At 37.8% G+C, this 279087-nt stretch overlaps 11 protein-coding genes across 13 annotated transcripts; 4 read left to right on the plus strand and 7 right to left on the minus strand.

Annotated features, from left to right (window-relative positions):
• Positions 1-11939: 11939 nt before the first annotated feature.
• On the plus strand, positions 11940-16996 carry LOC131980667 (uncharacterized protein CXorf38 homolog). Of its 2 annotated transcripts, XM_059344949.1 has the most exons (6): positions 11941-12235; positions 12435-12569; positions 14394-14516; positions 15243-15392; positions 16435-16629; positions 16722-16996. In XM_059344949.1, exons 1-6 carry the CDS (start codon positions 12029-12031, stop codon positions 16830-16832), a joined length of 921 nt encoding a protein of 306 aa, XP_059200932.1. In that variant the 5' UTR covers positions 11941-12028; the 3' UTR covers positions 16833-16996. The 2 variants fall into 2 exon arrangements, with proteins under 2 accessions (XP_059200933.1, XP_059200932.1); XM_059344950.1 differs by lacking the exon at positions 12435-12569 and having other exon boundaries at positions 11940-12235.
• A 15078-nt stretch (positions 16997-32074) lies between these two features.
• sgip1b (SH3GL interacting endocytic adaptor 1b) lies at positions 32075-68071 on the plus strand. The gene is made up of 22 exons (XM_059344495.1): positions 32075-32633; positions 41809-41872; positions 42866-42911; positions 43797-43853; positions 46251-46308; positions 47574-47749; positions 48792-48803; positions 50129-50153; positions 53014-53077; positions 54721-54791; positions 54882-54956; positions 55053-55121; positions 56442-57203; positions 58388-58509; positions 59271-59421; positions 61287-61398; positions 62213-62368; positions 63040-63172; positions 63269-63471; positions 65981-66045; positions 66814-66978; positions 67063-68071. Exons 1-22 carry the CDS (start codon positions 32624-32626, stop codon positions 67083-67085), a joined length of 2619 nt encoding a protein of 872 aa, XP_059200478.1. The 5' UTR covers positions 32075-32623; the 3' UTR covers positions 67086-68071.
• A 1288-nt stretch (positions 68072-69359) lies between these two features.
• Positions 69360-75228, plus strand: dynlt5 (dynein light chain Tctex-type family member 5). The gene is made up of 5 exons (XM_059344629.1): positions 69360-71366; positions 72818-72956; positions 73885-73979; positions 74654-74778; positions 74876-75228. Exons 2-5 carry the CDS (start codon positions 72844-72846, stop codon positions 75077-75079), a joined length of 537 nt encoding a protein of 178 aa, XP_059200612.1. The 5' UTR covers positions 69360-71366; positions 72818-72843; the 3' UTR covers positions 75080-75228.
• Positions 75229-75605: 377 nt separating this feature from the next.
• LOC131981138 (relaxin-3-like) lies at positions 75606-76587 on the minus strand. The gene is made up of 2 exons (XM_059345442.1): positions 76413-76587; positions 75606-75801 (listed from the first exon to the last, which is right to left on the minus strand). The coding sequence occupies exons 1-2, from the start codon at positions 76585-76587 to the stop codon at positions 75668-75670; spliced, it is 309 nt and encodes a 102-aa protein (XP_059201425.1). The 3' UTR covers positions 75606-75667.
• Positions 76588-78588: 2001 nt separating this feature from the next.
• Positions 78589-93552, plus strand: mier1b (mesoderm induction early response 1b, transcriptional regulator). Of its 2 annotated transcripts, XM_059344512.1 has the most exons (13): positions 78589-78607; positions 79660-79684; positions 81182-81330; positions 83797-84021; positions 84151-84280; positions 84392-84459; positions 85787-85859; positions 85991-86142; positions 88728-88809; positions 88929-89023; positions 89353-89480; positions 90610-90737; positions 91636-93552. In XM_059344512.1, the coding sequence occupies exons 1-13, from the start codon at positions 78599-78601 to the stop codon at positions 91950-91952; spliced, it is 1581 nt and encodes a 526-aa protein (XP_059200495.1). In that variant the 5' UTR covers positions 78589-78598; the 3' UTR covers positions 91953-93552. The 2 variants fall into 2 exon arrangements, with proteins under 2 accessions (XP_059200495.1, XP_059200496.1); XM_059344513.1 differs by lacking the exon at positions 78589-78607 and having other exon boundaries at positions 89434-89480.
• Positions 93543-105131, minus strand: LOC131980303 (UDP-N-acetylglucosamine/UDP-glucose/GDP-mannose transporter-like). Its single transcript, XM_059344514.1, has 13 exons — positions 104910-105131; positions 102063-102096; positions 101885-101971; positions 101704-101771; positions 101515-101586; positions 101360-101428; positions 101178-101280; positions 100493-100585; positions 100317-100384; positions 94951-95029; positions 94781-94863; positions 94636-94688; positions 93543-94539 (listed from the first exon to the last, which is right to left on the minus strand). Exons 1-13 carry the CDS (start codon positions 105098-105100, stop codon positions 94529-94531), a joined length of 1011 nt encoding a protein of 336 aa, XP_059200497.1. The 5' UTR covers positions 105101-105131; the 3' UTR covers positions 93543-94528.
• A 1615-nt stretch (positions 105132-106746) lies between these two features.
• LOC131980441 (SERPINE1 mRNA-binding protein 1-like) lies at positions 106747-124095 on the minus strand. The gene is made up of 9 exons (XM_059344683.1): positions 123661-124095; positions 119396-119576; positions 117628-117768; positions 116699-116770; positions 114513-114587; positions 114000-114177; positions 113072-113137; positions 112096-112305; positions 106747-108566 (listed from the first exon to the last, which is right to left on the minus strand). The coding sequence occupies exons 1-9, from the start codon at positions 123914-123916 to the stop codon at positions 108507-108509; spliced, it is 1239 nt and encodes a 412-aa protein (XP_059200666.1). The 5' UTR covers positions 123917-124095; the 3' UTR covers positions 106747-108506.
• A 5304-nt stretch (positions 124096-129399) lies between these two features.
• On the minus strand, positions 129400-136948 carry LOC131979785 (3-keto-steroid reductase/17-beta-hydroxysteroid dehydrogenase 7-like). Its single transcript, XM_059343806.1, has 9 exons — positions 136788-136948; positions 134520-134723; positions 133981-134073; positions 132757-132871; positions 132426-132620; positions 131453-131557; positions 131299-131355; positions 129917-130015; positions 129400-129709 (listed from the first exon to the last, which is right to left on the minus strand). Exons 1-9 carry the CDS (start codon positions 136820-136822, stop codon positions 129593-129595), a joined length of 1020 nt encoding a protein of 339 aa, XP_059199789.1. The 5' UTR covers positions 136823-136948; the 3' UTR covers positions 129400-129592.
• A 1185-nt stretch (positions 136949-138133) lies between these two features.
• On the minus strand, positions 138134-169923 carry LOC131980229 (discoidin domain-containing receptor 2-like). Its single transcript, XM_059344441.1, has 17 exons — positions 169658-169923; positions 162870-162917; positions 161249-161357; positions 159429-159666; positions 157235-157382; positions 155140-155242; positions 154771-154954; positions 152147-152387; positions 151066-151131; positions 148960-149096; positions 147337-147571; positions 146304-146506; positions 145932-146059; positions 143312-143530; positions 141738-141972; positions 140024-140173; positions 138134-138895 (listed from the first exon to the last, which is right to left on the minus strand). Exons 1-17 carry the CDS (start codon positions 169689-169691, stop codon positions 138761-138763), a joined length of 2613 nt encoding a protein of 870 aa, XP_059200424.1. The 5' UTR covers positions 169692-169923; the 3' UTR covers positions 138134-138760.
• An 864-nt stretch (positions 169924-170787) lies between these two features.
• On the minus strand, positions 170788-201487 carry LOC131980932 (carboxyl-terminal PDZ ligand of neuronal nitric oxide synthase protein-like). Its single transcript, XM_059345232.1, has 10 exons — positions 200904-201487; positions 198757-198828; positions 194552-194644; positions 194401-194459; positions 194190-194298; positions 186128-186257; positions 185017-185144; positions 175454-175615; positions 172545-172713; positions 170788-172067 (listed from the first exon to the last, which is right to left on the minus strand). The coding sequence occupies exons 1-10, from the start codon at positions 201006-201008 to the stop codon at positions 171568-171570; spliced, it is 1527 nt and encodes a 508-aa protein (XP_059201215.1). The 5' UTR covers positions 201009-201487; the 3' UTR covers positions 170788-171567.
• Positions 201488-225681: 24194 nt separating this feature from the next.
• On the minus strand, positions 225682-227593 carry rgs5b (regulator of G protein signaling 5b). Its single transcript, XM_059344946.1, has 5 exons — positions 227476-227593; positions 227275-227364; positions 227109-227170; positions 226837-227000; positions 225682-226300 (listed from the first exon to the last, which is right to left on the minus strand). The coding sequence occupies exons 1-5, from the start codon at positions 227517-227519 to the stop codon at positions 226124-226126; spliced, it is 537 nt and encodes a 178-aa protein (XP_059200929.1). The 5' UTR covers positions 227520-227593; the 3' UTR covers positions 225682-226123.
• Between the last annotated feature and the right edge of the window lie 51494 nt (positions 227594-279087).

The following is a 279087-nucleotide window of genomic DNA, read 5'->3' on the forward strand; positions in this document are numbered from 1 at the left end:
AAGGACTGGATGGACGTGATTGCTAAAAATTAGGGATGCACGATATTATCGACACGTTATCGGTATCGGCCGATATTGACTTGAAAATGAACTATCGGACATCGGTCAACATGCCGATATCCGCAGATATAATGAACAGATTAAATAATGGGGTGCACATCACCTCTCTGTTGCACCTTGTTTGTAGCTCATAGAATTGTGCAGTGTAGTCTGAGCCCACCTATTAATTTATGTTCTGATTAGGGACTGAAGCTGCTTATATTTTTTGTGCTTTTTGTGATTTTGTTTGCACAGTGCAGATTGAGTGGTCACATATTGGGCTCCTGCTTTAAGTTAAATTTGAATTTAAGCAGCAAGGTACATGTAGTTTTATTCAATTTGGGTTTAATTGCTGTACAGTTGCACGTTTCACATGTTCCCAGTGAACACAGGTTATGTTTACTTATTAAGTCAATTGGGAAATTGGCCAGATTTGCCAAAAATACTGTTATCAGTAAGGCTGCTGCCTTAGTATCCACACTACTAGTTGAGCTATCAAGGTGTCGCCCAAACATAGCTACTTTAACCCAAACCATAATCTTTTCCTCAAGCTAACCAAGTAGTTGTGTTGCCTTCTACCCCTTTTTGACCAAAGCAGTTTCAGGGCTGGTTCGGAGCTGGTGCTCAATCTGGTTCGCAGTCGGTTCAACTTGCGAACCAGCTCTGAACCTGTTTACTTTTCCACAGGCTCTAGAGCCACATCATTACGTCACTGTTAACATCTGTATCTGTCCAATAACAACGGCAGACTACATGTCATTACAACACATCCGTGCTGCTCATTTTAATCACTATGGAGGCAGAATACTTGCTTATTAACACTGAACGTAAGGTATTAATGTTGGACTTTATTGTAAGCTAACGCTAGCCTGCTAAAGTTAGCATGCTAGCTCGCCCGTATCAATCACATTACAGTTAAACAAATCATTTGAATGATACAAGTTTTTGTTGGTCTTGTTGGTCAGATAGCCCTGCCACCAGCCCCTGACATAAGTGATTCGTGGTTCAAGACCAGCAAAGAGTTGGTGCCGCTGTGGAACCAGTTTTCCCGGTCGGAAGCCATTTTTTGGCCGTGGAAAACCAAAGAACTGTTCGCAATTGGGCATCCGACGGGAACCAGCTGTGGTCGAAAAACCCCTGTTACAGGATCAACACTTCATGGGTTTATCCAGATGCACCGATCGCTCTTGTTGCTGGACATTTCTAGGATAACGCATAAAAAATGATGCCTAACTTTTTGTAAGATATCATCCCAACTGTGTATGAGGATCGGTTGCCCTGTTGGGGAGCCAATAGGCCGTCCAGACACCCTTTACCAGACTCGACTGACAGCCAATCACAAAATGAGTTGCTGGTCAGCAAAGCTGTGACCTGAGACTGACATGTCAACCTTTCCCTCTCTGTCCTCATCCCAGGCTTAATCCCCACTGCGTTAATCTGGTTAACTAGAGCTGTTTCTGAAATTAACAAAAGCCTAATCTAATTCCCATTTAGCACTAATTAAGAGATTATTGACCTCACATCCTATTATCATAATTATCAGGCTTTGGCAAACGGTCAGTGAAATGACAGCAGCAGTCAAGAATCAGACGCCGGTGTACTGTTAGAGATTCTGTGTGTGACAACAGCGCTCACTCAGATAAGATGTAGAGATACACTGAAGGAAGAATTGTGAGGTTCCTCTATGTGCCTTAGAGACACACAGACACAGACACACACACACACACACACACACACACACACACTCACTCACACACACTCCCACGTTCCACCTTAAGCCTTTTACTGTCCAGAATGTCAGCAGCCATCTCCAGCACCGTGGCCTGTCACACAGAGTGAGAGAGGAGAAAGTGTGAGTGTGTGTGAAGCGTGTGTGTGTGTGTGTGTGGTGTGTGTGTGTGTGTGTGTGTGTGCGTGTGTGTGTGTGTTAAAGAGAGAGAGAGAGAGACAGAGACAGAAGCTGAGGGACGGAGACATGCAGGAGGGAGGGGTGTCCTTGAGAGAGGACAGAGGTGTTCAGCTGGATCTAATGTGACGGAGGAAACAACTGGAGCACACACACACACACACACACACACACACACAAAAACACACACACCATTGTTGCATCAATAACATTCCTCTCCAGAAAGAAAAAAATAACATTTGTTGGAATAAATTCACATGAATCCACAATCCGTCCGCCTAAATCCGTTTGTCCCGTCCAACCCTCCACAGGCCAGTCTTTTATATCGCCCGTATAGGAATGGGAGCGAGAGCAGGGCCGAGCCCCAGCCTGGGTCTCTGCTATGGGCCTCAGCATCATTATCATCAGCAGCGGGCCCTCTCAGATGCGCCAGCACAAGATCAAAGGAAAGCCTCTCAATCTTCTCCCCTCACTGAGGCAGCACAGAGCTGCTCTATAACTGGCATCTTGGTCCTGCGATAATCCTCCCATTGATCTACTTCACAGAGTTCAGTCTGCGCCGAGGCTTCTGGGTTGAGGGTTAAAGATGCCGAGGAATGTCTGTCAGAGTTTGCAGCACTGGGTGCCAGATCTTATTAAGCAGTACGCTGGCCGAGCTGAGCTTTACAGTGTCCAAATTGTTTTCAAGGTGCCTTGCTTATATGAGCTAATGTTAATGTTTTATGAGGTCTTCCAGCATTTGCATAGATTCTACCTAGATCATCATTTAGGTTTTTGTAAAGGATACAAAAATAGGTTATGTATTTAGCACAAGCAATTAAAAAGCATATCCGCTGCAACATGTAGGCATTGGAGAGGGGGGCAAATTAATTCACCTTATTTTCTTGTTCCTTCCTTTCCTTTGAAGTCCAGGAGGGGGGAGTTAGACTGGAAGGCAGACGGAGAGGGTGGAGGGTGAGGATGGAGACAGGGAACAATAGACCAGTGAGCCATTACCTCAGCTCTGCCACTGGGCCTTCCTCTTCTCAACGTCTCCATCTGCTGGTGGCTCCACAAACTGCCGGCTGCACCTGGGCGATTCTGCTGACTGGCACTGCTGAGTTGACAACATGGAAGTCTGTTGATATAATTTCTTTTTCGTAACTCAATAAACAGCTGAATTTAAAAACTGATCAGGTAATTGCATTTTATATCACTTTGTACCAACAGTTGGAAACAGAGATTTAGGCTGTGTAAACACATTTCTAGCGACGATTGGAGCAGTTGCTGATGAAAGGCAAAGTTGTTGTTTGGTCAGGGTGATGAGTTAATACATTTTCAAACATCTAGGGAGGAACATTAGTCCAGAATCTGCATGTTATCCCAGCCGGTCTGACTCCCAGTTCTTCTCATACCGTACAAGGCTTTCTCGTATGAGACACACCAAGCATTCTGTTGTGAATCCACCCAAGATTAAAAGCTGTGAGAACCAGAGGTAATGTAAAGATTATAAAGGTCTATTTAAGATGAGCAGTAGTGGTGGTGGATGGGTCAAACAAACCCCATCGTCAAGTGGTCTAAAATAGTTTTTTTCTGTGAACATGGAAGTTTAATTTGAAAAGTAACTATTGGAATAACTAGCGGAAGTCCCTGACAAGTCCAAAACAGACGGAAAAGGCAGAGGGCCGTGACAAAAGGCGTACTTTCCAAGTACTTTTTGGAAAGCGGCTGAGTGTTTTGGTTCCACCCACTAGTTAGTTTCCCTCGGCCTCTGTTCCCACACAGGTACTTTTGTAGCGGCTAATCAATGGAGTTCGAATGTGACAACAGACCGACGTGGCAAGCAGTGTTGCCAACTTAGCGACTTTGGTCTTCTTAACGAGTAGCAGGCTCCGTCCCAAAGCACTCACAAGCGGTCAAGTCCTCCTGCAGCAGTCTCTCCCAGCTGCAGTCAGAGCAGGAGCTGTTAACCGCTCAGCGTCCAGTTTGCACCAGTCTGCAAAGAAATAATGCATGAAATTTCTGCCTCAACAATCAGCTTCGACTAGTTAGTAGCAGATCAGTAGTGGCTCAGAAAAAAACCTACTCGAGGCAGGTACTTTCCGAGCCGCTACCTGAGCCGCTAATAGGTGAAGTTGGGTGGATCTTGGACGGATCCTCTCTGTTAAGCCACACCCATGGTGGCTCATTAGAGGGAAAAGTACCTAATGGAAACACGCCTAAAACGTCACTATCTGTTGTCATCCTATGATGTCATTAAAAACAGAGGAGAAAAAACTTGCACTGCAGCAAAATACAGCTGTTAACTATTTAGCCCATTTTGACCTCATTAATATGTGGTAATGTTAAATGTATATGTTCTATAACGGCAAATATATCGAGATCTGATCGTTGTACTCACTATCGGCATCGGCCCAAAAATCCAGTACAATATTTCCCACTGAGATACAGCAGAGTAAAATGGAAATACTCAAATATGTCAAAAGTTTAATTATGTACAGTTCTTGAAACCGTCATGTTTCCTTTGTCAAGCTTGTCCGACCTCGCAACAGTAACCAAGGAGGGCAGGACTTTGGATCAGTACATTCTACGGATGTGTTATAGAACGGTGCCACTCTTTAGCCTATTGCAACTAAAAAAATCTCCCTGTGGCCCAAAAGGCAATTTCACCATAGATTACCATTATAACAGGGACAGAACACTTTCAACAGTGGAAAAAAAGGTTTATTATGACCTTGATCCATGGATCCATATTTGTAAAACTGTCCCTGATCTGTGACATCATCACAATGTGAAGTCTATTGTGGGCGAGGCACTTCAGCATTGGCTTCAAGACAAAACCCTGGAAAAAACTCTACTCTACCAAGACTAAAATCTAGATACTTTTTTGGTGCTTCTTTGTGTCCGGCATCAAGCTCTTATAATACATCCACGGTCTATACCCAAAAAATGTCAAACTTTTCCTTTAATCTTTTACTTTCTATGTATAATATTAAATTTAGAAGGCTTGGGTCAAAGTGAGGCCAGCACTGACGCTATACAATCCAGTGTGTGTGATGAATAAATAGATGCAAATACGGAGCGAGAATTTGGTTCAGGTTGTCGAGGCATGTGGTTTGGTCAGCGTGAATTAATGTGGTGTTTTTTATTCACAGCCAACTGTGAATGTGTATGTGTTGGCTGAGACTTATCGCATGTGTTTTTTGCCTCATAAACACTATAAACACTCATAGGCCAACTCACACACACACACGTACCTACACACACGCCTCCGTCTTAACCACACGATTTTTCCAAGCCTGGCAAAATGCATTGATAAGCAAGTACGTGCATACACACACACACATACACACACATATACTGCAGTGTGAAATTGGGTCAGCAGTGGAGAGTGGGCTTTAATGCTGAGCACATACGCTCTCTAAAACTGATCTGCATATTCATGTGGGTGGCTATCAAAATGACACACACACAAGTAGACACGCACAGATACAAGCGCACACATAAATAAGTACATGCATGTACACATTGGCCTAAACTTATCCATCCCACACACGTGCCCACATGCACACATACATGCAAATGCACACACGCACACAGACAACAAAGCACAAAGAAAACCCTGAATCTCATGGATATTGCAACTGTCAAGAAGCCACAGGGGGCATTTATGTTCTACTCATTCTAATTCTGTGGCTAAAAATGAGCTTCTTCCTCTCCCAGCTGTACCATGTCAATCATTTTTCTCTCCTTTTTTATCCTTTCACTTCCACTCTCCCGCCGGCAAAAGCAGTGACCATCTTTCAGAGCAAAGTGAAGTCCAACTGCCCAGCAGAACGGCTCTCATTACTTCACAACTTGTGAGTGAGCTGTAACATTGTGAAAAGTCTTGGAAGTGCTCACACCTCCCCAAAAAAAGATATTCAAGCGGCAAAAACAGAAGAGGAAAAAAAATCACTGGGAATGATTCTGCTGCAGAGAGATGGAGGAAGAGAGGCAGACTGAAAGAAAGGTGTGAAAGATGGAGGGGGGGATGGAGTAAGGGGGAGAGAATGAGAGGTCTCTCCCTAAGGATATACTTGTCAAAACCCCCTACTTTGCGTTTCTGACTTTTTCAGCGATGAACAACAGTTTTCTCTGACAAAGCATTTTCCTGCTTATTTGCAGACGGAGGGAGGAGACGGGGCTCAAGTTGGAACGTGAGAAACTGAAAGGATGTAACAAAGGATTCAGAGCCAGTAAGCAGATAGCTCTGAAGGCCGCTAGGGGCCGGGGAGAGGAGAGGAGGGAAGGGAGGGGTGGTGGTGGTGGAGGTGGTGCGGGCTGGTGGTGTCTTTTGAAGAGAGCGATGGTAGGGGAAAGAGAAAGGAGGAGACGGAGAGAATGAGACACAGAGAGAGTGTGTGTCTCCTGTGTATGTGTTTGGGGACCCACACAGTGAGGCCCGGGCATGTGATTTATTTCAGAATACTAATGTCTCTTTGATCTCCTCTGCTTAAAAAAACACCCTGCTGGGATCGCGGGGCACACACATACACACACGCCGACACGTGCACACAAATGCATATATGTATTTTACATACACGCCAGCACACGCCCGTACATACCTGCGAGCACACACACCCACATTAATATTGTTGTGTCCCCTCGTGTGACTGCTGAGCAGGGCTCATTTATGCACACACACTCACTTGTGCTGTCACACACACACACACACACACACACATACTCCAGGGCGTCTAATCTACTTTAACTATCGTCAAATCCATAGAGATCCAATTACAAAGATAGAGGGATATTTGTTTTTCTCTATGCATCCTAAAAGACTAATTAAATTTTCATGTAAAGATGAAATTATTTGATACAACACAAATGTCTTTTCATATTCATAATTGTAACGTAATGTGTTTTAATTGGGGATTCTGTGAATGTTTCTGCCTACCTCAGCTGCATTTGTAGGCTTATTATCCTGTACAATGATTAAACCAGTCACACACACACACACACACACACTCACATACAAACAGAATGATGCCGTATTCTACTTACCTTTCTTTCTTGTAGCATTTCATCATTATTCCAAGTTGGGGTCATGGGGGCTAGAGCATATCCCAGAATGCACTGGGCAGAAGGCAGTCAATCAAAGAGCTAACAAAGAACAGAAGCAAACAAATACTCATATGGAGATTTTTCAAACCTCCTGAGCTGTCTCGTACGTGTCTTCTTACCCTGAAAAATGAAAAAGAAGAAGGAGATATAAATATCAGACAGAGTGCATGCTTCAGGTAGTGTTACAATGAGGATAGAGTAAGTAGGCAAAATAATGAAAACAATGAAAACTTAAAGACAATGACAGCTGGTTGGGGCAAGATCATTATCCTTCACTATATTCAAACATAAAAAAACTACAAAGCTCTCCTGCAGGTCTCTTGACCACATACTCAGTCTACAGTCACGCTAGCAGCAAAATGTTGTTCTTCAACACAGCGATGCATCAAGCAAAATGCTAGCGTCAGCACGCTAACCTGCTCACAACGACAATGCTAACATGCTGATGTTTTACAGGGATATTGTTTAGCATGTGCATCCAAGCATGCTAATACATGTTAATTTACAGAGGTGTGAACTTGAGTTAGACTCAAGTCACAAACTTGATTACTTTCAGTGGTGGAAGAAGTCCTTTAATTAAGTAAAAGTACTAATATCACACTGTGAAATGACTCTACTACAAGTTAAAGTCCTGCATTCAAAACTTACTGAAGTAAAAGTACAAAAGTATCAGCATCAAATTGGGCTTAAAGTGTCAAAAGTAAAAGAACTTTTTATGCGGAATGAACCTACTCAGATTGTTTTATATACATTCCAAATATTTTATTTGATTATTTTTATTGATTCGTTTATGTAAGCAGCATTTTAATTTTGTAAAGATAGGGCTCATTTTTACTTTGTAATATAGGTCTACTGAGGTTTTAAAATATCTAATATCCTCCCATGTTTCTAATAACAAAGCTAAAACATGCTCTACGGTGGATTTTGAAGTTGCAGTGCCCTTAAATGGAGAAAACATTTTCTACATGCTGGTGTCTCACTGTGTGCAGCTGGTGCCCATTTTTATTTTTTTAGCCCTTGCTCCTCAGATAGCCTGCGTCAGCCACTGGTTTCTTCAAAATAAATCTTGTATAATTAATTCAATATAAATTGGCAGCTCCAGAGAGAAGCTGTTTTTCTGTCTTTTGTTGTGTGTCAGGAGCACCGCTGGATAAGGTTTTATTTTTATTGTGAGTCCCTCCTGCGCTTACACTGATCACCTGCTCTCGCTTTCTGCTTTTGATTGGAGTAATTAGAAGATAAGTCAGCTTCTCATATCAAAGAGCGTCAAGTTTTCCAGTCAAGAATTCCAAAGCGATCAAGGCTGAGGCTCCACGATGTCCTCCTCTGTGGTAAAATTAAGATTGGACTGAGGGATACTGAGTTTGTTGTTGAGGAGCTGGCAGTACCCTTTTTTTTGGCAAGTATTTTAATGTAGCAATGGTGTTTTTAAGTTCTGTCATTTTAACATAGCTTTTTTTCCGGGTTCCTGCCATTTAGTGTGTGTTTTCTTTTTTTACATTTACATTCACATTTACATTTACGTATACAATGCGTGTCCATACTGCTCAGGCTTGAAACAGGAGGTTAGTCTTCTCCTGCAAGCCCCTAGTGTCTGTTGATACATGGAATCTGTCAGAAACTCCAGCTCCTCCCTGATGAACACCTCCAGCAGCAGCCTCAGGGACATCAGTGCATGCAGCTGCTGGCCCGACTCTTCTGGGTTTTCCACCCCCCCTCTTCACAGCAGAGGGAGCAGCTTGGTGATGCCACCTCTCATAAGGGGCTGCCTAAGGGTGCCACAATGCACCAGGGTTATGGAATCAGATATAGTTAGTCTTACACTAGACAACGTTATAGATCATCCAACCTGCTTAGATTGCAGCAGTGAAGGACCTCTAAGATTTCCTCATTTAAAAAATATATCTTTTATAATCTTTAAAGCAGCTAAAAACACTGTTTATAGCTGCTAAAAACACTGTTTATAGCTGCTAAAAACACTGTTTATAGCTGCTAAAAACACTGTTTATAGCTGCGACAATGTAGTCTCCCTCAGCTCTACTGACCATTTTAGCATCTGTTAGCTCAATGTTTTGGTTTTCCTGCTTGCAAATTTACAGTTTTGATTCAGTCTCACAAGCCAAAAAAACAACTGTACACTTGCTGCTCTGCACCAGAAAGCAGACGGACAAAGTAAGTGAACATAATGGAGCATTTAGTACCTAAAGAGATTCTGTCAGGAGGTGGTGGAGACCAAAACAGAGCTATGAAGTGACTAATTATTGAAATAACATTCATCAAGTGAACACAAGTACAATTCCATTCATTCATTAATTATCCTTAACCGCTTATCCAGAGTCAAGTATCGGGCACCATCTACGTGGCTAGTTACGAATAGAATCAGTGAGAAAATAGAGCTTTTTACTTTTATTTGGGCAGACTGACATGCAATGTCAAAACAGCCTTCAATGTTTGCGGCTACTGTACAATACACAACACATGTATAATAGTTTATTTAAAAAAAATAAGGACCATGTGCTCTGGGGGGTACTACTTAATACTACTTTGCGTTCACCCCCAAAAAATATTTCTGCCCCTGTATGCAAGCAAAAGGTTCCCTAACACTAGGCCTGTCATGATAATTACAATATCCACTTATCGCGTGACAAAAGAACCAGCACCATGTAAACACATGCTGGTTTGTTTTTACTTACTGTTACATTACCAAATATAACATTATCTAGAGAGAGAGAGGCTCAGTAGAAATGAGTCGACTCGTTCGCGTCTCATAATAGATAGTCGGGTTTGTGTCTTTTGTTCATTTGTCACATGACAGGCAGCTCAGACACAGACAGGGCTGTGGGTGCCTCACTAGTTAAAATGAACGAAAAAAGTTAAGTTCAACTTACCGTCTGAGAGTCAGTGACCCAAGTCGGTAAAAAGACTTGAACTTCAATAAAAGCAGTGATGGAATGTAACTAAGTACATTTACTCAAGTACTATACTTAAGTTCAATTTTGAGGTACTTGCAATTTTCTTGAGTATTTCCATTTTATATAACCTTATACTTTTACTCCACTACATTTAGCTGACAGCTTTAGATACTTCTCAGGTCCAGATTTAACATGAAAAATATGATAAATTTAAAGTGATTAGACATTTGTTTTTAAATGATACCTCATAACAGTATATTAGGTAGTTAAAATGAGCCCTGTCTTTACAAAATTAAAATACTGCTTACATAACTGCATCAATATAAATAATGTTAAAATATATTTAGAATATATAAAGCAATCTGAATGAATCCATTCTGCATAACGAGTCATTTTACTTTTGATACTTTAAGCACATTTTGATGCTAAAACTTTTGTACTTTTACTTCAGAAAGTTTTGAATGCAGGACTTTTTTCTTGTTGTGAAGTAATTTCACAGTGTGGTATTAGTACTTGTACTTTAGTAAGGGATCTAAATACTTTTTCCACCACTGAATAAGAGATGGTCATTCTATAAAAGTTGGTACCTTACAGCAGAGGCATTAGCTGCTGGTGTCAAACAAGCCCTGACACCAGCCCTGGACAACAGGAGCAGTGAACAACCACATACATCGTCACACTGTTAAAATAAGTCATTTTTCGTCAGATTGTTTTTTTTTGCCTAAATCATCTCCTCATGACGCCGGCCACCTGTGGTAAAATCACCTACATCCTCAGTTGATCAGATCATGTGATTTTGCCTTTAAGATCATCATTTCTTTGACAATTTGCCACATTCATAGGCATCAGAAAAGAACCCAGCAAAGAAGAGCTAGAGGGAGATTGTATCAGTTTAGTTTATCAGTGTTTTATTGTTGACACTAATATTGGTAACGCTTTACTCTAAGGTGTCTACATAAGAGAGACATGAGCATGTCATAAACATGACATGGGATGTGTTATGAACATTAATGACACTTTGAAGTAACATTAATGCTCATGATACTTGTCATGTCATGTTTCTGACAGGCTTGTGTGACTCTTATGTAGACACCTTCAAAATAAAGTGTTACCATATCTTGCTTAAGTCACAAAGGCATGTTCAAAAAATTGCCTAAGTCATTTATTTCTCTTAAGTTACATAATTTACACACAGGGTTATTACTATGCCAATAGCCATCCTTTGTTACATCCTTTTTGAGTGAAATGGTCAATAAATGTCATATGTTACACTTTTGGTGAAGTTTTTTGTGTTTCCTGCAAAACTTAAAAAAATGAGTTAGGCAATTTTTTTTATTTTAACACTGTGACGATATATTAATCATATTGACCTATTGACATATTGACATCTTGACACAAGACTGTAAGATGTGGTTTAAAGCTACTAAATGAAACCAAGTTGAAGTTTATTAAACTTCAGAAAGTCATTTTTACTGTAGAAGCTGTTCCGGAGCTTTTGATTACTCCACATGATATTCATAAGCATGCAGCTTTGTAGATGTTCACATTTTCTTTTTTTCCTTTCCAATGACAAGTTGTAGATAGTAAGCACCTGTGATTCTTGAATCTCGAGTCAAGACAAACTCATGTAGTACCCTGAAAATGACCAAAGGGAAGAAACTAGTGAATATGTTAAACATTTTAACTACTAGATAGACTAGACTTTTTTTTTTCTAAATGTGTATTCCAGATGTTTTATTCTCACTAGTCTGAAAGAACACACACTATGAACGCAATATAGCCCAAAATCTCAAAATTGACCAGTGCATGAAAAAACATTTTTTTATTGCCTGTAATTTCTCACCTAGATGTACCTTGTGCATAGACTGTATATAAATAAGACCTTGTGGTGTTTTTTTCTCAACTAGCGATTATTTTAAGAGGGTGACGACATGCAGATAAATCTTTGTGTTTCTAAAGTAGACAGCGCCATCTTGTGTCCACTCTGTTAACTGCACTGAGAGGGAGGAGCTAAACATGACGACTCTGTCTGAACTTGCCCTGCTCCTTTGTTATGCTTTATGTCGGGAAGTAAAAGGCCGACATGGTTCATGAGGAGCTGGCGGCCCGTCTCAACGACAGGGAGTACACCAACTGGCTGAAAGCAGGACGGTGTCTGCTCATACTGAAGGACGGGCTGCATCCCTTTATAACACACCACATGAAGGTTTTCCACAGCGACCTGCTCAATCAAAACCCCCTGCTACAGAAACCGTGTGAGACTTCTTACTGCAGACCGAGAGGGAATAAGGTAAGAAGAGTCTCTAAAAGTAGTTTTAATTGTCGTGAATATCCTGTGGAATACCAAATTATTATGCACTTACTGCGACATTAATACACATACAGCCCTTCTAGTCCAACTTATTCTCACATTAACTTGTTATATAAGTTGTTAGAGTAACTAGTGTGTGTGTGTGTGTGTGTGTGTGTGTGTGTGTGTGTGTGTGTAGCTTTTGTCAGCATGCAGGGTGTGTTCAGAGTGGCAGAGGGTGATCCTCAAGCACCGCAGACAGCCTGATACCACAGTGAACTGGGACAACTGTGTCCCTCCTAACTGGAGAACAGACCACTGGGAACTGGCCAAGGTAGTCCACACACACACACACACACACACACACACACACTAAACAGCAAACTACAGGTACATCTAAAAAATTAGAAGATCATGAAAAAAGTTCAATATTTTTTGTCAATCATTTCAGAAAGTGAAACTCATACATTATTCATTACGCGTAGAGTGAAATATTTCAAACCTGTTTTTCTTGTAATTTTGATGATTCTGGCTTAGATATAATGAAAACACAAAACTCAGTGTCTCAGAGAATTAGAATATTGTGAAGAAGTTCAATATGATGGTCCTGGGTCAGTGGTGGTTTGGGGCCATGTCCTCTGCTGCTGTTGGTCCACTGTGTTTCCTGAAGTCCACAGTCAACATAGCAGCCATCTAGCAGAACATTTTAGAGTCTTCATGCTTCCACAAGCTCTTTGGAGATGCTGCTTTCATTTTCCAGCAGGACTTGGCACCTGGCCACACTGGCAAAGGTACCAAAAGCTGGTTCAATGACCATGGTGTTACTGGGCTGGACTGGCCAGAAAACTGGGCTGACCTCAACCCCATAGGAGTCTATGGGCTGTTGTCAAGAGGAAGGTGAGAGACACCAGATGAGCTGAAGGCTGCTATGAAAGCAACATGGTGCTGTAGGCTGATCTCCTCCATGCCACCAAGTATTAATGCAGTAATTCATGCAAAAGGAGCCCAACCAAGTATTGATGGATAGAAATGAAGATACTTTTCAGAACCCTGACATTTGTGTTTAAAATATCCTTTTTCTTTATTGATCTTGTGTAATATTCTAATTTTCCGAGACACTGAGTTTTGCGTTTTCATTATCTGTAAGCCAGAATTATCAAAATTACAAGAAATACAGGTTTGAAATATTTCACTTTGTGTAATGAATCAGACAAAAAATATTGAACTTTTTCATGATATTCAAAAAGTTTTAGATGTATCTGTAAGCGATGCTGCTCTAGCTCAGGGCTCAGCAACTGAGTGCCGTTTTTACATTTTCTAGTTAATCAACATGTTAATGTGTTAACGTGTTAACATTGAGTTTAATTATGACACTTCTTCAAAGTGTACTGGTTTAAAACTGGTTCCTGTCGTGGCAAATCAAGCAGTCAAAGCCTGGGCCAGATGATGGCTACGGACCACTTGACTTCCTAAACATATACAATGAGAGAATCGGTTAATTGGTGCATATCAGGTTACAGCTCTTTCTTGTAACACACAGGTTTTGCTCAACATAGGGCAACAATGATCATGATTGCTTTCATCAACACACACAAATAGCTTAAATGCATACATTATTTCATACTTTCCTTCTACATTCCTAACCTGGGGGACCCTACGGGGGGCCGAAGTTTCACAGGGGGTCAAGAGGGCTTTCTTAATTTTAAGCTGACAGCTGACTTTAGTTACTTTTTGGGTTGAGATTTAACAAGAAAAGTGAACATGATAAGTTTAAAGTGATTAGACATTTTGTTTTTAAATGATACCTCATAACAGTATATTAGGTAGTTAAATTAAGCCCTGTCTTTAGAAAATTAAAACGCTGCTAACATAAATGCATCAATATAAATAATGCAATAATATATTTGGAATATATAAAACAATCTGAGTGGGTCCATTCTGCATAACAAGGACTTTTACTTTTGATACTTTAAGTACATTTTGATGCTGATACTTTTCTACTTTTACTTCAGTAAGTTTTGAATGCAGGACTTTTACTTGTAGTGGAGTAATTTCACAGTGTGGTATTAGTACTTTTACTGAAGTAAGGGATCTGAATACTTCTTCCACCACATATGACAACCTGAATGTGTGAGTCTGTCTTTGTGTCTTTCTGCAGGCCTACATGCCGCGGGGTCAGGCGAAAGTCAAGGGGGCAGATAAATGTGACGCCTCTGCTCTGCTCAACCTCATAAACTACTGTGATTGCTTCCGGTCTGTGGATCCAAAAATTGTCAGAGAGGTAAACAGTCACTTTTTAAAAAAATGTGTGACTGAAAATACATCTTTATTATGTGGATCGTGCACCAGTATGATTATGCAAAGAAACACAGAAGGCTGGATTCTCAAATTATTACCTATTACATAATATTTTATATTATTATACAATATTATAGATGTCTCATACAATGTGTTACATTGTCAGGCTGTCAGCCAATTCAAGAAATGGTAAGTGAGAAAATAAAAAATTGAAATAAAATAAATAGTTAAATAAATAAACATCAGTAGTGTTTGTTTAGTTTGTCATTTGCTGAAGATTGAAATAAAAAAAATAACCATTTGTAAAAGCCGGGGAAGCAGTGTTGCCAACTAAGCTACTTTGTTGCTATATTTAGCGACTTTTCAGACCCCCTTAGCAACTATTTTAAGAATGAGTTGAAGTGACCCAGTCCTCCTGCAGCAGTCTCTCCCAGCTGCAGAGCCGGAGGGGATGTTAACCCCTTAGCGTCCAGTCTATGTATGCGCTGCTGCTGCAGGAGGTGTTCACTTAGCGATCTCTGTTTGTTTACAATAAAAATACAGATGTTTTCCCTAACACAATGAATAATCGTGATTAATAATCTGGATTACAATATTGATCAAAATTATAGTGTTATTATCATTTTGGCCATAATCGTGCAGCCCTAGTTCATATGTTTGTTTGTGCTGTTTGCCTCATCAAATGAATGTGTAATGTGCGTGTTTGCAGGTGATCCATCTCAGGAACGAGTTGATGCATTCTAGTGAACTCCGTGTGAACGATCAATGGATGAGGCACTACAACACCACCATGAAAAAGTTTGTGCGGCAGTTCAGCCATCTACCAGACATGGCATCAGTTGGCCAACAGATAGATAAGGTGTGTGTGTGTGTGTGTGTGTGTGTGTGTGTGTGTGTGAGCCGCTGCTGTGTGGCCAGTAGGCCTGTCACGATAATCAATATATCGACTTATGATTTGATAAACAAAAATGGACACGTTTTTCCGGACTCGATAAATTGTCTTTTACATGCGTGTTTGTTTACAGAAGTCATCAACATTCAGTCACGCTGCTTCTTTCCCCCTCCTGTCAGTCAACTTGCGGGGAGGCGGGGCTTACACACACATACACACAGACAGATGGACGGTGTGGACAGCGTTGAAGCAGGTGAAGCAGAGAGAAAGAAAGAATTAGCGTACTCGAAGCTAAGTTTTCTGGCGCCTGCAGTTTTACAAATACAGAGAGTTGAGTGGCATAAATGGAATTAGTATCAAAGCTTAATGCCACAGTGGCGGTGTGGGAACATTTTGGATTCAAGCCGGATAAATGAGGAGAAATTTGTCAAATTTGTATGAAGATATTCGCAACAAAAAGTGGCAACACAACAAACCTCAAAGTCCGTTTAAAAACAAAACTTCCCATCCAATTTCTTCAGCTGGGAACAGAAATATATATATAAAATAAAAACGTGACAGCACAAAATGTTGCATGCTCACAGATATCGTCACTCGCTTTATAGCGACAGAGATGCATCCATTCAACACTGAGGAGAAACCAGCGTTTATAGAAATAGAAAAATGCTGCAGACTTTTGACGAATAGGACAAATTGCTTAACAAAAAACTTACATTTCCCAAACAATCGTTCCAGCATTTCACTGCCAATGTTCAATATTCTTGAGAATTAAAAGTTAATTATCCTTTAAAAGGATGCAATTGAATTATTATGCTCTAATATCATTATACCAGCGGCATTAAAAAAACCCAACAACATCAACAATACTATCATTTATTGTCATAGTTTTCTGGGAAAATATATCGTCCTAAAAAATGTGTTATCGTGACAGGCCCAGTGTTTTAAAGTCCAGCTTCATCCGTGTTGTTTTGCATCACAGTTTGAGTTCATGTGAGTCTTGTTTGTCCAGATGCTGACCATTGATTTGTCAATATGTGTCTCTGGTTTGGACCGAATGGATTCTGCTGACCCGGATGGAATAGAGAGTGATTCTGTTAGCCAATGGGAGCCCAGCGCAGACTTAATCAGCCAATGGGAGGCTGAGCTGTTAAAAGAGAGTCTTCAGGAGTTACTGGCTGCTGAAGATGATGATACAAAGACTCAGGTGCAAAGAAAAAACATGTTGATGTGCACTCACACTCGTATTACAAATAAAGAAATATGTCACGTAACTTTGACCGACTGTCTCTTCCTTAGGACCCTGAGCAGCTGAAGAGGCTGGGTGGTTTCCTGCTGGCCAGCAGAGATCTGGGGGAGAGGTTCGCTGCAGAGCTCCAAGTCATCAGCAGCCTGGAGGCCAAACAATAAGAAGGATGTAGATGTGAAGAAAAGGATGAAGAGCACCTTGTGCACTGTCTTTATATTTACTATTAAAAATGGGTCAAGATCAGGACTGAAGCTGATCGAGGGATTTGGCACAGATGTGTGTGCATGTAAATAAGAAAATGTAAATTAAAATATCTGACAAAATACACAGATTTTCAACTGATTGACTGGATGATAGATCTTGATTTAGATTTTTATTTAGTTTTTAATAATCATAATAATCTATCTAGGTGCTCATTCATTCAAATTCTGAAAGGGCCATGGGGGCTACTGCCGGTGTGTGTACACTATGATGAGATTCTTCAGAGATTTCAAACTATGCTCTTTAACCTCAAAATGTGTGTGTGTGTGTGAGTGAGAAACGTGTATCTGGAGGAGTGTGTGCGCTTACGCGCGCATTTGTGTGTGTGTGTGTGTAGCAAAAATCGCATGAAGCTACCTGTGTGTGTGTGTGTGTGTGTGTGTAATTAAAATCACATAAAGTTACCTGTGTGTGTGTGTTTGAAGCATGTGTATGCATGTGTGAGGAGTGTGTGCGCTTACGAGCATGTTTGATCTGATTACGAGGCAATCTGATCAAAGCAATCAACAGAATTAACTGGCAACTGTTCTGGCTCAGTGACAGCAGAGGTAGACAGACTGGAATTTCTGGCCTCGAACAGAAAGCATTTTTGGCAAAACCATAATACCTATCATTGATCCGACTTCACTTTGAGCGTCCTGAGTTCTTCCTGAATGTCTACATATGTTTTTTTGGAATGTTCGTGTCACTGTGTGTGACATCATCGCCAGAGTGTAGAGGGAGAGAAAAAATTGTCAAAAAATAAATTTGAAAACTGCGCTCCAGGCATAGTTATACCACATACTGTCATTTTGACCGACAGGTTCATACAAATTCTGTCATAATATATTATTATCCATAATGTTCTTATTCTTTTTTACATTATAAGACATTTTAATACCATTTCATTTTTTTAATATAAAGAAAAATCTTACAGATCTGCCTCATGCGACAGTGACCACAGGATCACTTTAAATCACTTTATCACACTGAATATAAGAAACAAAAAAGAGGTGAAACAAGTTTGCCCTTCATCATCCACCACACCAATTCCTCTTTTTTCAGCTCGTTTATCGATGCAATCACAATTACTGTGCTTGTGAAAGAAACTTCAGATGCTCAGCTGCCATGACATTTTGCCATTGCATGCTTCTAGTTTCATCTGTTTTCATCTTCTAGATTCAGCTGTTTATCACATTCAGTGGGCTTCAATGGTCATTACCCATAAGAAACGATAATTTCACCTTTAAAAAAAAAAAAATCATAACCTGTTTAATGCACACCCAAAGGTAATAATGTCTAAGATGTAGTGCAAAGATAGTTTATTAAGAGTTCATAACAACCAAGCTAGTAATATGGTGGTGTCTTCTGCCCCCTAGTGTCCCAAACCCAAGATTCACAAAATGAAAAGACAGCAAGGTGATTGTCTACTCTGATTACTCTTACCCAAATCATTACCAAAAATTGGCTTGCTGAAAAGATTAACATTTATTCCGTGTAATGGAAAATTCAGAATTAGGGATGCATGATTTTGAAAAAAATATATATATTATGATATATTATATTATTGATATATTATATTATTATTTTGACTGATTGTAATATGACTCACAATACTGGAGGGAATTTATATATTTTTTAATTTCCATATATTCCAATTTGTCCCCATGATTTTCCAGAGCAATTACCATTAAAAAATGATTTTTATTTAAATATATAGCAACTCTGATTTCATGTTATTGATTGCAGAAGCCTGCTTTTGATTGTGATGTGTGCCCTAACTGGAGAAAGGAAATACAGAACAAACGTAAGAGTGGAAAGCTGATGTGGAAGAACAGTGAAGCCCACGAGTGGTCCAGATATAAATGGGCAGTGGCTAAGGTATGTTTGAAGGTTCCATCGTGTAATAATAAATAAATAATGTTTCATCTAGGCTAGTTTGATGTCAAACGAAATTATATTGTCTTCTGTTTTCAGGTGTACATGTCAGATGGTCATAAGAAGCATAATTGAATTGATGACTTTGACATTAATTCCTTTCTGACTCTCATCAATCAGTGCAAGGACTTTGAAAGATTTTAGCTCGGAGAATTGTGCAACAAGGTAAATGCTGATTTGTATACACACATATAGAGTATATTAAATACACCTTCACATCAAAATAAACACGTTGTCCTTCTCTGCAGTCACTCATTTTACAGTTTTTCTCAGTCGCTTTGCTGCATTTCTCACATCACTATTTACATTTGCACAACAGTTAATGCATTTCTCAAATTCTCAATTAGTACAAACTGCAAAACCTAGTTGATAACCTGCAAAAGCATGTCACTTGCTCAGAAAGGATAGCTCATTCCTCAAAAGCAAGTATTCATGTCTATGAAAGTGTCAGTGTCATCAAGATGAAAAGTCCTGACACCATGTTTATGAACAAGATAGTCAAACGTCTCTGTCATGTTTTCATTATGACAGTTTACTCTGGAAATGTTTTCCAATGCAAACAAGTCAGATCTTGGTGGCATTACCTGAAAATGTTCAATACAGCACTGTATACTATTTGCACAGCCATTTGAAAACTACAGTAAAGTTACAAATTACTGTATTTAGTGAGGTAACTCAGTACACCACGCTGAATGTGTATGTTTCACATTTTTATTGCACATGCTCTTTGCAAATCTAATTTCTTCACAGCATTGTGCAAAAGAAAAAAGAACTTATATACAACAAACATAAACTCCCTTTGGGTAGAGCTGTGCACAACTGTAAACAATATTGCAGTATATATTGGAACTGAACGTACAACATACATCGTACTGTAAATCATTCATGCACATCCAGACGTTTCTCTCCATCTGGCCACATAGTTTCATCTACATCACAGTGAATATCATCTCTGGCAATGCAGCAAGGAAAGTATCTCCTCGAGGAAACAAGGCCTTGTTGTTGGTTGGTTCATATCTCCTTGTTAGACCAAATTAGATTACCACCATGACTTTGAGTTAGTGAATTTTCTAATTAGTGTTTAACACAAAGTACAGCTGAGGCTGGAGGAAATGCCATTTGTTGCTCAGGTATTTGGTCAAACAACCTGCAACAAAAGTACTGGATACATAAAGAATCGATTGACGATGGTGATACATAAAAATGTTAAGTTTTCACTAAATTTCATAGCCATCCATCATCAATCTAATATTTGTTGAGATTCACTCAAATGCAACGGTCAACCACATGGTGGCGTGAGAGGTGAAGTCAGGGAGTCAGTAAAGTCCTACATCCTCTGGTGTAAGATTGAGTGTCTGTCATCAGTCAGTCAAATCCCGACCCCCACCTCTCCGTCCTCCTCGGAGACATGCATGCGCATTCACACACTTACACAACTGAATATACCTGCTGCCCTCCCCACTGCGCTTCAAAACAATTCAAGCATGATGGAGAAATGTGCCGACCTGTCTGTATCAGTCCCGCCCCCACATCATCTCTCCGTGTGCGTCTGTGTGTGTGTGTGTGTGTGTGTGTGTGTGTGTGTGTGTGTGTGTGTGTGTGTGTGTGTGTGTGTGTGTGTGTGTGTGTGTGTGTGTGTGTGTGTGTGTGTGTGTGTGTGTGTGTGTGTGTACGCGAGCCGAATTAAATACAACCTGTCCGGGGCCGGTCAGAGTTCCAAACACGCTGTTGCATTGTGCTGTTCGTTAGCCGCGAGCTAAAATTATTAGAAAAAGACACAAAATTACAGAAAAAGGACACAAAATTACCATAAAAAGACACAAAATGACATTACATAACATTTACAAAAAAAAGACACAAAATGACCAAAAAAATACACAAAATGACAGAAAAAACACCAAATTACTTAAAAAAAAGACACAAAATGACCAAAAAAGTGAAAATGAAAGTTGTTTTAATCACTAAAAGCTACTTTCACTCCCTGTCGCTAAACACATGCAGCTTTTAAAATAAGAGCACAGTGTACATACAAGAACCTTTATTCTCCTTTACAAAATGTCATTAAAATATGCCCCCCGGAACCCCTAAATGATTATTTTTATTATTTGCTCATACTCAAGAGTCGAGTAAATATTTTTGTATTTGGCAACTGTTGAGATTTGAGCTTCACACTACATTTTTGATTTTTATTTATTTATACAGACTTAAAAAAATCATATTTTCTATATCTTTTTAAGTATTTCCTAATATCATCAAGAATATCGTTATTGCAAAAATACCCTGAAATATCATGATATTCTTTTAGGGCCATATTGCCCAGCCCTACTTTACACATGAACACCACTTTTATGATGTCTGAAGCGTTAATGCAGCCAAAGAAAGTAAAACTCTGTACATTATATAAAACAGTCTGAGTGGGTTCATCCACAGACATAGACAGAAGGCCATAGGTGATGATTGAGAAGGATTATTTTTGCAAGTGTTTTTTTTAAATAATCTTCCTCACTGTGCCTTTAAGTATTTTCAGGAAATTCTCTGTCCCTCTAAATAGTTATCTATAGTATGTTGAATGATGGAATTGAAAGAGGGCTTCTTCCTACTCCCAAAAACTGTAAAGTGAAAGTGTTTCTCTTTGAGAACTGATTTCTGCTTGCATTCACTTTTTTTAACATGGCCTTGCTACCATCACATTGTATTCACGAAGCAGCTTTCAATATCACTGGATCCTTGCTGTTCAACTACAACATATCCAACTTCCTCCAGCTGATCCTCCTGCTGGGAGGCACACGGAGAGTTCAGGGAAGCTTTAGCTGTCTTTGCAGTAAAAGAAAATACTTTATGGCTTTTAAATCTGGCTTTTAGCTCACTCGCCAAAAGGTGGCAAAGCAGCCGCAAAATATGTTTTTTCTAGAGCGTTGTGTTATTTCTTATGGTTACATAAAACACTGTCAAAATGTAATCCTAAATCTTAAATCTTGAAATCACCTTAAATATTTTTTTTTCCTGATGATAATGTAGAAAGTAAAAGTGAAGTGTCTTGCTAATCAGTGCAAAAAGAAGAAGAAGATATATATTTACCTGATTCTGTTTATAAAGAGTAGTTTCTTCTGGCATGTGTTGGTCGAGTTTCTGTTGAAATATTCAATCTGAAGTTTACAGTTCTTCTTCTTCCCTCTCGAGTCCTCCTATGGACCATATAAAAGAGGTGGACACAGCCTGAAGTGAGTGCAGAAGTGACTTAAACCTGCATTCTTTCTAATGACCAGCAGAGGGCGACTCCACCAGCTGCAAAATAAGTCACATTCTGTAGAAATCTATGAGAAAATGACCCCACTTCTCACTTGGCTTATTACGAGTTTCAAGTCTTCCTTAATACACCGTAATGTTCCATTCTCTCAATTGTGGTTTAATTTAGAGTAAAATGGATGATAAAACATGGTGTAAGAGCCATTTTGTTTTGATTGTTTGTTAGTTTTTTGTTTGCTCCTCCCACCACCGGGTGGAGAAGAGCGCTCATTATGGGTTCTGATGTGATGATTTAATAAATGCGACAGTGTATGGCTGACTGTTGTGTGATGCCTGGGAGAGAAGTATATGTTTGTTTGGAGAAGCTATAATTAACTGAATTAATTGATATACTGAGACTGTGGACATTTCATTTGTGTGTAAAACACTTTGATCAGGATCTTATCAAAGCAGTGGCATCGTTTTTTTCTAACTTTTTATTTTAGCATTTTAATCATTTTTCAGACATAAACATCTTTAAACATTTAAACATTTCTCGACATCGGACTTGTAATAAGGGACATCATAATGAACATGGACACATAAAACATGAGGGGAGAATAGATAAATAAATAAATCAAAAGCATAAGGGAAAATAAATAAAAATAATTATATATATATATATATATATATATATATATATGTACACACATATACATACATACATACATACATACATACATACACATAAATAAATAAATAATAATAATAATAATAAAAATAAATAAATAAATAAAAAAGAGTGAAAATAAGTAGATAAAATAGGATAAAAAATGAGTATACAAAATGAATACATAAAAAGGTTTAAAAAAAAGTATATTAAATTAAGGAATAGGTAATTAGAGTGTGGCTATTTTGTGATTGAAAAGTGCATGTTTGTAGTTTGATTTATTGAAGCTAACTTTTTTAGCAGCAACTTTGCAAGACGTAGCTGGGAGCCGGTGCAGTCAGGTTGCGGGTGCAGGTGCAGATCCACTCTCTTGTCCAAATACGGTCACCTCTGGCTGCAAAAATGCAAAACTAGTAGGTCTTTCTGGCGGTACACAGTGTTCCAGTCACAATTCGGTGAATTTAAGGCACCAAAACTACTTGGTTAGGTTTAGGAAAAGGTTATTGTTTGCGTTAAAATAAATCAGTTAATCTGGGAAGTTTTCTCCAGAAAATAAAAGATATCCCAGATGAGAGTCTGAACTATAGATATGCTCTGAATGTCCTTTACAGCACCTTTAAGGAGGCAAAAGCCAGATGGTAAGTTTTTCCAGAAAGACTTTAAGTCTCTAAAGTCTTATGTGTCTCCAGAAGGAGCTGCACAGCCTGATAAATTGATTAAATTTACGATGTAATGTTATTTGAGCGAAGGTAAAATGGGGCTGAAATCTGAAAAAGAAAAAAATCTGAGTTAATATGACCTTCTGGAGTTCATTTATTAAAAAATACTTTTCATTCTGCCTTACTTGATCAACATTTTGAACCATAAAATAGGATTTTGACTAGAAAAAACTTGAAATACTTTTTAAAAAATTCTTTAAAAACACAATCATGCTCTAAGAATAATTTTAAATGTTGTAAATATGAACACAGGTTGTAACTATAGCATATAAGGGTCTCTAGTTCTATGTTTTTATACTAAATATATTTGACCTTATCTCCAGTAGTACTTGGCCGATCATCATCAAACAAAAACTGGTGTGGAGTTTAAAGCCAGGACTTTAGAGGGAAGTTAACGGCAGGGAAACATCCTGCTTCATTTTAACGTCGTGATTTCATGAAAAGTCGTCCTCCGGCGCTTTTGTGGACTCCAGAGGGTTAAAGTCATACTTTACTTGTCCTTTAAATGCTCTAAAACTAGCCACTTTATACTTAGCCATGTTGCTCTGAACCACTTTTTTAAAAAACATATCTACATTTTTCTACTATGGAAACGAAGAAACAGAAATAATCACAAATACATCTAGCCTTTATTTCATACAATTAGATTTACAGTTTGCAAGTAATTAACTATCATGTGTGGAGGATGACCCAGCCTCCTGACTTCTGGTGGAAAAAGCTCCAGGCAGGAGACAAAGCAGCAGCAAGGTTACATCAGCTCACCATGTCCGACAGCAGCGACGTGACCTATAGTGGTGCTGTCACTCTGTCAGCCCCTCAGGAGTCATGTTGCTTTGACACACACAGGATGGACAACAATAGTCTCACATGAGGACACAAACAGTCTCTGCTGCAAAGATACTAAAGAGGCAGACATTCTGTGTTAAATGCAGCATGGTGGGTGTGCACTTACTAACTTGTGTTAAAGGTATGCATACATCTTTGTATGTTCGCAGGCAGTCTCATTGGTTATTTTTTATCTATAAATGTATTCTTGGGCTGCTTCCCTCTTACCTGTGTGCACACATGTGTCCAAATCAAACTAAACATGGTCTACGCTCACAAAATATTGTACAGATGCTGGTACCAAGAGTGAGAACTGAGTTAGGTAAGAAAGCTTTTAGTTACGCCCCTTTATCATGGAACAATCTGCAAAAAGAATTTAAATTAAATTTCGAGTTAAATCGATTCTAATGGATAAAGAAATAATTTCTCTTGGTCGGTGTGACTGCTCCATATAAGTCTCTACTGAGGCTCCTTCCGTGTTGTTGTGATGGCTGTATTTGTATTTACTTGTATTTAATTGTTTATGTTAACTGTGTTTAAATGTTGTAACTTGTCACTTTTTATGCTGCTTTCTTGGCCAGGTCTCTCTTGGAAAAGAGATTTTTAAAATCTCAACAAGACTTTTACCTGGTTAAATAAAGGATATATATTTCATCTGATTTAACAGAATCAGATCCAGTGACAGGCATCAAGAATGACTATATAGAAATAATGTTTTTTTTTAAACTTATGTAGCTCATATAGAGACATCAGTATTAAACTGAGACTAAAAAGTTAAAAACTCTTTATAGCTGCCCTACCTACTCCATTTTATCATGTGATCCCTGCAAAGTTTGACTATTCTCTACGTCTCCCCTCCACCAACCGTCAAAAACTACAATTTGTCCAAAACTCAGCTGCCAGGTTACTCACCCACTCCCACTCCAGAGAACACATCACAGCCATCCTTCAGCACCTTCACTGGCTCCCTATCCAGCACCGAATCTACTTCAAGATCCTGCTCATCACCTACATGTGATGACACACAACTCAATAACCTTGCTCCCCTATACTGCCCTGCAGTCTAACTGCAGTAACTACGCAAAGGGTAAAACTGAGAAAAACTGCTTTAAAGTTTTTTTAAGTTTTTTAACTCGCCAGCCTAATGAGTCATATGTAGGTAAGTGATATAACACTTATTTCTACGTGTATTGATGATGTCATTTTTATGCTCAAAAATCATGTTGATTTATTTGACCTTTGTCCCCAAAAATGTAGTTAGTGCACTCTGGTTTTGCATCGCTGTAAAAGGTTCTAATGCACAAACAGAGTGCAGTAGCTACAATGTTGTTGTCTTCTTTCAGCTTTTGTAAAATTTTGTTTTCAGTGAATAAATATTCTCAAATTGATTTGGTCATAAATGTATTTAAAAGTGTTCAACTCTATTGAAAGATTTGCTTATTTTAGACTTAATATTATAAAATAATTTTATATTTTAGTCTTAATATAATTCTATCTCACTTTTTTACTTAATCACTATCTAGATAAGGATATTCCCTGTCAAATACACTTATCATTTCACTATTCAAAACAATGAAGAAATACAAGGCTACACTGTATCACAGTCAAAGTTTAACTTTAGTTTTGAGTTGGATTTTGTAGTTACTGCAATTTCTATATCATCATTTCTCTGAAATAAAGCAAAAATGTAATTACTGCAGTTAGGCTTTGTAGGGCAGATCTTCCGATGCCATCTTCTGACCCCATCACCAGGACCAAGCACCGCACCGTTGGAGAAGAGCCTTTTCCACTGCTGCTCCAACTCTCTGGAACTCCCTCCCTCCCTACACACCTCCCAATGCAATTCAGACTCACTCTCCCACTTCAAAAATAAACTCAAAACCACCTTTTCAAGACAGCTTACAAGACTTGACTCCCACTCCAAATTTGGAGTGACATTTACTTTTAAAACAAGCTATGCAAGTTTTTCCACACACAAAGTGTTTGTAATCTTTACTCAGGCTGTTTCTAAGTAATATGTATTTAATAGAACCACTTTTTTTAAATTATGAAAATACACAAGTAAATTGCAGATTCACTGATGTCCCTCAATTACATTTTACGTGGAAATATCAACTAATTAAGCCAATGAACTGGTTTAGTAAATATTACTTGGAACGAATTATTCAATTTACATACAAAACTGAGGACACATAATAACAAACAATCACTAAGTAATGCACTACGTGAAAAACTGCTATTTTAAAGTAAAAGCATTGAATTCGTATTTCTTTGTAGAATTTATATAGATGATTGAAATAGTAATTATAGGCCCAAAAAATATTTTTTTCAGTGCTCTGTCAAACCTGAACTCATAAACTCTCATCTCTGTTTTGTTTTCTGTATTTTGTACTTGTTTCAATGTGTTATGTAAAGCGACTTTGAGTACCTTTAAAAGCGTTATATAAATCAAATGTATTATTATTATTGAGTTTGTTTCCACACTAATTATAGAACCATTTTAGTACCTGACATGGTGATGACAATGACGACAACTGACTGCAAGAAAACTGCAGCTTTCAGTCACTTCATCCAGTAGGTGGCGGTATTGATCCACAAAGACTTAAAGGATTTACAGTGCAGAGTAATCCTGTCAGTGTTTCCTGCAGGTGAAGGCCTTCCTATCATGCATAGTTTTTATTATAGTGTTCTGATTGTAGTACAGCTTGTTTATAATGTAGAAGAGCATAATATAGCCTAGCCCACCCAGAAGTTGTTTGCAGACAGAATTCTTTTTGCTTCCTTTAGAAATGTTTGCGTTGGACTCCCAGTTTTCACATGTATCTGCTGTGCAGTAAGGCAAGGCAAGTTTATTTGTATAGCACAATCCAACACAAGGTAATTCAAAGTGCTTTACATACACATTAAAACAGCAAGACACAATTGAAAACAGTAAAAACAGTCAATTAAAACAGGGAAATAGAAATAAAAATACAAATAAGATAAAATAAGATGCAGCAGGATAAGAAAATAGATAAAATAATAAAAAGCACAAGTCAAACATTGCGTAGTTTAAAAGTAAGGGCAGTAGAGTAGAGCAGATAAGTGTTAAAGTTAAGAGTACGCTGCAGTAAACAATAGTGTTTTTAGTCCTGATTTAAAGGAGGAAAAAAGGCCTCCTCAGATCTACAGTAGTAGCAGTAATTTGTCAGTATCCCTCAGCTCACAGCTCTCCGTCCATGTGTTTTTCTCTGTCCAGCTCTCCTCTGCTAATCCCGGTTGTCGTGACCTCTGACCCCTTGATGGCATCTTATGTAAAGCGCACGGGAGCAGGCTGCGTGGTGTGTTGCGCCAGGTTAGGTAAGCTCATTAACAGTTACTCCAGGTTGCCCGACGACAGCCACAAATAAACTAAAGTAGTGGCAAAAGTAAACCAAAGACGTGATGACACTACGTGAAGGTGTTGGGTTCTGTTTCTGGGCTCCTAATTAGTCTGTGTTTCCGGGTTGTTTGGAACAGATTGACTTGATTGTCTCAAGGGCAATGAAACTAACACTTGGCGTAAATTAAACAAACAGTATAAAGTAGCCAACAGGGTTTGTGTGTCCGACATGCAATAGTCTGTTAACATGGCGGAGAGGGAAAACACACCATGTGTATGGTCAAATTTATATCAGAGCTTTTTTTTTTTTTCTCCATGTTCGTATTTTAAAATTACATGACCTCCACAGCAGAAACCTCTCTCTACCCCCAACACACACACACACACACACACACACACACACACACGACAACACTATCCTCTAACTGCCTTCCCCCATCTGTCCTTTCTCTATCAGTGAGGGTGAGTCACTCTGCTCCAATAGTCCAATACGCAGCCATTAAAGCCGCTGAATAAACCACACCACTGCTTCCAGTAAAGCATCTCACTTTTTCTACCAAAGTCTAACACAAGAGCATAACAGTATTAGGAATAGTTTGTCCTCTGCCACTCTCTCCCTCTTTCTTCCAGGCTAAAATGTGAGCTCCCTCCTCCCGGTGAGGATGTGTCATGATTACAGCTGACAGTGTGTACTCTGCGGTGGTAGACACACTGTCATCCTCCAGTGTGTGTGACACATTTATAACAATAGAAACAATCTTGCAAGTTGCAGCTGTGTGCAGTCTATATATTCCTCTTTTGTTTCCAGAGTGCTGCAGAAAGAGGTTTCCTCCAACTCTAATCTTTTCTCATTTTAACACACTTTAATAAAATCCATCCCCCCAAAATTGGACAAATGATCTTCTCTTGATGTCCTCTTGTTCTTACGTCTCCCTGTAGCCTTTGACCGTGCAGTCCACATTATTTTGATCCATCAGCTAAAGAACAAGTGTCTCTCTCTTTAGACCGGTTTTCCTCTAATGTAATGTCGCAGTTCCTCTGGGAGCTCTTGCTCATCCTCAGCTTCCATATCCTGCAGGCACCCCTTAGGCTCCACAGTCGCTCCAATCCTCCTCTGTTTATTTGCCCCATTTGGCCAAATCATTCAAAACTACGTCTCTTTCCATTAGTATGTTGTTGACATTTAATTTAATCCCTGTCTAAAACCCCTGAAAGTTTGGTTTCAAATCTTAAGAATTTCACTCTAACATCAAATATTCATTCCCAACAGTAAAAAAAACACAAAAAACCCCCACCCCTAGTTGTTATTTATTTAAAGTTTATTAACACTCAAAATCCCAGGTCAAAATTGATTGACAGTTGGCCTGGCAACATTATCAACAACTGTCATTGCATGTGGATTTTATTTTAAGTAATTTGTAATTAGTTCATGAATGCACAGTAATGAAAAAAACAAACGAATATTAGACCACCATTGTTTTCTTCAATTTCTTGTTCATTTAATGCCTGGCACAACTAAAGGTACATTTGTTTGGACAAATATAATGATAACAACAAAAATAGCTCATAAGAGTTTAATTTAAGAGTTTATATCTAGACATTTCCCATGGTTTTCTGGATAATGATTTTGGTTATTATCAAGAAGACCATGGAAAAGTTATTATTATTATGTTATTTGAAGAAAATTAAGAAAACAAAGGTGGTCTAATAATTTTTTCCATTACTGTATATGACATCACCTTTTTAATCCTAGCCCCTCCTGCTTAACCCCCCTGAGAAAAGTCAGTTTTAATGTCTATATGTGAAGAACATATCCAGGCAATAAGATAAATATTAAAAACTCAACACTTCCTGTTTCCATTTTTCTTTAAAGCCCTGTGGTATTTCTGTGGACAGAAGCCCTTAATTTGTTAATACAAGGCTTTTATTCTGAAATATTTGCAGGACTGTGAAGTAGAAAATGCCGTGAACTGTGCAGCTCCAGAGTTTAGTTGGGTATCGGCTTTTAATTCTGGATATATAACAGTAGATTCTTTTTAAAATTATTTTTTAAATACAATTTCCAGGTCCATACAATAATTTATAGAACATATCATTCTTCTCATTCAAATCTGTGAATTTACATTTGTAGCCCATATCAAGGTATCACAGGCTCAACAAATAATACAGAAGCGGACATGGACGGACTGGACATTAATACATACATAATGTGATGTAAAACTAACTGTATCTTAAATTACAGAATGATATATGACAGTAGAAATTAAATGAATAATAATAATAATAATAATGATAATAATAATAAAAATAATAATACATTTTATTTATGGGCACCTTTCACGTCACTCAAGGTCACCTTACAAACAGAGCAAAAAACACTAGATAAAAACAAAACACAATCAGCGACATAAAAACAAACAACTACATAAAAACAACAAACAGAGCAAAAATGAGGATGGCAAGGTCAAACAGAAAAGGCTAATCGAAACGTAAAAGTGAGTCTTGAGCTGTGATTTGAAGGTGGAGAGAGAGGTAATGTCGCGGATAATACCTTTTATTATGCATATTTATAGTCATTAACGCAGGAAAACTCAATGTAGATGTTAGCAGCAGCACAGCAGAAACTCTGTCTGCGTGGACAGTGCTTCGGTGCGAGCCGCAGCAGCACAGCGAGGCAGCCGTAACATCTGCTCACACAGGCAAAGAGTCCAACTCCTTATGCAAATTAACCAACACTAGTTACGTTTAGTTAATTTATGTCATACACAAGTTAAAATAACTAAAATATTCACTTTTGGTTTCACGCAGCAAACAAAAAACCTGGGTCAAAGTTCTGTGTTTATCTGATCCGGACTTTGTCGCTCTTTATACTGCATCACCGGACTTTCTCCTTGCCAAGGCACATCCTAAAAATAAATGTAAATATGAATCATAATATGTGGTCGTGATTTAGGGGAGTACAGTCAAGTCAATTACTTTATACATTTGTAGCACTCAGACTCTTAGACAGTACAGAACATTACAGCAAGACCTCTTAACAAGATCATAAAAGAAACAATATTACCTCTATTATTTCCTCCTTTCATTGGTCCCCTTTTAGAATATTTGTATAAAGAGCACTGTGTGGTCTCCCAGCATACAGTATATATTCCTTTCCCAAAGAAACCTAAGGCTCTTTTATCAGAGCTCTTAACTGTCGCTGACTCAAGGACAAAATCATGTGCTTCAGTAACGGTATAAAAAAAGACAGAATAATCTTTCCTCTTCTCTAAGATGTTTTTTTAGTCTATTCATGACTTCAACAAAGGACTTAAGGCTTTTTAACAGTGCCTGACCTCTTATTTTTATCCTGTGTTTGTTGGTATGTCAGTGGGTGTGTCCCACTTTTTGGATTTGCGTATTTAACTTTGCTCCTCGCTGTCCTGTAAAAAGCTCTAATGCTTAAAAAAAAGAGAAAAGATGAATAGAAATTTAGATAACCTTTTAGTGATTGTACAAAAATGCAAACGGACATTAGGTAGTGACACATCAAAATGAACATTTAGATCATTCTTTTTTTTTTTTTTTAATAATATTTTTTATTGGAAATTAGCATTCATAAGCATTAGTACAAGACATAAGTTATTCCACAGCTGTTTTCCACATTTTTGTTTTTTAAAGGGTACATTAAAACAAAGAACCAGAAAAAAGACAACCCCCAAAACAAAAATAAAAATAAATACAATACAATAAAAAACATAGTATTATAACAATATAAAGGGAGGCAAAAGAGCAGAGAAACAGAAACGTTAACAATCACACTAACGGTAGCAATACATAAACACAGGATGCCGAGTGTGCTCATTAAAAATAAAAAATATATATTAAAAAAATACCATAATAAAATAAATGAAAATTGGATGCATCAAATCGACTCAGTTGGGGTCTAGAGAGGTGAGGGTACTCACATATGTGATGCAAGGTTGCCATCTTTTATTAGGGCCCGAGCAGGCAACGACCTGCGAGGTCCCTATTGTATTTTGAATGATTATTTATTATTATTATTATTTATTTATTTATTATTATTATTATTCCCAAATGATCGCATATTTCACTGCCTGAACATACCCCAAAACTCATGAAACTTTAAATATAAGTCACACATGGTGAAAAATGTTATAATCTATTGTCATCCTGAATTTCCACCACTAGTTTTTCTTTAAATTGGCTGCTGAGCCTCTCAAGGAATATTTAATTTTTTCCAAAGACAGAAAAGACATTAAATCACTCATTTGGATCATTCATTACAAATAACACTGATTTAAATTGAGGAAATGTTTTTTTCAAAAAGTGCATGATATGATGTGAGACCTTGTGTAATAAGTATGCAGATGGCTGTAGAGTGTCTGCTGGAGGCAAGCCGAGAGGTGCCATCAGGGGACAGCAGCCATGTGACCATGGCTGCACCATGGGTTGCAGGGATTGGTCTAGTGCAGATGTGACATCAGCGAGCCTCCCACTCCCTCCCTCCCTCCCTCCTCCCCTCTCTCTCCCAGTCTTTCTCTGCCTCTCTCTACCTCTCTCTCTCTGTACCGCTCTGCTTTTTTCCTCCTTTGCCTTTCCTCAGCATCCCCCCTCTCAGAGATGGCGTGTGTCGGTGCTGCTCGGGCGGCCGGGGCCTAACGTGCACACGGAGAGGAGGACCCCCCCATCCCCCCCGATCTGCTGCTTTTTCCTCGTGTGTCTCTTCTCACTGTGTCCTCCACCCGCTCCTGCTGCTGCTGCTGCCTCTCAGCTCTCCCCCCAACCCCACCTCCCTGTGCGGGTGTCTGGGAGTTGGGCCCATTGGGGGTGGAGGGACTCAACATCGTGCTTCACTGGGGAGCTGTGCAGAATTAGCTATGCCCTGCCCAGGCATCCTTTGACCGGCTGGATTTCTCCATTTCTGTCCCGCCTGCACACCGGAGTGGCAACATAGGATGAAAATCTGCAGTCATGATGCAAGGTAAATGATCTGTGCACTCCTTCTCCTCCTTTATTCCCCATGTTTCCCATCCTGCGTCCTCCTCCTGCCCTCCTGTGTCCTGCTGGGCCGTTAAAGCAAGTGGATCCGGTGATGTGATCCGTCGTAACGCGAGGACCTTTGAGCTGAAACGAGCTACATGCATGACAGTGTGTGTGACAATGTCGTTGTGAGTGTGTGCGTGACGTTGTCCGTGACACGTTGAGAAAAAATGTATGTGACACGAAGGTGTGTGAGGATTTGTAAAGGAGGAGCAGTATGGTCCTGCACTTGCTAATTCCCTGTTGTTTGTGTGTGTTTACACATGTGTCTACATGTCTCTGTTTGCGTGTGCACATTATTCTTCTGCCTTTAGTTGCACACTCAATCTCTGTCGTATAAATACGTTTCACAGGCGTCCAGGAAGCTGCACTCATTCATTGCTCTGCTGCTGTTGCTATCAGTAGCCTACATATCGCCACACTGTTAAAATAATCGCCTAAGTGATTTTTTGTCAAATTTGTTTTTTTGCCTAAATCATCTCCTCATGACGCCGGCCACCTATGGTAAAATCACCTACATCCTCAGTTGATCAGATCATGTGATTTTACCCCTTTAAGATAATGGCCTATGTCAAGTGTGTGACTTAAGCTGATTTATTATGCTTAAGTCAAAATAAAATGTGACTTAGGTAATTTTTTGAACATGCCTTTGTGACTTAAGCAAGGTATGGTAACACTTTATTTTGAAGGTGTCTACATAAGAGTGATATGAGTGTGTCATAAACATGACATGGGATGTATCATGAACATTAAAGACACTTTGAAGTAACATTAATGCTCATGATACTTGTCATGTCATGTTTCTGACAGGCTTGTGTGACTCTTATGTAGACACCTTCAAAATAAAGTGTTGCCATATCTTGCTTAAGTCACAAAGGCATGTTCAAAAAAATTGCCTAAGTCATTTATTTCTCTTAAGTTACATAATTTACACACCTTTTTGAGTGAAATGATCAATAAATATAATATGTTACACTTTTGGTTACGTTTTTTTGTGTTTCCTTTAAAACTTGAAAAAATGAGTTAGGCGATTATTTTAACAGGGTGATGATATATAATATAATATCATGCCTATAAGACAAGTGATGCACTATTTGAATACAGAATGCTGTACCAAAGTTAACAGTGCTGGAATGACTTAAAGTACATCGTAAACTATGATGGAGGAGCTGAATCATAGATCTAACCCTCCATGACAGATGCTGGGCCTTTACCATCCATTAATGCCAACGTGGTAATGGAAGTTGGCTATTATTAGCAAAAGGCCTGCGGTCAGCCTACCATGATATTGTACTCAGTTCACGAGCTACACAACAACACAGATGTCACATGCTCATCAACGCTCCAGTTAGCTACATTGCTAATTACACAGTATAGGCTGCCATGACTCGTTATAGACATTTAGTGCATGTTATTTGGACTCAAACATGACTGCTGTACATGTGCTGCAATGACAACCTTCTTGTTGAGATAACTATATGCAATATGTCCAGAACACGGCTTAAAATGTTCCACTACTTGGTGTGAAATGAGCCTTTTCGAACTGTAACTTTATACGACTGTGGTTTTGAATGTTTCAGCCCCATAACTACAAGTTATACATTCTACACACTCATGCTGACCATTCACCAGAGCATGGCTTGTTTCCAGGCAGCCTCTTGATTGCACTTAACCCTCCTGTCATCCTCCCGGGTCAAATTGACCCAATCTGTTTTGACTATTCCTTCTTTCCTCCCTCCTCCTGCCTTCCTCTCTTCTTTCCTCCTTCCTTCGTTCTTCCCTTCCTCCTCTATCCTCCTTTCTTTCTTTCCTTCCTTTCCTCCCTCCTTCCCTTCTTTTCTTTCCTCCTTCCGCTATCTCCTTTACTTTCTCTCTTCTTTCCTTCCTCCTGATTTCCTCTCCTTTCCTCCTTCCTTCCTTCTTTCATCCTTCCCGCCTCCATTCCTTCCTCTATCCTCCTTTCTTCTTCCCTCCCCCCCTTTCCTTCCCTTCTTTCTTTCTTTCTTTCTTTCTTTCCTTCCTCCTTCCTTTCTGCCCTCTTTCCTTCCTGCCTCCCTCCTTTTCTTGCTCCTTCCTTCTTTATTTTTTCCTTCCTTTCTTCTCCTCCTCCCCTTTCTTTCCTCCATCCTCCTTCCTTTCTCTCTCCTTTCCATTCTTTCTCCTTTTCCTCCTCTCTTCTTTCCTTCCTCCATCCTTCTTTCTTTCCTTCCTTCTTTCCTCCATCCTTTTTTACTTCCCTTTGCGTCCTTCCCTCTTCTTCCTTCCTTGACCCGAGGACAACAGGAGGGTTAATGCCAGAAATGTATGAAAATCAACTTGACAAAACCTTCTTGAGATTGTCGATCAATTGCAGGAACCACTTAAAGGGTTCCTACTCTGCTCATTTTAAGGCTCATACATACTTTTAGGTTTCTACCAGAACTTGTTAACATGCTTTCAGGTAAAAAAAAAAACACATTCTTTTTCTCATACTGTCTGTCTTAATATACCTGTATTCACTTTATGTCTGAAACGCTCCGTTTTAGTGTCTGCCTCTTTAAGCCCCACTCCCAAAAAGCCCAGTCTGCTCTGATTGGTCAATGCTTCCAGGTCTTTAGGTATCTGTGATCTCTACATCTCTGCACCATCATTGCATCAGGGAAATGACTGTAATTGCAATGTAGCTGCACTTTTTACTGATATGTAATATAATTGTGACATCACAATGTTACAGAAGTTCTGGTAGCTTATTTAAAGGCACGGTGTCTGAATACAGGCAGTGAGCAGTTCTCTGTGGTTTGAGCGTTTTCATACTTTCACAGTATTTTTTATAGCACCCTGACCTGCTTTATAACACAAGGCATCATCTGACCACATTGTAAAGTCATTTAGAAGGGAAGGTGAGAAGCTAGACATTATATAATTCATACTCTACCAAATTGAACCAATTTTCTAAGTATATATTGGTATAACAGATCAGTCGGTGGTGGTAGGGTTTGTGCCAATGATGTTCAGTTGATACAGTAGTTCCTTATGGGGAGCTTACAGTTACAGTTACAGTTTCAAACGATAACATTCACTAGAATAAAGGTTAAGTCGAAACTACAGTAAAAACCTTTAAACATGGAGTTGGAGTGCATGCAACATGTATCATCACTGAGCAAATCTGTCCTGGACATGGTTCAGAACTAGTTGGTTGTATTTCTTTTGTTTTTATTCTTTGATTCCTCTGTATCACTGTGGCAACAGAGGCATAGTGTTGTTAGGCAGGCAGTGTTGCTGTGGCAGAGGTAGATGTGTAAAAAAAATCTTCACACCTATTCACAATCAGCATTTATAACTGACAGCTTGTCTGTTATAGGAATTTACAAAAACCGTGGGACTGTTTTAAGGCGTCTTCTCACTGGTTAGTTCAGATATTTGTTTGAAACTGAGTCAACAACAGACAGAAAGTTGAACCTTTAGGTCCATTCTTGACCTTGGAAATAATAGTGTTACATTAAAAAAAACCTTAAGGACCATTTTCAACATTTCTTCTGCTTGAGCTTGAGTTGTATCCGGTACCCTTCATGTGCACATGCAGCTTGCTCAGTTGTAAACTCCTCCAGCTGCAGCTGAAAGGTCTGGAAGAGATCTAACACCCGTTACTGGATTTCTCCTGGAGCTTTCTGTTGGATGAAGGTGGTTTTTTTCAGAGTAAGAATGTTAGATATCATGAAAGGGATTACAGCTCTGTAGTGCAGTGATACATGCAGTATGCAGCTGTAACTTTGTTTTTCAAAGTTATTTGGATTCAGAAAGTTGCTGTGTCATGAAATTCGCGTTTTCCTGAGATGATGGGCTGCAAGTGGCAAGAAACTGCAGATAATTAGTCTTTTTAACCAACAGTTACTTAATACTTGGGTGGCCGGAGGCATTATGATTTAAGGTTTTTTGTCGTCAGTCTGTTCAAATTCGGACCGATTAGATTTTAGTGCTCAAAAGTTAAAAGTCAATGCCACTGTGGCCTCAGGAAACACGTATTTGGGCTATAACTCAATAATTAATAGGCTAAGCATGACAAAATGTTACAAAAATGACTAATATGATAAAGTGATGACATTTTATATCCAGAAGGTCAAAGGTCAACTTCACTATGACATCATAATGTTCTGCAAATACACTTTTATAGCCGATATTCAACGCCATAACTCAGGAACAGAAGGAGAGACTGTGACCATTTTTTACATTTGGCCCCCTTGAAACTGTGGGGATTATATACATCAGGAGTGTCAAACCGATCCCTGAAAGGGTCGGTGTGGCTGCAGATTTTTGTTCCGACCAAACAGGAGCAAACCCGATACAGTAAATCAACCGAGTGAAGACAGTTCAGGTGATTGAATGAGTTGAGTCAGGTGTGCTCCTGCTTGGTTGGAACAAAAACCTTCCCCAGACTGACATGTCCAGGTACAGATCTTCTGTGCTGCCAAGTTAAAGATGTAAAGCATTCAAGTTTATGTTTTGAGCTTCTTTGCAGCATTTGAAGAAATGTTGACTGTCTGGCCACATGAATCTGGACAGACATGGATGTAAACTAGAGCTTGGTTGGTTGTTAGGGGCATCACGGTGTAATGGTAGTGCTATAATGGTGCATGACATTATGCTCTATTGACAAATGGTCAGCAGTAATTAGAGGTGGGGGGAAAAATCAATAAAGCATAGTATCGCGATATTTTGCTTGGCAATATTATATCGATTCATGGTCGCCAAGTATCGATATTTAGCGTTCCAACGGTTCAGGTTTTTTTTTTTTTTTTTCCAGAGGCCGTAGCGGGCTCATTTTTAGGAATTTACTGAGATACTGGTATCATATGAAACTAGAAGATCTAAGGAATCTATAGGCATCGGGATATCGTGTCAGGAAGTTGTCAAAATAATGCTGCAAAGTTAGCCTTTTTACATGTGTTACATTAAATGTTACATTAAAAAAAAATTCAGAGCAGTGAAGCTTAAAGTTGAGGAAAGTATGCGAAATTGCTGCAGTTGTTGTCGTCCATACATGTTTGATATCAGTTCAGTTCAGTTTGACTGAATACTTTGTTGGTCAGTCTGTGGGTTTGACTCTCATTGTGGAGAAATAAAAAGACTGAAGTGAGATGAATAGTCTGAGAATTTTCTGTTATTTGACAAAACAATTCTTGATTGAATTTAATTTTGTGGACACAAAATGCAGTTAAACAGTTAAATCGCAATATATTGTATCACAATACTCACTATATTGCAAAATGCTTAAAATCACAATAATATCGTATGGTGACCCAAGTATCAGGATAATATCGTATCGTGGGGCCTCTGCTGATTCACACCTCTAAAGTAAATGCCTTTTGTAGTTAACAGGGTCACTATGGTCCTAGCAAAGGATTTAGCAGCAACATCTCTTCGGCCAAACTTTATAAATGGGTTACAAAAGCTGCAGTCTGACTGCTCTACCTGTGCTCCCTCAGAATATATCACATTGTTCAGCAAGTTTGTCACATATTAATGTCAGGATTGATTCTCTATTTTTAGTCATTATCACGCAAGACACGTGCAGGTTATGACTGGACAGAAGGCTCACTGTTCAGAGCCGTCTCCACTGATAAAGGGCCATGATGCGGGAATAATCTGTGCTACTGAGCAGCCCAGCTAGCTACTAATACATCACAGGCCCTGACATGTCCTCCAGTACCCAGCAGAGCTTCATCCCAAGTGAATACCCCAGTCCAGTGCAGGGCTTTCACATTTATAGCGTTCATTAGTCTTATCGGGATTTCAATGGCAGTGTGACGATTCACTAAATCATCCCACTGACTCAATATTTATTTTTGATTTACTTTTTACTTCTTCCTCTTGACAGTCAGTGCAGGACTGTTTTTAAACACAGCCCACAAATGACAAAAAGGGATGATGTACAAAGAACACAAGCTAAGCTGCCTCTGAATAGCACAAAATGTTCATCCACCCAACTGTCCATCACATGTCCCTGTTGCTCTTTTATAGATGTGAGTCTGCATAACTCTGTTATGCAAACCTGTCACTTATCTCTTTTGGGAAAATCATGTTCCACATCACAGCTGATGCATAAAAAAAGAGAAAATTCTACTTTAACTGTTGGTCATTTTCTTGCAGCATCATGTTTTTTATGAATCTGATAAACTGTTACACTTCTTTTTCCAGAGGTATCACACAGTTATATGTTGAATACAATCTAATTGCCTTTACATCTTTAACCCATGAAGCAGGAGGATTGTCAGTATCAGTGAAGTAATTTAATCTGTATTAAGTCTCCAGAAAGTTCACTAACAACAGCTCAGTTTGTGCCATAGACTATATGAAAGAAGTGGACATAATCACCATGATGTCACCCGTTGATTTGTGGATTACAGTTTTGAAGCCTTAAATTTGCCATTTTGGCCATTACCATCTTTTTGTTTTAACCAGAAGTGACCATACTTAGACGAGAGGGTACAGTTCAGTTATCGGATAATGCTCTGGCTTGCCTGCTAGTTTGTTTAGCAAGGTGCATCTGTATGTCATGTATACTGTGATATTGGACAACTTTGGCTTGTAAAAAAATGGACTGAAAACAAAATGAACAGCCCACTTCTGTGTCTTCAAGTACAACCGAATGCTGTAAACAACATTCTGAGGCGACCCAAATGTTACCACTACCTTTTATGAACTGAAAACTGAAGACAGAAACAAAGGCAACACCCAAAAACAAGATCACTGCTATTTAAATGTAAGGATGGATGGATACACATTGCTACACCTCTGTCCTGAATGACAGTTCGGTGTGGTAGCGATCAATCACTAGGTGGCCCCGCCCTAATGCATAACCTGCTTTATCGTCTATTCTACTATAAATGGGGCCATCATTTACAAAATGAAAATCATGCTGTATTAAAGAAGACTTGAAACTAGGGATTGAGACCATAAACTAATTAAGAAAATGGTTTAATTATTACTAAGGTAATAAATCAAGTGCAAAGCAGGGTCGTTTTCTCATAGCCTTCTATACAATTGGACTTGATACAAAATGAAAATCATCCTGTATTAAAGAAGACTTGAAACTAGCGATTGAGACCAGAAAATAATTTAAAAAAAATGCTTACTGAGGTCATAAATCAAGTATAAAGCAGGGTCGTTTTCTCATAGACTTCTATACAATTGGACTTGATGCATTTTCTATTGTTAATTAGGCCAGTGACATAACTCTCATAGTTAGGTTAGTTGGACTGTTGCTCCACTCAACACTTTGGTCCAGACTGAAAAATCAAAAAAATCATATCAAAGGTTATTTTTTATAAGATTGCCATGATATTTTTACTTATGATCTCCAGAGGATGAATCCCTCTGACACCGCAGAAGTTTTTATTTAGTCAAACTAGGACGATTAGCCTGCAAAGGTTTAGGGCTTAGAAAATGTCTCCCAGTCTGATCTATCTCCATTGTTAGTTGTGTTTTTATTCATTGTGCATTATATATCTTTTTAACGCTTGTTGATTCTTCTTGCATACTGCAAGTCAGTGACACTACAAACCAAAATTAAAAACACAGCGGAAGCACACAAACACCACACACAATTCCATGTAGCAATTAGGGTTGTCACGATACTAAAATTTTCAACTCGATACCGATACTCACCAGGATAAAAACAAAGACCCCAAAATTTAACAGAAATATTTTTATTAACGAGAAAAATGCAACATGTTAAAATGAACAGAACCACGGGTTAAATATTTATAATGAAAAAAACAGTTGTGCAAAAAGAAACTGCAACTATGATAACAAGCTTCAGCCAGGTCTGAGGTAGTGCAAAAAATATGAATAAATACAATAAACAATAACAATTAGAACAATATTTTGAGGTTTTATGCTGTGCACAATATTAGGAAAGCTTAAAAAAGAGGTAGAGTCGGCTGTTTGGTTGTAGGTCGACTTTTCTCTGCTTCATTCTGGGACTTCAAGAGAGAAAATAACACTTTTCTGTCACCAACATTTGCGTAAACGTATTAACTCTATGCTTATGTATACTGACACTGTGTCAATTAACGTAATATGGGCATACTACGTGCCTGATTTATTTATTTATTTACGTTGCTTATAATCATTGACGTGACGTCAGCCTTTAATTGCTAGCTGCGGCTAATGGCTAATAATAACACGGGGGGGGGTATCGATACTTTTGAAAATGAGTATCGTATCCGGATACAACGTTTAGTATTGATACTTTTTTGAGTATCGATACTACCTACCTACCCTAGTATAGGGTTGTCAAAAGTATCGATACTCAAAAAAGTATCGATACTAAAACGTTGTATCCATATACGATACTCATTTTCAAAAGTATCGAGTATCTGAAGCTTGTTATCATAGTTGCAGTTTCTTCTTGCACGACTGTTTTTATTATAAATATTTAACCTGTGGTTCTGTTAATTTTTACATGTTGCATTTTTCTTGTTAATAAAAATATTTCTGTTAAATTTTGGGGTCTTTGTTTTTATCCTTGTGGTATCGAAAATGGTATCGAGTATCGAATATTTTCCTGAGTATCGGTATCGAGTTGAAAATTTTAGTATCGTGACAACCCTACCCTAGTAGCAATACTTATTCATGGAGAAACCTTCAAACTTTGCATGCATTGAATTATGTCCTTTTTGTTTGTTGCTCCAGTCGTCCTAATTCGAGCGCTGTGTGGTGCCAACCGCCAGTGCTGGAGGGGTCTTGGCACCCAGTTTGGCTGACGGTTGCTGCCATAGTAGATCTCTCCCTTGAATCCCACTAATGAAGTGGGAACATTGATCAACGTTTACTTGTCTTTTCCCCCCTCCCATGTTTTTATATTGCGTCTGCGCTGCTTCGTTTTCCTGTGGAGGCTGGCAGGATGTTTGTGTCCCAAATCGATACATTATTTTATATCAACTTATTGGGTTTCCTGTGTATCCACCAGGATATGTTCTTCTTCAAGCCACTGTACATCAGCCTGTTACTCTTTGGTGTTATTTGCTTTTAAGTGCATTTTAATGACAGGATAGTTAACTTTATTCCAGGCTGTAAAGCTTTAAATTAATTCTTTATGATGTTGTTCGGCCTCTCTCCCTCTCTCTGCACTATAGGACTGAAAAACCGAACCAGGAAAGCCCTCGGCTTGCGAAAGAGAGACAAGGATACAGATGCAACGTGAGTTTTCTCAGACTTCTAACACAGATAACATGTTTTTACATGAAAACTTACTCTGAAAACTACATAAAACTATACTGACTGAATTGTTTTTCTACCATCAAATCTAAAAAAAAACCTGCCAAATATTATATACAGGGGCACATGAATTAGAATATCATAGGAAAGTTTATTTATGTCAGTAATTCAATTCAAAAAGTGGAAATAACACATTATATAGATCCATTACACACAGAATGAAACATTTCATGTCTTAATTTATTTAATTTATTCTAATTATAATGATTATGGCTTACATTTAACGAAGACCTAAAATTCAGTGTCTCAAAACGATTTATATTACAAAAGATCAATTTTAAAAAGTATGTTTAATATGGAAATGTTGCCCTCTGAAAAGTATGTCATCTATATGACTCAATGCTTGTTTGGGGCTATTTGACTTGAACTACTGGAAATGGACTATGCTTTCCATTATATTCTTATTTATTGAGATGCACCTGTAGTTTGGTCAGATTTGGAATCTTTTTTAGATAGATAGATAGATAGATAGATAGATAGATAGATAGATAGATAGATAGATAGATAGATAGATAGATAGATAGATAGATAGATAGATAGATAGATAGATAGATAGATAGATAGATAGATAGATAGATAGATAGATAGATAGATAGATAGATAGATAGATAGATAGATAGATAGATAGATAGATAGATAGATAGACTTTATTTATCCCAAGCTGTTTTCTTTGACTGTCTCTGATTTCATTCATAATTTTGCTAATTTTAGACTATTTAATTTAGGCAGGGTTCTTGTAATGCTTTTTGGCTTTTGACAGTATTCACATTTGAGCATTTTAACTTCTTTTGTTATATGAAACAAAGGAGTGTTGTAGAAAAACACGTTTATATTTGTCACTGTCAGATTGAATCAGTACCAAAGTGCACTAGTTTCATGATATCACATTTTTTTTATTTTTGTTACTTCAAACAGGAGTTCACCTGACAAAGAAGGAACTGGAAGCGGAAAGAAAGGAAGTGTATGTGACTTTTACATTTTCAGTCAAATATTTGTGATGTTTCTCTGTGTCACTCTCTCTCTCTTTTCTCTTTTTTGTTTTTTTTTCTCTTCTTCTCAGAATTAGTAAAGATATAAAAACAAGGAAAATCATCCAAATACAGAAGTGAAAAAGTGCTGATTGATAATTTGGACAATGTGACGTACTATCTCCATTAATTCACAGTGCGTTACAACACAACTTTTACTGCCTAAAAAGGATAAACCCTCCTTATTACAACCTGTTTTTTTTTGTCGTTTTGGCCATCAGTTTTACTAAAAAAGACTAATGACCATAAATACAACATACAAACTCAGACTGAAATAAAGCAGACTCTCCTTTAACTCTCCTGTTATGTTGCGGGTCAAATTGACCCATTTCAAAGATTAAAAATCCCCACAAAAATAGTTAAAAGTATTTTTTAATGAAACGAAAAAAAATGTAAAAACATAAAATAAAAATTTAAAAAAAGCAAAGTCATGTAAAGACATTGTATTTTTATGTAGGTCTTCCCAATGTACATAAAACAAAGTTTTAACATGCTTTTTATTTTTTTTTTTATGAAAAATGAGTGAAATATCCTCATTGAACCATAATCTGTGAGAGGTAAAGAACACCATTACACTAAATATGGATTGAGATGGTTAGTAATGGTGTTATTAAAAAAAATATAAACAATGTTTATTTTGATTTTTTAGTTTCTGCTGTTCCTGTGAAGCAAACATAACAGGAGGGTTTAGAAAATTCTGATATTTGTTTCTCATTTATTTATTCAATAATAACAAAAATTTGCACTGATATATTTTAATACTGACTTTATTTGTTTTTTTCTGTCATTATTCTGTCTTTTCTCTATTTTGTTGCTAGAAAAAGGCTAATGGAGCACCGAATGGCTTCTATGGGGAGATTGACTGGGATAGATATGTAAGTATACGCAGTCTACACGGATGGATTACTGAACGAGTTTACTGCACAGCGGCCAAATGTCACCTGCACAATGTCAATAAAAATAAACACCAACCAGGAGGAGACTCAAAAATGACCACAAAGAAACTGCAAATTACTGCAAAGAGATGCAAAACAACTACAAAGAGACACAGAATACAGAAGAGGATTGTAGCCAGGTAGGAGGGAAGAAAATTAATTACACAGTTGACATGACAAGCATAAAGTTGAGATACATTGTTGAGAAAAAGTGGAAATGTCGAGAATAAAGTCAACTTTTTGAGTCCGGTAAAGTAGACTGCAAGCTACAACCTGATTATCCTCAATATGTCTAATATACGTCTAAAAAAAATTAGCATAAATAACATTAATGGCAGATTATATTAAAAAAAACTTAGTTGTGGTAGCCTACTATCAGTGTTGGAAGAAGTATTCAGATCCTCTACTTAAGTAAAAGTACTAATGTGTGAAATTACTCCACTACGAGTTAAAGTCCTGCATTCAAAACTTACTGAAGAAAAAGTACAAAAGTATCAGCATCAAAATGTACTTAAAGTATCAAAAGTAAAAGTACTCGTTATGCAGAATGAACCCACTCAAATTGTTAAATATATTTCAATTTATTATTGGATTATTGTTTTTGATGTTTTTACGTAAGCAGTGTTTACTTTTCTCAAGGTAGGGCTCATTTTAACGACTTAATATACTGTTATGAGCTTTAAATAAATAAATAAAAATGTCTAATCACTTTAAATGTATCATGTTTTTTATGATAAAGCTCGACCTAAAAAGTAACTTAAGCTGTCAGCTAAATGTAGCTGAGTAAAAAAATACAAAATTTGGCTCAAAATGTAGTGAAGTAGAAGTATATAAAGTTAATGATAAAATGGAAATACTCAAGTAAAGTACAAGTACCTTAAAAATATACTAAATATAGTACATATCAGTATCAGTCTAATAAAGATAAAGTCAAAAAGATAAAATTTCGTATTTGCCCAATGTTATATATTATTAAATATATTTAAGCAAACTTTATTTTAAATTTTACCCAACAAACATGGTAACTTATGATAATTAAAAAATGTTTGAAGTTGCTGTTATATTTCTTTAAACCAGCTGTATTTTCCCGCAGTGACTCTAAATTCTTGCCTACTGTGTTGAATGACACTATAGATTTGACATTGGTGACAACTGCCTCAGTAATACTCAAGTAAAGTACAAGTACCTCAAAATTGTACCTAAGTCCAGTACTTGAGTAAACATACTTATCTCATTTTATGACATTTATGAAAATCAGGTTGCAGCTTGCAGTCTACCTGACTGTTCAGATAGTCGGGAACAACCAATCTATGAATATCTTTCCAACTTTACAGAACACAAAGAGTTGATTAAATTCTCGAAATTTCAACTTTAAAAAAAAAAAAAAAGGGTAACGCTTTATATTAAGGTCCTTGTAATAACCATTAATTAACAAGTAATAAGGCCCTTGTAAGTCCTTACAAGATGCTTATTAACATTATTGTGTGTTTATAAGCTTATATAAGTGTTAATATTGGCATTACAAACACCCATGACCCACCCATTATGTCTTTGCCATGCCTTTATTAATCTTATTTTGTTTGCTTATTGATATTAAAATATACTTTATTGCTCATCTATTATAAGTTAACTATAAGTTAATTATGCTTTTTGCAACTACCGGATCTAAAGCGAGAACAATGCCTTATTACTTGTTTATTAATGGTTATTAAGGACCTTATTATAAAGCCTTACCCAAAATTGTATTTCAACTTTATTCTCAACATTTCAACCTTATTCTCATAATATCGATTTGTTTCTAAAACTGCATAATGAAATAAATAAAAAAATCCTCCTCATTTCTGTCTCCTACCTGGCCCCAAAAGATAAAAAACAACAACAAAAATGGGCTTAACCACCAAATAGTCCACGTCTCCTGCTCTGCTGTAGCAGAGGTGGTGGGACCATTTGCATGTCTGTACCCAGTGGCCCTTTGTCTCATAATCCACCCATGGGAGCCATTTTTAACTTGCTACTCTTCTTTTTGATGTTTCTCACCGAGCAGCGAATTTCGCAGCTTTGCCGTGAAATACTGTGCTGTGGCGAATCGTGTCACGTAACGCTTGGTTTAAAATTACCGAGTAAACGGTGCGAATAGTGAGTGAAAGCTGCATATTCTGTGAGTCAGCAGCAGCAGCAGCAGCTTCAGCCAGGAAGCTGACCATCTCAGGATAGATAGACATCTGTGAAATCTGATCCGCATTTATATGCAGAGCTGTTCACGGAGAAAGAGTGTAACGATGCCTCCGATTCAGTGTGTGGCGGGCTTGAACTGACTGTCACCTCTCTCTTTTCCAGGCCACTCCTGACGTGGACGAGGAGGGCTTCAGCCTGCGGCCCGGTGACGAAGGCGATGATATCCTTTCAGTGGAGAGAGAGAGAGAGAGAGGAAGCAATCTTGTAACTGCAAAACTATTGACCTGTTTGGCTGAGTGACTCATTGGATGAGTGCTTCTCCGCATTAAATAGGCCAAATCAATAGTCCCTCCCTCTCTTCTGCCACATCACATGTGCACGTCCCTGCAGCTGCAAAACACAAAGAAGCAGGAGGGCAGCCGGACAGACACATTACATCCAGGCCCCGTTTACATGAGGACGCTTGCGGGTAAAAACGACAAAATATTTTATCGGAAGTGCCTTTCGTTTAGACGGTGACGGCATTTTTGGGGCTTAAAAGCGCAATAATCTGAAACCACCTTCCAAAGTGGGAAAGTTAAATCCGCTCCGCCGTAGCGTGTCCGTCTACACTGACAAGACGCAAAACTCTGATCTGATCTGCTCACGTCACGTATGTGTTTACGTCACATACATGCTCCAGTACAGGGAAATAAACAAACGTGGGATTATTTCCATGCGTCGGACCTTCAAGATGCTCTGGCAGCTCTAATAAACTTACAGGAGTCTTTCCACCAAATGTACAGGATATGTAGAGATAGTATTAGTGAACAGTGAAGGATCTGGAATTACCTCTAACACATTTTGGATGCACCGATTGGTCGGAGGCGAGCCAGACGGCTTTGGACCTGGGAGATCTAGTGGATAGTGGAGAACTTTGTGGAAGGAGTAGCTGATGAAAATGCATGGCATGAAAACTTCCACATGCCCAAAGATGCTCTTATGGCTTTAAGTGATGCCGCCTGGCATGCATACAATCCAATTCCACACACTTTTGCGTCACCGAATGCAGCAGATTTCCTCCTGAAAATGCTCGTCTAAATGCGAAATAAAAAGTGAAGACGCAACGCCACTTTTGCGTCTTCTGTTCAGACCATCATCATGTAAACGTAGCCTCAGATTGGTTTTACAGTCGTCACGGAGACGCAGCTCTCATTAACACCCGACCCCTGGTTCACTGGTATTTTAAGTTCGTGCTCCCGCAGGTGTCAGCGGCTATAAGTTTAAAATGGATTCACAGAGAGCTTGGAGACTTCCCCCTCCGAGCGGGATGATTTAGCTGAGATGGAGCAGGAGTGTCACTTACAGCAGGAGTAATAAAGTGAACTAGGACACAGCTGACAGGGACACAAAGTGGACATCTCAGTCCTCTCGTTTTAAAAGAATATGTTATCTTTACATCCTCCTTTTTCACATTATTCCGTTTCGTCCTTGACGCACATTCACCAGCTTCCAAAGGAAAGCACTTTTTCTCGTCCAGCGACTCGGAGGACGACGAGGACAGCAAGAAGAAGTTCAAAATTAAGATCAAGCCGCTCGTGGCGGACAGTGCCAAGTGTGTCTCTCCATCCATGGACGTGCTGAAAGCCTCAGTCGGGGGCCTGGCACTCTCTCCGTCACTGGTGAGCCGCCGCTGATCTGCACACTTGTTTTCCTGCACAGTAGTAAAGGGAACACGCTGCAGTTTTTATAGATAGATGTACTTTATTGATTCGTAATGGGTAAATTCTTATATTACAGCAGCAGCTTATCCAGGAATTGCATGTAACAGTAAATGCACAAATCACCAAGGGAAAGGTATTCAGATCATTTACTTAAGTAAAAGTACTAATAGCACACTGTGAAATTAATCCACTACATTTAGAAGTCCTGCATTCAAAACGTACTGGAGTAAAAGTACAAAAGTATCAGCATCAGAATGTACTTCATGGTACTTCATAAAATATTTAGAATATATAAAACAATCTGAGTGGGTCTATTCTGCATGATGAGTACTGTTACTTTTGATACTTTAAGAACATTTGGTAACGCTTTATAATAAGGTCCTTAATAACCATTAATTAACAAGTAATAAGGCATTGTTCTCGCTTTAGATCCGGTAGTTGCAAAAAGCATAGTTAACTTATAGTTAACTTATAATAGATGAGCAAAAAAGTATATTTTAATATCAATAAGCAAACAAAATAAGATTAATAAAGGCATGGCAAAGACATAATGGGTGGGTCATGGGTGTTTGTAATGCCATTATTAACACTTATATAAGCTTATAAACACACAATAATGTTAATAAGCATCTTGTAAGGACTTACAAGGGCCTTATTACTTGTTAATTAATGGTTATTACAAGGACCATAAAGCATTACCGGACATTTTGATGCTGATACTTTTGTACTTTTACTTCTGTAAGTTTTGAATGGATTTTTACTTGTAGTGGAGTAATTTCACAGTGTGGTATTAATACTTTTACTTTAGTAAGGGATCTGAATACTTTTTCCATCACTCATTTTGGGCTAATATCAGCACATTTATTTATCAGTCTGGCTCTATTCTGTAATATTATACTGTATACTGATGTTGATTATGTGTTGTAACAGCTGCTATATTGTGTCTAACACCGTCTCTGCATTCGTCTTTTCTTCTCACTGATCTGCTGTCGTCTTGTAGAAGAGAAGTCCGGTAAGTCTGTCATTCATTTCCACATCTCTGTCACCACCATCAGGGCTCGCATGGCATGAATTCACTTCAGAATGCTTGAGAAAGTCGTGATAGTTCACTTACAAACCTCCTTTACTGTCTGCATGCGGTTTCTGTCTCACCCTCAGCATCAGTGTCCTTTGTTGACTTTTTTCTGTTCGGCTCCAGCTTTACTTGAACCCGTCTGGCAAAGTGTCTCTGTTACATAATGCACAGTAAACATAACACACACACAAAGCTCCAGACCTATTGATTTGGTCTCGGTGGAGCTTATACTGTACATACCGAGCGACCTGCTGCATTAAACGCCGTGCGTGTCGGTCAGAGGTGATGCTGGGATTGTGCTCGTAATCTCTAGCGTGTTATGGCCGGTGTTGCATTATTAAGGCTTTGCGGTGCAAGTAAAGAGGAGCGATGTGTGCCGTTTTAGTTTGTGTCCATTTGACTGATTTGTCACTCACTCTCTGACCCAGGTCTGTTCTCTCTTCCTTTTTGCTGGTCTCAGAGACGCAGCCCGGTGAGTTTCTTACACCATCTGCTGGCTGAGCCGAGCCAACAGCCTGAAACACAGCTTTTATAATCTCTGCTGTTCATCTAGGCCAGGGATGGGCAACTGGAGGCCCGGGGGCCGCATACGGCCCGCAACCTCACTTGAAGTGGCCCTCAGTACAACTGCATGCATTTGAGCATGAAATCTTAAAAGTGCATTGTAAAAATGCAATTAATGTTGGTCTGCTGTTCTTGCACTGAAAAAAAGAGAAATCACTTTAAGTGGTTATTTTTTATTTGCTTCAAACCTTTTGTATTCCTATTTATACTGTTATACATGCATTTGAGCATGAAATATGTTAAGTTACTTCACTGTAAACATATTTAAAATTGCACTTTCATCATATCTGGTTAAGTACACGGCCCTATATGTGGCCCTGTGGTAGTGTCGATGAAAAATTGTGGCCCCCTCCAGCATTTAAGTTGCCCATCCCTGATTTAGGCCAATTATGATTTAGCTTTTAGTCACAGAATTATAAACTTCAAGTGAGAATTATGATACTGTGGTGACAAAAATGTTTTATGGATAATTTTCCTAATTTAAGTGATTTTACTTTATTAGAAACAATATATTTGTGTTATTTTTTAAATAATTAAAGAAATGAAAATCTACAGTTATTTTGTTTATCGCATTATGTCTAAGAACAAACATCTTAAATATGAATGATTTAAGATTGACATTTGTTTGTGATATTCACTTTCACAATATATCGTCTGTATCCTCATGTTATCTTCTGTTTGGATTCTATCTTTTACAGGGGCAGATAAAAAGGAATTTGTCCTGTAAGTACACCTATTGCTAACAAAATAGTAGGGATGCACGATATTGGATTTTTTGCCGATATCCTATATGCCGATTTTTTACAACTCATTTAGCCGATTACCGATACCGATATTTTTTTCCCGCACAACTAATACCCACAATCAGGGCAAATTTGGCCAAATTCCAAATTGACATAATAAGTAAACATGAAGAAGAAGATGAAGATTACTTTATTAATCCCACAATGGGGAAATTCAACCTCTGCATTTAACCCATCCTTTTTTACACACAAGTGAAAACACCATGGAAGGAGCAGTGGGCAGCACATTACTGCGCCCGGGGAGCTGTGCAGGGGGGTTATGTGCCTTGCTCAAGGGCACCTCAGTCCTAGACCTGTCAGTACCGGGATTCGAACCGGTAACTCTCCAGTTACAACCCGGATTGATAACTTCTAGGCCACGGACTGCCCAAACATGACCTGTGTTCAGTGGGAACATGTGAAAAGTGCAACTGTACAGCAATTAAACTCAAATTGAATAAAACTACATGTACCTTACAGACTGCTGCTTAAATTCAAATTTAACTTAAAACAGGAGCCCAATATGTGACGACTCAATGTACACCGTACAAACAAAATCATAAAAAGTCAAAAAAATATAAGCAGCTTCAGTCCCTAATCAGAACATAAATAAATAGGTGGGCTCAGACTACACTGCACAATTCTATGAGCTACAAACAAGGTGCAACAGAGAGGTGATGTGCACCCCATTATTTAATCTGTTTATTATATATACTTATTAAATGTCCGATAGTTCATTTTCAAACCAATATCGGCAGATACCAATAATGTGCCGATAATATCGTGCATCCCTACAAAATAGTGCTAACATGCTTAAAATGACATGATGGTTGGCAAATAAAATGTGCTCATTATGTTCCGCATGCTAACATTTGGTAATTAGCACTAATGCTGCGTTCCAGTCAATGTCGGAGGTCGCTTCGAGTCTTTCACCTTTAAAGTCCACAAGAAAGGAAAAAAGAGAAAATATCTCTGAATGGAACAATTTGATGTTTCTTTGGCATGTGTGCACACAGTTTAACTCTTTACAGTGCAGCATCTTGACAAACAATGTAAACAACATATTTACATGCAGACTCAGGTTTTACTATATGATAGTTTGTATTATTTCAATTAAATACAACATACATTTTTTTTCATAACTTACTTAAGTGAAAGTACAAAAGTATTAGCATCATAATGTACTTAAAGTATCAAAAGTAAAAGTACTCACTATGCAGAAAGGACCCACCCAGATTGTTTTATATATTCTAAATATATTATTCCCGCGACCTGATTGCGGATAAGCGGTTAATGGTAATGAATGAATGAATAAATATATTATTGGATTATTTGTAATGATGCATTTATGAAAGCAGCAGTTTTAATTTTGTACAGGTAAGGGTAATTGAATATACAATATTGTCTTGTGGTTTAATTAAACAACATTTCTTCTTATCACTTAAATTAATCATGTTTTTAATGTTAAATCTTAACCTGAAAAGTAACTAAAGCAGCTAAATGTAGTGGAGTTAATGTATGAAGTTACATAAAATAGAAATACTCAAGTAAAGTACACATACCTCAAAATTGTACTTAAGTACAGTACCTGAGTAAATGTACTTAGTTACATTCTACCACTGTTCCAAACATATCACAATGAAAATAAAACCACATTTCATTGAGCATTGTGTCTGAAATAAATACAGAAATGCACTTCCCAGGGTTCTGCCATTATTTCGTGACTTCAGGCAACTGCTTCCTCATGGAGTAGTAGATTTGCTCCGATGGATTTTATTACTGGCATTCCATTGTACTTTTACTAGTCGGCCGGAAATTTTTGAACTCTGTGTTGTCTGGAATGCAGCATAAACACAAAGTACAGCTGATGATGCAGATGATGGGAATGCCTTTTCTGCCTGAGTTGTCAATAAACCAAAGTATTGCAATATCTGTAAAAATGCAAAGTACCTTCAGGAAACATACAAACAAAAAATAAATATTAATAATAAATGCCAAATAGCAAAAATGTATGTATATAATTTATATAATGTGTATAGGATATATGTATATTCGGTAACACTTTACAATAACCAACTAAGTGATGTTTATAGATGGTTTATAAACCAATTATTAACCATTTACAAAGTGCTATACATATTTAATCTTTAAATGTTTTCAAGCAATTTCTTAAGGTATATGAATCATTTCAAAATCATTAACAAACTTAATATGGTGTTAAAAATTTTATAGTCAGTGCAACTAAAACTTTTAATTATAATTTAATTGTTTGTTAAATGTAAAGTAACTATAAGCTTACATTAATATACCATCTATTTGCCATTTATAAATTATTTAGGTAGTTAAAAATTAATAAATTATGTATTTACCATTCTAAATGGCCTATATATGGTTTATAAATGATGATTAAACATGAATAAACTATCTGTTTGCCATTTATAAATGATTGTTATTGTAAGTATATTCTTATTTTTTATATTCTTATTCTGTCTTCTATATCTACGTGTCTGTATCTTGAGCTGCTGTGACAACTAGATTTCCCCACTGCGGGATAAATAAAGTCATATCTTATCTTATCTTATTGGACAAACTGATATTTTGACCTGAAAGTTATAGGATCACCAAAGAGATTGAAATTCTTCCTGACAGGACCAGGAACGTATTAAAGTGTGTGGCGATACATCCAATAGTTGCTTCAGTCTGACCAACTCACAGCCTGACATCTCTAGAGATAAACTATAAATCAACTTTTTGTCAAGTGCAATAAATCAACATTTTAGTTTTTGTTATGTTTCTTTTAGGTGAAGAGATTGCCAGACCCAGACGCTCCACGCCCACACCAAGCCCCGCCCCTGAGACACCAAGGTCTGTCACTCTTTTAGCATTATTGACCACTGACAGAGCTGAATAGCCCTCTTCGTTTTCACTCTGTATGCTGCTTGTACTGAGACAGATGCGCCTTGAATAATGTATGAGTTTGTTTCAAATATTTTTATGGTGAAGCCTCATTTTCAGAAAACAGAACATGGTATTTTAATGCTTATTTTCCTTATAAACACACATGATGTAAAAAAAAAAAAAAAAGAAAGAAAGAAAGAAAAAAAAGATGAAATAAATACATTTAAAAGAATGAAAGAAATTTGAAAAATAGATAAATAAATAATGGAAAACTAACAATTATAATCCATGAAGTAATAAATAATTTTTTTTTTTTTACAATAAATAAATAAATAATGGAAAACTAATAATTATAATACATGAAGTAATAAATAAATTTAAAAATGTGATAAAGTGACAAATAAATAATGGAAAACTAACAATTATAATCCATGAAGTAATACATAAATAAACAATGGAAAACTAACAATTATAATACATGAAGTAATTAATAAATGAAAAAATTTGAAAAAAATAGATAAATAAATAATGGAAAACTAACAATTATAATCCATGAAGTAATAAATATATATATATATTTTTTACAATAAATAAATAAATAATGGAAAACTAACAATTATAATACATGAAGTAATAAATAAATTAAAAAATGTGAAAAAGTGACAAATAAATAATGGAAAACTAACAATTATAATCCATGAAGTAATACATAAATAAACAATGGAAAACTAACAATTATAATACATGAAGTAATAAATAAATGAAAAAATGTGAAAAAATAGATAAATAAATAATGGAAAACTAACAATTATAATCCATCAAGTAATAAATAAATTAAAAATGTGAAACATTGATAAATAAATAATGGAAAACTAGCAATTATAATACATGAAGTAATACATACATTTAAAAATGTGAAAAATAGATAAATAAATAATGGAAAACTAACAATTATAATACATAAACAATAAATAAATTAAAAAATGTGAAAAATAGATAAATAAATAATGGAGAATTAAGAATTGTAATACGTTAAGTAATAAATAAATTAAAAAATGTGAACAATAGATAAATAAATAATGGAGAATTACCAATTATAATACGCGAAGTAATAAATAAATTAAAAAATGTGAAAAATAGATAAATAAATAATGGAAAACTAACAATTATAATACATAAAGTAATTGATAATAAAATTAATAAACACTGCTAATAACAACATTGATACTTGAATAACACATGTTTTTTATTATTGTATTCATGCATATTTTATTTTGTGCGGGCAGTAAATTTTACATTTTATTTTATTTATTTTTAACCTATTTTTAATTTATTTTATCTTATTGCATCTTACTGTTCTATTGTTTACTACATCTCTTTGTATTGTGTTATGTATTTATTGTTTGTGCAGCACTTTGGAAACCTTGTGTTTGCTAAAATTGTGCTATATAAATAAAGGGGATTGGATTGGATTGGGAACATCACCTGTAAAGTGTAAAATAACACTCGCTCCCACCCTGATTGCAGTGAGGATCTGGTTCCTTCTGCAAGATCAAAAGTCCCCAAATTTTTTAAAGAAATTGATTTTGATTGTTTGTTTCCTCTTGCAGTGACAAGCTGTCGCAGAACGTTCCTGCCTTCTTCGGGCTGCCTTCAGAGACCAAATATGCCAGATATGATGGTCTGTCCCCTGTTCATATCACATCACATTAATTGATACTTTATGTAGCAGGTGAAGTTTATAGAAGTGACGTTTGTTATCCAATCACAGTGGTCCCTACTGATGTATGGGGAGACTCGAGACCGCGTTCAGAATCACCGCTGAGCAGAAGCTTCCCAACAGGAGGTGAGCAGGCATGAATGAACCTCAGTCACATCATTAATATTTAAAACATTGTACTCTGTGGTGCTAAACTGGCCTGAACTGTCGCCCTCGTTGCAGCTCCTCCTCCGCTTCCTCCAAAAAACATTCCATCAAGAAGTCATTACGGCTACTCTTCAGACTCTGCTGGTAAATTTAGCTTTAACCCATAAGAACCCAGACCCAGTTATCCTTAAAGGGAAATTATGGAGACACATAGAACACATTTATGATGTTTTAAAAAAATTCTACCCCTAAATGTCAAAGATCTGCAATGTTTCGTATCTGTTTATTTCGGTTAATACATGTCATCAAAACAAACCAGAAAAAAAAACAAAAAAACATTGATCAAAGTAAACAACATGTAAACAGAGAGAGAAAATTGATAATAGACATTTGGACCGAAAAGGCGTAGGCTGAAGCATAGCTTATTACGCCTACCCTGTTACAACTCAAGTAAATTTAAAATTTAGAAATGTACAATCTGTTATTTATCAACAAAAGAAATAAGCAGTCACAAAAGAGAGAAAAGAAAGAAGCTTATTACTCATTACTCTAACAATGTGACATATACGATACATTGTGTTCATGGTATTTATGTTTATGATATTTGTTATTTTAAAATAAAAAACTATTACTATACTAAGACACATTTTCTGCTTACAGAGACATAAATTTGCCTTTTTCTTTGCATCTCATTTATCAATCATTTATCAATCAATCAAACAAAATTGTGACATTAATAGTGCTGTTTAACAACAAATTATTTTTCAGATTTGTTTTTAAGTAACAAAACAAGTAACAAATAACCATGTGCCTTTTTGTTTGCATCTCCATAACATATATCAAAATTGTGACTTTAATTTGTTCAGGAAATTTGGTGAGAACAAGTTAAATGCAATAAAGGACACCCTAGTAATGGATTAGAGTTGTTAAATGGGTTTAAATTTAGCACCGTAACAAAAAATAAGCTTTTTGAAATTAGCTACTTTTTCACATTTCTGTTTCTAGTCACAGCCACATTGTGGAGAAGTCACTTCCTGTTAAAGTCACATGACTGTCACACCAGGGTGTTGAGTATGTGTCTCTTAGGGATTTAATGAGTTAAGGTGAAGCATAAAGCTGAAATCAAATCAAAAATCAAATCAAAATGACTTTATTCATCCCCAAGGGGAAATTCAGTTAGTTTGGTAGAATCTCTGTTAGAATGAGACAGCCTGGCTGTAGGAGAGAAGGATCTTTTGAATCTCTCCGTCCTGCAACAGAGAGAGAGGAGCCGTCCACTGCTGTACATTATTATGTATTATATTCATGCATTTTGCTTCTGAATGAGATTCTAGAAGGTTTAAAGTGTTTGTTACACGGGTCACCGTGGGTTCTTATGGGTTAAAAACAGAATTCAGTATCAATCAATCTTACAGTAAAATCCCATGATGCATTTGTTATAATGGCACCTTAAATCCTTTACAGCTGATCTCCCTAATGGAAGAGCAGCTCGCAGGTCTGCTCCCATCTACCTGAACGTCCTGTCCCCGGCGTCCTACCGGGACTCCCCGGGCCCCGACCTGGACGACGTGTTTGGCCCCATGGACGGCTCCCGCCCCGCTGAGGAAACGGCGTCTCCCAGATGGGTCACTTTCACCAGCGAGAGACCCCCGCCGCCTGACGAGCCCGCGCCCCCTCCTCCCCCAGACTCTCCTCCTCCAGACACGCCTTCGTCCACCCCCTCCACCCCCTGCCTCTCCCCGGGACCGCCGCCAGACGAGCCCCCGCCTTCACCTCCCCCGTTTTCTCCCGGGTCTCCTCCTCCTTTCACCACACCAGAATCGCCCCCCTCCATCGTGCTCGGACCCCCTCCTCCGGATGAACCGGCCCCTCCCCTCCCTCCAGAGTTCTCTCCATCCAACACGCCTCCTATATGCTTCGACGACGACGCTATTGACGAGGAGGTGCTGCAGTTTGCGGAGTACTGCTCGTCCCCCGCCCCCATCAGCCCGGTGCCCCCTCTGCCAGCAGAGCGGAGGTCTCCTCGGGTAGGAGTCACGTCCCCCCTGGTCTTAGGAGGTGTGGGGGGGAAGAGGACTCCAGAGGGAGCGTACCTGAGAGATGATATCCCAGACTTTGTGGGTTCACCCAGAGAGCTGACGCCCAGCTTCAGGGGCACGCCGCCGCCGCTCCCCCCAACCACCTACAGGTCTATTATGTCTTCCCCAGGGCCCTACTCAGGCAGCAGTGAGTACTCTGGTGTCTCTGTTAATGTTGTAATACAGTGCTTACTTACAGCTGCATCTCAATAAATTAGAATATCATATTAAAGTTTATTTATGTCAGTAATTAAATTCCAAAAGTGGAAATAACACATTTTATAGATCCATTACACACAAAATGAATCATTTCATTTCTTAATTTATTGAATTTCTTCTAATTATAATGATTATGGCTTACATTTAATGGAGACCTAAAATTCAGTGTCTCGAAAAAAATTTGAATATTACAAGAACAATTTTAAAAAGTATGTTTAATATGGAAATGTTGAAAAACGTATGTCCATCTATATGACTCAATACTTGGTTGGGGCCATTTGATTTGAACTACTGGAAATTTACTTTTCTATGATATTCTAATGTATTGAGATGCACCTGTTTGTTGTCTGCACACATTTAATTCCTTTTTTTTTTAGAGTTCCGGTTTGTATGCTAAGAATGTCGACTGTCCCATTGTAATTCATATAAAATAAAAAAATATTTAAAAAATGAAGATCTGCACGTACAAATCATACAAATTGCATATAAGTGATACAAATTAACACGAAGAACATAAAATGGGAATATCAAAAGATAATTACACTAAAAAACAGGACTTTAAACAAATGTAAACATATTCAGTCAGAGGTTTAAGAATTTAAGAGGTGATATCTAGACTTTTCATGGTTTTCTTGATAATGATTTTGGTTAGTATCAAGAAAACCATGGAAAATAGATATCACCTCTTAAATTAAACTCTTTATTTTAAAAATATTTTTGTTGTTATCATTATATTTGTCCAAACAAATGTACCTTTAGTTCTACCAGGCATTAAAATGAACAAGAAATTGAAGAAAACAAGGGTGGTCTAATCATTTTTTCCATGACTGTATGTGTCTAAAGGAGTAAGGAAATTATCATATTCTGCTTTATTCACGTTGTACACTGCATTCCGACTTTTTTAGAATCAGGGTTGTAATAGTAGAAGGGAAATATGGGAAAATATCACAAACAGTTTGTAAAAAATGTTTTTGAATTCTTGCGGTGAGGGCGTACAGGTAGGCGCTCAGTCAGAGTGAAATCTGTGGAAATATTGGAGCTGGTATTGAATGATAATCTCTCTCGGTGTAATCTAAAGGCAGTGCTAACCACAGTCACTGGTATGTGCTACAGGCCCCTCATCCCCAGCGCGTCCCGCCACGCCCCAGTCTCGAGGCAGCCCGGTCCCTCCTCCTCCACCTCCTCGACCGTCCTCCAGACCAAAGCTGCCCCCGGGGAAACCAATCACAGACCTGGTACATGTCAAGTTTCTCTCTCTGTTTGCCTTCTTCACGTTAGATCACTGTTTATCTTATTTATTTATTTATTTGCACCATAAGAAAAGACAATTACAAAAAACAGAAATGAAACAAGAACAGTAAGTGCGGGAGAGGTTAAAAAACCCTATATGGGCTTATAAGAAGCACCTCCCCAAGAAATGTACAAAAATTCAAAAGTAAATCAACAACAACAATGAGAGAAAGCAACAAAAAATAACAACAAAAAAGAAAGCAATACAAGTGCCATTTAATAGCACACACACAAAAAAGTCAGAAATAAAAACATTGGAGTGTATAAAGGTAACTTAACTGTATTTGAGTGTATAAGAGATAATGATCCAATGACAACTATATTGGAAAATAAACTATACGAGTCTTGATTTAACAGGTAAGCTTTCAGTCTTAACTTAAAATTATTGAGTGATGAAGATAGTTTGACTACATGAATATGAGAATTCCAAAGTATGGAGCCACACACATTTTTCTGATGATACCAATAGATTTCAATACTTTGTTAAGTTTAATATGCTCTGACCATGACAGCCTCTCATCAATTAATAGCCCTAAAAATTTGGTAGAGGAAACCTAAGTAATATCGTTATCCCCAATAGTGATCTTAGCACTGGATTTACTTCTTTTTTTTTCCCTGTAAATATAATAAAAAAAATTTTTTTTTCATTTAATGTCAACTGTTGATTCTCTTCATTGATTTGGTTGTTGTTGTGTGGTTTTTCCAGACTCGGCCCTTTAGTCCTCCAGTTTCAGGCAGCCCCCCACCTTTGGCCCCTTTGGCCCGGGCAGAGAGCTCTTCCTCCATCTCCTCCATCACCTTACACAGTGCAGCATCCACTCCGACCTTAGGAAGGGACCTTAACATGTCCGCAGCAGGTACACCACCAGCAAGTCATCTTGTTCTTTCTGTCTTTCTTTAGCCTCACATCTCAGTCCGTGTCACAGACTGTGTAAAAGAAGTGGACTTAGCCGCTCTGATGTCACCCATTGGTTTGTAGACTACCGTTTTGAAGCCTCAAATTTGGCATTTTGGCCGTGGCCATCTTGGTTTTTTGGAGCCAGAAGAGACAATACATCAACAAGATAGCGAGGGGTGAACCGAATAGCACTGTATATGACCTATATTAGTGTACAGATGCATCTCAATAAATTAGAACATCATGGAAAAGTAAATTTCCAGTAGTTTAAGTCAAATAGCCCCAACCAAGTATTGAGTGCATATAAATTTAGATGGACATACTTTTCAGAGGCCAACATTTCCATATTAAACATACTTTTTGAAATTGGTCTTCTGTAAGAATAAAAAAAATGTACACATTGAATTTCAGGTCTTCATTAAATGTAAGCCATAATCATTATAATTAGAAGAAATTCAATAAATTAACACATGAAATGTTTCATTGTGTGTGTAATGGATCTATATAATGTGTTATTTCCACTTTTTGAATTGAATTACTGACATAAATAAACTTTCCATGATATTCTAATTCATTGAGATGCACCTGTATGTCCGACCGCTTAGGAACTGAGTTGGAAATTATGTAAATACATGGCCAAAATGAACATATCTATTTGATCAAATAATCATCTAGTGATATTCTCAATAGCTTTGATGGATTCTTTGACCCAGAAAATGTATATTTTGACACCAAGATTGACCTTCTAAGCGGCTTGGAAGATATATTGGTTCTCATAGATTTCATATGGCTGCCATCTCTGATCCGCAATCTTGATGAAGTGGCTCCCATCAAAAATTAAAACTTATGATGATAGAGAGCATGTGGAAAAAAAAATTGGTGCTTTTGTCTGGCGTGTCCCCTTTATTTAGCTAAGCCGCGTGACTATAACTGAGAAACTGAGGACACTGTGCATATGAACAGTAGATGCTGGCAAACACTAGGTTACCAGCTTATGCCAGCACTAACTACTGCTATCTAGCTTGTTTGGGATACTAAGTTTTTCTAGCTTAAAACAGGCTTAAAATAACATATAATTACCAGACAAAAAATATCAGCTGTCTTCTTAGTAAACAACATTTTTGGGCGACCGAAATGTTATAATTAACTTTCACGAACTGAAAACACACTGTGAAAGTGTCAAGGCTCTAGCAAGAAAAAATGTTCACGGCTATTTAAGTCTACACTGAGGTAATAAATCAATTGAGGAGTGGGGTCAATCTCTCATAGACTTCTATACAGTCGCCCCCTGCTGGCCGTTAGAAAGAATGCAGGTTTAAGGCACTTTGGCTTTACTCTACTTCTTTTAAACAGTCTTTTGTCCGTGTCCATGTTGTCTGTTGCTCATCATCGTGTCCTTGCCTCACAGTCTTGTCCTTCTCCATGATTCTCTCCTCCTCATGTCTCTGCTCACTCAGAGGCCTCACAGCCTCTGGTATGGTTTGACCACGGCAGGTTTTATTTAGCTTTTGAAGGTGAGTCAAGCCAGACGGTAGTCCCACCAGTGCATGGGCTGAAAGCACCTGCCCTCCTTTTACCTGCAGTCCTCTTCACGTTTATGTTCACTGAGCCGCAGTATTGCTGCCTCTCCCATCCCATGTCCTGCTCACTCACCTACAATCTGCTGTCTAGATGGATTGTTGTGATATTTTTGCTTTTTTACATTTATACTCCCTTATCCTTTGCGTATAACCCATAGCTGAATATTTGAGCATATAGGGAAGGTGTAAAGCAAACAGTCTATGTGTATTTTAAGTTTAAATGTTGTGTGTGTGTTTTCATCAGGATGCTCCAGAGGACCCAGTCCGCTCACCATGGGACCCCAGGACACTCTGCCAGTTGCAGCTGCCTTCACAGAAACCATCAATGCCTACTTCAAAGGCGCAGACCCCAGCAAGTAGGAGCACATTTTCCTGTTTTGGACAGTATGTAAATGACACCTATGGATATAATGACCAGTATGCATCAGTGGTGGAAAAAGTATTCAGATCCTTTACTTAAGTAAAAGTACTAATACCACACTGTGAAATTACTCCACTACAAGTAAAAGTCCTGCATTCAAAACTTACTGAAGTAAAAGTACAAAGGTATCAATATCAAAATGTGCTTAAAGTATCAAAAGTAAAAGTACTTGTTATGCAGAATGGACCAACTTACATTGTATGATATATTTCAAATATATTATTAGATTATTATTATTATTATTGATGCATTTATGTTAGCACATTTTAACTTTCTCAAGATAGGGCTTATTTGAACTAGTCAATATGCTGTTACGAGGTTTAATTAAAAAGAAAAAGTCCAATCGCCTAAAAACAGTTAAATCTTGACCTGAAAAGTAACTAAAGCTGTCAGCTAAATGTAGTGGAGTAAAAAGTACAATATTTCCTCTAAATGTAGTAAAGTAGAAGTATAAAATACATAAAAAGCAAATACTTAAGTAAAGTACAAGTACCTCAAAACTGTACTTAAGTACAGTACTTGAGTAAATGTACTTAGTTACATTCCACCACTGGTATGCATTGATAAAATCCAGAAAAAGATGCAACACAGAGACCGTTTTTTAATTTCCTTATGAGTAGCTGGATGCAGAGTGTCCAGATAGAGATGCATTCTTTGCATTTCAGTTTTGACACTAAAGGGATTCTGGGAGTGTCTCTTTTTGTTCAGAATGATCTCTGAGATGTGCATCTTCACCCCCTCTGTCCCAGATGTGTTGTGAAGATCACAGGGGAGATGGTGCTGTCCTTCCCCGCGGGCATAACCAGGCATTTCGCCAGCCACCCCAGTCAACCCATCCTCACCTTCTGCATCAGCAACTACAGCCGACTGGAGCAGGTCCTCCCCAATCCACAGCTGCTGTGCTGGTAGGAATCACATTACAGCCAAACACAATATAGGAAGTACAGGTGCATCTCAATACATCAGAATATGATGGAAAAGTCCATTTCCAGTAGTTCAAGTCAAATAGCCCCAACCAAGTATTGTGTTTCAGAGGCCAAATTTCCATATTAAACATAATTTTTTAAAACTTTTGTAATATTAAATTTTTTTGAGACACTGAATTTTAGGTCTTCATTAAATGTAAGCCATAATCATTATAATTACAAGAAATTAAATAAATTAAGACGTGAAATGTTTCATTCTGTGTGTAATGGATCTATATAATGTGTTATTTCTACTTTTTGAATTGAATTACTGACATAAATAAACTTTTCTATGATATTCTAATTTATTGAGATGCACCTTTTCATGGTCGCCCATGAGGTTGGAATAAAATATTTTTTTACCTCTTTCCATGAAATGATTGTGACAATGCGATTTATTATTGACAGATAAAGTATATATCTTCTCAACACTTTATTAATCAATCTCTTCCAAACATATCACAATGAAAATGAAACCACAATTAACAGAGGATTGTGTCCGAAAACTAAATTATTCCAACTTTTTGGGCGTATGTACATTAATGTTATAAGTATGATGAAATAATTTGATGTTGATTGTCTGAATCAACTACCTTCCTCTAATCCTTCAGTGATTCCACAACAGCGGGTGTAGACACCAAGGAGTTCTGGGTAAATATGCCAAACTTGATGAGCCATCTGAAAAAAGTGGCTGAACAGAAGCCTCAGGCAACATACTACAACGTTGACATGATCAAATATCAGGTATTAAATATCCATTTATCCATGTATAGACTTGATCTAACTATAGTATCTATCCGTCCAGATTGTCTCACCGTTTTGTGTGTCTGTGTGTCTCAGGTGTCTGCAGACGGTATCCAGTCCACACCTCTGAACCTGGCGGTGAGCTGGCGAGGTGACACCAACAACACCGACCTTAGAATAGATTACAAATACAACACAGAGGCCATGGCTGCTCCCGTGCCACTCCACGACATCCAGTTCCTGGTTCCTGTGGACGGAGGCATGGCCAAACTCCAGGCCATGATCCCCCCCGCCACCTGGTAAGGACTCCTCGCATTCAGGACTAGGCCCTGTTTAGATTTTATTTTATTTTTATTTTATTTTATTTGATAGGGACAATGCAGTTAGCATAGATACAGGACATGCATCCAATGTGCTGCATATAGAGATATAGCTTCAGCTAATTTTCAACTCCTGTCCCTAGTTGGGCTTTTACAACTACATACAAAATCACAATACTATAAAAATCCAATATACAATTACCCCATCTACAAAATAGAATAAAATTACAAACAATTACAATATACATTTACCCTGAGAAAAAAAAATAGACCCTGTATAAATGTATGAAATATTATAAGAAAAAAAAAGATGGAGACGATCTGGACAGAAAACCCAAAAGTGGCGTTGCGTTCTAAGTTTTTATTCCACATTTAGACAAGCGTCTTAAGAGGGAAATCTGCATGCATACGGTGTCCAGGGATGAGGCAGTTTTTTTTTGTCATTTACTTTTTATTGGTTTTTGATTTTACATGTAAATGAACCAACAAACAATCAACATGAAGACCTATAGACAAATACAGAAAATATCAAGGGAAAAGTAAAAGCGTACAAAAGGGGATTGGAAAACACCCCCAAAAAAAAGAAAAAAGGGAAAGGTTCAAAGAAATTAAGTATTCTGATAGTCCAATCTGAGGTTACCTGAAATCCGGTTTTATGGTAGAGACATATGTACATATCTGTACACAATATCAATCCATTCATCTGCACTAGGTGCCTCCCTCTTCAGCCATTTCTTCGTTATTGATTTCTTACAGGCCACCAGTAATATTCTCAGTAAATATTTATCTTTATTCCTCCTCTCCAGTTCCTCTAGATCCACCAAATATAACTAATTTAAACAAAAAGTTATTTTTGTTGAAAACACAGTCTCTAGAATTTGATGTACGCTCAACCAAAATGGGGTCACAACAGGGCAACACCAGAATATATGATATTGATTCGCCTCTTTGCTTCCACAACATCTCCAACATTCTGTCTGATTGGAATATGACCTCTTTTGATATGGAGTGCAGAAATAGCGATTGAGATTTTTCCATGAATATTCTCTCCAAAGTGGAGAATTTGTTGTTTTCCATTGTTGTTTGAACATTTCCTTCCAGTTCTCCTGTGAGATTATGACGTTGCCTTCAGTTTCCCATCTTGATTTTACATTAGTACATTTCTTTGTTAAGAGATTGAAGACTTGTGTATAATTTTGAAATTGTCTTCTTAAAAGGTTCATCTTCATAAGCTTTTACAAATACCTGTAGAATATTGTGGATGAGGAAGTTTTGATGTCCGGTTGAAGAGAGTCCCAGAGTCTGGAGGCTGTAGCACTGAACGCTCTGTATCCAAAAGTTTCAGTCTGGTGGAGGGATGAAGAGCAACCCTGTGTCTGAGGACCGCAGCCTCCAGGATGGGGTGTAGTGGTGGAAGAGATCAGCTAGGGACTGGGGGGCAAGGGAATGGAGGGATTTGTATGTGAGCAGGAGTATTTTGTAGTCAATGCAGGATTTGATGGGAGCTAGTGGAGGTGGATGAGGGTGGGGGTGATGTGCTGCCAGGTCTTTGTGCCAGTGAGGACCCTGGCAGCTGAGTTATGGACGTACTGGAGTCTGTCCAGGGCATTTTTGGAAACCCCAGACAAGACTCCATTGCAGTCGTCCAAATGTGTTGTTACAAAGACATGGATCAGTGTCTCTGCAACGGAGTCAGGGAGTGATGGCCGTAGTCAAGGGGGGAGCATGTATATGGTGAAGAGGAAGGGTCCAAGCACAGATCCTTGTGGGACGCCTTGGTTGACCAGGGCAGAGGTGAAGGAGTAGTCAAAGCTGTCTGTTTCGCCTCCGCCGAATTGGTGCATTGAAAAATTGCCCTAGGTAATTAATGCGCCTTCTCTGTTCTGTTATATTATCTGTGATAATTCTGCTTAACTGCTGAAATGACTCCTGGATAGTTATCAGAGCTGCAGGTCAACTTGAATGTCTGACTGATGGAAATAGTCCGACATGTTTGTTTTCGTTTGCCCGGACTGCACTGCACATGGATGTTACGAAAACACGTACAGAAAAAAAAACAAGAGCCAGCTTGAGCTGATCAGAGACACTTTTGTGTTTTCAACCCTTTAGATGGTGGAGCATTCTTAAGATTTCCAATCTGGAGGGTTGTTTCTTTTTCTTTGTGCCCCCAAATCGCTGTCACCGTCTAAACAAAAGGCACATCTGATCAAATATTTTGACGTTTTCACCTGAGAGCGTTGTTGTGTAAATAGGCCCTTGCTGTTGACTAAAGCCAACCTAGCACCATTTTCTACTCTTGTTGCCGAAATTATGTAATGTTAAGATGCCATGTTCTTAGTTTGAAATTTAGGTTTTTGTAATCAAAAAAAGCGACTGTGGACAGAAAACGCACGTCTCAACACTAGCTTCACGTTTTTTTTCTGTATTAACATGGACTTTCAGGGCTAAATGTCATGTCCTCTGTAATGTGGATTTTTTTTCTGAAAAGGAATCAAGAGCAGCAGACAATACAGTGGAACATCCCCAGTCTCTCTCATAGATCTGAAAATGGAGGTGAGCATTAATTACTGTGTTCATTCATGTTCTTATATAATCTTCCCTTAAGTCACTGGACAGAACTGAAATCCAGCGGTGGAAAGTATCTAAGTACATTTACTCAAGTACTGTACTTAAGTATTATTTTAAGGTACTCGTAATTTACTTGAGTATTTCCATTTTATGTTACTTTATACTTCTACTCCACTACATTTTGAGGCAAATATTGTACTATTTACTCCACTACATTTAGCAGCTGTAACAGCTGTAGTTACTTTACAGGTCGAGATTTAACATGAAAAACGTGATACATTTAAAGTGATGAGATATTTTTTTAAATAAACCTCATAACAGTATATTAAGTTGTTAAAATGAGCCCTATCTTGATTCAAACCCTGCTTACATAAATGCATCAATAATAATACAATAATATATTTGGAATACTAGTACTTTTACTTTTGATATTTTAAGTACATTTTGATGTGGATACTTTTCTACTTCTACTTCAGTAAGTTTTGAATGCAGGACTTTTACTTGTAGTGGAGTAATTTCATAGTGTGGTATTAGTACTTTTACTTAAGTGAGGGATCTGAATACTTCTTCCACCACTGGTCCCAGGTCGCCAATTAGCCTTTAGGCTTTGCACAAGCCACCCTTTGTGTATGTAACTTAATTTACGTGACAAACTTTATTTTTAACCCAAATCCTGATCTTTCACCACTGCCTGGGACACACACACACATAAAACAATGAACTCAGAATCAGAACTGTATCCGTGTTGTGCAGGAGTAGGGGCTCTCCTGGGCCGGTTCCAGATGACAGAAGGTCCCTGTAAACCCACGCAGCTGTCAGTCCAGTTCAGCAGTGAGGGATGCACTCTCTCAGGCTGCGACATCCAGCTGGTTGGGACCGGCTACCGGCTATCGCTGATCAAGAAGAGATTTGCTGCAGGTCAGTTTGCATATATCATAAATGTGTGTGACGCTCCGGGCCGAACCTCTCCACTTCTCTGACCTGTTTCATTTTGCTTCACAGGGAAATATTTGGCGGATAACTAGGGGACCTGTTTGTGAACGGAACCAAAAGAATCAATGGCTTTTGACTGTGAAGACTATGGATCCATCCCATGTTTAGTGCATTTGAAACTTTATCTTAGTAACCATTAGAAATAATGGTTAAGATTAAACAGAATAACAGAACACACACAGATGATATTTGACTTCATAACATCATATTCAGTAGACTGACTGCTGCTGAGTTTATGCAAGTAAATACAAACCATTAGTTTTGTGCACTTGAAACACTTATGGGCTTACATGGAGTAAAACATAGGAAAACCCTGATTCTTTGTTCTTGTTAACATAATTGTGGATTCATCGGTGATCCAGCCTTATTCATTGTTTTCGTTTTTTTTCCCCAAACTGGTCGTCTTTGCAAATGCACTGTAAAAGATAATGTGAATAGATTATATAATATTAAAACAATCTTAAACAAGGTGGAAAAGACTGAAAAATGTAACAAAAAGTGTAGTATATAGTTGCTTTGCAGTTGTATTTCAATAAGTTATAGGTTCCATGGTTACATCTGATTTACACTGCCACCTCGACTCAGATTTTTTTCTTTCCCACCATGTGTGACCGATCTTTATCGCTGTCTAAGCAGAACTTATGTTTCTGCGTAGATAGCCTTTGAAAAGTCACAGCCTATTCTATCAGTCTTGTGATTGAAGGTGACTGGTCGGTTCGAAATGACCCGCAGCGCTGGACTAACATCAGCACTCTTAATCTGAAGGTGCTTTTTATATGGAATTATATTTGCGCCTCAATCCGATCACATGATGGAGAATTTTGAGCACATTGAAACTTTTTTTGCAAGCACATTATTTATATTTTGTAGAGAAAAGGGATTCAACTTGTCTCAAATTCAAGTTTTTTAAGTGGAAAAAGGCCATTATGAATATCACATAATTATTTTTACTGGATGTGAAAGGGTTAGTGACCAACTTTTTGAAAATTATTGGTGGTTTTCTTGATCTTGTAGCAGCTATAAAGCCAGATTATTCTCTCAGGAGTTCTTAGAGACTAAAATAGTTTAAACAGAGTAAATGTAGAATAGAATATAGAATAAAGAGTAAATATTGGATTTGCATTCATCGGGTGTTCAGAAAAAAGACTTCTTATGTTACTGACAAGTGCAGCAGTCCATGTTAATAGGCTACTATTTGTTAAATTCACCTTATCAACTGAAAAAACACAGACTGTATAATAGAAGTGGAAGCTGCTATGATGACTTCACCCATCGGTTCATAGACGACTGTTCTGAAGGAAAAACTGAATTTTGCCCGTCGCCATCTTGGTGTTTTTGAGCCAGAAGTGACCATTGTTGGATGATGGATGGATTTGGATGACAGGGTGGAGCTGGAGGAACAAATGTATCAACTATATATATTAATTTGGATGCTAATTTTGGCTAGCTAAAAACAGGTTAAAACCAGAATGTTCTTAACAGAAAAAATAATCATCCCGACTTTTGGTCCAACTGAACACCGATCGAGACATTTCTAGATACATATTTTATTGATCCCCATCAAGAAATTCAGGTGTCCAGCAGCAGCTTAATATACAGTGCAGACAAGCAACACAATTAACTGGTAATTATTGAAATGGACAAACAATACAAAGTCAATGCTAAATAATAAAAGTCAGTAGAAGCGTCATTAAAAATTTATAAATAAAAGACACCATTGGCCATCAAGACACTGTCCAGAGAGAGAGAAAGAAGCAAATGGGAGTAGGGGGCCAAAATGTTACGATTAACTTTCATGAACTGAAAAAACAAAGGGAAGCTTCATTAACAGTCAATCTGAGCACTGGTGTGGACTTCTTTTTTACAACCAGTGGAGTCTCCCCCTGCTGGCCAGTAGAAAGAATGCAAGTTTAAGACACTTCTGCATCAGCTTCACTTTTCAGATTTGGAGTCAACTACATGACTGCACACAAGTGGCCCAAAAATAAACAAAATGCAGGCTTATTAAGGCTCATTTTTATAGGTATAACATTATGATAAATAGTTTTATCAAGCTAGCCAAGTAGCTTAATTAGCTACTGCACATCTGGCAGATGTTACCTTCCAAAAGAGCTAGACAAGCTAATCAAATATAGACTAAATGTCAAACAGAATTTCAAAAAGGTTTCATAAAAAGTAACTCAAGCCTGCATTTTGATTATTTTTGGGCCACTTGTGTACAGTTGTGTAGTTAGTGTAGAGTCCAAATCTGAAAGGTGAAGCCAATGTAGAAGTGTCTTAAACTTGCATTATTTCTAATGGCCAGCAGGAGGCGACTCTACTGGTTGTAAAAAGAAGTCCACACCAGGTTTTAAACCAAATTGTATATTTAATGTATGGCTGCGGTGAGTTTATGTTTATTATTATTATACATTTATGTGATTAGCCTAATAGCAGAATAGATGTTTTTTCTTTGCAAAGAAGAAAGAAAGAGAAGAAGCAAAACAAAGAAGAAGATTTTTTGTTTGTTTTGTTTAAGTGATAATAATTTCTCTACAAAATACTTTATGTGCTTGCAAAAAATCATATTCTTTCCCATCCCGTGATCAGGACTGAAGCACATGTATGTAATGCTAAACCTCCATCACATGTGCAGCCTTTACCACTACTTTGATGGCATTTTGCCACTAACGGGTCACGTGAACAGAGAGTTGAAACTGTCAGTAAATCAATTAGACCTGCTGAAGAACAAAAAGCATTACATTACCACTGTGGGCACGTGCAATGCCGAGGTACATCAACTTTCCCCACATCACAAGACTGCAGTGGTGTTTGAGGTGGTGATTGAAATTTTTGTAACAAAAAGGTGTGTGAATGACAGAAGCTGCTACTTTCACTGGAGGAGTTTGGTTCATTTATTCTGTTAAATGTTACAGAAATTATGTTTGAAAGGGCCTTAAGATGCATACAGAGCCAGACGTGAGTGCCATACGGGGGTGAGAGGAGTACAGAGGGGACCTGGGCTGAAGATTGTAGGAGTTGCCTTTGATGCTGCTTAAAAACGAGGCCAATTCCTTTAACCATGATCTTTGATAGAGGTCTTGACGAGGATTATCGGGGACATCGCAGAGTAATGAAAAGAAATGTCTATCAAGAAGACAGCACTATTCATGTCCCTGTTTTATTTTCTTCCTTTTCCACCATGTTGAATAAATGTTTTATCATTTTCTAATAGCAATATTTAAGTGTAAAAAGTGTACATAAAAAAAGCTATGTTTCAAATATTTCTCTGGGCATATGGATGTGTCTGTGATTGTCTCTTGGTTTATTGATGTCAGCACTCATGATGAATTAGGTTCTTCGTAACCACACCACCACTCTTCATCTATTGTTTTTACATGTGGGTTTCTTGTACCAAAAAAAAAGTGTTACTGTGGATGAATAACTCCAAACGGTGCCGCATGAAATCTGCATTTGTCCATTCCAGTCTTATCAATGCAATACCAATTTATCCATTTCAATAAGGTCATGATACGTGTGTTATTATTGTATAATCGTGCTATGAGAGGAGACTTTTTGCCTTCACTTAAACCTCCACTCTCTGTTTTGCTGTTGTTGCACCTTCAGAAACTCATTGTCAATAAATTTGGCATGTATTCATTGATATTCCCATCCCATGCATCTGACAGGTGTTTGACATTCTCCTGTGTTTGACTTGCACACAAAACACACCTTAAATTCCATTAATAAAACAAATCCATGGCTTCATGTCACATGCTGATATGTGTTCGAACATCACATTTTATAGAATGTTTTAATGTGTTGACTCACAGTTTGGGCCTAGATGTAATATTTCATTTAGTCTTTTTAAAAAAAATCTGGTTCTTCGGTTAATTAAGAAGAAAAATCCTCAGTGTTTCTGTTAATTATGCTTATGTTTTTCTTTGCCTTATTTTTGAGCATACACTAAGTCCTCCAGTATGGGAGGGTTTTTTGTCAGTTTATTTTTTCTACAACTTTTTGGCTGTATTCCTTTCACTGCATTGGACACAGAATATGCAAACATGTCATGTAAATTTCCCATCCAAAGATTTTGAAAGTAAATATATGAAAAAATCAATATAATGTAATACCTGTTTTACTTGGTAATAAAGAAGAGGAAATATGAGACGTTTATCTCTATCTCATTTATTCAAAGATAGAAAAGAATACTTAACAGGGTGACGATCTGTAGCAGCAGGAAGCTCCGCCCACTGAATGACTCCTACTGTTGCTATGACAACACCAAGCTCTGGCAAGCTTTGTTGTGCCCCGTTCAAGAGGATCTGAAACTGGTAAAAACGTGTTCAACTTTACTCATTTCTCATTTCTGTGTAACATCTATGACACGATCTAATATGTAAAACTGTGTTTAACATTACCTAGCTAATGTTAGCCAGAAAAAGTTAGCATCGCAAAGTTTTAATAGTTTTAACGATACCTCCTCTGTATTCATGTTTTTTTTTTTTTTATTATTTTTATTGAAAACGCTTTCGCCACTTCATTAGGTACATCAGTACAATGTAATTCAATCTGATCCAACACCTCTGCTATTAATTAAACTTTCATAAGGATTGTAATTATTCAAGTTTTGTTGACATCGTCAGAAATGTAATAATTCTACTTTATGTTTATTATTGAAGTCACAGTGGGTGGTGGTGTACTGGAGTGCAATATATAATATAGACAGGTGTCAAATATTCAGGCACTCCCTTTAATGTTAATTGGGCAACCAGAATAATAGAAACACCTCTTAACCCATAAGAACCCAGACCCAGTTATCCTTAAAGGAACATTTTGTACACAATATACCACAGACCAAGTGGACCACATAGAACACATTTATGATGTTTAAAAAATTAAAAAAAACTACCCCTAAATGTCAAAGATCTGTAATGCGATGTATACATTACATTGGGCATTTATGGTATTTATGTTTATGATATTTCTTATTTTAAAATAAATAAACTAAACACATTTTCTGCTTACAGAAACACAAATTTGCCTTTGTCTTTGCATCTCTACAACATATATCAAAATTGTGACTTTAATAGTGCTGTTAGACAACAAATTCCATTGCACATTTGTTTTTAAGTAACAAAATAATAATAAATCAATGATATATGAATATAAATAAGACTCATTGTACAGCTTCTCAACAAGCTACTGTAGCTGTAGAACACTGAACAACAGACTTATGTACTTGAGAAATCATACATGGTGCTAAAAAACAAAACATGCTGAAGGGAAACAAAACGAGAAGTCCCTTCTTGTCAGTCACATGACTGTCACCTGACCACCACACCAGGGTGTTGAGTATGTGTGGCTTAGGGACTCAATGAGTTAATGTCAAGCATGAAGCTGAATATGGGAGAGTCTAGAAGATTTAAAATGTTTGTTACACCCATGTCACTGTGGGTTCTTATGGGTTAATATAATGCAGTCCAATTCAAAACAAAACTACAACTAACAACTGCAAACTGTAACCCCTATAATGAAGATATGTTTAAATGAATAACTCTATGACAGTGCCAATCAAAACTGAACACTATTATTGTTGTAAAGGCAGGATTTATGGATTGAGGTGTTGTATTGGATCACGTTAGATTATACAAGTAGATCTAATGAAGTGGACTGTTGGTTTATTATTAGATATGCAACATTCTCACATGGCTATTATATACAAATGTATATGATTAACTAGGTATTAATTGAGCTAACTCCAGTGTATTTATATCATGAGAAGAGAAACTAAAGGAAAGGGAAGCTGTCATGTCTGACCTGCTTAAAGACAAATCCCAAAGAAGAGACAAGAAGGCAGGCAAGTTGCCCTTAGAGGGAAGCCATGGAGTCAGAGGCAAAGAAACAACCGGCAGGACTAAAGAGTGAGTAATACGGGCCGATATGCACCTTTTATTGTAATTTTAATTACTGTTAGTCATCTTTATTTATCATACCTAGCAGGTAGAGGTTGTGACTTATGTTCAGTATGCCAAAGAGCAGAGGTGGGTAGTAACGCGCTACATTTACTCCGTTACAAATACTTGAGTAACTTTTTGGATAAATTGTAATTTTATGGGTTGTTGTTTTTTTGGACCATACTTTTACTTTTACTTGAGTATATATTTGAAGAAGGAACGGTACTTTTACGCCGTTCTATTTGGCTACGTGATGGTAGTTACTTTTTTTTTTTTTTAAAGCTTTTTTTTTATTACATGCAAGATCTATTTCTACGTCTTCAGCTTTCAACCAATAAAAAACATTAGAAAATGATCTTGCCAATCAAATGCAGCTACTTGGGTCAGATGACAAGTGTTGTCATGTTGGTCATAGCCATAGCAACAGTGAATGCGCACTTTTTAACGGCCCGTCACCTGCCTTGACTCACGTATGAACTAAAGTGACATCCCATTCTTAATCCATAGGGTTTAATACGATGTCGGTCCACCCTTTGCAACTTATGGCAATATACTGTATCTTTAGTTTGAAGATTGCTGTTTTATATGTTGTTTGCTACTATTTTATACCGTTTGTGTTGCTTTCAAAAATAAATCCGGAGAAAACGCAGTACTTGTACTCTTGAGTACTTGAGTAGTCTTTTCACTGCATACTTTTTTACTCTTACTTGAGTAATTATTTTTATGAGTACTTTTACTTTTACTTGAGTAATTATAATCTTAAGTAACAGTACTTTTACTTGAGTACATTTTTTGGCTACTCTGCCCACCTCTGCCAAAGAGTATGTTTGGTTGAGAATTTCCATGTTACCATGGCCCTTTTCCTGACACTTTCTTCAATCTGAATGCCTTTCAGCTCAATAAGTACTGTGTCGAACCTAGATGATGTAGCACACCATGATGATGACAACGCTCGGATGGCCGTAACAATGGAGAACACCTACCAGATGGGTGAGCCATTATTCACCTGTATGGCAGACATGCTGCACCACAACAGCATCACTAACTACAGATGTACTCTAACAATTTAGTATGGCAGTGATTAGTTCAATACAAATATTTGGGCAAGAATTCAATTTTATTTATTTGATTGTTAGGTGAAAGTTAGCTTTCAGGAGGGACAAGCCGAAACAGTTGAAGTGGCAGACATTTATCCATTCAAAATGAACCTTCAAAATACTCAGAAATATAGGTATATGGGTTACATGTAATCATAAGGATCTTTATAAAGCTAACTATGAACCTTTGACTTAAACACAACATAATACGCTATGACCTCCTGCCCCTCTCCCTACGAGGTATAATCAATATTATTACAGTGAATGTGCTCCCTGAATCCCATCTTCTAAACAAAATCTTTTTTCTCCTATTTAAATAGTCAGAAATCAAGCTTTATCTATTTGCCTCCTTGTTTTATGTTCAAGCTATGTCTGTTTCTTTCTGTGTTACTATATTCTAATAAATAAACCCCTTGATCAAAAAGTCACAAACATTTCAATGTAATCCATTGCGATTTTGAATGATTTGTGTTTGTCTGTTTTTGAATTGCACAAAGCAACTGCACAAGAAGTGAAACATATTTACCATTGTATTGCTAACCTTGTTTTTTTTTTTTTTTACCACAGGACCATACAAACGCTTCCCAGTTCCTGCTGTCACAGACATACTGAAGGATGTACTTACCAATTACCTCCAAAAGGAGAAGTATGAATTAAAGTGGTCTCAAGACATGACAAAAAGCCTATGTGAGGTAAATAAAACTTAAAATAAGTCACTGGTGCGACACTTTTTTGAATGCCTTGAATTTCTGTTCTTATCAGTTTCATTCTTTGTGTTGCCTCTACTAGGAGATAAAAGCCCGGGTGAAGAACCTCATGATTCCCCGATATAAGATTGTTGTTCTGGTCCACATCGGCCAGCTCACCGGACAGAGCATGCAGATCAGCAGCCGCTGCCTGTGGGACGCAGCCAATGACACCTTCGCCTCCTACTCCTTCAAGAACAGCTCTCTGTATAGCGTGGCAACAGTCTACGCTGTTTACTTTGAGTGACCCATGCAGACATTGAATAGACTCTGATAAGACTTACTGAAGCCTCACAGATATAAAAAGATTGCTGCTGTGGAGGAGTTCTATATCTACAGTCATGGAAAAAAAAATATTAGACCAACCTTGTTTTCTTCGATGTCTTGTTCTTTTTAATGCCTCTTCTAAAGCTACATTTGTCTGGACAAATATAATGATAATAACAAAAATGGCTCATAAGAGTTTCATATAAGAGCTGATATCTAGACATTTTCCATGGTTTTCTTGTTATTATTTTGGTTGGTATCAAGAAAACCATTAAAAATGGCTAGATATCAGCTTTTTAATTAAACTCTTATGAGCTATTTTTGTTGTTATCATTATATTTGTCCAAACAAATGCACCTTTAGTTGTACCAGGCATTAAAATGAACAACAATCCATGACTCTATGTTGTATATGTTGGCGTGTTTAAAATGATAAAAGAAGAATTTGTAAGCAAAATTCATGGTACTTTTTTATTATTATGTAGCAAGGAAAATGAAATCACATTATCTAAACAACATTCTGATTTTATTTTGAATGAATGAATGAGAGATTGATGACGGGATGTTCTCTAGCAGAGCATGGAGAGGTCACTCCTTCGACAGCCTAGTTGACAGCACGCTGATACTAGTGCCTGGTTTTGGTCCCGCCAATGACGAACCATCGCTGGCACTTCTGTCGTCTTCAGTTTTGGCTCTCTGCTGCCTGCCGAGAGATATCAGCCTGTCAGTAGTTTATTTCACAGTTGTGAAATCCACCCCCAAAGCTACAAAACGAAATTCAACCCTTTAACAGGCAAAGAACCATATTTGGTAACTTGAGCATCTATAACAGGTCTCCTCGCTCTCCGTGAGCTCATAGAACCACATGGATTTCTACTTTACAGATAGTGACACCGTGGCATCTGACCAATCAGTAAATCACACAAGATTCAAGCTTTCCTTTATTGTCATTGTATTTAAAAAAGTATACAACTAAATTTACCTGTGCTTCCCATAGAAAAGGTGCTTAAAAAAAGACATTCAGACATTACGCATGTGTAATAAGTCGTCTAAAAAGATAATAAATAGTTTAAAGGTAAAAGATAAAGTGGTGATGGACGCAAATGATGTGTTATTGTCTATTTAGGGTTGCTGTGGGAAAGAGACCATAATAAATATATTAATAATAATGACTCATTGACCTCGATTTGCAATATAAAAATGAAACATTTTGCAAAAAGTCTTGTAATATCCTCCGATAACACTTCAGGGTTGACGTTTTCCATTTCCAGGAGTGCCCTATAAAGGGTTAAAGTAGCCTAAATGTGTACTCACTGTCTTGCAAAGTCTCCTCTTCTACCATCAGTCTTCTCCACCTGGATCCTCCGCAGGTGTACACCACTGCCCGCACAAAAGCCCGGCCACACAGCCTCAGGGTGGGATCCTGTGCCTGAACCTGCACTACACACAACACACACAGCAGCATCCCAAACAGAAGCAGAGATCTCATGTTGTTGTTATTCTCCGTAAAGAAAAGAATAAAACCAGATCCTGATCAGTCCTTTTATTCAGAGTCTCCTGTGATGTCACACACTTACTCGAGTCTTCCTCAGGTGTGTAAATAGTGTGTATTATCTTTGGTAACCATAATGTGCTTTTAACAACGGATGTCCACCCAGTCATTCGGGATATGTGTGGGAATCCAGGCCACTGTGATGATTGCTGATTGACTACATTTTCGTAAATGTTAAAGAGAGGGAATGGCTCTTTTATGTCCGAACTGCAGGGTTTTTATTGCCATGGATTTAGCAAAGTGTTTCCTAATGGGTCGCTTGAGATATCCATCCTACGACAAACTGAGGTGATGGCTCTCTACATAGCAACATAGTAGAGTGTCTGTCCACTATCTTGAACATAAATCAGTGATTCGGAGAAGAGACAGTTGCATTAACCGGTACACTTGTTGTCAAATTGATCTGTGTCATGGAATAGAGCTGACCTTGAAAAAGTCATTACAAGCCCATTTTTAGGTATAAGTGATGGGGCTAAGCATCATCAAAATCAAAAATAAGGCGTCTTTGTCTTTTTTATCATATGATGATCATATTCCAGTGATTTATGCACATAATCATCATACTTTCTGGATTAAATGTCCCACTCAAGAAGACTTCAGAGTTATATTACACCTGTGGGTTTTCTGTGATGATGATTAAAATGACCTTAAAACAAAATAACAAGTCAAAAACGCTTTTGGATTGAGAAGTAATGGATAATATGTAATAAGAACTACATAATACGATTACAAATAAATAAGTAGCTATAATCAACCCAGGTTAAATTTGATTTTGTGTTTTGTAGTTACGTTCTTAAAAATATGACAATTTCAAAATTGTGGAATGTGAAAACCAATGCTATGAACTAATATCTGTTCTTTTTTTAAATTTATGATGATTTATGGAAAATGTTTTTTATTTGCATTGAAAATGGAAGATGAAAATTTTGGGCAAGTGCTCCTCTTGTGTTACAACAGCTGAGTCCTCCATGTGGCCATTGATTAAAAACAGCAGTATAAACAATAAAAACCTACACAAAAGAATCAGCAGCCCACATGTTGTAGTTTGCGTCTTTGTAATAATTTAATTCAGTCAACTCTAAATGCTGAATATGCTAAATTGAATTTATTTGCAGTGAAAATGTTTTGAGATAAGATAGGATAAGATAAGACTTTAGAGTTTAGAAAATGTTCACATAAAAATAAGAAACAAGACACGAGACATGTGGAATTATGATTTTTTTTTTTTTTAATTTATGGCCCCTTCCACTTTTTAGCATAAGCTGCAATATTTTCAATGTTTCATTTTAATTAAATCCAAAAGTATTGAGATTTAACTGCATTTTGTAATTAAACATATTCTTTTGCTAATGTGTCAGTTTTTTTAATCTGTGACTTGTAAAATAGGATTTGTGCACCTGTAATTAAGAATTTGTGAATGTGTAAGTTTTGTGTTGTATTTGTAGAGAAAAAAAATCTACAAGTACACAACTCAGAGTATATGACTTCAAATTTACTGATATGCATACGCAATCACTGTACACAACTACAAATTCCACTGTTAGAGGTGCTCAAATCTTTTGCACCAATAATACCTTCATAGCTTTGCTACACTACCATTTTGTCTTCTTTGTTGCTGTTGCTATTATTTCCCAGTTGATGCTTGCCATACCTGCTTGTTTGTTTGTTTTAAACTAAATGGAAAAATCAATAAAAAAACTGACAAAAATGTAGCGTTTTTTAACGATGGTAAAAAAAAAACCCGGTTCACACCGATATCTATCTGTTTTGTTTGCTAATTGTTTCAATGAATATACTATTACATAATAACGCACACAATAACACATGATGTCACTGCATCGTCCACGCTTCTCTTTGGAGGCATCATGTTCTTGATACTGCAGGTGGGCGGGGCTCTACATCCGGGCACCGCAGCTAACCCCTGACGTGACCCTGCAGGATTGCAAACATGGCGGAGGTAAGAAAGTGAAATAAATATTCGCAAAAAAAATAAATATATGCAGCAAGATAGATAGTCCAGTCGAGCGTGTACATTCTTTGCGTGTTGTAGCTTTAACACACGAAATTAAGAATCGGCTGTTTGCGTTGCTAGAGAGTCGCCATTTCTTGACACCAGCATGTTTAGTAAACTTCGGATGTTGCTAACGTTAGCCGCGCTAGCAGGTAGCTGCGCTGCTAGCCATGCTACTTCAAGGTTTTGTTTAAGAATACTCAACTATGCGTTTTAACGTCTTTAATTAGATACGGAGCTTCAGTTTCAATGTTTGAGCTGTTTATTTGTTGTTTTTCGGTCGTTATTCGCGGGCAGTTGGTACCATCCGTAACTTGGACGCGTTAGCTAAATATAAAGAGGATTTAGCTTTCAATGTGTCTGTAAGTTAGCAACTTGAGTGAAATAACCTGGTCATTGCCCGCCTGCTAGAGCTAAACTGTGTTGTGTTGAACGGTTACAGCACCGCACGGCTCTCACTCCAACTGAGATGCTACGTGCATTTTCCCGCAGGAAGTGGTGACAGTCTTCTTTGTGTCTTTTCTTATTGAACTGCAGTCAGCTTTTAGGACACAGGGTCGAGCGCGCTTTTTCTCCGCTCATCTATGCGCCCTGCCAGCGTCACTCACGTCAACTTCTACACTGCGGCGAACTCTTCATAGTTGTGACGTTTTCCCTCTAGATAGATAGATAGATAGATAGATAGATATACTTTATTTATCCCAAGCTGGGAAATTACAGTGTAGCAGCAGCATTACACACAGAGACAATAACAACACAATTAAGTAAAAAGAACAACTTAGGCATACTTCAAGCAATAAAATATAAAAAAATACAATAAAAATACAATTAAATATAAAGTGTCTAAAGAAGGAGGAGAATAGAATTCCAGTGCAGAATAAATATGAATATACAGTATAAAAATGTTGGTGCTATGAAACAAATAAGGTGCGATGAACAGTGTGCATAAAAAAGAAAAAAGATGTTCTCTAACTTTATTAACGTTTTCCGTTTTCCAGCCCTCCCTCGGGAATTCGAGCCCAGGTACGTAAAGTTGGAGCATTTTGTTGTTGTTTAGGTGTATGGTATATATTTCAAATGTATAATAGAGCTCACATCTATTCAATTTGACTCTAAAATGATCGATATATCGTCTTAAAAAAGCAGCACCTAAACATGCATTACAAAACCTTACATCCAAATCGATTAAATCATTTTAATTGTGTGTTTTCTGATTTGTTTACACAAGTAAAATGTGTAAATAACAGTAAAAAAGTGTTTAACCATTTAACATATTCAATGGTTTGCTGAAAATACAGTCATGGAAAAAATATTAGACCACCCTTGTTTTCTTCAATTTCTTGTTCATTTTAATGCCTGTTACAATTAAAGGTACATTTGTTTGGACAAAAATAATGATAACAACAAAAATAGCCCATAAGAGTCCAATATAAGAGCTGATATCTAGCCATTTCCATGGTTTTCTTGATAATGATTTTTGTTATTATTTCTTATTTAGCTATTTTTTTTTTGTCATCATTATATTTTTCCAAACAAATGTACCTTTAGTTGTACCAGCCAGGCATTAAAGTGAACAAGAAATTGAAGAAAATAGAGCTAATAGAGAGCTATAGAGCTTGATAGAGCTCAAATCTATTCAATTTGATGCTTAAATGATCTGTATTTAGTCTTAAAGAAAGCAGCATCTAAACACTTTTGGAACCTGCTATTACATATAAATTGATTGATAGTCTTGAATTAATTACCTGTTTAATATCAAATCACAATAACGTATAATAAAAGTAAAAAATTTTATTGTGTGTTTTCTGATTTGTTTACACCAGTAAAGTGTATACCACCTGTTCAAAACTGCTTTTAATGTATGACCAATGTTGTTGATTTTAATTGTTTGTTTTTATTTTCAACTGCATTTTCACTGTTTTAACTGTAAAGCGTCTTTAAGTACCTTTTTAAAGCGCTCTATCAATAAAATATTTTATTATTATTATTATTATTATAAACAAGTTTAATCACGTTTTTTACAAAAACAAAGAAGGCTTATCTTGCCGCTATAAGTCAAACTTATGTGAATATATATCCAAAATGTATTTATTCAGGCGAGGGTTGGGTGATAAGATTATATCTGCCAGAGAATTTGCTGTAGATTTTAGATACATTTTTTAAAATATGTTTTTATCTTTATCCATTTATTTTTTGTTAATTTTTCTTAGAAAAATGGTATAACTGTAATGATTTGTTATCAGATGTCCTTGGATATATCAGATATTCCCATTTGGCTTTTTCCATCTGTGGAAGATGAATTTAATTTTGATAAAAAATACATCATTGTATACACTGATTTTGTGGATATAAAATTACATATCCTGATATATATCAATATCACTAACCCCTATACCTGAAGATAGCCAAAAAAAAATACTGGTTGGACCTTTATTTGATTTCCATAAGTAAATGTTTTATGCAGTCATATTTTCAGTAAAATTTTGCAATCTTGCTTTAATTTTTGAGTTTCTTTTGTAGGAGGTTCAGCAGGTTCCGATGACCATGATTTCGACCCATCAGCAGACATGCTCGTCCATGACTTTGATGACGAACGCACCCTGGAGGAAGAAGAGATGATGGAGGCATCAGATGAGACCAACGCTAACGAGATTGAAGATCTTGCACGGGTGAGTCTCACGCTTTGAGATTATATTTGCTTTTTGTGTCGTTTTTTCAGCCCTGTCTGTTTAAAAAGACTCATCGATTCATTTGGGTGGGTCCTAATCCTGAGTTGTTTGTTTTTCCTTCTGTCGATTGTTACGTTGATTCTTTTTTTTTTTTGTAATTTTTTTTAATTATTTTTATTTGAGGTTAAAACAAAACAGGAAGGGTAATAGTACAAAGGTGATGGTAACAAAAACCATATAATAGTCTAGATCAGGGGAAGGCAACCTGCGGCTCTTCAGGCGACCAAAGAATTATACGAAATAATAACAGTTATTTCTTTACATTTTAATTTTAATTTATCATTGGTGTAGGCCCAAATCAATTTGTATTCTCCAATTGTAAAAATGTGTGGTTTTTAAACTTATGAAAATCTACGGCCCGACGCCTTAACCTCTAAATTTTGCCAACTTCAAGTCTCGTTTTAATTTTCCGTTGCCAGGTTAGCTTTCCTGCGATATTTCTGAGGGGTCTAGCCTTTTATTTGCACTTGGGTCCTCACTGCATTCTGACAAAACAATGTTAATAACTGCTCATTGCGACCTATTGGTAATGTTGGTAGGCTAATTTAAACTTCAATTAAGGCTGTTTTATCTTCATTGTAAGGCTCAAAAAAATGTGTGGCTCCATTCTGAGAGTTTTATTTCTGTTGTTAGTAAAGGTTGCCGTCCTCTAGACACTAGAAAGAGAAAATGAAGAAACAAAACACCCAGAGAAAAAACAACAAATAGCACATGAGTGATTTCAAATTACAGCAGGTTACATTACACACTTTGTGTAATCCATTTCCTCCAGACTTTCATATATTGGTCAGCCTTAATGAGAAGGTCAATCTCTCCGTACAGTTTATTTCATTAACTATTGCACTCCAGTTGTCCTTTGGTGGCGGGTTTACCTGCAGCCATTTCCGTGTAATGGATTTCTTACTTGCTGCCAAAAGGACTTTGTATAGTTACCTATCTTGGGCCACGAGATTGTCCGGAAATTTGCCCAGGTATAATAAAACAAAATCACAGTCAACTGTTACCCCAAATATGGTACTCATTTCTCCTGCAATCTTTTTCCAATACGGCTGGATTAAAGGACAAACCCAAAATACATGAAAGTGGTCTGCCATTGCTTTACCACACTGCCTCCAACATCCGCTCTGACCATGAGTTAGAGGTGGGGGAAAAAATCGATACAGCATAATATCGTGATGTTTTGCATGGCAATATTATATTGAATTATGGCTGGCAAGTATAGATATGTAGCGCTAAGGCTGTCAGTATTTTCACCGTATTTTCCAGAGGCCATAGCAGGCTCACTTTTAGGTATATACTGGAGATACTGGTATCATATGAAACTAGAAGATCTAAGGAATCTATGGGCACCAGTGCATGAGGATATTGTGTCGGGAAGTTGTCGAAATGCAGAGTTGCTGCAAAGTTTGGCTTTTTTTAATGTTTCATTCAGAAAAAGTGAAGCTTAAAGTTGAGTAAAGTTTGATAAAATGCCGCAGTTGTTGTCGTCCATACATGGCCCACACAGTTCAGTTCAGTTTGACTGAATACTTTGTTGGTCAGTCTGTGGGTTTGACTCTCATTGTGGAGAAATAAAAAGCCTGAAGTGAGATGAATAGACTGAGAATTTGAATTTAATGGACACAAAATGCAGTTAAACAATTAAATCTCAATATATTGTATCGCAATACTCACCATATCGCAAAATGCTCAAAGTCTCAATATCGTATCGGCATAAAATTGTATAGTGGGGCCTAATAATATTCCAGTCCTCTTCAGATATCTCCCGGCCCAATTTCCTCTCCCAATTCTGTCTGATTTGAGTAGTGGAGTGATGTTTAGAACTTTGTAATTCTTTGTATATCTGTGATACTAGACGCCAATCCTGAATTTATGTTTAGTCTACAATTATTCCTTTTAGGTATAGGTTTAGTTCACTATATAGTTAGAAAAAAACCCTAACTAACCACACTTGTCACTGTTGAGCTGCTGAGGGCCGACACTATGTAGTAGTACTTTGTGGTTTCTGCGCTAATCTCCCGCAGCGCAAACTGTGCCTCACTCTGAGCAAACCAAGCTGAAGCAGACGATTCCCAGAACTCCGGGAGCTTGAGAGAAAAATTGCTCGCTCCATCGTCGTTCCTTATGTCCTTGGTGAAAAACATCAGGGTCACCAGTGTGGAAAGTGCGATAAATGAAGTTTCAGAGCCGATTCCTCACTTCGTCAGCGCAGCGGCATGTCCTTAATTCGTTCATTTCCAACCACCCAAAACAAGTGTGAACACCTGGAATATAAACAATTAAGTTGCACTTACTTAAAGAGACAGCGTCCCAATAACATGGCATAAGAGACTAAGCACATATAGCTGAGTGTATTATACTGTATGGTGAATTATGTCCACTACAGTGTCACCTTTCTTTCAACAGGAGGGAGAGATGCCCATTCATGAGCTGCTGAGCCTGTACGGTTATGGCGGCGGTTCACCAGCAGATGAAGAAGAAGAAGAAGAAGAGGAGGAGGAGGAAGAGGAGGAGGAGGAGGAGGAAGAAGAAGAACCCGAGCCGGAAGAGGATGATGAGGAAGAGGATGAGGAAGAAGACCTGGACAATGATGAGAGCAGTAGAAGCACTGGAGAGTTAAAAAGAAATGAGGTATGTTGGCGTTGCAGTGAAATGGTTTCTATAAACCCTAATATATATTTTGTTGTGTCCTCTGTTCAGGGAAATCTCAACATTGTTTTGCAACTTTTTGTGTGTGTTTGTGTGTTGTTGTTTTTTCAGGGTGAGGGTGTTAAGATCACGTCAGGACAGGAAGACGAGGCTCAGGCAGCCTCTGAAGTCCGCACGCGCTCAGTCAGGTCCCTCGGCACGGCAGAACTCATCCGCTCCCAGAAACTCAAGTACTTTGAAAGTATGTGCCACAGTACCTCATCTTCTTTCTGTGTTTTTCTTCTGCTTATTCAAACTAAATGCAGATTTTCTAAGCTTTCGCTGGTTAAATGGATATTGCATTGTGTCTCAGGTAATAATGATGCGGAGGAAGAGTCAGATGAAGATGAGGACTATGTTCCATCTGAAGACTGGAAAAAGGTGTGTAAAAACTTTATTTTAATATTTTTTAGGATGATATATTTTTCCAGAGAATATCCCGATAACGATAGTATTGTTGTATCGATGTCGTTTTAGTTTTACAACGATATTAGAGCATAATAACTACGGTACATCCTTTTCCATGGCAATGAATTTTTTAAATCTCGAGACTATTAATCATTGGAATTGAAATGTGGAAAAGAAATATTAAAACATCCTAGATAAATAAAACATAAATAAAAAACTACAACCAAAACAAATAAAATAGACTTTCAAGCTCTGTTAACAAAAAATTGCACTGAGATAAACATTATGTATTATATCATTTTATTATTAAAATAACATATAAACAGCTGGAATGGCTGCTTGGGAAATATAGGTTTTTTTTCGGCAATTCATACTGCCTGTCAAACATTTGCAGCTTTACTTTAAACACAAAAAAAAAAAAGCACAAAAAGTCACGCATGTAAACGACAATATATTGAGTCCAGATAAAAAACTATTCAACAGTGTATACTGTCAAGAACAGAAACAGGACTGTTCTTCCAATCACCTTGATCAGTGACACTTCTCATTTTTGTAATCCTTTTGAATTTTAGAAACACAACATTGATTCAGAAAATTGTGATGCTGTAAAAAAAAAAACGTAATAAAAACAGAATGCAATGATTTGTACATCATTTATGACTTACATTCAGTTATATACAGTACAAGGACAAGATATCTAATGCTCAAAATAGGAAAGTTCTTCTTTTTTTGGTAAAATATACACTCATACCTTCTGTTTTACACCACCTCCCACATATGATTGATTTATGGGTTAAAAAAAACACACTTGAGACCACTGTTATATAGTATACTTAACTTCTCAAACAGGGTGTAGTGGACCTTTCTTAGAAAGTTTTAAACTGTCACTTAAGTGGAAGGAGCTCATTGTTTCACAATATGAAATGAATCACAGCTTTACTCACGGATTTGTTGATTTTGGAGATCAAAGAAATCCACAACATCCATATCCAAATAACTGGTTATACAAACAATGAATCAATTCATCTAACAAAATAAATACTTGCTAGTTGTATGAGTTTACACAAATTATAATTTTCTAAGTACCTAAATAAAAGGTAACTAATATTTACCAAAACGTTTCGTACCAATTAAAAAGACCATGATTAAATGGCTTCTACACAGGGTTTAACTTCTCGAGGGAAAATATTCACAAAAAAAGTACTTGTTTTAAAGGTGGAAAGAAAATAATCACAGTCAAAATTGCAAACAGATTTCATAGTAGTAATACTAACAGTAATGGTGTGTTTATTCCCAACAGGAGATCATGGTGGGCTCTATGTATCAGGCAGAAACTCCTGTCGGCTTGTGTAAATATAAAGAAAATGAAAAAGGTAAGTTTGTTGTGTCACTGTCAACATCTGCAGCTTTAAGCTAAAACACTGCATCTCTTTTCTGGGACCAAATAACTAAATATGGTGAGGATGACATTGCATTGCCTGTTTTCTATTAATTTCCCCCGTAGTTTATGAAAACGATGACCAGTTGTTGTGGAACCCCGAGTGTCTTCCTGAAGGCAAAGTGGTGGAGTTCCTGACGGAGGCGTCGAGGCGGACTGGAGAGGAGAAGGGAGTGGAAGCAATCCCAGAGGGATCTCATATCAAAGACAATGAACAGGTGACAACAGCAACACAGCCGTAGATTATACTGAAGGATGAGGCTGGCCAGCAAATGTTTTCTAATGTCAACAAAACCCATGAAAAGACCAAAAACTTAACAGTAAATTGGTTCTTCTGTTGTCTGTGTAGCCAGAGCCTGGCGTGAGGGATCAACAGATTTGTTTTATCAGGTTATTGGTCATCAAGGAGGTTATCAACTAGAGGTTTGAATCAGCAGAGGCCCCATGATACAATTTTATCCCGATACTTGAGTCACGATACAATATTATTTCGATTTTAAGCTTTTTGAGATATGGTGAGCATTGCGATACAATATATTGCAATTTAACTGTTTAACTGAATTTTGCGTCCACAAAATTAAATTCAATCAAGAATTGTTTTGTCAAATAAGAGAAAATTCTCAGTCTATTTATCTCACTTCAGTCTTTTTATTTCTCCACAATGAGAGTCAAACCCATAGACTGACCAACAAAGTATTCAGTCAAACTGAACTCAACTGAGATCAAACATGTATGGACGACAACAGCTGCAGCATTTTATCAAACTTTTCTAAACTTTAAGCTTCACCGCTCTGATTTTTTTTGAATGAAACATAAAAAAAAGCCGAACTTTGCAGCGTTATTTAGTCAACTTCCTGACACGATATAATATTGCCATGCAAAATACTATGCTGTAGCGATTTTTTCCCCCCACCTTCACTACCAACCGATAAATTAGAATGTAAGTGTCCTAGTTTAACACAAACTCCAACACAAAACTTAGTTTAAATGCCCTTAAGCATATTTTTAATTAAACTCTGTGTAAGAAAACTTTTATTTCACGTTTATAACTTGTTTTTGTCAGTATTGACAGAGTTATAGATGTCAAACAAACAATTTTTTTTAACCCGAAGTTGTCTTATCTTGCCATTCTGTGTATAAACTACACCTCAGATTTGATTCTTATTGACAAACAGTGTGATGGGTGGCTCATATGAACAGATCCAGCCTTTATTGTATACTGTACATCTGGGCTTTGACACGTCTGTATCCTCACTGCACTGAATTTTTAAGAAATATGATGATCTGAGTGAAAACACTGGGTGTTTTTGCAACTTCAGCAGCATCCTGCTCACCATCACAGCTTTTCCTGTCTGTGGCACTGTGGCTCTCCACTGTGTTATTAGGCTATTATCCCTAATGCATAACCAATCAGAAAGTGTTGTTGGCTGGACACTGAGTGAGACCACAGAGCAGTGAAAACAGACGGTAGCTTCTTTTACAGAGATTCAGCATTATTGGTGATATGTTAAATTTGACTTTTCTACACTAAACCGTACAGTTATGGCATTATAAAACACCGTGTGTGATTTTTAGATTTTCCAGTGGGCATCACTTGTTTAGTGTGTGTGAGCCAATCCAAACTGCCCAAATCTCAAAAAGCCGCATTAATATAACCTCCCGAACCCGACCCAATTTGCACTCTTCAAGGTGTTTGCGTATTATGTGTGCGTGCATGTGAGATGAAGAGATGCCTAGATTAAAAACAGAGCTGATATTTATTTTTTATTTGTAACATATGTAAATCTGGGAAATATTTTACTTTATTTTGAGCTAGTTTTGAATGTGGACTGTTGCAGGCAATGTTAGTTAATAATAACTTAATCTGAATGCCGCTTTGTCACTTTTTGAGTCACAACTACATGTGATACCGTCAAAACACCAGCATATGCCGACTTATGTAAACCCTGATATGTGCTTCTCTCTTTAGCTTGTTTTGTTTTTTTGTTTTTAATATTGATATTGTCCTTAAAGCAATATCGTCAGTGGGGGAATTTTAATATCTCCCATCCCTAGCTCTGTTATTTCCTCCGCTGCCAGCTCAGAGGCAACCAAATCTTTTCCTAATTCCACCTCTGTGACTTTCATACAGACAGGGAGGCAGAATACAGGTGCACTATTCCCCCCTTGAACAGGTTGTATAAAAGTGCACATTTTTTATTAATTTGTATTATTGGCAATTGGATTTTAACAGTGATTTAATTCCATAATTATAAAAATGCATCAGAGCCAATAATTGGCTGATGATGGGACAATCTTTACCAGATATGTCTATTTTTTGTGCCATGGACCTTTATTGTTGTAAAAAAAACACATGCTAGTGAGCCACACTGTTACACACATGTTCCTTCATTACCATTAACATTGCTACGATTGTTGTTGTTTTTTTGAGTCACTAAATGTGTGGCAATCTGTGGCTGAAATATATACATATTTTTTGCAGTTTGTGGGTTGTTGGCTAAATATTACAGTAATCAGCTGTTAAGTACTCAATGCCTTCTTAATTAATATATATTTGCTAAACTCTTGTAAAGATTTGCATCTTAAGTCAGAAGGAATGGGCTTGGGGCTGAGTGGGGAAATCAGAAAGTCTTTAGAGACGGACTGACATGTTGTTGGTCTTTTCATGGGTTCAGGAATTAGAAAAGTGTTGAGTAACGGCAGCATTGCGGTTTAAATCAGGTTAGCTGTGATCATGTTGTATCATGTTTATAGCTTTCTCAGGGCTAACAAAGTTTTGTTTGATCATTTCTTTCCCTTTTAGGCATTGTATGAACTAGTGAAATGTGACTTTGACACAGAGGAAGCTTTAAGAAGACTAAGGTTTAATGTAAAAGCAGCGAGAGGTAAGTAGACAATCACACTGACCTTCACTTTTCTCTGATGCAACTTGAATAATACAGTGTTGTGTATGTGGATCATCTTAAGGAGCAATGCATGTTAACACTTCTTCTCTCTGTAACAGAGGAGTTATCAGTCTGGACTGAAGAGGAATGTAGAAATTTTGAACAAGGACTAAAAGCTTATGGGAAAGACTTTCATTTAATACAGGCCAACAAGGTAAGAAGCGTCTAAAAGCCACATTAATAAACAATTTCTGATTGATTCATACCTCATGACCACATGTTTTTAAATGTTAATCATTTTGATAACATTAATTTATGTTGATGTGTTTGCTGTGTGATGCTCAGGGTTGGAATCAACCTTGTAGCATTTTGAGACAAATCAAATTTGTTAAATTTTAACTAAAGTGTCTGTAGATCACATGACCTTTGTCAGAGCCCCAAGCAATAATTTGATTTGTCTCTTAACTGACATTGTACTGAATCAATCTCTTTAAGACGATGGTAATAATGGTTATTTCATGTCTGCTGAATTAAATCTTTCAGGTGAGAACTAGGTCTGTAGGAGAATGTGTGGCCTTTTATTACATGTGGAAGAAGTCTGAGCGTTATGATTTCTTTGCACAGCAAACCAGACTTGGGAAAAGGAAATACAACCTTCACCCTGGTGTCACGTAAGTTTTTAATATATATATGTGTGTGTAAATTATTATTGGAATTCCTGTTTCAGAATTATGTGTTTTGGTTATGTTGGTTGTTTTGAATATTCCATCAGAGGTTTTCTGAGCCAAAACTACATCATCAAACTTCCTAATGTAAACAGATTCTCAGTTTGTTTTTGAGTGACAATAAGTCAACTGGTGGGTGCTTTTTGCAGACACAAATTATAAGCCCCTTTCATAGTGCAGTCCTGTAAATGTCCCGCTATATTGCCGGAAAGATCTGTGCCAGCTTTTCACCTTAGGGCGTTCATAGTGATCCCGCAAAGTCGTGATATTCGTGCCCGTTTATAGTGCAGTCTGGCGTCACTTAACGAGGTGGGAGGAGACATATAGTGACATGCAACAGAGCAGCTGCAGTGCTGCACAGTAGCACAATGCTAATAGGCTACACAGTTAGCTCTGTAGCAGTACAGTGTATGTGATGCAGCAGGATGTGTTCACTTAGCGTCCTTCATTTGTTTACAATAAGCACCGGACACTCACACAGTTAGCGATGCCGGTTTTCTAACGATCTGCGGCGGACACTCAATGCACAGTTAGCATGCCGGTTTGTTTACAATAATCGTCAGATGCTGCGTACAGTAAGGGCATAGCTGTTGTGCATGCTGCGTGGTTCGTTGACTGTCGGACCAAGTGGGAGGTGTGTGTCAGACATCACGCGCTTCCAACAATCCCACTAATTTTCTGACTCTGTGACTACCTCTGGAGGTGGAAAACTGGTGGGATCACTTGATCCCTGCATCCCGCTTTGGGTGCATTCATAGAGGAGGCGAGAAGTCACAGAGCGGTAAATGTTGCGGCATGAAACGGCACTATGAAGGGGCCTATACATTATATGCAGTTTTTTTAAGGAGCAGCAAGTCATTTTGTGTTGAATTTGGCGCCACCTGTGGACAAAAGCGATAGTGTTCCATGAGCAGCTTACAGCATCAGCGATGATATAATGTTTTTATTTATGGCTATGTGATGTAGCATTAATATGTAATCACATGAAAAACTGTAACGATGGTGACTATCTGTTGACCATAGCAAGTTTGGAGGTTGTGTGTGTAATGGCTTGTGTGCTACTGTGTGTCTTCAGAGACTACATGGACAGATTACTGGACGAGACGGAAAGCGCGACGTCCAGCAGGGCGACATCGCCGCCTCCCACCACGTCCAGCAGCAGCGCCAGCCACTCGGAGAGGGAAGACAGCAGCAGCCAGAACGGTGAGCGCTGAGGGCAAACTTATCTCCTTGTCTCAAACTTATCTCCCCTGATCTGTTTATTCAGATCAGTTGACTTGTATTTTTCATTTTGATATAATGAATGTTCTGTCTGACATGGCGCCTGCATCATCCAAAAAGTTTCTACCTCCACCCCCATTACAAATGAGTGAAATTGTGATGCTCCTAACAATGACGTTTATAGAATATATGGTTGTGTTGAAAAGTTTCACAATGGGGACATCCAGATTCTGTTTTAGCCCAGCACAGTTACAGATGAAGATTAGGCTACGCATCATACACATATCAGTATTATAACTTCCAGTAGTGGCTGCATATGATTGTTTCAGTCTTCTGGATCTAAACATTTCCAATAACTCTGGAGCCCCGTGAAGGCTAGTACTCAAAATTTATGGGAGGAAAAATGGATTTCATCATTTAAAAATTCACAAAATGTTTTTTATTTAATGAAATATTCTGCTTCAGTCCATATTTGCTGGTGTTTAGCCTTTCAAAAAATGTTTGTCGGTCAAGCTGTTTGTTGTCTTGCTTGCCCGATCAAAGGGAGGCACGCAACTGTGTTAACAGCAAACTGAAGTGTCTTTTAAGAAAGTAGATTTGATTGAAAAAAAAGACTAATTTAGTTCAAGTAAAGTATGATGACAGACATTCAAAGCTTCATTCAGGAACTTAAAAAGACGCTTGGAATTTGGAAAAATTGCTTTCCGTACAGCCCTAAAGATTTCAGCAGGAATAATTATTTTTGGTGTGTTTGGAAAGTAATTCCACTGAACACTGAGCGCCACAAATGAAATCACAGAAATCTGAGACATCTGAGAAATCTGTTTTTTTAAAGCATTTTAACTGTGTCAAACAGCTAACTTTTAATTTTCCTTGTCAGGTATCGGAACACACAACTCCAGCCACCCAGTGGATGGCCCTCAGCTGCCGCCAGTGAATCAAGTCAAACCTGAGTCCGTTCAGTCCAACGGTCCATCCCATCCGCCAGCAGAAGCTCCGCCTCCTCCCATTTCAGACAACAACTCCAACGGCTGCAGCCAACCCATCGCGCCCAGCCACGACCAAAACGGTTCTCTGGAGCCTCCGCTGGACCACAGAGACACGACAGCACACGAGAGGCCGGCCAAGAGGTGCCGGGCGGAGGCGGAGCCGCTGGGCCAAAGTGAGGTGGAACCATCCAGAACACAAGAGAACTGAAGGAGTAAATAATGTAGACTCATAGATGCTGAATTTGGGGCGGGGGGGGATTGTCCCGACTTCCCCAGGGGAAAGGTTGAAGAGGATTAGGAAAGATGAGCCCCTCTTGACCTGTGAGCGCAGCAAAGACTCACTCTTTGATAAGGTCAAAGGTCACTGAAAATCACACCTTGAAGAACACAGCCAACCAAACTGCAGCTGGTCCTCCAGGGGGGACCGGGGCCGTCCCGTCACCCCGTCCCTCCGACCCATCCATGTACTGACTGCCTGCAGAGCTCATCCCAAAGTACCACAGCTACATCATGTCCGACAAAACCATCTTCTACCCATCGTCTTTATTCCCTTGTTTTGGAGACAGACTGACAAAATTTTGCCAAGAATTTCCTGTTTCTATTTGTACTCAAAGGAAAAGAAATCACCTGTGATATTTTTTTACACAAGAGATATTTATATTTTTTAACAAAAGAAAACTATGATAGGTAACTGCTGTTCAAGCTATTTGAACATTTGATGAAAAACAGGGGACACGTTTGAAACGATTTTGTGCTTAAGTTGTCAAAAGGAGGCAAAGTAGGCAAACGCGAGACGAGCGAGGTCGGCGCCGTCGCTGCCTCTCTCTTTAGTTGCACTTTGATTGTATGTTCCTCATCTTTATCGATAAGGAGTGGCGTCGAAACCCAGCAGAATTTACATTTTCACTCCTTCTCTTCTGAACCCGCTCCGGCCGCCACCACGGCTGTTTGATTCTGATGAATGAACCAATGGGTTACGCCCCCCCGCAGGTTTGTTTGTGTAAAGCAGCTGACATCAGTGATGTCCTGTATTATATCTCATCATGTTAGAAGATCGCTGTATTTTTGGATTTTCATAGTCAGTGCTTTGCTCAACGCTTCGTTTTTACTAGACAGAATGTCCGTGATTTTTAATGTAAAGTTTGTATAGATTTCTTACCTTGAGCAGTTGGTACATTTTTTTATAACTGTCTGTTCATCTCTGTATGTTCTGGTCTTCCTCGTAGGCTGTGCTTTTCGTTGAGAAATCTTTCGCCTGTGTTGCGCCGAGGTGGATGTAATAATAAAGTAGCCATTCCTCTTTCCCCTCTCTGTTTGGCAGCACTTCCCATTCCTGTGTGCACAATCTGACGCGTTTGTTGCAGAAAGCCTCATCTTTGGTGCATAGAAAAAGCCCCACGTTGTGGTCGAGTGTGCTGCTTGACTTTGGGTTAAAGCCTGTGCTTTGTTTCAGCCCGTCTTTCCTCAGTAAGTGGCTTCAGAGCAGTGGATTTCCAACACCAAAACAGACCAGGTCGACATGGAGGTGTGACCTGGAAGATTTGTTCATTTGTTTTGGTGCAGTAGCTGTTCAGCTTGATGCTTACGTGTTTTACTTTGTACTCCAGCTTTGAACTTACATTCACAAATTAAGATAAGTTTGTCTCAAATAATGTTGATCCATGTAGTCTTTTCCTATGTTGACAATGATGTCTTTGTTTTTTTTTTCTCTGTAAATGACGACATGAATAAAAATGAAGTGTATTCCAAGACTGGCTATGAATGGAATAACATTGGCTATATTTAATAAATGTATTATTGAGTCTTGAGTTGTTGTATTGTGAGTTTAAAAGCTTTGGACACTTCAGTAGAACAAAAACACCTCATTTGATTCAAGGAAAGTGCCTTTATAGTGCTGTTGTAGTCATTCCCATGCTGCAATGATGGTGCAGAGACCACTGACCAATCAGAGCGGACTGGGATTTCTTTAGAGGGAGTCTTAAAGACACAGGTGTTTCAGATGGGTGAACACAGGTATATTCAGACAGACAGAATGAGAAAATAGTTTGTTTTTTAACATTTAAGCATGTAAATATGTTCTAGAAGAATAATAAGTCTCCTTTTAAATGTTATTTTTTACTCAAAGAAATGAGGGACAATATCCACAAATCCAGTCTTTTCTCTGCAACAATGCAGAGGTTCAACTAAATATGACGCTTAAGCAATTGTATGATTTTTTTGTCCCTGCGACGAGACTGTAATTTTAAAAGATGATCACTTTCAGCTGCGCCTTATTTGAGCTGGACTTTGGAATCTATAATAGTGTTTTAAAATTAAAAGCCAATGCGGAGAAAAAGAGTGACCAATAACTCATTATAGCATGGGAGTATTGTATTAAAACAGAATTACAAAAATACAAATCAATCCTTTAATTGTCAAAATAAAAAAACACTCATGACTTAATCAATAAAAAAACATTTATGAAAAAATGAAGGCACTTGATCTTAAAGGTGCTGCGCGTGACATTTAGAGCATTAATATAAAAGTGAATGAATATTTTCTATGTAAAGATATAGTGGAGAAATTTCATCCTGACCAGAGAATGAAGTCCTGTTTACTTAGACACGGAACCATTAATACATGTTCTAAATATCCTATACAGCACCTTTGATTAAAGATATAAACTTTGATTATATTCTCAGAAATTAGCTTTCCATGATTTCCTGACAATACAGAAAATACATACATTTTGACAGCATGATTTGTAGTCATACACAGTTCTTCCGTGTCAGGTCAGGACTGCTCTTACGCCTTTTCTGTTGAATTTAAATACAGTTCAGAAACCTACAGCATGTTCAATTTGCAGCTTTTTAATTCTAGAAATCTTGTTCTTGACGTGATTTTTAACTTACTCGTGTGTTCCTGTGTGAAGGTGATGTAGGAGTACACCAGGCTGCCAGCAATGCTGTGGGAAACAAACATGACAAAATCTGTCTCCAGACAACAAAAAGAAACACCAGCTCCACAACAGCACTGTTTAAATCGTGTGTGTCTTACCTGATGTTTAGACCCAGAAAGTTAGTCCAGGTGAATATGTAGTCTCCTCCGAACACCATTCCAAGGTATGTCACGAGTATATTCTGCAATAATCACACGGTCACCACACACATCTGCTACCATGAATGTGATCAGCCCACAGAGGGCAGGAGCGGTGTGAGATGACGTACCTTAATGCAGCCCACGATGGAGGTGGTGAGTGCTGAGTTGTACTGTGTGCACAGCATGATGGAGTACATTAAAATGAAGCTGCACAACACAACAAAGAGAGATTAGACAAGAGCAGCAATGTGGGATATTGTCTAGTAATGGGATAGTTTAGATTTTTAGAAGTTTGGTTGTATGAGGTACCTATCCATAGTTGGTGTTAAAGTATCCCGCAGAAAAATAACCCTGAATCAGCATCTGTTACTGATTATTTATTAAAAAAAAAGTCAGAAAAAGTGCCAGGATGAAAGATGCTTTTTTTCTCTGGGCGGTTGCACACGCTTTCTCTTTGTTGGGGAAAAAAAAAAAAAAAGGCCTCTAACTGCTCTACCACTGCCTGAGTCAGTTAGTTTGTTGGTGTTACTGTGTGACTTTGGTGTTCTAATGCAGAGATCATCAACTGCAGAGTTATAGCCTAATTAACTAGAAAATTCCTAAAGAAATTTTGACTGTGTGCTTGCCTCTGGACCGTGACTCTCGTGGCTTATCAAAAGGGGCAGGGATTAAACAGGGACTTTCTGCTGAGTGCACTGACACCTCATACAAGTCTCTAGGACAAACGGTTCACTAGTTAGTAAAATGGGCGTGGCTTATCAAAAGGGGCGGGGTTATCAATCACCAGTTAAACGGACTCTATGCTGAGTAATCTGACATCTTATACAAGTTTCTAGGACAAACGGTTCATTAGTTAGTAAAAGGGGGCGTGGCTAATAAAAAGGGCGGGAATTTATGAATTATTGTTATGTAGAACTGAAAAGTGATGAACCATCATCATGCCTGACAAGTTTGAGGCAGATTGGACAATGTATGGTCAAGTTATAAGGTCTCATGTTTTATGAAGTCTGTTTACTTAGAGTAAACTGACAGTTATCAGTTAGAATGTCTGTGTTGGAGGAGGGAGGGGGGAGGGGGGGGGGGCTTTGGTAGCTAAGCAACCACGTGGCCAGGTGGAGTCGACCAATCAGAGCAGAGCAATCAACTGAAATTAACTGACGATGGAGACAGTTCCATCAAAGTGAGCAGACAGAGGTCGACAAACTTGAAATTCTGGCCTCGAACAGAAAGCATTTTCAGCAAAACCATAATACCTATCATTGATCCGACTTCACTTTGAGCGTCCTGAGTTCTTCCTGAACATCTCCATATGTTTTTTTTTAAGAAAAATGAAAAAATAGCTTTGTTAGAGCGATTTTAAAAAACTGTTTAATTTTTTTTTTGAGAAATCTTCCTTCATTTTTAATATGGGAGCCGATGCGGCAGTTGGTGCATTTTGTTTGAGCATCTGTGCGTCCTGCGCCCAAACTATAACTCTGACAGCTTTACCAGAGGATTGTGAGTGAGAGGACAAATTTTCCTACATTTCTATGTATAAATTATTTCTGTAGAGTGAAATTTGCGGCCTGGAGCGCAGTTTTCAAATTTATTTTTTGACAATTCTTTCTCTCCCTCTACACTCTGTTTGATGACTTCTCCACTCTAGACTCTCCATAGGGTTACATTGGGGGGATTTTTTGACGTGTTTTTGCCCAATAATTTGAAAACCGTTTGTCGAAACCCTTAGAAAAGTCATAGCACACTTGTCATGGGCGAGCCGGTCGGTTTGATACCTTTTTTGTGTATGTGCGACCAAAACTCTGGGAGGAGTAGTCGACCGAAAAATGACACGGAAGAAACGGAAGAAAAATAAGAACTAGAAAATTCCTAAAGAAATTTTGATTGTGTGCTTGCCTCTGGACCATCATTCTCGTGGCTCAAATCAACAGTCAAACAGTGACTCTGTCCTGAGTTCACAGATACCTCATACAAGTCTGTAGGACAAACGGTTCACAAGTTAGTAAAAGGGGGCGTGGTCACTCAAAGGGGGCGTGGCTTGAATCAGCAGTTAAACAGGGACTCTGTCCTGAGTTCACAGACACCTCCTACAAGTCTCTAGGACAAACGGTTCATTAGTTATGAAAGGGGGCGTGGCTAATCAAAAGGGGCGGGGTTATCAATCACCAGTTAAACAGGGACTTCATGCCGAGTAATCTGACACCTTATACAAGTTTCTAGGACAAACGGTTCATTAGTTATGAAAGGGGGCGTGGCTAATCAAAAAGGGCGGGAATTTATGAAACATTATTATGTATAAGTGGTCAGTGATGAACCATCATCATGCTTGGCAAGTTTGAGGAAGATTGGACAATGTATGGTCAAGTTATTAGGTCTGTTCACTTAGAGTAAACTGACAGCTATCAGTTAGAATGTCTGTGTTGGAGGAGGGAGGGGGGAGGGGGGAGGCTTTGGTAGCTAAGCAACCACGTGGCCAGGTGGAGTCGACCAATAAGAGCAGAGCAATCAAACTGAAATTAACTGACAGTTCCATCACAGTGAGCAGACAGAGGTCGACAAACTGAAAATTCTGGCCTCGAACAGAAAGCATTTTTGACAAAACCATAATACCTATCATTGATCCGACTTCACTTTGAGCGTCCTGAGTTCTTCCTGAACGTCTACATATATTTTTTTTAAAGAAAGATGAAAAAATAGCTTTGTTAGAGCGATTTTAAAAAACTGTTAAATTTTTTTTTTGAGAAATCTTCCTTCATTTTTAATATGGGAGCCGATGCGGCAGTTGGTGCATTTTGTTTGAGCATCTGTGCGTCCTGCGCCCAAACTATAACTCTGACAGCTTTACCAGAGGATTGTGAGTGAGAGGACAAATTTTCCTACGTTTCTATGTATAAATTATTTCTGTAGAGTGAAATTTGCGGCCTGGAGCGCAGTTTTCAAATTTATTTTTTGACAATTCTTTCTCTCCCTCTACACTCTGTTTGATGACTTCCCCACTCTAGACTCTCCATAGGGTTACATTGGGGGGATTTTTTGACGTGTTTTTGCCCAATAATTTGAAAACCGTTTGTCGAAACCCTTAGAAAAGTCATAGCACACTTGTCATGGGCGAGCCGGTTGATTTGATACCTTTTTTGTGTATGTGCGACCAAAACTCTGGGAGGAGTAGTCGACCGAAAAATGACACGGAAGAAACGTAAGAATAAAAACTAGAAAATTCCTAAAGAAATTTTGATTGTGTGCTTGCCTCTGGACTGTGACTCTCGTGGCTTATCAAAAGGGGCACGGATTAAACAGGGACTTTCTGCTGAGTACACTCACACCTCATACAAGTCTCTAGGACAAACGGTTCACTAGTTAGTAAAATGGGCGTGGCTTATCAAAAGGGGCGGGGTTATCAATCACCAGTTAAACAGGGACTCTATGCTGAGTAATCTGACATCTTATACAAGTTTCTAGGACAAACGGTTCATTAGTTAGTAAAAGGGGGCGTAGCTAATAAAAAGGGCGGGAATTTATGAATTATTGTTATGTAGAACTGAAAAGTGATGAACCATCATCATGCATGACAAGTTTGAGGCAGATTGGACAATGTATGGTCAAGTTATAAGGTCTGGTGTTTTATGAAGAAAGCCATGTCTGTTTACTTAGAGTAAACTGACAGTTATCAGTTAGAATGTCTGTGTTGGAGGAGGGGGGGGGGGGGGGCTTTGGTAGCTAAGCAACCACGTGGCCAGGTGGAGTCGACCAATCAGAGCAGAGCAATCAACTGAAATTAACTGACGATGGAGACAGTTCCGTCAAAGTGAGCAGACAGAGGTCGACAAACTTGAAATTCTGGCCTCGAACAGAAAGCATTTTCGGCAAAACCATAATACCTATCATTGATCCGACTTCACTTTGAGCGTCCTGAGTTCTTCCTGAACATCTACATATGTTTTTTTTTTAAGAAAAATGAAAAAATAGCTTTGTTAGAGCGATTTTAAAAAACTGTTAAATTTTTTTTTTGAGAAATCTTCCTTCATTTTTAATATGGGAGCCGATGCGGCAGTTGGTGCATTTTGTTTGAGCATCTGTGCGTCCTGCGCCCAAACTATAACTCTGACAGCTTTACCAGAGGATTGTGAGTGAGAGGACAAATTTTCCTACGTTTCTATGTATAAATTATTTCTGTAGAGTGAAATTTGCGGCCTGGAGCGCAGTTTTCAAATTTATTTTTTGACAATTCTTTCTCTCCCTCTACACTCTGTTTGATTACATCACCACTCTAGAGTCTCCATAGGGTTACATTGGGGGGATTTTTTGACGTGTTTTTGCCCAATAATTTGAAAACCGTTTGTCGAAACCCTTAGAAAAGTCATAGCACACTTGTCATGGGCGAGCCGGTTGATTTGATACCTTTTTTGTGTATGTGCGACCAAAACTCTGGGAGGAGTAGTCGACCGAAAAATGACACGGAAGAAACGGAAGAATAAAAATAAAAAGAAATAGTCCCGGTGAATAGTAGTTAGTGTGCTTTTGCAAGCAAGCACACAAAATAAGAAATAGTCCCGGTGAATAGTAGTTAGTGTGCTTTTGCAAGCAAGCACACAAAATAAGCCCGGTGAATAGTAGTTAGTGTGCTTTTGCAAGCAAGCACACAAAATTAATTAGTTATTCTTCACCGCTTAGCCACACTCAGGTCCCGGGGGGCTGAAGTCGATCACAGCTGACATTGGGCGAGAGGCGGGGTACACCCTGGTCAGGTCGTCAGACTAATACAGGGCTGACACATAGAGATAAGAAACCATTCACACACTCATTCACACCTATGGGCAATTTAGAGACACCAATTAAACCTAAGTACATGTTTTTGGACTGTGATTTGGACCGATTTTAAGCATATTGCGATTTGGTGAGGATTGTGATACAATATATTGGGATTTAACTGTTAAACTGCATTTTAACTTCAATCAAGAAATGTTTTGTCAAATAAGAGAAAATTTATCTCACTTCAGTCTTTTTATTTCTCCACAATGAGTCAAACCCACAGACTGACCAACAAAGTATTCAGTCAAACTGAACTGAACTGATATCAAACATGTATGGACGACAACAACTGCAGCATTTTATCAAACTTTCCTCAACTTTAAGCTTCACCGCTCTGAATTTTTTTGAATGAAACATAAAAAAAGCCGAACTTTGCAGCCTTATTTCAACAACTTCCCGACACCATATCCTAACAAACACGGTGCCTATAGATTCATTAGATCTTCTAGTTTCATATGATGTACGGCCTCCGGAGAAAAAAAAAGGCAAAAATACTGCCGGCCCGCCGGCTGACAGAACCTTAAATATCGATACTTGGCAGCCACGAATCAATATAATACTGCCACGCAAAATATCTCGATACTATGCTATCGATTTTCCCCCCCCACCTCTAATAAGTATCTCATACAACCCAACTTCCAAAAATGTGAACTGTCACTTTAACAAATGCTGGATCTAGAGTTTTTACCCCATGACACAGGAGAGCACAAACTGCACCACAAACAGCTGATCAGACCATCCGTTATACTGCAAGCCCTGTTCTCAAACACACACAGAGAAGAGAGTCACCTCTAGTTGACTACTAAATTAGAAACACATAAATGTAAAACATGATTACATTTATGTAAAAAAAGGATTCCTTACCTCTTGCAAGTCTCCTGAGTAGTAAGCATATGCCACAGTGGGGAAAATCATGATTAAAGCGTTGTAGTAGAGGAGCCCATATTTGCCCAGCTCCTGTGATGACATCAGTGTACAGAACAATTAAAGGGCGCATTTTTAAGCGCTAAGCATTACAAGTGTGCAGATTTGACATCGTACAAAAAAAAATAATGCAACAAAATCAGTGTTGCTGCTAATCACTGACAAGTTCCAGGCTGTAATAATTCAAAACATTTTTTTTTACTTTGCATGTAGTATGTTGAAAATAATTCATATTTTCTGTTTTTTCATCAAAAAACATGGTGGTATTATGAAAGAAAACCTGGCATTAAAGGGTTAAAATATTTTAAAATTATTCATATTTTCTGTTTTTTCATCAAAAAAACATGGTGGTATTATAAAAGAAAACCTGGCATTAAAGGGTTAAAATATTTAAAAATGAATAAGTATTTGATATCAATAATTAGGTCAGATGTAGGTGACAAAAATCAGTTCAATGAAAGTAGAATATAATAATGTATGACATTTTTTTTTATAGATTGATTTTAAAGATCGCAAGATTTTATGCGCTAAGCAGTACAAGTGTGCACAATATCTGAACCAGCCCTGAGGGTTAATAAACGGTGCATCACACACAGTGAGGTAGTCTGATTACTTCTCCGCTTACCTTGGAATCAAGTTTCTGCTTGACGTACGCCCCGCTGGCCGCTGTCAGGATATTGTTCAGCATTATGAATATGTATCCTTCCATGTCGTAGGCTAAATCAGCGCTAAAAAACATCAAAGATTGAGACACTTGCTCACACATGAGCTGGATTCTGTCAGTATACGTGTGTTCTCGTGTCTGACCTGGCAGCAATAAAAGCACCAAAGATCATCGTGAACACTGTGATCTTAATGGACGTGGAGAAAGTCTTTCTGTGAGGAGAGGAAACAGCTGATGGTGACTAAAATCGTTCATCAGAGTGAGAAGATTCTTATTAAATAATGCTGAGGCAACTTACTTCAGCAAAAGTCCTTCAAACACCATGGTGAGAAAAATACTGAACCTCCTCAGAACTGTGAACATGGGTAAACTAGAGGGAAAAAAATATGGTAAACTTTGCTGTTTCATATTTTAGAATGAATATTTCAAATCATATAATGTATAACATAACACGACATATAACATGCCAATGAACAGAAGCTCTTACTTGAGTCGCTGTGTCCCAAACAGTCCTGATATTTGGTTCCCGACGTACAGTAAAGGGAGCGGAAACATCTGGAATGACACACAAACACATTAAATATCAAAGCAGTATTTTTTTTTTTAACTTAAATTTGAGGTTCTTGTTATTATCGGGTATTTTAGTCCCAAGTGAGAGAACTACTCACCTTGCGTGGGATACTCATATCCACATCTGGAAACGAGATAACACCCAGCGCCTTCCCAGTCCTCAGAACTACAATGGTAGCCAACATCTGCAGAGTTATTGAAGCAAGGAGAAAGAGTGTGTCAGGCTCTGTTTGGGTGAAGAGGAAGTATCTTTAGCTCAACTTAAGGCAGACTTACTTGGCCGATTCCAACACATGTTGACGATGGAAATCTGTAAAACATGTAGACAACAGTCTAAATGAGCAAAATGACTCAAGAATGTGTTAGAGATTAATAAAATCAGCAATGGTCTGCATTATGACCTTTAGTAAAACGCTGCTTGGATGTGTGTCTGGCGGGGCATGGAACACACAGAAATAAGGAGTATCAAAAGAAAGGACATACTGATAACGCTTTGCACATCGCCACATTATTTGAGGGCAAGCAGATAAAAAACTGAAGCACTCTTTGTACTCCAATTCAAGGCCACGGGCCCAGGTGGAGATAGACACTAACGAACACTAGACCAGCCATTCTCAACCTTGGGGTCCCGAGATGATTGATGGGGGTCGCCAAATCATTTTGGAAGTCAGCGCTGTCTACACTGTGTTAAAGTGTTCATGTGTTAATGTGTTTTAGTCTTTTTTGTCATTTTGTGTCTTTTTTTTGGTCATTTTGTGTATTTTTTAGATCATTTTTTGGTCAATTTGTGTCTTTTTTGGTCATTTTGTTTCCTTTTTTGGTCATTTTTTTCTTTTTTGGTTCATTTTGTGTCTTTTTTGGTCAATTTGTGTCTTTTTATGGTCATTTTTGGTCATTTTCTGGTCAATTTGGTTATTTTTTTGGGTAATTTTGTGTCTTTTCTGACGAATCCCAAAGTAGAAAGTTATTACTTTACAAGGAGTCTCTGGCTTGAAGCTGACTGTTCACACTCAGGAGGTCATGCATGTTAAATTGGGGGTCACGACTCAAAAAGGTTGAGAACCACTGCACTAGACAAGATACAAAAGTGTGCTGTTAGCTATTTCCTTCCACAGGGCAGTGACCGGAAGCTGAAGCACCAAGAGGCTAGGACTGGCCTGTGTGCCAACGAAATGGGCGGGCCGAGTCTAAACCATGGTGCTGCCCCAACAGTTTTGACCAATCAGATAGTCGCACATTCATATTATTAAACTCTGTGTAAAAGTAAGTTAGGTATCCTTTTCTGGGAGGTGGTTACAGCTAACTGCTTAGCAGCCTGTGATTTCTGAACAGATTGTCCATGTACATGCTCACTCTTTCATTATTGTTTTAATAGTCAAATAGTCAAAAGGATTTTACTCTCCTCTCATCTGTTCTGCAAAAAAAACGAACTCTAACAAATGCGATTGTTTTGCACCAGAACATAAAATAGAAAAAGTGGTGCAAAGTACATTTATAATTGTCTTAAAGTACAATTCTGACAGAGGGAGGTGAGTTCTGTCATCAATGTTATTTTAACTACATTTATCTGACTGTTAAAGCCAAAAGTTACTTTAAAGATCACACTCAGATGAGGAAAAATAGAAATTAATGCACTGTTATACAGTTAATTAAACCACCTACAACATTAAAAAGCTGCATACACATTGTTGCTCAGTGACACTGTAGTAAAAGTACTAATACTACACTGCGAAACTACTTCACTACAGTAAAAGTCCTAAATTTTAAAACTTACTTAAGTAAAAGTACAAAAGTATCAGCATCAAAATGTACTTAAAGTCTCAAAAGTAAAAGTACTCGTTATGCAGAATGGACCAACTCAGATTGTTTTATATATAGGGTATTAATATTGATGTATTTATGTAAGCATAATTTTACTGACTTACTGATTAATTTTAACAACTTAATATACTGTTATGAGGTATATATTTTAATATTTGCCTCAAAATGTATCGGATGAGAAGTATAAAGTTACATAAAGTTACACTACCTCAAAATTGTACTTAAGTACAGTACTTGAGTAAATGTACTTAGTTACATTCCACCACTGATGAAAGCACAGAAGGTTTTCTCTGGGTTTGGTTTGTTTGTTCTGGGCTACTGCAGAAACATGGGTGTGCAGCATGGCTGAGATAGAGGAGATAAAGGGGGCTTAAAAGAGAGTTCACTGGGTCAAATGGTGTAATATCATTAAAATAGAAATAAAAACCACATAAACATAAAAAACCACATCAGCTGCATACTTTAAAGTAAGAATACAGTTATAATAGTTATAAATCAGTAGTATAATTATATATATATTGATCTGAAATGTGCCATTCTGCATAATGAGTGTTATTACTTAAGAGACTTATACTTTAGTACTTATGAAACTGTAACTTTATACTTTTACTCTACTAGATTTTGAGGCAAATATTGTACTTTTTACTCCATTAAATTTAGCTGATAGCTTTAGTTATATTTATGGTATACTTGAAAAGTTGAATGCTACTTACATAAATGCATCAAAAATAATAACAGCAATATATTTGGAATATATAAAACAATTTGAGTGGGTCCACCCTGCATAACACGTACTTTTAATTTTGATACTTTAAGTACATTTGATGCTGATACTTTTGTACTTTTACTTCAGTAAGTTTTGAATGCAGGACTTTTAATTGTAGTGGAGTAATTTCACAGTGTGGTATTAGTACTTTTACTTAAGTAACGGATCTGAATACTTCTTCCACCAATGCAGGACTTTTACTTGTAACTGAGTATTTCTACTGCACTACTTCAGTAAAAAATCCAATTAAAAGTTCTTCCATCATCGGTTGGGGCACATGTTGCTATGGGAACCTATCTTCTCATTCCTAGCTAGCTCTGCTCCCAGAGTGATCAAACTGTCAGCCCAAAACACATTTAGAAGGACATTTTCCTCCCTAAGGATGGACGGAAATTATTTAAAACTTGTCTTCTTCGTACTTAGTATCCCATCACTAAAACTGTCACCTCTAAATGTAATTGTACTCTTAAACTGGTGGTCAAGTGTCCATAACAACGGCGCTTCCTGTAACGGCTTGTTGAACTTTGTACCTTTACCTGTAGCTGGTCAGGACGCTTTTGTTGACAACAACGATGAGGAATGAACTGACTCCGTAAAAGGCCGCAGCCAACAGCTTCAGATACACCGCGGAGCTGTCACCGGATGCGGCTCTGGTCGCGGAGGATGCGCCCGCAGGTGAGGGCTTTCTGTCGCCGGGCTCAGGTCTCCGTCTGTGGGTGTCTGCCATCGCGAACTGTCGCTGAAGTGTCAACGGAAGCCGACGAGTTCTCCTGCGCATGCGTACAACTACCCAATGTAAGCGATACGAAAATAAGTTAGGTCTTTATTCATCTCCATTTTTTTGGACATTCAGGGGTATTATCATAGACGAAATTTTGATTTCACAGGTGGGGGGACACAAGTATCTTTAATAAAACTCAAACTCTTTCAGTTCACTGTGTAGTAGTTATTCTCGTTTTCTATTGTTACTTTTAAGTTTACTGTTTATTCTTTCAACCTCACCTATGAGCCTCCAGCCTCTCCTGCTCTACCTCCTTCAGCCTCTCCTCCTACACCTCCTCCAGCAGCCTCTCCTCCTCCATCTTTCTCCTCTACGTCCTCCAGCTTGTCCTCCTCTACCTCCTCCAGCCTCTCTTCCGCCTCCTCCAGCCTCTTCTCCTCCATCTCCTCCTCCTCTAGCCTCTTCTCCATCTCCTCCTCCTCTAGCCTCTACCTCCTCCAGCCTCTTCTCCATCTCCTCTACCTCCTCTAGCCTCTTCTCCTCCAGCTTCTCCTCCTCTACCTCTCCTCCAGCCTCTCCTCCTGTATCTCCTTCTGCATCTCTACTATCCGTCACCTGACAAAAATATATTGATTCCTGACATGAACAGTGTGACAATTTGCGGTGTAACAACAATCATCAATTTTGATGATAAAAATCACATTTGTAATCCGAGGCTTTATTGTATTTTTCCCTAAATCTTTTATTGTAGGTGTTTTTTTTTTAAAACAGTTGTTGCCTTTCAACACACATGAAAATAATGAATAAAATAATCAAAAGTGTATCTCTTTGGCGTTAAATATAAGCTTTTTTAAAATCTCTGCATTGTTGAGGTTCTACAGTAACAATAATACATTTTGGTTGGTCCTAGTGCCTGACGCTTCTCTTTTGGACGGAAAAAACTGCAGGGGACATATCCCGTGTCAAATAGCATCCTTGAGTAATTAAGATTTAACTTTTTTTTTTTTAAGTTGCCACTTTATTAGGTAAAGCTAGCTAAAGCCATGTAGTAGCATAAATACCATATTCATTAGGATGATTAAATTCAGTTTTTTTGTTGAAGTTGTTACATTTGTTGTCGCAACATTATGATCAATTTTGGAGTGGCTACTTTTTTGGTGGCTTAAGAAAAGTAATATCAACCCAATTCATATGAATGAACCATAATGTTATAAACATCTCCCAGGACAATTTAAATAGGCATCTCAAGCTGCAGCCTCAACCATGAAAGCTAAGATGTTTAAAAAAATGTTTAGATACCGAACAATTGAAATGGTTCCAGTACACACACTAGTTATTCCCTGCTACTAGCCGAGAAAAGTTATTGCTATAAGAAGCCTTGTTATATTAATCTTTTAATAAAAATCTTAAATTTCATATCAATATGTGAATTTTTCTGACCTATCAAAAATGTTATAAAATACCAGAACTTTAAGGAATTGCATCAGTTAAAAGTTAAAAATTCCAGTACTGTGACAATGCTATTAGACTTAATTAATCTTAACCTAATAAACTAGCAACAAACTTATTTGTTTACATTAACGTCCCTCTCAAGTTGATCTGGGATCATCATGGAATTTCAGTTATTCGCGCAATGAAGAGTCAACAGCATATTTGTTTACACTTTTAAAATCACAGTATTGATTTTAAACAACCCAACAGCCATTGGCAGAATACATGTAACACCTCTAAAGCAATTTATTAGAACAGGGATGTTTGCAGAGAAAGTTTAACCGTCATGTGGCTCAAACAGTCCTACAAGAAAAACTGCTCCAGCCGTCTGTATCAGTGCATCACCAGCAAGTCTTTGCAGAGCACAGCATGTAAAGCTTTAAAATTCACCATGTTCGTAACCCCGTCCCGCCCCACCCCCGCCCCGATCCAATGGAAAATATACCCGCTTCGTTAAAAGAAAAATGCTCACTGGAAATGTTGACACAGGTGGCTAAAAGCACCATTACTGTAGCTTACGTTACATTCTGTAGCTCATGATTGTTCCAAAAATGACAACCGACATTTTCTTTCAAACAAGTTATGCATTGGTGCTGCTGCACTGATGAATCTAAAATAAAATAAAAAACAGCAAATATGATTTCACAGAGAGGAGGGGGGGGGGGGAGGGGGGGCGGGATCATCATAGGACTGGTGCTGATAAAACCAAGTGCTTTGAGATCTGAGAGACATTAGAGATACTCTAAGAGCAAGATATGTCCACGGACTAGCATCATCATTCTCACCACGACTTCAACAATCACTTCTCAAAAAGACAGTAAGAACTACTTCAGGTGAGAGCTTGCAGTCTACTGTTTTGAGAGTTCAGAGCAGAGGAATACTTATATTCTAAGTAACTAGCTGTCAAATTCACACATTCAGTCTCACACTTTGCTGCACACACACACTCTCACACACACACACACACACACACACATATCCTTAACAAAAAAACAAAAAAAAAATACAATATTTGCTTAGTGGTCCTGAAGTAAAAGTAGCACAGTCTGTATGACCTACGAGGACCAGCCTAAAGATATACACATTGGGCCCTGGGACACCCTGAAAACACAGGTAGCACATCTGGATCGGGGGGTACAAAGCATCACTAACCACTGGTCCACCAAAAAAGGCAAGCTATCAAAACAAAAAAAAAAACAAAAAAAAAATGGAAAAGAGGCATTTACTTTCACTGCACGACAAGCAGAAAAATACCAAGCTTTAGTAGGAAGTCCCGTTGCCTGGTTACCCATCCGGAATTTGTGCCTCGCAAAGGGGATGGGTAGTCAGGATCAGAGTAATTACACTTTAAATGCATGTTAAGCCGTACTTCAGATATCTAGTACAAGTATCCTATGTAGTGTAGTGCTACCACATCAGTGTGTATTACTGGGAGGAAAAACTCCAGTACAAAGTCTTTTCTAAGATGACCCCATAATACTGAGCTGAAGTCATGAGGAATAAAAAGCACAAAAGCTTCAGGGGGGGAGAGAGATAACACACACTTCAACCTAATCGCAGAAATGCATAAATTCAAGCAGCACAAAAAAATATCAATGAAGTATGCATAATCTCTGAAAAAAAAAGAAAAAAAATATGAAAACATCCCTGCTTTCATGTTCCTAAATACAAAACTTCAGTGTAACAAGAGGTCCTTTTCTCGCCTTTTTTTTTTTTTTGTCTTTTGTTCTCCTTTAAAACAGATAAAATTTTAGTCCTCTGGTGGTGTGAGCGGTATGGGATGACAGTCTTTTTCGTCATTTTAAAATCTTTTTTTTTTCTCTGTTTTCTTATATACTTGAAGATGTGGTAAGCATGCAAGCCTCGTAGAGGAGGGGCCCCGGAAGGGCTGATGGGTGGGCTGGTGGTGGAAAAGGAGCCTTTAGGCCAGAGCTGGGAAGGCCTCGGGGTCGTCTACGTTGGGGACTGACACTCCACTCGCCTGAGGGAACAAACACAAGAACCACAGCAAGGTTAACAGGGATATCGGGGCTTCACAAACTGGTTGAGAAATTGGCATTAGGGTTGTCAAAAGTATCAATACTCAAAAAAGTATCGATACTAAGGCCCCGTTTACACGAGGACGCTCGCGGGTAAAAACGACAAAATATTTTATCGGAAGTGCCTTTCGTTTAGACGGTGACGCCGTTTTGGGGGCTTAAAGACGCAAAAATCTGAAACCACCTTCCAAAGTGGAAAAGTTAAATCCGCTCCGCCGTAGCATGTCTGTCTACACTGACAAGACGCAAAACTCTGATCTGATCTGCTCACGTCACGTACGTGTTTACGTCACATACATGCTCCAGTACAGGAAATAAAAAAACGTGGGATTATTTCCATGGGTCGGACCTTCAAGCTGCTCTGGCAGCTCTAATAAACTTACAGGAGTCTTTCCACCAAATGTACAGGATATGTAGAGATAGTATTAGTGAACAGAGAAGGATCTGGAATTACCTCTATCACATTTTGGATGCAGCAACTCGTCGGAGGCGAGCCAGACGGCTGTGAACGAGACCTGGGAGATCTAGTGATGGTGGAGAACTTTGTGGAAGGAGTAGCTGATGAAAATGTGTGGCGTGAAAACTTCTGCATGCCCAAAGATGCTCTTATCGCTTTAAGTGATGCCGCCTGGCTGCATACAATCGAATTTCACACACTTTTGCGTCACGGTATGCACGCAGATTTCCTCCCGAAAATGCTCGTCTAAACGAGGAATAAAAAGTGAAGACGCGACGCCACTTTTGCGTCTTCTGTTCAGACTGTCCTCGTGTAAACGTAGCCTAAAACGTTGTATCCGGATACGATACTCATTTTCAAAAGTATCGATTACCCCCCCCCCACCACCACCACCACCACACACACACATTTATTGACACACTGTCAGTATACATAAGCATAGAGTAAATAAGTTTACATAAATGTTGGTGACTGAAAAGTGTTATTTTTTCTCTTGAAGTCCCAGAATGAAGCAGAGAAAAGTCGACTTATCAAGCTTGCCTAATATTGTGCACAGCATACAATCTCAAAATATTGTTCTAATTGTTATTGTTTGTTGTATTTATTTAATTTTTGCACTACCTCAGACCTGGCTGAAGCTTGTTATCATAGTTGCAGTTTCTTTTTGCACAACTGTTTTTATTATAAATATTTAACCTTTGGTTCTGTTAATTTTTACATGTTGCATTTTTCTTGTTAATAAAAATATTTGTTAAATTTTGGGGTCTTAGTTTTTATCCTGGTGGTATTGAAAATGGTATTGAGTATCTAATATTTTCCTGAGTATCGGTATCGAGTTGAAAAGTTAATTGGCATACAATTTGTAGTTTTTAGTTTGTAAAACGTAAGGAGAGACAATACAGATGAATTGGGTTTTTTCCCCCGTGGTACTGCATGCTGCAAAAATGCTGACTTTTAGTGAATTTAGGAGAAATCTACAGCCGCAAATTAATCAAATACAGTGAAATATACACCTAAATGTTTGATTTGGATGCTTTCTTTACACTATTAATAAAGAAGACATGTTAATGGAGAAAATAACCCAGAGGTGGAATGTTACCAAGTACATTTAATCAAGTACTGTACTGAAGTACATTTCAGGTACTTAACTAGAGTATTTCCATTTTATGTAACTTTATACTTCTACTTCACTACATTTTAAAGGGCAAATATTGTACTTTTGACTCCACTACATTTAGCTGCCAGCTTTAGTTACTTTTCTGGTCAAGATTTAACATTGAAAACATGGGATCAATACAAAATGATTATGCATTTTATTAATTAACAGAAAATGAAGTAGTTAAAATGAACCCCACCTGGACAACTGTAAAATGCTGCTTACTAAAATGCATCAGTATAAATAATGTAATAGTATATTTTAAATATATATACCAGGCTAAGTGGGTCCATTCTGCATAACTATTTTACTTTTAATACCTTAAGTACATTTTGATGCTGATACTTTTGTACTTCAGCAAGTTTTGAATGCAGGACTTTTACTTGTAGTGGAGTAATTTCACAGTGTGGTATTAGCACTTTTACTTAAGAGATCTGAATACTTTTTCCACCTCCGAATATAATCCACAGAACTTGTTGTGAGCGGTTTAATTGAGGAAGTATTTTATTTCTACCAAACTACATCCACCAACCACTTTCAGAGCCTCAAAATGGACCAATTTATGAAAAACTGTTTGTGCCTGTAGTGTCTTGCCATAAGAAATATAGTGACGGCAAAAACAAATCCATGCACCCCAAAATAAATGATTTTTTTAGACATCAGCAAACTGTTCTGTTTAACTTGGTATTTGTCTAGTTCAGCAAACATCATTCAAATTGTGTTTATCTCAGCTGTTTTATTACTTGGAAATAAAAAACGTGAATAAAAATGCCAACCATATTTTTAGTTTGGGCCTTTTAGCAAACAACTTCAATGTTTTGTACAATGGCTTTTTATAGACCACACAATGAAGCAATTAATTAATAAATTATATATTTTTTTCTTCCTTTTTCTTATTTTTCAACACTCAATATTGTTGATATGTTTGGTTGGTAGTATTTCCATTGTTATTTATCTATTTATTTTTTGTTTGTTATGCTACACTACCACTTTATCTTCTTTGTTGCTGTTGCTATTATTGCCCAATTGATGCTTGCCTTGTTTGTTTGCTTTAAACTAAATGGAAAAAACAATAAAAAATTGATCACAACAAAATAAATTACATAATTATAATTGTTAGTTTCAGCTCCAGATTACTGCAGGTATGAAACTGATGCCAGATTCTGATAAATGACAGTTAAATATCAAGTACTACTGATTATAAACTACATTTCAAAGCTATTGCTGTGGTCCAAGGGTTACTTTGAATTTAATTAACGTTTCATATGATTCTCTTTTTATCCTGGAATCTGTGTATATTACCAGTCTCTCCATATTTCTGTTTGGGCTAAATTTATGTTGTTTATGGGTTTTTTTTTTGGTTTTTTTTGGTCATCTGTCTGTTTTTGCCATGTGGCTTTGTACTGGTGTATCGTTGTTTTCATTTTTTGTTGTTGTGGTTATCCTTTATATTATTCTTTGTATGTTATTTGTGTGTACATTGTCTAATTTGTAAATATGTTCCTGAGTCTTTGTTGTCTAGAACTGTGTTTTAGTGTTTTGTTTTCATATTGTGGCTCCTAATAAGAAATCCACTGTTCTCTTCTTTGTTTCTTCGTTAATAAAAATAATTAATAAATTAAATAAATTAAAAAAAAAAACTACATTTCATATGACTAAGCAGCAACTCAGAGCCACCTGGCCGCTCCATGAGGTCAGTGTGTGTGTGTGTGTGTGTGTGTTGTGTTGTTTCAGGGCCTCAGTGGTTCCACAGTAGTTCCATGTCAGTGCTTTCACAGCGTGTTCAGTCACTGAGCTAAGCCCTTTGTGAGGGACACTAAACCTCGTTGTTGGCAGCAACAACAGCTGTTATTGTTACCTTTTCGGACCGTCCTCCCCCACGTGCCGTCCTGCTGCCTCCCCCGCCGCCGCCGCCACCGCCGCCGCGGCCTCCCCTGCCGCCGCGAGCTCCCCCGCGCCCGCGGCCGGGGCGGCCCAGGTCTCCGAAGTTGATCTCCAGCTGAGATGTGATGTCGTTGGCTGGTTTGCGGAAGTGGTGGTCGCTGGAGTCGTCGGGGGCGCCCTGCGGCTGAAAACGGACGGTGAAAGTTGTTTTAAGACTTTAACAGACACCGTTCTGACGGGTTTGTTTGTTGTTGTTTTTAAACTTTTTTTCTTTCGTTCACACACAAAAATAAGGAAGGTACATGTTCATTTATGCTTGAAATCAACACTAAAGAACAGAATGGTAGTAAAAAAATAAAAGCAATTTAAAAAAACTAATGAAAAATAAAAAAACCCAGGTGGAGTCAAATCAAATAACAAAACAATAATAAGATTTCCAAATAAAAGAAAGATATTTAAATAGTAATAATACAACTTGGAGGATGTCAAGTGTTCTAAAATGTACAGTTCATTTTTCATGGGATTATATTTCGTATAATTGTCCATAAATGGCTGCCATATTGTGTAAAAGGTATTTATCTTACCTCTCAGGGTGAATTTTATTTTTTCTAACTGCAAATGTTTCATTATATCATTCATTAAAGCTTGATGGACTGGAGGATTTTTTTTTTGTTTCCAGTCCAGCAGAATTATTCTTCTAGCTAACAGTGTAGGGGTTTGTTTTTAAAACAGCTGGGAAATGAGTGGACGTGTGTTTTTATTAGCGTTGCTTGGCTGCACGGCACCAACACTGTGGTTAAAGTCTTCATTTCCTCCGGAGGAAATGAAATCACTTTCAATGTTAGATGTGTTAAACCACTCGCCGTTCTCGATCAGGTGGTTTTATAAAGACGTGAAGAGTGTTTTGGTGGAGTGTGTGGATGAAAGAGCAGTGTGAGAGCTGCGGGCACCTTGGTGTACACAGGAGCTGGCTCTGCTTCCGTCTCTGCGGCGTCGATCAAAGCACCAACAGGCCTCTGAAAAGAAAAAAACAAGGTTTTCATCAATATCATGTCAGATTTTCAAATAAAATAATACATTTTCATTTATTTTATTAAGGTATTTTTTAAAACCTTTTTTTATTTTTTTTAATGAGCATACTTGGCATCCTGTGTTTATTTATGCATTGGTATTATTAGCATAATTGTTAATGTTTCTGTTTCTCTGCATTTTTGCCTCCCTATATATTATATATTATTATAATACTATGTTTTTTGTTTTGTTTTGTATTTATTTTTCTTTTGTGGTTCTTTGTTCTAATGTACCCTTTAAAAAACAATAAGTTATGTCTTGTACTGATGCTTATGAATGCTAATTTCCAATAAAAAAATATATTAAAAATAAAAAAATATCATGTCAGATAAAACAAAGTTTGTGCATACTAAGCAGCGGTCGCCAAGAATGTTCTATCTAAATGCATAAATTGTCCAGTTTTCAGCCACGTTTAGGATTTTCTTGCAACTAAACATTTTCACTGGAGGCTGTCAGAAAAACCACAAAACCAGTGAAACTGCTGTATTCTGTGTTTATCAGTTTAAATCAAAGCTTATTTGTTTTGGAGAGGAAACGACCTCTGTGGATTATTTGGCTGCAAGCAAAAACCTCCTGAATGACGCACACTGAAGGAATCCTGACCAGGAGAAGCTGACTGCAATAACTGATGGCATTGTTCCGTCTTTTCTTATTGTTTTGATTGAGACCCCTAGTGGCAGGAAATTGCCTATTGTACTTGTTTTTTTTATGTTGCAAGTATGTGATGATCTGAACCCTGAGCCTGTGTGGAGCTGGTGTAAACAGCTGACGGGGAGAAAAGCTTCCATCATATATCACCATCCTTACATCTTCACTCTTGGACTTGTGCAGCACGTATCCTTTCTTCCACTGGCTGTCGGCTCCCTCGTTGGGCTTACGGATGTTGAACTCCACCTTGGTGCGCTCCTTGTCCTGCATGGCCTTCCACTCGTCCAGGGTCATCTCTTTGGGGCCTTCGTTTTTAACTTCTTCAACCTCGTTCTCCCTGGAAAGCCAGCACACACAACAATGTGGGACCTTAGAACGTCAAACTATCAATCCTCTTAGCTCTATACATGCTCTCTAATCCTGAGGGCCGAAAGGTCAGAGACAATGTTGATCCCATTTGCGGCTGCAGCTTTGTGATGAAAATGCACATGCGGAGATACTGTTTGTGACGCACAACAACTTCCAGAATCCCAAAGAAAAACATCACGGTGTGATGACATAATGCTGTCGCTTCAAAATAATTTCCTGGCGTTTTAAAACGGATGAGCTGCGTGAAATGAACATCCAAATATCGCCTGAAGCCTGAACATCTGACAGGAAATGGATACTCACTTGTTCTCAGAGCCGGCAGGTGCATTTTCTTCTCCCTCTGGGGTCGTCTCTGGAGCCGCGGTCTGTTCAGTCTCACTGGAAACAAACACACGCAGCCACCTGGTCAATACCAACACATTCCCTGCAGCTCAACCATTATCTCCTAGTAGTACCTTTCTAAGTTAGCTCACAGATCCACATATACACTCTGTACTAGGGGTGGCCGAAATGGGGAAAAAAATTATCACAATATAATTTTTTTATATCGTCCGATCTTGATTATCATTTTTAATATTGTTTTTAAACTGCCAGTTTTCAAAGCATCTGCACTGAAAACTAAAGAAACTAGAGATTAGTTCCGCTAGTAGTGGCTGAACTGCTAATGCTTCGTGTGCTGGCAGCAGTGGCAGGCTGTGCGGACTCTGCTCGCGTTTAACATAATCACTAGGGTGGTACTTCTTCAAACGATTAAACAGATTTGTTGTTGTTAGAAACCCCACACTGTTAATGTTTTGTTAACTTGTTTATTGAATTAAGATCCATTCAGTAATAACTTGTTTCTCTGAAAGTTTTCATATGTCCCAAGCTGGTGAACGCACCATAGCTGTTCCGACGCTATCGAATGCACCATACCTGTGTGTGAATTGCCCTGCTGTGAATGTTAGTTTTCTCTCGATACAACGGCAAATACATTGTTATTTCCTTTGCTCTTTCCAACATTCACCTGTTCCTCCCTAGTTTGTTGCACCAAGTCATGTCTGACTTGTATTTCGCTGCCCTTAGCTCCACGTTAAGCTCCATGTTTGGTCTTTGTTTACTTCTCAGGCAATTTACAAACAGAAGTGGAGCAGGAAAAGGTCGACTCTGATTGGCTGGTGTCACCGACATGTTTGATTGAGTAAATATGCTCACAGCTGATCACCGTAATCAACCTGAAATTCACTGAGATCAATAATTGCAATCATGTAATTGCCCAGGCCTACTCTATTCTGTGTGTTGCATCCAGTTTACCTTATGTTATTCCTTTACACTTACTAATTGGCAGTACAGAGTAGTTCAACACCTCAATCATATTGTTGGCAGTCAAAATCAATATTTGAATGCTCTGCAGTTTTGCATGTCTATTAATCCGGTTTAAAGGTGGTATTTTTGCACAGTTGTAGATAAAGGTTAGGCTAAGCCAATTGTATTAGTATTATACTATTTTTAGAATTAGATTCCAGTGGTGGCTCTGTAGGAGATCTGCCTTACTCCCTGCAGCTCGGAAACTTTTTTTGTTAGGAAAGTGGACAGCAGCTGCAGAGACGGACCTTCAGTTAGCTGCTGCAGCAACTTTAATCAGCCAGTGCAAACCCCAGAGACCGGGGTCTGACTTTCTTTTGCTGGTGAGACCCACACGCCCTCTGTGATCCTGTTTGCACTGGCTGAATGCAAGTTGCTACAGCTAATAACTAAACTGATGTCCGTCTCCAGGCTGACATTTTGCGTTAAAGTCGAATCGAATTTTGAAGAAGAATCTTGAAATGCCGCATTAAAGAAAATGTGAGGTAGTTTAGAGCAAATAAACAAAGCTGCATAAACATATCGTACTTTAGTCAGAAGATGGCAGTGTAATGTGTTGCTGTAGGATAATATGCCAGTAAACAGGAGAAGAAGAGATTGTGCAAGAGAGAAAAAATCTACAACTTTGGCCACCAACAAAATAAAATGGAGAGTCTTCAGAAATTGGATTCAACTGGGCAAATTATAATTGTTCTTTCATGTCAGAGCGGAAACAGCTGATTAGTCCTGTGAGGGAAATATTCACTACCTCAGAACTTATAAGCCGTTTCCATCTCCAACTGTTCTTCAAAATAAACAAAAAACGAGATTTAACATTTTTTTATCTGCATTTTTTGAAAGTTTTATAGAATTTTGGTGTTTCCATCAAGCTTTCCTTAAGTAAATCTTAAAAATTAGATGGTGGAAACACGACTACTGATTGTAAACACTTGATGTATGAACACATTTGCAATTCTCTCTTGGTGAATGGTACACAGTATGTACCAGAAGAGCCATTAGAACTGGTGCACTTGTCTAACAGAAAAATAGAGCCACTTCTGCCAAACGCATGCAGGAAGTTTGTACATATATCAGATGTGCATCATTATCCTGCAGACAGCAGCGCTCAGATAAACAGGCCATGTGTCCTGTTCTTGAACACTCACCTCACTTCATCCTTCACGGTGCCCCAGTTGTGTGAGCCGCTGCCGCTGCGCTTCTCCTCACTTTTCTGATTGCTGGAGCGAACACAAAGGAAACGGACACAAAAAAATATTTAAACAATAATTCTACAACCAAACAACAAGCCTCGACCTCAAACCTGTAGTTAAAGATTAAAGGAGATGTCATAAGGAAACACAGGTCAGGTTATTCAGTCTATAGTATAACAGTGTATAACCCTTTACACTAGGGGTCTCAAACTCAAATTACCTGGGGGCCGCTGGAGGCAGTATCAAAATGACCAAAAAAAGACAAAAATGTACAAAAAAAAGACACAAAATGACAGAAAAAAAAAAAACTAAAATTACTTTAAAAAGACACAAAAGGACTAAAAAAAAAAAGATACAATATGACCAAAAGACACAAAATTACTAAAAATGGACACAACAGTACCAAAAAAAGACAAAATTATTTAAAAAAAGACACAAAATTACATTACATAACATTTCCACTTCTTCCGGTAACAACAACAAGGCAGATAATACGGTCCGGTAGCAGCTACCTTTCTTTTTGTTAACGTCGTCATAGAAACAAGTGAAACAAAGCTCCAGCTTGTGCAATAAAGGGACCTTCCACACACAACACGGTAAAGTGCCATTCATATAAAACTCACATTAAAACTTTCATATCAAGGTGAGGGCCACAAAATATCGTCACGAGGGCCGCAATTGGCCCGCGGGCCGCGAGTTTGAGACCCATGCTTTACAGGCTTTTTAAGGGGAGTTAGGCTTTAGCTTCAAATCAACACAACAGTGCCACGAGGCCCTTGTGACCTCTTGATAATGCAGAAAGAAGAATGGCATGCTTTGGTAAGTAGTCATTTCTATTTATACATTCGCTGCTCTGCTAAGGTCTCAGTTGAGGACTGACTCACGATTTGTCATTGCCGCTGTGTCTGTCGAAGTCTCGTTTCCCACGGGAGTCGAAGCCCTCTCCTCGGCCCATGCCCCGTCCTCTTCCACCACGCCCACCCCGTCCGCCACCACGCCCTCTCGGGGGCCTGTCTCCAGGAGGCCTGATGGACACAACAAAGCATTGGTTTCAAAAACGTGACTTTATCAGAGGAGTGATAGACACTAAACAGCTTTCAGTGTTCAATACAAGCACTTTTCATGCATTTTCAAGCTTTTCCAGCATGTTACAGAAGTGATTTACAGCTGGAATTTACATATCTATAAACAGTACCTATAGTATACTGTTTATTTCACTTGTTCATTACATGAAATTAGATATTATATTATAAACAGTCAAAATTATGTTTTGTGACGACATTCTACAGAAGTGTGACATTTCAAGCTCTTTATTCAGAGTCTAGACAAACAAGTGTCACTATGGGTGGGCGATATGCCCCAGAAATAATATCACAATATTTCATGGTATTTTTGCAATAACTATATTCTTGACAATATGACAAAATACTGAAAAAATATATAGAAAAGGGGATTTTTGAAAATTATTTTCAAGTCTGTATAAATAAAAAACGTGCAACAAAATAAAAATCAATCATTAATCTAAATAGTATAAAGTGCAAATCTCAACAGTTGCCAAATACAAAAAATGTTCTTTTGACTCTTCAGTGCAAAAATGGAAGTATTAGAAATTACATTAACTCAAGTACTGTATTTAAGTATAATTTTGAAATACGTCTATTTAATTTGTGCATTTCCATTTATGTAACTTTATACTTCTTCACTTTATTTTAAAAGGCAAATATTGCACCTTTTACTCCACTACATTTAGCTGACAGCTTTAGTTTCAAGATTTAACATAAAAAAACGTGATTAAACACTTTATTATAATTTTATTTGACATCACGATGTCAAGTAGGAATGTTGACATTATCTCGATACCTGGGGCGACAGAGCTCACATCCACCCACCTTCAAAAAACGTGTCAAAGCAAAACCCACCTATTCAAAACTGCTTTTAATGTATGACCAATGTTGTTGATTTTAATTGTTTGTTTTTATTTGTAACTGCATTTTCACTGTGTTTTAACTGTAAAGAGTCTTTGATTACCTTGTAAAGCGATCTATAAATAAAATGCATTATTATTATTATTATTATTATTATGCATTTTTTATACCAGTATTTGTGTGAACGATACGATATGGCACACCTCTAAGTTTAACACACTAAAATTAGTGTTTTCAAGGATTTCCAGCACAAGTTGACACCCGAATCTTCACACGCTGATGTGACGCACAACATGTATCTGCTCTTAACCCATTGAAGCCTGAAATGCCTGTAAAACCTCTGGGCGATTTTAAAATAAGCCCCTAAAACCTGAAGTTTTTCTGGAAATTCAACAGTAGTGTCAACGCTTCTACTCAATAATAGATTTTTCAGCCTCTGTAGCAGATAGAAATGAAATTCAAAAAGTACTTGAGAGCTTATACAAATACTACAAAACGACGTAAACACTTTCCAGGCTTCAATGGGTTAATGTCAGTAGCAACACAAATCTTGATAAAGAAATGTGCAGAAACTTTGCTGTGCTGTGATGTTGAGGTTAAGTGAGCTAAGATAATATCAAACACTTCCTTGCATAACAGCCCACAACGATGGTGTGTCTGCAGCAGACAGCCTTGAGCTTATCAGCGTGTTTAACTCCGCTCTCTGTCATTCATCACAGCTACCCACTTGTCTGCAGAGAACTCTCCGCCTCCCTCGGGCTTGTCCTCGCTCGGCTTCTCGAATCGGCGCTCGCGAGGAGGTCTCCGGTCAGGCCTCTTGTCTCCAGGTCGCCCTTCACCCGGTCCGCCCTGGTGCTGGGATCCAGGCTGGCCCTGCTGGTCTGGTCTTCGGCCGACTCGCCTGATACCTGACAGCCACAGGGATCAGATTGTCATTTAAAATCATTAAAATCATCAAAATCATTCAAAATCATCAAATCATTCAAAATCATCAAATCAAATCATGTCATTTTTTTTTTTATGCACACTGTTCATTGCACCTTATTTGTTTCATAGCACCAACATTTTTATACGGTATATTCATATTTATTCTGCACTGGAATTCTATTCTACTCCTTAATACATACTCCTTCTTTAGACACTTTATTTTTTTATTGTATTTTTATATTTTATTGCTTGAAGTATGCCTAGGTTGTTCTTTTTATTTAATTGTGTTGTCATTGTCTCTGTGTGTAATGCTGCTGCTACACTGAAATTTCCCAGCTTGGGATAAATAAAGTATATCTATCTATCTATCTATCTAAAACTCTTGGTATAAACCGTATTTGATAGCATGGCAAAAAGGAAAAGAACCGGCACACAATAAGTGTTTTATTATTTTTTTAAAAACAACCTGCGTACAGTAGGGGTGGGCAATATGGGAAAAAAAAAAATCTGGATTATTTTTTTAAATTTTCCAATAACGATAATCTGATGATATCCTTTAAAATGTGACTTTTCTTTTTTTTTTTAACTTTATTGCCTTTATGCACATTAACAGGCAATTAACATGACAAAGGAAAACAAATCAAAATATCTTGAGATTGGGTCTCATCTGTCACAAATAGCACTGTAAAGGGTGTTGCACATATTTTATCTGGTTCTGTATTCCAAAAAAAAAAAAAAAATGGATATTTTAGATAATAATAGTGTATAAGCGATATAGTCGGTAACTGGGGTCCACCTTCTCATAAAAACAGGTACTTTTAGCTGTAATTGGGCAGTCATATATTATATAGTCATATATATCACCATGTAGACATGTTTTACTTTCTGTAACCACTGAGTGATCATGGGGGGGTCAGTCTTCATCCAACTTATAGTAATAATTTTTCTTGCAATCATCAACAAAATGTGTAATATATAACATTGTTCTGTGGTAAACAGGTGGTCAGGAAACACATCTAATACAAATAACAGAGTCCATTGGAAGTTCCACTGCCAACATTTTTTCCAGTTCTTCTTTGACATTTTTCCAAAATATTTGTACTTTCGAGCAGTCCCAAAATATCTGAGTATGGTCACCGACCATGCCACAGTTCCTCCAACATTTGTTGCTGGGATTGTTAAAATGTGATTTCTTTACCAAAAAAAAAAAAGCTGTTAAAATTCTTCTTGCTTACCAGGACATCTATGGATGGACAAAATGTTTTAGAACAACAGCTCTTGTTTGTTTTATTTATACTTAAGCATTCAAGAGACTCCCAGTTCAACTTCAATATAGAGACATTAAATGGGTTAACATTCAGGTTCTCTCCCGAGGCAAAATGTGCAGCATAAACAAATAAGTGGCACATCATCATTTCTTAATATTGTTGACAAAGTGACTTTCATACACCTCTCCTCTGCCCTCTATGCGCCTCTCGTTTGTTTTCTTTTTGAGATATTTTAAATACTCGATCATGTAAAATTGCAAATCGTCAAAACAACATTAATGATATTATCGTAGAAGAGATATATTGCCCACTTTTAGTGTACAGTGCTGGTACAGAAAAGGTAAATTAACTAAAGACAAGGTTCAAAGAAGTAAAATTGAAGCACTTTAACATTTTGAATTTACTTAAACCTTACATTTCCAGACTCTTCAAGCCTGAATCATCCCATCGTCATTATTACAATAAACAGCCAAAATAAATGGCAGAATTCCTTTATACCCAGCAACCATATAGCCTAACTTTGTTTACTTCAGCAGCTCTTCATAATAACTTGATTGTATGTTTCAGTCATGATTATTTAATGCTTGCTAATTTCCAGAGTAAGGGATCAACAAAGGATTTATCTGGCTACCAATAAGGAGTGAACACAAGAACCAGATTATGTTAAAAAAAAAAAAAAAATTTTTCATGCAGTAAATTCAACGATTGAATTCAATTTAACAAACTTTCAACGAGCCCGACAAGAACACAAGGTTTATTTACTTGTAAATGCTGTTTTGCCTGTCCAACCTTGGCTTTAAACCAGATTGTAGATCAGTTTTGTTTTTTTTAGAGCGTCTGTACTTATTTATACTGAGGGAAATACAAATATCCAGCAGCTGACACAGAACGTACTGTCCAGCAAAGCACACAAGGTAGAGAAAAAAAATACAGCTAAAGTAAAAATGCAGAAAGATTTCAAAAAAGTTTTCAGTGACTGAACACTATAAAATCTGAATTCAAGATTCAAAAGCTTTTATTGTTGTTATACAAGAAAATGAAATTCCCTTCAGACTAATGGCTTAAAGACATACAATAAGTTAAAAAAGGCACACGTTAGAATAAAAGAGATATGACTGTACATGATATAAAAATATAATGTAGATAATGAAATTAATTGTTAAAAAATAACACTGAAATAACTATATAAAATAGGTGTAGAATAATAATTATCTTTAATAAGTACTGTAGAGACTGTGTTCAAACTGAGAAGTGTGCTCAGAACAGGAACTGTAAAAACATTTAGGCAGTTTTAAACCTTACACAGGAGCATATAGATGGGAGGAATTTCTATGCACATAATTGCTAAATGTAGTAATTTGCCTGTTTAACAGTTAGGACTAAACGATTTACGTGCAGGAAAGTGCAAAGTGTCGTTCTAAGCTGCTAATGTACTCTGTCAGTAGTCTTGGGCTATTTTGTCCATTTTTTAAATCCTTTTCATCCTGCCTGTATACACCACTTAAAAATGTTTAAATGCCATGTTGATTTTTTTTTTCAGCACAACCTCACCTATATGACCTAATAATAATTGTTCTTTTTATTCTGACTTACTGGATCAACATTTTGAACCAAAAATAAAAGCCAACATAAATGTCATCTTGTGATTGTGTGTGATCCTGTCATCCAACGACGATTGGACGACATTTTTATTCTAGTGTGACTCTATTTTATTTGTGTCTTGTGTGTTTAGCGTAACAATTTGTCATTTTGTGTCTTTTTTGGTCATTTTGTGTCTTTTTGGCCATTTTGTGTCTTTTATAGTCATTTTTTTAGTTATTTTGTGTCTTTATTAGTCCTTTAGTCTGACATAAAATGTGATTTTGAATCTTTTTTTTAACTTTCAAAACACCATCATGCTCAATAAAGAATTTTAAATATTGCAAATTTGAACAAAGGTTGCAAATATAACATATCAGAGGGTTACATCCAGTTCTATAATTTTAAACAAAACATATTTGACCTTGTCTCCAGTTTTTCTTGGTATATCATCATCAAACTGAAACTGGCCTCATGGAGTTTACAGCCAGAACTTTAGAGGTAAATTTACAGTAGGGCTCCACGCTGCTTTGTTTTCTAGTCTGGATGATGAAGAAGTCATGCTTTGGTGCGTTTGGAGCCTCCAGAGGGTTAACAACAGCACGCCGCTGCACTTAGTTTCCCTGCACACTATTAACAATACTGGCTAACGGAGGGCCTCCCTCCTCATCACCTCGGTGCTGCTGAGTGTAAACTCAATGCTTGACGACTATGCTTTAAAAAAAAAAAAAAAAAAAAATCTCTCATGGGACGCATCACCAATGCAAACAAAGAGCCGTCTGTCTGGTTCCCCAGAGCGCAGCCAGGTGAATCTTTTATCTTGCGCATTTTGCAAAGCCTGCAGCCGCTAACGGAGCTGCGTAGCCAGTGCACGAAGCATCCTCCAGCAGCAGACAGACAGAAACCTACACTACACCTTCCTGTAGGATGCTGCTGCTGCTGCTGCTGCTGATGATGGAAACCATGTCTGCGACACAGGCTCGCACGGCAAGTCTGCACGGGACTTTGCAGGTGGGCTTCACCTGAGCTTGTTTGCATAAAGCCCCGTTAGAGGCTCTAACCTCTCGGTGCGCCAGCTTGACCTCACGCTGCGCTCCGCTCGGACCAGCATCAGCTAACGTTGCTAACAAGAGATGCACATGACAGCTTGTAGGGAAAAAGATGGAAATAAACATTCAGTGCACAAGCGAAGAAAGAGGCAGAGCAGGTGAAATGTTACCTTCTTTCTTCAGGGGCACCGGAGCCTGGGACTCCTCCTTCTTGTCCAGCAGCGGGTTCTTTCGGTCCTTCTGGGACTCCTTCTTCGGCTGCTTGGCGGCTTGAGCGGCGGTCTTGGTGGACCCAGCGGCGGCCCCCTCCTTCTTCTTGTTTTCAGCAGCTTTCAGGATCTCAAACGGGTCGGACTCGTCGTCAAATAACTGGTCGAACCGGTTGGTTACGACGCAGCCGAAGCCTTCTTGCAGGTGTCCGGGCATGATGGCGCCCCTTCAGCGGGATTCACCTCCGATTCTACGAGGCTTGATGCGAACAATTCGCTGGATGCTGCCACAAGATGGCTGGGAGAGCTGCCCCTTCTCTTCCGGTGCGAGCACCATCCGGGACATCGTGCAGCGCGCACCAATCTGAGCGCACGGTGGCTTGCAATGTTTTTATTTACATTATGTAACGCTGGGCTCTCATGTTATCCCACAATAATCCGGGTTTTAATTTCTGAGAGGAAGTCACATGCAAGGGGAGCTTTCAGTAGTCTCACACTATGCTGGTGGTGATGTGTGGCTGCAGTGAAGGAAACACAACAAAGGGAGGAAAATATGCATGTTATTAAATGCATATCAAATAATAATCGCTATTATAAAATAAACTCATTTTTTCAAGTTTTGCAGGAAACACAAAAAACTTCACCAAAATTGTGACATATGACATTTATTGATCATTTCACTCAAAAAGGATGTAACAAAGGATGGAAATTGGCATAGTAATAACACTGTGTGTAAATTATGTAACTTAAGAGAAATAAATGACTTAGGCAATTTTTTGAACATGCCTTTGTGACTTGAGCAAGATATGGTAACACTTTATTTTGAAGGTGTCTACATAACAGTCACACAAGCCTATTTTCCATGGATTTCTTGATAATGATTTTGATTATTATCAAGAAAACCATGGAAAATGTCTAGATATCAGCTCTTAAACTAAAGTCATATGAGCTATTTTTGTTGTTATCATTATATTTGTCCAAACAAATTTACTTTTAGTTGTACCAGGTATTAAGATGAACAAGAAATTGAAGGGAACAAGGGTGGTCTAATGTATTTTTCCATGACTGTATGTGCATAATGACCTATTTATTACTTTTCAGCACAAGAAAGCTCAACATGGGCACTACACCCAGGGTTTGGTTACATTACTGAATTAATTAAATGAATCAGGCCATTAAACAGTTTTTGTAATTTAATTGAATATTCCTCTAAATATTTCTGGATTATTTTTTTAAAAAAAAGCACATTCAAAATACTGGTAGCAGACACAAAAATGTGAGTTTTACAAATGTATATATTTTTTTCTATTTAAACATCTCGAAACATTTTCACTGCAAATAAATGTCCTATTTCATATTCAGCATTTACAGTTGGTCAAATAAAAGTGCTGGCATAAACTAGGTGTGTGTATTCTACAACACTTTTGTTTTGTTTTTGCTTTTTTAAGGCCAGTATGTTAAACATGCTTTAGGTATCATGAAAAAAGTGTTGTTTTAAAACATTTTTTTAACTATATCTGAAAGACATAAACAAAAATGTAACCAATTTATCTATGACAATGCAAATTTAATTTAGCTGAACCATATTTTTCCAATGTAATCATTATAGTTACTTCTTTTTTGTAATCTGATTACATAATCCCTGTAACACGTATTCCATTACTACCCAACCCTGACTATTCAATTATTTCTATTAAAAACTTGTGTGTGTAGCACCTTGTGTGTGTGCAGCCTTGACTCTGTGCTTAGACTTCAGACACGCATATCATGAGATTAAGTGGGATTTGTCAGTTTATAAAAAGCAGCAAATGCTGTGGTGAGGGCCAGCAGGGGCCTGCTGCACAACAGCTGGTGGTAACATATCTGACAAGTGTGCCCTCGGTGCCGACAGCTCTTAAGACACTGAGAAAGCTGCGAAACATAAATTCAGGCACTTTTTCATGTAACTCGAGCCGTGGAGTTTAATCTGAAAACAAACCATGGTCATGCTTGGATATGTATCATTCCTGGAAGATTTCCTGGATTAAGGTTCAGTTATTTGGCTGTATTTCTCCTGAAATGGCTTTAAAATAAGGACTTCTGATGCACATTTAAACGTGTATTTTCTCTTATTTTGTCTTTTTTTTCTTACATCTATAATACATGTTGAATTGTTTCTGACTTTCCAGAATAGAAAATGCAGAAGTGAACCTCACACACAGTAGGCAAATACTTACAAATGAGCAGAGACACAATATAACTACAGAGATGCAAAATGAACACAAAGACACACAAAATGACGACAAGGAGACACAAAAGAGCTACAAAGACTCAGAAAATAACCAATAAAACCCAAAATAACTACAAAAACAAAAAATGACCACAAAGCAGTCGTAGAAAGTAACTAAGTACATTTACTCAAGTACTGTACTTAGGTACAATTTTGAGGTATTTGTACTTTACTTTAGAGTATTTCAATTTTATGTAAGTTTATACTTCTACTCAAATATTGTACTTTTAACTCTACTACATTTAGCTACCAGCTTAAGTTATTTTACAGCTCGAAATTTAACAAAAAACATGATCAATTTAAAGTGATTAGACTTGTTTTTATTAAATCCTATAACAGTATATTAAGTAATTAAATGAGCCCTGTCTTTACGAAATTAAAACACTGCTTACATAAATGCATCAGTACAAAATATTCTAATAATACATTTATAATATATAAAACAAACTAAGTGGGTCCATTCTACATAAAGAGTACTTTTACTTTTGATACTATAAATACATTTTGATGCTGATACTTTTGTACTTCTACTTAAGTAAGTTTTGAATGCAGTACTTTTACTTGTAGTGGAGTAATTTTACAGTGTTGTATTAGTATTTTTACTTCGGTAAAGGATCTGAATACTACTTAAGCAGTTTATCTTGCCTTTTTGCTACCACAAAGCAGTTAAATTTAAAATCTCAGTGAGAGGATATCAGTAAAACAAAGCTCGTGCAAAAGAGATAGTTGAAGGACCAGTTGTATTACACCGTGCTGTTTCGAAAATCTTAATTTATTTATACACTAGTTCGGCCTATTAAAGACCTCAGCAGTAAGCACGCCTTTCCTCTCAGCTGGCTGCATCATAATTTATGACTTGTGGTAAAGCAGACACTGATGACAGCTGATGGTAGTGCCTGAGGTCCTCAGTAAACCATAAACAAACAGCTAATTACAGTTTGTAAGGTGAGAAGGCTGCTGTAGGAGGAAAGGAGGAACATGATACAGGTATCAGGTGAGGGTGCAGCAGGTGGTGCTATCAACATTACAGCAAGGGAACAGCACGTAGAGCCAATTCATTTCCTTTATTCTAGGAATGTCCCAAACTGAGTTTATATTGGAATAGCATTCACAAAACAATAAGCGTTGTCTTCAAGATTCTTAGAAAAGCGCTATATAAGTGCATGTCCCTTGTTATCTGGGACATGTTTATTTTCTTATATATATATATATACACTACCGGTCAAAAGTTTTAGAATACCCCAATTTTTCCAGTTTTTTATTGAAATTCAAGCAGTTCAAGTCAAATGAACAGCTTGAAAGGGTACAAAGGTAAGTGGTGAACTGCCAGAGGTAAATAAAAAAAGGAAAGGTTAACAAAAACTGAAAAATAATGTACATTTCAGAATTATACAAGAAGGCCTTTTTCAGGGAACAAGAAATGGGTTAACAACTTAACTCTATGGAGTCTTGGGCTATTTTGTCCATTTTTTAATTCTTTTCATGCCTTTGTAAGTCATTTTGTGTCTTTTTTTTGTCATTTTGTGTCTTTTTTAAGTCATTGTGTGTCTTTTGGTGTCTTTTTTTGTCATTTTGTGTCTTTTTTTGGTCCTTTAGTCCAACATAAAATGTGATTGATAAAATTAATCCTTTTTTTACTTTCAAAACACTATCATGCTCAATAAAGAATTTTAAATGTTGCAAATGTGCATTAACTTGACACTGAGACATTAAACTGCATCATTTTCAATTAAATTCTGGAAAAGTTGGTGTGTTCTAAAACTTTTGACCAGTAGTGTATATACATATATATTTTTTTTAACTCTATGGAGTCTTGGGCTATTTCGTCCATTTTTGAATCCTTTTCATCCTGCCTGAAAACACCACTTAAAAAATGTTTAAATGTCATGTTGGTATATTTTTTTCCAGCACAACCGCACCTATATGACCTAATAATACCTAATAATAGACGCAACGCATGAAGTGGGAGAGGGTTTGATCCGTCAGACAAAATGAAATCGCAAGGGAGTCCTATGTGGGGCCACAGCTATGCTAGGCGATAGCAGCGTCCATAGCAACCAAAACGTTTCAGTTTCACATTTTTCTGGTGAGATCGAGCAAGTGAGTGATTATGTACATTCACTGAGTGAATATTTAGAAAATAAAACATATATTTGTCGCTAGAAATGTAATCAAAAAACATTTTTATGCAGAAACTAAGTCAAAATATTGACTTTTCGCTTAAAAATTAGAGAACTGTCCGCCATGTTCCCTGTTCTGACATCTTGACAATCTTGAAAGTCACTTGACTTGGACGCAAACCCATTGGAGCAAAATCCGTGTGCCTTTCACGGAAATTTGAGCGATTCCGTGGGCCCACCACTCTTTGAAAAAAATGAATTAAATACTTTAAATAAGATGGATAGAGAAGGATGACGAGGGTAAAACATCAAAATTTGGGTTGTGTATCCTATCAGAATTTTCCAACATTTTAGTCTGGATATTCACAAAAAAGCAACCATACATCTATCAAAGAGGGATACCACCATATTTCCACCGACTGGAATTTAGTTAATTATCTTATGTTACCATGACAACAGTGCAGTACACAACAACCTGATGCAGGTTTGGGTGATATCTGACATTTATATATTTAGAAAATAAAACATATATTTGTCGCTAGAAATGTAATCAAAATCCATTTTTATGCACAAACTAAGTCAAAATATTGACTTTTTCACTAAAAATGACAGAACTGTCCGCCATGTTTTCTGTTCTGACATCTTGACAATCTTGAAAGTCACTTGACTTGGACGCAAACCCATCAGAGCGAAATCCGTGCGACTTTCACGGAAATTTGAGTGATTCCGTGGGCCCACCACGGATTTTGAGTTAAGCGAATCCGTGAATATTTCACGGATTCCTGTGAGACCAGGTTGTCTTACCTATATTACCCAATACCTTGACAGGCAGGGAGGGAGAAGAAACCGTAGTGATGGGAGCAGCACTGAGGAGTATGAGGGGGGAGCTATGACATGAATGTTTGAGTAATTACTTTCACTGCCAGAGGGGGGAGACACTTTACTTGAGTATTTCCATTTTATGTAACTTTATACTTCTACTCCACAACATTTAGAGGCAAATATTGTACTTCTAACTCCACTATATTTAGTTGACAGCTTTAGTTACTTTTCAGGTCGAGATTTAACATAAAAGACATGATACATTTAAAGTGATCAGACTTTTTTTTTTTAATTAAACCACATAAAAGTAAGTTAAGTTGTTAAAATGAGCCCCATCTTTTCAAAATCAAGATACTGCTTACACAAATGCATCTATAATAATAATCATACTTCAAGTACATTTTGATGCTGATACTTTTGTACTTTTACTTCAGTAAGTTTTGAATGCAGGACTTTTACTTTTAGTGGAGTAATTTCACAGTGTGGTAATAGTACTTTTACTTAATTAAGAGATCTGAAATTCCACTATGTGAGTAGTCGTGTATAAAAAACAGACAGAAAGACACAAAAGTTAATGGCGAGAATGAAAAGAATAAGAGCACTTTTATTGTTGTTTATCGCAAACTGCACATCGTCCGTTTCCATTACAAAAGACTTCCTTCTACTCTCTAATCTCTCTGAGCTACTGTTCATTAGCTGCCTCGTCAGCATTTCCCTCACTCGGTTTCCTTCTGACTTCTTTCTCAAGTTCGAGTAGTTTTGCATAGAGGGCCTCTGACATTTCTTCGTCGATGTCCATCTGAAACAAGAACAAAAACATGCAGAAAATACGAGTTCATGATTGATCACATTCATTTTCAGTCTATTTAAAGCATCTCAACTGATCCCAGTCTCTCTCATGAATATTTTAATGACTGCCAAACTAAGATTTAGGTTATCTGAGGATCACATGGAGCAGACTTGAGCAGTATAGCGTGTGTGGTAGCAGGAGTGTCTGGTGTCTCACCTGTCGAGGCTCGGTGTAGTTTGTTCCGAGTCCTGAGGTCAAACTGTGATACTTTGCTCTTGGATCTAGAGTCTCGGGGTTCTGAAGAAACAACCAGTGCTGAAAAGAAGCCAGAGCAGAAATGTGTGTTTATATCATTATAACAGTGCTGGAAAGTAACTAAGTATATTAACTCAAGTACTGTACTTAAGTACAGTTTTGAGGTACTTGTACTCTACTTGAGTATTTCAATTTTATGTAACGTTTTACTTCTGCTCCACTACATTTTGAGGCAAATATTGTACTTTTTACTCCACTACATTTAGCTGCTAGCTTTAGTTACTTTTCAGGTCAAGATTTAACATGAAAAACATGAAACATTAAAAGTGATTAGACTTTCAAAAATGAAATCTTATAACTGTATATTAACCCATTGAAGCCTGGAAAGCGGATACGTCGTTTTGTAGTATTTGTATAAGCTCTCAAATACTTTTTGAATTTAATTTCTATCTGCTACAGAGGCTGAAAATCTATTATTTAGTAGAAGCGTTAACACTTGTTTTGAATTTCCAGAAAAACTTCAGGTTTTAGGGGGTTATTTTAAAATCGCCCAGAGGAAGTTTTAGGCGTCAATGGGTTAAGTAATTAAATGAGCCTTATCTTTACAATGTTATGTAACTTTATACTTCTACTTCACTACATTTTTATGCAAATATTGTAGTTTTTACTTCACTACATTAAGCTGCCAGCATTCGTTACTTTTAACTCATGATACATTTAAAGATGGTTGGTTTTTTAATTAAACATGTTTCCATGTTCAATTTAGTGCGTCAACTCTTTTTCAGCAAAGGTAAAAATCACCACGACCAAGTGTAACATGATTTTACTTTTTTTGCTGAGATTTTTCAAATTTTGCAGTGTGTGTTCCAACATTTTTAATGCAATCTTTTGTGTTTACTGTTTTTTGTGTGTGATTTTTTTGTGGGTTTTTTTGTCATTCTTTTTTGTTTTCATCTGGGGGTTTTTTTCAGTTCATGTGTTTTTTTATTTTTTATAATTTTTTCAGTTTTTTTGTGTTTTCTGTGTGTGTTCTGTATGTTTTTTGGTATTTTTGTTGGTGTGTTTTTGTGTCGTTTTATTGTGTTTCAAAATGTTGATCCAGTAAGTCAAAATGGCATAATAATAATCAGGTGAGGTTGTGCTGAAAAAGATGATACCAGCATGGCATGGTAATCATTATTTAAGTTGCATGTACAGGCAGCATGAAAAAGAGTCAAAAACCAACAAAATAGCCCCCAAACTCCAAAGGGTTAACTAAAAGATCTGAATACTTTTTCACCACTGTATTATAGAGACGTGAAGTATTGTGATAAGGACAGCAGCAGGACAGCTGGACCACATACCAGCGACTCCGCTCCGTTGTACGGCGTCAGTGTGAATGTGTTGGTGAAGATCCTAATCTGTTCAGCACAAGAAATAAAAATATATCTCAACAACATGACAGTTCAACTCCTGTTGTGTTTAACAGAGACGGGGAGGATAAAAAGCTCGGCTCACCAGCCACATGATGGGCATGATGAGGGTCCAGAAGAAGGAGGGGAGGATACCGTAGGTCAGATTAGTCATCACCAGTCCGGGGCATATTACAGAGGAGAACAGCCCCTGTTAGGAAGAGAAGTGTTTTAAGTCCCTCCTGATGTCCAGTATCCTCACAGAAAGAAAATCTTATTACAGTTGGTACATTAAACTGTAGATCTAGATTATAAATTAGTCTAAGTTTAATAAAAGCCCTTAAAAGCTCATTAGTTTAACCCTTGTGTGCCCCTCTGTACATTTTTTGCATTTTTCCATTAAAGATACTCAATCATTTTGCCTGTGCTAATGCTAGTGGGACAAAATTTTGCAAGGATTTCTGTTTTCTATCACCCTTTAAAATGTCCATATTGGATCTAATAATAGGGCGATATTTCACCGTGTAGAAAAATAGTTTCATGTAAAACCCTTCATTTGGTGACATTTTTTGCACCATTGACTCTCATTAAAACATACATTTTTGATCCTAGTCCAATTTTAGCATAAACTAAGTTTAACATATGACTACCTTTTCAATCTAAGCTTTTGGCTTGAATTTTTTTTTGTCAATTATCCATCATATGAAGTCATTTTCCACTATATGGCTGAGGGCTCCATTATATACTGTTTCACAGAGGCCTTCTTCTGTTGCACCTCTGACTATTGCTTGGCAACAGAATACATAATTACAACTAAAATGGTCTGGGTGTGTTGATATTGATGTAGAAGTGTGGTATGAATAGGGCTGTTTCCACTACCGGGCAATACCCGGAATGAGGCGGGTCTCACTCGCCGAAACGCCCCTAAAGGAAAAGAACATTTTTTTGCACTGAAGGTAATACATCAACATTTTCTGGCGGGGTGCACAATTAATTTAACGTCTATTAGTTTGGAACAAAATGACTGTTTAATGAGTCTTCCTTGTACCAGTAATGTAACGGTTGCATGATGGACAAACCTGGCTGTTGTTGTGTCTGTTGATTGACAGGCTGAGCATGTCTGAGGCGTACTTGGAGGAGCTGTAGGGCTCCGTCCCATTTCTGTGCTGCATGTCCTCGATGCTGAAGGCAGAGCGGCGGGCGTTACTCGAGGAGGTCCACACAATCCTGGATGTCTGATCCGCCGAACACAGCAGAGGCTCCAGCTCCCTGATCTGCACCAGAGACACCACTTTTTGTATTAATTTCATAAGTCAGGTAATCAATTCACTGCCTTGATTATTTTAAAACTTTCTCAAGAGATTTTAATCATCTTCTGGATTTTATGTATGTGTGCAGTCTGTTGCGTACCAGGAGAAAATGGCCAAAGAGGTTGGTGGCAAAAACTTCCTGCAGACCGTCTGAGTTGAGGCGGTCCTGCTGAGTCAAGAGACCCTCTGCTGTTGCAAACATGTTGATGACATTGCTGCAGTGAGAGGGGACACTTTAAGAGAACAGCATGGACAATAGACAGGTTGCACTGGTACACAGCTATCAAGATTTAAAGGGACAGTCCACCACAAAATAAAATAAATTACCCCAAAAAATCTTTTTAACAGCACCCGCTAGCCAGAAAAAAGTGTGTAACAGATGTATGGAACTATTTCTTCTGCGCTGTGATCGGTTGGTGGATGTAGTTTGGTAGAAATAAAATACTTCCTCAATTAAACCGCTCACAACAAGTTCTGTGGATTATATTCAGTGGTGGAAAAAGTATTCAGATCTCTTACTTAAGTAAAAGTACTAATGCCACACTGTGAAATGACTCCACTACAAGTAAAAGTCCTGCATTCAAAACTTACTGAAGTAAAAGTACAAAAGTACCAGCATCAAAATATACTTAAAGTATCAAAAGTAAAAAAGTTATGCAGAATGAACCCACTCAGACTTTTTTTTATATATTCTGAATATATTATTAGATTTTTTGTATTGATGCATTTATGTAAGAAGCTTTTTAATTTTGTAAAGATATAGGCTAATTTTGACTACTTAATACAGTGTTATGAAGTTTAATTTAAAAATGTCTCATGACTTTAAATTGATCATGTTTTTTATGTTAAATCTTGACTTGAAAAGTGCTACAGCACTAAATGTAGTGGAGTAAAAAGTACAATATTTGCCTCTAAAATGTAGTGGAGTAGAAGTATAAAGTTAAATATGTGGAAATACTCAAGTAAAGTACAAGTACCTCAAAATTTTACTTAAGTGCAGCACTTCAGTAAATGTACTTAGTTACTTTCCACCACTGAATATATTGAATAACTGGGTTATGATTTCTGGAGAGACATTACTGTTTTTTCTTAGCTTTAAGCATCACAGGCAAAGTGTCATCTAGTTCTTATTATTATGTTTGAGACAACACTTGGTACCTCAGACTATTTTTCAATCTAGATTAGATTGAACAATAGCACGACAGGTTAGAGGAAAATTAATTTCTGATTTTGGGGTGCACTGTATCTTTAAACCAAAATTAAAGAAAAAGATAAATACACAAATTAAGGCAAAGTGAGTCAAGAATTGGCTTTTGGATTGTACCTGGAGAACAGACCCTTGAAAAAAGCTTTGATATCCACTTGAGGATTGGGCATAATTCCTGCATTCAGATACAGAAAGTCAATTCTGTTGTACCTGTGGAGAAACACACAAAAAAACATGTCATAATTTATAGTTCAGGCGAGGACAGGTATATCAACAGCGTCATGACCTCACTGTATCTCAGCATTATTATTATTATTATATTATTTTATTTTATCTTATTATTACTATTATTTCATATTATATACTGTACTATTATCATATACTGTCTAGTCACTATAACATTATGACCATCATATCATCAGTATAATTAACATCATCTTGCCACTGTACCTTACCTACCAACTTATTAAGTGTCCTTGTTCTGTTCTATTCTGTGTTTTTTCTATTGTCGTTTTTATTTATTTTACCTTAGTATTTTATTCTATTGTATTTTATTGTACTTAAACACCGGACTACTGTGACAACCGAATTGGCCTTCAGGAAAATAAAGTCATCTATCCATCTATCCATCCATCCATCCATCCATCCATCAGTACCTGGCTTTGACCTCCTGAGCAGCAGTGAGCACTGAGGACACAGAGCCCACATCCAGGTGCAGCAGGTCTACGTGTGCGTTGGTGTGGGAGGTGAGGAGGGCGGAGCGGGCGGCCTCGGCCCGCTGCATGTTCCTGCAGGCCAGACACAGTCGAAGCTGGCTGTCCTCAGTCAGCAGCCTCTCACACAGGGCCAGGCCGATCCCGCTGAAAACAGTAACACAGGCATGTAAACAAACTTTTCAAAAGGATCATCGCACAGATTTATGGAGTTAACTGGTAAAAACAGAAGACTATCTTAGACCAACAATGGGAGAAAGGATAATAAAGGCAGATTAGTAATGCACATGGATAATAAGAACCCATATTACACTGTATAAATCACACACATTTCATTTAAATATCGCATATGTCAAGCTGCAATGTAACTTGTACAGTTAATGGAGTTGAAGTAGAATAAAATGGAAATTCTAAAGTAAACCACAAGTACATCAACTTGAATTTAAGAATAACACTTAGTTACATTTAGTTAAATAAATAGTTTGTTTCCACCACTGCTTATAACTCTAAATTGTAAAAAAAACAAACAAAAAAACAACAACAACAATGGAGGTGTGACTACCAGAAGTGCATAATCATTTTTCTTTCTTTCTTTATAAAGATTTTGGTTATTATCAAGAAAACCATGGAAAATGTCTAGACATCAGCTCTTAAAATAAACTCTAATGAGCTATTTTTGTTGCTATCATTATATTTGTCCAAACAAATGTACCTTTAGTTGTACCAGGCATTAAAATGAACAAGAAATTGAAGAAAACAATGGCCTAATATTTTTTTTCCATAACTGTATATGTACATTTTTGTTATGTGAATGTGTGTTGCACATACAAAGACATAATGCATTAACTCTATGGAGTCTTGGGCTATTTTGTCCATTTTTTAATCCTTTTCATGCCTGTATAGACAATTAAACATTTTTAAATGCCATGTTGGTTGATTTTTTTTCAGCACAACCTCACCTATATGACCTAATAATAATAGATTTTTTCAAACCAAAAAGAAACAAAGAAAAACCAACATAAATGTGATCTTGTGATTGTGTGTGATCCTGTCATCCAACTCTGGTTTTTATTCTGGTGGGACTCTATTTTATATGTGTCTTGTGTGTTAAGCGTAACAATTTTGGTAATTTTGTGTATTTTTAGTCATATTGTGTCTTTAGTTGTGTCTTTTTTTGTTATTATGTGTCTTTTTTTGGTCATTTTGTGTCTTTTTTTAGTCATTTTGTGTCCTTTTTTGTGTCATTTTGTGTCTTTTTTAGTCCTTTAGTCCAACATAAAAAAAACTGTGATTTTGAATCTTTTTTTTTTTTTACTTTCAAAACACTATCTTGCTCAATAAAGAAGTTTAAATGTTTCAAATGTAAAAAAGGTTGCAAATATAACATATAAGAGGGTTACATCCAGTTCTATCATTTTATACTAAATAAAAATGATAAATGATAAATGATAAATGATAAATGATTTTATACTAAAAAAATGACACAGTTAAACTTGCCACATAAGTAGCCATTTTTAAAAACAGATTAAAAACCTATCTTTTCTCTACAGCATTTGGTTGAATTGTGTGCATGTGTGGTTGTGGGAGTGGGTGCACATGTGTGAGTAAGTAAGTGTATATGTGGTGAATATGGCATGGCTTGTCTACCTGCACTCTTCAATTAATTTGTAATCGATTTGTTTGATTTTTCTGTGTTTTTTGTTGTTGTTGTTTTAAACTGTAATTATGTGTATTGTGAAGCACATTGAGTCTGCCTTGTGCATGAAATGCGCTCTATAAATAAAGTTGAATTGAATTGAATTAAATATATTTGAGCTTGTCTCCAGTTTTACTTGGTATATCATCATCAAACTGAAACTGGCCTCATGGAGTTTACAGCCAGAACTTTAGAGGTAAATTTACAGTAGGGCTCCACGCTGCTTTGTTTTCTAGTCTGGATGTGATGAAGAAGTCATGCTTTGGTGCTTTTGGAGACTCCAGAGGGTTAAAGAATATTTAACTGGTAAGCATTCTGACAGCTTGGAAGCATTACAGTCAGTTAATGACACATTTTGAAGCCGTTAATCTTTCAACAGGAGGAATGCTCTCCCTCAGTGAAGTGTTTCTGTCGCCAAATTAACACACTGACTCACATCTCCACTGTTAGCAGGTAGCATAGTAACGTGACAAAACTGCGTCAAAACGACATACAGACACGTTTAATTGACCCACCTGTTCGCGCCGGTTACAATGACAACTCTCTCCATGTCGGACCGGAGCTGGCAGCGTCAGGAGGTAAAAACGGGACCCGGACAGAGTCTAAACCCGGTTATCAGCTGGCTGTGGACGGGGCGGCCCCTCATCCGATACCGCTGAGCAGCAGCAGCCTATGTGCACTAGCAGACGCGTGGTGTGATTGGATGTCAACAAACAGCTGGCCAATCAGCGCACACAACGGGGAGCGAAGAGGGCCAAAACGGTAAAAGCGCGCAACCATCAAAAGTGACGCTCAGAAAAAGTAAAGATGCACTTTTAAGTGAGTCAATAATTTAGAGTATAATTTAAAAACTATAATTTATTAGCTCAGCTCAGCAATGACAGCCGACTCTTTGGACTTCCACACGGCTCTACATTTGTTTACATCTGCCCGTTATAACATAACACTTCAGAATACCAATATTTATTGTGCAATACTTCCTGTTTAAATCTTTTTTTTAATCATTATTTATTTAAAAATGAATAAATAGATATATGGCAGGAAATTATTACATAAATGGAATGAAAACCTGAGAATATATATAAATATATATTCTGAGACTTTTAATATATATTCTCAGGATTCTATATAACTTCTCTTGTCTCTCTCTCTCTCTCTCTCTCTATATATATATATATATATGTGTGTGTGTGTGTGTCTCTTCTTGCTGCATATCATTATTGTATTATTTTATTGCTGCTGGCCTCCTTGAGAGCTACCAAACAAAATGTTGTTGTATAACTATAATGCCTCTTACGTCTTATGTCTTAAATATCACTTAAGTTATTCAATGTAATTACAGGCTGTTTAACCTTATTATATTCGCTATGCTTTGAAATATTTGGTGATACTGATGGTTAAAAGGTGAGATATGTCAATAATAACTGTTGTAGTTGTATATTAAAACACTGCATCATGAAATGAAATAGCATGGTTAATTCATAATTAGACAGTTCTAGAGAAACGCATTAATTTGATTTGTGTAGTGTATTTTAATTTCGGTAAAAGTATTATAAGTAATTTCACAGGTTTAGCTATTTTGAAATATTTTTTAAATGCTGGTTAGCTTAACTTGTGGTAATGTATGACGTTATTAGTTGATTTATATTTTATTTGAATAATATAAAGCTACAAAATAATTAGTACATATAATGGAGTTGAAGTTGAATAAAATGTAAATACTAAAGTAAACTACAGGTACATCAAACTGTATTTAGGAACAATACTTGAGCAAATTTACATAGTTACTTTCCATCAACTGCTTACAACTCTAGATTGTAAAGAAAAAGCAAGGTGTGACTATCAGTAGTGCATACTCATTTTTATTTATTTACAGAGATCTTTGGTTTGACTTTGGTTCTTTCTTTACTACTATTCAACAATATACAGTTCTTTTATTTCTGCAAAAGGACATAAATATGTTTATAAAACATGACAATGAACCGCTTCAGTAAAAACAACTGTCTCATCAGGACAACACTCACACACTAATATCATTTCATTATTTCATTTGTTCACCTTAAAATAAAAAGTAACAATAAAAAACATTCATAAAAGGTCACGCAACTGTATCGCCATCCTCTAATAAATGTGCAATAGAATTAGTATGAAAAAGAAATAAAAACAATATTCACAATTAAGTTTCAAAATCTAAGATTACTATAGAGCACTCTATAAATAGACATAGAATAGGAAATAAAAAGGAATTAATAAATACACAGAGGAGTGAATACACGTGTGGATAGTGCTAATTTGTATGGTATCTACAGTATAAGGCTCTGTTCAAGTGTCTCCTCATATCTTGTTATTTACAGCACCATGAGCCAGCTACAACAAATGGAAATCTTTTGATTGGTTGTTTCTAACTCCGAGTTAATTCCAAATAAATCCCGACTGAAGGGAACAAATGTGGCAGTGCACGGCAGAGAGAAATGACACGTTCTGTCTGCTACGCCAGGCTCTCCATCAGCTGAGTGTGGATCTCCTGGAAGCTGGGCCGCTGCTTGGCGTTCCTCCTCCAGCAGCTCAGCATCAGATCGTTGTAGACTCGGTCGGGACAGCAGAGAGGCTTCGGCAGGTACACCTGGGAGACAATGTAGGTATTAGTAGTAGTTTATTTAAAAGGGGACAGTGCAATTTCATAAAACACATGATTGTATATGGTTTAAAAAGCCAGGGTTAGCCAGAAGGCTAGTTTTCATCTGTAGTTCCCTGGCCATGATGTAAAAAAGCAGAGAACTACGAAACAAAAAACAAACAAACAAAAACACGAACAAAAAAAACAATACAAAAAAAAAAACCACGTACAATATATAAAATACATATACAAACACTTACGATACAATTAAGAAAAAACACAACATCACATACAACATCACAACATAACATTTTATCATAACATTAGGTTTAACCCATAAGAACCCAGACCCAGTAATCCTCAAAGGAAAATTATGGGGGATATACCACAGACCAAGTGGACCACATAGAACACATTTATGATGTTTTAAAAAAAAAACTTCCCCTAAATGTCAAAGATCTGTGATGTGACATACGATACATTGGGCGTTTATGGTATTTCTGTTTCTGATATTTCTTATTTTAAAATAAAAAACTAGACACATTTTCTGCTTACAGAAACACAAATTTGCCTTTTTCTTTGCATCTCCACAACATTTATCAAAATTGTGACATTAATAGTGCTCTTTAACAATAAATTAATTTTCAGATTTGTTTTTAAGTAACAAAATAAGAATAAATCAATAATAAATAAAAACAAATAACTATTTGCCTTTTTGTTTGCATCTCCATAACATATATCAAAATTGTGACTTTAATTTGTTCTGGAAATATGGTCAGAACAAGTTGAATGTAAAGGACACCCTATTAACGGATTAGAATTGTTAAATGGGTTTAAACTTAGCCTCGTAACAAAAAATAAGCTTTTTGAAATTAGCTACTTTTTCACATTTCTATTTCTAGTCACACACATATTTTGGAGAAGTCACTAATTGTCATAGTCACATGACCACCACACCAGGGTGATGAGTATGTGTCTCTTAGGGATTTAATGAGTTAAGGTGAAGCATAAAGCTGAATATGGGAGATTTAAAGTGTTTGTTACAAGGGTGTCACCATAGGATCTTAATCGTAGGTTAATGTTTAGGTAAGGACTGTGAGTGAGTAAGTTATTTCCATTTCCAGCAGTGCTCACCTGTTTGCCCTGGTCCCTGAAGAACTCGCCTGTGTTTTCAATGACCTGCTCGTCAGAGAGCTGGGAGTAAGGCTGCTTCTTACACAGAGTCAGAATCTCCCACAGGGTCACTCCGAAGGCCCACACGTCACTGGCCATGGTGAACTTACCCTGAGAGAACACACAACTTCAGTACAGATACTGTAAACTTCACAGATCGTTCATTCCTGCTGCATTCAGACTGTTCAACAGCAGCACCACATAATACAGCACTGTTTGTTCCACCAAGTCACTTTACTGGTTTATTTGCACTCTCTGTTTACACCCGACCACATTAGGCCTATATTAGGCCTTCTGTATTTTCTCCTATATTATATATGTCATATGCTACTTATACTATACTGTGTATATCTCTGCATATATTTATTAATTGATGTTCAACGTTGATTTTTTTTTTCTGAAAGTCCTTTACATTTTACAGATATTGCACATTGGAGAAAATATATTTTATCATGTTAAATAGTACAAATGTATGTAAATAATGTGTATATAATGTATGTGTATGTCTTATTTTTTATATTCCCATTTCTGTCTTCTGTTATATCTATGTGTCTGTATCTTGAGCTGCTGTGACAACTAAATTCCCCCACTGCGGGATAAATGAAATCATATCTTATCTTAGTGAAGCCAAATTGTTGTCTTTATATTTCTGAATCCTTTGAGGGAAAAAGTACATTTCAATTTTTTTTTCAACTAAAATGTACTTATGAACTTGTGAGCAAGTGAAAAAAGTTTTGCCCCCCCTCCCAAGGAAAATTGGTACACTTCAACTTGTGGCTAAAAGGATTATTTCAATAACAAACACTTGAATGATCCTGAAAATAAATTTAAAAAAACAACAACAAAAGACCGAAGAACAAAAGCAAAACATATTTTGTTTTTAGGAACTAAAGGAACTTAGAATGAGTATTCTTGCAAAATGTCTTACATTCTAAAATCACAGGAGAGATTTGGAAACAAAACAAAGCAAAAAATTTGGATCACCGTGGAATTCCTCCATAGAATTATGAATAAAAATCTGTCAAAAAAAGTCTGATATACATACTTACTGTAAAAATCAAGCTGCTTAACTTCTTGGGTATCTATCTATCTATCTATCTATCTATCTATCTATCTATCTATCTATCTATCTATCTATCTATCTATCTATCTATCTATCTATCTATCTACGTATCTATCTATCTATCTATCTACGTATCTATCTATCTATCTATCTATCTATCTATCTATCTATCTATCTATCTATCTATCTATCTATCTATCTATCTATCTATCTACGTATCTATCTATCTATCTATCTATCTATCTATCTACGTATCTATCCATCTATCTATCTATCTATCTATCTATCTATCTATCTATCTATCTATCTATCTATCTATCTATCTATCTACGTATCTATCTATCTATCTATCTATCTATCTACGTATCTATCTACGTATCTATCTACGTATCTATCTATCTATCTACGTATCTATCTACGTATCTATCTATCTATCTATCTATCTATCTATCTATCTATCTATCTATCTATCTATCTATCTATCTATCTATCTATCTATCTATCTATCCATCCATCCATCCATCCATCCATCCATCCATCCATCCATCCATCCATCTATCTATCAATCTATCTATCTATCTACTTATGTCCCCAGCTCCTCACAGCACTCACCAGAAGGATGCTCTCCCAGGACATCCAGCGAATGGGCAGGACGGCGCGGCCTTGGATCCTGTAGTAGTCCCCTCTGTACAGGTTCCGACTCATGCCGAAGTCAGCGATCTTTATGGTGAAGTTCTTCCCCACCAGGCAGTTGCGTGTCGCCAGATCACGGTGGACAAAGTTGAGAGAGGACAAGTACTTCATACCGGACGCGATCTGCACGGCCATGCCGATAAGTTTACTGTAGCTGCAGCAGAGGAGACAGCAAAGACAGACATTACAAGTCAAAAGTACGGTATAGTGTACTTTTTCACATGGACAGATTATGAGACAATGGACCCACAAAGGCCCCACCACCTCTCTGACTTAGGAGCTTTTGAACTTTTGAGCTTCTAATTGTGGTTTTGTGTCACTTTGTAGTTGTGTTTTTTGTAGTTTTGTTTGGTCTGTGGTTGTTTTGCCTCTTTCTGTAGTTATTTTGTCTCTCTTTGAGGCATTTTTGTCTTTTTGTAGTCTTTTTTTCCCCTTAATTTGCATCTCTGGAGTTATTTTGTGTGTCTTTGTGGCAGTAGTGGAAAAAGTATTCAGATCCCTTACTTAAGTAAAAGTACTAATACCACACTGTGAAATTACTCCACTACAATTAAAAGTCCTGCATTCAAAACTTACTGAAGTAAAAGTACAAAAGAATCAGCATCAAAATGTACTTAAAGTGTCAAAAGTAAAAGTACTCGTTATGCAGCATGGGACCACTCAGATTGTTATATATTCTAAATATATTATTATGGATGCATTTATCTAAGCAGCGTTTGCATTTTCTCAAGGTACGGCTCAATTAAACTACTTAATATACTGCTATGTGCTTAAATACATTTTTAAAAATCACTTTCAACTGATCATGTTTTTTATGTTAAATCTCAACCTGAAAAGTAACTAAAGTTGTCAGCTTATTGTAGTGGAGCAGAAGTATAAAGTTACATAAAATAAAAATACTCAAGTAAAGTACAAATACCTTAAAATTGTACTTAAGTACAGTACTTGAGTAAATGTACTTAGTTACTTTCTACAACTGCTTAGTGGTCCTTTTGTGTTTTTGTGGTTATTTTGAGTTTTATTGGTTAATGTCTGAGTCTTTGTAGCTCTTTTGTGTCTCCTTGTTGTCATTTTGTGTACTATTATACTGCTATGTGCTTAAATAAATAAAAAAAATCACTTTAAATTGATCGTGTTTTTATGTTAAATATTGATGTGAAAAGTAACTAAAGCTGTCAACTAAATGTAGTGGAGTAAAAAGTACAATATTTGCTTCAACTTGTTGTGGCGTAGAAGTATTTATATTGTATTTATATAATAGTCTTTGTAGCTCTTTTGTGTCTCCTTGTCGTCATTTTGTGTGTCTTTGTGTTCATTTTGCATCTCTGTAGTTATATTGTGTCTCTTTGTTCTCATTTTGTGTGTCTTTGTGGTCACCCCTTGTCATTTTACAGCTAAAGTCCAGGGGGCCCCTGGAATTGTACCTGTTTTACGTGACATTCTGTAGTTGCTTCAAAATATTATAAACCAAAATAATCTAACACATAGCCTACCTGACCATACTCTTCTCCTCCTTCTCCTCCTGCTCCTTCTTGTCTTCATCAGCAGCTTCTTTCAGTCTCAGATTGCAGAGGAACTGGTTCAGGTCTCCGTTCTCCATGTACTCAGTGATCATACACAGCGGGTCCGTGTCCACACACACCGCCAGCAGACGGACGATATTGGGGTCCCTCAGGCGAGACATGATCCGGATCTCCTTCAGGAAGTCGTTCCTGGAGCGAACAATTGTAATTTACCGCCTGAATGCTGGATGTCTGAATAATAAAAACAAACCAGCTGGAGACTTACTATGTGCTGCACTACACCTGTTCTTACCTTGCATTCTTGTTGTTATTATTTTGAGAACATTTCTCATTATTTTGAGATATTAAGTCATTATTTTGCAAAAGTTACTCATTATTTTAGGTACTTAATCATTATTTTGAGAAAGTTTCTCATAATTTTGAGATAAAAAGTAATTATTTTGAGAACATTTCTCATTATTTTGAGAAAGTTTCTCATAATTTTGAGAAAGTTTCTCATAATTTTGAGAAAGTTTCTCATAATTTTTAGATAAAAAGTCATTATTTTGAGAATATTTCTCATTATTTTGAGAAAATCTTCTCATTATTTTGAGATATTAATTCATTATTTTGCAAAAGTTACTCATTATTTTAGGTACTTAATCATTATTTTGAGAAAGTTTCTCATCATTTTGAGATAAAAAGTCATTATTTTGAGAAAGTTCATTATTTTGAGGTACTAAATCAATATTTTTGAGAACGTTTCTCATTATTTTGAGATTATTTTGACAATTGTAATTTACCGCCTGAATGCTGGATGTCTGAATAATAAAAACAAACCAGCTGGAGACTTACTATGTGCTGCACTACACCTGTTCTTACCTTGCATTCTTGTTGTTATTATTTTGAGAACATTTCTCATTATTTTGAGATATTAAGTCATTATTTTGCAAAAGTTACTCATTATTTTAGGTACTTAATCATTATTTTGAGAAAGTTTCTCATAATTTTGAGATAAAAAGTAATTATTTTGAGAACATTTCTCATTATTTTGAGAAAGTTTCTCATAATTTTGAGAAAGTTTCTCATAATTTTGAGAAAGTTTCTCATAATTTTTAGATAAAAAGTCATTGTTTTGAGAATATTTCTCATTATTTTGAGAAAATCTTCTCATTATTTTGAGATATTAATTCATTATTTTGCAAAAGTTACTCATTATTTTAGGTACTTAATCATTATTTTGAGAAAGTTTCTCATCATTTTGAGATAAAAAGTCATTATTTTGAGAAAGTTCATTATTTTGAGGTACTAAATCAATATTTTTGAGAACGTTTCTCATTATTTTGAGATTATTTTGACAATTGTAATTTACCGCCTGAATGCTGGATGTCTGAATAATAAAAACAAACCAGCTGGAGACTTACTATGTGCTGCACTACACCTGTTCTTACCTCGCATTCTTGTTGTTATTATTTTGAGAACATTTCTCATTATTTTGAGATATTAAGTCATTATTTTGCAAAAGTTACTCATTATTTTAGGTACTTAATCATTATTTTGAGAAAGTTTCTCATAATTTTGAGATAAAAAGTAATTATTTTGAGAACATTTCTCATTATTTTGAGAAAGTTTCTCATAATTTTGAGAAAGTTTCTCATAATTTTGAGAAAGTTTCTCATAATTTTTAGATAAAAAGTCATTATTTTGAGAATATTTCTCATTATTTTGAGAAAATCTTCTCATTATTTTGAGATATTAATTCATTATTTTGCAAAAGTTACTCATTATTTTAGGTACTTAATCATTATTTTGAGAAAGTTTCTCATCATTTTGAGATAAAAAGTCATTATTTTGAGAAAGTTCATTATTTTGAGGTACTAAATCAATATTTTTGAGAACGTTTCTCATTATTTTGAGATTATTTTGACAATTGTAATTTACCGCCTGAATGCTGGATGTCTGAATAATAAAAACAAACCAGCTGGAGACTTACTATGTGCTGCACTACACCTGTTCTTACCTCGCATTCTTGTTGTTATTATTTTGAGAACATTTCTCATTATTTTGAGATATTAAGTCATTATTTTGAGAACATTTCTCAATATTTTGAGAAAATCTTTTCATTATTTTGAGATATTAAGTCATTATTTTGCAAAAGTTACTCATTATTTTAGGTACTTAGTCATTATTTTGAGAAAGTTTCTCATAATTTTGAGATAAAAAGTAATTATTTTGAGAACATTTCTCATTATTTTGAGAAAGTTTCTCATAATTTTTAGATAAAAAGTCATTATTTTGAGAATATTTCTCATTATTTTGAGAAAATCTTCTCATTATTTTGAGATATTAAGTCATTATTTTGCAAAAGTTACTCATTGTTTTACGTACTTAATCATTATTTTGAGAAAGTTTCTCATCATTTTGAGATAAAAAGTCATTATTTTGAGAAAGTTCATTATTTTGAGGTACTAAATCAATATTTTTGAGAATGTTTCTCATTATTTTGAGATTATTTTGACAATTGTAATTTACCTCCTGAATGCTGGATGTCTGAATAATAAAAACAAACGAGCTGGAGACTTACTACGTGCTGCATTACACCTGTTCTTACCTCGCATTCTTGTTGGCATCTTCCCTCAGTGTTTTCACAGCAACCAGCAGAGGTGACTCATTGTTTCCCTCTATAGACAAATCCTCGTCCAAAAAGTCCTGCATGCCCTCTGCCTCGCACAAGTGCACCTGTTAGAAAAAGCACTTTGTCAGTCCATCATCCACTTGGCACCACTTGAAAACCATCTGTTTAATACCGCTAAGTGTTTCCTATTTGTCAGCATCGACTGGATGCATTTCACACTTTTACCACACGGCGATAATGTCATTCAATCTCTGAGAGAGCTATAAAGATACATCAACATCACTTTGGTCAAGAGGGAGAGAGAAAAATCAGTGCCAACAAACATTAGAGCTACAAAAGTGAATATACTTCTCCGAACTGGCCCTCTCCCAGTTTCTCCTTGAAGGTAAGCTTCTGTCTGGGGAATTCTCTCATGGACGAGTCGGTGCCGGCGAAGAGATTCATGTTGACGGCCGTGATGGAGTAGGTGCTGCTGTCTGAGGACTCCTGCAGGCTGATGATGTCGGCCTCGGCGTAGTGGGGGGCGCCGTCTGAACCGCTGGTTGCAAGAGCTCTGCAGGAGGAGGTGCTGGGTCCTGATGTGGAGCACACACACACACATACACACACTAGAGCAGCTGCAGCTACAGCACACCTCTGCAGTGTTTATTGCATTGTGAGCTATCCAGTGATGGAAGAAGTACTCAGGTCCATTACTTAAGTAAAAGTACTAATACCACACTGTGACATAACAAGTAAAAGTCCTGCATTCAAAACGTACTTCAGCAAAAGTACAAAAGTATCAGCATCAAAATGTACTTAAAGTAAAAGTAATCCTTATGCAGAAAGGCCCCACTCAGGTTGTTTTATATATTCTAAATATATTATTAGATTATTTGTATAGATGCATTTATTCAAGTACTTTAATTGTAATTTATTTGTAAAGGTAGGGATCATTTTAATCACTAAATATACTGTTAAAAAATGTCTAATCACTTTTAATTGATCATGTTTTTTATGTTAAATATTGATGTGAAAAGTAACTAAAGCTGTCAGCTAAATGTAGTGGAGTAAAAAGTGCAATATTTGCCTCAACATGTAGTGGAGCAGAAGTATAAAGTGACTTAAAATGGAAATGCTCAAGTAAAGTACAAATACCTCAAAATTGTACCTAAGTACAGTACTTAGTAACGTTCTACGACTGTTTTGTGGTCATTTTGTTTTTTTGTAGTTATTTTGAGTTTTATTGGTTATTTTCTGAGTCTTTGTAGCTCTTTTTTGTCTCCTTGTCGTCATTTTGTGTACTATTATACTGCTATGTGCTTAAATAAATAAAAAAGTAAAGCACAAGTACCTCAAAATTGTACTTAAGAACAGTACTTGAGTAAATGTATTTAGTTACATTCCACCACTGTGTGTGTCTTACCCAGGTGTTCGGTGGACTGGGCGAACTCGGGGAGTTTCCGGATGAGGCGTGACGGCTCCTGGTAGTCGGAGCAGAGGGGGAAGATCCTCTCGTAGGTGGAGTTGGAGGTGGAGCCGCTCTCGCTGGACAGGGAGGAGTGGTGGGAGGAGAAGGCCTGCGTCTGGACCGCCAGGCGAGCCGTCAGCTCGTCATCCAGCAGGCGACGAGAGGCCTGAAGAAGGAAGAGTGAGTTTAGGTCAAATAATCTGTGAAGGAAAAGTGACTGAGGAAAAGGAAATACATGACTTTGTATCACAGCATAATAGGAAACTTTTTTCAAAGTGTTGCATTTTGAGAAATTACACCAATATTTTGAGAAAGTTTCTCTTTATTTTGAGATAAGTCATTATTTTGAGGATGTTTTTTAATTATTTGGCGATATTAAGTCGTTACTTTGATACACTGAGTCATTATTTCAAAGATGAATCATTATTTTGAGAGTTTCTCTCTATTTTGAGAAAGTTTCTCATTATTTCATTCATTATTTTGGGATAAATCATTATTTTGAGAAAATTTCTCATTATTTCGAGATATTAAGTCATTATTTTGAGGTACTAAATCATTATTTTGAGGTACTAAATCATTATTTTAAGAATGTTTGTCATTATTTTGAGATTTAAAAAAATTCATTACTTTGACATAAAAAGTATTTTTTTTTCATTTCTCATTATTCTAGGTACTAAATCATTATTTTTAGAAAGTTTCTCATGATTTTGAGATAAAAAGTCATTATTTTTGAAAAAGTTACTCATTATTTTTGAGGTACTAAATCAATATTTTTAAGAACGTTTCTCATTATTTTGAGATATAAAGTCATTTAAAAAAAACATATTAGGCCATTATTTTAAGATTTTGAGATATTAAGTGATTATTTGGAGATAAATAAGTCATTATTTTTGCGATACCAAGTCATTACTTTGAGACACTTAGTCATTATTTCATAGATGAATCATTATTTTGAGAGTTTCTCTCTATTTTGAGAAAGATTCTCATTATTTTGAGATAAAAAGTCATTATTTTTGACAAAATTACTCACTATTTTGAGGTACTAAATCATTATTTTAAGAATGTTTTCATTAGTTTGAGATATAAAGTCATTTCTTAAAAAGATATTAGGCCATTATTTCAAGATTTTGAGATATTAAGTGATTATTTTGAGATAAATAAGTCATTATTTTGCGATATCAAGTCATTACATTGATATACTAAATAATTAAGACATTGAAACCTGCATTTTCATTATCTCTAAGCCAGAATCATCAAAATGACAAGAAATACAGGCTTGAAATATTTCACTCTATGTGTAATGAATCTATATAATATACGAGTTTCACTTTCTGAAATAACTGACAAAAAATATTGAACTTTTTCATGATATTCTAATTTTTTGAGATGTACCTGTATACTACAGGCTGCTGACATCGTTGCCTGCCTGCTCTAAGTGGACTGTCATGGGACTGTAGTCTATTTCAGCTCATAAAGCTGTCACATAAAAACAATAAAATCCCAAAACCTACCACTTACTGATTTGTCTCATCTTATAAAAATGTCTCATCTCACCTTCTCCAGCATCTTCTGCCAGACCTGCCTCCACAGGATGATCACGATAATAGCCAATAGGATGGCGATGATTGCCACCAAGCAGCCAATCAGGATCCTGGTGTTGCTGTCATCCACTTTATGAGTCGGATCATCTCCTAACAAGAACAGATGAGAGTTGAGATTTGAGCTGCATCTGATTTAATCCAACTGGGCTCAGTTTCCTATTACAGTACATCCCGTAATGATTATATTCTCATGGCATAATCCCCCTTCATGTGTCATTACAGCTACAGCAAGAAGTGACATTTATGTGATGAAGTGATCAGTCGTTTCAGAAGCTTCCAGCAGGGGGCACTGTTTAACCAGAAAACACTGGAGTTAACCACTGAATATCATCAATTACTCACATTTATCCTAAAATAAATCACTATAGATCATAGTAAGATGTATGACACCATACCAGTGGTGGAATGTAACTAAGTACATTTACTCAAGTACTGTACTTAAGTGCAATTTTGAGGTACTCGTACTTTACTTAAGTATTTCCATTTTACATTATACTTCTACTCCACTACATTTAGAGGCAAATTTTGTACTTCTTACTCCACTACATTTAGCCTAAATTCCTTTTAGGGTGAATATTTAACATGAAAAACATGATCAATTAAAAAGTATTATGCATTGTTATACATTAAACTATATAAGTAGTTCAAATGAGCTGTACCTTGAAAACATTCAAATGCCACTTCGATAATTATGCATTAATAATATTAAATCAATAATTTATTTGGAAAATGTACTGTATAACATTCAAGTGGGGCCGTTCTGCATTACGAGTACTTTTACTTTTGATATTTTCAGTACATTTTTTTAACACTTTGTACTTTTACTGAAGTAAGTTTTGAGTTACCCACCAGCTTGAGTCATTTTTCAGGTTGAAAACATTAAAAACAAAGTAGTTTAAAGTGATTAGACATATTTTAAATTAATAACAGGTAGTTAAAATGAGCCCTACTTTGGCAACATTAAAATGCTGCTTATATAAATGCATCAATAATCAATAATTTATTTGGAAAATATACTTTATAACATTCATGTGGGGTCGTTCTACATTACAAGTACTTTTACTTTTGATATTTTCAGTACATTTTTTTAACACTTTGTACTTTTACTTAAGTAAGTATTTCCATTTTATGTAACTTTATACTTCTACTCATACTTTTTATTCCACTACATTTAGCTGACAGCTTTAGTTGCTTTTCAGGTTAAGATTTAACATAAAAAACATAATACATTTAAAGTTATTACGCATTTTTATTAATTAAACCACATAAAAGTATATTAAGTAGTTAATATTAGCCCTATCTTGACAACAGTAAATTAAAGTTTACAGAAATGCATCAAAAATAATAATACAATACTAGATTTTGAACAATCTGAGTGGGTCTATTCTGCATAGCGAATACCTTTTTTTTTTTGATACTTTAAGTACATTTTGATGCTGATACTATTGCACATTTTTGAGGCAAATATTGTACTTTTCACTCCACTACAATTAGCTGCCAGCTTTAATTACTTTTAGGTTCAACATGAAAAACACAATCAATTTAAAATGATTCTGCATTGATATACATTAAACATCATAACAGTATATTAAGCAGTTAAAATGAGCTCTATCTTTCCAAATTATAATGCTGCTTATCTAATAATAATCTAATAATATATTTAGTATACCTATCTGACTGGATCCATTCTGCATAATGAGTACTTTTACTTTTGATACTTTAAGTACATTTTGATGCTGATACTTTTGTACTTTTTCTTAAGTTTTGAATGCAGGACTTTTACTTGTAGTGGAGTAATTTCACAGTGTGGTATTATTACTTTTACTTAAGTAAGATATCTGAAAACTTTTTCCACCACTGCACCATACCAAGATTATATTTGTGGTTGATGGAAGATTATACAGCGTTGTTTACCACCACATCACTTCCCAGCAGCCATAAATCAAACCAGCCTGCTCTCTCTTGCCAGCATTTTTCTCCACTGCAGGATGGTCACTTCACTAAAATTAAAACCACTTAAAGACACAATAATCTTAAAGGGTTTTTTTAAGCGGCTGACCTGGCAGGGTGTTTGTGGGGTGTCCATGTTTGCGAGGAGTCAGAGACGTGTTGTACACTGCTGAGCCTGTGTGAGAAAGAAAAGCTGAAGGTCGAACAGGATGGTGCAGAAAAGCATGCTGGCAACATTTACATTGCATTGCAGACAAAAGCCCCTTTAAATGGGATTCATATTTAGGATAAGATAAGATAAGATATCACTTTATTTATTCCTGCAGTGGGGAAATTTAGTTGTCACAGCAGCTCAAGATACAGACACATACAGTCATAAAAAAAAAATCATTAGACCACTCTTTTTCTTCAATTTCTTGTTAATTTTAATGCCTGGTACAACTAAAGCTAAATTTGTTTGGACAAATATAATGATAACAACAAAAATAGCTCATAAGAGTTTAATTTAAGAGCTGATATCTAGACATTTTCCATGGTTTTCTTGATAATAACCAAAATCATTATCAAGAAAACCATGAAAATGTCAATTTGTCCAAACAAATGTACCTTTAGTTGTATCAGGCATTAAAATGAACAATAAATTGAAGAAAACAAGGGTGGTCTGATCATTTTTCCATGACTGTAGATATAGAAGACAGAATAAAGAATATAAAAAATACGACATATATATATATATATATATATATATATATATATATATATATATACATTCTATACACATTCTATTCATACATTTCTGCTATTTGGCATTTATTATTAATATATATTTTTTTGTATTTGTTTGTTTTCCTGAAAGTACTTTGCATTTCTACAGATATTGCACATTGGAGAAAATGTGTTTTAGCATATTGAATAGGTTAAATAAGTTGTTGCTTGCAGTGGTATGAACATCGAAGAATAAATATGAATAAATACATAAGTGGTACATGACATGTATAATATAGAACAAATACAGAAAGCCTAATATAGGCCTAATGTGGTTGGATATAAACAGAGATGGTGCAAATAAACCAGCAAAGTGACCTGGTGGAACAAAACAGTGCTGTGATGCTGTTGAACAGTCTGATTGCAAAATTCTAATAAAAGTTTCTATCAAGCGTTGACTGGAAAGACTTCTGATCCCGTCTTACCTGACTGGAAGGCCACCTCGCTGATTAACATCCAAACATCACTGAAGTGGAAACGGCATTTGATGGAGCTCGCCGTGCGGTCGCCGAGGGAGACGCTGATGAAGCGGGCGTTCTGGCTGGCGTGGTCAACGGCGGGCCTGAACGTCACAGGGTCAGCCTCCCAGTCTGGTCCTGACCGGAAGTAACAGGTGGCCTGCCTGAACATCCTCACCCCTCGGCTGAACATGTTGTTACAGTGAACCTGTGGAGGTGGAGGAGGGATATTATACAGGTACATCTCAAAAATTAGAATATCGTGAAAAAGTTTCAGAATTATTGAAGAAATTGTATATTATAAAGATTCATTACACATAGAGTGAAATATTTCAGTAAGTGGTAGGTTTTGGGGTTTTATTGTTTTTATGTGACAGCTTTATGAGCTGAAATAGACTACAGTCCCATGGCAGTCCACTTAGAGCAGGTGGGCGATGATGTCAGCAGCCTGTAGTATACAGGTACATCTCAAAAAATTAGAATATCGTGAAAAAGTTCAATATTTTTTGTCAGTTATTTCAGAAAGTGAAACTCGTATATTATATAGATTCACTACGCATAAAGTGAAATATTTCAAGCCTGTATTTCTTGTAATTTTGATGATTATGGCTTACAGGTAATAAAAACACAAAACTCAGTGTCTCAGAAAATTAGAATATTACATTAGATCAATTAAAAAAAAAGATATTTTAAACACAAATGTCAGGCTTCTGAGAAGTATCTTCATTTCTATCCATCAATACTTGGTTGGGCTCCTTTTGCATGAATTACTGCATTAATACTTGGTGGCATGGAGGAGATCAGCCTAGGACACCATGTTGCTTTTATAGCAGCCTTCAGGTCATCTGGTGTCTCTCACCTTCCTCTTGACAACAGCCCATAGACTCCTATGGGGTTGAGGTCAGCCCAGTTTGCTGGCCAGTCCAGTCCAGTAACACCATGGTCACTGAACCAGCTTTTGGTACCTTTGCCAGTGTGGGCAGGTGCCAAGTCCTGCTGGAAAATGAAACCAGCATCTCCAAAGAGCTTGTGGAAGCATGAAGACTCTAAAATGTCCTGCTAGATGGCTGCTGTGTTGACTGTGGACTTCAGAAAACGCAGTGGACCAACAGCAGCAGAGGACATGGACCCAAACCACCACTGACCCAGGACCATCATATTGAACTTCTTCACAATATTCTAATTTTCTGAGACACTGAGTTTTGTGTTTTCATTATCTCTAAGCCAGAATCATCAAAATTACAAGAAAAACAGGCTTGAAATATTTTAACTCTCTGTGTAATGAATCTATATAATGTATGAGTTTCACTTTCTAAAATGATTGACAAAAAATATTGAACTTTTTCATGATATTCTAAGTTTTTTAGATGTACCTGTAAGTGTTAAAAACTGTGGGAATATGCATTTATTCTCTATCTTTGATCATGATGACTAAACAGGTGAAAAAGATGCTCCGAACAGGCCGAACCGATGACGCAGGAGCCGGTGGAGTGATGACTAATCCTGCAGCTAAAAAAACATTATCTCTGATCTCTGGCCACAGCACGTACTCATGACTGATCGACTCATTATACGGAGAATGTCATTTTCACACAGAGAGGCTATTTTGCATCAATTTTTATAAATTTTATGTCTCAATACAGCAGCTATAGAAGATGGGTGCTTGCCAGGCACGGCACAGTTCAGCGAAGTGTTGGCTCAGCAACTTCAGAGATATTCCACTTTTTCACTATTAAGCGTTTCAGAGAAGTTTTTAAATATTATGGAAGCCCTTTTCTGCCAATGTGATAAAAAAACAGATCCTGTAAGTCATTATAATGAGAAACTTTCTTGAAATAATGACTTAGTATCACAAAATCAGAACTTTTTCAAAGTAATGACTTAGTATAAGTGGATGACTGTCCCATTCCTGGAGGATTGACCTCTGTACCATCCCATTACCATTGTTAGACTCAAAATGTTTTTTTCTAAAGGGCACAAATCACAAAATCACATTGGTCCCTATAATTTTTCTATTGAGGACCAACTACAAGATCCCTGTTTCCAACACTTGAAGTTTCTCAGTGACAAGATTTATTTATAAATAAAAATCTATTATAAATAATGAGTAAGTGTCTGAAAATAATGAAAAAAATTTCAAAATAATGAGAAACTTTCTCAAAATAATGAGAAACTTTTTCAAAATAACACATAATATCTCAAAATAATAACTTAGTATCTCAAAATAATGAGAAACTTTCCCAAAATAAGGACATAGTATCTCAAAATAATAACTTAGTATCTCAAAATTATGAGAAACTTTCTCAAAATAATGAGAAACTTTCCCAAAATAAGGACATAGTATCTCAAAATAATAACTTAGTATCTCAAAATGCTGGGAAACTTTCTCAAAATAATGGCTTAGTATATATTGGTTTAAGTTTCTAAATATTTGAAAATACAAAATAATTATTTTGCCATACAAAGTCATTAATTGTGAGAGCATTTCTCATTATTCTTAGAATTATGAGACAATCATAAGGCCATGTTTTCATTTCATTTTTTATTTTCTGGGCTTCCATAAGTTCTCCCCTGCACCGACTCCTCCTCACCTTCATGGAAGTGAAGTTACGGACGTGGTCGAACTCAAAGATCATCTCCACGTAACCTTTGGGGAGGCTCTTGTTGTTCCAGCCCACATAGTCGTACCCGGGCCACATGCCGTATATGTGGCTGTGGAGGAAATCATCCAGACCCCAGGTGCCATCTGTCAGCTGGCCCAGGCCCTTCGTCAGTCTGGTGAAGCGCAGACATGAATACAAGCGTTTACACTCTGATTCATGGAGGAGTGCAAAGATTTTTTAAATTCAAGCCTGCTATTTTAGCAGAAAATAAATCATATTTTAAAGCATTTTGGGATAAAATCACTGCACTCACACAGGGGAGGCAAAATAATAAAAATGTGGCAGTAAAATCCAGACCTTTCAGATGATGCTCCATCATACACAGAGTCATTAAAGTAGACATCCAGGCCTCGGTAGATCATCTGATGCCCATCTGGGATGCTGTAAGACATCAGGCCATCTGCAGGGGCGGGTCAAAGGCAGTGGTGGAAGAAGTATTCAGATCCATTTCTTAAGTAAAAGTACTAATACCACACTGTTAAATTACTTCACTAAAAGTAAAAGTCCTGCATTCATAACTTACTGAAGTAAAAGTGCAAAAGTAGCAACATCAAAATGTACTTAAAGTATCAAAGGTAAAAGTACACTGCAAAAAAATAAAAGTTGGGTGAACTCAACATTTCAAGGCAACAAACTTCGATAAAATTTTAAGTTGGACAATTAAACTTAATATTTTAAGTTTTGTTTTTGAGTCTGCTCAACTCAACAGTGTGCTGAATTGGCACGACTGTAACGCCGCTATGAAATGTCAGCTAATGTTGCGACCACAATTTTGAGTTAGCATTAATACGCTAACAAGCAGCGCCGCTAGCATCAGTTAGCCACTAGCATCAGTTAGCCGCTAGCATCAGTTAGCCGCTAGCTTTCGCTAATGACCGAATTTCGAAAGAAATAAGATTTATCCCTTGTTGTGAACCCCAACTTAAAGATATAAGTAAAAACTCACAAACTTGTTTTTGAGCAGACACCTGTCTTCCTTTGTTGTGCTAACATACATTGTTGCCCTAAATGTCAATCATTATAATTCCAAGTTTTACCAACTTAAATCACTATTTTAGGCCAAAAAATACAAGTTGGCTTTTTTGCAGTGTACTTGTTATGCAGAATGGACTCAGATTGTTTTATATATTCCAAATATATTATTTGATTATTTGTATTGATGTATATTTTATAAAGGTCGGACTCATTTTAACAACTTACATTGATTTAAAAAAAAAAAAAGTCTAATCACTTTAAACTGATCATGTTTCATGTTAAATCTTGACCTGAAAAGTAACTGAAGCTGGATTATTATTATTGATGCATTTATATAAGCAGCATTTTAATGTTGTCAAAGTAGGGATCACTAATCACTTTAAACTACTTTGTTTTTAATGTTTTCAACCTGAAAAGTAACTCAAGCTGGTGGGTAATTCAAAACTCACTTCAGTAAAAGTACAAAATTGTTAAAATAAAAATGTACTGAAAATATCAAAAGTAAAAGTACTCGTAATGCAGAACGGCCCCACTTGAATGTTATACAGTATATTTTCCAAATAAATTATTGATTTAATATTATTAATTCATTATTATCAAAGTGGCATTTGAATGTTTTCAAGGTACAGCTCATTTGAACTACTTATATATGGTTTAATTTATAAAAATGCATAATCATTTTTAATTGATCATGTTTTTCATGTGAAATCTTCACCCTAAAAGCAATTTAGGCTAAATGTAGTGGAGTAAGAAGTACAACATTTGCCTCTAAATGTAGTGGAGTAGAAGTAAAAGTAACATAAAATTGAAATACTTAAGTGAAGTACAAGTATCTCAAAATTGTACTTAAGTACAGTACTTGAGTAAATGTACTTAGTTACATTCCACCAAGACTATGGTTCAACGTACAGTTATATATAGAGCAACGCAACAGTGGAACTCACTCCCTTATCATATTACTCAATTAAATCTATATAGTTTTATAAAACAACTTAAAAGTCATTATCTGAATATCAACTTTAATAGATGCCGCTGTCTTTTTGTGTTGTTTTGTTTTGTATTTGTTTTGTGATGTCAATCATGTTTTATGTGAAATGTAATTAAGTATTGTCTGTGTGTTCTTTTTGTTTCATGTTATGTCTTCATATAATGTATGTCATGTCTGTTAATATTCTGGGTATTTCTACATTGTATTTGTCACATTGAAATATGATAGACCCCAGGAAGAATAGCTGCTGCTTTGCAAAAGCTAATGGGGATCTAAATAAAAAACAAAACAAAACAAACTGGTCAAAGGTCATTAAGCAGATAATAACCGATTTACTCACTGCAGGCCTACAGGTCTTACAGCTCATAAATAAAACTGGTAAGTCTCATAAATGATGAAAGACTTTGGTAAAAATGTTGTTGGACTGACCCAGCCATTCACAGCCGTAGAGCTCCACTCTCATACACACGATCATGGAGTGATCCGTCACAGGCATGAAGCGAACAAAACGAGCGATGATGGGAGGCTCCAGATCCTTCAGCACCACATCGTACGCATTCCTGTTCCCCTCAATGACCTGGCAGAGAGAGGACACACGACACGAGTGAGACTGACAGAGTGAAACGTGTCACATCACATGGTGGGAAATATTGACAAATCTATAAAGAATCCCTTCTTGTCCTTTACTAGTAAGAAAATTCATTAGAAAAATGTACTTTAATCACGTTTTAGACAAATTGCCCCTGTGCGTGCTACTGATTCATTCATTTGTTTTGCTTTACAAGAGTTCATTTAAAAAAACAGATATCTCTGTTTAATTTATTTTCTGTCTAATCATGTTTTTGTGTGTTTGTGAAAGCCAGGGAATATCCTTCAAACTGCTGTTGAGGTGTTTTGAAAAGATATCTAAAAAACGGATGCAATTTTCATAAATAATGTTTTTTTCTATTGTGCACTCAAAGGAATATTAATCAAACTGATGTTGGTTTATTCATACAAAGACACTTTTATCTGTATTTGCAAATTAACTGTTATAGCTGGTTGAGTTCAGGCTAATAGACATTTTTCAGCCAACTTCATAAAATATCTGTGCGCACATTTTGGCAATGGAAGTGTTGTTGTTCTCCAGCATTTACATTTACAATTAACTGTTCCCAGCATCAACATGTCTGGTTGTTGCGTATACAGTTGTACGAATCGCTATTCCACCAACGGACTACTCTCCTACAGTTCCCACAGGATCGCAACCATTTCACAGCAACCGGCGGCGTGAGCAGCTGTAGTGCTGCGCAGTAGCAAATCGCTAATAGGCTACACAGTTAGCTCTGTAGCAGTACAGTATGTATGTGCTGCAGCAGGATGTGTTCACTAAGCGACCTCCGTTTGTTTACAACAAGCACCGGACACCCTGTGCACAGTTAGCGATGCTGGTTTGTTTACGATCAGCGGCGGACACCACATGTACAGTTAGCGCACCATTTTGTTTACAATAAGCGGCGAACGCTGTGCACAGTTAGCATGCCATGAACAGTGATTCGATGACTGTCAGACAAAGTGGGAGGTGTGAGTTAGACGTCACCAGCAACGTCAAATGCTCCACCTTGCCGGGATGGCCCATTGTAGAGGTAGTGGCCCTGCTTCCAACAGTCCCACCAATTTTCCGCCTCTGTGACTACCTATGGAGGCGGAAAATTGGTGGGATCACTTGATCCCGACATCCTGATTCTGGCGTGTTCATAGTGGAGGCGAGATGTTACAGAGCCGTAAATGTCCGGCACTATGAAAGGGGCTTATGTCTTGCTTATGTCTATGAAAATGTTAGTTTCAAATCCTAGTTATCAGAAAGTTACAGGGGAAAGGAGAGTAATAGCCAAAGTTAAACCTGAAATGACAGTAACGAAGAAGCATAATTCATCTTTGCATAACAACTACGTAGGACATAGTTTTCTTATTCTGTCTTCTATATCTACAGTCATGGAAAAATGATCAGACCACCCTTGTTTTCTTCAATTTATTGTTCATTTTAATGCCTGATACAACTAAAGGTACATTTGTTTGGACAAATTGACATTTTCATGGTTTTCTTGATAATGATTTTGGTTATTATCAAGAAAACCATGGAAAAAGTCTAGATATCAGCTTTTAAATTAAACTCTTATGAGCTATTTTTGTTCTTATCATTATATTTGTCTAAACAAATGTAGCTTTAGTTGTACCAGGCATTAAAATGAACAAGAAATTAGAGAAAAAGAGTCTAATAATGTATATGACATAGTAGGGGAAAAAATTACATATTATACCTTTAAAGTACAAGTTTAAAAAAAAAAAATTGCACTGAAGTTCACTTCACTCCTAAATGCCATTATGATAAGTTAAACTACTAGAATGTATAATCCTTCTTCCAGGGTTATCTCATTTAAATTCACAGACTTAAAGTAGCTACCGGTGTGAAATCCGTCCTATTCGCTACTGTGATACAGAAAGTCAGGCGGGTCTCTGCGGCCCTGCTGTCAGCTGCTCCACCTGTAATGAAGACATGCTGACTGTGTGTGGAGCTAAACTGAATTAAACATGTGCGTCTGGAGAAGCAGTAACAGGCAGTAATATGTAGACTGTTGCTCACCTGCCTTCCCTTCCTGTCATGCCATCCCACCCAGTTGCTGCCGTCGCGGCTGTACTTGATCCTGTATCTCTGGGCGAACTCATTACCCATGCCGTCGGCGTGGCGACCTTGCGTGCCCACCAGTGTGATGAAGTGCAGCGAGCGCAGGTCCACCTGGAGATACTCTTTGAGGCCGTCCGGCTCTGACATGATGTCAGGACACCAGGCCCCGTCACCGTCTCCGTTGTCTAAGTCAAGTCTGGAGAGGAGGGGGAGAGAAGAGAGGAGGCAGTGAAAGGAGGGAAGGGCAGAGAGTTCAGGAGCATGAAAATAACAGGAGGAGAGGAATAAAAAGGGCAAAGAAATGTTGCCCGACATGGGACATAAAACCTGAGCCTCAGACTTCACTCGTCACCTTGGAAACAGAGCAAACATTTTCAGCTCAAAGTCCATTTAGCGGCTGTTCAAAATCCATCTTCTGATGAAGCTCAAGTGATTTGATCAAAAGCTCTGGAAAAAACTACTTGGTAAGATAAGATAAGATAAGATAAGATAAGATAAGATAAGATAAGATAAGATAAGATAAGATAAGACTTTATTTATCCCGCAGTGGGGACATTTATATTAGTTGTCACAGCAGCTCAAGATACATAGACACATAGATAAGAATCTTATCTATAAAGCAAGAAGCGTCTGTGTGTGTGTGTGTGTGTGTGTGTCTCTAGGGCATATCTCGCTGACCGTTAGTCAGACTGGATTTTGAAGATTTTTGATAAATAGTTTCCAGCTAATATCAATGTTCAATGTGTATGTGCTGGATGGTGTGCGAATACATACTTCCTGCACTGCACTAGTATAAAAAATAGGACATATACATACATTGTAATCACATTCTATACATACATTTCTGCTATTTGACATTTATTATTAATATATATTTTTTGTGTTTGTTTGTTTTCCTGAAAGTACTTTGCCTTTTACAAATATTGCACATTGGAGAAAATATATTTTTATCATGTTAAATAGGTTAAATAGGTTGTATATATAGTAGTAGTACGAACATCAATGATTAGATATATTTAAATATATGCAGAGATGTACACAGTATAGTATATTAGTGGTATATGACATATATAAAAGGTGGACCTTGAGGTGACTTTTGTGTTTCCATTCAGTTGGGGAATTTTAGGTAATCTTTTGAAATGTCACTTAAAAGGAAAAAGTCCCATTTGGAGCAAATAAACAATGCTGAAGTTGTTGCTATATTGGCTGTTTGCAGAGTAGAAGAAGTTGAAACAAAACAAGATCTCTTGGCCCTCTAAGCCGGATGTGAGAAACGGAAATCTTCGATAGAGCAATATTGATCATGTTTAATGCTCTCAGAAGACAAATTAATCTATTATCCGAAAAGATGTTGAAAGCAAAATCAGCTGATCAATCATTTGCAACTTATTAACATTTAGCACATATTGATAAAGTTTTAAATAAGTGTGCTTAGTTAATTGTTATACTTCAAAACAGGCATAAAAATAGGGTGAATGGAAACACGACTATTGTTTTGAATATTTTATGTGTTTGCAATTCCAAGTCTACTGCAAAAAAATTGGGATAAAAAAACAAACAAACAATTTTTAACGTATATATAAGGGTACTATTGTTTTTTTTAAAAAAGGTTGGCTTCTGAATAGTACATCCATCTATATGACTCAATACTTGGTTGGGGCTATTTGAATTGAACTACTGAAAATTGACTTTTTCATCATATTCTAATGTATTGAGATGCACCTGTATGTTGCCCAAAGCAAATGACATGAACTGAAGATAAAGAAATGAATCATCACACATGCCTGCCAAATCTTGCAGCAGTGGACTCAGACCACTGACTGGAAGCAGAGATGTCCTCGTCCTGAATCTGCCCTCCGGTCATCCCGAGAGGATATCGACACATTTCTGCAAACAGATGAAGCATCACTGATAAACACCCTGCTGACAATAACTTTGTGTGTCTTTAACGTGCCATATATCCTTCCTGTGTATTCACACTTTCTGAGGAGTGGAGTGCAGAGCGGTCAGGTCTCGTCCCTTCCCCCCTGGTCCCCTTCCTGCAGCCCTGCAAGGCCTCTAAAGCCAAACAGAGGCATCACTGTGTAGGTGCCAGTCTAAGCAGAATGAGGCGGGAGTGGCCTGTGAGCTGCCTCCTCATCCTTTTTCATAATCTTTACCACAGCCACGTGACAGACATTTTTGGTATTTTAAACCCCTTTGCATCTGCTGGGCATTAACTCTTATGCAATCAATTTTATTTTGGAAGCAACAGATGCTACATTATAGCGTTAATGTGATTTAGCGACCATACTGTAGGCTAGATCTGCTCCCAGAGTGTCACTGTTTATTCTGACCATCTCTACCTGCTAATTAACTCACGTCTGTGTTTTATTCACCTCCACCACACCGGACGCCTGACATGTACTTTGAGTGAGCAGAAGAACAAATAAGTCTTTTACTGTGCAAAAAAAGTTGGGAAAGGGGGGACTGAGTGCATGTGAGAAAAAAAGTGTGTATAGGTGTGTGTGTTACCTACAACTACGCCTACAAATTTTCTAATTTTCCACGAATGCCCCCTGCTTGTGAAAGGTCTGCCTGTTCTGATGATGTTTGCTGTCTGACCATTAGGTAAACCGCATACACACACTCTCATACACACACACACACACACACACACACACACACAGATGACATTCTTGCATTTCTAAGCCCACCCACCTAAAATTGCTCTCCTTCTCCATCCTGTCAACATGCTCGTCCCTCAGGAGTATGAGGAGTTATTTTGAGCTGACAGTATATATGACATATCCACACTGACTGGCTCACACTCCAATCACACACTAAAAACTTAACGTACACTAACTTGTTATATTACTGACGGATTGTCTGACTGGCATGTGCATTTAACTTTAACCCTCTTTTTATGTTGCGGGTCAAATTGGCCCATTTCGAAGTAAAAAAACAAACAAAAAATATAGTTAAAAGTATGTTTTCATAAAAATGTAAAATACTTTTTTTTCTTTTTAAATCCACGTCATGTAAAACTATTGTATTTTATATGTAGGTCTTTCCAATGTACAGAAAAAAAGTTTTAACATGCATTTTTTTAATAATAAACGAGTGAATTACCCTCATTGAACCATGATCTGTGAGAGGTAAAGAACACCATTGCACTAAATATTGATATAAATAGTGGAGTTATTAATAAAATATAAACAATGTTTATTGGGATTTTTCATTTTCTGACACTTTTGGATAATTAAACATGTGTGCTGGTCAAATTGACCCAAGATCATGATTGATGTTCCTGAGAAACGAACATAACAGGAGGGTTAAAACATTTAGGTGCGACCCCTGCAACAAAGTGTCCTGTAACAAGATAACGACATGAATGTAAAAGACAAATATGTACCGTACCTGGGTTGACTTGACATCGTGCAGTGTCAGCCAGCAGGATAAAGACAACATGGTGTAAAATGTGTTGAACCTTCATGACCTTCATCTCTTCTCGACGAGCTGCACACCTGAAAGATCAGTGGAAGAGATTATAATTCAAGCCACAAACATGGAGATAATCAAATTATTATTATTTTTTTTAGGTTTTTATGCCTCATGATAACAAATTCTCCATAGAAAACCCTATGCTTTGTAGGAGTATCTCAATAAAATAGAATATCATAGAAAAGTTTATTTATGTCAATAATTCAATTCAAAAAGTGGAAATAACACATTATATATCCTTTACATACATAATGAAACATTTAATGTCTTAATGTATTTAATTTCTTCCAATTATAATGATTATGGCTTATATTTAATGAAGACCTAAAATGCAGTGTTTCTAAATGTTAATATTACAGAAGACCAATTTTAAAAAGTATGTTTGATATGAAATGTTGGCCTCTGAAAAGCATGTCCATCTATATGACTCAATACTTGGTTGGAGCTATTTGACTTGAACTACTGGAAATGGACTTTTCCATCATATTATAGTTTATTGAGATGCACCTGCATATTTAACATATTGGATGATATGAAGGATTACAGGTTTTACAGTGTATTTGCCACATACACAAAACATTTCTGTCCTGAAGGAGTTGCTACAGGTGAAAATTAAAAAAGTTAAACAAAAAATATCACCATGGAACTTCTCTCATTGATTCCTTATATTAAGACAATAATTTTTTGCATTAAAACTTTTCAGAAATGTTATGTTTAAATAACCAAATGAGGCAATATCTTATTGAATATCTGCTGTGCATACACTTATAGAACAGAAATATGTACATTTGATGAAGCCAGGTTGAACATTATTGTTTCATTTTGTCATTACATTACAGTCAAAGGTTTTTGAAGAGGTCTTTTTTGGTTATATCTATATGTCACGACATAAATCTGAAAATACTGTAGACGGAAAAAAAATTGAAAAATAGAAATGTTCGACATGTTTTTATGAATAAAATATTGTAAAGATGTAAAGACATGTATTGTGACATTAAGACAATATTTTTTTTCAATTACTTTTATTGTTAGTTAAGAAATTTAATGTGTAAATATTCAGATAGGCATGATCTAATGCTAACTTTTGGTAAATTTACGAGAAATCTACATCCATAAACAGACAGACTTTCGTAAAATAAACACCTTAATGTGTATTTTGGATGTTTTCTTTCCATTAGTCTAAAAGTAGACATGTTAACAAAGCAAAACAACCCAAAATCTGAATGATAAGAATGACATTATTAGAATCAACAAGAAACAAATATATGGGATACAAGATAAAACATTAAAAATATACTTAATATAGTAACTACACTTCAGGATAGCAGGATGTTACAAATAGTCCTCCAGAGTCGAGCGTCTCTAAACCCCACAGTGGTAAATGCACACACAGCCCTCCTTGTAAGCCACAGTACCTGCATTTTATTTACCTTGTAGAAGCCCCGTGAAGGTCTCACTGACTTAAACCTCCAACTCACTCAACTACAACCCAGACCACTGTTCACACACTGCACTTACAGTCACGTGTCGGGTACTCTAAAGATTTGGAGGGGGACAATGTTGTTCTGTGTTAGTGTGATGTGTATAGAATGTAGTTTTACTGTAGTACAGTGCATTATAAGTGAAAAAAACATGTCTGCAATGCATTTTTCCATAGAGTTTACATTTCTGGAGAGCTGACATGATGATCGCTGAGATGTTTTTTCTGGTACATTTACCCGGTACATATTCTAATATTATGAACGACGTGAATAAAGCTGAAATATTGCACCTTTCTTTACTTATGTGTTGACAGATATACCTTTTCTTGTCCTTAAGCCTATTTTAAACCAGTACAATGTATTTTCCTGTATGATGTCACCTTCTATACTGAGCTGAACTCACACAAACTTCCTCCAAAGTCAACGTGGATGCCGGGCTTAACAGCCACATATGAGAAAAATATGGACTTACTTTTGCAAGTTCTTCTCTTGTTATTATGAAACCATCTGTCTTTGGGAATATTCCACATCTACTGTGAGTTGATTCATTCGGCACTGCAAGTCTTTGACCTCTTCTTCCTCAAGAAGGACTTTCTGGGAATGGAAAAGAGAGACAGACAGAGAGAGAGAGAGAGAGAGAGACAGAGAGAGAGGAAACTAAGGCTGATGTAACACTCTTTCTGGCTGGAGGAAAGAAACAGAGAAAATAACACGCTCTGGGATTTTGAGGTGAGGCCAAAATCCCAGAATTCCACCTGATCCACAAATGGTTTCAATTATGGCCCACAGAGGCAGCTGTATCTGGCAGCTTCCACGCAGAGCTACTGACCAAAACAGACTGGAGCTCATTTTCCTGCAGAGGAGAACCTGCTAATTAGTGAAGGAGACACGATGTTTTAGAAGAAAATATATCGCTGCATACAAACAAGATGAGTCACAGCTGGGATTAAAAGTAAAACGGACACAGCAGCTACAGCAGAGAGGAAAGGAGGCAGAGGCTTATTCTGATTATCATAAATCAATATGTGAATCGAAATGTGTGGTAGTGTGGAAAAGCACAGTGCAAATTATGCCCAGATGTCTCCTAACTTGCATACAAAGAGTTTGCTTCAAGGTCATGTTAACGTTTTCCATATTTACCCCAAACTGGCATGAATTTGACATAATTCAACCCTGAAAAAGGTTTTATTTTTACTCACAGTCCTTTTAAATCTGCAGCTGCTGCAGGAACACAAGTGAAAATATTCCTCCAGGATGTTATGTGTGAAAACAGAGGGCAATGGAAAGGTAACGCTAACAGAAACAGAAAAAAAGAAAAACAAGAGGAGTAAAAGATTTTCTCATCTTGAAACCACAACTGCAAAGTGTTTCCAGTACATCTGCCTGACTTCTGACTTCTAACTAATCCCTGACTCTAATAATTCATCAAAAAATATTAAAAAAAAACACTTGATCATAATGGAACTATATTAGATATTGTAAAACAGCTTATGTTTTCAGTTAACGTGCTAAGCTAAGCTAAGCTAAGCTAACCTGCTGCTGGATGAAGCTATATTGTAAAAGTGGTATTGGTATTATGCTAATTTTGTTACCTTCAGGCAGAGCTAGCTTCCATGTTTCATGTCTTTATGCTCAGCTAAGCTAACTACATATGTGTTAATAATGGAGCTAATTCCCTGAGACAATTAGTTTAACGTAAACACAAATTACCGTATTAGGTACATTCTGTCGTACAGAGATTACAGTCTACATCACCAACCAAATAAATGAATGTCCGTTACAAATGTTGTGCCAATTCATTCTTTATATTTTGATATTTTTTTGTCAAATTCAAGCCAATTCATCCAATACTGGTTGAGATATTTCAGTCTGAACTGAAGTAGTGGATTGACTGGTTGACATTATGTCACAACCCCCGGTTGTGACTTGTCTGTGGCATGCATTACTGCTGGGGGGCGTGGTCTCGGCAGCTCCAGCCTACACACCTGCAACGCATCTCATCAGTCCTGCACTCCGGTTTCTCATTCCACAATCAACACTCCTATAAAAGACCAGACCAGCCTTCCAGTCCCCGCCGGATCGTCGAATCAGTTTGTATGAGACTCACCAGCAACTTAGTAGTAACTCTGTTTTTTGTGCCTGTTCCTAACCTTGTTTTCTCTGCCTCGCCTCAGACCATCGTGCCTCAACCTGTTCCCAGCCCAGCTCACCAGCCAGCCGAGAGCTCTGGATCCGAACCCACTCCTGAATTCCCAGCGCCCCCCTCTTCGACCTGTTTTTCCTTTGTGAAAAATCCAAATAAATCATCCATATCTCTCTGATCTCTGGTCTGCGTCTGAGTTCTGGTCACCGGTCCTGACACATTATGTGTGAATTCACATTGATTGTGTGGTTAAAAAGACCAAATCAGGGGTAAACTGTTTTACTGCAAGTTATGTGGAATAATATCTTCATGCCTCAACCGTGACATGGAGTGTCTGGAGGCGTTATGTTTTCATGTTGTCTGTCTCATGAATGTGATATCTGAAGAATGACTTAATTGAATTTCTTCAAATTTGGCACAAATGTCGACTTGGACTCAAGGATGAATTTAATTAAGTTTGAAAGTGAGAGGTCAACAGTCAAGGTCACTGTGGCCTCATGTCTGTCAGATTCTTGTGGACATGATATTTCAGGACGGACTTGAGTGAATTTCTTCTTATTTGGCATAGACATCCACTTGGACTCAAGGATGAATTGATTCGATTTTGGAAGTGAGAGATCAATGATTAAGTTCACTGTGACCTAATGTCCGTCTCATTCTCGTGAACAAGATATTTCAGGAATGCCTAGAGGAAATCAAATTTGGCACAAACATTCGCTTGGACTTAAGGATGACCTGATTAGATTTCAGAGGTCAGACGTCATCAGTCAAGTACACTGTGGCCTCTTGTCTGTCAGATTCTTGTGGACATGATATTTCAGGGACGGCTTGAGTAAATTTATTTTAATTTGGCATTAACATCCACTTGGACAAGGATGAACTCACCAGATTTTGGAAGTGAGAGATCAATGATTAAGTTCACTATGACCTGATGTCCGTCCCCTTCTTGTGAACAAGATATTTCAGGAATGCCTTGAGGAAATCAAATTTGGCACAAAAATATCCACTTGGACTCAAGGATGAACTGATTCGATTTTGGAAGTGAGAGCTCAACAGCCAAGGTCACTGTTACCTCATGTCTGTCAGATTCTTGTGGACGTGATATTTCAGAAACAACTTGAGTGAATTTATTTTTTAATTTGGCATAGACATCCACTTGGACTCAAGGATGAACTGATTCGATTTTGAAGGTCTTAGTCAAGGTGTGACACACATGTCTAAACGGATGACAATGTATATCCAAAAGGTCAAAGGTCAACTTCACTGTGACATTGTGGACATTATTCAACGCCATAACTCACGAACAGAAGGGGAGATTGTGTCCATATTTCAGTGGTGACACTAATCTTGGCTGTCCACCTTGAAACTGTGGTGATTGTATAGATCTTCTGTGCTGCTGGGGTGAGGATATGTATGAAGCATCCACGTTTGCCAAAAATACACTTAGTACCTTTTATTAAATTCCTTCATAGTCTTCACTACATATATTAAATCATATATGGATGGGAACTTCTGGATAGCGGAGGCATACATTTTCAATGTGGTGATTCTAATTTGAATTAATTTTACCTACAGAATACAAGAGGAGGGTGAGCAGAATGACAGTATGGTCCATTTTTTATCATAATCAAGCAAAGGAAAGTAGAGGCCGCATCCTGGAGGCCGCCCACTATCTGTGTCAGCAGCAGCTGCACTCGTAGAGCTGCAGGGTGTCGTGGCTGGATGTGGGTGGGTAATGGCTGATATTCTTCATATTTTCCAGCTTATCTGCAGCGTTACATCAAAGCTGCTGCTGTCTGCGCTCACAGTGCGCTTAATGGGAGATGACCCTATTTAATGACCACAGCTGGTGTATCAATAATAGAGAGAGAGAGAGAGAGAGAGGGAGAGAGAGAGAGAGAGAGAGAGAGAGACATCATCCTCACAAAAGACCTTCTGCATGCCCTCGTCATTTTCTCAAACAGTATAAATACTAATGAGAAAAACATTTTGGGAAAGGTCAGCCCAGGAACTGGCCCTGCTTATCATTATGTTAGAGCCATATTTCTGTTTATGTCACCCGTGGATGCATTGCAGCAATTAGTAACTCACACTGAATGCACCGAAAGTACCATGATGACACCAGGCGGCATTTGAGAAAGGGCATATAATTCCACAAGGAAAAACATGGATTTAAGTGCACTTTAATTTTTTAGTACACTTCATGTGAACAGACATAACCTTGGAGAGAAATGACAGAGACCGCCAGAGAACTATGGGTACGGCAGACAGATTGTGAGTGCAGGAGAGCGGAGAGGAGGTGACGAGCTTTGGGGAAAAGAGGCTAAGGAAGGTGAATGAGGAAGAGGGAGAGGGAGAGAGGAAAGGCCGGGAAGAGATTAATCGATTTTGGAAAGAGCTCAAAGACATGTCCCCAATTCAGTGATTCAGAGACCTGGCTCACAGTCAGAGAGGTGGAGCTGGTGCGACAGCTGGCCAGAAGAAAATGAAGGCGTCCAGGAGTTTCAGACGCCTTCTCCGAATTGGTACTTTAGGACTGTCCAAGCAATTCCTCTGTAGGGTGGAGCAACAGTGACCAAGCAGTTTATAGTTGCTGCAGCACAGCATTAAAAAATAATACTTACAGCATGTGTGTGTGGCTACATTTTTAAGTAGCAGACACACGGCTGTAGCAGCACCTGCACACAGTGAGATGTTCCCTTGTGAGACACACCATGGCCTTATCAGAAAGTGTTCTCTTAATAATATAAAACAGGATGTAGAATAGTATGAATAAGATCATGCCATGTATTTTATACAATGCATATAAGTTAACCAAACCATATACAATGTATTGAAAAGAGAATAAAATGAGAGATACATGCTCATTTTTAAACCCATGTGTAATTACAGATTACGTGTCATAGCAAGCACAGGAAGGGTTTTTAATTTTCACACTCCAAAAAATGTGTAAGCATAACCACACAGATGCGTCTTTTTCATCACAGATCTTCATTAGAAAACAACAAAAAATGACCACATCCATGTGTCACAACTGCATAAACACGGACACAACCACAGTGTAACAAGCCCGGCGAGTTGGAGAACCAAACGGATGTAAGGTAAAACAATCATCAAGCTGACACGCACACATCATGTGACACACATACAAACAGACAGAAGAGATTTTTTTTCAGAGAGACGGAGCCTGAAGCACCACAGTGTTTATACTATCTGACAGTGTAAGGTTTGAATAAAGCTGCACTGTGCCAAATTTCTATGTAGACTTGTTTTTTGGTTTTGGAGCTGCAATGGAGTAAATTTAAAGGGATAGTTTGAATTTAGTGAAGTGGAGTTTTTATGAAGTACTTATGAGGTACAGAAGTTAAACATTGCACTGTTTTGGACAGGGGCAGCAGCAAAATGCATTTTTAGCCACATAAATCAAACTCAGATTAAGTCTACTCTATATTAAGAATGCAGGTCCATTCAGTTTAGTAGTATTGAGTGCAAATAGATGGACCTACTTTTCAGAGGCCAACATTTCCATATTAAACATACCATTTAAAATTGGTGTTTTGTAATTTTAGGGTCTTCATTAAATGTAAGCCATGATCATTATAATTAGAAGAAATTAAATAAATGAAGACATGAAATGTTTCATTATGTGTGTCATTGATCTATATAATGTGTTATTTCCACTTTTTGAATTGAATTACTGACGTAAATACATTTTTCTATGATATTCTAATTTATTGACATGCACCACCTATATTTCACTGCTTTTCTTTGCAATCAAACAGCCCTGTTTTAAGTTTACGCAGGGGGAACTGAAGCCATTATTTAAGCCACCAGACTCCACTGACAAAAACAGTAATATTTCCTACCAGAACACAGGAGTTGCTGGTGTGCCACTGCCTCTAGTTTAAGCTTGTTTGTGTGATTATGTGACTTTGGTGAATCCAAACTTACCCTTTAAAATATCAAAGTTACACAATAGCACAAACTTAACAGACGACACAGTGGAAGAAAAGCAACCTGTGTTCTATGAGATCAAATTACTATTTTTTATCAATGGATTCTGGTGGCTTTAACAAGAGCATAGATAACAGCTTATAAATATAGTGTAAACTCAAATTTGTTTTGCTGCTGCCCCCGTCAGCAGCGGTACATTGCTTAGCTCCTGTCCTGGTATACCGGGAGAAGCAGGCAGGAGTATACTCCTGCCTGCTTCTCCAAAGTGTGGGCTGTCATGTACTGTTGGTAATACATGAGGGCTGTTCACTGGTCTCACTATTTGATTACGATTATCTAGTTCACGATTTGATTCGATTCCTCTATTTTTTTAATATTACAACACATGGTTACCTTTTCATCAATAAATACTACTGGTCTGATAAATGTGGGTTCACTTTTTATTATTTAAAGTGTTTTACAAAATGTATAGCTGACTTTTGGAGTCAAGTTGTAACTTCTAATAACTTCCTACTGCTGTAAGGACATTCCTGATAACCTAAATTTCTGTAAACCAAAATAAATAGTGTAGGCCTAGCCTACTACTCACATTATTTGTCTGATTATCGAATATCCATTATGGACTGTCACTGCATCAATGCAGATTCATCCATATCTGGATTGTGTTGCATCAACTATACAATTATTTTCAACACCCCTATAATACACTGACTAGTACTTCATAAAACTCTACTCAAAAAACTGAGCTATCCCTTGAAACATTAGGATCCAATTTGCCAATTAAATTCTACTTTCTGCATCTCTGTTTTTTAAATTATACCTCCCACTAGTCATACCAGTGGGACATTTTCTCAGTGCACAGGAAGTAGCAAATCAAAACAGAACAGTGATGCATGAACGCTCTTCGACAATGCAGTTTACTGTCACAACACATGATTTCTGGCTAATGAAGTTCTTCAGATTCGGAATTTCAGCTGTTTTCCCTCTGGGTTGGCACATAAGTGCAATGTTGCCTTGTGCAGCTTTACGAGCACCACTACACAGCCATCTCGTCCCCTAGGCAGTCCGGCAGACACTCTGCATTCAGCACGTTCATGAGCCGGGCGGCACCTTCAGCTCCCGCTCCCTCCCCGTGCCCCCAGCTGTCCCGGTCATCGCTCTCATCTGTGTTCGATTCGTACTCCGACCCGATCCCCGACTCCCTAAACCGGAGCAGCTCCAGGGCCCCCAGGACCTGCTCCCCCAGCAGCGAGCTTTCATCCGGGGCTCCGTCGCTGGGAGTCTCCCCTGTGTCCTGGCTGTCCGGCCCGCGGGAGGAGAAGCGGAAGCACTCGAGGCGAACCGCGCTGCCGCTGAGCCCCAAAGGGCTCGCATCGGTGCCAATGGTGCCTGGAGAGCAGGGCCCGGGGAGGGCGGAGACCCAGGGAGTGTCACTCATCTGGACCTGGGACTGAGCTGAAAAAGGGCCCATAGATGAAGAAGAGCTGGGGGGCTTGGCGCGGAAAGTGATCTCCAGAAGACTGTCCTGGGAACCCACTGAGGATGGAGAAAATATCAAAAGACGGATGTGTTAGATGGAACAAAACACAGAGAATTGGTAGTTATCACATGTAAACAGAGATATAAGACATGAGAGGAGCTGTCGGAGCAAAGCCGATGAGATTATAAGGAGAGGGATAAGTCTGTGCTGACAGGATTTGATAATTCATGACTTTACGGTAGCATACTGCCACTGGCTAAATGCAGAGAGGGGAGAGCAGAGAGCAGAGCTGAATCCTCTGAGACGGCTGCCATGGGATAATTAATTGCAAGCCAGAAGTGGATGAGAAAAGGAGCCATAATGACAGGAAATAAAGAGATGAAAGAAAAAAGAGAGGAAGGGAGAAATGGCTGATTTTGTGATGGAAATTAGGAGAGGAGAAAACATTGAAACAGAGATAAATTTGACACAGCCAAAGAAAATCAAACCTATTCTGCAAATGTAAAAATAAATAATAGCAAATTTCCACTCACTAGATGTTAACTGGCCAGCAGCTTTAAGCTCCAGCTCCTGGATCTGTTTGACCAGCAGGGAGATGTGTTGCAGGAGGTCGGTGTTCTGCTGCAGCAGCCTCTGTACTCTGGCCTGAGTTTCAGTCCGTGCACACACCTCCACCGACAGCTGCTCCTGGAGGACATGGCACTGGACAGGCCAACACAAACACACACACACATCATTAAAAACACACACAGACACACATCAGTGGCTTGCAAGTTTGGACTTTGCAAAAGTTTCCCTCTTTCAGATCGTAATGAAGTTAAGGAAGGGCTTTGGTCTCTCTAGAGTTCATATTAAAAGAGACAGACTGAAACCAACACATCAGCATTTTGAACTTCTGTCAATGAGACTGGCAAATGTAAGCTGCATTAAAAAAAGTCAAATCTTCAAAGACCTTGAACCACGGCTCAGGCATATTTAATTTAATGTGAAACTTTTTGTATGTAGAGGTTTAGAGGAATCAAAGGGGAGGAATTGAACACCCCGAAATGCCTCAATAAGTCCTATTTAACACATCACTGATTGAAAATGGAAATAGCAAGATGTTTTCTGTCAAGCATTACAAGGTTTTCCAATAATCTTCATTGCAGGATTCTGATGTGCATCTTAATGCCACTTGAAGTTATAATTGTTCTTTTATTGTCAGATGCTCAGCAAATATTCTTGTACAATTTGGTCAATTTCAAATGTAATGGGGGCTGCATGGCTCTGATGGTCTTTGCTTGGTCCAGACTGAAACATCTCAGCAACTACTGGATGGATTCCAATTCAATTTTGTACAGAAATATATAGTTCCCAGAGGATTAACACCTCTGACATTTCCTCTATAATTACCAGCATTTTAGGTTTGTGGTTTTTAGTGACACGTTTCAACAACTGTTGGATGGATTGCCATGAAATTAGCAACACATCCTCATATCTAAAGGACGGAATAGATCGTGTGTCAAAGACTTTTAGAACTACATTAACATTGTTCTGTTTTATATTGTGAAAAACAAAATATGTGATACTGAACTACTTGGTTATTTTTAGACAACACAAGCACTTTGTGAGGTTTTGTCAGGATTCCCATTTGGATAATTATTGTTGTCTCCCCCTACAAGTACTGTCAAGTATGACCGTTCTGAACTTTGTTTTTGTTTACACAGCCATGTGTTTTAGTCAAGTGCCAGGGCCACGCCCATGTCCTTGTTTGGTACTTCCTGCATTTGTTCTTTTCCCTCCATTTTCTCTGTTCACCTGTCTCTCATTTGCGCCAATCAGTTTGAGTATTTAAACCCTGTCTTTTTTTTTAGTTGTTTGTCAGATTGTCACAGTGTGTACCATATGGTGCCTGAAATCCATTTGAGTGAGACTAGTTTTTGGTTGAGGTTTATATTGGAGGAATTTAAGAAAGTTTTTGTTCTGTTTTGAATCCTGCCTGGGTTTTGAAGTTATCTACCTGTCGTGTCTGGATGATCTGCCAGTTCCTGCCTGTTAAAGAACCCTGCCTGTACCTGGACTCTGTTTTTGCTTACTTGACTGTCATTGAATAAAATCCAATCAATGCAAGGATTTGGATCTGCTCTTGATTCCCCAACTGAGGTCTGACAGGTTTAGAAAAAGATGTAATTTGGTTGTGTCATGCCACAGAACGTAAAATCAGCAGTTAAGTTAAAATAACTCAACGTTGACTGTTTTGTTCAAAAAATGACAAGAACGGGATATGAACCCTGGTGTCCTGGGTCGACTCCAACCCACCAACAGATCACCAAGGTCCGCTACCTGACTTCCTGTTTTCCACCTGTCATAATAACTATGACCACTAGAGGTGACAAAAAATACAAATGTAAATATGAGTTGTAATTAGGATGACCAGATCCCAATAAACCAAATGTGGGACAAAGACAATGTTGGTGTGGGAAGATATGGGACACGTTACCAAAGCTAATAGGTAGTTTGTAGTGTATAATTGCATGGCATTATATTGCACCTTAACCTGCACAGCTTGTGACTTTGTGGTGGCTCAGTTTCTTTTAGCCGTATAGTAGCAAAGACGCTGACAGATTAATCTGCTCTTGACACGTTTGCAGTTTGCTTGACATCAAACACAGCCTGGTGATGTCAGCCTTCCCTGCTGACTTATTTGACAAAAGCAAGATTTTAGAAGAGCGTCTGTCCCGCAGTGGTTCGACTTCTAAAAACTTTACCCAATCAAAATGCAGGACATCATCTCAATATGTGGTGCTGGACAAAGCCACAAAATACAGTGTAGTCCCACATAAAGCAGGTCACCTGGTCACGCTAGCTGCTTACAAGGACGACCTTTACGTCTGGAAATTTGGTACAAACATTTCTGTCCTCATGACTTTTCATCTCAAGCAATCATTGAGACAAAACTTTCAAAACATTCTCCTACAATTAGTGTTCATGGCTCTTTGTGCTGACAGCAGAGTTTATGATTGTTAAACTTTTTCAACTTTGGCAACCACAGCAACCACAGAGAGGTAAACGATACAGGATCTGATTTTATTGGTTTCTGACATCCTTGAATTTTACACCTCTTCGCTGGCGGAGAACAGACAGATCAATGAAGACAAACTGTTACAGCTTCAAAATTTGATTATGCTGTGTAAGTTAAACAGCATTGCAGCAGCTGCTCACTGTCTAAAAGCTCCTTTAGGTGATCTATACGAGGTGTACATTATGTCCCATGCAGATAGAGTTGTGGCCTATTAAGGATGTGTGACTTGTGCTCATAGGCATTGCACTTGAAAACATACAGCAAACTGCAAACCCTGTATAGACCAAAGCTGCCATCAGGAGTTTAATCGGTAATAAAAAAAAATAAGGTAACAGAAAAATATGTCCTCATGGGGCTCCACAGGAAAACTGCCAACAGTACCTGATCTGAAGCTGCCAGTGCCTTTTGTTCCTGCTGCTGCAGTTGTTTCTGCAGGAGCTGGACCTGGTGCTCTGCAGAGCAGGGAGCCTCTGTTGCAGACAAACCCGACACAGAGGCTCCGAGGAGGGGGGAGCTCAGCAGGAGAGACGGTTCATCAGATGCCTACAACAGACAGTAAAGTGTAGAACAATCATTTTGCATATTACCACTTTAGATCAAAACTTTAACATATAATAGGAGTACATATGGTTGTGGATGAGTTGTGCAGTGGATGGGAATAACAGGAAAAGTTAAGTATAGGGTAGGGAAGCCAACAATCCTAAATAATGGAGCAACAGTGGAAAGTAAAACATCATGTGGAAGCTTGTTTGCAGTAACACATCTAAAGGAGCTGCCAGTCTGAGCTCCTTGTGGAGGTTTGTGTGAAGATACGCTGCACCGGCTGCAGCAAGACTGTCTCCTTTTATTCTGACAGTTAAATCCACACATGAACCATCACCAGATATCATCATTACTGCTTGATGTTCACAGCCTTCCATGAGACCACTTTGTGATGAAGCATTATAAACTTGCCCATTCAGTGCTATTTCAGTTAGTAAATTCTAAGATTTTCTAAAAATAACTTCAAAAGGCAGCACAGAAATAGTGTTTCTTTGTGCTGTATGTAGGGCTGGTGGACTGGCTGACGTGTAAGCTTTAAAGGAGAGAGAGACCAGTGCTCTATATACCATGTCAAGTTGTGTAAATAAAGAATAAATAAAGAAGGAGTAGAATTTCACACCAAAGGCAGATCAATAAAAACACTGTGGGTTCTCTATTGAGGCTGCTGTTGATGGAGGACTTTGTATTGCTGCCTGCCTCTGTGACAGATTTCCACTTGAATAATAGGTGAACTATGAGGTGAGTGTAGAAAGGAGAGATCGGTCTTTGATTCTGCCTGTCTGTCCTATTCTAAAATAGACCTAATCCGGAATTTTAACGAGTAGGCAATTTCTACTATTTCTGTCTCAAGTATGTTTTGCTACATTTGAAGTCACATCTGTTACAAACTAAAGCCACATGAAAAAAGTGATGTGTGTGAAAATGGAAGGATTAAAATAAGAGATAAATCAGCAGTCTGCAGCGGACAGCAGAGCTCCAGTGACACTTTGGAAAGATACAGTTCATATGTTCAATGTAATGGTTACTTTCAGTGAACAGTACATAAATGCAATATAATGAATATATACATCTTCCTGGGTTAAGGTTGGCATTAGGGTCAACATATATTATTATTTATATATTCATTTTACATGATGTGGCTATGCACATGCCATGGGCATTTTGATCAAGACAAGATAAACACCCTGACAGTTGTCATTTACATTTTTATTTTTTTCCTAAAAAGAAAGGCTACACATTGAGTCAAGTGTGATACAACTGCAATGTTTTCTGGGAATGTAGCTACAACACTAAGGCCATTTGGCTACATTTAAATAAATATATAAAATGTTATAAGTCAATTGAGAAGAAACTTTTATATAAAAAACAAAACCAATCAAAACAACAACAACAACAACAACAACAACAACAACTAGATAGCAGTAGGGTGCTTTACAACCACAGCTTGAGTTTCACAGAGTTTATGAGGTACACTTGAATGCATTGTGAAATCCCTATTTTACCGTTTAATGTTAATTTTATATGAATTTTATGGGAAGGCAAAGTGTTGCCATACTGGTGACTTTTTTCATTCTTTTGCCTACTCTGGTAAACCTGAGGCTAATGTACACGGTTAAAACAATAATACAGTTTGAAATATAAGAAGTTAGACTTAAGTTTCACACCAATTAATTAATGGGAAGCATAACACGATAATTTATATTAGTAGTTAATGTGAAATTGTGATATAAAACTAAACGCCACCCGCCCGGGACGGAAGTGACTCAAATCAAACACACCCAACAGGTGCATGCCGGGTCTAGCTAACAAGCTAAATGCCGAAATGCGCGCGGCAGGTTCCTCCGCGGTAACTTTAACTTCAGTAAAGTTTGTAAGGCCTTTCTTTCTTTCACCCCCACCTGACTGTTTATTCCCAATGTATCTGCATTCAGCTCAACACGGAGGACTACTTTGTGGAGCGGTGTGAGAGACTCTGGGACAGAGGCTGAGTTTTTGTGTGTGTGTGTGTGTGTGGGGCCGCTGTGGTGTCTATACAGTTGATATATCTCTGTGATGTCTGCTTGGCGATGTTTTATTACATTGTTGATTCTAAAAGAAGTGTCTTAACTGTTTAATTTATGTGGCTTGATATTGCTTTCTGCACCCGCCGCGGTGTTTCTCTGTTTTTAATTTATTTTCTCTCATTTCTGTTTAATTGTCTGAACTTTGTCTTTTTTTTTTCCACACTGAGAAAGACGGTTGTATGATTGATAATCAGTTGTCTGCACAGACTGCCATGTCTCTGGATATAAAAAAGGAATATGTTGTTGGTTTGGACATCAGGGCTCCACAGTGTGATGTGGAGGCCTATAATGAAATGCTGATGCTATGTTGTGTAGCCTCAATGTCTTCTTGAATTTTACAAGTAGCTTTAAATCAAATTACAATGGCCTATATCCCTCCACAACATCCCTATCTTTGGATCATTTGATAATGTAGTGCTGGAACATTTGCCCAGGGTACAGTACGTCTTAACTGACATTTTAATGTTTTATTTTCATCTGAGTATTCCAACATTTTTAAGCTACTCATAATTGTACTTTTTCTTGTCTAACATGACTTTAAAGAAACATTACCTTTTACGTGAGTAAAGTACCCTTTCCATCCCTCGTGAGACCAAAGCATGACTGATGTTTCTGACCTTTCAATCATTTCTGTTGCCACTCTAGAAGCTAGAGATAGAAGTATCACTCTGAAACATGGATGTGTGGGCAGTGGGAAGAGCGCTGGGCTTTCAAGCCAATTTTCGTAGTGGACAAACAGTGAAAGGATAGTGGCAGGTGATGACATTGGGTCCCAGAGGCTGTTTCCAATGGACTTACCTTGGGAAAAAGACTTGTTTCACTATCAGGATTTGATTTATTTGTACTGTTAACTTTTGGAAAGTCTATAAGATCAACACGATTAAGTATCTGTATTCCCATTCATGTTAGAACAGCACTAAACTGGAAGTAGATGGTTTGGCCAGCAGAAGTCTTGACTCTGCTTTCTCTATGGGCCCCGTCTGGGTAATCTTATACACGGAAGTTGGCTTAATGCGCCACTGAGCAACTTTCATAGTAATGAACAGGGCCCCCCTCCAACACTATCAAGTTCTCTTTATATCCATGGTGAAAACAAGTACAAATCCAACATATTTTTTTTTTACACATTTTAAGTTAATATCACTAATGTTAGCAAATCATTGCCTTATTAGCTGGTTTCTGACTTTGCCCATTGGCTGTTTGGTGCTGGGCAGGTCACAGAGTATTATTTTTTTCTCCACCTGCCAAAAACAACACTATGATGGCAATGAGAGTGAAGCAAAACAGTAAAATTGCAGGCTGTAAAAACCAAAACAACAAGCTGAAAGATGGTAAATGGTTTTTAGCGCTAAAGGGAAGTTGCATAGGGTCGATGGGTTCATCATCTATGAGTGACTCGTTCCATTGCTAATATAAATATTTTGATTAAAGAGCTTTAAATGTAATTTAAAAGGTTGTTTACATTTTATTTAAACAGGCGGGCTTTTAAGGAGCACACAAGCATTAGTCTTATGTTATGGTACATTTTGTTATCATGTCAGAGAAATCTCTGGTCTACAGAGTAGCTCCATTTAATGTCATTGGTAAAATGGTGTTTTAATGGGAATTAAATCAGCATAATGTTTTAATGGATCTACAGACTGACTGGATGGGCTGCTGTCCATACAGGAATTATGACTCACACAATTATGTTAGAGTGCTGCAGTGGGAAGAGCAGCCATGAAGGACATGACTGATCTGTGTTATATCTGAGCCGGGGGATCAATACGGTAGACTGTCTTGTCATTAATGTTTGACTGTGAAAGACAGTTGACCTTCAGATCACACACAGGAGAGAGAGAGAAACAACATGTGAGCTCTGGACCTATGAAATACTGCTGTTTGATTGACGCCGAATTGAATCTAATAGTGAAATATTAAAGCTAATTGATGTTGTTTGCAGGTAACCGTGTTATTAGATGTTATGTATCCATTCAATTCAAGCCAATTAACTCGTCGCCGGCACAACGCTATAAAGCTGACAGCGCCGCTGTTTGAAAATAAACTGACAAATATCAGAGAGAGCAGAGAGCCGCTTGTTCGACATCTTGGGATTAACAGAGCGACGCTAGAAAGCCTTGCTATGTTTTCATTAATAAACCATACGATCACATCAATATTCAGGAGCTTTCGTGGAGCATGTCTTCACAAACAAGAATTAAAGATGCCATTGCTCGCTGTATATCCCTCAGTGGCTCGGTTTCTGATCTTCATACAGCTCCTGATGAGGCCAAACCTTCCCCGCGACCCTCTGTGAGCTGTGAGCCTCCCAGAGCAGAGATCAAAAAGATATCGATCTAATAAGTTGTTTGTATCACGTCTCGTGGAAGAGGGAAAGCAGCTCTGTAGCAGGACTCACGGGTGTTAAAAGTAAATTTGCAACAGAGCTGAAACAATTAGTCAATGAATCCATTAGTTGTTTGACAGAAATGTAATTGATGAATTGTTTAAAGGGTGATTCAGCAGATGTCTGGACTTTTTGTGCTTACTCAAACAGACTGGATACTAGAGGTGGGGAAAAAAATCGATACAGCATAGTATTGAGATATTTTGAGTGGCAATATTTTATCAATTCATGGCCGCCAAGTATCGATATTTAGCGTTTCGGCAGTGTTTTCGTAGTTTAGGGTTAGGCTTAGGAATAGGAATACACTGGAGTTACTGGTATCATATGAAACTAAAAGATCTAAGGAATCTATAGGCAGCATGTGTGTCAGGATATTGTGTCAGGAAGTTGTTGAAATAACGCTGCAAAGTTCGGCCTTTTTTAATGTTTCTTTGAAAAAGTTCAGAGCAGTGAAGCTTAAAGTTGAGGAAAGTTTGAGAAAATGCTGCAGTTGTTGTCGTCCATACATGTTTGATATCAGTTCAGTTCAGTTTGACTGAATACTTTGTTGGTCAGTCTGTGGGTTTGACTCTCATTGTGGAGAAATAAAAAGACTGAAGTGAGACGAATAGACTGAGAATTTTCTCTTATTTGACAAAACAATTCTTGATTGACACAAAGAGCAGTTAAGGGCTACACAGTGGTGTAGTGGTTAGTACTCTTGCCTCACTCTTGCCTGCGGCTCTTGGAGTTTGCATGTTCTTTCCGGGTACTCCGGCTTCCTCCCACAGTCCAAAAACATGCACTTTGGTGACTCTAAATTGCCCGTAGGAGTGAATGAGAGCGTGATTGTCTGTCTCTTTGTGTCAGCCCTGTGATAATCTGGAGACCTGTCCTGGGTGTACCCCGCCTCTCACCCAATGTCAGCTGGGATCGGCTCCAGCCCCCCAGGACCGGAGTGCGGATAAGCGGTTAAGGATAATGAATGAATGAATGAAAAATGCAGTTGAATCGCAATTTATTGTATCACAATACTCACCATATCGCAAAATGCTTAGAATGGCAATAGTATCGTTACTCAAGTAAAAAAAATCGTATCTCTGCAGATTCACACCTACTGGATACTTCATTTCCCATAATGCAACTTGAAGGCATCTTTCATTAGGCCCTCTATCACTGGTAAACACCAATGCCTTTACAACTCTACCTCCTCAAGAAGTCCCTAAGCCTGACTGGGGATTTCCAGCGGACGCGTTACAGCAGCAGCACGTCTCCACAGCGTTTTTGCTGCGTCTGTCAATTCACACCGGGCGCGTTACAGCAGCAGCACGTCAGCTTAGCGAGCCGGCCGTATACACGCGAGATAACGAGATCACGCGATAATCCTGACCATACGGGAGACCGCAAGATCCCGTGATAAACTTTAAACTCTATTTATACAGTCTATGGATAAACTGTGTGTATAAAGTAAACAACAACAACAAAAACCAAATTACTTTGCTTCTCTGAGGTGAAAGATATGTTGATCTGACCATCTATCCTTATAAAAACAATATGTTATGTCATAAATGATTGTATGATGTTCCACTTCAACAATCAGTCTCTTGTCGTCCGTGTCGCAGATCCTCTGAGACCCTTTGATTGATTGATTGATTGCCGATCTGGTGCCCCAGTCATAACATAATGTTGATGTGAAGTAGTTTTAGGCTGCATGAACTGCGTATTGTGTTTTATTTTGAAAGGGGCGGAAGTGTTTTACGCTGATTCTGAGTCGGACTTCCTGTCTGGTGCGATCTGCTCTGTTGAGATTCACGTGATTTGGCAGCGTCTCGCGGAGAAATAGAAGTCCTACCTAATGCTCGCGTAGAGACGCTGACGCGACGCTGCAGTAACGTTACGCTACGCGCCCGGTGGAAATGCTCTCATTGATTAGAGTGTTACCTATTTGCAACGTCATACGCGACGCTGACGTTACGCTGCAGTAACGCGCCCGGTGGAAATCAGGCTTGAGTCAAGATGACCCTGATGACATCACTGAAGCTGTACCAAATGTTATTCATTCATTTTTTCTTCATTAATAATTGAAGCTTCTATAGAGGTTTTTGAAAGAGAAGATGTCTGTTGTCATATTTAATGACATGATTCAACTGGGAGATATGTTTAAGTGGCAATTTTGCTATGTTCCAATAGCTCTCATAGCTTTTTCTAGTCTAATAATGAAACCAAACTGACTCACTACACGTCAAGAAAGGAGAAAACTCTTGCACCTGTATTCCTTATTAAAAAAGAACAATACAACTGTGCTTTGAATTCAACTTTCTCTCTTTCAACAAAGCTCTTTTTTCTTGTCTCTGGTCTACTGTTTCTGGCCTCTTTGTGAGAGCTGCTGCTCAGCGGGCAGCTCGCTTTTCAGAGGCGGACAGCTTTTTTTGTTTGAAATCAAGCGACTACATGACGCACAAAAGTTAGATGGAGAGCGAGAGAAAATGTTAAATCCGTACACTGTGAGAAAGAAATAGAAAAGTGCCTAAATAACAAGGCTGGGTGAAGCTGCATGCAGCAGGTAAAGTAAGAAAATTGAAACTCATATCTGAGGTGAAACATACAAAATGAAAATTACAAAATGTCTCACCATGAAAGCACCGGCTTATTACTTCTTCATGATGTGAAGACATAAAAAAAATTTCCACTTCAGTATATATCGGCTAACTTAAGCCATTTCAAGAGGTCTGATGAAATGCTGTTAAACCCTGGGTCGTGGCTAAAACATCGGGAAAAGTGGTCACAGTAGATTTCAATGTCAATTTGAGGCGTTTTTAATGTTAACGTGCAAGCTTGATGTTGGTTAAATTCACTCCTCCAGACTCATCACAGGTTTTGATTCTTGTCTGACGCTATTTCTGCCGTTTTTTTTTTAACTTCTCCCCTTTGTCAACTACTATAATTGTGACTCAAACGCTGTTGTTTTTATGCCGATCATTCGGCAAAAATCAGGTAAATATGTTGTGTTATATGTGTACTTGTTGCTTTAAACATGCCTCATTTTCCTGCCCTCCATCTGGACACACATTACATGTCACATTATATGCAAAAAGGGTATAAGCAAAATTAGGAGGAAGTGAATATTTACAGTAGCAAAGAAAACAAATAGAGGAAGAGAGGCATGCCAGCCTTGGCACTGCTTCAGACACAGAGTGTGTACGACTGTAATGAAGTGTAAGTGTGGGGATTGTGTGTGTTTCTGTTCTGTCTTCTCCTACTGACAAAAATTGTACAGATACGCCTTATTTCTTTTAGAATACACAATAGGAATCATTGTACTACATCAAAAATGTCAAGGTTGGGGCTTATGGAGGATGGTAGCTGCTGGAGGGACAACAAAGAAAGGGGCATATCAGCCCATCTCTGTATGAATGTGAAATGGTAAATGATAAAGGTGGGGGAAGTGTTAGTGTGCACGCTAAGAAATGATTCAAGGAGCCTGTAAATGTGACAGTAATATAAAGGTATGTATACTAAATAAAAATGCTGAATATCATCATGATGAGTATTTGAGTTAACTACTATCAAAATATAGTAGAACTCCAACAGGAATCTTTGTGTAAAATATCCATATATAAATTAAGTTTACTTCTTCAAAATAAATTAATATTTGACTCACAGATTACATGGTTTAAATATTTGTAATTATAAGTGTAAAATCAGTCAGTACAAGACATTTTTTTAAGTAAATCATAAGCAAATTTGTAGCTATATCCTACAAATGTTTTCAATTTTATATATATATATATATATATATATATATATATATTTTTTTTTTTTTATAGTTTCTTTAGTGATTTCTACTTGGTTTTCTTGGTTTTGGGCTTCCATATAATATGGTTAACATAATATTTCAGTTACATTTACTCAATTTATGTGGTAATTGAGCCAAGTCAATTCATTCAGACGTACTTGAAAATATTACTTAAATTTACACATTACTCAGGTTTTGTTTAACCAATTTGAGAGCTTTCAAATCAACTCAGTAATTTTAAGTGTAAAATGTTGCATTGATTGAATGAATTAAGTAATATCCAGTATTATTTTTTTGAGTGTGGGGATTGTGTGTGTTTCTGTTGTTGGCTGGCGATGTACTCAACCAACAGCCGATATATTTGTCCCATTGCCCAATAGTACAGCATTCAAATTTAGATTTTAATATTCAAATGTCATAATAATAATGTTATAATTGAAGATTCAAAGCTTTGAACCTTTACATACAGCCCTAGACATCACAATGACATCATCAGCATCATTTTCTTAACCGTGGAGCACTCTCTCCAGACTCTTTCCACAGTCTGACTGGTACACCTCAGATCAGTCAATTCAACAAATTCAAAATGTGAAATTGGTGGAATACCCTTAAGTATTTTTTTTCCAACAAAAATGTAAAACAATCATATCGTCACCTTCCTAAAATAATGTCATCTTTTGACACAAATTATAATTTTTTGCCTAAATCATGTCATTATGCTGCCCACCTTTAATAAAATTGCCAGAAAAACCTGAAAAATGTCTTGGGCCATTATCTTAAGAAGGTGTCGATATGAATATTTGCTGATTTTTCTATGGAGTTTAACAGCAGTTTCCTGACTTTTAGACTGCTGATAGAACAAAACAAGTGATTTGAAAAAGTAATCTTGCGTTTTGGGACATTGCATCTTCCTGCACATTCTAAACTATTTGAGAAAATAAGCAGCAGATTGATAATGATAACTGGTAATGAAAATGTGTTGCAGCACTATATTTGAGCTGCTTTGTCACTCAGAGCAGAGCCGTAAACATCAATAAATCACACATTGCAGGGTTGTCCGCCTCTCTGCGGGGTTTAAATAAACCTCCTGTGTGTTTCTAATGGAGTGATTAAAAAAAGAAAGAAACTGGGCTTTGTGCGAGTGTCACAGTAATTATCAAGGACTTCTGTACTCTACCTTCTCATTGTTACTGAGGGCCTCGTCCTTTTTACCCTTCTCCAGGTCTGATGAGGAGGCGCACTCGATGCTCTCCTCTGTAGTGGCTTCAAGGTCGGTCTCCTCTGACAACGCAAACCTCTTCTTTGCTGCAGAGAGACCAGATACACATGAGCTTTATTTTATAGTCTGCAACATATCTAGAGGCAGTGACAGCAGAAGAAGAAGAAGAAGAGCTGGCACAAGCCCACACAAACACGAGGTCTTTGATCAGCGGCTAGCCCGACTCACCAAAACACATCTGCAGCTGCAGCAGGGCAAAAAATAAAAATGGGCAGTGGTGGATACTGGATAATGACATGTTCTGTCAGAGGTGTGCTCAGTCGCCACTGTTTGTTTGTCAGTGTTTTTGTTTGTAAGAGAGAGAAGGAAAGAGGGAGAGAGGTGGAGGAGAAGGCCTGAGGTGTGTGTGTGTGTGTTCATTCTTGTACTTCCTACATAGTGAGGACCAGAACACGTTTTTAACCAACAGAGTGAGGACATTTTTGCAAAGTGAGGACATTTCGGCCGGTCCTCACTTCTTTAAAGGCTTTTTTGCAATTTCAGACTTTGTTTTAAGGGTTACATGATAATGATAATTAATATTTCATACATAATGAAGATGGATAAGACAAAGGAAATAAAGGCAAAATTTACTGTGACCTCTTTTAATCTCCTACCCAACAAATACCCCATTACAAAAAACTAAAACTAATAAAAATAAACTTAAACTAAAGCATTTAAAAAAAAAAAAAATTAAGCCAAAACTAGCAAACTCACTCTAAAGACTCATTAACACTAACTGAATTTGAAAACAAAATTCACAACAAAATTAAAACTAAAACTAATGAAAAATCCAAAACTATTATAACCTTGCAAGGGAATTCACAATTTCAATGAGGGTCTTCACAAAGATAGAAGTACAAGAGAGTGTGTGTGTGTGTGTGTGTCTCTGTGGCTTTGTGAGGACAAGAGAAGAGATTAAGTTTGTGTTGTGTGTAGGAGAACAGGAAGGGGGAGATGGAGATGGGAGGGAGAAGGAGAAGGGATTTGTGGATGCAATTTTGTGTGTGTGTGTGTGTGTGTGAGTCACCTGGCACTGCCTCCGACTCCTCCGCCTTCCCCTCCTCATCATCCTGGTCATCGCTTTTCTGCTGCAGGGTCAGCTGGTGACACACATCGAACGCCTGACCCACCGTCCGCACAATCCTCATGGCCTGAGACTGTAAGAGAGGACACAGTAAAAAAAAAAAAGAAAAAAGAAGTGTTTGTGTGTGTGTTGGGGTGTTGAGAGCAGGGGCGGGGGGGAGCAGCAGCAGGAGCACGGTAAGGGACGATGCAGAAATGAAGGGACACAGCAGGGGAGAAAATGAGGTGCCAGAAGAGTTGCGCAGGAAGAAAAGCAGATAGATGAGTGTTTGTGTGTGTGTGTGTGTGTGTGTGTGTGAAGATGAAAAATAATAGCCGGGAGAAAACGGGGGAATGTGGGGGAAGAATGGCAGGGGAAAAATGAAGACGGAAGGAAACGGAAGGGGAGATGGAGACCAAATTAAAGTCAGAAGATATTACGAGCACAGAGCATCACCTGCTCGTCCTTGTCTATGTGCTCTGCATACATTCTGCTGTCATGGTGATGGATTGGTCTATTTCAGAGGCAAGTAACTTTGAATGCAGAGGGAGTGAAGATAAAGTTTGTTGTTATTGCAGGAGGCTCAGTAGGTGTGTCAGCATCATCAGGTCATCGATCAGGGACAGTTTAACTTTCAATAAGTCCAAAAACTATTGCTGAAAACTACACAAAAACACCTTTTTCGAGACCGGAGTCATGGCCCTGAGACATACAGACACGCCTTACTGCTCTTAGAATAAACAATAGGAAGCATTGTACTACATCAAAAATGTCAAGGTTGGGGCTTATGGAGGATGGTAGCTGCTGGGGAGACAACAAAGAAAGGGGCATAACAGTCCACCTCTGTATGAATGTGAAATGGTATATGATTTCTGATCGCATATTGTCAAATAAAATGGAAACTAGGGATGGGCATTAGGAAGTAACCTGCCAACTCGAGCATCTAACGTTAACGATCAATTATTCCATTAATCGCTATATTTTTATACATACCGCAGTATGTATAAAAATATGCATACATACAATTAAAATATATACATACAGTACTATGCAAAAACCTGTTTTGGTAATGGAAGCTTTTATTTTGAAAGGACGAAAAGACACTTCCTGTCTAAAACTAACTCAATTGAGATTAAACTGTAAAGATAATGTCAAGGAGTTCAGTATTTTATGTTTTAGCCCCCAAAGAGGCATGAGGTTAGTTTTCACAGTAATCTTCATATTTAAATGTGTTTTGTGTTTAAATAAGTTTTGGATAAAATTAAACCTAATCCATGCTAGCAAGGTTTTATTCAGCAAGCAAGTTCTGTTTAAATTAATACTCTTGAATTTCTGTTTGTTCTATCATTGTTGTTGCAACTTTCAGTTTGCAAACTGTAGCTTTATCCAAATTAATTATCAGCTCATTGGCTTATTGACATACGGCCACAGAACTGAACGCTCAGCCGTGTTTCAGTTCAGTGATACTGATACGCAATTAGAGATGAATAAAAAAATAAATACATGGATCGATTTAAAAATTCCACGTGATCAACCAAATTCTTAACAACGATCATCGATTAATTATTCCCATCCCTCATGGAAACAAAATTAATTGAGGGTCCAGCGTTATGCATATTGGATATGTTATCTGCCCTTGGGTAGTTCTTGGATAAAAGGAGAAAACCAGCTTCAAAGAATGGATAGATGAGTGTGCTAGGACACTTTTGTTTGAATAGTGTATCCACAGAGATAATAACTGGTAAAATGTTTTTAGAAATATCTGGGTCCTGATACGGAAGTGATGGTTATTACACAGTATATATATGGGCATCTTATCCCTGCTCTCTGTGCATAGTGTGATCGTTTGTGCTCAGTGGATGAAGATGAGATGTTTTATTGCAGCACATTCTTATGGAGGTCATTCCTCTAGTCCCAGGGTTTTATGTTCCCCAGCTCTATTGTTAGAAAATAGGTCTCGGTCCAGGTTTAATCACCATTTCTAAACAGGTTAAGGTCAGAAAAGAGGTCAGAGGTCCGGTTTTAGATGATAAATCATGGCAAGGCTCAAGGTTGAGGTCTAGGGGTTAGGGTTAACTTGAAAATATCTATAAATATTTTACCTTGAAATGAGCTAAGGCTGACCCGGGCACACTAGGAGGGTTAATGTAAGGTTAAAAGAATACTAGAGAACAGAATAGTGGAGAACACAGAACCCTGGGGACAGGTTCATATGATTTCTTAGGAAAACGTTTGCAACTTATTATATCCTGTGAAATATGACCGAGTCCTGTTACGATCGTCGTTTTAAACACAGTCTTAATGTTGTGAAATGGAACTACTTGGTTATGTTTGGGCGCCAAAACTACTTGTCTAAGGTTAGGAAAAAAATAAGTAGGGATGACGATGATCGATTGGCAACTGATCGGATTGGCCCGATATGATAAAAAAAACGATCTATCGAAAAATCAGATCAAAGGTTAAAATCACCGATCCGATCGCATTATACGTACATGTGCTTTACAAGTGTTTGTTATGGTGTGATTTACATTCCGGATCCAAAGGTGGCGGTAGTGCGCTGAAACGCTGCCACTTTAAAACGAAGAAGAAGTGTTGTGGTCACGTAGCCTGCATGCACCGTCACGCACTGACAACATGTATGCGATATGGAACTTTTTCGAAGTGAGTGAGTCCGATGTCACACACGCTAGCTGCAATTTATGAAAAAGTTCAGTGCCTCGTGGGGGAAACAACCCAACCAGTTTCAACACGACAAATTTAATTAGGCACTTGAAGTAATTTCACACAAAAGAACACAACGATTTCCTGAAACAGACGAGCGAAAAGAAGAAAAAAACGCCGACCCCACGGGCTCTCCTGCAAACAACAATACAGAGCACACAGTCCTACAACCCTCGCGGTGAGAAATACAGCAATTTAAAATGGATAGTAGCCTGAGTATTGTGAGATGACAGCCTTGGTTATATGCTGCCAAGAGGAATGGGAAAGCTTTTTCCTTTTTTGTATCCTGATTGTAAATTTGTAATGTATGTTCAAGTGGCAACTTCTGAGCCTGAACAGTGGCGCCAATGCCGAAGTGCCCTAAACCTGCATTATTTCTAATGGCCAGCAGGGGGTGTGATCCACTGGTTGCAAAAATAAGTCTGTTTCTATGCTTTTTAAAAGGAATAGGACCATACTTTTCACAGGATTTATTAGCTCTGTAAACTATCTCATAATGTGTTTATTCTCTCAATCGCTAGTTTCAGGTCTTTGTCAATACAGCATGATGTTTATTTTGTAAATTATACTCCCACAAGCAGGATATGCTGTAGCGCGGGGCTACCGTATGATTGACAGGTCGCTACCACAGTACTTTGTGTGTTTCCATCTTAGAGCTTTTAGCCTTTCACAGTGTGGTTAACAGCCTGTAAGACACTGTAAGGAGTCGACTGTTCATAAATAAGAACAATTGTCCCTCTCTAGCTAACTAGTGGTAGCATTAGTTGATTATGTAGCATCATTCCGACTCCCAATTCGTTCTGCACATGTGCCAGTTGTAAAAACCCAAAATGGCAACGGTCATAAACCAGAATGGTGAAAGCTAAAATACCAAACTCAAGGTTTCAAAACGAACCAAGTCCACAAACCAATTAGATCGTCAAATAATAATTTGTTTATGATGCTATGTGGATGTTATCATGCTGAAAAGCTGATTTAAAAAAAGTGTTATCATAAAAAAATAAAAATTTCCCACTCAAACATACACCCCAATTGTCTCATCTGACAGTGAACTGAATGTCTTTGGGCTGTTGGTCGGACAAAACAAGCGATCTGAAGATGTCATCTTGAACTTTTGGGCATTGTGATGATTAATCAATAATGGAAATGACTGCAGCCTTAATGTGTTAAAAGGTTTCTATTGTCTATAAAAGCTTTTAAAAATACTCCTTAATCAGATTCAATAGTGTTATTATGTAAATTAAAAACATGTTTGTAGTGCTTCACCAACTGTGTTTCTTAAGCTGAACACACAGGCAAGAAAAATCAATGTGGCCTCTGAGACACCAGCACTTCTTTGATTTCAAGGCATCTTTGTCTCTAAAGCCCTAATATGCAGTCCAGCGGCAGCATCCTAAATCCACCGGAATTAAACTCTATCCACCATGTCCTTTCTCAATCTCATTAAAAGTGGATTTTTTTTGTGTCTTTTTATATTGAATAGTGGCAGAAGCGAGAGTTAAAAAAATAAATGTATTGTCATCTGCCTCTGGAGGACGATCCTGCCTCGAGGCGTTCAGTCAATATGTCAAGGTAACTCAAGCCTGAAAGCAGTTCAATCAAGCGAAACAGAAAAATAAAAATGACAAAGTAATAAAGTGGTGAAATGGATTATTTTACTCCGTCGACAGAAGAATTTAATTTTGTTTTAAAATTGTCAAGTTAAACTACCAGCTCTCCCAAGGCCCAACACAAAAGGCTTTATTGGTGCACCGAACTGACATCTAAGCCCCGCTGGGCCGCAGCATGCCGTGATGAAAATAAATCAAATTTCCTCTTATCAGCTGGCCCATCTCCTCCTACTCAGCACACATGCTTGCTCTGCAACACCCAGATAAAGCTCGGCGGCCTCGGGGAGACAGTCAGGAACCACTCGCCGTGTCCCTGACGTTGTGGTGGGTGTTCGGTCGGCAGTGGTGAAAATGTCTTAAAGCGCTGAGTGAAAAAAGCCCCTTTCTTTTCTCTTCCCACCAGGATGATTAGTATTCAGCTTCACTAAGTCACTGTCAGTCTGGTATCCATGGTGAAGGGATGGGAGTCAACCTCACTGATGCTCCGTCTTTGTGATTTGAGGAAAAAAATGCCTCTGCTTGATATGCAGATATGTGGAGATTCATTTAGCACACGAGGTGCCAGATTAATTGTCCATATGTGAGGTCTAACAGGACAATACATCACCGAGACAACAGGCACATTATCGTCATTAGAAGCTGTGTGCAGAGCATGGAGCTGAAACACAAAATGCAGTGATTGACTTCCTGTGATCACTGGAAAGATAACGCTGGAGATGTTCTCTATATTTGTTAATGTCAGCAAAATCTGATTACACTAAAACCATAATTGTGTTTCTCCATCTTTTCAATGCTTCCTAACTTCCCCTGCCGCCCTGTTGCTCTCAACACCAAACACATTAATTCTGAATGATGTTTAAGGGAATGGTTTGACATTTCAGGAAACTTTCTATGATTTCTTCTGAGAGTTAGATGAGTAGATTGATACGACTCTCACGTCTGAGAGATGTATCGACCGACTCATCTCTGTCTCCTTAACAAATCACAGTGAATAGGTTCAATTAAAAGACAGCTGGGCACTGTAGGTTTTAGCAAACATTACTCAAACAGTAGGCACCCTGGAGACATTGGTCTAATGGTGACAGTGTCCCTGGCCAAAAATGGTCCTGGTTGGACGCCAAAAACGGTTTATGCGGTGGACAGCCAGATGGTTTCCATGTAAGAACCTAGGCTTGACTGTTGTGGATGAATGAGTCAAACACAGGTTACTGGGGTTTCTGTCCCGTTTGAAACCAAAAGTCAACATTAGGACTCATGCGTGATCATTTTGGTAGAGCGGGTTACCCAACGATCGGAGGGTTGGTGGTTCGACCCCTGACCGTCGCAGCCTACATGTCGAAGTATCCTTGAGCAAGATACTGAACACCAAATTGCTCCCGATGCTGCGTTCATCGGTGTGAGAATGAATTCCCAATGGTGGCAGGTGGCACTGTTTAGGGTAGCCTCTGCCACCAGTATGAATGTGTGTGTGAATGGGTGAATGAGCGCAGTGTAAAGCACTTTAAGTGGTCGCAAAGCGACTAGAAAAGCGCTATAAGTGCAGGTCCATTTACCATTCACCATTTTTAAATCTTAACTTTCTCTTTGTTTATGATAATGACTCTAGAACTGTGTGTGCCTAAGATAAAATCTGTTCGTGGGTCTTACATGAGACTGAATGTTATTTTTTGACTGACTTATATTTTTTGGTATAAGGGTCAATGACGTCATCTAACCCAGTGTCAGTTGGTGTAACCAGTAATTTTTTCCCCATAAAAATCTGATTATATACGGGAAAATAAATGTGAACTAAAATGAGAAAAAAAACTACAATCCACATTTACATTGCAACGCTGTGGTATATAACAAATTTTACATCATTTGTCAAAACTTTAGAAAAAATGGTTGTATTTAGAAAATGTTCTGCTCAATATTGACGAAAATGTGTGAATGTAGAAATGGTAAAAAAAAAAAATAATTTCATGTTTTTTAAAATGAAGTAATTATATGTATAAGTCCACTTAAATACAATGTAGGTGGATGAAGTATTTAATATTTATCATTTTTTGTGGTTACACCATTTGACATCTTGCCAACCCTTATTTGTCACTGACCCATAAGTTACTGAATGCACACTATGAACATAAACTTTAGCCAAATGGCTGAATAGGCCTGTTTGTGGTAGTGACATATAATGACGTACAGGAAGGACGTAACGCCTACACAACGTTCATTTTGAATCTATTTTTCAACCATAACGAGACGTCTTGATTGGATGACAATAAATCAGTGTCTCAATATTTGTTGGGTAATGTCTTCTTCTGGGATGATTTTCAGCTGTGGATTGGATGCTTCAGTTGGTTCTATACTGATGTATGTGGGAAAAACTCAACATATGTATATGGGTGGTTGACGTGAAAAGTGAAAAACGGAATAATTAAAAAAATATATGTCAAATGACATGTAATTATTTTCCCTTATATGTGAATAATTCAAAACTGAATGTGTCCATTTCTAATTCTTCATATATTTAGCATATTATTAACTTTTGGTGTGGTAGTCCTAAAATGTGTCCACCGGTGCAACAAAATAAAGAACGTCATTATTTAATTCAGAGAATGTTGGACAGGTAAGAAAGATAAGCCCAAGGCATATTAGTTATGAATATTTTTATCAATTTACATTATTTTCAATGATCAATCAATGTAAATTGATAAAAATATTCAGATCAATACTTAAACTGCGTTGTACCAAAGGACTACCTTAAGACGACCAGTTCCAACACTGCACGGAAATAGTAATATTATGAAAATATTTGAGACAGAAGTGATCTTGTGTGCAGTCCACCTGCTCCAGAGATGTCTTCTGTCCTTCCTGATTCTGGAAGGACCCCTCTCAGTAATGGGGTGGTCACATTAATGCTTGTTTTATATCGACATAATGGCGTTGCTCCAGGAGGACACCAGTTTTGCGGACAAAATGTAATGTGTCACAACAACTCTACATAGGGACCTTAACACTTATATCCTCTAGATTCATTAAGTAAACACTCGTATGACATGCATTCAAGTATTTTAATGTATTTAGATTAATTTTTCATTAAATTACAGTTGTTTTAAGATAAGTAATGCTACCTAGGACAGTTGCACCGGTGGACAAATGTCATGTTCAAAACAGAATATTTGCATAGTTGAAGAACGATACTCATTGTTTGCAGATGGATTAGATGAAGAAGAATGAACTGCATATTAAAACATTAATTTTAATGAAATATTATCAAATTTTAGTAATATTTGTCACTGGGAACACAAAAATTGAGCGTCACGTCAACCACCCATATACTTCATGTTTATGACAACGAAGGAAGTGCAAGGTTTGGTTGACTGGTGCATTTTTTATATTTTTGGGAGTCAAACATGCACAAGCGCCCATTGCCTGCTGAGGTGATATTCATGCTGAATGCAGGATGTGATTTTGTTTGTAGTCCTGTTGGCTTGTTGTGCTCTTTGGTTTCTGTGCTGTTGGTTTAGGCTGCAAGATGCTGAATTTTCTTGCCACCAAAAGTAAGTATTTTATTGCCCTCTTCTCTCTCACAGAATGGAAGTGAATGGAATATACAATTTATTCATAGATGTTAGTTTACCATTGCTTTTGGTACTTTCATCGGGTTTTGTTAACAGTAAGAAAACTACAGAATCTTGAACAGTTGAACCTACTTTTCTCTTGGACTTGAAGACATTGCAGCGGAATATGTTGCTCTGTCCATCTCTTGCTATATAACTGAAGATCTTCAAGTCTTGGGCATCGTGTGAGACGTAGAAGATCCTGTTAAAAGGGAAGACAAGATACACCACATTTCATCAAGTTGATTACAAGCTGCCTGGTTATTTGGTCTTTGATTTAATGCCATCAAGAGTGCCTGACTACCTGTAGATGGGATCCTGTGTCACCAAGATGGTATTCTCATCCCATGACCACCCTTTTCTCTGGTACAACACAAAAAGACATGGGCTGACAGTGAGAAAAGTGAAAAGACAGAATATGTAATTCGATTAAGGTCACATTTTGCACGACTGACCTTCCTCTTTTTGCGCAAAATCACTTTGACGAAATCGGTGGATACGACAATGTTGACCTTCTTCTTCTTTATATTCTTCAGTTTGAATTCATACTGTGAAGGAAAAATGATATTTAAATTAACATTCGAGGTTGGGGGAAAAAAAAGCTAATCCAAACTGGGATTGATTATTATGCCAGGAAGTGTGACTCGCATTAAATATCACATGGTCCCGCTGAGACGGAGCTCTTTACACAAGATAAATGATATATTGGAATAGAGGGAAGGGATCATGCAGACACTGAGATATTTTTGACAATCGTCTTCTTTGGGGAAATGTGATATTGAGTAAACACTGTCAGTTTCTGTTTCTGGGAGCTCTTTAAGCTTTCAAAGGCCGACTTCCCAGAGGGAGGCAGACATGTGCGGGACACTTTCATCCCTCTCCGTGATTAATGCAAGAGCCCGTACCCTCTGCCTCCACCGCGGGCTCCAAATACCAGGGCCCAGAGATCTAAGAACAGCCAGAATTTATGTGAAATAACGCGCCGCACTTTGAAAAACAACGTCCAACATCTGATGATTAATTGATCAGACGGCAGTTCTTCTGTGAAACCGCCAGTCGTCTTCGGCGAACGAGCCGCCGTCCGCTCGGCGTGACAGACTTGGATATTCTCTGTCATCTTTTCCTTGCTTTGTGTAAAAATAACAACCCGGCGGCGGCTTTCATTTTCAGCAGGATTTGAACCGTCTTCTCACTCTTCTATTGACATTTTAGAATAAAAGAAACTTGCAGGAAGTAAAGAAAGGGGACCAACAACACGGCATGGAGCAAATTTAGCCCTGATAAATCCGGAGCGGTTTGTGTGACCTCATTAGAAGATCAATAGACTCTTACTCCTCATCATACGCTCTTATCTAGTTCATCTGTCTTATTGTTGTGTGGGAGTTTCCTCTATTGTACATGTGAAGGACACAACTCCCACGCCGTGTGTGTGTTATCCAGGATAATGCAACCTCGTGTACACTGGGACAAGAGGACCATCCATCTCCAGACACACTGCTGTCAGAGGGCCAATCAAGTGGAACACAGCATTGTTTATTACATTAACAAAAACTAAATATGCTCGTCATTAACCTTTCTCCCATGACTAAGCCTAAGGATGGCAATTTATAGGATTTTATTGAAACCAGTGCCGTTATTCTACCTATTGGTCCAGTTCTTTATGGATTGCTTCATTGATTCCTGATCAGGAAAATAATCAGGTTTTCAGTGTCAACTCAAGTGTTTCATTATCTCTGGTTGTGAACAAAGTGTGGATGAGATGAGAGCAATAGTTTTCATTAAGGTTTCTTAATCAAAGGGAAAATCTGCTAAGTCTTCCTGTGGGGCACTGATTTGAATACAACAGGATATTTATCCTCAGGAACTGACGTTCTGCTCTGTTGGGGAGCAGTGACACACCTGAATTTCAAGCCCATGTTGTGTGGAACAATGTTTCAGCATATTGCTGGTGTTTCCCCCCCTAACTTGATGAATCATTTAACAGACATTACAGCAGCACTGTTGCCATCTTTCTTTGTGGAACAAAGCCAGACTTTGACCATTTCTTCCATTCTGCCTTCTTACACGTTTCCAGCAGTAGCATACGATTCCCAATTTTGGCAAAATCTCACAAAACTGACAAAGAGATGAAATACAACCCCAATTCCAAAAAAGTTGGGATGCTGGATACGGAATGGATATAGAATGCATTAAATAAAAAATAAAAAACAAGTGTGTGTTTAAAACAAACCTTCATCAGTCACTTTGTACAGTTTACAATTGATGTACAATATGTGTCAAAAAGATAAATGATCACATTCTGTTTCACTTCCCAACGAGTGGTATTATAGACTTTTTTTTTAAATGCAGCAGTTCTGCATGTGAGGCCTAGGATTTGGGAGTGAGTTGTTAGTTTTTACTCATATTTCTGGACATGAAATAAAATTATAAATTTTGAAAATGGCCCCTTTGAGTTCATCTTTAAACGGTTACCACCAGACACTTTCTGCAAAGCTGCATTCTTAAACATTCAAACTGTGTCAGATAATAATAAGATAAAATCTTATGCGAAAGTCTAAAATGACAAAATTATTAGTTTTGGGTAAACTAGATTGAAATGTTTGATATAATCTTGTGCCAAAAACTAGAGTAAAATAGTTATAGGATGCCTTGACTGAGATAAATATGATAAAAACTAGAGGTGTGGGAAAAAAATCGATACAGCATAGTATCGCGATATTTTGCGTGGCAATATAATATCGATTCATGGCTGCCAAGTATCGATATTTAGCGTTCCGACGGCCGGCGGGCCATCAGCACTTTTGCTGTTTTTGAGGCTGTAGCAGGCTATCGGAAATATACTGGAGATATACTGGTATCATATGAAACCAGAGGACCTAAGGAATCTAGAGGCACCATGTGTGTCAGGATACCGGGATGTCGGGTAATTGTCGAAATAACGCTGCAAATTTCGGCTTTTTTTATGTGTCATTCAAAAAAATTCAGAGCAGTGAAGCTTAAAGTTGAGGAAAGTTTGATAAAATGCTGCAGTTGTTGTCGTCCATACATGTTTGATATCAGTTCAGTTCAGTTTGACTGAATACTTTGTTGGTCAGTCTGTGGGTTTGACTCTCATTGTGGAGAAATAAAAAGACTGAAGTGAGATGAACAGACTGAGAATTTTCTCTTATTTGACAAAACAATTCTTGATTGAATTTAATCTTATGGACACAAAATGCAGTTAAACTGTTAAACCGCAATGAATTGTATCACAACAATACTCACCATATCGCAAAATGCTTAAAATCGCAATAATATCAAATCGTGACTCAAGTATCGGGATAAAATCGTATCGTGGGGCCTCTGCTGATTCACACATCTAATAAAAACTACCAAGGATACGTGACACAGGAGTAAGACTAAATAAAAATATAAACGCTGCTGAACATAACCCTGGAAAACATAGCGTTCACGCTAAATTATCATGCACATCAGCCCCCGAGCACTCTACAGGTTGAGTCCACTCACCTCTCGTCTTATCTCTAATCCACTGCGAGTGCTTTAAGGACAAGTCTGCTTTCTGAATATTCAGCTTCCGTCTCCTCAGAATCAGAGACTCTTAATTACAGAGCCATTACAGAGCTCTCAAAGAGCCCGGACTCTTTTACACACTTGCTTTCATGCTGTCAACTTTAATCCTGCCCACCTTTTAATATCCCGCTGTTTATTGTATTTGCATTTACGTACGTTTTTGTCCTTTTTTAATGTTTTTCCTTCTTTTTTCCCCATCTCCTTTCATTTAGTATTTTTGCTTTGAAGCCTTGCAGAAAAGCAAACTCTGCTTTTGAAGAAGAGCTACCCAACATAGACAAAGTGTTTGTTTTAAGGACATGAAAAAGGGGCTTCACATAGATTTATCCTGCAAGGTTTTCTACAGCCCTTGGATTACCTTGTGCTTTGTGTGATTTTTATTCATTTGAGCAGGTGTATCTTAAAAAAACACAAAAAAATAAGCAATATTTTTGAGATTCCTGAATGATGATGTTAAGCGAGGAAACTCGCAGCACGACTAAATCCCTGCCAGTACAATCAAATGACCATTATGCCGCACTGTGCTCGAGGGATCAGGATTAAGTGCTTCCTGGGTGTCAGTGGGGATGTGGCCGACCTCCAGCTCACTCACTAACTTGGTCGTTAGATTAGATCCAACATCTGACAAGCCGGCTAAATCCTCGGCTCCCTGTGCCTCTGCTGCAGTAATGTGTCATGACAGCAGCGCTTCCAGTGGCCTCGTCCGGTTCCAAGGGGGGGCCGTCGGTTAGTCCGCCGGTATCCCGTACAAACCTGCACCCCGTATCTCTCCTCAGCCATAAAAATCCGAGCTGCCCTATGAATCCCGCCCTGATTTAAAGCGCTCCTGACAGCCCACTGAATCTGCCGAGTGTGTAGTTTTACGCAGACTGGTGATTTATGTGTAAAGAGGATTTCAGGGGGGGGGGGGGGTGAGGAGCCTGTGAGCACCGAGCACAAGGTGAGACATAAAACTCAGGAGAGGGGGGAGTTAATGTGCACCAAGCATCAGACGCCGGGTCGCTGTTAAACTGCCATTGTCACACGGGTCAAGTTCAGCCGTCTGGTTCAGGGGAGTCACATGTTTGAATCAATAAAGTGTTTTTCTTACTCTGATCCTCCTCATCGCAGCGACTATCTCCATCCTGCTGCCGGGCCGGCCCACCTCCAGGCTGCCGATGTACTGCAGGATGTAAGAGAAAAGCTTGAGAGACAGGCAGAGTGAGCCATGAATGCCAGTGATTACTGGGCTGACAGACTGTTGATTGCCATTGTACTTTTGACAGCTTTTTCATACATTCGTTGAAATATTCCCTCTAGAACTGCAACGATCAGTCGATCAACTTAAGTTAATTTTCCATCAAATGTATCAAATATTTTATGATTTCATGCCTCTCACATTTAAGAATTTGCTGCATTTGTTTGTCTTACATTACAGTAACGGTCCTGGAAACATTGTGCTCCTAAGCTACCTGACAAAATAAACAGAATGGAGGACAGAGAGCAAGTTATTCCTCTTCTGGTATTTTTTTAAAGCTCCTTAATAAATATGAAAGTCCTAGAATCAAGTGATATAATTTTCCTTACACAATGTATATATTACATCATGTGTGATATGATTTTTCCCATGACAGTAAATTGAATATTTTGGGGTATTGGACTGTTGTTTGGAGAACATAAGACACTTGGTGCCATTGTTTTGTGCATCAGATATTCTACAGAAAATTAACTTTTTGTATCAAGTGAATTGCCATCAAATATTTGATGATTTCAGCCTTTCACATTTGAGAATTTGCTGCTTTGTCTTACATTATAGCAGATCATTTTGGGGCTTTGGACTGGTTTATGTCATTCACTGGATTATTGATCTATAGAAAAGGTATATTTTGTATAAGTTAAGTCAGTTGCCATCAAATGTATCAAATACTTTATGATTTCAGCTTCTTACATTTAGGAATTTGCTGCATATATGTATCTTACATTCCAGTGAATTGAATATTTTGGGGTATTGGACTGTGTGTTGGAGAACACAAGACACTTGGTGCCATTTTTTGTGCATCAGATATTCTACAGAAAATTAACTTTTTGTATTAAGTAAATTGCTATCAAATATTTGATTTCAGCCTTTCACATTTGTGTATTTGCTGCTTTGTCTTACATTATAGCAGATCATTTGGGGGCTTTGGGCTGTTGGTTGGAGAACACAAGAGAGTTGATGTCATTTAGTGGATTAGTTGATCTACAGAAAAGGTATTTTTTAAGTCAGTTGCCATCAAATGTGTCAAATATTTGATTATTTCAGCCTCTCATTTGAGAATTTGCTGGATTTCTCTGTCTTATATTACAGTAAATTGAATATTTTGGGGTACTGGACTGTTGGTTGGAGAACACAAGGCATTTGGTGCCATTTTGTGTATCAGATGGTCTGATCAGATGGCCCAACCTTTTTTGATCAGTTTCAGTAAATTTTCCATCAAAAATATTGAATAATTGATGGTTTCTGGTTCCCTGTCTTACATTATAGTGAATTGGACTGTTGATCAGACAAAACAAGCCATTTGATGCCACTCTGTGGATCAGCTGATAAAAGAAAGAACATTATTTATTTATTTTTTCTTATCTCTAAAGTCAGTTTTCGATCAAAAGTTCCAAATATTTGATGGTTGCAGCCTCTCAGATCTAAGATTGTGCTGCTCTTCCTCATCTTTGTGAATATTTTGAGCTTTTGGACTGTTGGATTCTGTGGATCTACTGCACAGAAAACCAACTTTTTTCATAATTTATATCTGTCACACATGTGATGACAGACATGTGATGACATCACTTGGGCTTGAGCACATCACGAGTGGCATTTTTCACAGTTTATAGACCAAACAAATACTCTATTAATCAGAAAATGTCAAATCACTGATGAAAACGAATCTTTAGTTGCAGCCCTGATATCTGCATTATTTTGCATATGACAAAAATGTAAACAGTCTCAGGATTGAAGGTTTTCCATGAATAACATCATGCAAATAAATGATGTCAGCATTCATCAGGTTACCAACACTTCACGCGTGCATAATGGTCACATCCAAAACATTTCAAAGTCATGCAAAAAGTGTAGAAAAATGTAAAGTAACACTGTGATTTAACACAATAAAAGCCATGGCTGACAGTATATAGTGCTTGCTGTTACAGTAGCAGTGACATGCTTAGCCCTCATCTCACACACACTGATGATCCCTCAGAGTATCTGTTGCAGAGGGTCCTTACCTTTGCCTCGAAGCAGACCCCATGCTTAAACACCTCGTCGTTGTGCATGGGGATCCTCAAATCGTGCGCGTCATCCACTAAATTGTACTTGGTTACCCCTGGCATCGCTTTACCGATCGCTCCCTCGCTCCCTCGGACTCGTGCTTTACGACAGCGCTATGGTACCTGCAGATATGCGCATCTCCTCCGGCGCTGCTCCCTCCGCACTCCCCCTCCGTCACTCCGGAGGTCATCCGGGTTGAGGCGCTCCGCTCGCGACTGATTGGTCGCTCGATAGATTCAATTAGCGCGCTGATCGTGTGTGTGTGCGCGCACTTATTGACCCTCACTCCGGTCTGAGACACGACGGGAGAAACGGTCGCCTTACACACCGCGACCACCATCCACCAGCACCACCAGCACCGCCGCCGCCGCCGGGGTCCAGATGACGCACGGATCCTCAACACATGATTGTTTTTTCCTCGAAGCAGCGCGGCGGCGTCAGTCTGATCGCTAATGCCTCACAGCGAGAGATCAATAGGCACAAGCAGTGGGCGCTTCTGAAGCATTAAAGTGGCTGTAAGATGTATCAAATGAAGATGGACTGTGCTGGTTTTCAGACTCTATCAGCAGCTGCTGTTTGCTTGTGTGACATCTAGTGGCGCCACAGGGAACAAACAATGCCTCCTAGCGGATTCCAGGAACCCCCAGGGGTCCCTGAAGGGCTCCCGGGTCCCTCCTGCAGAGTGAAGATTCAGTTAGTCAGTAATGAGGGACACTTCAGGTGAACAAGGTCGACTGATAGATATCACCACAAACTTTTCACACTTTATTACTTGCATTAAGACAATTATTTCTTGTTTCTTGTTTCTTGTATTTGTTCATTGTGTTTAATTTGGTTGACACAGACATAAACAAAACAAACAGACAGCATTGCTCGAGAAGAATGCTTCAAATCAAATCAATCAATCAAAATTACTTCATTTATCCCCTAGGGGAAATTCAGTTAGTCTGGTAGAATCTCTGGAAGAATGAGACATTCTGTTGGCTGTAGGAGAGAAGGATCTTTTGTATCTCTCGAGGAGCCGTCCTCTGCTGTTTTTTTGGACCTTAAAGGTGTTGTGCAGCAGATGATCCGGGTATTTCAAGATGGCCTGGAGCATTTTGACAGTGCATCTCTCCACCACCTCCTCCAGTGTGTCCAACCTGGCTCCAACCACAGTACAAGCTCTTTAGACCAGTCTGTCAAGTCTTTGCATTATATATAGAAAATACAGAAGTATTTGCACAGTATACAATGGACTGTGAGTCCTATTTTGTCCTTGATTGTGTTTGAAAAAAGTCCTTATGGTTCCTGATACATAAAGAGCCAAAAAATCTTCTCTTCTTGACCTTTTGAAGAAGAGGCCACATCCACAGTCCATTCTGCTGCCTCTGGTAGAAGTTTTCCAAAAAAGCACAGTAAAGTATGAGGGGCCGTATGGGCCATTATTTATATATATATATATATATATATATATATATATATATATATATATATATATATATACACACACACACATGTTGTGATGTGTCAAATGTAGGTATGAATAAATGAGGGATGAAAGCATTATTTATTTATTTTTATTATCTTTTTTTATATCTGAGCCCAGTCCTTGAGTGCACCTGAATGTAGAATCTAATCAAAAAAAAATCTACAATCTTATACATTTAAATGTATATATTAAAGGTGTGGGGGGGAAGAAATCGATACAGCATAGTATTGCATTATTTAGCAATATTATATTGTTTCATGGCTGGCTATTTTCACTTTTTTTCCCCTTAGCGGGCTCACTTTCCTGTCGTGACTCAAGTACCAGGATCAAATTGTATCGTGGGGCCTCTGGTGACTCACACCTCTAGTATATATGTTCTTTGGGTGTTTTCTTTCCTCGAGTCTAACAGAAGACAAGTTATGGTTGCAAGACCCCAAAATCTCAAAATTGACCCGTGCATGAAAACCAGTAGAGCCTTGCCTTTATTCCAGAGAAAGTCACACAGCTGTCGCAGCCATAAACAAGAAAAATGATGTTTCTCAGACAACACGGTGAATAACATCAGCATCAGTGCTCCTGCAGTCAGCTGCCTCAGTAATGCTTTTAACCAGGTGAAGCTGCTGCACCATATGCCGGGCGGCACACTCTGAGGTGTTAGTGGAGTCTTCTCACTGTGCTGACACACTGTCAGCTTCGACCTTTATTATTCTTCTGGGTGCCACATGCAGTCTGTAGATCCATTAGCAGGAGTAAAATGATGAAGAAGCAGAGCTGGAAGCATGCAGCAACTTCTCTCAGATCAAATGAGCTGAAAACTGCCCTGAGCTAAGTTTGCTCTGTAGATAAAGATGGATCTAATTTGCTGAATGGGCAGAGATTTGGGGGAAGGATGAATTTGAACCCTTGGTTCCAGTGTGTTTTCCCTTGCTCTGCAGTTTTAGAAGCAGATACAGGTTTGGTGGAGCACACTGTATTTAACTGTATTTAACTGTATTTTGCTGTATTTCTTGCCTGGCTTTTTTCACCAGAACATGGAGAGTTTTCTCTGCTGGATTCCTTTGTTTGCTTTTAAAGGCATTTTGATAACATCCGATTTTAATTACCAGTCGTGATGGCGTTTGGCTGGTGTGTGTGTGTGTGTGTGTGTGTGTGTGCGCGCGCGCGTCTCTGTCTGTCCGTCTGTCTCTTTCTGTCTCTGTTTCTTTCTGTCTCTGTTTCTTTCTCTGTCTCTGTTTCTTTCTCTGTCTGTCTCTTTCTCTGTGTCCCTGTGTCTCTCTCTGTCTGTCTCTTTTTCTCTCTGTGTCTGCCTGCCTGCCTGCCTGCCTGCCTGCCTGCCTGTCTCTCATCAAGGCAAAATGTGGTCCTGGAGACACCTACTATAGGGAACTACAAAAGAGGCAGTTTCTCTTCAGAGTTCTTCACCAGGTGTTTATCTGTCTCTTGGTGGACAGATCTTAAAATAAAATTAAATAATCTTTCTGTCCCTTGGCGTTTCAGCTGGTGTGATCACATTGCAGGATGGTCTCTAGTTAATGTTTGAATTTAACTCTAAAAAATGTTTTGATTTTTGGCAAACCCTTAGATACATATACCTGTAGGCCCAATCTTTCATTTAAAAAAAATAAATGTATCAAAAGATGATGTGACAGTATGGATGGTGTCACTTGTAGTGATGAACTCATAGAGATGTACTGCTTGGCCTCACTCTCACTGCTCTCTTTGTGTTTTCAGGAGCAGCTGGCAGCTGCTTTTCTAGATAAAAAGCTCTGATAAAGCCACTGTTCACAACCTGTTCACCAGCAAACTGCAGACAGACACAGTTAGAGACAAACTGCTGAACATAGTGGAGCATTAAGCAGCTTAAAGAGCCACATATTTCCCTCAGGAGTTTTTCTGCTGCCCCCAAGTGGTAAAAAAAGAAAAGAAAAATCAATTATTGCAGGCTTTAGTTGGTATGGCGAACCTGTTAGGAAACAGTTGCCTGTTCACACATCCAGCAGATATGAAGCAACACTGGCTTTCATTTGAAGTCGTGTTTATTTCCACCTGATGAAGTCCAATACTAATTTTTCTGCAGCTGTGTTGGGTCTGCTCTCTCACTCAAATCCTGAAGAAAAATGTAGCTTTTTTGCTGCTAAATGCTCCACTGTGTTCCCCAGCTACCTGCTAAGTTTGTTTGTCTGCTGTTTGGTGCAGAACAGGTAGCAAACATTTGTTTTTTTGTTGTTGTTGTGGGTGGAAACGGCCCACTGCTGCAGCTGGAAAAGAAGCTGATGAGAGTAGTGAGGCTCGAGCAAAACAGCAAAAAATGTGGCCTTAAAAAGCCAAACTGTGGACTACAAAGATGCAAAAGAGCCCCGTAGAACTGCAGAGTTCGATGATTATTATCTGTGAGTTTTATGACCTTTACATTAGGGCTGGGCGATATATGGACCAAAGGTCAGATCTATATATATATATATATATATATATATATATATATAATTCATCCCCGAAAGGAAATTCGGTTGTCACAGCAGTCCGGTATTCAAGTACAATAAAATACAATAGAATGAAATACTGAGGTAGCATAAATAAAAACAACAATTGAAAAAAACACAAAATAGAACAAGGACACTTAAGAAGTTAAAAAAAGAAGATCAGTTGGTAGGATGGTTCGCAAGATGAAGGTAATTATATTGGTAATATGATGGCAACAATGCTATAGTGACTAGACGGTATATAATAATAATAATAGTACAGTATATAATAATATATAATATAATATGTAATAATAAATAGAAACAATCCCAATATATTTAGGCTGAATATCAATATACGATATATATCCTGATATTTTTATCGCAAAGTGAGAGCAAATGTTCAGTCAAAGCCAAATATGACATGTCACAAGTAGTTTTATTGAAACCGTTTATTCAAGTGACCATACATACTGTATAACAACAGGAGTACCTTTTTAAATACAAATCTAAGCTCCATAAAGTGCACATTTAAATAAAAAATATCTTAAATAATTATAGCCTATGAAATAAAACGGGCCAATCTTTTTCTGAAATAAATATATTTATATGAGAAAAGAATAACAAACATTACAAAATAACTAAATATGACAAACCCCAGTAAGGGCAGCATTTATATATAAAGAAAAAACAAAATAAAGTGCTCAGTTTAAGAAAAATGTTTTTAAACATCAGCTTGAGATTACCTTTTCTTTTATGTTAACTCAATTTCCTATCAGAACTGTCTCAACCAGTTGCATTAAACATTAGAAGACAGACAAGTGTGTCCTCCTTCGTTTAAAGATTTGGTGAGAGAAACACCAGCCGGTCAACGGCGTCCGGCTTCAGAGATGCTCTGTGAACTATATCGATATATGCAATATGGTTTAATTCCATATCACATTTTAAGATATATCGATATATTTTTTATATCGATATATCGTCCAGCCCTATTTTACATACAGTCATTTGAGCTGCTGTTGGTATAAAAAGTTTGATTATAGCAATCCAACAAAGTCTTAAATGAGTATAACACACACATATATTAAAGAATAAAGAAATTATGTTTCCAGTGGTAAACGTGTCAATTCCTGTCTGTATTCAAAAAATGTTTAAATTGAGGCAGGGGATTTATAACTTAAGGGGGTTGCTAATTTTTGAAACTCACAAAGTCAGAACTAATCTCAAGTACAGATGTGTGTCCGTTTTGGGTGTAAACTTATGGAATGGACTAAATGATGAAATAAAGATGTGTAATTCTATGTTAGTTTTCAAGAAGACTTTAAAGTCTAAAGTTATCAAGGGTTACAATTAAATTTGATTGAATTTGATTTTTCAGTTTAAGGTATCATGTGTTTTGTAACAATGTGAATTAATCAGTTAATGTAATGTATATAATGTATACATGTACAGTACAGGCCAAAAGTTTGGACACACCTTCTCATTCAATGCGTTTCCTTTATTTCCTTAATAAGCCTTTAGTGGGGCTTCAGCCTATTCCTTTTTCGGTTGCTCTGATGGATTCTTTTGTAAAAACACGATTTTCTTTTCTTTTCTTTGTTTTTTGTAGCCGAAATAAAGCATTCATTCATTCATTCATTCATTCATAATATAAATAATCTGAAGTGAAACCTCTCAATTCTCAGTATAATAATTACACATTTAGTTTTGATCAAACCTCAGTACCGCCATCTCTCCAGCAGGTGGCAACAGAGCTCTTTGCATTGTACAGGAAGTAATGCAACAACTAAACTAACAGCAGGAGAGACAAAGTCAAACATGCACTTTTCTTTTCTCAGCGTGCTCCTTCCAGTCCTCCGTGTCCCTCTTTATCGCCTTGTGCAGCTTGTCTTTTGTTGACCTTTGTCAGGAAGCACTCAGTGTGATTGTTACACTTTCTGTCTCACTGTAAAGCACAGCGAGACTCCATTAACGTCCAAATGAACAGAGTGCTCCGTCACTTCACAAAATTATCCCTGTCACTTTTTATGTTTCGGGATACAAACGTCTAGCCGTTGGGACAAAGTGTGCTCTGAGTTCACACCCGAACAGAACAGAAATATTGTGTTCGGCGCTTGAGATCTTTTTCTGTGAATCGTGCCATTACAAGTAGTTCACGTCTTGCTTGGTGCATCCAGTTCCTGCAGCCTGAATAACTCTTTTCTGCATGTGCTATCTTGGCCAAGTAGCTTAATTGACTGATGACACACCAACACTTCATTGCTTTCATTTGTGATGCCGCACTTAAACACGCACACGTCGAAGCCTCTTGTGTCCCTAATCTTTTATTATAAGATGAGTGGATGCACGTGTGGCAGATGCTGCAGTTGTTCTAACATTAGCTATTAAGTAAATGACTCATCTGCTGTTTAGTTGGTTGTTGGCGGACAATGAGGGTCAATTGTAGCTTCCGGGTGTCTTCTTATCTCTCCCTCTGTGTCCCACTCGCCACGTGAGGAAAGAGCTGCATGTTGTGTTTTTGTCTTTGAGGCTTTGTGTTTCTATACGACTTTTTCTGTCTTTTCTCTCTGTGTGCTGGCCCCCCTGCTGCACTGCCAGACTGGGCTCTTTACAGTGAATGGTGGGGCTGTGTTTTTTTGTGCACAGTAGTGCTTTGAGCCAAATGCTATCATATGCATGCTAACACACTCTTAAAGCTGCTGATATTTAGCAGGAATTGGGATCTTCAGGACACTCAGAAGGCGAATATGCAATTATAAAATATTTGCCCATGGATTTAAATTTTTGGTGTCTATTTGAGGTAGGGGAAAAAATCGATACAGCATAGTATCGCAATATTTTGCGTGGCAATATTATACCGATTCATGGCCACAAAGTTTCAAAATTAGCGTTCCGATGGCAGTATTTTTGCATTTTTTCTTTTTGCGGAGGACTCACTTTTAGGAATATATGGAAATATTGGTATCATATGAAACTAGAAGATCTAAGGAAACTATAGGCACCATATCATGTCGGGAAGTTGTTGAATTAACGCTGCAAAGTTGTTGTCGTCCAACATGTTTGATATCAGTTCAGTTCAGTTTGACTGAATACTTTGTTGGTCAGTCTGTGGGTTTGACTCTCATTGTGGAGAAATAAAAAGACTGAAGTGAGATGAATAGACTGAGAATTTTCTCTTATTTGACAAAACAATTCTTGATTGAATTAAATTTTTTGGACACAAAATTCAGTTAAACAGTTAAATCGCAATATATTGTATTGCAATACTCACCATATCGCAAAATGCTTAAAATCGCAATAATATCCTATTTATTTTTTTCTCAGTGGGATTACTTGCTACTGTCAAAACAAAGCATACTTCTTGTGATCAATAATCAAAATAAACATACATTTACTTACATTATCTTCTTTATCTTCTCAGCACTCTGTAGTCAATAACAGCCGCATACACTTTTTGTTATCAAAGTAAAAGTAATCTTTGGCACAAGGTTGGTAAAATGTAAACACTGATGTAAAGTACATTGGAAAAAAGTGCAAAGAGAGATGTCACAGAGTGAGTAGCAGCCAAATGCAGCAGCTCCTGTGTGGAATAATTGTTTTTGTTTGTTAAAGTGTTCTCTTCTTTCTTTTGTGTGTGTAACTGTTGCACGTATTAGTGGCAGTGGTTCTCACCTCACACACCTTTTCTGCGTTTTTCATGCCCTTTCAATTTCACTTACTGGAATTATAATCTGTCTTTCTGTCTGTCTGTCTCATTATATCTGTTGTTGCATTAGAGCAGAGCTAAGAATAGCACTATTCACAATGAAGGTCCGGGTAAAAATGATATCTTATTGTGCTGCTGTCCTTTTTGAATCAATAACACACACATCAGACAAACGCTTCACATCTGTGCATATTAATTGTTAATAATATAATCATTAAAGGTGAAGTGTTGAACTTGAATTATTCGGGAATTTTTTTTTTTAATACTCTTTTTATTGGTTTTTCAATTTTATAAGAACAAACAAAAACAATTCAGACAACAAAGCACAAAACAAAACAAGTCCCACCCCAAACTAACAGAGAGCGTTGCGCTATATATTTCTATTTTTACATTAAATAACTAAATAAATAAAAAGATGACAGTAGACGGGTAAACGAATAGAACATACATAAAATACAACCTGGTCTCACAGGAATCCGTGAAATAGCCACAGATTTGCTTAACTCAAAATCTGTGGAATAGCCACGGAATCACTCAAATTTCCGTGAAACTGACACAGATCTCGCTACAATGCAAGTTAATGACAGTCATATCCCGTAGCCAAAAACAAAAGATTTATCAACAGAGATTTGGTGTCTGTGCCCGAGAAATTGTCTGAAGCATGATTAAGTGGATGGAAAGAAGGAGTCAACAAAACCTGTTTACCAGTGAGCTCCTGGATTACAGAGTGATCCCCTTCCAGAAAGTCTGGATGCGGTCAAATGACCAAAACAAGTGGATAAATGTACCTTTGTGTATATTATATTTATAACAAAGGTTGGAGGTGTTAACATTCTCTGGAGGCGAACTGGTGTGCAATAAGTTCGGTGAAAAAATGTAAAGTTCTGTTCATGTATAGAGATGGAAGTACAATTAGGAAAAATTCTGCTGCATATCTTATCCCAGACTCATCTGCATTCTTAACAGGTTTTTTCAAATGGAAATGCAGTGATGTAGGCTACCACAGTAAGCTATTCAATTAGATTATTGATAGTTGGCACTGCCTGAGTCAACATTATCTGAGCTATCTTTGGAAATATTGGCACAGAAGCTAAGCAATGCATTGCTGTCGGTGCCACGTTTGTTGGTCTTGGATCTGAGTTAACATTGTGTAATAAACAATACATCGCTCTGCTGCTGTGCCCGTACTTCTTCAAACTAGGAGCATGCTGAGCTCCATCTGTTACTGGCTATGGATAAAGATATACATGTAGCAATGTAGCCATCCAGAAATCTATATGAGGTCACATGGGAAAACAGATTTGAAAGGGAAAACAGCATTTTAATACGAATACGAATATGAAAACTTTATTATCCATCTTCTCAGCTTTACTTCTAATTAATTAATCATAAAGACAGCTCAAATGTTTCTGTGGCTTCCCTAAAATCTTAAGAAGCCATGTTCACTATTTTCTGCAGTTTGTTTCTCCCTTTAATATTTAGGTTTCCGTACCACATGATCATATTATTAGGCTCGTATACACTGTTTCTAAACTAACTTGTTACTTGCAAACAAAAATTATTTTCATCCTGGAGACTTCTTGGGGAAGATCTCCGTTTGTCCCAAGCAAATTTTTTTTTATTTTTATTTTTTTAATCAAGGACAGGACAATGTTCATCTTGAGACCAGTAAGGAACAACTGGTCTTGGGAGATAATGTCAAGAATTGTCTTTTTTAAATTTCCCATTATTTAGAGACTTTTCTGCATCAAGAGATCATCTTTCAAAAGAGAATCGCAATATTATCTTAGTTTAGTGTAGTAGGTGTTCTTAATTGCTAATTAGCACCAGTGGTGGAAAAAGTATTCAGATCTCTTACTTAAGTAAAAGTACTAATGCCACACTGTGAAATTTCTCCACTACAAGTAAAAGTCCTGCATTCAAAACTTACTGAAGTAAAAGTATCAGCATCAAAATGTACTTAAAGTATCAAAAGTAAAAGTACTTGTTATGCAGAATGGACCAACTCAGATTAATATTAATATATTCTAAATATATTATTGGATTATTATTATTATTGATGCATTTATGTAAGCAATGTTTTAATTTCCTTAAGGTAAACTATGGTACTACTTAATATACTGTTTTGAGGTTTAATTAAAAAAATGTCTAATCTCTTTAATTGATCATGTTTTTTTATGTTAAATCTTGACGTGAAAAGTAACTAAAGCAGTAAAAAGTAAAATATTTGCCTCAAAATGTAATGAAGTAGAAGTATAGAGTTACATAAAATGGAAACACTCAAGTAAAGTAAAGTACAAGTACCTCAAAATAATACTTATGTGCAGTACTTGAGCAAATCTTTCCACCACTGATTAGCACCACAGAACACAGCATTTTTCCAGGTATTTGGTGAGAAAATGTAAATGAAAAGTATTAATGGCGCTAGATGAAAAGTTAGAGGATCCCTTAAGTCAGGGATGGGCAACTTAAATGTTGGAGGGGGCCACAATTTTTCATGAACACTACCACAGGGCCACATATAGGACCGTGCACTTAACCAGATATGATGAAACTGCAATTTTAAATATGTTTACAGTGCAGTAACTTAACATATTTCATGCTCAAATGCATGTATAACAGTATAAATAGGAATACAAAAAGGTTTGAAGCAAATAAAAATTAACCATTTACTGTGATTTCTTTTTTTTTAAGTGCAAGAACAGCAGACCAACATTAATTGCAAGAAGTAATTTTGTGCATTTTTACACTGAACTTTTAAGATTAATGCTCAGTTGTACTGAGGACCACTTCAAGTGAGGGTGCGGGCCGTATGCGGCCCCCGGGCCTCCAGTTGCCCATCCCTGCCTTAAGTCATTACAATTCACGGTCACCCATAAAGTAAGAATAAAATATTTTTACCTCTTTCCGTGAAAAGATTGTGAAATGTGATTTAACAAAAATGATTCCAACTTTATAGCCGACATTTCAGACATACTGCTAAAAACAAACAATAAAATAAAAACAATGTGAAAAGAGACAGGCTTCTGAATCAGTGTAACTGCATCTTTTTTTTCTCAGCACTGTATCTCAAAACCAGACCTGGATTCTGTTCCTGTATAATCTGATAAATGAAAGCAAACAGGAGTCAGGTGTTGTTTTGATATCTACAAGCTGAAACGTGACCGGGCGCAGGCTGACACGAGATCAGCTGCTTTTAGGCATTCTCCGCTCTTCATAGGTCAATAAACACACAGCCTGCTGTGTTTGTCAGAGGGGCCGAGTACAAAGCTGACCTTCTCTCAAACCCAATTACCTTGTCACTGTGGAAATCACACAGTTATCGCCACACACTCCACATTATTTCTCACTTAGCCATGTGGATGGTAGACCTACGTCACTCTGTTGAGTCTTCTTTGTGCTTCACATTGAAAATGGTCTTGAAGAATTGTTATATACATCACATAAACTCATAACTGCCAGCTGAGCTTATAGAAGCGCTACAACAATTGGAGTGTTAATGGTATGAAGAGCTGCTGGCCTTGTCAGTGTACAGACAAGCTGCTTTTTTTTCTTTTTTTTTTTCGTTTTTACAAACGCCTCCTGTGACTTGTTGCAACTCTTCCCAGAATTCTTCACAGTGAACCTTGACCTAAAAAAAAATAATTGTATGTGCCTGCTGGATGGGGAGAGAAATCGCCTCAAGGTCTGGTGATACTGAGATGGTTCTTTAGCAAAGAATAATGTAAAAATATCCTAAAAATGCCATAGATTTTACACTTGACCTGATAGAAAATAATGAATTAAAACCAAACCAAAACAATAATGTCATCACTTGACTAATAATGGAAAAAATGTCCTGACTGACATTGTAATGACATTGTTGGAGCTACACCTTTGCTGTATATTTTTTCTGTATTTTGTCATATCGTCAAGAATAGTGTTATTGCAAAAATACAGTTAGTGTTGTGTTAGATTACTGACTTACACAGCCATTTGACTTCATGAATTTCATGTTTAGAAATGGCTTTATGCCCTAAAGCAGCGGTTCCCAAACTTTTTCAGCCGTGCACCCCCTTCTATGTCCCAACTGGGTTGACGCACCCCCAATCCCCCTAACCTTCAAAAAAACCAAAATGCAATAAGAGTTTTTATAGCTATATTAAAGGTGGAGGATGATGACAGGCTCAGGATCAGAGGCAGAAAGCAGATCAGTTGGGAAAATGTTATAATATTGAACAAAAATATTGCGTTGAACAAAAATTGCAGCAAATTTAAATGAGCGTGGAGTGAACACAACCCATTCATCATAAAACAGGTTGGAAAAATGATACAAGAACAAGAAGCTAACTTTTTCTACGCTTCATTATAAGATCAAAAACAACCAAAAATAGATGCAAAGATGACACAAAATTATCAAAATAGACACAAATTGACCAAAAATACATGTAAAAATTACCAAACAACCAAAAAATAGATGCAAAAATGACCAAAATAGATGCAAAAATGAAATGTGATTGTGTCTTTATCAGACCGCCATTACATTTTTCATCTCGCGCACCCCCTAGCAGCAGCTCACGCACCCCCAGGGGTGCACGCACCACACTTTGGGAATCCCTGCCCTAAAGCATATATTATTGTCTGTTTTACTCTGAATTGGGACCATAACTTATAATATGAACACCGTGCTGTGTTGAAGAAGACTTGAAACTGCTTAATCACTTATAGTTTACTGAGGTAATGAATCAAATAGGGTAATTTTCTCATCGACTTAAATACAATCAGATTTCTTTTTGTAGCCAGTGAAGTCGCCCCCTGCCGGCCATTAGAAATAATTCATGTTTAAGGCACATTGGCTTCTCTATTCAGACCTGAAAGTTGAGATTTGAGTGGATCTTAGATTAGATATGACAAAAAGCTGCATAAAAGGATACACATGTGAGCGCTGAAGGCAAAACAGTAAATTTAATCTCCGTAAAATGTTCTTTTTCTTCCGACTCAACAGTGAGTCTTATTGAATAAAATGTCTCCTTTGTTTCGCCTTATCTGATTAAGCTTGTACATTCAAAAAGGGCTTCAAATTGAATTTGAAATGAAGGAACTAGTTGACCTTAAACCTTCAGTACATTTAAAAGTGGGAACTTTTATTCAGAACATTTTATGACATTATTGGGTTTTTAATCATTTTTTCTAATGTGCAGATTTTATTACATTTTGAGGTAATCATGACTTTATTAGCTTATTTGGGCAGGAGGCGACAGGGGAGACTTTTTCTGTTCTAAAATGACTGTCTGGTGCTCATGACATTTCTAAGGTTTCCCTCCACTTGTTGACAGACAGACCTAAGTATTTCTGTTCCTGGGTGGCAAGGCGAGGCAAGGCAAGTTTATTTGTATGGCACAATTCAACACAAGGTGATTCAAGGTGCTTTACATAAACATTAAAAACAGCAAGACACAAAACAGTAAAAACAGTCAATTAAAACAGGGAAATAGAAATAAAAAAACAAACAAGATAAAATAAGATACAGCAGGATAAGAAAAAAGATAAAATAATAAAAAGCACAAGTCAAACATTGCGTAGTTAAAAAGTAAGGGCAGTAGAGTATAAGAGCAACATGGTCTCACAGGAATCCGTGAAATAGCCACGGATTCGCTTAACTCAAAATCCGTGGAATAGCCACAGAATCACTAAAATTTCCGTGAAACTGACACGGATTCCGCTACAATGCTAGTTAATGACCCGTGGCTATTGTATCAAACATACAAAGTGATTATGTACATTCAGTGAGTGAATATTTAAAAAATAAAACGTATATTTCTAGGGGCGTCCCGGTGGCTCACACTGGTAGAGAGCTTACCACATGGCCATGTGCTTGCAGCGGACCCGGGTTCGAATCCGGCCTGAGGTCCCTTTGCTGCATGTCTTCCCCTCTGTCTCCCCCTTTCTATCTGTCTCTATCCAATAAAGCAGTAAAAATGCCCAAAAAATTATCTTAAAAAAACCCCCCAAAAAAACATATATTTCTCGCTAGAAATGTGATCAAAATCCATTTTTATGCAGAAACTAAGTCAATATATTGATTTTTTTTCACTAAAAATGAGAGAACTGTCCGCCATGTTTTTTGTTCTGACCGCCGGAACCTTGAAAGTCACGTGACTTGGAACAAACCAATAGCCACGGGATACGACTGTCATTAACTTGCATTGTAGCGAAATCCGTGTCAGTTTCACAGAAATTTGAGTTGTACTGTGGCTATTCCACAGATTTTGAGTTCAGCGAATCTGTGGCTATTTCACGGATTCCTGTGAGACCAGGTTCACAACAGATAAGTGTTAAAATTAAGAGTACGCTGCAGTAAACAATAGTGTTTTTAGTCCTGATTTAAAGGAGCTGAGCGTTTGGGCAGACCTCAGGTCTACAGGTAGTTTGTTCCACAGGTGAGGAGCAGAATAACTGAAAGCTGCTTCACCCCGCTGCCTTCTTTACTGAGCTTTACAGGTGCTGGTGGGTGAGTTTGTTACCTTTGGTACCCTGTTTCCAGCCTTTATGCAAAGTTGATCAGAACAAAGCTTTAGCTATGACATGAGAGTGGTATCTTCCTTCTCTTACTCTTGGCAACAACAAAGAAAACAAGCGTACTTCCTAAAATATGAAACTGTCCGTTGCATGAACATGTTGGCCTCAGTTTGACAGTTTGAACATAATGACTTTGTGGCTGTTCTGAACACTTTGAACCTTTCAGTTCCCACTAATCTGTTTAAGATCCTAATGCTATTAGCTGTATCTCTCAGTTAATGTCTGATGTCTGGACTCCAACATAATGTTGTATGACTGTAAAGCTTTTAAGGGTTTTCACAATATTGCCCCAAGTCAAATCCCATCAGGGGAATGCATCCTACTAATGTAGAGAAATAGTCAACAAAACAGAGTAATACACACTGGGAAATGCTTTAGTGTATTAAACTGTCATATTAGTGTAAGATTTACTCACCTTACAGCATGCATGGTAATGTGGGAAAGGGTTCAGTCCAAAACTTTGTGGTCTTGAAACGTGATGTTAGCAGAGAAGCAGACAATTGGCTAATTTCCCCGGGAAGGTGGAGCTTTAACAAAGTCACGAGGAATCTTCCGGAAACCTCCAGAAGCAGAATGTTCTCAGATAAATTACTGTCTGACAGGGTCACAGTCAGTCCCACTGAGGAAGTCTCTTATTGGTGCCAATTTTAGTTTCCAAGTCTTCAATACAGCATGATGTTCATTTAGTAAATTATGACAATTACATGGATTTCATGTTTAGAAATGTCAACTTAGCCATGCCCTGAAGCATTCCCTGTATTATTGTCTGTCAGACTCTAAATGGGACCATAATTTATAATATGAACATCGTGCTGTGTTAAAGAAGACTTGAAACTGCTTAACAGTCCCTTAGTGTACTGAGGTAATAAATCAAATAGGGTCATATTCTTATCGACTTACTTTCAATAAGACGCTTGAAGTCGCCCCCTGCTGGCCATTAGAAAGAATGCATTTTTAAGGCACAATGTAGGATATTCAGTACTTCTGTTTTTTAACTGGAACTTCTTGGTTGCTTTAAAAAAGTCGTGTTCAAGTGGTTAAACTGGAAGACACTCTAAGGAGCTGGACTTTATTTTTGCATAATGGATGTCTCTTGCCAGCCAAGCTGCTAGCTAGCACTAGCATTAGCAGATAACATGGCGTCCTCCCAGCTCCCGATCTATTCTCCACATACACTGGTTGCAAAAACAACAATATGGTGATGGGCAAAATCCAAGACAGCAATGAGCAAAATGCCAATCTTGAGCCTCCAAAACCGGACTCCACAAACCAATGGATGTCGTCATGGTGACTGATTGAAATTATAAAATGAATGGAAGCTGAGAGTAAAAGTAGACGCATCTCAAAATTGTACTTAAGTACTTGATGTACTTAGTTACATTCCATCACTGACATTTGCAGTATTATTTTTTGTTATTTTCTAATACTTCTATTATGCACTGAAGATTCAAGAGAACATTTTTGTATACACTAAAATTTAGATTTCTGATTGATTTTTATTTTGTTGTACGTTTTTATTTATACAGACTCAAAAATAATTTAAAAAAAGTCACCTTTGCTATATATTTTTCTGTATTTTGTCATATCGTCCATAATATTGTCAATGCCTTTGATTGCAAAACCCAACTTTACTTTTAATGTGATCAAACAAAGAGAAGTCAGAGAAAACCCCTACTCCTAAAATGGTCCTAAATCAATACTACTCCTTTGTTTTATGAATGAAGTGGTACATGAATTGAAGCAAAAGTTCCTGTAGATTCAGAAAGTATAACCCCCCACCAGGGACATTTCGGGAAGAAAAATGTGTCCGAAACTTAATTTAGGATCTGGTTTAAGGTTCCCAGTCCTTGGGGAAAGTTCCAAAGGGCTTTTGTCTGTGTTTTTTTTTCTCTTTGTCTTAAATAGCCTTTTTGACCTTTAAACACAGCAGACTTTCTGTCTAATATTTCCAGCCTACACTGGGTGTAATAGATGGAAACACCTTGGAAACGCCTAAACATACAGACAACTTCACCACATCCTCCTCAGTTCATACCTTTGAGGTTTGGGTGTCTGTTCCAACTGATTTGCATGTCTTTGAACTGCAGCATTTCAGAAACCCCTCTAAGAAAAGTCAAATTCCATCTCTTTAGGCTCTACATAGCTTTTACTGGAAATTTCAACTAAGAGCTAACATGTGTCTTTACCTCACTGAGGTGAGTCATCATTAGTTGCTGTACATAGCTGGACTCCATACTGTCTTCATGTGGCCTTATGTAATAAAGTAACACAGACCACATGTTGTTGTGGTCCCTCACGCTGGTGTTTTTATATCACCTATAAACAGATGAAGTGTATATAAAGATGCTACTTCCAACAAGTGGACACATAGGAGTTTATTTTTGTCAGAAGCCTATTTTTTCACTTTGAAATCCAAATTAAATGAAAATGAGTTAAAGCCCTTGTAGTATAATTGAGTATTTTAGAGTGAACGTTTGGACGGGGGACCACTCAGCTGTGCTGGGCTTGTTCCCTTGGTAACCCTGTAACCATGACTGCAGCTCTTTGTTTTTTCACCGCTCTTCCAAGTTCAAGCACCGTTGGAGACGCTATTAATCACCACTCACACCGCAAATATGTATTTAAATGAGCTCGCTGACTCATTTCTACCAGTGGAGTAGGAGCCCTGATCCACCGTTTAACAGAGATCCACCTATTTTGTGGCACATTATGTTTCCACCTTCCTGACATTCAAAGCTGTCCTCTTAAACTGATCCATGCTTTAGTAACACTCATGTTAGAAACACAGGGTTTAGCCTCGCCCATGCCAGCTCATCCAGGTGTGGGAGGGCATGTCTGTGTTTACAGCATGGCCTGTAAAACGTAATGATCCTGAATGTTGACAAAAGGTGTATTGAAATAAAACTTAATCTTCTCCATCTTTATTGTGTAAACACATTATTTCTGGCTAAGCAGCATGAAATAACTATTTAAAACTTGAAAATGGAGATAATACTTCAGTCTTCAAACAAATAAAAGGAGACATCACAGTTAAACCCAGCCTTTCACAGTAATGGTTTAGGCATTAGGTTGTTGATTTTGCTGTTAGGCTATATGTGACGGGATCATTATTTTAGAGCCGTGTCTTGTTTTGTCTCTGGATTATTGTGTTTATTCCAAGAAATCCTCCAAACCAAACACAATAGGACCACATGCAGTATGTTGGTTGTTACAACCCTCTTATATTTATTTCCTTAATTAAAATTGCAACTTAGAGTACCTTTTAAAAGCGCTATATTAATCAAAATTATTATTATTATCATCATCATCATAAATTAGTGGAGATCAACATGTCCTCATTATTATTATCATAAATTACAGGAGATCAGCATGTCGTTGTACCTAAACTTGACGAGCGGTTTAAACACGTTTTTAATCTATGTCAGATGGTCGCAATTTGGTTACGTTTAGGCAACAAAAAAATAGGGTTGTCAAAAGTATCAATACTCAAAAAAGTATCGATACTAAAATGTTGTATCTGGATACAATACTCATTTTTAAAAGTATCGATAACCCCCCTTGCACAGAATACAACCTCAAAATATTGTTCTAATTGTTATTGTTTATTATATTTATTTATTTTTTGCACTACCTCAGACCTGAAGCTTGTTATCATAGTTGCAGTTTCTTTTTGCACAACTGTTTTTTATTATAAATATTTAACCTGTGGGTCTATTAATTTTTACATGTTTCATTTTTCTTGTTAATAAAAATATTTCTGTTAAATTTTGGGGTCTTTGTTTTTATCCTGGTGGTATCGAAAATGGTATCGAGTATCGAATATTTTCCTGAGTATCTGTATCGAGCTGAAAATTTTAGTATCGTGACAACCCTACAAAAAAACATGGTTAGGCTTAGAAAAAAAAGATAGTTTGGAACAAAATAACTACTGCCAGAAATTAGGTAGTTATGATAGTAACGTAGGTGACATAAAATGTGACATAACTACACACAGAAGTTAAATTACATGAGCAACTAAAAATAAAAAAAAGTTGACTTTTGGATTAATTTGGGACACGAACAGTCAGTGTTTGTCAAAGTCCTGTGTTTGTTTGACCCATCCATGCCCCCCCGACCTCCCCCCCCCCCCCCCCCCCCCCTTTGTGGACTTTGTCTCTCTTTATCATATGCCATCTGACTTCCTCTTTTGTTCCTGTCATGATTACTACAGCCACTAGATGTCGCTGCCAAACACTAAACGTAAATATGGGGTCATTTTTTGAAGGAGAACAGTCTTATTTATCCAGCTGGGTCATTCTCATGAAAACCTGGTTTTAAAGATTTCAAACATGAAAATTTTAAATAGGCATGAATAGGGCAATTTTCTTTTTAAACACAAAAATCAATATCTTAGGTAATCGGGATTATTGATCTCAAAGCATTTATTGACATTATATCACATTTTTGTTCACATTTCCCAGAACAAGTCCTTGAAAAATCTCATTACCGCAACCATCTAAAACTCCAAAAACCTTAGAAAAACAATTCGTTATTTATATTTTTGAAAATGAATTATTAACAGACCTGTACAGAATTACAGGAAACTATAAAAAATAATGATTATTAATTGATTATTAAAATAATGATAATGATTCATTAATTGATTACCCTCTAAATTAGCACCTGTTTCGGTAATGATATACATGTTTCGGTAATGAGATTGATGATTTCGGTAATGAGAATTATTGAGATTTTTTAAAATTCTTATATTCACAAATTAATCTAAATTTAACTAAGTAAAATGTGGTATCGAAATGAATGAAAAGTTCAGTTTAGTTCAGCTCTGCTCATAACTTTATTGTAGCTAACAACAGTTTGGTTTAAAACACAACATACATAAGGGAACTTTTTTCTAACTTTTTTCTTTTCATGTTGTTTAGCAGTAAGATCTGCTGTTTTTTTTAACGATCCATTTTGTTTTCTTCTCTGATACCTGAAAGAAGTGCAATACATATTATCAGAATGTAGTTTGCCACTACAATAGCTACAATTTAATGATTGAGTGACTGAACGAGTGAGTGAGTGAGTGCTTAATTCTTGAGTGAATGAACGAGTGAGTGAGTGCTTAAGTCTTGAGTGAATGAACGAGTGAGTGAGTGAATGCTTAAGTCTTGAGTGAGCAAACGAGTGAGTGCTTCAGTTTTGAGGGAATGAACGAGTGAGTGAGTGAGTGAGTGAATGCTTAGGTCTTGAGTGAATGAACGAGTGAGTGAGTGCTTCAGTCTTGAGTGAATGAACGAGTGAGTGAGTGAGTGAATACTTAAGTCTTGAGTGAGCAAACGAGTGAGTGCTTCAGTCTTGAGTGAATGAACGAGTGAGTGAGTGCTTCAGTCTTGAGTGAATGAACGAGTGAGTGAGTGAGTGAGTGAATGCTTAAGTCTTGAGTGAGCAAACGAATGAGTGCTACAATCTTGAGTGAATGAACAAGTGAGTGCTAAAGTTTTGAGTGAATGAATAAGTGAGTGAGTTAGTGCTTAAGGCTTGAGTGAGTGAACGAGTGAGTACTTAAGGCTTGAATAAGTAAGCGAGTGAGTGCTTAAGGAGTGAGTGAGTGAGTGAGTGAACAAGTGAATAAACAAGTGAATGAACAAGTGAATGCTTAAGGCTTGAGTTAATGTGAGCCAGTGAGTGAGTGCTTTAGGCTTAAGTGAGTAAGTGGGGACCCTAGGCTTGGTAGTCCTATAGGTGGTGTTTAAGGCACTAAAGGGTTAATTCTCATTACCGTAACAGCAATTCTCATTACCGCAACAGGCATGATAGTGTAGCGGTATATGAGATGTGTGTTGCGGAGGATGAGAGGAGCTAGCATGTTTCGCTTACAGTAGCTAAGCTATTATGACTCAGCAAAAAAAATTACTAGGTTCATGTTAAGAACTTAAATACCTTTATATTGATTGAATATTGATATTGAAATTCTGATTTTAAAGTGTGAAAAACTGAAGAGAGTTAGCTGACCTCGTATCCATCTTGTAGCTTGTGTTCCTTGTGATGCATCTTGGGATAATAAAACTTTATTGAAAGAATCCTGCAGTCTTTACAGGAACGTGAAAAATGTTGCGGAGGATGAGAAATTAGTTGACGGACACTGTGTTTTTACGCAAAAAAACTGAATTTTGAGAATGAAACATTATTATTCATAATGTTTTACCTTATTACAAGACATAATTAACAATATGGATTTTGTTTTAGTGAAAATGTTTATGTTTATTCAATCTTAAATGCAATCAAAGATCCATTGAAATTAATATGGATGCATTGCGGTAATGAGGATTTCAGCTCAAAATGTATTAAAATTCAATATTAATGTCTTTAAGTGTGTAAATCACACACTGTACAAGAAAGAGCACAACATTATCTTTAATATTATGTTTTTGTTATCTTACTAAATTGTGATTTTTATTTTGAAAAGATCACAGCTGTGATATATCAGTGGTTTTGTGAGAATGACCCAGCTATTCTTTAAATTTGAAATAAATAAAATTTGAATAAATTTAAAAAAGGCTTTATTTAAAGCTGAAAAGCATATTTTAGCATTTTTTTTGCCTTCATTTTGAAAGTGGATATTGAAGGGATGACAGAAATAAACAGAGAAAGACCACAGGACTGGACTACAGTTACCAGTACATTTAAGTTATAATTTTCCATTATAACACTAGATCTCTGTGTTTCTTTAAGTGGCTGTCAGAGGCCTCCAGTGGCTCCTCTGTTTTATAGTTTGGCTTGGCACACGATTACTTGTACTTTTTCCAGTAGAAACTCCACCAGTTAAAAATAGCCTTGTAAGGCTGAGCTCCAGCCATGTAGATTCCCCAAGATGTTCATTTACCTATTTTAAAGGCCACTTCATTCGTCTTCGGGTAAGTCTTTGTTAAACATGATTTAAGAGATTTACTGTAAGTCGACAGCGGAAAACACTAAAGAGAACCAGCGTGGATTAAGTTTGACTAATGGATTCATTTACAGCTTCCAGAACTTAAAAATTTGTTTAGTCACTCAGAATTTCCCACACAGTCATTTTAACAGTTTGATAAATATAGCAGAATATTCCTTTTAAGGGGCAGATAGAGCTGTTTATATCTTCATTGGGTCTTTGGCAGCAGTTTCTTTTGCAACAATAAAAAGGCCCTGAAAACAAAACAATAAAAAAGGCTTTATAATTCACTCGTCACCTAGTGGTGTGAGCTTGCCAATATCAACAACATGTAAATATCAACTATATAAAGAGGAGTCATGATCATTTTTCAGAACACTTTCAACCCTGCAGTCACACGTTTACTGAACTGTACATTTACTCATGTACTGCACTTTCGTACAATTTTGAGGTACTTTTTTCCATTTTATACTAGGTTATACCATTTATTTTTTAAGGTAAATATTATTCTTTTAATTCAATACATTTACTTAAAGTTAATTTGCAGATTCCCATTATTAATACGAAATACAAAAACCTAATAAATCATACTCCAATATTAGAGATTAACTATATCTAGCTGTATATAGAACATATGAAATTAGCACCATCTTATCAAACAGAAAAAATAGGGATGCTTTAATGACTCATTAACTATATTTCATTAATATAATTTGTATTACAGGCAATTCTGCACATTACTTACTTTCACTTTTGATACTATATGTATGTCACTATGGTAATACTGTTTACCTAAATATGAATTTGAATTAAAGAAATTTTCCTCGTATCAGAGTATTTTTAATCTGTGGTAATGCTGTTTTTAAGTGAAATCTTCCACCACTGACTGTGTGTAAGGAGGGTAAAAAAAACTCTTTGAGGAATAAAAAGATAATGGACACCTAATATTCAGCATGTGCTCTTTCCAATTATTTAAAAAACAGACAAAAAAAATCTCTCGTGTCGTGTGTCATTATGTAATTAGACCCGAAAATAAGTAATGAAAAACAGCAGAGGAGTGCAGGAAATGAGCTCAAAGTCCAGTCACGCTCTGACTGGCATTACATTCAACGTGATTCACCTGCAATTTATTTATTTCAAAGTTCTTTTCTCCACACATCTGCATGCAGTTACGCACATCACACAAAAATGCAGCTTGGCGTCACAATAATCCTTTTCCTCTTTGTACTCCATTACAGTTGGAACCCTTCAGCTGGATGTTGTTACTTTAATGTACTGTATTGTATTTATGTTGATCCAAGTTGTTGCATAAAAGAATATATCAACCCTGAAAGCTTTTCTCTCTCTCTCTCTGTTACTCTGGGATTATTTATGGTAATTTGTGTTTTTCATTCATCAGACCACACACGCATTATACCACTATATATAAAGTTACGTAAAAAGTCCAAACAGGCCTTGGCCACCCACATGCAGCCGCGCCTGATCAGGCCTCTACATGCTCCTTTTTTCGGAAGTCTATTCTGACATTTGATCGCTTAAATTAGACATGAATCATGAACATCTGCCCAAACAGGCTGAAAATACCTACTCGAATATGTGTGTAACATCAGCTGTTGCAGCAAAGAGTCAGCGACAATTAAAAAAGTCAGGTCCATCTGCTCTCTGAGGTAAAGATGTGTCAGTTTGTGAGGCGAAAAAACAAATCAGTGTTTCTTCAATGAATCTCAATTACTGCATGTCCAGCAGAGGCCTCATTACACAGCACTACTGGGTGAAAATGACAGAGAGAAAGAGCGGAAAGATAGCCTCAGTCATTTTCCAGGAGAATGAGAGCGCTGTTAATGACTTTGCCCTCGCCTCCTCAGGGGCTGAGTGTTTGAACAGGACTTGGCTGTTGTGGAGGGAGAGTGTAGGAGGGTGGAGTGGCGGCGAGGAGGTGGAGATGATGGACGGCAGGAGAATGGATGGAAGGGGCTGATTTATAAGAAACAGGGGAAGGCTGCTGTGACTCACAGGCTGAGTGGCTGCTAAGGTAGTAAACAAACCTGTCTGTGGAGGTGTTTTAGTAAGGGGCTGCTGTCTCCATGGTAACCTGCCATCACACTCAAATGCTTCCCGGCAAAATGATCTTGTTTTTGCACACACACACACACACACACACACACACACACACACACAGAAACAGTATTTCACAGCCTTGAACTTCTGCTCCTGACTTAAAGATACTATGTGTAAGTTTTGTGGATCAAAGCTGAAACTTAGCTCACTTATTTGCTATATATTTTTTCCTTTTAATTTCTTTCACTTGCTTGCTATATCATCACTGAAAAGACTGTCTGAGTGGACATATTAGTTGGCTAGATCGAGAAGTTCTTCACCAGCTAACATGATCCATGATACTAGCTTATGTTTTATGAGAAATGGTATTGATTGTCAGTAGTAAATGGTGTAATGTAACAAAAGGCAAAGGTGTATAACTAATAATTGCTTTCTACTAGCCAACCTAAGTTTACTTACTAGTAAGCTAGCTCTGCGGCATGGATCTGGTCTTGCTTGATTTGTGGAATTAGCCGATAAAGTGATTTGGGAAATACACTTATTTGCTCTTTTTTTGCCAAGAATTGATACCACTTTCATATCTGCTGGGTAAATGTATCTACAATTAGCTGCAGCAATAAGTTACTTAGTTTAGGTCAGAGCAAAGATTGAAAACAGGGGAAACAGCTAGCATAAGATGTGTTTTAAGGGCAGGTTTTCTTAGTTTTTACATAGCCAGACTAGCTGTTTCCCCTTTTTCCACACTTTGTGCTAAGCTAAGCTAACCTGCTGCTGGCTGTTGCTTCATATTTACCCTATATATATATATAGATAGATACTTTATTTATCCCAAGGGAAATTCAAGCATCCAGTAGCAGCATTCAAACATACATTGAACATACACTATACATAAACTAAAGTTGAACTTAACCTATAAATAATTAACCTATGATAAATCTGAATGTTATATATGACAGTGGTATCAATCTTCTCATGTAACTGTTGGCAACAAAGTGACTCAAAATGCCAAATTTTAAACTTATATATAAATATATAATAATTTTGTTTTGTTTTGTTAGTACTGTAGTTGTTTTCTTTTTACATGATGTCTATTGTGACCTTTCTGACTAGAGTCTCCTGTTGTTCAATGTGCATGGGTGACAAAACTCTGCTTAATAAAGTCATCTATTTATTAAACAAGCTGTCTGTTTATCTAAATGCAACACCTCCTGTAAAAATGCCTTAGCCGTTACCTCTCCCAAAGCATCATAAGTAATTGTTGCGTTTATAAATCACAGAAACTGACACTCATACACACTCATACACACTCACATCATATCTTCCATTCACTGTAGCAGAGAAAAGAAGTCACCCAGTCACCCACGTGTGAAGTGGAACCACTGAGGCCGCAGATGAGTTCGCAGCTATAACAGTGCACATGAGCAAGTCTTCTTCCTTCCTTTCTTCTACATTTCTCTGACCTCACTAACCACATCCACATTCTGTGTGAGTAAACTGAGTTTTCCATGGCACAAAACGGTAACCTTTTGTTTCTGAAAACTCCTTTATTCAATAGACTTATTTTTTTACATACAGTACTTCAGATAAAACATATAAAATACACTTTTCACCACATAATAATAATAATAAAAATACTTTAAATAATAAATAATAAATAAATAATGCTGTTGAGTTTCTCCCAGTGATAGATTGGTTGTGTGAAACTCGTGTTAAATCTGCATTTTTATAATTTATGCCACTGTGCCTGCCGGTCATGCAGCCCTGTATGTACAGTTCTGGTGTTTCAGAGCCTACAGCTGGCTCTGTGTCAGTCTCTTCGTCTCACAGCTTCATGTCTTCTTCCAGCTCGGACGCCCATCTGGATGCAACATCTGGTCCCAAATATAACTCCGCAACCTGGCTCGAGACTCCTCGGGGTGAGGCGTTTGTTCCGTGTGAACTTTTCCAGTCTCCGCTGTGCGTCAGTAAGCTTATGTCCCTTTTACGTCTGCTATTGGCAGGATATTTCAAACTTGTTAGCCAGTTTTGGCCTTCCTGCTGATCTCCAGATAAACGGAGGACTTGAGGAAGCGAGGGTAGCAGTCCTTCTCCATCAGGGTGTAGATTTTGGCTTGGGCCAGGCTGAAACAGGACTCGTTGGGATGCTCCATGTTCTCCTTTGTGATGGCTTTGGTCAAATGGTCAAGATTTACCTGCGAGGGAAAAGAGGAGGTGAATATTAGTATTCACAGTGACATATGCACTCAAAAATATGATTCAAGCCCTTCGTAGATGTGACACATTAATGTATTGTTTACCTAATGAAAATATATCAATTAAAATCAAATCAAAAGTAGTTTAAGAAGTGTAACCTTAAATGTATTAATTTACTCCCCTGTCCTTCCCTTCAACCCAAAAAGAATGAGTTTCAGTTTTCCAGTTCTATGTTTTTAGGTTGAACAAACACAATTTCTTTATTTTAGCTCTCCTCGACATAAATGAGTTGAGGTAACTCAATTTAAATACAATACATACATATTTTTAATTTGAGTTCGACCAAATGTAAAAAAAAGTGAGCTACATTAACTCAAATACATTATATTGCATCAATGCACTTGTTTTGAGTTTGGGCTACATATATTTGTTGGATGGAAATTCAACTTAATTTAATTGAGTTCATCCAATGAGTTATTTTTTTGTGAAGCCAGTAGAGTTTTAGAGCATCCTTTTTTAGTGATTTGATATTTACCTCTCGTGGTGCATCGGAGGCGATGAACTGGTCGTAGATTTTCTTGGCTTTGGCGGACAGTTTTGAAGTTTTTGTTGCACAGTAGTCCTCGCAAGCCAAGTAGAAGGCGATGTTTTCCTCACTGAACTCCGACACCAGGAACGCTCGGAACAGGCACAGTCCATCTGGAAACACAAGAGAGAGAGGTGTATGTTAACATCTGGCAGTCACCTCAAAACATCTGGAATTATTCTAACTTTTACATCAAGTGTGACTTGGAGGATGGAGCTTACTTTGACTGGCCAGCAGCTTCTCAAACGACTCGTTCCATTTCAAAGGCTCGTCCTCGTTTAACCTGCAGCAACAAGAAGAAACTTTAGGAGAAGTTCTAAAAATGACAGAGTTTTACTTTAGTTTCATGGACATGCTTATAAAGAAGAATCTGGATGTATGTCTTACCTCAGTTTCTCATTTTTCTTTGCCTGGCCATTGATGCTGTGATCTGACTTTTGGAGTAAACTTCCAAACAAAGCTTTCAGCTCCTTCGCCCTGCAACGATAAAGAGACAATGTTATAAAAAGTTTGCCTAAAAGGATTAAAATCCAGCTTTCATATCTTAAAAGTAAATATAAGTCATTTAAAAATAAAAGTTGATCTCACCTCTCCAGGCAGGTGATGGGCAGCGACTCGAGTGCTCTGCACATGATGACAAGTTTTCTTGCTCGCTGGTGGATATTTCCAAATATTTTCACAGTTGCTTGTAAAGTCTCACAGAGCTGTCTCTGCTGCTGCTGCTAGTGAGTGAGCTCTCAGCTGGTCTGCCGGCAGTGTGGGAGAGCAGCTTTTTTATAGGGCAGCCCACTCCGTGACATCACGCCTCTTAGCCAATGAAACGAGACCCGTGGGAGGATGAGGGGACTCCTCGGCACTGATTTTCCTCCGAACTCCTTCCTCACTTACTCAACATGATGTGCGATAATTACGGCTACTGGATTGCTTAACAACTCTTAAACGTCTTTGTGCTCAGTCAGGGTGTGTGAATGTGTGTGTTTGTGGGGTGTGTTTGTGTGTGTTCTTATATTTCAGTAGCTGAAAGGGGAACCAGACGTTCTCACAAGGACAGAAAAATCCCCTTAAGTGAGGAGGATTCAAACAACCTTTTAATAGAAAATAAGTCAACAAGCTCTCGTATCTGAAGTTTGCCGGTAAATTCCAAAATGACCCAAATGAGTGACGGATTTATTCTATAATCAGGTCTTTAGTTAAGTAAAAATAGCAATGGCTGTAAAATACTGTCACTGTTAAATATTAGCCTTGGTTTCACCTTTGTAATAATTTTTAATTTAATTTCTTTCTTTCTTTTTTCCTATGAATAAGCTTGAAGAAGGAGAATTTACTTAGTTTTATTTTGAAAAATACAAAAGTACTAATGCTAATGTACATGTTTTTTGCCCTGCAGCTAAGTAAAAAATATCACCAATTAAAAGAAAAAACTATGGAGAATATCCCCTTTCAGATACTTTCATAACGGTTTATAATATGAATGTGTATGATGTAATGTATACACATGAGCAACATTTTAATGTTGTCACTGCTCAGGCTGGAGCTGTTTTTACTACATTCTATACTTCTGTTTAGCTGTTTAGTCTATATCGGTACCTCACTGATCATATATTTTGTAAATTCTTTTGTTCAACAGAGCAGAAAGCACCATATTTACCTCTAAAATATAATAGAGTGGAAGTGGAAAGTACCAAAAAAAAAAAAAAAGAGAAGCTGCAAACTCACCTCCCGTTTCCTTGGAACCAATACTGACGCTATGCTGCTGAGGCCTGTTTTGTCAGCAAACGGCAGATAATGGACCAAGACTGAGAAGTAAAATACAGCGGTGGAAAGTAACTAAGTACATTAACTCAAGTACTGTACTTTAGTACAATTTTGAGGTACTTGACTTGAGTATTTCCAAATATTTTACTTCCTACTTCTACTCCACTACATTTTAAGGGGCAAATATTGTACTTTTTACTCCACTACATTTAGCTGCCAGCTTCATTTAGTAGCTTTAGATACTTTACAGGTTTAAGATTTAACATGAAAAAATAGGATCAATTTAAAATGATTGCGTTTGTTTTGAAATCAAACCGCATAACAGTATATGAAGTAGTTAAAATAAGCCTTACCCTGACCACAAGTAAAATGCTGCTTGCAGAAATGCATGAAAAAATAATAATACATATTTGGAATATATAACACAATCTGAGTGGGTCCATTCTGCATAACAAGTACTTTTACTTTGATACTTTAAGTACATTTTGATGGATACTTTTGTACTTTTACTTATGTAAGTTTTAAATGCAGGACTTTTACTTGTAGTGGAGTAATTCCGCCGTGTGGTATTAGTACTTTTATTTAAGTAATGGATCTGAATGCTTTTTTTTCCACCACTGGAAGAATAAGATATTTTCAATGGGGAATCTGGCAACTGTAAATCTGTATGACATGAGGCAGTGCTGCTCATAAAAACACCACCAAAATGTTCCTTGTTGGATCTTCAACACACCAATAGGAATGATAATACAGTAGGTGAACTTTTCCAGCCAAACCGGTCCAACAACGCGAGCCAAACACTGTCTGCTGTCTGTCTTATTAGTCAAGATAAGTGACAACACCTTAGTTTTTCTTTGAGCAACTAAAACCATTTGGTTAGGGTTGGGAAATATTGTTTTCATGGTTAAAAGAAAGTATCTCTGGGTGGTGGTATGCTTTGCTTGAAGTGTTCTGGTACTCACTCCTATGGAGTACCAGCACTTCTACATTTTGCTCTTTGGCATTCTGTGAATTTTTCTTGCAGACCGGCAACTTCTCCAAATTAAATAATATTCTTTGAGGATGAGCAGCTGTAATAGTGACAGGATGTCAGTTACTTAACAAACCAATAAACAACAGCATGAGCATAGCGTTTTTTCAGGCAGAGTTGGCGTATGACAACTGCCATGAAGTAACTTTCTTTCTTTTTGACCAAAATGTATTTCTGTCTGTTTGTTTTATGCTGTCGATGACGGACTTCGTGGTGCATTCAGGTGCACTTCGGAAATACAGGAGAATACATATTTAAAGAGCAACTTAAAACAAGTTCTGACTTTAGTACCTCTACCCTGTTCCAAGAGCCTTACTGCATTCTATTTCAGTATATTTCTATATCTTTAATAGTAACCTGGCGCAAGACAAAATGGTAGATAGGACAATGGGGGAAAAAAGCACAAAAGGAAGGTAACTAAGATTAAAACAAAACAATTTATTGGATTTCCCTAAACATCTTACTCAACACAATAATAACTTTTATTATTCTAAGTGCTCAAGAGTCCTGTTTCACTTCTTTATTTACCTCATTATCCTCATTATATTTATCCCTCAATGGAGGAGTGGAGGTCCTCACAGGTACAGTAACAACAATATGGTATGTGTAATAAGGAAGAGCTCACATTCCTGTCTGTGTTTTTATTTCAAAGAGTGACCAAGAAAGGCAATGGTACCTATATATAGCCCCGGGTTTGAGAAAACTATTGTTAATTGAATAAGAGAATCTATGTTTAGACTGGACAGACAGCCAGCTAACAGTAAACTCTGCTGATTAGGTATTTCTCACTGGGTTCACAGGAAAATACTCAGGAAAGAGAAAATCAGTTAGCCGGATGAGTTTGTGGAAAGCTCATTGAAAGTGTCTGAGCCAGCTTCCTCTGCCGGCTGCCCCGGATGGAGCTCCAACTCCGACTGGCTGCGCCGTACGACACACAGCTCCGGGTGTCAACGCGAGGTCGCCTCAGCCTGAAATAATGAGCTGCTCCTCTGCTTCTTCTACTGAGACTCAGCCTTACAGGCACAACAGGCAGACATTTCTAAAAGGAAATTGCTAAGAAATGGGACACAGTCAGCAGTCTGGGTTATGTGAGGAAACTGAACCAGTCATCCATAATTTTTTTTCTATTGTGTGGAAGCGTCTTTAATTTGGCTTCAACTTAGGGAGTCCTCCTCATACTTTAAGATGTGTTGATTTAAGGCAATATGTGGAGAAAATACAGCCACTGACAGCACAGAAGCAACTATTTCCCCATAACTACAGCAACACAGCAATTAAGTACCTAAAACAACAACTGAATAAGATTTTGGAGCATAGATCCAATAGGAAAGAAGAGTGTTAGGCCTATAGTATTTTTCACTTGGGTCAGATTCGCTACAGTTTCAATTTAAAAACTCTTAGAGACACAAGACGTCTCACACAAAATATACACATCTACAGTCATGGAAAAAAATAGAGCGGATATCTAGCCATTTTCCATGGTTTTCTTGACAAAGATTTTGGTTATTATCAAGAAAACCATGGAAAATGGCTAGATATCAGCTCTTAAATTAAACTCTTATGAGCTATGTTTATTCTTATCATTATATTTGTCAAAACAAATGCCAGGCATTAAATGAACAAGAAATTGAAGAAAACAATGGTCTAATATTTTTTTCCATGACTGTATATTATATTAGGGACACAATGAGTTTACCATTATATTGCATATGCTCCTCTCTGAATGTTGATCCCTGCTGCTTTTCTAAATAAAACTGCCATCAATAATGCTGTCAAATATGCACTTTATTTGGCAGTCAGCATCTGAATGATATGGTAACAATGACTATCATTATTGAATATGCTGTATTACTGTAAACAGACAGCAGCCTTGTCTAGACTGCCCGCCCACGTCTGTCTTTTGGCATATCCAAATGGTATTTAGATTGATTTAAGATGGTCTGCACAGCAAAAATTGAAATTTGATTTTTGCAAATTGGATCCAAAGCACATTTGGAAGTGGTTTTAAATGTGATTCCAATCGGTTTTCTACAGATGCCTCTCAGTCTGGACGTTTTTTATGCTTAAAAGACCTTAAGCTCACACTAAGCCAATACTGCATCCATGGTGAGTGGGGCCTTTAAGGACAGCTCCGAGGCAAATACCTTTCAGCACTGCACACCCACAGCATTGTTTAGGTAACTAAAACCATTTGGTGAGGGTTGGGGAAATATTGTTGTCATGGTTGAAAGAAAGCAGCTCTGGGTGGTGGTATGCTATAGTGATGCGCGGGTTGGGTCAAGAAATGTTGGCTTTATTGGCGAGGCAGGTGGGGCGGCTCATTAAGGATGTAATATGTCCAATACAGCCTTCTTCTTAACAACACTGGTCCTTTCTCAGTTCTCTTATTTGCATCCTTGTTTCCCTCTCTTGTGTCGTTTTCTGTCACAGAGAGACGCAAGGAAACGAAGCAAGGGAAGAGGAGGGAGGAAAAATATAATAAGGGTAGATCCGACTGTGGCTCAGTTGGTAGAGTGGGTTCCCCCCGAAGGGTTGGTGGTTCGATCCCTGACCGTCGCAGCCTACATGTCGAAGTATCCCTGAGCAAGATACTGAACCCCAAATTGCTCCTGATGCTGCGTTCATGGGTGTGTGAATGAATTCCCAATGGTGGCAGGTGGCACCGTTTAGGGTAGCCTCTGCCACCAGTATGAATGTGTGTGTGAAAGGGTGAATGAGCACAGTCTGTAGTGTAAAGCGCTTTGAGTGGTCGCAAAGCAACTAGAAAAGCGCTACATAAGTGCAGGTCCATTTACCATTTACCACCAGCAAACCAGAATGAAAAGAAGCGGGGAGGATGGAAGAAGAAGTGGGGGAAAGATTACAGTCGGGAGAATACAGAGTTAAAAGAAAAGAAGGCCAAGCTGCTAAATCTCATGTTTGGAACAATTTCTGTGAGGTAGTAAGTGCAGTAGACGACAGCAGTATTGGCTGCGTGAAGTGCAATTCATGTGAAAAGCTATACAAGCACGAGAGCCACAAGGCGTGTATTTAATAGTGGCGGGGCGGGTTGTGAAAAAGATGCTGTTGTGCGGGCGGGATGGAGCGGGTCAAATCATTAAATAAATGCGGGACCCGTGGGTTGGACAAAACCCCGACCCATGCATCACTAGTGTTCTGTGCTTTCTACAGATGCCTCTCAGACATTTTTGATGCTTAAATCAGGATATTCTAAAATTGGCAAGCCACCTGTCTTCATCCAGTATTCCCACAAGGTCAATACTATAGAAAGTCCCTCCCCTTCCGGTGGACCCAATGGGACCATCCTTTGGAAAAAACATTTACAGTAGAGGTAGGGTGTGATGCTCAGAGTAGAGCTGGCTACTTTGTGTCAAAAGGAGCCAGTTAAGCTGGTTGGGGCGTCTGATCAGGATGCTTCCTGGGCTCCTGGTCCAGGCACATCCAACTGGAGGCCCCGGGGTAGACCCAGATCACGCTGGAGGGATTATATATCTCACCAGGTTTGGGAATGCCTTAGGGGCCCCCAGGAGGAGCTGGAAAACATTGCAGAGGAGAGGGACTTCTGGAATACCTTGATTATCCTGCTGCCCCCGCGACCCGGCCCCGGATAAGCATAAGAAAATGTATGTATGTACAGTAGTTACATATACAGCGCACATAATGTTGATGAACATAATGTATCCTCAATTTGCACTATGTATATATTTATATATATATGTGTATATATGTGTATATATGTGTGTGTGTATGTATGTATGTATATATGTGTGTAAATGTATGTATGCATATGTGTGTATATATATATATATATATATATATATATATATATATATTTACTTGCACTAATGTACAGTTAGATCTGCATTTATTTTTATTTATTTATTTATAATCTATACCTATATACACTGCATTTTTATACAATTCATTCCTGTATAATATGCAATATGATTCTCAATTACTGCTTAATGCACTTCTGGTTAGATGCTATCTGCATTTTGTTGCTTTGTACTTGCTACATGTGCAATGACAATAAAGTTTAATCTACTCTACTCTAATCTAATCTAATCTAATCTAATATAATATAATCTAATCTAGTAGTTAAAAAAAATGTTTTTGTTCGTGTTTGAAATGTGCCACGAATAACACGTATGATGAAGTCTCAGTGTGGATGAAGTATTAAGTTGTTAAATTTGACCCATTTTCGACTAGCTTGTTAGCTAACTAGCTCATTCCCAGACACAGGAAATCCACGTTACCAGTTTAACTATTTGGTGGTGACACACAAATCTGATTGGATCACTTTCAAATAACAGTCTAGACAGTCTCTTTAAAAGATGTCACGATTTGTTTGGAATATTATTATTATCTTAGTTTGTATATTTTTGTATGTGCTCATTTTTACGTTGGTTCACGTCTTATCAACATCTGTGAGCAATCTCTTTTTACTATACCCAAACGGCTCTTGTGAAAGCTTAAAATAGTAGAAAAACTGAAAGACAACCTTCAGCCATGATGAGCTTTGTCAGACACACAATGTCCAGACTCTCAGCGATATAAAAGCAGGGTGAAGTTCAGAGCCTGAAGAGTGCCGACGCTCTATTTTTCCTCTAGGGTCAGTGTTTTTCTGGACATCGTGGCTCGAACATGTTCCACTCCTCAGCCAGTGGAGGTTCCTTTCTGAATACACTTGACATATTGTAAACATGTTTTATTTGGCAGTTGCTCATTACGAGTTTCATGCAGGGAAAAAACATGATCCAGAGGCAACCAAAACATGTTTTTCTCCTTCATATCACAGTTTGTTTCTATTTACAGTACTTGATTATTGCTTGTGAGATTAAACTCTCAGCCCCTTTAATGTACAAAAAAAAAAATCTTGATAATAACCAAAATCATTATCAAGAAAACCATGGAAATGGCTAGATATCAGCTCTTAAATTAAACTCTTATGAGCTATTTTTGTTGTTATCATTATATATGGCCAAACAAATTAACCTTTAGTTGCACCAGGCATTAAAATGAACAATAAATTGAAGAAACATTTGCATTTCATTTATGATACTCTACTCATTCAACTGCTGATGTTTGACACACTTTCTTATAGGGCTTACTGGCCCTGTAAATTATAGACATTATTATATTTTGCATTACATAACTCTTCAATGACACATAATGGCAAAACTGATATAAGGAGTCACACCAGCACTCCCACCTCATTGTATCATTTGACAAAGACACCGCCTGATCAACCTTGTGCAGAGTGTTGCTTCTATCGATTGATTAAAATGTGGGTTATTCAACAAAGGCATGACTAAGCGAGATTATAAGGCAACTACACAACAAACGGTATTACATAAAAATCTTTTATTTAGGACTTCTTTGTGCCATCTTATATGAGCCTAACAGCACACAGTGTGATAACGCTGTTCACATTATTAACATTTAGGTCACACACTCTCGTCCAAAAACTGGGTCATTTGAACAACATGAAGCTGCCATTTAATTTCCTTGGCCCATCTTGCTCCTGCTATTTATATGATATCTTATAACTTTGGCCTAGAAATGTTTATTTGTTATGGAGAAAAATGTATAATGAAAAATAATTTGATTCCTTTTTCAAAGGCTTTTCAATCTCTGAAAACAGAATAAGAGAGGATATTTTAGTGAAGTCGAGATGAGAAAAACAGCGTGATGTGTTGTCGTTTAGAGGCGGACCAAAATAGCAGACTGCGAAGGTTGTGAGATGTTTGCAAATTTGTTCTAAATTGAACTTTCTTTTTAAAAAAAAAAAAAAAAAATTAGCAGCAGAATACATTGCAAACAAGCTAAATGTGTCATAACTCTGTGGCTCTTGGAGTTGGTGGTGCAGTGATAGTTAATATTTAAGTAATAACAATAGATTTAGTATCAAAAATGTATTTAATGACTACTAATACCTAGCACCAAACCACAAAGGAAAAGTCAGCAACTATCTAGGGGACACAATGCAGCAATTAGCAGCTCAAGAGACAGATCAGTTCAGGAGCTGGTGGAGACCAAAAATGGAGCCTAAAAAGGAGTGAAGAAGGTGCACACCCTCTGGTGATGTCCAATAACATCCTACACATGGCAGAATAGGAACAAAGTACAAACAACAGGCAGGTGGTCACTGCAGATATACAAACACCGACTCACTCATAAGAGATGATTGAGAGGGATTATTTTTGTCTTGGTTTATACATTTTTATTTAAGAATATGCAGCATATTATATATTTAATTAAAGAAATAGGGCGTGAAGTGCTCACAAAACTGCGACAAGCTGCTCACTTGGAAGTAAATTTATTTTTTAACATCTCATTAGTAAGAGTAAGACTTATCTTTTCTTTTTGTATGAGGCTGTGAACGTGTTTATTTCTGCTGTAGAGTTGGGCATTTTAACATGGGAGTCTATGGAGATTGACACTCTCTTGGAGCCAGCCTCTAGTGGCCATTTGAGGAACTGCAGTTTTGCATTTGCTTCATTTTTTAGCCACTGAGGTTTGCCGCTTGCTCAGAACTATTATCAGAGGTGTAGCACAAAATTGTGGTTCATATGCAGATTCAGTGGCCTCACGTCTGTTTAATTTATCAATTGTCATGCCTGTACAAATATACAGTTGCTTTAATGGATTCTTAAACGCAAGTAGGGCTGCACCTCACGATTATTATTTTTTTATTCATCTATCGATTATTTTAACAAATTTACCAAAAAGTAAAATGGTAAAAACTTGTCATTTATCTTTCAATAGTCAATAATCTTCTCTTAAAACAAACAAATATGAAAAACAAAGTATGCTCTGCAGGGCATTATTCCCTTCAACTACTAACTGGTCTGTGTTTTACTCTCCAATATAAAGCCTCTCCAAAACAAAGTTAAATCAAGAGCATGTTCCATGGAACTAAAAGGAATGTAATGCAATGTACATTTTACCAATTCAACAGCAAAATAACAACACAATGTACAATTCAAGTCACTTTTATTACAAGTAACAACAGAGCAGAATATCTTACAGTAAAAATTGAATAACAATTTGAATAACACTTAACTTTTCTCTTAACAGATTTTTTTGTAACAAGTACATTCTTTCTGCAACAAAAAATATTATCTTAATATAAAAAAATGTCTTAAATGGTATCACAGGTCTGCATGAAATCTCTGGGAAATAAAATCAAAATAATCTGAATATATGTTACTTTTGGGTTGAGACAAAAAGGTAAACGGGACTGACGGTGCCGTCCGTGTTTGGCAAGGTTTTTGATGACGTCGATGAGTCGCCCCACCCCAAAAGTCAAGCAAATAAGACTACTACAGGATCATCTGCATCTTAATACATTAGAATACCATAGAAAGTTTATTTATGTCAGTAATTCAATTCAAAAAGTGGAAATAACCCATTATATAGATCCATTAAACACAGAATGAAACATTTCATGTCTTAATTTATTTAATTTCTTCTAATTATAATGATTATGGCTTACATTTAATGAGGACCTAAAATTCATTGTCTCAAAAAATGTAATATTACAAAAGACCAATTTTAAAAAGTATCTTTAATATAGAAATGTTGGCATCTGAAAAGTATGTCCATCTATATGACTCAAAACTTGGTTGGGGCTATTTGACTTGAACTACTGGAAATGGACTTTTCCATCATATTCTAATGTAGAGAGATATTTCGTAACTGCTGCTGAACCTTTCACTTTTCGCCCAGATACGCTGCATAAAGACAGATTGCTGTTTTTGCAGCAGCGCAGTTTGAAGCTTCAGCACAAAGAGCAGTATGTTTACTGAACTGTGTGCAGTAAAACATCAGCTGAGAGCTTTCAGAGCGCAAATCTGGCGCCATCATTAAGTAGCATTTAATACTCATCTACTTGATCCGGCCTAAATCTGTCAAATCTATCTTGATTCACTGAGTTTTAGAACTACACACCCTTATATAATCATTATTTACACTAATGACTGGGTTCACTATGACACTTAATAGCCTTAACTTTTCTTACTCTAAGTTAATTGATGTTGCTCTTATTATTCTGAAAATTAAAGCTACAATAGCCATTATCTTGAGGCAGTGGGGACTGACACAGCTTCCTTCCTTTCTGGAAGGGTCTTTTGAATGCGGGAAGTACACTCTAGCTTGGAATTCCCAGATAGTCCGTCCATTTCCCAGACGACTTGACCCCGGCCTTTCTCTGGAAGACTTCCAAAAACAAGACAGTCACCTCCTTTTTTTGCCCCTTTTCCTCCTCCCTCTCCACCACCACTGACATGTGTTTAGATTTTATTTTTTGTGCACAACCTAATTTGAAGCCATTAAAAAAAACATAAACAAGGCGTTTATTGGATCATGTTTAGCTTCGGACAACCTCTTTCATTTGCAGTATTCAGGCTGCAGATACAGTTCGAGTGGCTCCATCTGCCAGTGGACAGAGAAGCCATGATGTGCATATTCACTCAGCTGCCTATCTGACAGAGCAGGTGGAGGCTTACCTAATGCATCCCAACTAGGAAGCTCTGCCAGTGGCCACCAGTGGTGCACATGATCCTATCTATGCTTCATCAAATGTCAACTGGCCATCGAACATCTGGAGACGCAGCAGCAAGGTTGATAAATCAATGTTAACTAGCCTCAGCTCCAGCAGAATATCAATGACTGTGCACGAAAAAGAAGATCCAGTACTTCTGTGTAAACCCATCTGTCTCAGTAGCTTTCTGTACCTGCCAGCTACTAAAACTGAATGTATTTTTAATTCTGACACACTGGCTTTCATAAATTCATGCATGAGTTGTTTTTCACCCATCTGCTATCAAACTGCACCGGCTCGCTCTTGTAATCCGGAGGGAACAAAAAAAGAATCGTAGCATGTTGACGGATTCATACTTAAATCAGCTACTTTTTTAGCCGTGTGATTACAAAGTGCCTCTTTTTTTAATGTTGCTCTGACCATGTTTGGCAAAAATCTTAAGAGCCCTTCTTTCTTCCTAGAATAATTACAGAGGGCAGCCAGGAAAAGTGCTTTAATATTTCCAAAGAATAAGCTGCAGGAGGCTAATAAGTTTGCACTCGCTGGCACAGAAACAAATACGCCTGCAGCAGGACCAGTGATGCACCAGCAGGACGTTAGTAGACACACGGCTAATTGGGTACATTGCCAGAAATGCAACAGCAAAAAAAATAAATATCTGTGTTTATGGGAAATAATCAGGGACACTATACTCCACTGGTGTCTTCTGTTATTGTCTAATATGGCTGCCTTTGGAGACAATAGGGTGAGTGGGAACAGAGGGTTAATGAGGTGCCGGGAAAACAAGACAGAAGTGCCACATGGGTGTGATGAGGGCACTTGTGTCTTTCTCCATGTGTTATATCATTTATTAAATTCAGTCACACAAGCCAACAGGTCTGTCAACATGTTCTTTTCAAGCAAACAAAGGATGGTAACAAATAATCCACAAAGGTGCTTTATTTGAGAATAAAAAGTGCACAGACGGCAGTAACATACATCAGTCACAGCTTGTGGTTTTTCGGCTTCTTTCCATTACAACAACGTAAGTAAATGTTTGTCTTCGTTTAAGCACTGGGGCGTTTTTTGGGGGAAAGGTGAGGAATATTCTGGGACAGGCCTGTTGAAAATATCTGCAGCACATCTGTTGAGAGCCTTGTCTGCTGGGCAACACTCAAGTGGGGAAAGTTGGCTGAGATCTTCTTAGAAATGACCTGAGAAAGTGGACCATTAGAGCAAAACTGTATTCAGGCACAGTAGTGCTTTGAGCTAAATGTTAACATTCTCTAGTTTAGTAAGTGTAATGTTTACCATGTACACTTACTCAGTTTAGCTTGTTAGCATGTGAGCTAATTAGCACTGGACAGTACAGCTGAGGCTAATGGGAATGTAATTAGTTTTGCAGGTATAAACCAGAGTTTTGGATAGACTCAAATGTTGAATCATGACTAGAACTAACAATGCACTGTTTAGAATCCCTGGCTGAATGATGGTCGACTCTTTAACTGATAGTTCACAAGATTTATTCACAACCTATAGCCTCATGAATTAAAAATAAGACTCCTTGACCACCTCATGAATTCACCGTAAGAGCTACAAGATGGGAAAACAATAGCAAACATTAGCATTAGCGCTTTATCAAATAAACTGTCCTGTAATCTGCCCACATTAATGACTATTTTTGACTATTTTTGACTATTTATGACTATTTATTGCCATCCATTCATCTATCTGCACTGCTGCTTTACTGTACATTCTTTACTGTATATATTTCTATACATATTCATTCACTGTATATATTCTATAGCATATTCAATTCATACCTGCACTACATTTATACACTGTGTTTATATGTAAATACCTTGCACTTTACTACTCTGCACTTCTGGTTAGATGCTAAACTACATTTTGTTGTCCTAGTACTTGTACTCTGTTCAATGACAATAAAGTTGAATCTATTCTAAATCTAATCTAATAGTTAAGACAACAAAAATAGCCACTAATATATTTGACAGAAGAAAATAAACTCCAACAAACCTTGTGTCACTGTCAGCCAGCCACTATAGAGGCCTTTTTGATACTTTATATGAATTACGAAGCATAAGTTATTATTTACCGTTCATTTTTCATTTTACTGTTTCACTTTTTATTTCCTGTCACTGCCTTTCAAAATTAAAGCACCCATTTCACACTGGACGGCACCTTTTCAAAATAAAAGCATCACACCATTGTAGAAAATATACAAACATGAATAACAAGCTATACAATCCAAACACACCACAAAGAACCTTTATAAAGGTCATTTACACACTGTTCGCCATTGTCATTCGGCTAGTCCATAAAAAATGGCAGTTGTTTTTAGTTGTTATGGTCACAATGTCAGTGGGGCAGTAAACACTGTTGCAAACTTGGTTACTGTCATACTTATTTGACACTTTTTAGACCCTCTTCGCAATATGGCACCATATGGCGGTTTTTAGAGTTTACTAGTTGGCAACTCTGGCTATGAACTGCTACGTAAGATAGCTAGCTAGCTAGCAGACAGTGGGCTAGTTAGCTAGCTTGCTAATCAGAGTGAGTAGATGAAGCATTAAGTTGTTGAATTTTACTAATTCAGCGGCTGGACCTTCACTGCTTATTTGGTCGTTACTGCACACTCTGACCTCAGTGAGTCCACAATTTGCTGCAAGTTGATTTTATTATAGGGACATAAAGCTATTACATTTATGCCAACAGCACATATAAAAATGGCCAAAGCACTGACCATCCTGCTAGGTTGATTTGAATGGGAATGTGTTAACAAGTTGATATTCAAACTGATAAACGTTTGTAAATGTACACTCTGAATCTGGAGTCTTGGAATCCTGGTTGTATTAGTAACCTATTTCTGTGCTAACCAACAAATAGTCTGCACATCACCAAGGTTCTTGTGTGCAACATACATTTTGTAATGAATTTCATGATCAATGTAAGCATACATTGCATTCATCACTGCCCATGAATAAAACATGTGGGGGCCACAGTTATGGGGGGACAGAGGGGGCTCCTTTCATTTAATTTCACTGAGTTGAACTAAATCATATGGTCAGAAAAAAACTGGTTGAATATTCAATATGCTTGTAAATCTCTTTAGACCCACTTTACACCGCGCAGAGAAAGGGTTATGAAGGTTTTAAATATTAAAAAACATAAAAAAAAGAAATAGAAGTGTGCACTGCTTTATTTGTAATTCTGTGTAATCAAGGGGTTTCTGCCCGTAACCCTGATGGGAGCCATCTTTTTTTTCCTTTCCTCTCTTTGTGACTCACTCGCTCTGCTCCACAAGTGATCCCTGCATGCATTGCACAGGGAATAGCTCACATCTCATGGAAAATTAATAGAAGTGGGATTGGCTGTTTGGCAGATTGTGTATGTCAGAGCTTCCCAGTTAGGCTGCATCTACAACAGCTTGTTTGTTGCCTGTAGGGAGTCCAGGAGAAGTTCAGAGAGAATTAATGTGCAGGATGATTGTTTCTTCAGCTCCTTCACAAAGCTGAGGGCGTATCCGTGTCAGATCCTTCTCATTGCTATGCAGCTCAGAGTTGGACAACAAGCTGCTATCTAATTAGAATTACAGCTAACCTGTAGTAACAAAGGGGATGGAAATGTTTTGGAATATTAAAACGGACAAGAGAAAGATCCTGAAGCAGGGATGGTGGCCTCCAGAGCTTCTCCTCCTTCTAGCTGACATGAATTTCAAGGACGATCAGTGACACCGTTTATATTGTGTTTATACATGAATACCTCCACAAGGTGCTTTGTGCAAAACACAGAGAATAAATAAAACAATGAAATATAATAATATTACCTGTTTAAAAAAAAAAAGTGATAGCTATAGTCACAATTTGACAATGATGCACTGATTAGTTTTCCAGCTCTTGACATCAAATATCACTGTCTTGTGATTAGAGGTGGGAGAAAAAATCAATACAGCATAGAATCACAATATTTTATTTTATTAATGGCCGCCAAGTATTGATATTCAACGTTCCAATGGGGCGCAGGCAGTATCTTCACGTTTTTTTTTTTTTTCTTTTGGAGGCTGTCGCGGGCTCACTTTTATGAATATACTGGTATCATATGAAACTAGATCTTAGAAATATATAGGCACCATGTCGTATTGATAAGTTGTTGAAATAACGCTGCAAAGTTCGGCTTTTTTATGTTTCATTCAAAAAAATTAAAAGCAGTGAAGCTTAAAGTTTAGAAAAGTTTGATAAAATGCTGCAGTTGTTGTCATCCATAGATGTTTGATATCAGTTCAGTTCAGTTTGACTGAATACTTTGTTGGTCAGTCTGTGGGTTTGACTCTCATTGTGGAGAAATAAAAAGACTGAAGTGAGATGAATAGACTGAGAATTTTCTCTTATTTGACAAATATCACAATACTCACCACAAGCCTCTTTTTCTTAAGGAAGCTCAGATCTCTGGACATCTGTAGTAAGATGCTGCAGATGTTTTATCAGTCTGTGGTGGTAGTGTGTTGTTTTATGCTGCAGTCTGCTGGGGAGGCAGCATCAGACACAGAGATGCAAGGCGGTTGGACAGACTGGTCTAAAGAGCTGGTTCTGTGGTTGGAGCCAGGTTGGACACACTGGAGGAGGTGGTGGAGAGATGACCTGTCAAGATTTTCGAGGCCATCCTGAAATACCCAGATCATCCGCTACACAAAACCTTTATGGACCAAAGAAACAGCAGTGGACGGCTCCTCTCTCTCCGTTGCAGGACGGAGAGATACAAGAGATCCTTCGCTTCTACAGCCATCAGGCTGTCTCATTCTAGAGCTCATTCTGAGCTAACAGACTAACTGAATTTCCCCTCAGGAATAAATAAAGTAATTTTGATTTGATATCGCAAAATGCTTAAAATCTCAATAATAACGTATCGTGACTCAAGTACACTGTAAAAAAGAAAAGAACAAGATAAACAATAGCTTCTCAATAAAATTGAGGCAACAGATTGCACGCAATATTATTAATTAAATCTAACTACGTTACAAGTTGAGTTAATAACAACTTAACAGGAAGTGCCTGTAGATTAAAAAGAGACTAATTCTATTGTGTTGGATTCATTCAAAATTCTCTTGATTTAGAATCACATACACATAAAGATTATATTTAATGTGATCAAAATAAGTAGATTCTATCTCAAACATTTTTATATTAAAGTTACTTAAACAACTGCCTCAAAATCAAGGACGCATTTATATTTAATACATTTTATCAAATATATTAAGTAAAATGAAATAACTACAAAATCATTTATTACAGTGTATCGGGATAAAATTGTATCGTGGGGCCTCTGCTGATTCACAGTTGGGAGGACATGTATTGCTCAGCATAAAGAAATTCATACGTCTGACCTCTCCACATATACACATTTTTACCTGCTGCGTCCTGGAGTAGGCAGGTTTGTCTGTGACATCAGCACTGCTGTTAAAACTTCAGTGTGAGTAAATGTAGAGCAGCGGGGGCTGTGGGCTGAGAAAGCTACAAAGATTAATAAAGGGCATGGATTACTTAATTCCCCTTTTTAATTATCTTAGATTCTCTATTTGCATATTCTTAGGCGAGTAATTAAAATGATAAATGCACCTGATTCTCTTCTATCTTGTTGGATTGTCTCTGAAATCCTCCCACTTGTGTTGGAAGGTTTAACCTAATGTAATCCTTTCATGGCTGCACTCGCACAAAAACTCCTCCAAATCTTCGAGGCAAGACAAAGTGTTTCACATTAAGAGTGGAGGTGGGAGAGAAGGTAGCTCGCAAATTGAGCATAATGACGGCTTCATAGTACGCCACCTTCTATCAGAGGTGGAGGACGCCACGGGATGCTCTGTATAACAATCGCTTAAATGGTTTAAAACGCGCTCATGGCCGTTGGATGCCAGCGTGAAATTTCCGCCCACATAGCAACCAGCGCTCTGCTGCCTGTAAGAGACTCGGCGCTGCTGGCTTTCTGAAGCTGTGACTCACATGTAAAACTTTAAAACCTGGTTTGTCGAAAAAGTCACCAGACTGACTGAAATAAAACAAAAGACATATTCCAGATAATATAAAAATGACTCAGCACAAATGAAAGGACGCCAGCTAAGCAGATACTCATATTAAAATAGTGTAGCCAGTAATTTAACCCTTTAACGTTCTTCTTGGCTCTGTTCTCTTCTGGCAGAGAGAATGAAATTAAATTAAACTTTGCCAATTTTCAACCAGTTCTGTGTCTCTTTGCATGCTGCTGGTGCCTGGATGATGACTCAGGCCCACTGCACTCTAACTGACTGGTGGCAATGTTTGTGCTCATTCATTGTCATTAGCCGTGTTTCCATTAAAGTCAAATTGAATTTATCAGACTAGGGGATGACATAGGGCTGGGCGATATGGACCAAAAGTCATATCCCCATATATTTAGGATGAATATCGATATACGATCAATATAATAGCAGTCCAAAGTGACTAACCAGATTAATCCGTGTTTTTAGTATATATTTTTTTGCTACATGGCAAACAAGGTACCAGTAGGTGCAGTAGGTTCTCAGAAAACCAACAAGACCCAGCATTCGTGATATGCATGCTCTTAAGGCTGTGCAATTAGTTGAAAGGGGTGTGTTAAGTCAAAGTCAAATATGACATGTCACAAGTAGTTTTATTGAAACCGTTTATTTAAGTGAACATAAATACTGTATAACAACAGGAGTACCTTTTAAAAAAAAAAAAATCAAAGCTCCATAAAGTGCACATTTAAACAAAACAACAAATCTTTTTTTAAAAAGAAGCCTATGAAATAAAAAAGACCAGTCTTTTTCTGAATTTAAATATATTTACATGAGAAAAGAATAACGAACATTACAACAGAACTAAATATGACAAACCCTAGTAAGGGCAGCATTTATATATAAGAAAACATCCCTGGGGTGCATTGGGGTTTTCAGAAACTGATCAGGTGATATCAGGTATTCAGCAGCAGCAAAATCTCCCTGTGTCCTACATTAGGAAGTTTTAGTAAATAATATGATTCTTTAACGTAGTTTAGTTTCAGAAAAGCTTAAACAACAACAGAACAATGTAAATAAATACCCAGCAAAAGACTGTTAATGTATCAGTGATAAAGTGAAACTTTTTGAGTCAAGATTTATTATCTTTTAAAAACATATATATTTTCAATGATAATACAGTAATAATCGCGTAAATCCAGGGCGATACTGCTAATGAGACAAATGTTAGTTGTGAACATCAACCAGTTCTCTTTTTCCTAATAAATTGTTTGTTTGTTTTTATTTAGATCCCCATTAGCTTTTGCAAAGCAGCAGCTATTCTTCCTGGGGTCTATCATCATATTTCAGTGTGACAAATACAATGTAGGAATACACAGAATGATAACAGACATGACATACATTATATGAATACATAACATGAAACAAAAAGAACACACAGACGATACCTAATTACATTTCACATAAAACATGATTGACATAACAAAATAAAATAAAAAAAATAAATAAATAAATAAAAAACACAAAAAAGACAGCAGCATCAATTAAAGTTGATATTTACATAATGACTTCTAAGTTGTTTTTTAAAGCTATATAGATTTAATTGAGTAATATGATAAGGGAGTGAGTTCCACTGTTCCATTGCTCTATAATAACTATAACTGTACGTTGAATCATAGTGTTGGATCTTGGTAAAGTGAAACAACCTCCAACTGCATGCCTTGTTGAATAATTATGTGCCTCCGAACTGAAAGACAAATAATAAATAATAATAAATGAATGAAGAGACAGTGTTACAGAGTTCATGTGGTTCTGAGTTTGAACTAGAATTTCTCACAATAGGAATGCTGGAATGCAAATAAAAAAAAATATATACATTAAGGCTTTTACGGTAGTTATAAATCTCATATTACATGTTTTGAATCTTTTAGAGAGTGACAGTGTTTCTGTTTGGGTGCTTTTCATCAAGTAATTAAAAGTGAATGTGACAGCGATGATCAACAAACTTCCCATGTTGCAACATTCCAGCTGACTGTCTGACTGCAAGCCACAGAGTCGTGTGGGAATTTTGCGCTCCCCCGGGGAGGATCACCATGCATCACTTGCTACATCAACATTTGTCACATGTGTGATGATATATATTTTTTTAATTTGAAAGAAAATTGAGGAAATCACATCCGGCTTTGACCACAAGTTAGCCCCGAACTCTGGTTTCCCCACTGAGGAAAGAGCATTCTTGGCTCCTTGCCTGTTAAAACCACCATGGCTGTGTTTTTCCACTACGAAAATACATTTCCAATGAACGAGCTCTGTGAGTCCGACTGGAAATACCAAATGTCAAAGATGCACCTGACATACACTACTGGTCAGTTTTAGAGTTTACTCTAAAGTTTTCTTCTTCTAGTTTTAGAGTTACTGGAAGTTTTAGAACACACCAACTTTTCCAGAATTTAATTGAAAATGATGCAGTTTAATGTCTCAGTGTACTCTGAAATGAATGCACATTTGCAACATTTAAAATTCTTTATTGAGCATGATGGTATTTTGAAAGTTAAAAAAAGATTCAAAATCACATTTTATGTTGGACTAAAGGACTAAAAAAGACACAAAATGACAAAAAAGACACCTAAAGACACAAAATGACTAAAAAAAGACACAAAATGACAAAAAAAAGACACAAAATGACTTACAAAGACATGAAAAGAATTAAAAAATTTGACAAAATAGCCCAAGACTCCATAGAGTTAAGTTGTTAACCCACTTCTTGTTCCCTGAAAAAAGGCCTACTTGTATAATTCTGAAATGTACATTATTTTTCAGTTTTTGTTAACCTTACCTTTTTTTATTTACCTCTGGCAGTTCACCACTTACCTTTGTACCCTTTCAAGCTGTTCATTTGACTTGAACTGCTTGAATTTCAATAAAAAACTGGAAAAATTGGGGTGTTCTAAAACTTTTGACCGGTAGTGTATAAACTAATGAGAAAGTAATGATGCAACAAAGACCACCGTCCTTTCTCTACAGACTGAGTTACGGCAGGTTTGACTAATCTCCCCAAAGTAACTTTCTTGTCCAAACACTCTTCAGCATGTGACGCAGAAAAACATAAAAGCAGTCTGAAAGCTGGCTGTCCTTTTCATATCTTGTCCTGAAAGCTTCAAAGCCCGGCTGGGCTGACATTCACGAGACCAATTTTTTTAAATTCGACAGCATCTTCTTTGAGGATTTCTCTCCTGGTTTCACCTCCAGGGCCGTTTACTTTCATTGTAATATGTTGTCACTTCACATGGCACTCAACCAGCTTGCACGTTGTAAATAGTTTTGGCACACGTTGTGATGTAATGTGAAAAGGATATGAAAAATAAAAAGGAACAAAAAGTTATGGTGAACAAGACAACTATATGATAAATAATGCACATTTATTACAAATAGTTAATAATATTGTGCAGAGTCAGCTACAGTGATCAAAAGGAGCACTGTTAGAGCGTGAAATATATGGGATTTTTGAGATTGATACTGATTTTTGGTGGAGAAAAAAAATCACCAATTGTCGATGTGGAAGCTGATTTAGGGCCTGTTTACACGACAACGCTCTCGGGTAAAAACGACAAAATATTTTATCAGATGTGCCTTTTGTTTTGACGTTGACAGCATTTTTGAATGAAACCACCCTCCAGAGTGGAAATCTTAAAAAAGTTCCACCGTTGTGTTTCCGTCTAAAGGGTTAAGAATGCGAAAGTGTCTCTGATCAGCTCAAGCTGGCTCTCGTCACGTTTACGTAACATCCATGTGCAGTCCAGACAAACGACAACAAACATTTCGGACTATTTCCATCAGTCAGACATTCAAGTTGCCCTGCAGCTCTGAGAACTATCCAGGCAACCTGGTCTCACAGAAATCCGTGAAATAGCCACGGATTTCGCTTAACTCAAAATCCGTGGAATAGCCACGGAATCGCTCAAATTTCCGTGAAACTGACACGGATTTCGCTACAATGCAAGTTAATGACAGTCATATCCCGTGGCTATTGGTTTGTTCCAAGTCACGTGACTTTCAAGGTCCCAGCGGTCAGAACAAAAAACATGGCGGACAGTTCTCTCATTTTTAGTGAAAAATCAATATTTTGACAGCATAAAAATGGATTTTGATCACATTTCTAGCGAGAAATATATGTTTTATTTTCTAAATCTTCACTCAGTGAATGTACATAATCACTTTGTATTTTGGAATAGCCACGGGATATGACTGTCATTAACTTGCATTGTAGCGAAATCCGTGTCAGTTTCACGGAAATTTGAGCGATTCCGTGGCTATTCCATGGATTTCTGTGAGACCATGTTGATCCAGGAGTCATTTCAGCAGTTAAGCAGAATTATCACAGATAATATAACAGAACAGAGAAGGTGCATTAATTATCTTGGGCAGTTTTGCACCAATTCGGTGGAGGCGAAAACCCGGTAGAACCAGGAAGAGAAGTAGGGGAGAAGAGAAGTGTCTACGCATGTGGAGCTCTTGGTGGTGTTGTGTGGTAGTAGTTTACAGTATTTCAGAGACTTTTGCGTCACCATATTTCCCCCTAAAGACGCTTGTCTAGATGCGAAATAAAAAGTGAGAACACTATACCACTTTTGCGTTTTCTGTCCAGATCGTCTCCATCTAAACAGGGCAATAGTGAATTATTAGTGAATTTTAACAAAGGTACTCAGAAGGCTGCTTTTTTTAAGCGAAGAAAAAAGAATATTTCACATTATTAAACATGATACATTCAATGTATTATAATACTAGAAATAAACACTGAGAAAATAAAAAATAAATAGCTAAATGACCATCAATACTGTATGTTCAGTATCAGTTCATTGCTGAGCATTTAAATCAAGGCTAAATATAAATAAAATAAATAGCAAACACCATTACACCATAAGCCTACTTTTCTGCATTATATGTTCTGTAAAAAAGGTTTTCATATCAGTTCATACGGGAAAACTGATAGATACTGATATATCTACGTCAGGCCGATATCAGCAGAATAATATATCGGACTGGATCTGCTCAAATTATTAACATAAAATGGCTAAATTTCTTGGTAAGATTTAAATCGTTTGTAGTGACGAAACAGTTTCTCAAATGGCAATAGTCATGATGGTGCTTTTTTATTATGGGGAAGTAAAATAGTCTTGTGTTCAATCATAAAATCTTGCTTAATGAGCAGGACTCGCTCTGCCCACCTCACTTTCTTTAGGATGGTCGGTCCAAAGTTTAACCAGAGGAGTAATCAGATGCAGCTGTCCTGGTGAGAGAGAAGCTCTGGATGCCACTCAACCCAACAGACTGGTCCCTGGCTGTTAGAGATCCTCCCACAGCACCGATGACACAGGGCCAAGTAATCAGTCTGTGGTCTCACTGCTCTCTCTTGTGTTCACCCTGGAGACCGCTGACAAACCACCATGTGACCTCAAGTCACTTTCACAAGAGCACTATTGCTTCATGCTGGAGTCTTTTTTTTAATCCACGGTCTGATTTATTGACTTTAATGAATTAATTCTCTAGAATTCCAACTAACATTTATCCTGCAACTTATTTTGTATTCATGTTTATCAGATGTTCAAATTTTCCAAGGTCTACCAACGTCAGTGTGCTGTGAGCTTCGTCATAGTGTTAAAAACAATATGGACGCTTCTAAGAAGATGTGTTGCAGTGTTTCCTCTAGGATTTTTCCCAGCAGCGGGTAGTGGGTTATTTGTCCTCTTGATGGTGTGTGCAGTACTTGAGTAAATGTACTTAGTTACTTTCCACCACTGCAATCAACCTTTAACATTTATGTCCACGTTTCTGCGTAATTTGACATCAACTGGGTGTAAACATGTGCCAAAACGTTAATCAACTTTCAGAATTTTCCCAATCAAGGACTAATTTTTCTGATTATTTCAACACCACACACATCACATGAATGTTCGTAGCAGCAGAAGCCCATAGACTGCTTATTACATTTATGTTGATTATTATTTTTATTTTTTTTTGTAAAATACTTATCTGGTCTATCCCCAGCAACTATTAACATCACTTAACAAGTCACTTTCACAAGAGCACTATTGCTTCATGCTGGAGTCTTTTTTTTAATCCACGGTCTGATTTATTGACTTTCTAATGAATTAATTCTCTAGAATTCCAACTAACATTTATCCTGCAGCTTATTTTGTATTCACATGTTCCTCAGATTTTCCAAGGTCTACCAACGTCAGTGTGCTGTGAGCTTCGTCATAGTGTTAAAAACAATATGGACGCTTCTAAGAAGATGTGTTGCAGTGTTTCCTGAGGTTTTTTTTCCAGCAGTGGGTAATGGGTTATTTGTCCCCTTGATGGTGTGTGCATGCAAATTAGTGGTCGAACGATACGGGTTTTTTAATGCCGAGGCCGATACCAATTATTCTCCCTCCATTTACATGATAAAAATGACACAATGATAACAAATGTTACACAAGTCTCAATATAAACAAAAAAGGAAACATTTATTAACTAAACAAATAAAACATATTAACAGTTGGATAGCAAACAATGTGTTAGGGTTGTCAAAAGTATCGATACTCAAAAAAGTATCGATACTAAAACATTGTATCCGGATACAATACTCATTTTCAAAAGTATCGAGTATCTGAAGCTTGTTATCATAGTTGCAGTTTGTTCTTGCACAACTGTTTTTTATTATAAATATTTAACCTGTGGTTCTGTTTATTTTTACATGTTGCATTTTTCTTGTTAATAAAAATATTTCTGTTAAATTTTGGGGCCTTTGTTTTTATCCTTGTGGTATCGAAAATGGTATTGAGTATCGAATATTTTCCTGAGTATCGGTATCGAGTTGAACATTTTAGTATCGTGACAACCCTACAATGTGTATGTTGTTCTAGGCCTCGAGGTGGTGGCATCTCAGATAATCCACATATTTGATAAGTTTTTCTTTTTTCCATCATTGTCAGCAGCTCACCAGAGAATGTCAGATGTTGCACCGAGCCTTGCCTGGTGTTGGCTCAGTGAAATGGGCTCATTGATCGGAGAACGCACGCATGTATCGGCCGATGCCGATACAAGTAAAAAAACACAAATATCAGCCCGATATGTCGGTCTATCTCTAATGGAAATATCAATCAGCAATTTAGAAAGTATAAAAAATGACACTCAACTGCAAAACAAGCTTTAGAACAAAGTAGGGGGGTCCGGGGGCATGCTCACCCGGAGAAAGTTTTTGCCCTAAAAGCCTAAATTTGGTGGCCTCTCGCACATTCTATTGCCACTATTCCATCTTAATATTGAATTATTGTAAAGGAGAATGAGTTTTCTTCTGTTTTATTAAAGGCATCATACTTTTACAGTCTTCTTGTAAATTCTGTGCTGGACTCTGCTAACATCCATGTGCTTTTATTTTGAAAGGGGCGGGCCGCCACCACTCAACTGATATAGCGGAAACCATGTGTTGTATTTTCCTGCTCTGTACTGCTGTTCATTCCCTGAAACCATTAAAAATATTGTTGTAGCTGACTTGTTTGCTGATAAATAACTCTAGGTCTGTGTGGGCAGCAAATAACTGCATTACGAATTTCATGTGAGCAGAAATTGGTATGCTTTATGTATTTTAGTAAATCATTTGTTACAATCAACCAGTGCTGGAAGAAGTATTCAGATCTCTTACTTGAGTAAAAGTACTAATACCACACTGTGAATTACTCCACTACAAGTAAAAGTCCTGCATTCAAAACTTACTGAAGTAAAAGTATAAAAGTATCAGCATCAAAATGTACTTAAAGTATCAGAAGTAAAAGTACTCATTATGCAGAATGAACCCACTCAGATTGTTTTATATGTATTCTAAATGTATCATTGGATTATTTGTATTGATGCTTTTATGTAAGCAGCGTTCGGATTTTCTTAATGAAGGGCTCATTTTAACTACTTGATATACTGTTATAAGATTTAATAAAAAAACGTCTAATGTGTGTTTTTCATGTTAAATCTCGACCGGAAAAGTAACTAAATCTGTCAGCTAAATGTTGTGGAGTAAAAAGTACAATATTTGCCTCAATTTAGTAAAGTAGAAGTAAAAAGTTACTTAAAATGGAAATACTCAAGTAAAGTACAAGTACCTCAGAATTGTACAGTACTTGAGTAAATGTACTTAGTTACTTTCCACCACTGCAATCAACCTTTAACATTTATGTCCACGTTTCTGCGTAATTTGACATCAACTGGGTGTAAACACGTGCCAAAACGTTAATCAACTTTCAGAATTTTCCCAATCAAGGACTAATTTTTCTGATTATTTCAACACCACACACATCACATGAATGTTCGTAGCAGCAGAAGCCCATAGACTGCTTATGCAACATGAACGACTGGTCTCCACTTCCTCCCACTGTACAAATGTGAAAGTATAATCTACTTATGAGCCAATCAGAGACAAGGATTTAATCTACATCTACCTCATTTTTCATTTATGTTGATTATTATTTTTATGTTTTTTGTAAAATCCTTATCTGGTCTATCCCCAGCAGCTATTAACATCAGAATCAGAATAGTTTTTATTGCTAAGTAGGTTTTCAGAAGGAATTTGCTGCAGTGTATTGTTCCAAAATCAAGTACTAAAATATGGATTAAGGCAATACTTCAGTCAAAAAAACAGCAGCTTGAAGAGAAAATATGAGGAATAGAAAAAGTCAACATACACGTCATCCATATAGTTTGAATAAAATATATTTTACTTCTTTCCATGAAATGATTGTGACAATATGATTTAATCTTGACATGAGATAAAGTGTATCTCTTCTCAAAACTTTTGATAATCAATCTCCTCCAAACATATCACAATGAAAATGAAACAACAATTAACAGATGATTGTGTTTAAAAACTTAATGGGGGGCCTTGCATAAAATGTGCAAATATCGAGATAATATGTAAATGAGGGAAGAAGCTGTGCAAATAGGAATGGGTAAGTCACAGTATTAATATTTGCACACATGTGAGAGGAAGAAATATATAAATTCCCCTGACTTAATGGGGTAAACCAATAAGAGAAAAACTACTTTAATAGTTTGGCATACTTGCTTTTTGAACCCCTGAAATAAGTCATAAAACATCCTGTCAAATGTTTAATTCAAATGCAAATAGTGGACTAAACCAGTCTTATTCTGAATGATATATTAATACTATTTAATAATATAACTTCAGCAAATGTATTGACATTTCATAAATCACTTTAGTTGAATGACTCAGCACATGAAATATTAAAAACAGGATATATGTAAAGAGTGCTTTGTGTTAATGGGAACGAAGCCTGAAAGCTTTGTAACTCCTGATTCAGGGTCTGTTCTTAATCAGCCTAAAAGACTGCTGAAGCTCTCTTCAATTAAGAGTACTTCAACATCATTACAAATATGTTAATTAAAAACTAGGTATGCAGTACGTGGATTGGAGGATAAATATGACAGAACCTGGTCACAGTTCATAACTCATGTCAAGAGCCTTCCTTTTGCCTGACTTCCTGTTTTTTATCTAATAATTAATTAATTTTTATTCTTTCACTCTCTTATGGCTGCCTTCCTAGTCTTCACAATGGCCATGTTCTGACTATTGGGACTCTTTTTTTTTTTTTTTTAACTTTTTTTTTTATGCCAGAGGTCCAGAATGTTGGTGTCATGTTCTTAAGGATTTACACAGAGTAGTTTGAGTCTTTTTTTTATTTTAATTTTAATTTTTTTATTATTTGGTTATCATCAATGTATATTTGTTTTCCTTTGATGTTCTGTCTGCCTGTCTGAAATGTGAGAGTTTAAGTGGATGTGACAACTTTTGTAAAAAATGCTTAACCAATGATGTCAATGTTTTCAATATGAAAAAAATCATAAATAAAGAAATATTATAATTCCTCACTTTCAGCAGTTTGACAAATATGGGTCCACATGGGTGCTTCAGTGTGGCTCCAGCAGATGGCAGCAGAGTCACATGTCTGCGTGTCGCCTGTAATCAGTGTCACATCCTGACAGTCCCGCAGCAGCTCTCATTAAGGCGCCTCTCCTCTCTTCCCATTTACATACCCACATTCTGTCGGCTGCATTCTGCCTTTCAAGGTTCAGGAGAGAATGAAAAGGGGCTGCCGGAGAAGAGAAAACAAAACTCTAATTTTCTGTCGAGCCAAATGCTTGCCATTAATATGTGACGACTTAAAAGGCAAATTTCTTTGCTTTGAACTACACACAGTGAAGAGACATTGGGCACCGAGCACAAATGAACCATTAAAATCAAGTCCTCAGACACACTTAGCACGCTTTGTGTCAAACGTAATAGGATTGTGTGAGTGGGTATGATGCCTGCGAGCTAGTGAATATGTCTTAAACGCTGTGAGGGGAAGTTGTGCATAATTTCAATGCACAATCCATTTTCTGCAGATATGAGCGATGAATAGAAACATGTGAGAGAATGATGCCGTATTTGTTTTCCCGATCAATTTCCCCTCTCCCTGCAGAAAACCCTGGATACTTTGTATTGCGTTTGTCTTGCTTGCCCCCCAAAGGGCCACATTATCTTACATGTTTGCATAGTAGACAATAAAAACATGTTCATGTATCATCCACTGAGTATAGATATGCTTGTTTTAGCATATCTGTTTTTATCATGTTTGCCAGTATTTAGCTTTAAATAAATCCAATCGTTTAACTTCCTCTCAGCTGTCTCTCTGCACTCTGAATATAGAAAAGCAAGCTGGATACTACAGTACAGCACTATGAGCGATTTTCTTGTATGAATAAATTTCAGCAGGGCAAGTTTAATACATCTTTACTATAAGGTACCTTTCTTCTAGACCTATTTTGTCTACTGGGATCAGTGGGTGTGATTGAAGCCTAATGGGAATGGATGATGGCCATAAGAGCACCTGTCTGAAGATGATGGCTTAAATCAGTATTCTCTCTTGCAATGAGAAGTGGAAATAGGGGCTGCAGTTAAGGCTATAGTGATGTCTATCCCCTGGTCTGTGAAATGGCTCAATCTCCCCGGCCGCTCCACTGTTTGATTGTTATAAATCTCTTGGAATCACATTATCTTGGCACACCAATTACCGGCGATTGTGATTCTGAGGCAGTGAAAGCAGGGTATATCTTCAAAACCTCTGAGGTAATATATTCAGTTTCTACTGTAAAAAAAAGAAAAAAAAAAAGGTCAATGTTACTTTTTTCTTAAACCTTTGAGAACTTGTATATATTGGGGCCTGGTGTTTTATTCACACAGTTTGGAGTGAAGGTTAGCTGGATTTAGAGTCATGCTAGTGAGGCTGTTTGGCAGTGCTTTTAGCTACATTTTTACTTATTAGGACAAAACACAAAGTACAGCTGAGGCTGTCAATGTCATTAATTCTGCAGGTTTTTAGTCACGAATGTCTTTGACAAAATGTAGGTGGTCCTTCAATAAAGTTATATAACCAAAGAATTCTGCAAAAAAGGTCAGTAGGATTTATTTTATGGAGGCCACACATCTCTGCAGCCTTGACAATTTCTCTGCAATTCATTCAATAGTTGTTTAAAATTTAATTTAAAGCCTTCTTCTTGGGACATCTTCGAGCTCGAGTTCTCAGATGAAAACACACAGTGCACCTTATGGCAACTTGTGAATATAGCTTAATATATCTTAATTTCTACTCTATTTTCCTCTAAATGGGACCATACTTTACAAAAAGAATGTGATGCTGTATTGATGAAGACTAGCAACTAGCAATTGAGACCATAAAATCATCAGGACAATGTTTGGTGAGGTAAAAAAAAAAGTGTGAAGTAGGGTCATTTTCTCATAGACTTCTATACAATCTCCTTTTTGCCTGTCAACATCTTGGTGTTTTGGATCCAGAAGTCAGATGAAAACACACAGTGCACCTGATAACAACTTGTGAATCACAAGGTAGCCAACACTCGAAAGCATATCCTGATTTCTTCTCTATTTTCCTCTAAATGGGACCATAATTTACAAAAAGAACATCATGCTGTATTAAAGAAGACTCTCTTTTTAGTGATTGAGACCATAAACTCATCCGGAAAATGTTCAGTGAGGCAATAAATCAAGTTTGAAGTAGGGTAATTTTCTCATAGACCTCTATACAAAAACAGTGAAATACAAATTGAATGCCCTTTTTGAGGAAGTCCAATACTGTAATAATAATGTCTATTATATACAGTTATATGACCTAAATGTTTATTCAGTATTCTCTTGAACCCCCGGTGGGACTAATACAATGGGCACAAACCAAAGTACTTCTCTGGACATATTATAGGAGAATTACAGTTACATGAGAGAGAAGAAAAGGGAAAAATACATCTTCACTATGTTAAATTTTGAGCAAATTCATTAGAGCACTTAAGCTAAAAGGGTAATTTCATAAATGGAGATGAAAGCCGTTGAAGTGATTTGTCTACCTTCCAAAGAGATTTTGATAGTCTGTTCACTAAGGGAGCTATTTGGAGCACTGTGCTTTTACAGGACCATTAGCTGTAACAAAAAATAAGTCTATTTCAGCAGGCCAGACTAAGAATATCACTAATCTTATCATATTTAGGTTGCAGCAATGAATGAATGAATTCAGGCCTTAAAAAAGAAGCACTAAAGATAACAAAGGGGTTATCGATGTTTTCATGAAAGATGTATCACTTTAAGAAATCTGACTAAAAATGTTTTCATCCATTTATTGCTCACAAAAAAGTAATGCAAGCCACAGGCATCACTGCTTGTAGGTATAATATTCAGGACCATGATATTGTTCCGGGAGCTTTGTGTGTTTTCAGCATACATAATGGAGCTTTTTAATTAGAAACATTGAATATTTCAAGAAAATAGAGACTGCTTTCAATACTAAATCATCGCTACTGTTTCACTGTGCGAGTCAGGAGCACTTATAGGATTTCAGAAAAACATGTGACACGAGGGCCCTTGACTGCATGATTTTGCCTTCATGATGTATTTAAAATGTTTCTGAGCTCTGTACAGACAGAGGGCTGCTAAATTATTTGTCTGCTTCCACCAATCTTGCAGCACCCCTGCCTGGAGTTCTTCGAGTTTGATCATTATAAAATATTTTATCATTGTTGAGGGTCATTAAGCATCTGCCATAGCAGTAATAAAACTTACATATAGTTCACCCCCTTAAGTAATTCACCAAGCCGTAAGTTGCCAAATTAGCATATGGTAACGCTCCTCTTGGAGGCCCAACCCAAATGTGAGCCTGTTAATTGCAACGCAGCTTAAAATGTCAGTTATCTGAGGCCGGAGTGAGATGAAAACTCTGGAGAGCTTTAACGGCCACATCGGTGATATAAATGTTCCTTCAACTCACTGGGGCGTCTCGGACTGCAGAGGACAGAGTGCGGAGGACGAGCAAGGGCAGCAGGAACGAAGCAAAGCTTAAAGCTAATCATAATCCCCCCTCGCTGCATGTTAGCTCTCACTTTACCCAGGAGTGCTCTTATGGCTTATCAAGACAGAAATGAAGACTTAGTCTGTGCTGATCATGTTTAATTAAGAATCACTAGTGAATGCCTTTTACTGGTGTAACGTCTCGCTAATAGAGGATAACATGTCTTAAGAGACAAGGGTCAATCTGGAAATACCTCACATGACCGTGATACATAGATAAGAGCCGTTTCCCGATGTGGTGTGTAAAGATGATATGTAGGTTAATCATAACAGGCATGGTCATTGCCTTTAATTAAAATAGTACGCCTTAGCGAATATTCATTCTCGTCTCTTGTAACAGAAGTACTTCTCCCAGGTCCCGTCTGAAGGATGTGCTCTTCCATCAAGCCACTGCCACTTACCTGGACAGGAGAGAAAAAGGTCACAGTGGGAGTAAAGGGGTGATTTTGGTAATTTTCTACACAGAAAAATTCACTTTTTTAAAAAAGATTATCATTTTCTATTGTGGCATTTTTCATGCTATATTGGGCAGTGACGAAAAAGACTGGAAGGGGGAAACAGAAGGGAAGACATGCAGCAAAAGGACCTCGGGCCAGATTCACTGCCTCAAGGACTCAGCCTTAGTGATATGCGCTCTACCAGTGATCCACCAGGACACCCAGAAAAATGAATTTTATGGTCATTAACTGTGCTATCAGAGATCTACCAAAGTCCTCCAACACATTCAGTCACATAGGTCATCTTTTTTATGCCTTCTACCATGATGTACAGGAGTGTTTGCTCATTTAAATGCTTCTACGGTTGGCAGGAGATCAACACGTCCTTATACCTCAACGTTACCGGTCGCAGTTTTAAACACAAAGTCGGTGACAGTTTGGTGAGGTTGAGAAAGAGATTAGGGTTTTGACTGGGGGATTTATCCTCTTGGGACCAAAATATCCACAAAATTTCATGGCAACCCATTCAAGCAGCAACCTCTTGGTCTGAAAAGTGATGCCAAAATGTGGAATGCCTTCAACCTGCATTCTTTCTAATGGCCAGCAGGGGGCGACTCCACTGCCTGGAAAAGAAGTCTGATTGTATAGAAATCTATGAGAAAATGACCCTACTTCTCAATTGATTTACCACGTCAGCAGACGTTAGTTTAAAATAAGTATGTTTGAAACATAACTTTAGTTTTGTACAAAAGTTAACTTCAGTTACGTGACATAAGTTTAGTACAACTGGAAGGTTTCTTTGGTACCTAAGTTAAAATAACTTCTGGACATTGGTCTTGGTCAAATTGCTCATGTTTGACTTTGTAGCTCTTTGTTACATCACCTTAATTCCTTATTTTATCTCGTCATAATTACTACTTCCAAGAGAGCTTGTGTCAGTGCCTGACAACGTCCCTTTTAAGCCTGCACTCTTTCTAAAGGCCAACAGGGGGCGACTCTACAAGCTGCAAAAAGAAGTCAGATTTTAGGAGTACATGAATGTTAATTTTAACATTTTGGTCACCTGAATATGTTTTATCAGCGTCCAGTTGTTCACTTTGCACCTACCGTCCTCCCCGGCTCCACCATCTCATCCAAATTCCCTCACTTCTGGTTCCAAAGAAACAAGATAAAATGCCAAAATGCCAAAATTCAAGCTTCAGAATGGTCGTCCACAAACCACTCTGTTGTGATTTGTCAGACTGGACCAAAGTGGAAGACCAACAGAATGACATTGCCATCCCAGGGAGCCACATTGCTACTGTGACTAAAAACAAAACACAAGGGGGAACAGAGCTCTGAAAGCCTTTCCAAAAATATATCGGTGGCAATCCAACAGGGACAGATGGAAGAAGGAAAACATGATTTCAAAAAATATATTACAAACCAAACAACTATCATTAAACAAAGGATTTAATTACTCAAAGTAAAATAGATAATGAATGGTATAATTTTTTTAGGCCATAAATATTTTCACTTACATGAATAAATGCATCCATAACCTTACTGTTCTGTTAAGCCCTTACTAAACATAAATTCAATACATACCAATCGACTAAACACTGTAAGGAATGTATGCTCTGTATCAAATATGATTTTAAGGGTGAGAAGTTCTTATGTGATCTCAGTTATCAAGTCTGTGTTATGGTTTGGGGAGAAACTGACGGGTCTATTGGGAGCAGTTTATGTAACTTCCTGGGACTGTCTCAATGCTCCACTGGAGGTCTACAGTATGCAGGGAGTTGGATGTGGTGGAGACGTGTGATTTAACAAGTATTCTACAGTGAGACAAAACTGACAAATTCCTTTGTTCTGTTGTTTTTGTCTTTTGGCAAAAAGTGTAATGTAATTAATCGTTTTTACACAGTCCTTCTTTTTGTATTTTACACATTTTAGTGGATCCAAAGAGAAAAAATCCTCCACTTGATCTTGTTTTTTCATTCAGGTTCTATCTGTATGTACAAAAAGTTATACATTATAATTCATGTATGTCTTGTAATTGTGAGCCAGCAGGCACAGCTTACTACTTATTAATTTTGGCTTTTTTTTGTTAAGTGGTGACCTCTAGTGACTGTATCCATTATGACGCGACCAAGGAGGAAGTGAGGCGATCCAAGACTTTGACTTTAATTCAGGAGACTGCTGTTTGTATGCCATCCTTATTATTTTCAGTCAACTTGTAAATACATTTTCATACGTAAATATGTCACCTACAAAGCTGTGTCCAGAGATCAATTAGTGGTTAGTTATTAGAACCCAAACCTTTTTAACAATGTGTTAAAAGCAGCGGTCATCACGTGTTAGAACGGCAACCCTGGAATGGTTTCACAACATTGTATTTCGTATACACACAAACCTTAAATAATAAGATGTTGAAAAGAGAGTTTTGGAAAAGGAGTAAAGCCCATCAAAATGAAAGAAAAAAGCAAATTACAGACTTACCTCTGGGCCAAAATGTAAAAGTGCCATTGAACTGCATTCTTTCTAATGTCCAGCAGGGGGCGACTCCTGCCTGAAAAAAAAGTCTGATTGTATAGAAGTCTATAAGAAAATGACCCTACTTCTCAATTGATTTATCACATCAGCAGACATTTTCCTAACGAGTTTACGTTCTTAATTGCTAGTTTCAAGTCTTCTTAAATGCATCATGATGTTCATTTTGTACTTTATAGTTCCATTTAGAGTAAAATCGTCGGTAAAGCGGAGTATGCTTTGGCCAGTGACTGCCACAGCACATTGTTTTTTGATATAAGAGCTTTGACCCTTTCACAGTGGTTTCAGTTCATGAAATTTAATTTTTTGAAATTGTGGTATATGCCATATACGTTTCTATACAATAGTGCAAAAATGTTTGCACTTTTGGGCTTTATTCCTGACAGTCACACAGTCCATCACTCCTCTAAACACCCTATTTCCTTGACTTTCATTTGTCTCATCAGAAACTTCAAGTGGGATGCACAGGCCACAGATTTTAGAATATCGCTCCTGAATCACTCCATCATCTTGTGGAGGATTTATGAGGGCGGCGTCTCTGGTCAGACCTGTCGTTGACATCCTGCATGTCTTTGATGCTTTACGATCCGTGAAATAGACGCTGCTGCAGATGTTGGTATTTTGAGCCGCCGCTGCCTTCGCTCCTCCTCTGTTTTTCTCTTCTCTTCTCTCCTCACCTGCTGGGAGACGAGTCGGCTACATAAGGAGGATGGTCAGTGAGAGAGACGAGGTGATCAACTCTGTCAGACGCTCAATCAAGATGACTAACAGTGCAACAGCGTCGGGTTACACCACGAGGTAGACTCTCATTCCCAAGCCTTGTTCCCTGTAATTTGTTTTCGCTATCTGTCATATCGCCACAATGGCACAACACGCACCACAGACAGAGAATCAAGTAAATACTTTATTGCTTTCACTCCCTATATCTCTCTCTTCACCATCCTTCTCTACCTGCATGGTGAAATCCTACTCCTTCATGAAGATCTGTTCTCTGCTCCAGACAACCGTGACGTGCCTAGTTAAATATTGTACATTCAACACAATTACACGATGAGCTGCAAACTACTCGACTAGTTTTGACGTTTGCTGGAAGATTTATTTATACAGTATAGCCCTTCATCACAAAAGCCTGCTTGAAAGAAATCTACAGAGACAAGGCAACCCAGATCTGATGAAGTCAGTCAGAAAATATAATGATGGAATTCGGCGAAAAAACAAAACAAGGAAGCAAAACAAAGCACAGAGAAAAACAGCACGACATGCAGCCTGACCCGTCTAACCTTGCCCAATTTACCCAGCATGACCATCTTCAGAAAATCTGTGATGTCAAGCAAGAAAATAACACTTTTTTTTTTTTTTTTTTTGTAAAAATCTGTAGGTGTGAAACAAACCAAAATACAAGCATTCAAACAGATGTGACCTTCAGTGTATTAGTATGAAAATGAGTTTTGCAAAGCGTTCATTTGTCTGGCGAATCCCTGAATGTTGACAATGAGATTCGCTACGAGGATATCAGTTAGTGCGAGGCGGCGCAATACAACAACGGCTGTGAAATTCAACCGATTTGTCTCAATTTCCCCATCAAAGTCCTTTGAGCATCATGGTGATCGTATTAGCAGACGTCTCGGGGTGAAGATGACTTCACTGAGCCATGGCGAGCGGGATCTGACAGCTGAGCGGGGTGGATTAGAATAGCGAATGGGGTGCGAGGGTGAGGACCGGAAGGTACAAGCAAGGTATAGTGGAGGAGAGGAGTGTGTAAAAGACACCTGAATTGAGAGTAATGAATCCAGAGAGGAGCACAGACATCTCTTTCATCTTCAAGCAGACTTGAAGCGCTCTTTCATCATCATCATCTGAAAAATGTGCATGCTCATAGCACAGACGCATTTACCTGCAGGGAGGAAAGACAGATTTCACTTTCAAAGAATGTGCTCTCCCACTTTCCCTCTTGTCTGCAGTGTTTGGAAGCAGAGTGAGGAGTCATTAAAGACACGACACACACCCACTGCGAGGGACACGGGCAGGTGACAATTATTTACCCTGAAATTAGCCTTGTTATTGTGCCTGATGAATGCGTGTGGAAATTAAGAGTGAAGGCTTCGAATGGCAGGCTTACAATGCAGCATAACAAGGGCACGGGGGTGTTTGAAGAGTCACTCATCAGGGTGACAGAAAGCAATGTGAGGAGGTGCACTTTCTTGTACGTTTTTGAAAGCTGACATAATACGAGGGGATGGCAGTTTCATTCCTGTGATTTCTTTTGGTCTGTCTGTTGTTGGAGTTCAAGTCAAGGCACATCAAGTCTGTTGTATTTCTTATTAATCACGCAAGTGGCGTTCCAGACTGAAGTATTATTTGATGGATTGACATAAAATTGTATAGAAATTCAGAGGATCGACCTACTGACATTGACTATTTCTTGCTCCGCCTGTCGTGCCACCGGCAGGTCCAACTTTCCATCAAGCTGAAATATCTCAACATCTTCCACATGGATTGCCATATAAGACATTCATTTTGTATACAGACATTTATTCCATGTTTCCATCAGGCTAAGTTGTAATACGTTTAAATTGTCATAGGTTTTCAGAGTTCCCCTGATTTTCCAACCAAAGCCATCATCTGGTCAAAATCTTCATTTGTTTCTAGCTTTGACTAATGATCAAATATCTGAAAAGATGAGGACATTCCCATCAGCCTCAGCTGTAATGTTGACATGCTAAACTAAAAGACATGATGACATGGCAGCTCCATGGTTTTATAAAGAGGATACAGCACTTCAAACAGGGCCCCATTCATTCCTATGAAAGTTGCTCAGTGGTGCATTAAGTCAAAAAAAAGCTCAATGGATAAAATCAATCAGATCTTCAACAGATGGCAGCACCTGTATCTGGGATATTTTAGCAACATTTTTGTGAGAGGAAAACAAGATCTCGTCCTTTTTATAATATACAATCTGTGATATAGAGTGCATTATGAATCGCACTCCTTTTCTCGACAAGACTTCACTGTCTAAAAGATGTAAAATCCTGGATGACAACAAACTTTCTTAACCTAAACGAAAGCAAGACAGAAATCATAATGTTCGGTTGTGGTCCAGCAGATTTTCCAGCTGGCTTTCTGGGCCCGTTCATGACCAACATTCGCTCTTCAGTGAAAAATCTTGGGGTGACATTAGATGACAGGCTGAAACTCGACCATCAGGTTAGCTTGGTCATAAAAAACAGTTTTTATCATTTAAGGATTTTAACAAAAGTAAAAGGGTATCTGCCACGTCGAGATCTGGAGACAGTAATCCATGCTTTTATCAATACCAGACTGGATTACTGTAATTCATTGTATGTTGGCCTGGACCACTCACTGTTGCACCGCCTGCAGCTGGTTCAGAATGCAGCTGCCCGTCTACTTACTGGCACACGCAAACGTGACCACATTACTCCCGTCCTTGCTTCACTACACTGGCTCCCGGTTGCTTTTAGAATAGATTTTAAAATTGTATTGTTTGTTTTTAAAGCTCTTAATGGACTAGCCCTTCAATATTTGACTGTGCTCCTTAAAATCCACGCCCCTGCCAGAACATTGAGATCCTCCAGTCAGCTGCTACTGGCCGCCCCTAAAACCAGACTCAAAACCAAAGGGGACCGTGCCTTTGTGGCAGCAGCCCCAAGGCTCTGGAATAACCTGCCCTGGCACATTCGATCTGCAGGATCTTTTGAAGTTTTTAAATCCTCCTTAAAAACACACTTTTTCTCCCTGGCTTTTAATCAAGTTTAAGTGGACATCTTGCAAAAACAAAATTTTATTTACATTTTTTATTTATTTTATTATATTTTTAATTTATTTTATTCTATTGTTGCACTGTGTTTATGTATTTTAGTATCTTAGTTTTTACCGTATTTCCTGCAACTGTGATATCTGTACAGCACTTTGGTCAACCCCGGTTGTTTTAAATGTGCTCTATAAATAAAGTTTGACTTGACTTGACTTGACATTGATCTTGAGTGGTTTAGTTTGAGATAGCCCATTGGTCAGGGATCTGAACAGGTTTGGCACATGTCACACTGCTGCTCATTGAGCTCCACTGGCTACCTGTTGCAGCCCGCATCAAATTCAAATCTCTAATGCTGCCTACAAAGTTGTCTCGGGTACTGCTCCTACCTACCTGAACGCCCTGATTCAGACATATGCTACCTCACGACCGTTGCGCTCTTCCAATGAACGGCGCCTGGCTCTGCCCCCCGTTGGTCCAAGGCAATCCAGACTCTTTGCATTTCTAGTTCCCCGCTGGTGGAACACACTACCAGTTCCTACCAGAGCAGGGGCGTCCCTCTATACCTTTAGAAAAACTCCTGAAGACCCAGCTCTTCAGAGAGCATCTTCTCTCCTAGCACCACACGACAATTCTACTCCTCAAAAGAATTGTCACTAGCACTTATTGATGCACTAATTATTATCGCACTATACCTTGATTGTTTGTTTTTACTCTTCCTGTAAGTCACTTTGGATAAAAGCGTCTGCTAAATGACTAAATGTAAATGTAAATGTTCGCAGATGCTTTTATCCAAAGGGACATACATTTGAGAGTTCATACAACACACGCAAAGATGAAGTCATGAAAGATAGCAAGAGTAAGTGCCATGGGTCAAGTTTGAGTCCAATAGGACACAAGTGCTTTTATGCAGTGTGAGCGGTCAGCATGACATTTTTTATTATTATTTTTTATCTCATCTGTGTAGATTAAGTGTGAAGGTGTTCAGTAAAGAGTTGGCTCTTCAGTCTCTTCTTAAAGATTGAGAAGGACTCAGCAGAACGGATGGAGTTTGGAAGCTCGTTCCACCTACAGAGGAGAAGAGTCTGGTTTGAGACGTAGAGCTTCCTCAACTTCTTTCTGTTTTTCCTCCAGTCTCTCTTCTTTGTCTCATCTTGTCTGGATTGACGAAGTCCCAGTTTGATGAGTCTACATTTTTCACTCCAACTAAAAACGCCTTTTATCTGCGTAAATTGGCCTTTGCCTCGCTTTGCATCGCCCAGGGCAAATATGTGTCTATTCATGCCTACTCATATCTGTCCACAATTAATTATGCCATCGAAAATCCGCCTCATGTTCTGTCAGAAAAACACCTGAAGATAGTGAACATAGTAAACAATTATGTAAAACATGACTGACATCAGTATGTAGCTCAAAGTAATTAAGCACAACACAACAGAGACATGGCTGTAGACTCTGAATCTTTTAGTTGAGCACAGATGCAGGATATTAAAAGAGAATAAAAGCCTGTGCTGTCATCTCCCTGTGCTTCCTCAGGTGATCCCAACCTGGTGTGTCACTATGTGTGTGTGTGTGTGTGTGTGTGTGTGTGTGTGTGTGTGTGTGTGTGTGTGTGAGTGAGTCAGTGCGTGCTGCTAAACTAAAGCTCAGTGGCCTTCCTCAGTCCACAAGCAAAAGACGTGATGTGACCATCTGACTGGATTTACTGTGACCCAGTTAAGATGAATCCTCGGCTGCCGCTGCCATGCAGACAACCTGGCTTTGCTTTACTAAATTCTTTCTTAATTGAAGAGACAGCTTAGCAAGGGGAAACACAACAACTTTCAAAAGGTATTTAGGTAGGTAGTTTATTTTCACTTGAGGTGAGCTTAGTCAGTGGCTTAGTCATCAGAATCGTGACTCCATCCCGGTCCTGTCTGCTCCGAGCACAGCGAGCCTCAGACCGGGATTAATAGTCATTACCACAACGGCAGACATATAAATTTAATCTAAGCAATCGACATCTTCATCTGCTTATTTATTCTGCTGCTGAATTGCGTTCGGAGAGATGAATGGCTTGTGATTTTGAGACATAATTACTACATCCAGCTGAGGTTTTCCGAGCTGTCCTTAGATATGCCAGTTTCCTCTCAATAATTGGCCGCCGGATTCCCGGCTGTGAGATTGCTGTTTGTCCAGTTATGGCAGCTTCTGCTTTCCAACAGTCCCCACAGGCCAAAAGTGCTGATTCCTAGTGCTTTTATAAGAGAACTTATTCTCTCTTAATCGCAAAACGGTCTCCAGATGCCTTTTTTTTGTGCGAGTCAGCCCCAGTTTGATTAATGCGATCGGGGAGCGCTCAAAGTGCTGCCAGGCTCAGAGGTGTCACCCAACACTGCTGAATAAATGAACAGAACTAATTGTTTGTTTATGATTTGAAATATTAATAACATTGAATATATGAGGCCGTCAGTTGAAATCACCATTTGGGACAAATATGCGCTGTAGCTGGTGTAACTTCATATACCCATTAACAGTAACAGCATCGGCTGCACTGGCATTAGGACATTTAATAAACGAGGTTACATTAGTTGGACTTTGATGCAATTATATTATTCCCTAAAGAAAGAGAAAGTGCGTCCATTTATAATTAAAGCAGCTCGCATGTTTTGGGAAGTTTTGGGGGGTAAACATTTGAAGGGGGAACTGCCGGAGATGGGAGCGAAGATAGTGGCTCCCGTTAATGAGATGATGAAATAATCTCCACAGCTTGCTGCACGTTGCATGTCTTTATTTTACTGTATGTCATTCACAGAGAAATGCTGCCACGGTTACAGTTGCACAGCCACGGGGACCTTGAATGCAAGTGAAAGTGGCCTTGACATTAAGTATGATTGCACTTCAAGGATCCTCAAGTTCCAAGCTGACACGTATTCCCGAGTTACTGATTAATGGACTATTATACAGTATGTACTGCTCTCCAGCCCACTTAGAGGACGCATCAGGGTTTCCACAGGCAGTGGGATAATGAGAACAGAGAGCACTACAGTGCTTGTGTACGAGCCCTGGAAATCCAAACCGAGTGATTTTGTTCAAATGTTGCAGTTTGGAGCCACGTCAGGATTCCTGCTCTCTGCCTCTCTAATGCTGCGAGTTTAAAGCGGATGACGCTGAATCTGGAGACTAAATCCCATCTCCCTCGTGGTGAAAAACCCCGGGCAAAGTTTTGTTTACGCTGTGCTTTATCAGTGATCTGGGAAGCATTGTAAATCCTTCGCATCTCCTCTTTCATCTCAATACAGCACCTTGATCCTCACTGCGTCATTAGCGCTGCGGCAATAATGAGAGAGTGGGGTGAAGAATTGCAACCTTCTGGTTGCATTGCAATTTGTACGGTGTGTGTGTGTGGGGGGGGGAGGGAGAGGGGGGGTTGGGGGGGGGGTGCACCGGCACTACTCATTATAGAAAGACTTTATGTAAATCCAAAAGCCTCTGTTGTTGTTGTTAATCTTGGTGAGGAAGCGATCCCAACCATTTTATTGTGCAGCACACAGCTCTCAAAATGAAATAAGATGACAATGTTGATTATGGCTGATAGTGGGGAGCAAATAGCCAGGTCTGAATTATTCCGAAGCATCTAATCAGTAACTTCATTTTGTTTTATCTCACAATGTACAATCTTCTGGAGTAGCAAAACAAACCAATATATTGGTTTGGAGATGTATGGGATGAATAATTCTCATTTTCACATATTTTATTGCATAATCATGTTTTTAACATTAACTCTATGTTTTGCTCTATTTTCTAAAAGCTGAAATGTATTCAGGTAGTGTAATTTTATTTGTTCCTTATTTAAATTGGCAATAGACAAGTTTGTTGTTTTAAGTTATCATTTTGAGGTAAATGATTGCACAGTGTAATGACTTTAGAAAAATGAAACCATGGGCCTCGCGTTCACTGTGTAGCTCTGTCTACCAACAGGTAAAATCTTCTGGGAAATGAAGGTTTGATTTATAACGCAAGTGCTTATGAATTGTTCCCATGCTTGTGAAGGTAGTAAAATAATGACACGCAGTCTGAACCACGACAGCGCGAAGCCAAAGCAGCAAATTACTACTTACTTCCGTTCTGTTCTTTTACAATAAAAGCTTGCGAGAGAGCATTTAGCTAAGAGGCTAATCAGTAAAATAGCTGAGAACTCAACGTAATAGCTTACCATAGCTGTCCCCAGGTAGCGGAAATGGAAATGAAGGAATCATAGCACTGAGATTAGGGGTTAAAAGGTTTTCTGTTGCGTATTATTATTATTATGTGGACCTATTATGATATTTTTGTATATTTTGTGTTTCTACACTCTTAATACAAATGTGTTGTTGGCTGACTCATTTTTGGTGTTATTACCAGGCAGACACATTTTCTACAAATGGTGTGTTGTTTGATCTAAATGATTGGACACATGCTCTATTCATGTGGTGTCAGAATGATCAGAAAAATGACCTTTCGACTGGGAAAATTCACATGAACGCCCCCCACATGTCAGAAAAACTACTCGGAAATAATTTTGGTTGCCAACTTGGCTTGATGTTGACGTCACTTTCACAGAAAAATGGCAGACGAAAGAGAATGTTTGGTCGATAGTAATAAACTTTTTTATTATTTCATGTATTGCAAATCATTTTTTGCTTACATGTAATGTATAAAAATCTCAACACAGGAGTTGTGTTAAAAGTAACACAAAATGTGTGGTCCTTCTATTGACACATTAATGTTTTGTAAATTGACACAATTTGTGTTGATATTAACACATTTGTTTTAAGAGTGTACCAGAACATATTTAGATGCTTTAATGTTCAAAAAGTACTTATTTTTTCTTGTACTACCCATGGCTGTTAGATAGTTCACATAAAAAGTGACACACTGACATTAACTGACTTCAAATAGCAACAAGTTCTCCAACATAAACGGCAGAAGAGGTCGTGTGTCAGTACCACAAAATACGGCACATGTGTACGTATAGTGGCTCGCAGTACAATGGCGTGTTCTAAAAATAGCACACACGTACGGTCCGCGGTTGTGAAAAAGGCTGCTGTTTCTCTAGATTTATGTTGTAAAACCACTGACCTAAGTTTAGGGCCAAAAAACTTCCTGGTGAGGCGTTATATAAGACTTTAAGTATAAACAGCAAATAAATGAACGTAATGCCGGAAGTGAAGTAGTTACATGGGTCACGTGACTACCGCAAGTTTCATAAAAAACAAAAGTTACGTTGAAAAACGTGATTCACATAACAAAGTATAAAATGGTTTACTTTTGATTTCACATTGGACGCTCTCCTGGGTGAATGTCCGCCATTTGTTCATCGTCAATTGCAGCTACGTCAGCAAGATGGCAGCGGACGCATTGCAGCGGACGTTGAAATACATCAATGTCGCTCGTTTTTCGCTACTTGTAAACTCAACCAGTATTGAAGTTTTTAGACGGGAGAACAGGCTGCAAATAGCATCGACTTTTGTTTTGACATGGGACACGAACCCTGGTTTCCTGGGTGAACGTCCTGCGTTTGTCTGGCTCATCCACCTCACCTCCATACTCTGTAATGTCACTTCTGCCTTATTTACTACTACTATAATTACGACAGTCAGTAGAGGGCGCCCATTTAACAGGCTGATAACGATCTACTGGCCTACCAGCAGGTGGCCTAGCCCCTACTTCACAACTGAATGTATGCAAGAATGTAATCTGAAATTGTGGAGAAATTCACTAAAATTACGGCTTTCCTTGACCTTAGCATGTAGCAGCATGAATCAATCACTGCGTCTGGAGCACATGACCTTATATACAAATCTGTCACTCACAAGCTTATGTCAGATCCAGCTGAGAGTAGCAAGACTGTTATATATGAAGTTTATGCTCACAATTCCATACATGTACTGCAATATTTATTTACTTTGCTCACATTAAATATGAACACCCGTCACTGTAACATTACATTAATGGTAGAAAATATGGAATATCATAATAGAGTCCCTTTAATGCATACCAGAGTTTCCCAGACAATAACTGCCGGGGTTATCACGCTGCCTTGCTGACTGATTTCATCATTCCATCAGTCTCGGTTACTTTTTGCTATTTTTACTGTCAGAAGATGATCCACAGTTGGTGCTGATTGAGAGGATTTTCCACCCTGTCAAAAGTAAAATCCTGGGAGAAACGCTTATCATTACGACTGCTTTTGACATGACAATACCCCAATTTTATAGATGCATTCCTGACAATGTGACTTCAGTGTCGAAATGTCAGTATTGCATTGAAAAGCCTTCAGTCAAACGCTCCAACAAAGCTGATCCTGTGCAATCATCAGGTTCACTTTGGATGTCTTCACGAGCCGTGACACGGTATTCAAGCGGCGGTGTGTCAGATCTCATTTGATTTGCAAGTGTCGTGTTACACTGCTGGATTGGAGTCACATTATTTGATGTCTTATCATTATTCCGGTCTACATTAGAGCCCTTATTACTGCTGGCAGAACATAGCCCCACTCTTAATTTTCTAAATTAACATGTCCTTATGCTAATTGAATGGGGTTTTAATAGCTCTCAGTAGACAGCAGAGTGAAAAAGAGAGAGAGGAACTGGCCCTGTTGCCCACCCACATCTCCCGGAGACAAAAGTTTTTCTTATTAACTACTGATGGCATCCGTTGACGGCCAATTAGGACACAAACCAAACAAACGCAGTCTCTCAGCAGCGGAGGTATTTTTGTGAAGCCAGGAAAAAGCCATTTTTTTCGATTTTTCTGTAATAAAAAACAACAACGCAAATGTGAGACATATGAAGTGATCAATAACACGTTTCCTGTTCCTTTGTGCGCCCTTTTTATCGTAAAAAGGTCTAGAGAGAAGCAGCGTTCGACTGTTGGTTTCCGAGAAAGGTCTCCCTCATGGCTTTTAAAGCAAGCTGTCTGGGCCATTCTGACGTATCGTCAGCTATTATTCCCGATGCCTCCCATGGGGTCGTCCTCTCCATAAACTCTTCCCCTTCACTGAGCCCCTGCCTCCCATCACCAGCATGCTTGTTAAACAGACACACACATTAGTCTAACTCATGTTTCCTCCGAGGCCCACAAGCCTGCCAACCCAACGCTCCTGCTTATCACTCAGCCTCTGCCCCATGTGTGTGTAAGTAAATGTGTGTATGTGTGCATAGCAGCTTGCACACATTTATGCTCCTGCTCTGCCCTCAGATAAAACCTCTCAAAGCATGTGTACTTTTTCTTTATCCCGACACCCTACCTCTTAATCGCCTTGTGTGTCTGGTTTGTTTGGCTTGAACTGTAGAAGATTTGACCCAGAATCCATTAGCAGAGGAGGATATATGCAAATGTTCTACTTGCATAAAAATATCCTCATAAAGAAGGAATCTTCTCTGATATGTGGTTTAACATATCATCGCAACATATATTCATACTCATCGACGCCAAGAGGAATGCCATCTTTGATGCATAAATCTCTGCAGGTCAAGCGGAGTTTGAAGGCAGTCGCATCGCTGTATCTGCATACATATAAGTTCCTCAAAAGCAGTGAGGTCAAAGCACATCTAAACTATTCTGAAATTTCAAATACAGCAACTTACCCCTGGGTAAACTGAGCAGCTGTAAGCAAAAGCGAATCTAAACATCAGTGCGATGAACTTAATCTGCAGAACTAACAGACCGGATGTGTTACAGGATTCGGGCCTGTGCAGCGGTGCAAAGGACTGTAAAGACATCAAGTCAGCTCCTGCATGAGCACAAACAGTATGCTGCTGGTAAACACCAGAAGCAGGCCATTAAACTGCTATTAGTGAGAAAATAAACAGAGCGAGTCCCTTATTGATTCCAATCAAATCTTTTCGTAATTTAACCTAAGGATTTTCTCATTACCCTCTCAGTTGTTTTTTAGTTGTTACTGTTGTCACTCACATTCTGGCCCTTATTTAAAACTCAACCCTTGTCTTTGTTTGTTTGCTGGTCACTGCTGCTTTTAGAAATAGTCCTCCTGGGTATGTTTTCTTATTAGTCATTTCCTGACTACACAAAGAGGATTTTCAATATTGTCCATTTGTCACATTTGTTTTTAAAGACAGTGGTGGAATAGGATGGTCGTGCAGCTTGCCTGAGCTAAAAGTGAAAATCAAATGAAGTGCTTCATTTAAAAACAAAACAAAATGTGAAAGAAATTAAAGTTTAGCAAGCCCAACTTAAGCATGCAGAAGATAAGGGAGTGCAGGTAAGACAAACAAGCAAGAGAGAGATAGAGCGCAATTAAGTCCCGCCCACACTGGAGGGGAAAACATTTCATCGCTCTGCTAGATTGACTTTGTGTTGCTCTGTCTGCTAGCAAGCAACAGAAATCGGCATAAAAGCGGCTGTTTTGTGGGAAGCACTACCAACAGGATGAAGAACCCATAACCAAGTTTAATTAAGCTTCCGAACCGATAAAACAAGACTGTAAGAGGACAAAACAAAAGTGGATACAGGTGCAAACATATATGAGTCATCAACTGTGGGATCCTTGTGCTCAGTATGCTAACGTAACATGTCGAGTGACCAGGTTTCCCGCTTTGTGCGGGGCTGTACATCATTTCTATCAGTTGTCCCGCGTCCCCCAAATTGAGACGATGATTTGATTGGCTCTATGTTTCCAAAGTGCAGAACAGTTGCTTTTCTAAAACCTGGCTTTCATCCAATGGCTGTGTAGAAAGCAAGAGAAGGCTTTCCTCGCGGCTTGTGTCAGATGTCAATCAATCAAGTGCACATGTGGGGTCAAGGGCTGGCCAACCTGTCACCTGCCCACGTTATGCCTCACTGGCACAAAACAAAGCACAAGCTACCGGGATGCACTTTTTGACAGAACATGATGGATAGTACGACAAAGAAAATGAGATGCGCCTTCAACAAAGTCTAGGAATGTATTTACTCCTGGGTGAAGCCAGTGGATGGAAATTCTCAGAATGTTTTTGCAACATTTTCCAGAGTTTATTTCCAATCGTGCATGGAGGCGTATACGTCTTGAAGCAACACACTACATGCGAGACCCACAAAAAAATGGCAGGCTCATAAAGATGCATGTTGGTCTATGGATACCTCCTGAAACCAAAAGAGGATTGCCAAACAGATAAGTGACAGCAGCTTCAATAACAAACGTTCACCACTCACCTGCACAGTGTGAATGGTCAAATAAACATGCAGTAAAGCATTTTTGTTTTTTATAAGATAGGGGGGTTCAATAGATATGTTTTTATTGTGATTTTTAAGGTTACATGAACAATATGGCAAAATCTGAACTACATCTCTGCATCACGGTAACATGTCCCACATTGTCCAACACAAACCTGCTCTTTGTCCCACATATGACTTGTTGGCACCTGGTCAATGTAGTAACATGTGCAACAAGCATTTTGTTACTGAGTCATAAATCCAATGTCAGTTTTAAGCTAACTTTATTTTTTCAAGTTAGGTTTAGGCATTTTGACTTTAGGCAGCTTGGGTCGTAGTGGATAGTGGATAAATCTGAAATATATGCTGTAAAATGTTAGCTTGCTGACACGCATCTAATGTTAGCTTAACAGCCACAGTCACTTGTTCCTTCTGGTTGACATGTGGAGCTAGAATTTAACCACCGTTGCCGTGGTTAAATCACATGTCTGTCACTAGCTTAAGGCTTGTTGTTAGCATTGGTTGTTTATTAGTATAACCTGTTGCCCCTTATCTCCATATTAAAGTCATTAAATGAAGCTATTGTGATGTAGGCCTACATCCATGCCACACTCATGATTTATGACATAAAAATACAAACCTCAACTTTATTGCATAGTGTTAGATGAGACTATGTATATGTTTTGTAGGCTAAATACAAACTAATGCTAGTAGCCTGTTAGCTTAGCTTAGCATAAAGACTAAAAACGGGGAAAAGGCTATCCTGACTGTGTCCAAATGTAACAAAATCTACCTACGAGCCACTTTACAATATATTTATATATTTTTGCTGTAAAAAAACAACAACAACAAAAACCAACAAATTTGGTTTAATATTTGTGCTACATTAGCTAACTAATTTTTTTTTTAAATTCAAAGATTTTGTTTTAATTGTTAATACTTTTTATATTTCTACTTGTTTATATTGTACACTTTTAATACTTTATTATATTTTTTACTTGTTTATTTGCTAATGCCTTTCTTATATGCTAGTTTATACTGCTGTTTACTATTTATTGTTTTTTGCTATCCACTTTGCTGCTGTAACTCTGGAAATGTCTCCGTTGTGGGACTTATAAAGGAATTCTTAATCTTAAAGTGATAAAGTATACTTCCCAAAATGTTGATCTAAACTAAACGGTGCACTCTGTGTCCCCAGTCGTGACTTTTTTCTTTGTACACATAATGCTTGAAGTTTTAGTGAAGCTATTAAAAGGTTTGTTTGAATGTTTTTTTGCCTCTAATTAATGGTTATAACTCTAAAACGTTAATTACTCATTACTTAGTATATGTTCTGTGTAATTGCTTCCTATTAGAATATGACCATGAAGCTTCCATTTTAAATCAATCTAAGAAAAAAACAACCTCTCTTAATGTGTTCAGTCCATTCATCTCTGACAAAAATTCAGTCTAGGACAAAGCATTCTGTATCAGGAACCTTTTCAAGGCGATCTTGAGTAGGTGTACGTCAAATCGAATGACTTGCCTTCTGAACTGGAGCTGCTTATTGCAGCAAACTATTTCTTTCTCTTCGCTGTGTCTCACCCCAGAGGTACACTGGACTGCTTCCAATAACACTGCACCACATTTTCACCCCCCAGATGCAGAATATTTGCTAGTGAAAAATATTTTAAAATCACACCAGATGCTCACTGTTTAACCATGAGCATTAACCCTTTACTGGGACTTGGTCCAGATTCAATATCTTTCTCTCTCTCTCGAACACACACACACACACACACACACACACACCAGCTATCCCCAAGCTGTCAATTAAAACATGCCGTACAGGTTGGTAGATTTTGGCATGTTAAATATTAAAGCAGCATCCAGTAAAATAACTTTGAAAATGAGTGCATCAGAAAAAAGAAAAACACTGGGTTGTCGAAAGTTTAAAAGGGTAATTCTAACATGAAAACTTGCCAATGGTGTACTCTTGTGATGTCTGATGGCACAGTAAAAGACTGTTGTTACAGCCTGGAGACAACGCAGCTGTGTCTTAAAAATGGTCAATAAAATGCCAAAATCAATGTTTAAGCTCAAAGGCAGCCTATAGAAGATGCTTGTAATGAAATAAATGCCTTGAGCACAATTTGCCAATCTACTATATGCCACATAAACTGATTAAAGAGAGTTTTTACTGTTTTACGCTGCAGCAGGATGCATCATACAGTAATCTAAATGACACTGGGGGTGGTAGTGGTAGTAGTATTCTCAACACCTCATCTCACAATCAAAACCGCATCAACAACCTCTTCACATTCATTGGGAACGATAGCATCAGAGCAAATTGTGTCTGGCTTTAATCTCAGGAGAAACATGTCAGGTGAATGTTGATGAAGCTACGTCTTTGCTACAAGCTCTTTAGATGCTAGTCTAATCAAAGCTGCACCATGCTACTAGCCTGCGGCTCCGCTGTAGACAGCCCTTGGGGGATTAAAGCTGATTTCCCTTTTGGTCAGAGTCACTCTTTTGAGGGTCCAAGTCACTCCGGCGCCGGGCGAGAGTACTATCCTTGTCACTGATACCTAGCCTAACTGTTGTTTGATGCTGAGCATGTCTCTGCGGCGCCCCAGCTCATCTATCACGGTAACTGTGAATGGCGGATGGGGACGGCAGAGGAACAGAGGCAGGCTGCTCTGACCCTCCCTTCTCTCACTATATACTTAGTAATCTGTGCCGAGGCTATTCCCTCAATAGAGAATGGAGACCTTGTGTTCTGAGGCTCCAGATGGGCAAAAACAACACAGCACACACCACTATGACCCTCCAGTGAGATAACTGAGAAGGCTGTGAGGACATTGTGATTGATGCTTGATGTTTTAAATGCAACTTTATATTAATAATATATTTCCTCATTCAGCTTCTTATTATGAACAATGGGCTTGTACATGACACAGTATTTTCAATGAGATTTTTGGTGATTTAACATGCATTTGTCATTGTTTTTCTTTACTGGTTTGAAGCAAGGAGTTTATAAAAGAAGCATCCTGGAAAACCTGGTAATTTAGGGACTAGTTTTCCTGTCATGTCAACACCTAGAAATTGATTAAAGTGTCTAAATGTCACTCAAATCTCAACAGAATAGGACATTTCATACTTCACGAGAAACTTCACTGCAGAACTCCTGCAAAGTCGTCACAGGGCCCTCCCACTGCAGCAAACGTCTTGTTCAAATTCAAATTTCTGACCAATCACACAATAGTTCTTGGACACCACACAAGAACAAAGTTCTGCCCAGATGATGTGTCAAGAACAGAGAAATGTGTTCTCTCTCCCAGGGCTGCAAGAACAAAATGACATCATTCTGTTCTTGCAGCCCTGGGAGAGAGAACACATTTCTCTGTTCTTGCGGAGTATGTATTAGCCTTCACTCAGATTGCCTACATAAATCTATGTGTGCATTTTGTTTGATATTCGACTGGTAGTTGTATTAGCTAGCCTGGCATCGTACGGGATCTGTGTCTTCATTTTCGATTTGCAAGGGGCGTTATCAACAAGCGCAGACCAAAATGCCTCGAAAAAACATGCTGGCCTAGTCACAAACTTTTTCAAACTACAGATAAAAAGTACACTAAAATGTGTTTCTTGGCAACAGCCAATGCTTTAACAGAGTCCTGATCCGTATTTGATCAGTGCTGCTTAGTTTGACAGTCTTGATCTGAGTTGCCAGTATCTGCATCAAACCCGCCCCATACAAGATCAGACCGGACACATCTGCCAGAGCAAATAAAACATGAGCTCGGCAGCTTTGACTTGATTTCAGGCTAAGGATAAGCTGCACAGTATGACACTTCAAAGTGTGATACGCAGAGTGGAATGCTTCCCTTTTATTTCGGCTCGGAGTCAGTGTGTCATCTGTGGAGTGGAACGGGCTTACAGCAATCTCTTCTGCATCAATATAAAACCAGTTGGGAGCAAGTGTTTTTCTGTATTTTCCCTAAAAACTCCTGGAAATGTCCTGGAATATGATTTCTTAAAAAAACAGAGAACCCTATGATCTTTGCATTGGTGCCAGGCAGGCATTGCAATAGCCCATCAAATATTTTTTGTATCACCTTTGACCGAAATAAAAGAAAACACATTACATGATGTTTTATGATGCTTCTATATCATACATACATATCTCTGTCAGCAGCTCTGTCAGCTGCTGCATAAAGCTCAACTCAAGCCTCTGTTTGGTCCAAGATAGCTACATCATGATACATAACCAATCAGGGCAGGTCTGCCTATTATCGCCAACCAGACTGCAATTATAGTTCAAATCAATGTATTAATGGCTCTGATTATAACTGGCTGGACTTAATGACACAGACTGTCAGGGTTAGGTCAATACCTTTAACTAGGACTCGACAACAATGCCTTCAGTTTGCCTCAGTGATTTACAGTCTAGACTTGTCATCACGCCCATATAATTGGCTATCACACGCACAAATTTCCTGTCTGTCTCTTTAACACCTTCACAGAAATGTTGTTACGTTTAGTTGTATCTCCAACAAATGTTACTGAGGAAATCGGAGGTACTGATTGGCCGAAGAGGTGCTATGGCAACAGGGTGGCAACAAATGTTTACTAAAGAAAACGGATGTGCTATTACTGTATTCGGAGCGGTGCTACTGTAGAAATGATTGTTGGTGTAACTTAACTTGAGAAAGCGAAATTAGCATTTAGCTAGTTTCCACCAGTGGCTAACCATGGTGGTTAGCTGTCAACGGCTAAAGTAATTCACCTTTAAGTTAACAAATACTGCTTTGTTTTTTAAACAGATAATTAAGTGGATAGTTTGGAATTTTGAAGTGGGGTTGTATAAAGTACTGAACCATAGTCAGTGTATTAGCTGCTGGAGAAGCAGGTGGGAGTACCGGCACAAGCTAACGTAGCGATGTGGACGGGGGCAGCCGCAAAACATATTTAAGCCACCTTAAAGAAAAGGCCCGTTTAAAGAAAATAAACAAATTTAACATACACGGAAATGGATACAAATTTTTTTTTAGGTGGAAATATTTAGGTAAAATATATTTTATTTCTGCTTGCTTCTCCAAATTGGTGTGTAGCAACAGAATCAATAAATAGGCTAAATATTCTAGTTATCTGCGGCCATCTATTCAGGTCATCCATCCATCAATAGTAGGAATGAAAGAGGAATAACGTACCATTCGGTTGGCCCTTCTGGTTCAGATGGAAGTCGCGCTCATATTTTATTATGTTATTATAGGGGTTGGGAATAAGTTCAATAGAGGCATACAAAATTTGCAGATAATTGCCACCTCCTGACAGTACTGAAAACATAATAGAGAGAGCTGGCTAACATTAACCTACCTGAATATCATTAAATATGATTGTAAGTTTTTGATAACAAAAATGCTCTATTAAATTGTTTTCTTGGCACCAGAAAAGTGCAATATAATAACCTGTTCTTCCTTCCGTAAATTCTGTTTGAAGTTGGCGAGGTTGGTAAAGGTGATATTACA

Source organism: Centropristis striata, chromosome 11, assembly GCF_030273125.1.
Source record: "Centropristis striata isolate RG_2023a ecotype Rhode Island chromosome 11, C.striata_1.0, whole genome shotgun sequence".
NCBI lineage: Eukaryota > Metazoa > Chordata > Actinopteri > Perciformes > Serranidae > Centropristis > Centropristis striata.

Excerpts from the sequence above, each read along its gene's own strand:
- LOC131980667 (XM_059344949.1), top strand. The coding sequence starts at position 12,029 with ATGGTTCATGAGGAGCTGGCGGCCCGTCTCAACGACAGGGAGTACACC. Across the intron at positions 12,236-12,434 it reads GCAGACCGAGAGGGAATAAG|CTTTTGTCAGCATGCAGGGT; the intron begins GTAAGAAGAGTC and ends GTGTGTGTGTAG. Across the intron at positions 15,393-16,434 it reads TTGGCCAACAGATAGATAAG|ATGCTGACCATTGATTTGTC; the intron begins GTGTGTGTGTGT and ends TTGTTTGTCCAG.
- sgip1b (XM_059344495.1), top strand. Across the intron at positions 42,912-43,796 it reads GAAGCGGAAAGAAAGGAAGT|AAAAAGGCTAATGGAGCACC; the intron begins GTATGTGACTTT and ends TTTTGTTGCTAG. Across the intron at positions 58,510-59,270 it reads GGAAACCAATCACAGACCTG|ACTCGGCCCTTTAGTCCTCC; the intron begins GTACATGTCAAG and ends TGGTTTTTCCAG.
- dynlt5 (XM_059344629.1), top strand. The coding sequence starts at position 72,844 with ATGTCTGACCTGCTTAAAGACAAATCCCAAAGAAGAGACAAGAAGGCA. Across the intron at positions 72,957-73,884 it reads ACAACCGGCAGGACTAAAGA|CTCAATAAGTACTGTGTCGA; the intron begins GTGAGTAATACG and ends AATGCCTTTCAG. Across the intron at positions 73,980-74,653 it reads GGAGAACACCTACCAGATGG|GACCATACAAACGCTTCCCA; the intron begins GTGAGCCATTAT and ends TTTTTACCACAG.
- LOC131981138 (XM_059345442.1), bottom strand. The coding sequence starts at position 76,587 with ATGAGATCTCTGCTTCTGTTTGGGATGCTGCTGTGTGTGTTGTGTGTA. Across the intron at positions 75,802-76,412 it reads AGAGGAGACTTTGCAAGACA|GCAGCAGAGAGCCAAAACTG; the intron begins GTGAGTACACAT and ends ATCTCTCGGCAG.
- mier1b (XM_059344512.1), top strand. Across the intron at positions 81,331-83,796 it reads AGATTGAAGATCTTGCACGG|GAGGGAGAGATGCCCATTCA; the intron begins GTGAGTCTCACG and ends TTCTTTCAACAG. Across the intron at positions 89,024-89,352 it reads ATTTAATACAGGCCAACAAG|GTGAGAACTAGGTCTGTAGG; the intron begins GTAAGAAGCGTC and ends TAAATCTTTCAG.
- LOC131980303 (XM_059344514.1), bottom strand. The coding sequence starts at position 105,100 with ATGGCAGACACCCACAGACGGAGACCTGAGCCCGGCGACAGAAAGCCC. Across the intron at positions 101,429-101,514 it reads TTTGAAGGACTTTTGCTGAA|AAAGACTTTCTCCACGTCCA; the intron begins GTAAGTTGCCTC and ends CTCTCCTCACAG. Across the intron at positions 101,281-101,359 it reads GGTGCTTTTATTGCTGCCAG|CGCTGATTTAGCCTACGACA; the intron begins GTCAGACACGAG and ends GATGTTTTTTAG.
- LOC131980441 (XM_059344683.1), bottom strand. The coding sequence starts at position 123,916 with ATGCCCGGACACCTGCAAGAAGGCTTCGGCTGCGTCGTAACCAACCGG. Across the intron at positions 119,577-123,660 it reads GGTGCCCCTGAAGAAAGAAG|GTATCAGGCGAGTCGGCCGA; the intron begins GTAACATTTCAC and ends TGTGGCTGTCAG. Across the intron at positions 113,138-113,999 it reads ACAAGTCCAAGAGTGAAGAT|AGGCCTGTTGGTGCTTTGAT; the intron begins GTAAGGATGGTG and ends TTTTCTTTTCAG.
- LOC131979785 (XM_059343806.1), bottom strand. The coding sequence starts at position 136,822 with ATGGAGAGAGTTGTCATTGTAACCGGCGCGAACAG. Across the intron at positions 134,724-136,787 it reads ATTGTAACCGGCGCGAACAG|CGGGATCGGCCTGGCCCTGT; the intron begins GTGGGTCAATTA and ends TACTGTTTTCAG. Across the intron at positions 130,016-131,298 it reads ACAACGGAGCGGAGTCGCTG|CACTGGTTGTTTCTTCAGAA; the intron begins GTATGTGGTCCA and ends GCTTCTTTTCAG.
- LOC131980229 (XM_059344441.1), bottom strand. The coding sequence starts at position 169,691 with ATGATTGTTTTACCTTACATCCGTTTGGTTCTCC. Across the intron at positions 146,507-147,336 it reads GACACACACAGTGGTGGAAT|CTCTTGCAACCAGCGGTTCA; the intron begins GTAACTAAATAC and ends CCTCCTGCAGAG. Across the intron at positions 138,896-140,023 it reads TCAGGGACCAGGGCAAACAG|GTGTACCTGCCGAAGCCTCT; the intron begins GTGAGCACTGCT and ends ATTGTCTCCCAG.
- LOC131980932 (XM_059345232.1), bottom strand. The coding sequence starts at position 201,008 with ATGCCAGGGGTAACCAAGTACAATTTAGTGGATGACGCGCACGATTTG. Across the intron at positions 172,714-175,453 it reads CACTGGCAGCTTCAGATCAG|TGCCATGTCCTCCAGGAGCA; the intron begins GTACTGTTGGCA and ends TGGCCTGTCCAG. Across the intron at positions 172,068-172,544 it reads TGCTGGCCAGTTAACATCTA|TGGGTTCCCAGGACAGTCTT; the intron begins GTGAGTGGAAAT and ends CTCCATCCTCAG.
- rgs5b (XM_059344946.1), bottom strand. The coding sequence starts at position 227,519 with ATGTGCAGAGCACTCGAGTCGCTGCCCATCACCTGCCTGGAGAG. Across the intron at positions 227,171-227,274 it reads AAGAAAAATGAGAAACTGAG|GTTAAACGAGGACGAGCCTT; the intron begins GTAAGACATACA and ends TTGTTGCTGCAG. Across the intron at positions 226,301-226,836 it reads CCTCCGATGCACCACGAGAG|GTAAATCTTGACCATTTGAC; the intron begins GTAAATATCAAA and ends TTTCCCTCGCAG.